The sequence below is a fragment of the Cyrtonyx montezumae genome, unplaced genomic scaffold (genome assembly GCF_038088225.1).
Source record: "Cyrtonyx montezumae isolate F1298 unplaced genomic scaffold, pur_monq_1.0 scaffold_5, whole genome shotgun sequence".
Taxonomy (NCBI): domain Eukaryota; kingdom Metazoa; phylum Chordata; class Aves; order Galliformes; family Odontophoridae; genus Cyrtonyx; species Cyrtonyx montezumae.
This window is the reverse complement of record NW_027072056.1, coordinates 5,008,013-5,296,370: the sequence shown is the minus strand read 5'-3', so window position 1 is coordinate 5,296,370 and position 288,358 is coordinate 5,008,013. Positions and strand designations below refer to the sequence as shown.

The following is a 288,358-nucleotide window of genomic DNA, read 5'->3' as shown; positions in this document are numbered from 1 at the left end:
CCAACATATGTTGGGCAGAAAATAGGAACTGGAGTTCTTGTTTTACGTAGTGGTAATAATTAATATAAAGGCATTCGTTAGAGCAGGAGTGTTGCCTAAATTGATGCCATCAACGAAAACCTGAGGATCATGTCTGTTTAAATAACTGTCTGGGAAATCTGTGCTGGTAATTTATTAATTATTCACAAAATATAAGTAAATATTTCTCTTCTGAAGTGGTGATTGCTGATCTTCAGAATCGGGCACTGATTATTTGCTGAGAGTTGGAATAATTCAGAAGTAATTCTTGGGAGTTACCTCTGCTTACAGAATTAGATCCCATCCCAGAGAGCTGCTCTGACAGAGCCTGAGTCTGGCTGGGGCCCATGCTATTTAAGGTGATGTTTCCTTATACTGAGGTACATATTTATGCGATAGTTCATCTGCTAGCAGGAAACACACTTAATGGCAGAGTGCTAAGACTGCTATGAGGTGAAATTTTATTTGCGTCTGTAATCCCAGGAAAACATCATTCCTGTACTCAACAGCACAATGCTGACAATAAAAGAAGAAAAAATAGTTTGTTCCTACAGACACACAGCATTTTATTCACATAATTAGAAAAGTCATGAGCAAAGGGTTTTTAATAACAGTATTACATGCATTTCTCTTAAGAATGCAATTGCCTTATCTTTTCAAGTCATGCTCTTCTGTGTGGGCTAGCATAAGGATATTGTGGTAGGGCATGAAGCTGGCTAGAGCTGCTTCTTTTAACTCTGACTTTAAGGGCAAGGATATGTGCATCTAAATCTGAGGAGTACGAGCAGGAGTCCCACTCAGGTAGCACAGCTCTTCGGATGAGGACATGGAAGCACAGGAGGTCCACATTGGGCAATCTGGGATCTGCTTGTAGGAATCAGCTGCAGTTTTAACACTTCCAAGCTACATGAGAATGTATCCAGCCTATTCCCTGGGGACTAGCCAGGACAGTTTTAGCTCTTTGAAGAACAAAGAAAGCAGAGCCCTTTCTGCAAGAGCCCAGTGCCCTTTCGCAAAGTTCCTAGTGCAGGCATGACTTTTTATTTATTTATTTTGTGTCTTCAGGTCAGCTTTGATGAGAGGTGCCTTAACTCTTCTGTAAGGTCTAAATTTCCTGTCTGAGATAATATTTAAAATGAAGACTGACTCTTTCTCCTGTTTCCTTCCTACAAACCAAAAGGAGGTGCTTTCAAATGCACAGCCTTTAATCTGGAGGAAGTACATGTCCAGTTTGTAGCCCTCATTGCTTCTGCAGTGGCTAATGTTGCTGCTTACAGGTAACAGTGTTTTCAATTCCTTTGAACCTTTTCAGCCCCTTCCTTCACTTGTAACATGACATAGGTACATTACACCCTTTGTATCCTTCCTTCTGCTTGTGTATCATCGAGCCATTGTGGAAATGTAACCATTAGCCAATAAATTAATGTTACTTCTGCAATGCCTTTATTTATTCAGCTCTGCTGCAATTATTGCAGCGTGTTCCTTCTTAAATGGGAGAGTGTTTCTGTGTTACTCTTTAGATATTCAGGATCAAATTCAATAAAATATGATTTTATTTGTTATTACTATATTATATTTCTAATATTACTACTACTCACAGTAAGAGTAATATTATAATTAATTCAATGTGGATTTTGAAGTATAAATCACAAGATAAATATTCTACTTAAAAAAAAAAAATCATTCCAGCAATTACTGCAACTAGTGGAAAAATATTTAATACTTGAGAGGATACTGGGCTAAGCCTTTAGTGACTTGCTCTTTGTATTAAGAAGCTGTGAAATAAACTGTTCTCTAGCAGGCTGATTTGCTTGTGAGAGGCTTTATAGTCTGATCACTATCCTCTACTGACCAAATATAAGGTTGATAGTCTGAATTTAAAGAAAAACTGAGTATAAAACAGTATTTTGATTTAGACTGATATCTCTTCCCCTTCTGCATGCTGAATAACCTGTTGTTTACTGAGTCATCTATAATACTGTTTTCCCCTCCCACGTAGCTTGGCATGTTTCTTTTCTGATTTGGTTGTTTGTCTTTTAGTTGTGAATGCTGGAAGTTCATTTATATGAATTAGTTTCAGTGTAAATTATACCTGTCAATTTTGAAATTACTTGGTGCATTATTCACACTTCTCATAAATTGTGCTCCTTCACCTGTAAACTTAGAAAAATATACAGATGTTTTGGATAAGTGGATTTTACTGTCTCTTCTGCCCTCTTATGGAACTGCTGGTGTACATTAAGAACTTTGCCCAGATCCTACTCAGTGGGACATTTGCTACTGATTTCAGTGGCATTTGTATCAGGTTCTTCATTTGCAGGAGGTGAATGCCTTGTAAACAGATGTTTTGACAGGTGAATAAGGTAGAATCAGTGACTAGCTGTTTTTCATACACCTGAATGAATAGATCTACAAATCATTAGCTGCTTAATACTATTCAGGTATTCAGTTTGAATTCAGCACGACTGTTCTAATAAGTGCTAATTGAAGTATGTGCAGAAGTTTTTTGCAAGATTAGTACCTGAGATTTTAAGATTTTTGCATAGAGCCAGGTAATTTTAGTAAAATGTCAGTAAAACTTGTTATTTGAATATGGGCATACATCTGTTGTGGTTTCCTGTATATCATATCACAATTGCTTTGGTTGACCACAAATCCCTGCAATAACGTTTTTGTTCAACCAAATCCTGGTCCCACCCAGATTGATCCATTATATGAAGACAATTTCTGAAATGTATGTTTTCCTTTCTGATTCCTCCTCCCTTGTCTGGTGCTTTAGGACCTGGAGATTATTGTAGTGACAGACGTGGAGATTTCTTTAAAAGAAGGTTGTGCTCCCTTCTTTGATATTTGAAAAGGCAAGAAAATTATGATTTCTTTAATATATAACATTACATCAAAATGACACCTGACACCAATAATTAATTTCCAGTGCTCATGGTAAGAGCATCATGAGGCCGGGTATACTGGTTATCAATTGCAAACCCAAGGGACAGTGGTGTAAATAGGAACAAGAAAAATGAATCATTTCTCTATTTTAAATATAATGTTGATCTTTCTAGAACATTCTCAGTTGTTTTCTCAGTGCATGTGATATAGAAAAAGGAGCATGAAATGAAAACATTCTTTTTGGAAAAGCTGAGGATTCTGTTTGATAAACAGGACTAAAGCATTTGTAAGACTTGAACATTTCCTTTTTGGGTCAATGCCTTGCCGTTTCCTTTCCTCCAGCTAGAATCTGGGCATTCTGTCTGGCATTCAAATGATGACCTGAACTCACATAAGAAGAATGAGCTTGCTTATGTGATCCTTCTAGTTCCCCTGCCTACCTGTCATGTGACACACTTGTCTTCCACTTCCAACTTGTTGTCTTTCTGGCAAAAGAACAACACACATCAGATATTTTCCTCCTTTTCCTTCTTCTGTGGAAGAGTCTTTCAAAAACTGTTGAGGTTCACGCTAAAACCCTATTTCTTACTTTTAGAATGTTGTGAGAGCAGAAGTGGTCAAACGCAGATTGTATTCATCCCTCCCTCCACCTCTCTACTCTCCCTCTTCTTCATACTCATTCAAAACTTTTGGCAGTGGCCCTATCCGGATTTGGAGATCCAGAGAAGGAAAGTGGAAAACCGTGCCAGTTCCTTTTGTGATAATGTTAAGCCCCTCACTCCTACAGGAGATTCGGCTAAAGAAAGGACCATACCTGCAGTAGCAATTTTATTTCAGAACAAGTCTTAGAGTATTAGCTGAAACTCACCCCTATTATTTTGCTCTTCTCAGGAGAACCTTATTTATAAGCATTTTTTCACGGAACCTGCTCCTTTGGGGGCATTTTGATGTATATGGAATGGTCAAGAAGCTGCTCAGATATCCCAGTCTGTGACCTACCAGCCTCAGTGGGAAGAATAGTTTGAGCTCCTGCTTTTGTCTTTGCCACTTCCATCTGCAGTGATTAGTAGCTTACAGTTCTGTTGTCATCCAGGGGGCAATTTGCAAAGTATCATCTTATTCAGCATGACTAGAAAAGAGACTCCAAATTTGACTTCTAAACAATTGGAAAGTGGGTGGAAAGAGAAAGATGAGAGGTTAACTACAAAGAACATAAATGAACAGATTCAAAGTAAAGGTCTCATTCTCCAAAGGCGTTCTTATTACAGACATTTTATCTAGATGAAACTAAATTGGTGTTTACTGAATGTGTACAAGTGCATAATGTGAACAGCACATAATTTATATAATTAAAAATGGGTACAGAATACTGTCAGAAATTTGTGTCAATGTATTGATGCTCTTACCACAGTGAAATCGAGCTGACCAATCTCACAAAATCTCACAGAATCTTAAATTATGCACGTTTTATTATAAATAATTCATTTTACCCCTGTGGCCTTTATTTTATTAGCTGCCCTTAGTTACAAACTGTTTTTTTCAGCCATATTATGCAGCAGATTAAGCGTTCATCCTTACTGCCTGCTTTCAAAGCAGTCTGTCAGTTGTGATCAGACATGCTGTAAGCTACAAAGCACAAAACTCGACCTGATGCCTTCTAACCAGGAAAGCAGTCGGCAGGAAGTTCCAGCTGAGGTTCACAGTTCCAAAGTCTGTAACCTTCTAATATTTTCAAGGTTTCATGTGTTTTACTCAGGTCAACACATGGTCTGCTTCTCTCAAAAGTTCACCAACAGTTTAGCAAACTTGTGAGCTCCAGGGTTTGAAGAAAGAAAAGAATACATTTCTGTGAAATAGCTACTGTTATAGTACTTTGTATAGCCTAGACATTTAGGTAAAATCTCACAAGGCATTAGCTTCCTAGTTGCAAGAAATACATAGAGTTCCACTGGAGTCAATGGAACAGCTAATTTACATCAGGCGAGGATCTGACCAAAATTTGTTTCAACTCTGATTTACTGGTGCATATGCTGCATTACTCTCACATATGGAATCCCATCACTGCCATATCAAAGATGTAATTAAAAACCTGCCATAACAAATGTGCACTATGCCCTACCAAGTTCTTGTGTTGACAAACTGCCAGAGGGGAAGAGTTTGATCTTCTACTCAATATGGCTTGCCTCTGGTCCTAAAGGTTCTATCAAAGAGCTCGAGAGAAGCAAGACACGATGGAGAAGTGGGGACAGGCAGCTTCAAGTAATCCGTTGCCAGGCTATCCAGCCTTCTTAAGTACAACTTGCACACTGTTGTAGCACCAAGCAAAAGATAGGCAGAGCAAAACACTGAGCACAGTTTGTTTTATAGTGATAGCAGCTCTTTTCTACTAAGAATGTGAGTAGCAGAGTTCTGCACCAGCTGGTACTTCTGGGTGGTCTTCAAGGCTAACTTCAAATGCTGGCCTGTGCAGCAAAACAGCATGGAAGTGTCAAAGACATAAGTAATTCTGGTAAGGTCCTTATCAGCAGACAGCCCTCCATTTTTTGACCAGTTACACACTGAGCTGGGCCATAGCAAGCCGCCATTCCCGCCTAAAGATCTTAGGACAAGGATACATATAAAGAAATAGTGTGCTTGGTGTTCCTTTGAATAAGTGAGCTCAGACTGAGCTCCAAAAAGTAATGATCAGATGCTAGTAAGTATCTTCACCTACTTTCCAAGTTCATTTGTCTTGCAAGAAAACTATCAGACAAAAGCATGCTGCATTTGAGTGGTGGCAGGGCAGGGATGGACACAGAAATGGTTAACGTATATGAAAAATCTAATTAATTTCTTCAGTTCTTTGTTTGTATTCCCCTAAGTTCTCTGTGCATCTCTTAATGCCACCACTCAAAATAAATTCCTACTTAACCATTATTCATATTATTTAATAAACAAAGCTGAAACCAAACCTAATCAGAATAAGCATAAAAGAATCCTTGATGTTAACACATGGGACAATGTGATTGTCAAATGGCTATTTAAAGAAATTCTAAGGAAGTTTTGCCTAAGGGATATATCCAGAACCCCCAGAAATCAATGGGAATATTTTTATGATTCGCTAGGATTTACATCAGACCATAAATGTGCAGCATATTTTACAAATCATTTCAGTTATTTACAGCAGGCAAGGATCCTTGCTGTCTTTACATGCAACTAATACATTGTTTCTTTGTTTAGAAAATGTGTAAAGCTTTAAATCCATGGAGTAGTTTTCTACCAATTGTACTGACGAGAAACTGAGTAAATTTAAGGGCAATTAGACACAAGGATAAATATTATATTGGTGAGAGATATCTAGTGATATTAAAAATAAAGCACTTATATTCAAAGAAGGTATATAAAATCCATGTGGTTTATTATTTATTTTGCTGCCACTGCTTTGTAATCATTCAATTTTAAAATAAAGTTGTTTAAAATAATATTTAATTAATGTAATTAAAATAATCTTATTTTTCATAATTGCATAATTTAAAAGATATAGAAGGTGTCAGCAAGGCCCTGTTCTTTATGACATGTAAATCAGTACAAGAATAGGTCTCATTTAAAGGTGCTCAAAGTTGAAACCCTCAGAGTCAGAAGCCTTAGTCCCCCATTGGGAAAATAATGTGAGTTCTGTTTATCTGCAAATTCTAGAAGTCCAGATTTCTTTCTACACTAACGGCTAATACAAAAAAAAAAAAAAAATCACCTGGGAATGTTAAAATTCAGAGACTTAAATGTATCTATGACATATTCCAGCTGTATACAAATGCGTTTAATCCTGTACTGAGAACTTGGCTTTCAAACAGCTTTAATAAACAGAACTACGTGTTTTCATTTGCTATTAGTGCCCTTTACTTTTGTCTGCTGAGGTAAAGGTTCATTTCAAGACAAAGCTTTTGTTGGACAGAATAGCTGAGCACACTCTGTCGGTGTTATCAGTATCTTTAAATGGGGAACATATTTAACTTGATACAGGACTAAAAAGGAAAATAGAAACAGGATTTGTAAATTGAAGAATATTGAGCTCTATTACATCTCACAGGAACAGGGAAGTGGGTGAGAGACAGTGGCACGTTCAGCATCCCACATCATGGAGAAACATATACTTTTGTTAAAATATAGCAGGTTAATGCCTGAATTTTCAAAGGAGACAAAGTACAACATCCAGAAACTTTATGCAGCTCGAGATAGCAATACCCAATAAACTTTCTACCAGTACTAATGGCTTGGCAGAAGAAAAAAAATCTTTTCCTTGATAGCTATCTCCAGTTTTCTTCTGAGTGACCTGTAGCATGCTCTGGGTCCTCAGAGGCAGCTGTGCTTACACAGTCCTACAGCATCACTATGGCGGTGTCCCAGCTTTCTCTGATATTTGCAGTACTTTCAAATATACAAGTCTGTTCAAAGAGTGAAACCAGCTACAGCTTAGGTCAAACAGTCTTCCAGAAGGCAGCATAAGAGGCAAGGCTCTAACACAGATCCAAAGACCAGTTTGGATGTAGACATTAAGACAAATCTAGACTATTACAACCATGTTATAGCTCAGAACAATGTTGAAAGCCATAGCCCAAAATAAAAGGGAGTTTTTGTGGCAGTTGGCAGGATGTGGGTACCAGGTAAGGGCTGTGTAGTCATGCTCTGACAGATGCAAGCACCTTGCCCAAATAATGAATTCAAGCCATTGGGCTGGTTGGTTAGAAACACAAAGAGTCCTAGTAATTGCTAAATTTACCATTAATTTAGTAATGGTCAAAGTAAGCGGTTTAATTTTTGCAGTTAGTCATGTTCATGTACCAGAATTTGTTGAACTGAAGAAATTTTAATGCACAGTACTAGTTTCTCTTTGTTATTTCTGTTCTCATAGGGTAGAAAAAGGTATTCAAAGATTCTTTCTGGATGTAGTTATTTTACAATTATGTCTGTGCCTTTCAGTACATTAGCAAGATTCTATGTAGCTACAAGAACTACAAAAAATGTTTCTTGTTTCCTTTTCTGTCATATAATGAGCAAAAGGAAGAACTGTTAACTGTAGGCCCAGACCAGGGAAAAAAAGCAGAAAGAATCTAAGAATTGTTTTTAAATAGCAGAGTGAGTGACTTCTTTAATTTAGTATGTGATTACATGTTTTAATTTGTAAGGTCTCAAGAGCTCTATCTTCATGAAATAAGCATATTTTTGTATATGATCTTTACCCATTTTATTAGTCACAGAATCATCTGAGTTGGAAGGGGCCTTTAGAGGTCATCTATTTCAACACCCCTGCAATGAAGAGGGATGTCTATGACTAGATCAAATTCCCACTTCTAGGGAATGCGCACACTCACAAGATTAAATCTTCTTCAAAGATTTCTTTTCTAACACTGAATTGCTGTCGCTGAAGGTGCCAAAGGGATAAATATCAACACATACCCCAAAATGGGGGCTGAAGGTTCCTGAGTAGTTTGTGGTTTCCCTTAGTAACAGAAAGCAACTTCACTGAATTGTATTTTAAGGTTTGCCAGTCTCCACATTCTAAATGAAGCACGCTTAGAATATGGGAAGAAAAGTTGTTTAGGTTGTTTGCCCTGTCATTTAGGTCTGTGCTTTCACCCCTTTCACTAACAGCTTAGCACAGGCTTCTACCACAGCACCCCAGCATCAAATGCTGGATTCACAGGATGTTTGTGATTTTATTTATTTATTTATTTATTGAGTTTGGAGATTACTGGCACAGATATTAATACAGCAGGAATAAGAAGCTCTTAGTACTACAAAAAGGAAAATGTTAGCAGCTTAATAGCCTTCCTCATGGAAAGCAGAAGCTTCAAACAGAAGAAAACTGTTTCTTCAGAAATAAGGAAATTCAGTCCTTCAGTTTGATTAATTTAGAAAAGTATCATAAAATTGTTCAGAATGGAGTTCATTAGGGTAAATTTTGTTCCTTCTATCTTGAGGATTAACAGTGTATGAGTAGTATTTCAGAAATTTGTGTTTCTGAAACCCTGTGGTGTGTCTATCTATTTATGTAGGTATGGTCTGGCCTTATAAAATTCCTGCCCAGACCCCAGAAATAGTATTTAGATTGGTCTCTTGTTACTGAGAAAATGGGCTTGAGTCTTGAATTCTGTGCAAAATAGTGACTATCACAATTTTAGACTTCTGGATTCTATTTCTCTTCAATTGCTAAAAGGCCAAATATCATCACAGTTTATTATATGTACTGCAAATAGGTTTGTAATTTTTTTGACTGCTGTTTAATACTTGCTTTTATACTAATAATACGAGAAGGCTTAGTTACACTTTAGGTTCATTTTAAGTGCAAAATATTCTTCCCAAGGTCATGCTTCATTTAATTAAATGGAAGGGCAGGAGTGTGTTCAGAATTGGAACCTAAATTTCATTAGCTTGGCTGAAATAAAGTATCCACCAGTAATATTTTAGAGCTTTTGAGATAGAGAACAGCGTTTAGTATTTCTCTGGGATGAGGCAGTTGTGCTCTAGATGACAGAACCTGCAAATCATTTAAAACTTGTGTAATTTTGTTGTGTTTCAGTAACACCAGGGACTGTCCCCGTGCTTCTGCCGCCCTTGCTGGCATCTCCTGCCCCACTCCTGCTGTGCCCTGCTAGGCGTGTGGTTAAAAATATCCTTATTTTTCAGATGCTTTGAAAATTGCTTTGCAGGCTCCCTTTCAGCAAAATAAAGCATTTATTGATGTGTCATGTTTACAAGTAGCATTTAAACTTTTTTTTATTTTTTTCCCCACAGCATTTGGTGGAAAGGACAGCTTTGCAATGTAGGAGATAAGCAAATGAAAAAATGGTTAAAGATTCAAGTGAGCATTGTAATGTTTCTGAATCTGTTGGAGGCTTAGCAATTGTCATGGACAAGATGTTAAAAAACAAACAAATCCACTTCATTGTTGTCTGATCATAAAGAAGGTGTTCTTGTTACCTGAAAGCTCTTGGAGGTACCTGTGAGCAGTCTATTTCTAGCATTACTAAAAGGCTGAGTGAGAAGGCTGGTTTACCTCAGCTGCTGCTTTGCCACATGAAGGTGGAGCAATTTACAAACTGCACTGTACTGTGCTGATGCCTGTAAGTGGCATGAGTATAGAGTAACAATTAGCAGTGGCTAGAGAAGTGCTGACACCAATTCCTAGAGGAGATGATTTACTCTCAGTGCTGACCTGTCAGTAAACAGTGATAAACTTCACCAAGAAACAACAAGTTTTTAGCGTGTAAGTGCTTTTGTTCCTGAACGCTGCTGAATTTTACTTTCCATCTGGCCCGAGTCCTGAGGGCTTTATGGCTATGCCTATTGATAAAGGCCAGGTGGTCAAGTTTTGGGAGCTGTCTGTCACTTGCTCAGAAATGGGATGTGGCTTTAGTTGAGAGAAACTAGAGAAACAAAAGGCAGTGGCAGCTGGGGTGGGCAGGAAAGTAGAATTCCTCTCATTCCCAGCCCCTTCTCCTGTTCAGGCTCAGTAACACCTGGATGTTCCTTGGGTAATGGCTGCTCTGGGGATTCAGCCGAGGCTGCTCTGAAAAGCAGTAGTCTCTTTTGTCAAGCAGTATCTTGAGGGTGTTTGGTGAATGCATTACAGTGTTACCATTGCTAGGTGAGATGCTTGGGTGATTGAACTGCTCTGCCTAAAGAGGGGTGTTTTCTGGATTTTGTATGAGAACCCTGTTCTAAAGTGCTGTATTCTCCTTTACATTGTCTATGGTTACTGGCTGCACGATCTTATCAGTCTAGTGCCTGCAATAACTTTGAGATATCTATCTCAAGGAAATGCATTAGCTCATTTTTCTACAATATGCATCACCATCTTGTTGCTTCTACTTAATTGAGATGAATTGTGTAGGACAGAAGGTACTTCATGCTCTCTGTCAAAAGCCTGAAAGGAATGGAGAAAACACGAGCAATCAGGCTTCTGTTGCCTAAAAACAAACAACAATTAAAAAAGCAGATATTCTTAAATATGGTGGTACAGTGTATGAAGGCACTTAACAGAGTACTTCAGCAGAGATTTGGGTACAAAATTCATTAGGGTTTGCAGTCAGAATCCACATCCTGGCAAAGTAAGCTGCTGAAGCAAATCAGGTCAAACCGATTTTACTTGTATGAAGACAGTGTAAACATAGCTAAGGCACGTTAGTTGGATTTAGTGTTTTCAATATCATTCTGAGCAGGTGGCTATTTAGAACAGTGTTCGTGAAAGGGGCACTTAGGATAATATTTACTAAGAAAGCAGTGGGGAGAGGGCAACAAAATGTTTGGTTACTCTGGAATTCATCCCTTGTCAGCACGTGAGAGCAGTGGTCTTGGAGAGGGCCGTGCTGGCTACACTTCTTTCTCTTGCAAAATTGCCTCCTTTGGCTCCTCCCTGAGAATAAGTGATATCTTTTACTCTGATTGCTAATTAGCTCTAGTGGAAAGCAGATGATCATGGCTACCTGATGTAGCCTCACTGAGACTTCACTGAGGGCTGAACTGAGCTTAATTCCATTACGTTCTCTGTTTTTTCTTGAACTGGCTGTGGCTGTCCTGTGCATTATGTACAACAAAAGTACCACAGCTGCTTGTTTGTGCACCTGATCGTTTGAAAGATCATGGCTTATTTTATGGCTCACTTATTTCCTTGATGTGAAATGCAAAGATTTAATGGATTTCTGCTGAGATCTGCTAATTACAATTTTGCATGTAATCCATTCTGCAGCATATAACTGTGATCAATTTAAAAAGTAATAATAAAAATAAAAAATAAAAAAAAGATAATTTGATTAAAACCTGTAGGTTAAGTATGTACCATACAGGCACATACCCAGAATAGACCTCTGGAGTCAATTGAAAGGTTGGATAACGCAAGAGCAGCTTAGGTACGGCTTCCTCTCAATGAGATCTTATAGTTGTGTCAGAAAAATGCTATAAAATACTCAAAACCTGATGCTTCTGAATCAGTAGATCTACTTTCAATCCTAGAGGCTAATTGGAGTAGAAAATATAATAGAAAAAATTGCTTTTGAGCCAAAATTAGTGTAAATTAGTTTTCATTAGGCATATTCTGACTTTACTGTGATGTTTACAGAAACTTACCTGCTACTGGCTACATTCCAGTTTTCCTGGGAAAATAAGATGAGGAGTAATCACCTCTTTAAATACAAGCTATTTGGTGCAACTAAAAAGAGAAGTCTGTCTTACTAAACTTATTTGTAAGCTGTTCTTTACAGTTACTTTTGTTGCGAGTTTGATTTCAGTTTTCTGTTTATCGAAAACAAAAAAGATCAAAAAGCACAGTGTGGTACGAAGATGCAAAGATTGAACATAGCTGCATATTCCAGTGTACTTAGTGAGAAACATGGTTCTATTTCCAAGATAATGCATAAGTAATCAAGCATAGCATGCAATAATGTGACTAGCATTTTACAGTTAGTTCAGCAGTTTTCAGTACTCAGAAAATGAGCAAACTCATGCATGTCAATAGAAGACCAACATAACATTGTACATTAGCTTAGTTTGATTAGGGACAAAGTAAAATCAAAAGTAAGCAAAAAGCTTTTTACTACTTTACATAGTAGCTGTCTCTTTGGTTTCATATTTGTAATAGAACTGGTAATAATGTAAGTGTCTACAGTGCTTGCTGTAGGAACAGGATGCTTCCAAGGACCTCAAGAACTATATCATTTCTGTTATAGTCTGGACAAACCTACAGCTGACATTAGGAGGACAAAGCTGGTTTAGAAGCAGACTCCTTACAAGATGAGGATAAAAATGAGAGACTACTAGCAAATGTGAAACATGCTGTTAGATTTTGAACCTTTCAAAGAAATGTATTTTGAGATAAATGTGCAATAAAGCCTGTGTTTAATCTACGAAGAGGAGCAGTATTCTACTGGTAAAAAGCAGAAGGAAAATAAATTGCATCATCTATAACCTTTGCAGTCATAGGCTCAGTGAACAGAACATCAAAACCAAATGTAAGGAAAACAAGCCTCTGTATTCAATTTACCTAGTGATATCCGGCCTTACAAGAAGCTTTGAGTATATTCATTCTTTAAGCTGCAGTGTGAAAAAATCAGTACTGAGCTCAGTCTTCAATGGATGAATATGTCCAGGGAAAAAAGAATTGCTTAGAGCTAGATCCAAGGTCTGTCAGAGTGACTGGAAATAGTCCCGTGGACTTCAAGGGCTGTGGATCCAGGCTCTTAAACATGTAAATGAAAGTTTGATTGCTTTGGGTGAACAATACTCCTGTTAATCATCCAGCAAAGTATATCTGATTATTTGGAACAGCAAATAGCCATTTGGTTTCTGATAGAATACAATGCATGTTTAAGCATATAAAATGTGTTTGGAGTTAGTGAAGGAAGAATCTCAAGATGTTTGGGTTTGATTTGGATACACATCCAAAATGTGCATGCTTAGCTAAAGCTCTTCAGTCTGCAGCAAGGTTTTCTTGAAAACAAGAGGTCTTACTAGGCTTCTTCACTGCCAGAGCAGCCAGGCTGCTGGCAAAAGGAATGAGGAACAAAGGCCTTGGGGAACATGTAAGTGCTTTTAAAAAACGTTTCAGCTTTCTGAAGAGCTTGTGAAAAGTTCAGCATGCATCTGCTTGCTTGTTTGTAAGAGGGCTGGCAGACAACATTACCCACCTCCAAGATGCTGCCCTGTTTTCCCTAGCAGGCATGGCTCTCTTGTACCCTGTGGGTCTTTGGGCTTTGGTGGCCAATTTCCTGTTTAGAAAACATGAAAATCTTTCTCCAGTTTCCTCAGTCCAGATCTGTGTATGTGTATGGAGACATGGAAGGAAGCGGGAGGGAAGAAAACGTGGAGTTTTCTGGATCTTCCCAATCCTGTCCAAATTACTATCTAACTTGGTGGTGGCTTCATAGGGATAGTTCATTCTCCCTGTTGGGTATTCAAGCTGCTGGTATTCTTCCCCATTCTACAGTTAAGTAGTTTCCATTGCTCATCCAGGAGAATCAGACTGGTTGGGATGTAGGGCATGGTGAAACCTAGGAAGTATGACATTGAAATATTGACAGAAATTTCCCTGCTATGCCTGATTTCTATTGGAAATACATTAATTTGTGCTCTGATTTTCTTTACTACCTTTTTCAAGGAAGTCTGTGATAAGGAGTGTTCCTTTCTACATACTGCAGTGGAATAGTCCAAATTATGTTTTATTTTGCTGTCGATGCTTTCTCTTCCAAGGAGGTATTATGGCTCATAGGAAGTGATACCTCACAAACATTCTGTTGATGAGATGTCTGAACTATTTTCATTGAGATAAAACTGACCAAACAAAGCAACTGACGTACCTTAACTCATAAATCGTGGCTGAAATTGTTTCAATTTGTGTGCTCTTTACTAAATTTGTCATTGAAAGAGCCGAAATGTGTTTGACATTTAAGGAATTTGTCATGGAGTTCTGTAACAGTAGTTCAAACCTGGCTTATAGAACTTGTGCTCTTCTGAGAGTTCCTTTCTGTAACAGAAATGCCCACATTAATTTTACTTAATAGCTAAGCACAATGAATATATAAGCAGGTAATTACATATCTAATTCGTAGGACCAAGAGTTAACCTGAGAAAATTAAGGGCAGAACTAGATTCTGGTTTCCTTTTTGAAAAGGACCATAAAAAGTATTGTTCTGAAGACAGCAATCATCTTTTATTGGCCTGGGTGCGTGTGTGTTTTTTTGTTTGTTTTTTGAAGGGAGGAGTAGAAGTCATCCTTGGCAAAGTTTTCTTTTCTAAGAATCTCTGATTATGAATGTTGTGCCTTAGCTATCCTTTGTCTTTGCTTCTGTGCCAGGATTTATCAGGATGGAGGGTGTTCTCAGAGGTGATGCTTTTTGCCACTAGCAGTGATTTTTCCTAATAGGGCAAGTTTGTAAGGCTCATTACCAAGAAGGGAAAAATGGGAAATGAAGTTTCACTGCAATTTTTGTTTTCCTTTTTGAAAGGAAGGCAGAGGCAAAGGATGGAGTTAATATAAAATCCTGCTCTCCAGTTAGCTAAAAGATGACCTGCAGTTTTTGGAATTACGGTATGTTCAAAGATATGTCACTGAAATAATGTAATGCCACAGACATTAGGCCATAATGACCTAAAAAAGTATGTGTTTAGTAGTTTGCAGCTGGAGTCGAGGAAGGAGCAAAACCGCTTGAAGTGAGCCAGACCCACACATTCTGAAAACCATTATTACATTTAGAGCTCTGACTAGGAAAAGTATTCATAGCTAACAGTTTGTCTTTGGTTTAGATTAAACGTCACATGATTAGCAGCTTGCAATGGTGTGAGAAGGAGTTTTAGAGTGTTTTTTTGAATTTTTACTTAGCTGTTAACTGTGATCTGAAAGATCATAGCTGTGGCCTCAATTCCAACTGTGGTCTGGAATTTTAAGGCACAGAATTCTAGAGTTTTTTAGGTAAAGAGTATGGACTTAAGAGAAACTGGAGTTGATGTGGACAACCCAGATCAGATAAAAGATTTTGAATTTCTCAAAAACCTTTCTGATCATCATAAGCTCCAAATAAGGAAGATGTCAGGATTTTGTCCTCAATAGTTCACTGAGCGACTGACTTTGTTATAGCTTAACTTCCAGTAGTCCAATAAAACCTTGCTATTATATTGCTAATCTTGCCTGTGCATTGAGTAACCTAAAGAGATAAAGTCACTTTTCATGCAGACATAAATTTCATACCGATGTAGGGTAAGGCGTGGATTTCAGATGTCTCAGTTGCCAGTCCTCTGCTCTAACAGCCAGATCATTTTCCTGAGACAGCGCATATTTTCTTCAATGTCTAATTCACTGGTGTTTTGTACAATATATACAGGATTTAACAGGATCTGAGCTTCCTCCTCAAGTTACAGTTTATCTCCATCTTACCTCAAACCTTCCTTAAAGAAGGTTTGTGTACGTAACTGCTGAAAAAAATTGTATTTTAAATGGCAGCAAATGTTAAAATTACTGCTTAGTTAACAAAGTTACCAACAGAAATAATCCAGATGACCACGTATTAGTACCAAATTTGCACGTAAATATGTAGTGGTTGTTTTTCCCATCTAAATGATAAAGGGTAATAGTCATTAATTAATTTTTGTAAAGCATCCCGTGGAACAATCTGAGAGGATGCTTGACAAACTAAGCAATGATTTTTACCAGCATGGGGAAAGTTCAGTTTTACAGTTTTTCTTCAAAAGGAATTTAAGATGCCAATTCTGACATATTAAACAAATTCTGCAGGTAGATTGCCTTCCAACGTATGCAATGTGACAAGTACAGCAAGCAAAACACCACAGTACTCCATGCATGTGTTCACTGAAATGTAGACACAAAGCTCAAGTGCACCAACGGTGGTAACTCTTCCCATATTTATTTTATATAAACATCCAGATAGAAATTTCGCTAGGATGTAAGCAGTTATTAGTAATGAATATGTATCGTTAGCCTAGCTAAACCTGAATCTGTTATCTATTGGATAAAATATAGCCTAAAATAACAGCTTGGTTACCAAGACTCTTGGTCATCCTGATCAAAGGTAACTGCTATATATTGATCTGATTTTGCTGTGCAGCGAGGACTATCTCTTTGCTCCCAAGAAAACAGTAAAATAGGGAGAGGATTTGGCTGTTTTTGTTTGTTTGTTTTTAAGATTTCAATTGTGATCCTTGTCATCTTTGAGTCAGAGACTAGTGACTTTACCTTCCTTTTTGGTAAGTTGTTCATCCCCGATGCTTTAGTAAACCTCTATTTTTAATGAAGCTTTAACTTTGAAATCCTAACAAGCTTGTTTTAGGAAACATTCTCAAAGTACTTTTATGCACGAAATGGACAACGTGTCTGTTTGTTTATTGTTTTCTTTAGTGGTATCTTTCTGTACCTTCTTTTACGTGAAACCAAATAATCTGATTTTCTTTTCATTAGTGTGTTAATCAAGCTAATCAGACAAGGGCACATTTGGGGTGTTTCAAAGCACCTGCCATTTCCCAGGTCCACAAGCAAGTATAAACATTAGTTTGAAGCTTTTCCTGAAGAAGAAAATGCATTTTGCAGAACTTAACAGTTTGTTTAAATGGCATTAAGAGATCATCTGATCCTTTTACTATATAAAATCAGATTTACTGACATTTATCTTAAAAGTGAAGGACTTTTGGGGATTTCTGTAAAAAAAAAAAAAAAAAGTGATTTTCATACAGCTAGAAAATGTCCACTTAAATTCTTTTTCTGGCACATTGGTGCTGTGGTACAGAAAGTGGTCTTTTTCTGTAGTAACCTGGTCTCCTTGTGTTAAACAATTCCATGGATAGTTTGCTCCAGTACATCTTTGATTAATACAAAATCAAAGTATAAGCTTCGTGATAATTGGTAAGTCATTAGCAAGACTCTACTATATCAGATAAGGCAGTTAATGGTTTCGCATTTCCTGAAAGGTATGGCAGTGTTGAGCTGAGTCACTACAAGATGTAGTATGAGGAGCCATTCTGTGACATAGTTTGAATGCAATACAGATTTACATTCAAGTGTTTGCATTTCTTTTCTGTAATGCCTACTTAGATTCTGCAATGAGTTTTCTTTATTTTTAATCCTCTACTGGAACCTGAGTGTTATTTTATAGAGAACTGGTATTTTATTCACTCAGGGATTTTGTGTACCAGGAGCTGTCATCTGATAAGCATACGTATGAGAGAAATGGGAGAATTAAGTGAGCTTTTTCACTTGCTGTGTAGGTATCAGAAATGTTGGTTGTGACTTGAGAATCGTGGAGTCAACATATTCCATTATTAATTGGGAACGATTCAGTATAATTTCAAGTTTTTGCTTTATTTTGTTCTTCAAATTTGAAATTGAGAATATTTTGGCTATTTGCAAACACAATTTCTTATCTGTAATTTCTTATCTGATATAGTATAAAAGCTCAAGTCATAGTAAAGATAGTCCATATTATGACACACAGTAACAGCTTTTTAATGAGGAGCTTTTTTAGTGAGGAGACCTTTGCACTGCTTCAAATACGGGTGTGTTGAAGTGATGAAAATCTGAGATGGATTTTGTTATAAGAAATGAGTCTTTTTTTATTTCAAGGCATGAGGACATCAAAATGAACTATGAGGAAACATTTTTTGATGCAGAGTTGGTGTCTTGCAATAGTAGTTATAGAAATGGTCACTTTTAATGAGGTAATGGACTAAGTGATGCCTTGGTTCGTTGGTCAGTAGGTGTATTGGTATTGACTTCGTAGGTAAGATGTGTATCACTTTGCTCTTGCCTTACTGAGAAGGTTCCCAACAGTGCTGACCTCCACTGATATAAACTGTGTCGGAAGCACAATCTTAGTTCACAACTTCTGATGAGCAACAGCACCATGGATTATTCTTTATGTATTATTCTAGTTCACATCTAGAATTTTCAAGTGCTTCTAGTGATTGGACTTGAGCCTCCATCTCCCAGAGGACAGATCAGAACCAGGGGTCTCTAGAAGGTCTAGTAATGAGACGAATGCTCTGCTGTTTTTTGTCTCTCTAGTACTTCTAAGTTAAGGGCATTAATTTCCTTAATATTTCATCCTGGTTTTGACAATGGTTTTTTTTTCCATATTGAATAAAACATTATTTGTGAAAGAACTGGCACACAAGTCCTTTCAGTGAATCAAAAGATTACAGAGGAGTAAACATCCTAGTGCAATGAAAAGATATGACTTCTGATGATATTGCTGTTGAAAAGTAGGTATATTTTTAACCTGTTTCTCTCCATCTTTAAAAGTAAAAGAATGCTTGATCTAGCAAGAATTCCAGTAGTGTTGTGCTATGTGGCACTGAAGGTTTTATCAGTACATCAGAACCCAATTAAAAACACTCACCAGTTGTACAAACCAGAGGACAAATAATATCTGTTCAAATATTGAATAAATCTTACCTGAAAATATTATGTATGCCTACTCATAGTGTGAAGAGATCCTCTGGATATGAAATAATGTACCATGGTTAATTACCTGAGATACTTTAAATGCGTATCAGAGAAAAAAATCTATGCTTAGTTCTGAATCTTCATTCACAGCAGTTACCTACTAGTGACATGCAATGGAAAAGCAAATACTAACAGCACAAAAGCCATCTCTGCTCATGTTAAAACGAAGTATAGACTATGCCCAGGGAATAGAAAAGAATGTGTCTGTAGTAGCATTCAGTGTAAGGAGTTCACTGCAGCGCTTGTGTGAGCTGATAGTATTTCAAACTAGTCTTGAAAGTGACAGAGGAAGAGTAGCATTAATATGACTTTGTGATTTACAGAGATGGGAACACATCCTCCACTAAGGTAAGCCAACGTCAATGGAGTTCCCATAGTGCAACTCCAGTGATTTCAGAAGCTATTGTGAAGAACTGTTTAAAGCATATCAGAGCTGGATTCTGCTGATTTATGTCTAGACATGTGGTAAAGCTCCCTTATGATTGGATAGTTAAGGTACAGCTGTTACATAAATAATGACTTATTTTTATAAAGATCTCACTCCTGAAAGAATCCTTTTAAATTACTTGGAATGCCCTAGAGAAATATACAACTCAAAGATGGCAGAATCTGGCCTACACTTAGGAAGTTAGAAATGCAGTTCAAAAGGTAGAACTAATTTTTGATATCACTTTATCTGTAACACATCGTGTGGAATGTAATATAATACATTTTCATTCATCTTAAATGATGCATATGAAGTCATTTGCACTATGTTGAGGGCACTAAGCTTCCTAGTGCAGTGGGTGGAAAAGAAGATGGAAAAGAGTGCAGGGAGGAGTGGGATGTTGATGTTACTAAATATGTCTCAAGATCTGTCAGGTCCAGGCAAGTCACTGGGAAATGTGGAGGCAATGCTTTTTAGCTGATGATTAGGGTTAATTCAACTGACAGACAAAAGCATAAACAATGATTCTTAACTCTTCACGGAGTTCGAATGTATTCACTGTACTCACAAGTTAATTGGAGAGAAAATAGTAGGAAAACAGAGCAAAGTACTGTCCTGTTTAAATCAGTAGTTTTGTAACAGCTGCTCTTGGGCAATCCTGATTTAAAATCCTTGTGACAGAGCTTGGCATTATCATTTTCCTATTGCATCAGTACACAGTGACTTCTAAATGGCTGCTTTGGCTTTCTTTCCCTGGAAATAAGGAAGGTGTTACTTCAGTCACAGCTCTTTCCAGTTCTTTCCCAGGGCTCCTTCTGAAGCAGTGCAGTCGTGTACCACCTCTTACCCAACAGGGAGCCAGAAATGCTCTACCTCCCCCGTGACAGAAAAAATATAGTTTTTAACCTTTATAATCTTTTTTAAGATAAATCTTCCATTTCTTTAATCAAGTATTTTACAAGAATTTTTTTCAGCCTTTGTATGTGTAAAAATTGAACATTCTGAAGTGCACCCATTTCTAATTAGCAGTAGAACAATCTCCTTCATGCTTTTTACCTTCACAAACAGAATTCCTGACATTTCATTTTTACTACTCAGTGCTTTAGGCAGTGATCCTTCACAGTAACTTTGCTTTTTTCTTTACATCTCCCAGACCAATTGATACAGATTTTGTGGGAGTACTGTTGTCAGTGTTTAATCCACAGTATATACTTGCCAGGAAGGTAGCAGGAAAGTTCACAAGCTATCTTCAAAAGATTGTCACTTGCAGAAAAAATCAGCAGTCTTCATAGCAATTAGTGACAATAGAGGCATGCACCTGTGGTGAGGAACTTTGGCTCAAGGAAGCTGATCTAAAAACCTTTAAGCACTACAGATTTCCAGTCTCAGGTTTGAAGAACTGACAGAATTGACCTGTTCACCTCTGAACTGGTGACCTACAGGTGGGAAGAAGTATTGTCAGAGGCATGTAAGCAGAATGTAGGGCTGTGTTGTTTTGATGTTTAAGCTATCCATTTCATCTTGGTGCAAAGAATAACAAAGAGGAGATCTGGCTGATGAAAGCTAAAACTGCACTTGAGTTAACTGCTAGAAAGTTAACTTTTGCAACTATTTAACAGTGAAGATGTGTTAATTCATTTGTACTTAAAAGGGAGGGATTTTCAATCTCTAGGTGTCTTTATATACACATTCTGTAGTGCCTCTGAGCTATTTTGTTTGTTTGTTTTACCTTATGTAACACGGTTTTATTTTTAAAATTATTTAACAGAGCTGCTTGCCGTTGACTTTAATGGCTGGAATTTCAAGACCTAATATTGTTCAAGAAGGCTGACTCCTAAATTTCTTGGTATTTTCACCAGGAGAGGAAAAAATACTTTACTAACTGTGGTGGCAGAACACAGTGAGTGGTACCAAGGAGACAACATGTCAATGAAGTGCACAGCACTGCAAAACAGTTCACATTTGGGACTGTGTTGCTGATCATTAGGGAACTAATGACACATAAAAAACAATGCAGTTATAAGCCATCTCTTGACAGGAGCTGGGAATGTTCAGCTGCTGTATATGGTACACTGATGCTGAATGTGACTGCTCATAGTCCTGGAGGCACAAAAGGAGAATTATAGTTGTGCAATGTTGTCAGAGAGTACTTAATTGTTTTCCTTAGGTTCTTGAGATTTGCAGAAATCTCTTAAGGGGTCCCTGTTGCAAGATTTTAAATTGGGTAAGAGGAGATGTATGATTAAGGAGAATTTGGTTAGAAAAACGCTTCAGGAAACAAAAAATGTAGAACAATAAGGTAAATGTGAAGAGTCATTCTGTATTGACTATTTAGCATGTGACAGTTGCTATTTTAATATTTGTTTACTCATTTAAAAAATTCCATGGGAGTGCCATCTCAGCTTTTCAGTACTGCGTACTTCAGAAAGCAATTGAGTTATCCTTTCTCTGGTAAAACTATCTCTACCTCCTGCTCCAAGTAGAAGGCACATTTCCAGAAGGAATCATTTCTGACATCAAAACATAAGTCTCCAAAACATATGCTTCTATGTGTAGGGAGAGAAATATGATGAACATACAACAACTATACAAAATAGAGCAGCATCTGAGGTAAGCTTTGAAATGTTGGAGTGGCCAATCACTGCTTCACCCCTACTCACACCACACTTCTCAGAATTAGCAAGTTATATGTATGAAAGAAGAATTTTTATCCGATACTAAAAAATAGAAATCTTGTCTAAAATAAGTATTCAGTGTCAAGTATCTTTCAGAACTCAGCTTTCAACATCTTGCACAAAATGTTCCATATTTTTCATCGAGAGAGCTGAGACCATTTTCATAGGTGACAAATCACTGGGATAAAAGGCCCACAGATTGGTATGTGTATTAATGAGTAAAAATCAGTCTTAATTGTTAACTATCAGTTGCTGCTTAGAAATATAATCTCAAATTGAATTGAAATGGAAAAAATGTGCGGCACCTGTCTTCCCAAAGACTTACCAAGTTTTATAGGATATAAGTAAAAAATAAAGTCACATGAAACTGGAGTAGCTCATTTCAAAATCATTTTAATGACTGATCCATTTGAATTTAAGCAGATAAAGGATAAGCTGAAGCAGGGATAAACTGAAAAGGCCATGTGCGGAGTCCCTTCATTATCTACATGACTAGAAACTGCTGCACTTTATCATCTGCTGTCTCTTTTTGCTATCTCCCTCTTTAATTTTCCTAAATGGCTGGTGCACCGCTGTTGAGATAAGGTATTTAATAAGGAAAAGGATTTAGATGTTCCTACAAGACCAGTCTAGGCTCTTTTTTTTAAATGTCATCTTGATTTGTGCTTTTTTTTCTTCTCTAAGTAATAGGCATAGGGATTATGAAATGAATCTGGAAGCTGAATTCCACTAACAGAATCCTTGTACCCACTGGTAACATAAAGAACAATTGGTTCATAGTGCAATAATCCTGATAGCAACCACTGTGAGAAGACATAAACTGAACCTTACCTTAGGTGGATTACTTTTAAAATAAAAATTTCAGAAGCCGTGGGCCTGCATGTATTTAGTTTGAATTAAAGTCAGATTTTACTTAAGACTTGCCTTAAAAATGCAAAGGTTAAAAACTTAAGAAAAAAAAAAAGCAAAGGAAAGCATGAGTTAACGTAAAGAAGCATCTGTAAGACATTTCTAATTTCAGGAGCAGAACCATTCAGACCTAGTTGTTACTTTATCTGTGTATTTTAGAATTCTCCATTTTGTCACAAAATTGGAGTGCCACCAGTACAATCTATCTCTCATCTCCCTTTGTAGTCTGTCACCTGGGAAGAAAGATGTGTGCCATCTGAGTAATTTCACAGGCAATGCTAGAAGGATGAGGTACAAAGGGGTAATAGAATCCCACAGTAGTTGGAGGACAGAACTGAGAATGCAGTCCTGGTCCTCTCTCTGTCAAACCTTATTGATTTTTGCACTCCTTGTGTTGATTTCAGCTTTGTATAATAAAGAGGAATTTAGTATTTTATCTTCACCTGAGGCATATTGTGTAGTTCAGGCTAAGCTAATGAAAATAAAGGGCATTTGAATTTTTCTGAGTGAAGGCCTCCAGCTAGAATCGACTGTGATAAGGTAAAATGCTAAGAATCAGATTTTTCTCAAAGCTTTCTAATTGGAACTTAGTGTTTTAAATATGAGATGTTTACAGGCAGGTGTGCTACCTAGAGCATCTACAAGTGGAGCAGATGTATATAAAGGTTTGTTGGTTTTTTTTAAGATGGCATCTATTTATGAAAAAAAAAGAAAATGGTTCCATTGAAAGATAAGCAGGAGAGGTGAACCAAACAGACCAGGACTGATGCTTACTGTTTTAGTTCATGAGAAGTTATCACAAGTAATGAGACATCTTCTTAGCTTTAAGACAAGAGTTTCAAGGCAAATATAAAAAGATAACTGAAGACAAGCACTGATATAGAGCTCATTTATACTTGCCTTGATGCTGTAAGTTGCAAGGGTTCTGGGGAGAGTAAACAAAGGAAAGCAGAAGGAAAGAGTGGAAGGACAAATAGGAGGTTGTTAAGGAAAATTAAGTAGTTATAGGAAATCACCTAACCAAATCTTGTGGTTCTAGTATAATATTGCAAATCCAAAGCTCTGAGGAAGGAAGAATTACAATGAAAAAAGGCTCCTTCATTGCAATTCTGCACCATAAGCTAAATGTTTGTTTCTGTGATTGAGAGCCATTGGAGTCATCCTACCAATATATTGTATAGCTTTTTGGATCTCTAATCTTCCTGTGATGATAAAGATAGCATTGCAGAATACTTATGAGTTCCTCAACACGATGTCTAAACGTTCCTTAAATGCACAAGGTGTGCTCTCAGTCACTATGGAAGTTCCAGTTATTTTCTGCTTTCACTGAAAACTAGTGATAAAATCTCCAAAGCCAAACACACAGAGCTGAATGACTTTAAAACATCTTCACCTTCTGTTGAATGAATAAACAAAGATGTAGGTATGCTTTCAGTTTTTCTTATTGCTGTTAATTCTAGGACAATGTTATGTTACATATGAATTAATTAGAATATATTTTCAGAGAAAGAACAGAAAGGAAACAGTCCGAAACATTAAAAGATTAAAAATCAAATTTGCTTTAGAAGTTTATATCATTAAGAAAGAAAACCTAGCGTAGCATCAGAATTCTAAGGGATTTGGTCCAGGTTCTCCGTGAACATATGCTGTCTTCATGCCATTGGAATCAGTGAAGCCAGGACAATTTGATAGTAGCAGAGCTTCAGATTTTCTTTTGAGGTTTTAAGTATTCTCCTGTAATTACCAAGAAAAATAAAGCATTGGAATGCTGCTGAAGTTGTTATTACATGATAACTTTGGGAAGTGCATCCCAAATGAAAGCAACAAGGTGATGTGTAACAGGATAGCGTCAGTGCTTTCAACATGGATACTGTATTTTGCCTGTGTTAGTGAACTGTAATGCAGAAGTCAGCTACTATGACACTTTCTAGCTACAGTAATTAATATAAAGACTAAGAAATAAAGAAGGGATGTGAGCAATCTTGATTATTCAATTAACCAAAAGCTTAACATCACACAGAAAGGGGTAAATGGTGGTTAAAACCAGTGGGGTTGAGATCTGGCCTGCAGTTGTTTATTTAAATATGCTTTTGAAAGTCTTCTAATAAGATATGGAGTCCTAAATGCCCTGGTAACGTACCACAGATTTACTACACAGTAACAGTCTCCTTTTCCAGACAAGTAACTCAATATACAAATAGTGAGCAGAGAGTCAGGATTAAGATGGAGTTCTGATGCTCTGAGAGCATCAGATTGAGTCAATGAAACTTCAGTTTCATTGGTTACATTACAGGCTGCATCAAATCTGGCACATTTTTATTTCTTTTTCAGTTTGATGAATACTGTTTAAAAACGTGTTGTTAGTCTTTCTCTAACCTATTTATCCACTAAGAATAAGAACAAAATCACCAAGAGAGATTTCTGAGGATAAGTTAAGGTTTGTAAACCATTGGTTTCCAATATTACCAATATTTTTAGAAAGCTGTTCTCCAGAGGGTTTGGCTGCAAAATGCTGCTTGTTCTGGGAGTTTAGTTGGTTCGACACTTTTCTTAATCTTTGTTATCATGTGAGTTTTCAGAGTGCAGCACAAAAGCAGACAAGGGTAATTGTTCCTTAACCATTGCTATTATCTTTCCCATTATAAAATGCCTTAAATTTAGTGTCTGTCAAAGAATCAGATCCAAACCTGATTAGATCTGTCAAATTTTATCTTCTAGAGTATTTTGTGCCAGATCTGGGTTTGAGAATGAATATTTAGTGTATTAGAAGTTAATATATGGTACAATTGAAAGCTCTGTTTTGTAATTACATTTTTCATTTTGATTTTGTTACCCTACCAAGTACAGTAGGGCATGAATGAAAGGTTCCAATATCAGAAGATTTACTACATGATGTCATGTGCTGCATCCCTCCCAGAAGAATTCATGTTAATTGTCACACAGTCTTGCCAAAATCATGAGCAGTGTGCAGTAATGAAATTCTAATAGCAGACAGCTGGCTTTAAAGGCACATACTCAGTGTCTCTAAAATTTTTGCAAGAAAGTCTTCTTATACAAGGTCTAGCTCTCTGGACTTGTGCCTGACCCACGCAAACACTAGAAGAGGGGGGTTGCCCTGGCAGCAACACAGAGCCATGTAGGCTCTGCATATTTTGCATGTGGCAGAAGAAGAATAGCATACACATCTCTCTCTTGGTTTCTTTCAATTGCTTGGCTGAGCCAGAGCCAAATGTCTGCCTCTGCTGAACTGCGTCATGGATTTCTAATTATCCCTTACCTTCAGCGCCCTCACAGATCTATTTTCCCAGGCTCCAGCCCTGGGAACACCATTCTCTGGTGAGTGTTTATTTATTTATTTATAACTGGGTCATTTCCATGTGGCTTTGACCTCTCCAGTTGACTTCAAACCCATGCTGTACATGGAGGAGTCCGTTTCTTACCTCACTGCAGACACATTGATTTCTCTGTTTCTTAGAGTGGGGAACTCTAAGATTAAAGTTCTCCGGTACAGCAAGAGTCTTAAGGTTAAAAAGAAAATGACTTGTGGATCTTCTTGAAATCCATGAGTGCAGTATCCTGCTAGTCAGTTTGTTCAGCTTCACAGCTGATCGTCCTGGACAAACAGAAGGGAAGGTAGATATTGGACATTCCAATGAGAGGAAGCCTGAAATCCCTGGGAATCCACTTAGACTTTCTGGTTTCTGGAATGCTGAGATTTTCTAGAATGAGAAAACCACCAGCTCACACAAATGGTGGAACTAAAATACTGTATCTTATAAAAAGTTCATCAAAACAAAAAAATTATTTAAAAACTTCATTTTGGAGAATCAGCGTTTCCAACAGCAGAATGACTTTCCAGAAAGGTATGGACCAACTTTAGCTGTATATAGCTGCTGGATAAAGTCTTTGGCCTAAGGTGGTCTTTGGAGGATGGCATTGTTAGGAGTCCAGAATAACAGCCACTTACTACATGTGAGGAAACACTCAGTGGGCCCCATGAAGTAAATGCCACCACAAGATATGCTCTTTGCCCTTGAGAAATAGTAAGTTTTGGGAAAAGTCCACCCACCCTATGCTCTGGTGTAGTTTTAAGGAAACCAGGACATAGAAGAGAGTATGGAGGTGATAGTAAATACAGACCTCATTTCTGAGCAGGGGAAATCCCAGCTAGATGCTTCTCCAGAAACAAAGTCCTTGAAGAGAAAAGCCTGTTTATTATTGTAGGCTAAATGAGTCTCCTGTCTAAACACTTGCAAATAAAGGGTACAAAGGGAACTTGTAAGTATGATGGTAAGATTCAAGTGAGGATTGCAGAAAATGTGCTTTGTCATAAGGAGGGAATATACTGTTGAAATCAGGGCATGAGTGATATTGAGTAGAAGAGGCTCCCAGGGAATAAAAAGATTTCTATAGCTCCATTAAAATATTTGGAGAGAGTTTGGGAATAACTGAGGACCTTTTTTAAATTTCTAAAACGTAGGTGACTATACTGCAATATTTTTCTCCCCCAAAAATATAAAGCAGACACTCCATTGTCACAGGCTTTATCAGGGTGTTTAAGCAGAAGTCCACATTAGATCTACCTTTAAAATTCTTCATGGAAAGAGAGGAGAGCAATCATAATTCTTTTATTTTTTTCTTTTTTTTCTTTTCATTTTTTTTAACAGAGGACCAATGTAATAATTAGGAGCAGTGGCCTGAAAGAACAAACACATGCATGTGAATAAATGGACTGATTTTCAGGGAAGTGTGTGATAAAAAAAAAAAAAAATGAAGAACAAAGTCAGTGAAGCAGTAGCACATGTCTGCCAACAGGTGGATAGGGGGTCTAGAAAGCTGGCTACTTAGTAGAATTTAACTTTTATATACATATATATATATAAAATATCTTTGTATAGATGGATGTAAAAGCAAGAAGATGTCAAAAGTAGATGTATGTATGAAACTTACATTTCCTGTGGCAGCTGAAAATAAATGGGGAAGTTGGACACGGAGAGATCTGGTCCTTGAGCTCTTACAGAATTTTCATTGTCTACTGCCAATGCCACTTTCCTTCTGAGTTGTGCTTTAATCCATTAATATGTGCTGCTTAGGCATGTGGCTCCATTCAGTTCTGGTACTACACTGAGAATGTTCAGAAAATGCTTTCAGGTCATCATGCTTATGTACTGAGGCACTGAGTGCCTGCTGTAGAGAAGGCTAGCAGTAACACAGCTGATTGTTTTCCTCCCTCTGTCAGAAGAGGCAGACCACAGTATCCATCCACTTCATGGTACCTACTTAAAGAGGAGATTGCTTAAATTTCATGACTTTTGGTTTTGTAGGGCAGTACTTTTGCCTAGTATAGTACCTAATACTTTTGCCTTTCGCCTTCGCTTCAGAAAGCACTTAACTCTGTTTAATCTTTTCTGCTTCCATAGCTACCCTTTAGTATCTTTGTACTGGAATAATTAGTGGTATTTTGGCAACTGGGAGGTGGGATACATACTATCCAAATGTACTGTGATTCTTTAGCTGATTGCTGTGAGTTTACTTATGAACCAAAGCAAAATCTAGGCAAATAAACCAGGTAATTGCTTGGAGATGGGGAAGAGTCTCAGCTCTTCAGCAGACCTCACAGTGCCATATCCAGCCAGATCTGTCCACCTGGAGCCATTAGACAGTGGCATGTGCAGGAAGCCAGTGTCATATGGTAATGTCCAAACAGCATCCTGCCTGAGCTGCTCACGACATTCGAAGTCTATCATTTTTTAAGACCTTCAAAAGAACTGACTGGGTGCAAGCTCAAAGAAACTCATTTTTTCTGTACATTTCCCACCTGGGTCACCATGTTTTCAGTCATAACCTGTGTTTATGCAGAGTAAATTCACGGATTTTCCTGTGATCATATAGAAAGGTTGTTCTCACTTCAGTGTCTAATGTTACAGAACAACCTTGCCACATGTATTAGTCTGAATCTCTTCTTCAGTGTGGGCTGAGGTACATCCGTTTTCCTTAATAAGCCAAATATCGCCATCTAAAAGGAGTGTTTCTAATCTCCCCACTGTGATGAGCTGGTATAGTGACAGGGAACAGAAATGACCTCTGGAGTTCTGTACAGCCTGATGAGCTTTCACGAGGCTTTCAAATGCCATGAGTTCCACACAAATGACTATAAATAATTGCCTAGGTTGGCCTGACCTCGGGTAGTCTGAGAAGATGATCTGATAATGGCACAAGCGACTCTGATTCTGTTCTGAAGCTGAGATCCCATTTAGGATTATACTTATTTGAACTCTCTGTAATTTAAGAAGAAAGCTTTCTGCATGCGCCAGTACTGGAAACACATTCTGAACACAAAGGTCACTGGCGTGGTGGTTGAAATCATCATGAAATAAGTCACTTGGGATATAAGTTTTACGAAGTAATAATAATAAAAACGAAAGCTTACCCTCTGCTTGACAGTGTAGTTTTCTTTCCCTGGTCTCTCAGCCCTGCTCAGAGTTGCCACAATCCATCCCCAGTCCTCAGTTCTGCCATCGTACATCAGGCAGATTCCTGCTGGCAGAGCTGTCAACATGAAACTGAACATTTTGGAGTCTGCATCCATCTGACAGCAGCTTGGAGAAGGGCAAGTCTGCATCACCTCCTTGCCTTCAAAGCATCCTTACTTTCCCTATCATGGCCAAGTGCTGAGCATTAGTCTCCAAGAATTATCGCATTTCATGAAATGTGGTCCAAGAAAGAAAAGATTCTTAACCAAAGCAGCTTTTGTCACTAACTTGCTTAGTCACTCCTTCCATTTTTTTACGACAAACTATAAACAAAGCTAACCATATTTTTCCTAAACTACTGTCTTGCAGAATGCATATAATACTAGCAGTCCCAAGACTTACTGCCAGTTCATCCCAAAGTGCTCTGAATTCACAGGATTTCTTCAGACCTGATCTTGATCTACAACAGTGAAAGCAAAACCGAATTTTCTTTGACCTGTTAAAATGCTCCTAGTCCCAACAAGAATTATCTGAAACTTTTTAACTAAGCTGTCGTAATATTTCCGTCAATACGTCCTAAAAAAAAAAAAAAAAACTGTCTTCAAGGGAGATGGAAAATAGTGTTAAAAGATGAGAACTGGCACCATTTCTCAGAACAGCTATGTTTGTGACCTGGTGTTCTGTTGCTGCAATTGTTCATGTTCCACAAAAAAATAATGATTTCTAGATTGCTGCAGAACGCAACAGCTTACATAATGTGGTGAGTGTACTAGTAGGAGTGCAAACCCCTTCAAAATGGGAGCTGATGCTGTCAGTGAATATATTGGCTGTTACTGATGGTTGTACATGGGGCAGAAATAGTTTGGGAAGTCCTTGGCTTAGAGTAATATCTCCCCAAAAGGTAGATGCTCTGTACAGATTAACTGTAACCTTATTAGGCCAAGCTGTTACTGCATTGTTTTTTTACTGGTAACAACTGAAAATCACCTTCTTAAAAGACTAGAACAAATCTCTGTATTATTTAAATATTTTATTTCTTCTCAAGTGATTGTTAAGAACTAACTTAATATTACTGTTTTGAGGAATTTAATAAGTTCATTAAATCTTTAATTCTTCAACACTACTGCATTTTCTGAATGTGACTGAGTTTGGTATGCCTAGGTCAGAGCTCTGGTTATCCTTTCCCTTCTTAGCCAATTCAGGGACAAAACTGTGGTTAGGAAAGCTGATTTCATATTGGCTGTAGTATTAATATGAATCATAAGTAAGTGAGTTTGCAGTATCTTAAACAGAACCACTCAGGAGGGATGTAGATTTAATTGGGAAAACTGTGTGGAGGCAACAAAGTGTTTATAGGCATGAGAAGGGTGACAGAAAAAGGGCACTCCACAGTCCAAATTTCAGCTCTTCATACAGCATGTTGCTAGCAATAATTTGTAACCTATTAACTGAGATTTTCATAATACCAATATTATTTAGTCATATCTTCCACTGAAGATAATAAGTTTAAATACCGTGTATTTAATATATACATATATTAAAATAGTTTCAGTCATTACTGAAGTGTGCTCTAGTATGTTTGAGCGAGGATAAAGAAAAGACAGGTGAGATCTACTTTGTTGGTAGGCAAGCTTCCAAGAGCGTTAACGTTTTATTTTAAGAGATGAATAAAAGCCTCAAAATTGCTTTAGACTTGGCAGGTAAAGATTGTTATGCTTCATCTTGCCTCTTGGCCAGAAAGCTCAGTAAGTGGGAGCTTGCCAGATACGACAGTCTTCCCCACTACCTGAATTTAATTTGAACCATTCTATGCAGCCCTGATTTTAATCCTTTCATTTTGGTTTTGAGTTACCACATATATGGCACAATGGAAATATTTTTTCAAACTTAAACTAGAAACATATTTTAGGAGACAAAAAAAGTCTGTCTTCTGTGCAGAACGACACATCTTTAACTGTTGGATGAAGTATAGCCATTGTAACTTTTTACTTGAAATTTCTGATGACCAGCAGAGATCACATTTGTATTTTCTGTAGTGCTTTTTCCTTGTCATCCTCCTTGCACTTTGTTCACGTGACAAATCTGGTTTATTCAGAATGGCCAAACTTTGCCAGAGCCAACAAAATATGCATTTTTAAAATAACTTGAGATGAAGAGTGATATGTTCAAGGTAAAAATCAACGTGGTGTTCTGTTTTGGTGGGTAATTACAAATGTGTGAAAGCTACTCCTCTAGCCAAACTGTCCAAGAGGAAATGTAACAGAAACACATTCTACACTCTATCTAAAGTATTGGTGATTTGCAGTTTCTTTTTATTTTATTTATTTTTTTAATTCTACTGAGAGATTTTTTGTTCTCCATAAATTATGGCAACACTATAACCACCAGGAGTGTGCTTCCACGATGTACTGTCTACTTTTGCTCTAAACTGAATATAAAATTTGAAATATAAATGTTCCAAAAATATGAACTCAAGTTACAGTTGTGGTAAAAGAGTAAGTTGCACTTTGCTCTTGAATTTTGCTGCCTGAGCTGGCCTTGTTTCTTCCACAAGGATAAGTAGTAAGCCTTGTAGATAGAAAAGACAGTTCTCGAGGTATTTTCATAAGCAGGCTGGCAAAATTGGATCTTTATGAGTCTACTAGAGCATATGTGCCTTTAATGGACCACACAGGATCTATTTCTGGAAAAAGTACCCATGCATTATGTCTGTACAGACATAGCATGATGATGTACTGGGACTGGGACTACTGAAACGTAATATTTCTCAACAGTTTGGTTATGTAGATGCCAAACTGTGATTGTCTCACCAGCTGTTGTCTGAAATCTCCTTTTTTCAGGAAAAAAAAAAAAAAAGCAAAAGCTTTTGATAAAGCTTTAGGAGAACCATTGAGTAGTGTCATTTGATGAATTATGGCTTGGAACTGTCAGTGAAATTGACAATTTACTGATTGCGAAACTGAATAAATAAAATTGACTTTTAAGGTGATCTTAGTGGTGCTGATCCTGAGACAGTTTTAATTATGTAAATAAGACTAATAGAAAAATTGCTTATTTCTGTCTTGCTTAGGAAATGGTGGAGTAACCAGACTTAAACATAGCTTCCCAGAGCTGGGACATGAAGAATGTCATTCTGTCACCTGATGGTGTCAGCCAGGAGTCAAATCTGATGCAGTTGTGCTTATAGGGCAGGAAAAATGAAAGAGAGGAAGGCACTGACAGGGTATCACCAGCGAGGAAAACTTTTCTACAACATTCTAGCTGCCCTGGTGAAGTGTAAAAAGGCCAATTAACTCTCTGCTTGTCCTTCCTTCCTGTTGTTCCCTGCTCAGATGTGAGCCACTCAGCTTTTTCTCAAGGCTTTGAGTTGCTTTTTCTAAGGACTGACAGGAAATCATTTAATAATGGGGGTAGGGAGAAGTTTCCTGTCCTAGTTACTTGTTAAATAATTGCTAAGAGAGAAGACAGTTCAGACAGTTGAGCAGCCCAGACTGCCACCCCGAGTATCCTTATCTGTGGTCCTCATCAATGGAGGTCCACCTAAGCTGATCATATCCCCGTGGATTTGGCCTTTGCCCCAGTAAGGACCTCTAAAGTAAGGACCCCTAAATGCTTTAAATGTTCTTTAAAAAAATAAGTTGAGTTTAAGTAGATGTTAATAAAAAGGACGTGCTTTCAAGGCCTCAACTGTGCGATAAGGTCTGTGCAGGCAGGCTGGTCCGCAGCCTTGGGTCTCTTGCTGGAACAGTATGGATGTTCAGTGAAGAATCAGTCTAAGTGAAACCTATGTTGCAGCACATGTAAAATGTGTAACTGGGGTAGACTATGTATTTGTCTCGTCTTACACCACACTTTACTACCTTGATCCACAAGTAAAAAAGCTTTATTACTTTTAGTTCTAATGATGTTAAGAAAAAAGCAGAGTTCAGTTTGTACCAGTGACTGAACAGTGCAGGTGTGAGCTGAGCTAAAGGCAGTGAAAGTCTCCATAACCCCTTGCCCACTGCGGTGTTCCCTTGCCAGCCCTGCAAGCTTGAAGTTAAGTTTGTCCATCCACTCACTGGGGTTGTGGGAAGCAAATGCAGACAGCTGAGATTCTGCTCAGAAGGTCTGCCACTGTCAGATGGCTAAAATGCACGAGGCAGTTACCAAAATCCTACTTACATTTCTGATGTGTTTTCTTTTCTTTTCTCCATCATGGTAAATTTGAAATACACTTACGCATTTGCTAAAGAACGCATGTATTTGTTTAAAGTTTTCTAAAAATATTATTGTAATCGTTTGAGTGTATGAATGATAGACTTAGAAGTTCTGTAAAAAAGCCCAAAGCAAGTTTGGATATTTCATATTTCAACAATCCTACTAGAGAGATGCACTTAAAGAGAGACATATTAAAAAATAATAATTATAAAAAATTGAAAACTATAACCATTCTGTAATGTGCCAGATTCAATAAAGGATACTTTCCAGCTAGCTTCTATATTAAAAGCAGTGTTGACTAAATCTGTGCTATTAATGTAAAAAATCTAAGCTTTGCCGTGCTTCCAGGTATATAAGTTGGTATTATTCAACATCTGAAAACAAATTATTTACTGAAAACATGGCATTTGTTTTCTGAAAGAGGTGTGTATTTATTTCTTGAGCAGACACCCTCAGTGCAGCTGAGGAACATCTCAGAAAACACGACATTTTGGAAGGACCCTGAGGAAGGACATGACAACATTCTGCAAGATGTGAAATCTGGTAGACCACCCGCTTCCAGTGACCCAGGGACCCTCTCAGGTACAGTGATGAGTTCAGTTTAATTAAGGTCTTCAGCAAATTTTGGGTGAAGAGATTCAAATCTTGGATTGGTAGCTTTGTCCCTTCTGAGTTACCTCTTCTGTGTTGTAGTAGACAGCACAGAAAACTGTGGATTTGGCTTCATTTTGTAATTGTCACTTGACAGTGTTGAAGGATTGCAAATTTTTGTTCAACATCTGAAAGAGAAGTTTACTATACCAGAAACGTAGTTTGTATCTTTGCACTGTGTTCTCTCTCTGCTCTCAGTTGTTCAGCTATAAATCTAAAATCAGCTGTAAATTCATTGTCGTGGTTTTATACACCTATTTCTCTATTCTTCGGAATTAACCACTAGTTAAAGAAGTCTCCGTAATTTGTAATTTGTTTTTACTTCTGATTTTTATCCACAGTCCCACGAACAAAACCCTCACCTTTTAAGTGAAATAGATGAGGGTTTGCAACATGGTCTTCTCTGTTTGTAGGAGCTAAGACTTTCTCAAAAGTACTAGAAGTTGCTAAAACAAATTAAAATTGAGTTTAGTAACGATCAGACTGGCTTTCTTCAGTAAGACTTGGAGCTATTAGGCAGTCCTTGCAGTGTTGTTAAGCTGGCTGTGGGAAAATCTGGTCTGCAAACAGGGTGTAGGGTACAGATGTGTGTGACAGAGCAGGAATGCTAACTGGTCCTTACACCAAAAGCCACTTCCAGTTTCCGTGTTCTGACTGTCATAGGAGAACTGCAGGAGAGACAAGTGAGAGAGTAGCTTCTTAAAAGTAAATAACAGCAACCTGACATTGAGAATACAAGTGCTGGACAGTACTGTTTGTTATTATGTTTTGTTTATAACTGTTTTGAAAGTGAGTTAAAGGAAAACATTGTTCTTCTGTTTCTGGTATTTTTATCACTGATCATAATTTCTGCACCATTTCATCTTCTTTGTGTAACTCCTGTAGGCTTATGGGCACCTCTCATCTCAACCTGAGAGGCTAAAATCACTTTGAAACTAAAATCTGCAAAGTGAAGGGAAAAGAAGCTCAAAAATTAACATATATCCATTCACATGAAATCTTTCTGAGCTTGTTTCTATTAGCTCACTGATATGTCCTGCTGTGAATATTCTTTTCAGAAGTCCCTTGTGATTTATCTGAAGTCATCCTGGTAAATTTTCTTCCCATTCTTCTTCATGGCTGAGCTACTTAAGCGTGGAAAGATCGTTCACTTGTTTTAATCCTACTTTGTTCCTTAGAATCTGTGCCTGGAATTTTATATTAAGGAAAACGTACATATAAGTGTAAACAAACAAAGTTTCAATTTCAGATAGCAAATGTCGGAGTGGCTCTTTCAAACAGCTGTGACTATTTTAGCAAATACATAACTACTAATAATAATCATTAGCTATATCAATCTACAGATAACTGGACTGGGGTGAAAGCGTGCGTTCGTGCACACTAATTGAAATATCTGACCTGAGCTTTTATATCCAGAAATAAATTGTCAGTTGTCTCTCGTGGCACCGTCAAAATACCTTCACTGTGAATTTCTATTACTTGTTTTTTCTCCATACTTTCCTTATTTTTTCCTGAACTTTATTCTTGTAGGCTGTTCTGTTCTCGATATAAACCCACTTGGTCTGTCTTCCCCCTTAGCCTCCAAGGATTTAGCCTGTGAGGGGGAAGTGTTTAAAAATAATTCCAGTTATGGTAGAACAGCCTGTATCCTTTCTATAGAGTAGCTGACATCAGACTTCTGAGTTCACAAAATGGTCAACAAAAGATCAGTAAAAACATCTAAGGATTCTGAAGGACAAAGATTTTTTTTCCTCTTCCCTTTAAAGGGAAAATGTGACTTTTTCAAGCAGTAGACTTTCAGACTGTGATCCACACCTCTTATTCAGATTAGTACAATCACATATCCTGTAGAACTACCCAATTTCTCAAAAGATTTGCCTGTAAATATACACGTAGCTCTTCTGTAATATCAAGTTAGATAATAGATAAAATATTAAAGGGTCCTGCATGTGAGTGGAGCTAAGTTGAGAAATCTTTCCTAACTTTTTTCTGACTTTGTCTGAGAGAGATGGGTGTACCCGTGCCGGCTCTCAGGAGTTGGGTGAGGGGTGTAATTTGCTCACTAGATCACATTTAAGCTGGGGGAGGTGAAGAGAAGCAACTTGAGGCTGCAGATGGAAAACTTGAGAGCAGGCTGTATGCGCCTCCAGGAAAAATCTAGAGACTGGCTGTGGCTACTGTACTACTTCTCAGTGTGGAGGAGCTCAAAGCAGGAGCCAGGTTAGGAGATACAAGACAAAAAGTGAAGAACAGAGAAGGTTTAGGCAGGAATCTGCTAAAATTGAGAGGAATCTAAGTAACAGCTCTGCAAGTTGCTCCCTTTCCAGAAGCAACCACACACTATGACATTACTGCCACCCAGCAAGGAGATGATAGCAGGAAGATGAGTGGCCTCCTCAGTTACCTCGCACAGCTCTCACTATTGCAGAAGGGATTTGGAGCAAACATCTGAAGCACAGGGACAAAAAGAGGGCAAATGGCAAAGCAGAATATTTCCTTAGGCTTTGATTTTGTAGCCTCTAAAACTTCAGAGCAGAAATTTTGCAGGGATCTAGAGAAGAGCATGGGCAGAGTACATACTCAGTGCTTTGTGGCTGGTCATGATGTTCAGCAGTACCTGAGGCAGGAATGACAACAAAGATTTGCAAATGCTTTCATTGTACTGCTGTGGTGCACACCAAGAACTGCAAATGCTGCAGTACAGCAGGTTGTCCTCAACCCAGTGTTTCTTCAACTACTTTTAAGAAACTTTGAGATGAACTTTGGAGACATTCCAGCACTCATCTGAAAACACCCACTGGATTGTTTATAAAAGTAGTGGTATTTTTAATACATGAATATATAACTGGAAAACCATTTGCTTTGTTTTCTCATTCTCTTCTACCTATCATAGCCAGAACTACTAATTAAATAGATACCTGTCAGGAACAATATTTTACACTCTCCAAATTTCTTGGCTTACTTCTGAAAGTCTAAATGTTGAAATCATTTCCTCTAAATAGAATTTTACATTTCTCTTTTTCCAGGCATATAAGATAGAATGAGGAAAATAATACACTTGTTTGTTTTGCAGTGGCAGTTTGTCATAATGCAACTCATGGGCAACCAGCCAAGATGGTAACATATTCAGTCCTCTTATCACACCGGGTCGATGGCAATACTGATGTTTTCAGAAATAACAGTCGATGTCAAAAAGCACAACACCAATGTATTTATCAAAAAGTAACCCTTAATTTTAAGCATCTGTTAATGCTAACATTTCAAATGAATTTTTAGTTTCAAAAAAGAAAGTCCAACAAAATGTAAGTAAAACTTGTCTTTTAAACGTTCTCCTGACTTCTGCTGTCCCTCAGAATAAAACTCCTGTTTCATGCTATAAACAGAAAGCAACATGAACATGGGCTCGCCTTCCCACCACCTTCTGCTCAAGAGATGTTGACACATAGGTGTGGCAAAGAGGAAGGTGCAAACAGATGAAAATCCCAGCTGAATGAGTGGGTTTTTAATCTTCTTGCACCTGTTTCCAGGAGGGGAGTGTGACAGTGATAGGGTGCAGAAAGGAATGTTACAACCTGGACTGCAGGATGTGGATGGAGGCAGAGGTCCCCAGAGGAGAGTGGGCTGGAGGAGGCTGCATCGTATTGCAAACCTTCAGTCTAGAAGAGCTGAGGTATTAAAGGGATTAAAAAAAAAAATGAAAAAGTCAGATAATTTTAAGAGCAGTGTTTAGATGGGGTTTACTGAGGGGAAGAGAGGTATTTATCTGCACAGGATCTAGCACAATATGGAAGTATCACCTTCTGAAATAATTTCCTAAAGACACTGTTTTGATGTGATAGCAGTGACTGCTTGCATGGATTTTATGCACAGCAGAATGTGATCCCATCTTCAGAGATGACTGCTTGTGTACAAGGAGGGAGGAGGGGGAAAAAGAAAAATTGTCCCAAGTAGGATGTGCTGTTGGAGGAGAGAGGAGAGCACAGCCTCTGCAGAGCCTGCATGAGCAGCCAATGCCTCTCAGAGGCGGAGCAGTGTGCATGGAAGGGGCTGCTGCAAAGCTTTGCAACCCCTTTTTGTTCGCCTGCGGCAGCACGGCACTAAGGTTAGTGGGCCTGAGCCCATACTTAGGTCTGATTGGAGTCCAGAAGGACACCCAGGATTTCCAGCTGCTTGTTCCCTAACATTCCTTTTCAGTAAAGTGATAGAGTTGGCTAAAATACATTGCGATGTTTCTGGGAGCTTGCAAAACTGCTCCTTTGCAGCATGTAGCTGGATCCTGAGTCAGCTTCTTTATTACTAGCACTGGAGGCTGAAGGCAGCACAGGTGCTGCCAAGCTCTAGTCTAGCTGCATTTACAGTCCTTCAAAATGACTCAGACCAGAAATGAATTTCAAATGTTGCTATAAATCCCATGTTGGAGCTATAAATCCTTGGACTTTTTCCCCATTCAGTCTCTTTTGGGTGGACTCCTGGAAGGTCTGACAGGGGCACAGGGCATTTTTGATGTATGGCATCAGGTCTCTTAGTTCAGAAACCCCACACAGAAGCTTGTTTTTAGAAAGAGAGAAAATAAGATTAAACAGGACAGGGAATGCTGTTATGAAGGAATGAAAATATTTTCATTACCAGAGTATTTGTATGTCAACAGCTGATAGGGAATGATGTGAGACATTCCCAGAAGGACTCCTGAAGATTTTTCCTTGTGCAGTAAACTGATTAGCAGAGCCCAGATTAAACGAGCAATGTCATAATGCTTCTTGCATTAAAAACTGAGATATTCAGGCTTTTATCTGGAAATATTTGCTCTTTTTTTTTTATCCTTGTGACTTTCATTATACTGCTTTCAACAGCTCTACCTTCTAAAGTAAGAGCTCTTAATTTCTCAAGCGATATAGGGGAAAATATTAGCTTGTCCAACACTTCGGGACATACAGATTTATCTTGTATGCTGTATGTTTTAAAATATTAAGGAGAACCTCTGTATACTTACAGAACATGCCCACTTTAAAGAGAGGGGGAGTTTAAGCTGTGCAAACTCAGAAGTATTAATATTTCTAGACTGACTTAATGAGTTAATAAAAGAGGAAATGAACAAATTCAGATTTTGCCATCCAGATCTCCTGATGCAGCCCTTGAACTGGCCCAAAAGAAATTATTTGACATACAGTTGTTTCCCTATGTGATTTGGAAAAATTCTGATATTTTTCTAGGGGAAAAAGTAAAAACCCAAACCTTGAATAACTGGATCAGGATTATCTGGGAAAAAAAAATCTGTTAAAATTAATTAATTGGTGTTTTGGTTTTTATTTTAAAAGGAAAGTTTACAGTGTTCCTTTGTTTTCTTAGCAGCTTCTGGATTCCACTGCAGAACTGGATGTGTTCTGATGACAGGACTATTTACAGCTTTTCCCTGGCTCAGACTTTATTGATTAGTTTCTTTGGAGATGAACTATTGCTATTGACAGTGCACAGACATTTCACCACAGTTTTATAACATCTCTTTCATTTCTGTATTTTAGAAAATTCGTGTAACTTAATTAATGGCTCTGATCTTTCTCATATAGCATTAGTAACTGCATCAGGTTGTAATTCAGAATCAAGTGGCTCCTTTGGAAGTGTTGCCTGTATGACACATTGGTTATGTGCATTCATTGGAAAAAAGAGTTTTTTATTTTTGCATTTGAAGCACTTGCTATTATTTGTCTCTTGATTTCATGTGTTCATCTATTGATGTTTTCACCTCACTCTCACTGTGTTTTTTCTAATTGCCATTTCTGAATGTAGAGCATGAGAGACCTCTGATTTTAGGTTAGAGGAACACTTGACAGATATGAACAGCTAATTCTACTGGTAATATCTATCAATATTACTGCAATAAGCCCCAGAATGGGGTCAGGATCCTGCTGTACATATGCATTGCCACCCTTCCCCTGGAAAGCTGACAATAGCATCTGAGCTGGGGACTTCAGAAGGGGCTAGTGATGTGGGTGCAGGTTGCCAAGAGAAAGCAGATGGTATGGTTCCCTTCAGTTGTACATGCAACTTCGATAATTCATTTCTACATCTCTTTTTACAAGTATCAGCTCATTTAAGAACTTACTGTTCCATCAGAACCATCCAGCTCTGCTGTTTTTAACTTGGGTTTGCATTTTCTGTCCTCACATAAGCTCTGCTCTGCTGGACCTTCTTTTCCAGACACCAAAGAGTTGCTTTATGAGTAAATATAACTTCTCCTAAAGCTTTCTCAGATTTTCTTCTGGTTTTTGTGGATTTCTCCTTCAGTTTTGCAAATCTTGAGTTTCAAGGAGTTTAGCTGACCCCTTTTCTGGAAGCTGAATTCAGTTTTGCTATCCCATTAGCTGTGAGACTACTGGGACATCGGGAATCTGCTTTCTGTGAGAATGGTCATAATATGTGCATGGGCAAAGGGAAGACTGAGCTGTGTCAGAGGCCATTCCCTGCCTTGTCAGCTCCTGCACACATATCATAGGTTGTTAAGGCCTTTGCTGCTCCCCGTGTTAACGTGGTAGGGCAGTTTCAGTGTGTCTTGCTATTTGTTTTGCAGTTGCTCCATTTGTTGTGTGTACATGCATATGAATGCATTCAGGGAAAGCTTTTTTCTTCTACTACTTTTAAAATGTTTTTAATTTGCTACTTGTGGAAAGTACTTCCCTTTAGAGTAAAACAGAACATAATACAAATAGAAAATGCAGACAGCTCCCCCTGTCCTCTCCACTCAGGAGATCAAGAACACAAGGGTGCTTTTCTGCACTGAGAGAAATACCCTGAATATTGCCTCTGGAGAGGGAAGAGGAGCAGATCAGGCAGAAGATCCTCATTAAAGGACTGTTCTTCTGCGTAAGGAGAGATGAGTGTGAAAATGGAGAAGTTAAATTCGTTTCTAATAGCCAAGATTGAGATGGGTTGTTTCCACTCCTACTGTGCTGGGGTCACTTGGAAGAGGAACCACTGCAGGGACCACACGAAGGGTGGGGACACAGTCACAGGAATGCAGTGAATAACTTGACAAAATTGTGCAGCACTCTACCCATTGCAGAGAAGCCTTCACCTCTTGCTGGAGTTTTTTGGCATCGAGATGAGCTTATCTTCGAGCAGCGTGTAGAGTGTAAGGTGAATTGCAAAAGAGGAATGCAGACAGCTTCTCATATCAGCACATTGTTTTGGTTAAGGCTCTACTGGAGTTTTGTAAAATGCATCTGGGGGAGGGGAAGCAAGACAAAGTCAGCATGTCCTCTGGGTTTTCTTGGTTTAAACAGGCTTATTTAGAAAGTAACACTTCTACGGTTAGAAAGTAATTGTATTGCTAATTTAGTTTTTGTGTGACTTCAAATATTGTGCCAGGCTGTCTGAATATAAGCAACCAAATCAAAACAAAGCTGTTGCAGTTCTGGCTGTAAATATGAAGGTAAGGCAATAGGGTACTGCACCATCAGCAATTGTGCAGCAGGTTTAATTTTAGGTCTGTCATGTTGGGGTATCTGTGGATCTTGCAGAAGTCTGGATATTGGCAAAAGCAAACTTCTTAGTAAAATCACCTTTCCCATGAGCTTTCCTGCTTTGTTTCTGGCTTATCTGATATCTTCCAAAAATATTAATTATTCTTTTATGGCTTGTACAAGAGGGCTGCCTGTACAAGTTAGACTGCCTGCTTGCAAGGCTGGGCATCCTGCATGCCTACTGACTACAACAGTGCAATTCTCACAGGAGCCCTAAAGCAAAGAGCTTTGTTTTCCATGTATCGAATTTTCAGGTGCATTTTTATATTTGATTAAAATATACTATTGTGTTTTCTAGCTCATTTTGACTGAGAACTAGCAACAACAGAACTGTGATTGTGCTTTAAATGGACAGTTGCACAGGTCCAGCACTGAAAATCAGTTAGCTCTGGGGTATGACCTTTGCACTGTAGATTGCACTGTCCCTATTATCCGTGTGACAGTGGGGTTCTCTGCCCAGCACAGCCCTGTAGCAGCTGTTGCCTAGTTTTGCCATCATGCTTTCTTGCTGTCGTACTCCTCTTGCTTTGCTCTCTCTCTCTTTTACAAATTTTCTTAACCAGCTTTTGCCCTACAGGATGCTCAGTGGTTGCATTTCCTCTAAGGTTTTACTTTACACAATTAGAGGCCTTTAAGTCTATGGTTTTGCATTTATTTTCTGATAAGTAGCTCTATATAATATTTTCAGGTGACAGAAACATGCACGTAATTTTAAAACAATTTCAAGAAGGGTTAAATTCTGAAGTATCGTTCTGATGGTAAATCCCGTGCTGCAGGGACTTCAGGGTCACACACAGCAGGAGAGCTCATGACATTGCCTGCTCGTACTCCTCCCGCAGAGAAGGCAGTGGGCTGGGGAAAGTATTCTCCATTTCATCTTTTTCTTAAATAATTTGGATTTAGAAAAGCAAAATAGCAAATGTCATCATTGCTGGGAAAAGGGCTAAGTATTTGCACCAGTGGAGAAATTAACAAGCACTTCTGGAGGTTCTTGAAATTAATGCTGCCATGATCATATAGATGCTCTCCCATCCTCAGAAGGGTCCCAGCTGAGTTCTGTCTTTATCCCTGGAAATAACCTCAGGCCCTTTGTCTCCATCGTTATTCTTCTCTCTGGAGTTCAGACAGCAGCAGGTTCACACAGAAATGAGTGATCATCCACTGTTGCCCAGCACCTTAATGGAACCAACTGAAGAGTAAGGGACAGTGAGATGTATGAGTCACCCCGGGACTACGTGTTCCTTCCACACCAACCTTAGGGAGCACGGGGTGGGCAGCGTCTGCAGCGAAACTGGGGAGAAGGTTGGGGCCACAGCACTGCTGAAAGGACAGGGAGGAAGCCCTGCAAGCCAGCAGTTCCCAGGCTGCATTTGGACAGGTACACTGATGATTATATCTGAGTAATACCAAGGAGCACTGAAGTTGTTAACAAGATGAGATTTGCAAATTCCTTGTCAGCAAATGCCTTTAGGAAGTGTGTAGCAGGAAATAAAGGAGTCCCTGTCTTGTAGTCTGCAGCCATTTCTGTGGTGCCTGAAGACCTTTCTTTTACCCTGTGCAGCTGAGAGATGTTTTCTGAGTGCAAGTGCTGCTTTTTGATTAATGCACTTAAGTCCTTCTGTAATGGCAAGAAATTAGACCTCGCTGTGCCATGCTGGAGGAGCATACAGGCTGCACCTTCAGCTGTGAAACTCAGGAGTGGCTAATAAATACATAAATAAAATGTATAAATACTTGGCATATATTTCATATATGCATTGTGCCATGATGACAGAAGGGAAAGATCAATAATGGGGTAAAGGATTTTTCCTGCTAGCTGATTTTAATGTCGTGCCATGTATACAGATGCTCCCTTCTCTCTCTCCACGATTTTTTCCTGAACATAGGTGGTTCATTAGTGACTTCTCTCATTTATTTGAAGTGATGTCAGTCTCTACAGTTTACCAAAGAGCAATTAAAAAGCAATAGCTGAACAGAAGGAGCAATCAACTGAAGAAACTAATGATTACTCTCTGGAAAAGAGTATGTGTTTCCAGTGCACATATTTGGAGTAACTCCTATGAGAATCCCACCTGATCAGTCCCTGTGGAAGAAGATGATGCATTTGGCAGCCTAGCTTTTTTTTTCTTTTTTTTTTTCTTTGAAGTACCTTAAATGGGATTGTTTTATAGGTGAGCAGTAAGCCCCTACACTGAGTGAACAAGGGTTCGCTTCCCCTTAGCTCAAGATGTTGGCAAAAAGGAAGATGTGTATCGTTTCACTTTTTAAAATGTCTTTTTAACTCTGTACTGAACTATCTGATAGCATCATACTTACCATTAAGACTTCTGATTGAGCTTCAGTTCTTCTTGGAGGGTCCCTGGACATGGCTCAGTGGGTTTTCTTTATGCCCGTAATTAACAATTTGGGGAGGTACCTAGGAAAGCTCTGGGAGTGGCAGTCACTTCATTCAAACTTTCTCTACTTTGTGCCTGATTTTGCTTCTTCTCTCACCTTGATGTTGGCTGAACAGTGTTCTTGATTTTGGTGCTAAACGCATCCTCTCCTTTTAAGAGGTAAATGAGAGTTCAGCACAGGCAAGTGGGAGCGTTCTGGTCCCCCTTTGTTTCTCGGTAATCACCTCTCCGTGGCTGGTAGTATGTCTGCTCCAGAAAGCTGCTATTTCATGAACTGAAATAAACATTTCTTTGCAAAATATTATCAGGGTTTGCCATCAGTTGGTGCAATGGCAAAAATGAGGCACAACTTCACCATTTCTCAATGCAAGTTGCAACTTCCATACTTTTTCCTCATTCCTTTAACTCCCAGGCAGAGCAGTCATGACTCCTGCAAGCACCACCCATACATCCCTGCTTGCCACCTAGCCCTGACCTCAGCTCCTGGGTATCCAGGCCAGTGTGCAGCTCTGCTCAGGTGGATTCCAAACAAGCAACACTCGGGTGCAAAGGCTGATATGTCAGAGCAGACTTACCAGAGGAACAACCTCACAGCACCTGAATTCTGATTGAGCTGCTTTCTGGATGAAGGCATTAATTTGATGTCATGAAAGCCGTAAGGTAGCTTAGAGAAATAATGAACACAGCATATGTCTCAATGAAAAAGAGATTATAGTCATCACAGTAGCAGCAATTCCTTCTTAATTCAGTCGCATTGAGAAGGGAAATATCTGAAGATTTAGCAGTGTTACTCTTAGCAGATTAATTCAGCATCCCTCTAACAAATGTCTTTTCCTCCTCATCCTCTGAAAAACCTGAATTCGAACAGCTGGATGTGGAACAAGCCCATCTTACAGATGCTGCAATTCAGATTGTATTTTATTAAGCTAAAATGGCAGACATAGCAGACTCTCCTAGGGAGTTCAGAAGTTTCCACCCTTCTAGTAATTGCATACTATACAGGAAATGGAGGTTAAAAAAAAAAATAGAAAGTCTTTAAGGGTATCTTCTAATAGGGTCATCACCTTGAAAGAAGTCCTCATCTGAAACAAGAGAATCAAGGAAGCCTTCTGGCAGCTCTTGCTATTTGTCAATAAATAAGAGCAGGGGAAGGTGGCTGGTTCTGATCTCCTGTGCTGTCTCTCTGAGCTTCCTTCCCCAGTGAACACTTAGGCAATGCACGCCTGTAGTTAAAGCTAAACTCTCTGGGCTGCTGGCTGCTTGAATTCCTTCACAGATGTATTGCTTTATTCTCTTATCATAACTATTTTCCCCCCATAGATCCATCTTTTAAAAAGCACAATATTCACTATTCCTACAAAGTAGGACTGAAAGAATTTCATATTGTTAATCCTTCATACAAACAGACAAGAACATTATAAATGTGCTGCTTTCATCTCACTAGAGTGATGTAAGATAAAAACTCAGAACTCGCCTGAAACCAGAGATTCGGGTTGCTCTTGAACATACCAAATCTTTCTCGCTCTGGGAGTACAGCTGTGCTCGATGCCTCAACTCAGCCACCTGGACCCAGACTGGAACTTAAAGGGAGAGCAGCCTTTTTCCTCTCTCTCCATCTCCAGCAATTATTTAAAATTTAAAAAAATAATTAAATACTCTCAGAAATAAGCAAATATTGTTGGATTTTGAGAGTAAGGTTGTTATGCCAATTGTGACAATTGCTATAAAAGGGATGCTTTATACACCATTTATGCTTTGGGAAGTAATTTCCCCAAATCCTAAAAGTAATGAAAGTGTTTTATCCACACTAATGCTCAAATGACCAGTTTCCTTTTTTGAGTGGGAAAAGAGAATTATCTGGTAAGCAGAATGGCTTGTTTTTTTCTCCGGTGTCAGTGAGTTGTTGTCAGGTGTAAGGCTGTGGATCAGAAGGCCTGGTACCATGTTCTCTTTCCTTCTAAGTTCCTATAATCTTTCTCAGATTTGCTATTAAGAGTCACATGAGTTAAAGAAGGCATCGTGCAACCTCCCAAAAGGAAGGAAATAATTACTTGCAATTCCTTGATGAGGTATTTTAAACACAGGTTATGTACAGATACATAAAAAAAGAGTCTTCTCAAGATCTGATGGGCAGGTTTTACCCACTAGGTTATACTGAAATTGCTTCATGTCTCTGTGAGAAATGGAGCTCTTTATTTAGCAGGAATAACAAGGCTTTGTTTGTCAAGTACTTCACAATCTGTCAGTGACAAAAAGGTGGTTGTAGATGGGAATGTATTGTATTTATTGTATTTGGCCTATTTTACAGAATAACCACAGGATTGATGATATTCCTTTAAAACATCCATATTTGGGTTTAAATTATTACAAATATAAGAATCTTAGGGTGGGGTGGAAAGCTGCAAATTGTGACTTAATTGTACTTCCTTGTGAGGTTCCTTGAGAACAATAAATTAGTTACAGCACAGGTCAGCATGCTGTATGAAATACTTTCTGCAGTTATCCCTTTTTACTATACCTGCAAAACCTGTCCTTGGTCTTATGAAAACTGATCAACATGTAATAGATAAACTAAGCAGTATGGAGAACTGACGGGATTGCATTATACAAAGTTATTGTACAGGAGCTAGTTAACTCCTGCAGGGTGGGTGTCTGCTAGGATGCTTAGGACCACTTCATTCCTGCCAGACTTCAGGTCTTAGATGTATAATTAGTAACGTTGATTTTAGATTAATTCTCAGTACTTAACTCTTTTTCTTTCCTTCTGAAAATGGATAGTTACCAGTAGTATCACTGACTTAACGTGGAGAATTTGATCCTATATAGATGCCATTACAAGTAGTCAGCAATCTGTATTCATTAACTTAAATTTTTGTCAGAAATGACATCTGGGGGTCAGTGTCATGACGAAACATGTCAAATGGGAAATACAACAGATAACAATCTTGCATACACATACCTGTCTAAGCTAGATAAATGGCTAATACAGAAATAAACAGATTCAGTGCTGATAAAAGCAAATTCATGCACACTGGATGTGAAAACGTGCTTGAAAGGCACTGGGTTGACTTGATTCATACTGTTGAATTTGAAGAGCTGGTGAAAGGTTGTAAAATAATAGTTATATGAAAGGTGATACCAAAAAAAAAATAGCAATTTTGTGCTACAAGAAGACAACTATTGTGCATTTCTGTATTCACATTGGAAGTAAGATGCGCAAGGAAATCTTGTGTATGGCATAGGTTCATAGGTTCATTAGGCATACATGTGTGCATTATACTTTCCTCTTTACTTTTAGTAATCTTGATTTTAATTTGTAGGTAAATATCATAACTGTAGCCTGGAATTTTACTGTTTCCCTGTTCATTCTTTCCTCACTTCTATTTTAGCTGTAAATATTCAGTGACTATTAAAGAAGCATTACATTTGTGTCATGCCTTTAGTGAAGGCTTTCTGTCAATGACCATAAACTGCCTCATTTAAGTACTTGGAGCTTTTATGCTTCTTTTGACATGCAGCCAATAACCAAATACCACACGACTTCACCCTGGCCCTTCTGTCCTCTTTGAGTGCTGCAAAAAGCTAATATGATATTAAGTTGAAATTAACTCATAGCATACTAGTGGGACAGACCACGGAGTCTCGTATCTGACAGAAATTCAGCAAGGAAGGCAGATTTTTTGCATCTATTTAATGAATCACACCTGACAGGGAGAGAAACAAGGTTCTGGAGGAATGTATTCTGTCCAGTTGTTGCTCTGCTATCTTCAGTGTACTTAAAAGCACGTAAGAAGTAAAACCACAAAGCATTGTTTGTGGGCTGGGACCTCCTGATTCTCATGTCATCCAGATGTTTGTTGGCCCTGTCTATTTAGACTGAGCATGTGAGTTTGGCATGTGCAGAGGAGCGGAAATGGTTGACATCAGTGAAAATGCTGCCTGTAGTGGTCTGCTCACTATCTCTTCCATCACAGGCTGCTCACCCTTTTGGAAAGGCTGATGTGAGCCTATGGGTTGTTCTGAGAAATGGATCTGGAAGAGGCCCAAGCTGTGTGAGGAGGAATCCTTTTCTGCCTCCAAAGCTAGCGGAAGAGTACAGGCTCTGTAGACCATGACCCTTAGATCATGGCCCTTCAGTATTCCCTCGTCCCTCACATTCATGCAGGATGCTCTTGCTGACAGATGATTTACAAGACAGAGGGTGTTGCAAGCAGAGGAAGAGCAGTGAACAAGTTCAGTGCCTCACAGGAAGTCCTCAGCCCTGCACAGTGCTTTCAGGATGGAGAGAGTAGGCATTTCCTCTGCTTGGCCACAACATACTGAGGTGTGACAATCAGGTTCTGATGGTGCCATGCTGAGGTGAATGTTACCAGGTTTCAGGGTGCCTTCACCTGGCAAAGTTCCTGCATCTTCCTGGGAGAAGAGGGGTTATGCTATACACACTCGCTAGAGATGTAGGTACAGCATTAAATCCAGCCTTTTGGAACACTTTCAGCCCTACAGACGTCCCTCCCATTGTAGAAGCTTCAGGAGTGGAGGAGAAGGGTCTTTTCTAACTGACAGTCTGTACAGTAAAGTAGTTCAGTAAAATTAAATCCAGAAAGACTGTGAGCTGTGCTTGAAGGTAAGCCGTCTGTTACTGCATGATTGCTGGGAAAAGCAAATATTCAGATAAACAAGATGATTACAGAGTACTGAGGAAGAGACTCAGGCTAGTTCTGCAGAGAGAGTTATGCTACCAGCACTGGTCTGTTTTGTGCTTTCATTTGTGAAAGGTGTTCCTTACCTTTTTATCATTCTTTCTACCCTTGTTTGTGCCTGCTGTAGTTCTGAGAAGGGGCTAAGCAACGTGATGTATTCAATATATGGGTGAACTGTGGCTTTTTATAATGATATGATGTTTTCCATTATGCTCCTTGCTGTTTTCCTGAGCATTCATAATATTCTACTTACTATTTTGGCTGTTTCTGGAACCTCAGTTGGAACTGTCATAGAGGTGTTTAGTCCATTCATATATTAGATACAGGAAGACTTTGAAATGTCGTTACAAATATAAGGCGAGGTTCAGTGAAGGTCCTGAGACACTGTCTGACAAAGTCATATTGGTTAGAAGTGGATTGAATTTTAATTGGGAGAGTAGCATGTATCTTCACAAAAGTCTGACCAAATAATCTCATGTGAAATGATGATTGGTTTTCATTTCACACATTTAAAGAAAACCTGAAAAGTGTTTTTTTTTTGTTTTGTTTTGTTTTTTGCATAAGTAATTAACAGAAATCCTAACAAATTCATGAGTATTTCTTATTACTGCTGGGTTTGAGGTTTTTCCCTTTTTCTTCCTTTTCCCTTCACCCAATAGCGACCCATATCTCATTGAAATCACTTCAGTGTTTTCTTACCTTTTGGCTGAAGTTAAGAAATCTGAATGTCACTCTGCAAAATGCCTCCTATTTTGAGTGTGGGAAAGTTCCTCAGGAATGACAGACCTCAGTGACAGTCTGTTGTCATGCAAGTGCTGCATCTCACTAAGAAATTAATCAACTGATGGAACTGATTAACAGACTTAAAATACATGAACTAGCCTATAGACTATGGCCTGACAAAAGCAGCATTGCAGCATCTTTCGGAAGAGCAGAATTTCTTAACCCTGGTAGTTCTACTTTATAGAACCCTAAAGAAAGACCAGTAAAACCACTAGAGAAAAGGAGGATCAATCTTCTAAACATTTCCAGAATTATTTTTAACATTATTTTCACAAACCACTGGGAGAATTCAAACCCACGCAGGAAACTAGCATCAGCAGCAGTGCCTGTCCCGGGCACTGCACATGTTGGATGGCTGCTTGGTTGAGCCTCTTTCCACCCAAGCGGATCCAAAACAGTGTTTCAAAGGGTTTTGGGGGAATAATACATTTTCAGATAATTTAATACAAAGTGTTTAAAAAAATAATAATGCATTTTCTTTGCAAGTACCATCCCTTCCCCCTCCAGAAAGCATTACTCTGACATCTGCTACTGCAGCTACTCTGCCTGTTATTATTTGCCTTAGAGCTTCTGTCCATTCTTTTGCTTCTACAGCTGCTGCTGGTGTTTCCTCTTGGTGTTTCCTGCCTGCTTTGCCTGAATTCCATCTGACACCCTCTTGCCCCTCTGGCTTTCTGCCCAGTTGGTTGAGAGCTGGCATTCAGTTGACTTGCATTGCTCCTTCTGCAATAGGAACATAAAATAATATTTGAGTTTAATTTGCTTTTTTGAGGAGCTCTTCAAGATCCTTCCATTAAAGCAATACATTATTTCTTTGCACTGACCCATTTTTGATCTTTGATCTGTGGAGCATTTTGTACCCGCATGAGAAAGGTCTATGACTGTCAAGACTGCAAAGAAACTTGCAGCAACTTTCCTGCTTCAAAAACTGGTGAGTTAGGTTTGTTGGGGGGAACTGCTAAAGTAGACAATTTTGTGCTTTTTCTTCAACAGTATCTCAGTCAAGATGACTGCACAGTCTTGCTCTGACACTATCACTGTCGTCTCTTAGTTTTATATCCACTTGCAAGTAGGGCGAGAATTAAAACTGAAGAAAGAATGCAGGCTATGCCTTCTTACTCTTCCACTTTGGTCTGTCTGAAAACAAGGAGAGGAAGTGGTCCCCAGTGACTTCATCACTAACAGGCCTCTGGGAGATGCTTACTAGATGCTGAGATGATGTCTTCACAAAAAGAATTTTAGGGATTTAACAGCTGTCTGGAGCTTTCCATCAACAAAGATAATCTTTGTTGAAAAGGTGAAGAGGCAAGTAGCTGAAAATGCAGTGTTCTTCCACTTTGCCACGCTAAATTTGTTGAATTTACAATATTTCAAAATACAGTGCTGTGAGTTTTATCATAATGTAGATGACAGAGCCAAGATCTTCGGGGTTTTAGACCTGACAAGTGAACATACTGCTGAAAAATGAGAGATATTCATGAGCATTCAGACCTTCTGACAAAAACGTAACTCCATTCTGCTGATCAATAAAAGGTTTTTCTGGCTTTATCAGATTCCCTAGGAGCACTTTCCTGTCTTCTGTACTAGTTCTGATCTCTGCCAGCATGTTGAAGGCGGAGAACCTACTGACCTAGATTATTTGGGGAATACAACTTATTTTATTTTTTTTTTCCTATCCTGAAGATACCACCTGTATTCCATTCATGGAGAAGATGGACTTGTGATATATAACTTTTCAATGGTAAAATAGCACCTATCCCATTTATTTGTTTTAATTTGAAACCAAAATAAATCCTGGAGGAAGAACTTAGTTAACTACACTTCAAATAGCACAGTGTTGGCTTGTGCACAGGAAACAATGGCCTTCTAAAATAGAAAGAAGCTCTGCACCTATGATCTGATGCTCCCCACCTGTTTATCATCTAGATGCTGAGCATCTCTCTTCACTGGCTGGTTACATTATCTAGCGAGGCAGATGAAGCCATGCAGTCTACTACACTTTTTAATATAGATAAAAGTATTTCCTCAGCAGTATGGTACACAAATTTGTGGCCAAGGACATATCTCCCTAACTAAAGATTCAAAACCTATACGGAAATAGGAGTGAATGAAGAGGAAATGAGTTGTTATCTCTTTTCTTCCACCTGAACTGACAAAACTAGTTAGCTGTGTTGGTGGAGCTGAATGCAAGAAGAGACAGAGATTTGAAATGTGCAAATACCAGGTTCTATAAAGCAGCTATTTCCAGGTGGAGGGATCAGTCTGCTCAGAGGCACAAGGTTTCTTTCTTGCACCTGACCTTGAATGGTTATTTCTCAATGTTTTGCTTCTATTCTGCCCAAACCACAGTTAAACAGTGTTAAAAATATTCTCAGGATTAAGAAACTAATGAATGTGAAAAATAAGTTTGAACTTAAGGGGCCAAAAATTTTTGTAGCTTCTAAAACATAATCTTTAGGTAATGATGTGTCACTGTGGTGTACTGGAGATGAAAAAAATTATTTGCCAAGAAAAGAGTCCTTAAGAGGACTAGGGCTACTGAACACTACTATGTCACACAGCATGTGTTCCTTAGATTTCTATCAGCAAATAAGAAAAAATATTGCAGAGAAAATCGCTTAGCTTTTAGTTGTGATGAATAAAAACCTGAAAACATAAGGTTTGATAGCAGTGCACTGCAGTCCTACAGAAATACTTCTGGTGAATTTCCACCCAAGCATTTCTTAGTGACTTTCCTGTTCCTCCATTTAAAATGCTCCTCAGTAGCATCATGAGCATCAGAGATAGATGCTACACAGGACACTATATTGCCTACTCCAAAAAGTATGAGCAAGTGTGAGGGGTTAATTTGAGCTTTGGGTTCATTCTTGGATGGTGTCTTGGGAGCAGGCTTGACAATCTTAACTTGACACCTGTATATATATTTATTTTTATTGGACCGTAGAATTACAGTGGATTTTAAGTGATTCCGTTTGGTTTGTAAAATGATATTTTGTTTACATTGATTCTTCTGGTTTATTTTCAAAATGTTGTTACAGTGAGTTCTTAAATATTTTAATTAGGAGCACATTAAAAAATACTGTTTTCAAGGAATTAAGTCATTCAGAACTAGTTAATGCCCTTCTGTATCACTTAAGCCTGAATCCAGGCTAATAATCCTGTTGAATAACAAAAATAATGGATTTACCTCCCTCATTGTGCACTGGATAGATGCTCACAGTTGAGCAGATCTTAAAAGTCAAAGAAAGAAAATCTAATGTTTGATAAATTTCTAAAATGTAAATTAACTTGAAGTGTCAAATTTGTAGATCAGTAGAATATCAGAAAGTCCTCTGGGACATATTTGTTTTAGAAGGTATTTCTGGTAATGTCCAATAACACAGTGTCCCAGGCACAGTACACAAACAAAAAAAAAACCCTTTTTCTTCGTATTTATTAAAATATTCAGGTTTATTAATATTGTTGTGTGCAATTTGACAAGGATTTAAAAAAAACTCCAAAGCCTTCAGTTCTTTTCTCATTTTTTTACTTAATGCATTAAGTCAGATTTTTGAGACCACAACAGCACATCACCTTGAGATCACAACAGGGATCCCCTTCCTGCTGCTCCTTCTTCTCCATGGCTCCCCACTCACTGTCCCTCATTGCTGTGCAGGTTTTCAGTCTCTGTCCACGTCTGTTCTGAGCTGTACCCATCCCTGTATGACTGCCAGGCTCACTCCTTTTTTAAGTGCACAGATGCTGGATTCTCTGTTTTGGGTTCATCCTTCACTAGTCAACAGTGTAACTGATACTGATTGAAATCCCTCTGCTATTCTTAGCAAAGTGAACCTGCCCTGTCAGCATACGGGTTTTAACAGAAGTATCTGAAGGAAGGAATGATTTTCATGAGCAAATGAAAGTATCTTCCATTCCCATGTTGCTCCCTGGCCTCTTCCCAACCATCGCACTGTGCAGAGTGGCACAGTCCCATGCATCTGGAGTGAGCTTCCACTGGGCTACAGACTGCTCTCTGGCAGAGCCAGGGTGACCGCTATTGAGCATCACATGCCTAAAGCCTGTTGGCCCATTTCTGTGCTCCACTGCAGTTTTCTGATGGCTTGTTCCAGGTCTCAGCTCCGTGCCGCTGCTTCCTCTACAGTCCCAGAGGAAATGTGACTTTCCCACCCAGAGCCTCCCAGATCAGGAAGCACAGGCTCAAAGCTCCCAGCTTCAAATAACTCCACTGTTCCCTGTTGCAATTCAAAACTGCCCTTCTTGTTTGTAAGGCCTCTCCCCAGGATTCCTTGGGCTAACTCAGCCCCACTAAATAACCTTCCCTCTTTGCCCTGCTCTGCTCAGCTAACCTGGCCTTCTCTCTGACCCTGTTGCTTCTGCCACCTGGAGCAGCCTTCCTGTGTCTTGCTGCCTTTCTGACTCACCACCTACTTTCCAAATGCCACGTGAAAGCCTATCGTTTCAACCTTGCCTTGTAACAATCTGGAGCAGCTTAAGGAAAGCAACCCCTGGCTGTTACCCAAAGAGGGTTCAATAATTATTTCTCTAACCTTCCTGAAGTAAAAAGGTTGGCCATCAAAAACAAACCAAAGGAGGACCCCACACACATTATTGGCTGTCTTTGTTCTAAGAGGTAAGAATAAAATAAGTACTTAACAAATTACCTTTGCTATGTGGCAAATAGAATGGTACAAAAATGACAAACTCTATCCATGCCAATAACATGATGATTTGCTCATTGATTTTTTTTTTCTCTCTCTCTAACGCTCCTGAAAATTCCAGTTTTACAATGAGAGAGTTGAGGATAGGGGTGTGCTGGGGGTGGGGAAGATAGATGTTTCTTCGGGGGGAAACAAACGTAAATATCCACGGGCGACAGGAGGGGTGGAAGGACTCCGGCGATGCGTGCTCGCTGGCGGGCGTTGCTTTACGCCTGCCCCACGGCAGCAGAGCTCTCCCCTGGGGCACCGACGCGGGACGTGGTGCACTCCGCTATTTAGTTCTTACCTGAAGGATTTTGCCCGTGGTCCTCTCTGGCTGCAGCTGTAGCAGGGCCAGGGCAGCGCTGGGCAGACTTCCAGGCTTCAGCGCAGATACGGCTGGTTTTACTGAAGTGCGTGCAGAGGCAGACAGCGTTTGAGAGCCGGTTCCTGCGAAGCCTGTGCTAATGCCCTCAGGGCACGAGGGAGAGGGAGAGAGCTGCTTTTCTGAAGCTGCCCTGCAGAATACAAAGTCCTCCCCAGTGCTCCTGTCCAGCATCATTTTTACCGACTGCTTACTGTTTTCCTTTCTCTCTTGAGGGCCTATTTTCCCTGTAACTTCATATATTTTTGCAACTACAGCTTGTTGCTTTTCTCAGGAATGGTCTTTCTAAACCAGCCCTGAGCACCTTTGTGTGTGCCTAAGGAAGGCAACTCCCTGCTTCTAATTAGCAAGGCAATCTGGCTGCAGAAGCCTCTTTCTAACTGGAAACACCTCTGATGCCTATTGTTTGCATTTGGTGACTTCTGTCCCCAGCCAAGCTCAAGAGAGTGATCAGAGCTAGATGTGCAGATCTTGTCCTCATTAGGAGAAAGGTGGTTCAGATGTCTCACTGAAATGTGCCAAATGACTTGAACTTAACACACATCAGTTGCTGTTTAATTAAAGGGGTTTGTTAACTTTGAATAACTGAAGGAGATTAAAGCAGCTGCTGTCTTTGGTGAGATTGCAGCCCTAGTTAGAATCAGGAATCATTGTGATGTGGCTCAGCCAGAAAGTGCCTGACAGTGACTGCAGGCAACCTGCATCAGCTTGTTTCCCCATGAGGCCAGTAACAGCTTACCTTCCCCACATGCACACCAAGGTAAGCTTACTTCATCCAATAAAGGTTGCATAAAGAGAGTAAGTGGGAAAACTTGCAGTTTTGAGCAAGTTCCTTATTTCTCTAAACCTAATTCTTTCACTGTGTAGAATGCAAAAGGCGTAGGAAATGCCCTCCTGAATGCTGCCATAGCCCCAGGTCCCCACGGCCAGCTGGCAGGGCCGCTCAGAGGTGCCCAGCTGCATTGCTCCCTGGGGCCAGGTGCTGCAGCAGTGCACCCCTCGCTGCAGGCAGGTTGACAGTGCGGCCTGAGAGCAAGCCAAAGTGCAGTGTGACCTCACTGCTGGTTTTTCCTGATCGATAGTTATTTTATTTGATGTTATTTTATTACTGAGCTTTTCAAGAAAGCAGGTATGTCATCTCATTTCAGAGGGAAACTTTGTCTTGTTAAACTGTGTAAGTGATGAGGGAAAACTGGGCAGCTGTAAAGGGAGAGATCACCAGGTAGATCTGAGTGCTAAAATAAGGTGTGCCTATTGCCTATAGTAATCAAATCCTTTTTCTGCTGTGGGGTAGCCCGGTTTATCCAGATAGTTTATTTTGATAACTGTCTTTTAAAATATGGCACTTCTATTATCTTTTATTACTGTGAGCTTTGCTAATGTTGATGTGAGCAGATGTTCCTCTACCACTGTATCCTTTATGTTATTAGCCATAATCCATGCTAACCTAACTTCCTGATTAGCCTTAACGAGGATACAAGTCCTTACCATCTCTTTAATGTTTTCCTCAGATACTTCTATTAATTATTTTCTGAATTAGAATTAGCTCATACATACCACCGTTAATCATCTACGTCTCCTGGTAAGTGCTAGTTTGGTTGCAATTACTGCACTCTAAGCCTGAGGCTAGAGAGAAATTATTACTTAAATAATATATGGAATGAAGGAGACCATTTGCCTTGTTATGTTATGGATCCTGGGGCGATCGCATGTGTAAAACCACCAAAGGCATATACAAATGGCACCTGTATGAGCTCCAGGGAGAGCGCTCCTCTCTCAGTCTGTGCTAGAAACCCCAGCATGAGAGTCATTAGTGAAGCAGCAGAGCCACAGAAAGCATCCCTCCCAAATCTCCAACGGGACTCTGCAATAGCTGAAGCAGCTAAAAAGTATCACTCATCGCTGCTTCAAAATTGAAGGGGAGTAGGGAGGTTAAGAGGCTCTTGGAAACTTTTGAAATCATTGTTTTCATGCTTTAAGGGTTATATTTAACCTTCATTAAATGTTCAAGTAAGTGAATATTTTGGTGTATTAGCGGGGTTCGGGTTGCAGTACAGACCACCGCTCATTACTGCTTTAATCTTTGCAATTTTGGAAAACATTTAGGAAGTTTAGACACTATTTAATCTCTTTCTTTTAAGTCTGTTATCTTAAAAACAGTAATAAAAAAGGCAAAGTTAAAAAGAGATTTCTGTTTACATCTGATATAAAACAAAACTGTGTTAATATTAGCATTTCAGAATACCTAGAAAATCATAACTTTCTATTTTGACAGATAGGTTGGACACAATGTCTGTGGGCAGGGAAAATTCCCAGGGCATTGCTGGCTGTCGGGCACGGCTGGCATGTGGCAGCACTACCTGCAGTGTGGGCCTGCAGACAGCAGCACTGCTTTTGAGAGGGAGCCTGCAGTGGGATGGCTCACAGCGGGATGGGAAGTATGGAAGCTGTCCCAGCTGGGATTTCTGATGGTGCTTGGCAGGGTTTGGTTCCTGGAGGTCCCCAGTGTTTTCCTGCTGTTAACTCTACCTGCTGGAGTAGGACTTGGTACTATGAGCTTTCTATGTGGGAGACATAGAACAAGTACAGATATTCCTTCTAACTAGCTAGACCAGTTTCTGAATAGCTTGCCTGATGTTTTCATGCTGCAAGAGATTGAGAGCTGCAGAGCTATATATTTTGCAAGCAAATAAAGACATGATTCTCCTTGAGGCACTGTGCTCCAAGGCCCCAGTCCTGTGACCAGGCTGCTGCTGAGTGCCTCGGGTACTCAAAGAGCTCTGTGCCACAGCTATGCTCTGAGCACTCTCCCTTGTGTGAGTCTGGGAGCACAGAGCCCTGGGACAGATGTCTCAAGGTATTTGGTTCTAGGTGCAACAAACTGAGAAAGCTACATGCCACTCCTGGACAGGGGTTTCTGAATATCCACCCTGTGCTCTTGAATCAGAAGTAATGCAATACTCTGCAACATTTCCTTTCAGCCAGTTAGAGCTGTGATCTGCCCTCTGTGCACACAATGGCTACAGTGGCTTCAGCAGGAGCCAGCACGCTCTGGCAAAAATACCGTGCTGGAAACAGCATTCTGCTCATTCTTGTGAGGATTCGCATTGGTGATATGCTCCAAGGTGAAGACAGCCTGTACTGAGAGAGAGGGAAATATCGGGTGAGGTTATTTTGGCCTGTGGTTTTTAGGAAGTTAGACTCCATGTTATGTGATCACTTTACAGTCTATGAAAATCAAATAAAGTGCTGGGACTTATTCTGCTATGTAGATGTTGGACTGTAACAGTGCACATATAACCAGTCTGGATACACAGATGCTGCTCCCTGTTGCTCGAGCCTCCCATTTCACCATGCTTCTGACTCTGATGTTCCCATGCTCCACACTAATGATATGCATAGGGCCTGGAGAGCTTCTCTGGAGCAGGCTGGGAGTGCCAAGTTCAGCTTTGCTGTAAGCACTGAGAGCCGCTGGCTGGGGCTGCCTGGATTGCTGCCTTGCACGGCTGTCAGCTGGACTGGGGGGCAGCAAGGTGTGAAAGAGAGCCCCTGCCAGCATGCCCTTGTTTTAATGCAGAGCTCTGCTGCAGCCGCAGGGAAGAGGGGATGGCCTTTGACTTCAGACCCTGAGTTGCCCCAGAGACAACTCTTCAGAACAAAAATCGCATGTAACAAACCAAATCATTCCCCGTATAACCTCAATGGCTTGTCTTGCTTCATCAAAACCCTTCTACAAGCAACATGTTTGTGATCTCTTCTTTAATTTCGAGTAGTGTTATAAACTCTTGTTGGGTGATTTATTTCTACTTGCTATTATTATTCACCAAAAGTGCAAATTCTTAATTACTGAATGAGTTCATTAGAATAAGGGGATAGATTTTTAAAAAAACATCTTTTGCAATTTTGAAATGTAGTTTAAATTTCTTAGTGGAAAATACTATTTTTTTTTAATCCAAAATTTTATAGAGTATCAAAAGCTACAACAGTCAGGAATAAAAGAATTTATTTCATACACACAAAACCAGAGATTTGTTTCCATTAGAGATTATTATTATTATTATTATTATTACTATTTTGTTTAGAGAATAAAATTTTGTTCTATTCCTCAATCTCTGGAGCAAGTGAGGTGATTAATCTTCATCCAGCTTCTGTTCAGATAATAAGAATATTTGCAGAATATTCTATTTCCTTGTAATACAGTAGCTCCATATTTAGCTGTGCTATTTCAGGATTTGTAAGAGTAGAGCAATTAACACTAATACAATTATTTATTAGCAACTACAGATAATTAACAGTTGCACAGAGTAACAGGCAAAGACCCTCATGATCCAAGGATGGAAAGAATGCACCTTTTTTTTCATTTCCTTTCATTAATAGTTATGAATAGAATAGAGATTTGAGGAGGAGCTCCAAGGTGAAGTAAGCACAACTCAGACAAGAGCAGAGCTCCCTGCACTGGAGCTGTGCTGATTTACAGCATGGCCAGCTGTGGGGATTTCCAGCGCTCTGCACTGCCACACAAGGGACACAATCTGCTGTGGCATAAGATTCAAGTGGAGGAATTGTCTATAAGAATAAATGATAACAGCCAGGTGTTGCACAGAGCCTTGCTAACATCCGTGCAATCTGTGAGCTGCTTATTGCCTGCTAAACATTGGCTCATCTTATATAATTCCTAGTTTCTTCACAAATTGCCAAGTTCACAAAAGTCTCAAAATACCTCTGGTGATGAAGTACCCATTGTACACTGCACATGAATTTAAGGATCCTCTCTATAACCTTTATTTGACTTTGAAATGTGCATACCATTTCAAGCAGCTTTTGAGTTCAGTGCAATCTGTTTCCACTGAAGGCAAGCAATGCTGGCAATATGATTACGATAATTGTATTATGAACATAGTATTGTCATGATCAAGTGAAGGGCTCCAAAATGTAACTGATAAAGCTGTAACTTTGACCTCTATCTTTAGCTTAAAAAGCTGATACAGTTCAAATATCATTCTGCATTAGCCTTGTTAGTGCTAAACCAGACCCAATCGTTCAATCCCTGCTCCCATGAGTCACTTCATGGACAATATTCATGTAAACAAGAGCTTGTGGGAGGAGAGAAACAGGATCCACCTTTTTATGTCAATTTAGAGCATAAAGGACTAAATCATTCACTGTCACCGTTCCATCCATTCCCCAGAGTCAAAGAGAATTTGATTCAAAATCCCTATATAAACATGCTTGGGCAAATTCATGGTGATGTCAGTTGTTGCAACTTCCTTGGTTTTGTTTGACTCACTGAGAAAACAATAGATGTAAAGCAGCGTACAGTTGCATCACAATTCCCATCACAATTATTTGTGGAATAGATTAGAAATACTGCAGTAATTTAAAGAATATTTTAATACAGCGTTTCAAATCTCACAGAACTCAGACTCCTTTCGCTTTATTTTCTTATCCCCTGACTTCATTTGGGTCCCAATTTAAACTTTTTAGCTGGACATGGAAAGAAATGACTAAATTGTACCAGACCTGCCATTAGTTTTGGCTTGCAGAAGTGTCGTTGATATGTACTTCTGCATTTATTTGGGGTGGAAAGTGTGTATTTAAATTGTGAGATCAATCGTCAAATTAGATGTGTGACTGCACACATCGTTCCAGTGTTTATTTTCCTTTCTGGCACACTTGTGGCTCTTTGAGTTTGAAGAATGTAACTCAATTGGAATGAGCCTCAGTGATAAAATGGTCATCACACAAGATGTCTTTGTGTTGTTTTGAAATGTACTATTACAAGGCATTTTAATAAACTTTGTTTTTATTTTCCTTGATTAATAACACATTTGCTTGTGAATTTTCTGGGATGTTTGATTCATAGTCTTTCCTTTCTTTCCCTTAGAACTCCTTGGTGGCAGCAGCCTACAGGAGGCCTTGTGGGACTATCCCATGGCGATCTGACCTGGTTCTGGCTTTGTCCAAGTAATTTTAGTCGCACTAACACTTTTGACCCCTGGTGTCATTGATAAGCTCCAGAGCACCAAGTGCTGGATCGGAAAAGTTTTGAAAGATCTACAGAAAACTAAATGCTTAAAGCCATGTGATTGATATTTATTTATTTTGATTAGAAATGTAGAGAATACTCTGTCACTTTCTCTTCTCTCAGTTGAATTGAAGAATTGTTACGTTTGTAGGGGATTCATTACACATATAAAAAAACATCATCCCAAGATATAAAGGCTAGCACTGCTTTTTCAATCTTCTCTATTCAATAGTTGATTGATTTATACCATTTCCTCAGCTGCACAAGTTAGAAGGAAGGGCAATAAGCATTGTCTAAGGCATTAAGGAAGAGTAGCTGGCCACGTGCATTAATATGGTTTCACTGAAAAATATTGCTGTCTCCTCTTGGTTGGCATTTTTCTTTCATGGAATTGTTTGGCTAAAGTACTGCCTTGTTTTTTTTATTTTATTTTGTTGTTGAAGTTGGCTTCAATCTTTAAAGTGTTTTTATGAAGCAGAAAACTGCCTCACTTTGAACTCATCCTCTGATGTCACCATAGCTGTGAGCTGGGCGCTGACATAAATTACCATGTGGAAATACAAACTCTGAGCTAGGTACCGATGTGTGCTAAAATACAAGAGTGCCTCTTGTGTTTAAGAATATTTTTAACGCACTATTATTAGTGTCAGAATCTTTGGTTTGAGCGCCTTTGATAAGTGAAATTAGCACGCTGTTTTTCCAGTCTATGTATGGTAAATTCTTTTCCCTTTTGGGGTCAAAAAATACAAATATTAAAGGAAACTCCAAGTGTTGCTATTTGCAAGGTTACAGTGTTTGTTATTAGAACCATAGAATATGCTCAGTCTTTCAAGCAAGACAGTGTGAGGGACTACGAAGGGACAGGAAACAGCTATATTTGCTGGCAGCGTGCCTGTTTTTAACATATTGCTCACAGTGCCATCCTGATGGCACTGTGGGGAAGGACAGTTCAGCTATGCAGTATGAAAACATGCCATCATATCTGTATTTCATAACATAGCAGGAGTAAGCCAGTCACGAGTTTAAGTTAATTAGATGAGGTTCTTTGCAGGAAGCCAGTTCTGTGGACAGCTAAAAAAACTGAGGATGTTCAGTGGAATTAGGTCCCTAATCTTAATCCCCTCATGGGAGAAGCAGCCAAATGCAGGAAGCACTTTGCACAAGGCTTCCTCCAGGTCCCCCAGACATCCCACAGAGAAGCCTGGTTTTAATGCTGCATTCCTTAGCACAAATAAAGCACAGCTTTACATCATTACTTGTGCAAGACTTTGAAATGAGATTCCTATTGTACCCTGTGATATAGGTATAGTGAGGCAGTAGTGACAAGTGTTTCCCTTTATACCTTTCTTTTATTATGATGGAAACATGCCATATGTGAAGACAGAGTGGACTTTTGAGCTTAGGTAAGAAAACAACTGCCCCCATGCTGCTGTGATTACTGAAAAGAAGGCTGAATTCAGAAATATTTATTTCCTCTTTTATGCTATAGTACCAGTCCTCAAACGATTGCTTGTATGAACAGTTCTGCTTCCATCAGGCAGTTTCATTGATTGTGTTAATAAGGATTACTCTTTCCACAAGTATATAGAAAGCTTGGAGATGCTTTTAATCTCTCTGTTCATCTTATCCAAAGATATATCTCCAACCAAAAAGCTCCCAGCTTCTCAATTTTTGAATCTAGGCCATAGCTCCTGGAACTAACTAAAACAGGAGAAAAAGAAATCCAATGCATTTGTAAATAATCCCAATTAAGAATAGCAGATTTGGCCAGCTGAGGATGCCTGGCTGCGTATGGAAGCAATTCGCCTGGCTCCATCTGCTCTCACCCGACGCAGCCAAACGCAGGCTGTGAGGGCCAGTCCCTGAGGCCCCTGCAGGGCTGTGAGGTGCTTCCCAGGGACCCTTCATGCTGGATGTCCATCCCACAGAGCACGATGGATGGCTTTCCTTGTCTCAGGATCCCCAGGCAGTGAGCAGTGGAGCCGTGTGCTGTGAGTGGCTTCCAGCCCGGGTTGTGTTGTGACACTGAGACGAGCTCACAGCAGGAGTCCCCAGTGCTGACCTCACCACAAACCCAAGAGGAGAGTAGTTCCAAGGCCCTTAGTCTGTGGGGTGGGTGCAGAGGTGTGAGAGGAAGAGCAGGGGCAGCAGCTGGAGCGACCTGGCCGGTGGCTGAGCCCCACTGTAGCACTGTGCGTGCAGTGCAGGCACGAGACACCCAGGCTCTGCCTCCTCTGCAGCAGTTCCATGGTGGCCGTGGGCAAGCTGCATGTTCAGTTCATCCACATGCAGTGCTATGGAAGGGGTGAGCAGTGATATGGAAAGGGTGTGTTGATGTGTGTTAATTAGAAGTAGTCATTTAAACAGTCAGTGCGCAAGCACTGTCACTCATTTTAGCAATTGCTTCTAGCCAAAAGCAATTACATTTGATAAAGATTTTTGCTATTTGGAGGCAGGCCTGGATTTAAAACCACAAGATAAAGTGATTATATTCACATAGACTGTTGCTTCTGAAAGAACCTATGAAGGGAGGGTCTGGCGTGGAATTTTGCTCTCGGTTCATGCCTTACGTTGCTGCCTATCCTTGTGGCTCCAGATCTCCGCTGTGCGCAGCGGGAGCACACGGTGCAGGGTTTGCTCACAGGGGTTTGCCACCCACCCTTACATCTGCACCCTCCTTCCCCTACCACCTCCTTCTTCCCCAGCAGTGAATGCAGGACACTCAAAAGAAAATGCCAGGAAAGTTTTGCTCAGATCAAAGAACGGTGTTCTGTTAAAATTACTGCATTTATTTCCTTTAGAATCTTTATTTTTTCCCTTGGTTGAAATTCATTTCAAAATAGTGTGAGAGACGTCAGAAATTTTTGTACATTTTCTCCCAAAATAGAAAAAAAAAGAAGTGAAGAAGATCCTGTGAGAAATAAACTAATCCAGACAGGTCCCCTTTTCCTTTTAGAAAGGAAAGTAAAAAAAAAATCAGCTTGTCATCTTGTTCTTAGAAATTGACCATTTGGAGGGAGGAGACAGGGACAGCCTGGTGGTAGGAGATGTGGTTTATGCATGGATGGTCTTTCTCCTACTTCCTTCATCTCCCTTTGACAACATGATTCCAAAGGGGAAGATATCTTCTGGCTTGAAACACTCCTAAAATAAGCCCAAAACAACTAAATCCAGTTTGCATCCACAAGCCAGCTCTGAGAGCTTTGTAGCAAGAAGCCCATTTTCTCATTCCATCCAGTAAATTTTTTAGAAGCGAAGTTTACACAACATACCCTGAGCAGCACATCAGGCTGCCCATGCTGGGGTCTCCGTTCTTTGGATAGCCAAGTTCCCCCCATGTCCTCTCCTGGTATTTTCTGCATCACAAGTGTGGGCTTCGGGCTTCCCCCTGCAGGAGCACCATGCCATCTGGCTGCTGTGCCTTCCTAATACTCTGAGGAGCTGCGACACTGCTGGATGGGCACCTCTCCCAGACCAAGGCTCTGGCAGCTAGGTGGCCACAGGCTTTCGGGTCTTTTGAGCCTTCCAGCTGGCTCTGTGGAGCATCGTGCTGTTGTGCACCACTGCAGCTTCCAGCGAAGATAAAATTTGTGCAAAGCCAATGTCAGGATTCAGTGCGGGACATGGGAGGTAGAAAAGTCTAAGGGCTGAAATGTGACTTCTGGGCAGGTGCGAGCAGCAGCTGCCCGTCAGGAATCCTGCCCTCAGCTGGAGGGGATGGGAGCACTGGGCCTGATCAGCAGTGGCTCTGTGCCGTGAGGGCAGCTGTGGGAAGAGGAAAAATCAGTGAAGGCAAATAAAGAGCATTACAGTAAGCTTGCTTGGCAGCAGGGAGAGCTGGGGCTGGGCCTTTCCTGTGAGCAACAGCTTCTGATGCCCAGAGGCTTTTTCTTCGTGAGTCTGAAAAACTGTGTTGTGTAAAATTGTTTAACGCATACTTCTCAATTGATTTAAAATGGATAATCATCACTGCGCTCTAAATACACAGAGACTGTTGTTAGAGCTACAGATTCTTTGTTAATGCTAACATTAAATATTTATTCTGGATAAGAATAATGTGGTAATATGGGGAAGCACCTGCAATTGAACTGCTGTGATAAGGGTCTCTTCTATATGCTTCTTCTGCCAATGTTTCTCAAACCTTGCTGTATTCAGTGGTAAATAATCTTAGTGCGTTTTCTGCCTCTCTTGTCTCAAAATTTGAATGCATTTGATGCATGAATCTGTCCAGTGGCTCATAAACTCTGATTCGTGTCTTTATGGACCTGCATCTCATTGCTTAAGGAGTTGTGTCTGACAGAAGCTCCTTCTTTCCTCCAGCACTAATTGGGTGATGATAATTGGGCTGCTGGAGGAAACACCAGAGCAGGAGAAGGCAGCTGGAGCCTGTGTGAGGAAATCCAACACCATGCTCAGACTTACGGTTTTATGAAGCTCCACTTCCCTTCACTTCAGTGAGTATTACCAACCAGCAATCCCTTTCTGTTTGTTTTGACAGCCTCTTTTGTGTGGCTTTTTAAAAGCTTCATAGAGGATAAACTTTTTACTTAAAAAGAGGAAAAACAGAGTGATAAGTCTCTCCTTCTGATAACAATATACCAGGGAAACTGACACTGCATACTTTTGTTATATGCATATGAATGCTAGATACTTCATTATCTGGCATTATAGGCTGTATTTTTTAATGGGAAGCATTGGAGAACTGTGTTTTTAAATGTCTTACTGGTACGCTTCAAGCGAATTTCATTTCTTTCAACTAGTATTTGTGCTCCAGATTGGCTTACGTACTTTCAAAAAACCCTCTCCAGAGGGATACACTTCTGTGATGGGTGATTTTTTTTGTGTAATGACGCATCCTTTTCCCAACCGCAGGATTAAATACTCACAAGCACCCAAATAGGTTCTTAACTATGGAAATTCAGTGCTTCAGTGAATTATTCTGAGCTGTAATTTCTGCAGTAGTAACTTCTTGTGATTTTAGTTGCTGTTAAGACCTGTGTTGACCTGGAGATGTGATGTTGACCTTGTAAAGTCAATGATAAATTTCCATTTGCTTTAGTGACACTGAGAGTTCTCTTTCCTGGTGGTTTCAGCCTTGTACAAAAGGCAGAGTTACCACATGAGGTATGTCAGGCTGCAGCAGAACCTTTCTGTGCACTACTGAACATCCACACAGTGCAGAATCTCTTCTCTACTCACTTCCAATTCTGTTATTTAAAAGCAATATTAACTTGTCTGGCTAGAAACTGTGGCCAGTTAAATGGTGTCTTTCTGCATATCAAGTCTTTCTTTTTTGTATTAATCTAAACTGTGTATTAAACAGTGTTGTAACAGAAGTGCAGGCTCTAGGACAAACATTTTCTACTGTAGTTACTTATTCCAGAGTTTTGGTGTCTGTAGGGAGCCTTATTCTCAAATAAGGAATAGGCAGATGAAATCCAATACAGAGATGTCATCTGATAGTAGGATGGAGGTGGTTCTTCTTCAGTTCACTGAATTACACAGTAAATGAGCTGTAAGTAATTAAGTTGTGTATCCCGTGGAATATAATGGCAACAGAATATGAGATCAGTAACAAATCTGCTGTTTTTTCTATGGTTGTCTCTAAAGGGTATGTAAATCTGGAATTTTATAATTACTACTAGGACAAAGCACAGTTCTGGAGCTGTGAGTGTGAGGAGAGGGCTAAGGCTTTAATCTCCAGGGGTCTGTGGGATCAGGTTGCAGAGCAGCTCCCTGCAGGTAGCTTGGTGTTGTTCTGATTGTTAATGCAAGCAGGTATGGTGTACTGAGGGCTGAATGAGTAATTTACCTCCATGCACCTCACTTACACTTTCAGGTTTGTGATATTTCACAATAAGAGCTGAGGGTTTTCCTGTTTACCTGAGGTGTTAGAAAGAACCTAAACTTGATTCCAGCCAACAAGTAGTAGACCCTAATCAACACAAACCACAGTTATTTTTAAGGAACAAGTGAGAAAAGAAAAGCAATGAGAGATGTATTTTTATAGTAAATAAAAGATCCAACACAAAACTAAAAGCTGTGAGTGGTGAACTCAGTACACCTCAGCATCTGCTGAAGGATCCCTACAGATACAGGTTCTCCTGCAGATTAGGGCCCAGACAGATGTCACCAGGTGAAACATGCCATTTTGCAAGTGCTTTGGGCTGAAAAATCGGGAAACCCAGACTGCAGAATCTGTAGTATGAGCCCAGCTAGTACAGGCTTATGGCTCCTACCTGTGGGCTAGCAGCAGGAGCACATGCTCACATAGGACTGCACCATGACCCGTTTCAGTCAATGGGAGCTTTCCCAGCAGCCCCAGTAAGCTTAGACTGAAATTTTCTGAGTGTCAGAGTTTGCTTTGGTGGCCCTGATTAACTTCTCTCTCTGCTCTGGGCTGAGACTCAGAGCCAGGCCTGGCCAAAGGCATAGACCTGATGCTCAGCTGGGTGTGGGGCAGGCAGCAGGGACCAGGCTGTGTTCCTTATGGGATGACAGAGGGTGTTCTGGTGGGGTGAATTTCTTGCTGTTAATCTCACAGAGTGTGTTCAGAGCTTGCTTGAGGAGCACAGCCCTCATGCAACAGTGAGGTAACAACTGCTGATGGTATTTTCTTTGCCTACTTTAAACGTCTGCTTATTCCAACTCCTTTCTCTGTGCCTTAGCACCTATTTGCATAGTGCATCTAGGGAAAAAAAAATCCAAATGAAGTGAAGATGTGAACTTTAAACAGATTACTTTAATGCCATTAAAATCCTGTGTAGGAATTCTTTTTAGTCTGAGTGCTTTAAACTGGCTTTAACTTAGTTAACTTGAACGCCCCTCATTTGGGAAAGAGTTGAGGATTGAAGCTGATTAATTAATCCTCATTAAACCTTTACTTGGTATAACTTCTGTGTCTGTGTAGGCGGTCCAGAGAACTACAGAGAGATGGAATGTTGTTTAGGGCACACTTTCATTCCCAGTCCATGCATTGCCATTTGGGCATGGTACAGAACAGCTAAATGTGACTTTTTATTTCTTTATTTATTTGTTTTAAGATAAATTTCTCAGAGTCACGGTGGTACTGAGCACTGAGCACTCGTACGTTTGCTCCTAGCTGCACAGCTCTTTAAAATCTTGCCCAGAGCCTTTTAGTTTCTGCAGTCACTGCTATGCTGAACAGCTGGGATTAGTGCTGGCTTCTTATATAGTCTCAAGTATCCTCTCCATCAGATTTTCATTAAGTAATTAACTAAGAAAATAAGTTTGTTAAAGATGCTGTCCATGTCAGCTTTCCCAACTATTTATCCTAGTCTATTTTTTTATTAATCAAATGCAGTGGAATTTAAGGAAGTATTCTGAGCTTTGCATTAAGTCCTCACAGGAGCATCCTGTGGGCTGAGCGTGTGGCACACAGCGGCCGTTCCTGGCAGGTGCCTCCTTGGGGCAGTCCGTGCTGGTGCCAGTAACACACAGACCATGGCTCAGATGCTGAAAGCCTCGTGCTGCACTGCGGTGTTGGTGCACATGCACTTCCTCATCCAGCAGCAGCTTACAGCCTTTGAGACTCACCCTTATCTTTTTTCCAATATAAAATGTCATAGCATCGCTCTTGAATTTATACCAAATATTTAATGGCTAAATCACATTTTTTTTAATTCCATTTAGCAATTTGGCAGTGGAAAGGCCCTACTGTGTTCTTCCTTTGAAGTCCAAAAAAAAATAAAAATCTGGCTTTGGGTTTGCTACTTTGGGAAAAGAGCTTTGCCTTGTGTAACAGTGATCCTGCTAATGCCACGGGACGCTTGGGGGTGCGCCGTGTTTTCCTAACACAGACGTTTAGCTCATGGAGACTTGCAGAGTTTGGAAAGAAAATGAAAGTACCTTCTGGTAGGGATTGTCTTGTCATTAGATCGACTGATTTTCCAAAAGATTCTGCTTTGTGTAATGCATTATAATTATATGACAGGAGAACAGTGGAGAATATGGCATAGCATTTCCCATAGGTTTCCTTTCTGAGATAAGAAAGATAAACATTCTGCTTTGCTTCTCCAAGAAGAGGAAAAAAAAAAAAAAGCCCTGCGGTTTCCTGAGAGGCAGTTGGATGGGCGATGGTTTTGTGGCCAGGGCTTTTTGCTTCCAGACAATGATCGGTGCCGTGTGGGGAAGCGGGACGCACAAAGCGAGGAAGCCCCCGCACCGCGGTGTGTGCGCTCGGCTTCCTGCACCAGCTTATCGCCCGCGGTCCCTGCGCACCGCTCGAGCCCGGCAGCGCCGGGGACAGCGGCTGTTTGTTTTTCCAGGGCTCTCCCTGAGCTGGGGGAAACGAGGCAGGCTTTGGCTGGATCTCACTTTGTCCCTCGGTTGCTGCTACTTCATCTCGGTCAGGAGGAGCGGGACCGAGGTCTGGCTTAGGGTATGTGTAGCTTGACTCTAAATGACCCGCCTCTGTTTGAGCCGTGACACTCAGGCCAGGGAAATATTTTGGCTGACTGGCTTTCCTAAAGTACGGAGGCAATCTCTGGTTACAGAGCGAAGCCGGCAGCAGCGGTGCCTGTCCGTTTGTTTCACTCTCTACGGCGCTGTTGTTCTCTGTGTTGTGCAGAGGGGAAGAAATATCCAGGCATCGCTTTCCCGTAGCAGCTGGGAGATGTGTGCTACCGTGCTCGAAAGCCCGGGTGGGTAAAAGCCTAAGGAAGTTTAAATGGGAGGTGTAAAAATCACAGTACTGCTCTCAGCTGGTGCCTAGTGGGGCAGTGCCAAACACAGAGGGGTGATCCCCGCAGCAGCTTCAGAGCTTTTCACTTCCCTGCGGTTTTGCTCCCTTGTTTTTCATTTATAACTTCTTTTATTATTCGCAAACCAAGTTTTGTAATGCACTGACATCTGCTGTGTGTTTGACTAATGCAGCCACTAAAGCAGTGAAATAATCCTCACTGCCTGCACATTATGGGACTCTAGAAATAAAAGTTAGGAAATGGGGGGCCGGATGGTTGGAGAAGCAGCAGCCACCCTGCTCTGTATCTTAAAACTGTCCTGCTGGAAGGAGGGGCACAGACGTACGTTGATTTCAGTCATGCAAACAACGGTTCTACTGACTGTAGTTGCTGCAGTCCGTGAAGAGCTACATTTGCCCATTTTCTCCTCTTTTGGTCTAATCAGGAACGTGGTGATGCCCTGACATGATGGACAAATGGTCCTGAGATAAAATAACTTTTCTGCTAGTTTTCAGGATCACTGAAAGCAAAATTCAAAGAGAAACTGTGAGTGAGTAACCCCACAGCCTGCACGGGAAGCACTGCGGCTGCAGGATGGGATCAGTGCGTTCTTCGAGGTGCAGGAGCTGCTGCTTAGTGACATCTGGGTAACGAATCTCACAAATAAATAGCACCAAAACTTGCTGTTGATCTAAAACTTGTTTTCAAGTGATTGATTCCTGGCAGTGGTGCAGGGAGGCAGAGGGACACTTGAAGTTGAACCAGAGACGGACTGTGTGTGGCCAAACCCAGGTCCCAGCCCATGCTCCTGGCTGCCGTGCATTTCAGCTGGACATTTCAGAGACCCAGGGCAGAACTAATCAGAAATCTTTTATTGAAACAGTCTGAAATGGGAAACTGACCTTTCTCCAAATGAATAGTTGAACAGTTTTGGGTTTTGGAGTTTTTATTTTGTTGTTGTTGTTTTTCAAAGCTAGTGGTATTTCTAATGAGAATCTGGAGCTAAGCTACGATTTTTGGCTATGTTGCTGCTGAAAATATTTTTTATTAAAAAAAAAAGAAAAAACTCATTTTTACAACAAATGCATTTTAATAGCTTCAGGAAATGATCTCTTCTACAACAAAGATTCAAAATCCCACAATCTCTCTGGAAAGAGAGGAGCCTCCTAAGAAATGACTTCTCAAAATACAGGCTTGTACTAGTTCCAGGAATCACAGACCTGTGAGGTATGTGGTTGTCCCTCACACAGGTCTTGTACAGGTAACATGAAGGTGGAATGGCTCTGATGTGGACAAGACTCTGTGCATAGATGTTCAAGCAAGAATGGATAAATGCCTTTTTTCTTTTTAATTCCAGAACTGATCTAAAAACTGTTTTTGTAAATGGTATAGTTTACTAAAACAAAATAGGTTTCAAATCTGCCAAAAAGTGTAATTTCACCTTGTGATATTTCCTAGCAAATGTGTGTGATGGCTATAAGGCCACAACAGTCCTCAGTTAGCACCTCACCAACAAAAAGAACTGAAACAGAAAAGTACCTTCTCGTTATGAAGAGTCTCAAACAGTAGGGGAAATCCTCCTCCCCTTGAGATCAACAGGGAAATTCCTTTTCAGCTTTGAAAAAACCAAAATATAACTTCCTATTATTCTGAAAGCCCATTAAAAAGCTCTGGCTCACTTCGCAATCTTCCCACAGGCAGCGAAAATAGATACACCCCTTATGTAAAAATGCATCTCTTTAGATCTTTGCAGCAATTGTACAGGGTTTGGTCCTCAGTAGTAGTCCAAAACACTTTATTGAGGGCACAAAGCAAAAATGAGGTTAAATGACTAGAGGAAGATCTAACTGCAAGTAAAACTCTGCTTCGTGCCTTGCAGGAATGATGCTATTTGTAAAACGCTTGAAGTGCCCAAAAGGTGACATGCTGTTTAAAAGCTATGTGTTATTCCAGTTTGTAGCATTACCTGCTAGAGACTTATGCTTTAAGCAGAGTGAACGGTTGTAATCATTGATGAATTAACTTATTGGGTCATGCTGAGCCTATTTTTCCTCATCAGAGTCATGCATAGGGCTGCTTTTATTCCTTGATATGTACTGCACATTTTCAGGGCTGCTCTCTCAAAGGATGTTAGGATACACAAAGCACTAGAAGCTAACAAATCATACAAGGAAACAGAAAGGAACAAAAAAAATAATTAAAAAAAAAAAGCAGCCAAACCCCTTCATTTCCTCTGCTATTTATTTAAGTCAGATAAAATCAAGGCTAAAAACATCCAGCCTTTCTCCCTGCCCATTAAATGGGAACCACAGCAGAAGAAAAAGTTCTAATTTTTGTGAACTTGAAAATTATTCCGAATATCTGCTGAATATTTCAGCATGCATTCAGTGCAGTACATGCTTCTGAAGTGGACATTGTGAAGCCATTGAAAAGCACAGGCTCAGTATTCAGCTATGTGGCACATTGGCTAGTAGATTTCTCATGCAAATATTATTTGATATTTGCAGCACCAAAAAGGTGGAGGTGGAAGCTATGGAGCTAAGTGGGTACCAGAAAGGATAAGGAAGAAGTTGCATAATGTTTTTAAATAATACAAGTGGCATTTATATTCTGAACCCTGCTGTTGGGGCATTGCAGCAATTCCTATAACCACTGAGGACTCATGCCCTAGAACACCCATGCTCCTGGGCAGGTTTGGCATGTGCTGTTCTGACAAAGCTCTCCAGGAGTGGGTTGAATCTTTGGAACTTGGGGCAACAAAGGGTGAGCCCTTTCCCTTTCCAGCAAGCATCATCTCCGCAACCAGCCCTGCATCACAGCATCAAGCAGGGCTTACAGAACTATGTCCTGCCCTGCTCGTGGAAGTGCTGCTGTCTGCCCAGGCTGTGTTGCTGGCCTGGGCTTCTCACATGAACCCTTGGGACACGGAGTAGAATTGCTTGTGCGTGGTATGTGCTGGACTCACCTGTGGGGCTAAGTTGCCTCCAATCACTATTCCTGTAATGGCTTTATCTCCTTTATTTGTTGCAAGGGGTATCTACAAAATGGATGAAAAAAAGTAAAACAAGTTAAAATGACATTATATGTATGTGAACAAACTGTAATAAGATGAACAGGCTGGACTTTTGTCTACATCTCAAACTGGATTTGAACCAAACCCATTCTGAGAATCTAGGAGAGTTTGGTTATTTTGTTGTTGTTTGGTCTGCTCTGTGTTTCCTTGCTCTCATTGCTACCAAGAGTAGCAATGCTGAAAAGCTGTGAGTAGAAATGCTGGAAAGCTGATATGCTGGTGCTTCTGGCCAGGTCAAAAGGAGAATGGGCTGGAAAAGCCATGTGTGCTCCCCAGTCTGGTAGATTTCCAGTTCAGGTTTCCTTAGTCTAAAGGTTGGAATAAGATTGAGACAGACAAAAAGACCTCAGGATGATTATCCAGATGAAACTTAACTTCTAGAACTGAGGTGACTGAGCTTAAACTGAAATATTCCACATCTGCAGGGCTTCTGTTCTTGCTGTGGAAGGAATTTCAATGTTTTGGTACTGGACTGTGCTTCCAAGGTCACCACTTTGGGGGGACAGTGCAGGGACTTATCAAGTGTCCAGGGGTCAGATCTGCCTACACCATGTCCTGCATTTCCAAGTCTGGGGGAACTGTACGTAACTTCAGGTTGGCTTTAGCCAAAGCTTAGCTCTTTTCCTCCGGAAGGAAGAAAATCACTTCCACTGCATCATTTTTAAATACATTCTCTAGAGGTTGTACGTGGTTTGATCCAACAAAGCAGATTTGTTCTCAGCTCAAACCTAGCTATGTAATTTGAAATCTTACAATCTTTTTAGAAACATAACAGTTACATTTTAAAGGAAACAAACTGGTGCTTCTAATTGTTTTGAAGTGTAGTATTCAACAGAAGCCCAGCCCATGTTTTGGGGCAGGTAAACCCAGTGCACCAGCTGCAGCTGGGGAGCAGGGAGATGGTGTCACCATCCCAGTTCCCTCAGGTGCCAGCATGACACTGTGGCAATGCTGAATATCCCTTCCAAATATGGACTATTTGCGGCCATTCTAGCTCTGATGGGGATGTGAATGCAGTCTGTGCGGTGTCACCTTAACTCTGCCCTCTGGATCTGGCAAGATAATTCTCCTGAGTGTTTCAGCCAGAGCTGCAGTTCAGTAAGAACATGTGAGAAGCCTGCATGTATGTGGAGTTGCTCACAAGTTGCTCATGTAGGTAACATGTACAGAAACTTGAAACGTGGTCAGTTTCATTTTAAAACCAAGGCACCCTGCTCCGGGCTAACCTAGCCCATTCTGCAAACGCTGGCAGAGTCTGGGGCATCTGTACTTGCTTTTAACTGAGCCGAACTGCTGCTAGTGGCTTAGAGATGGAAGAGGAGCATGAATAGCATGGTCATAATGCAGGCAGCCAAATGGGAGTACACAAGTTAATGTGACTGCTCATGGACATCTCCGTACCGCTTTGCTCTCAGGGCAGCACCTTCCTTGCAGCCTTCAGGGGGTGGGCAGAGAGCGTGGAGCATGCCCCATACAAACTCTCAAGAAGCTGCTAAAAAGAAGACTTAGCACGCAGGTATAGTGTCCAAATTCAGTGGCCCTAATGAGTCATTGTGTGCAACTCTCTTATACTAAAATTAGCATAGCTGCAAGCATGTGAAAGCATGTCCCATCTGGCCAGCTCTGCTGTCGGAGCGGGAAGCCCCCGGCGTGAGATCAGCATGGGTACTGCTGGTGCTGCAGAGTGAAGTGCTCCCAGTGCAGTTTCTCTCAGCCTCACAGTTCACGAGCTGCCCAGATGCAAACCGCCTTGCTGCTCAGATTGTCTCTTTAAGAAGGCTTTTGTCAGCAAAGGCTCCTCAGGTGAGGAGCTGCTCTTCTCCGTCGTTAACACTGCAGTTATCTTGCTGCAGTACAGTGCATCTGCCTCCTACATTTAGGAGCTACTTGTAACCTGAATAACCTTTTCAAATACCGTTTCTTCAAAGCAGTGACACCCTGGGCTCCGGATGAAAACAGCCTGAAGTAGTTACGTGATCTCAGAGAGGACTCACAGCTTAGGTTTGGGAGCTGCCTGCTCAGAGAAACAGGGGAAGGCACAAATTCTCTTTGATGTTCGTTGGAAGCTCTTTTTCCTCAAGTCTTTTCCAAATCATCAGAAATCTGCACCATTTTCCCTTTATGAAACACTACAGTTTTTTAGACAGTCTGAACAGGTGTGCAGGTTTTTGATTACCTAAAAGCAGCACTCTGTTCTAACAGTATATCTCTGTAGCAGCAGCAGGAGGAGGCTGACTTGGCTCTAATTTTGTTGTACAATACCATTAATTTGCAACTTCAGGGTGATCTGGACATCACTGGACTTGTATCATCTTTTTTCTCTCTTTTTTTCCACCCGAGCTTTGTAGAAAAATAAGCATCAATTTCTAAGTGCTAGAAAGAGCAGCTTGCTTTGGAAGTTGCCAGACTGACACAAACGATCTTTGCTTTGAGCTTCCTAAAGAGACATAATTTCTACTTTGTCTGAGAAGCAGAGGCCGCCTTGTTTGTTTTTATTTGCAGCATTCGGCAGCAGTGCTGTAGGCCACGAGCTGCAGGACGGCAGTAACACAGGATTATCCTGCGGAGCCGTAACTGGCGAACCCATAACAGCCAACCTGAACTCTGCTGCGGGCTGCCATTTAATACCACGAGAAACTGTTTGCATTTCATCATGTAACCGGTTGTGTGAATTCAGGAACCTTCCCCGGATCAGGCTGTGTTTTCAGATGAAAGGAAGAAACTACCGAGCGGCAGAGTGAAACGTATCGTTTGTTTTCCTGTAGGCCTGTCCTCCGAGCATAAACAAATACACCGTAGTGAGAGCTGCAGCTCGGCGGCAGGAGAAGGTGGGCACAAAAGGAGGAATATAACAGGGGCGAGGTTGAGGCTGCCCTTTCTGATGAGGCAGATTTCTTTGGTACCAAAACAGTAGGAAGAGATTCCAAATGGAATCGGACAGAGTACCTCCACGGTGCCTGCCCAACGGTGAAATCCTCTCTCCTGATCCCCTACCCCTTCCCTCTGAAATCTACATTGGAATCAGTATAGAACTGAGCCCATTGGTGGCTGTTCCCTCAGGCCCTGTTAGATCGGCCTTTATTCAATGTGATTTCAGCCCGGATCATAATGAAGTGATTCTGTTCCTCATGAAGCTCACATTATGGATGTACAGCCATCAGGGTCTATGGCCTGCTTAGTTTTTCCTGTAAAAACAAAAATCCTCGTACGGTGGGGAGCTTGTACAAACAAGCCTGAAGCTACCCGAATTTTTAGCTTTGCACTATAAATGAGAACCTAAATTAGTCACTGCAGAACTTACATGCACCTACATACGGTCAAGCTTTTGACAATGAGACTCATTCATGCAGAAGAAGACACTCGCCAGGTGAATAACGCGAGCAGAGGGCCCCTGGGTGCTGCTGGGGATCCCTCACCGGGAGCGGTGCTGCGCTGCGGTGCCTCGGGACGGGCCGGAGCCGGGCTCCGAAGACGAAAGCTTTGCGGGCAGCTCCCGGCGTAAAGGGACGGGTGCGCGCAAGATTTTCTCCCGGGAGGGCTCTACCGAAGCCGCGAAGATCGGTTCTGCGGCAGCCGGCGCCGTGCCGCCCCGCACCGAGCCCCGGGGCCGCGTACCGATGCCGCGTTAGGCGGGGGAGAGCCGCGTCCCAGTGTCCCCCGGTGGGTCCCGTCCCGTGGGCTGGGGCCCGGCTGCGGCTTCCCGCGGGGCTTTGTGTCGGTTCCCGTGAGCGCCGGGGTGCGAGACGGGCCGTAACGGACGGCGTCTACGTGCAACCTTATTTCACGCGTTTGTTATGGGAACAAATAATCCGTGGTTTTAAAGACTAATAGTATCGGGCAGAACAAGCGGGAAACAAAACAAAAGAAATATATATATATAAGGGAAAGGGAAGAAGCTCGCAATCCGTGCTGCGCGGTAACTCCCCTTTCCCGGATGCTCTGCTGGCCGGGCCGAGGACGGGAAGGGCTCCCGCAGCCCCGCGCCGCCCCGCAGCCGGTCCCTGTCCCGGGGAAGCCGTGCTGGATGCCTCCGCTCCGCTCCCCGTGGCCGTGCCCCTCCCGCCGGGCTTCTGCTGCCGACCGGCTCGGGGCTGCCGGCGGCGAGCGCCTTCGGGACCGCGCGGTACCGCGGCCGAACAACGGCGCGGGAGCCGAGAGCCCGGCCCGGCGTCTGCAGGAGGCGGCTCAGCTGCGCCGGCCGACAGGGAGCCGCAGCCGGCGGCTGTCCGCCGCACGCTCGTTTGCGCTCCGTGAGGGAAAAAAAATTACAAACAAAAATGAAGACGAAAAGAAAAAGAAAAAAAAATCGTTTATAAAAGTAAGTCCGCCACATTTTCAAACTAACCAACCTGGAACCTTCCAGGTAGCAATCGGCTCCGCTGTCTGCACGGGGTGAGTAGAAAAAAAACAACAGCTCGGGTAGCAGAGGCTGAGCGGTGCCGAGCGCAGGGCAGTGGGCAGCACAGCTCTGGACTCAGCGCTACTGCTTCTGGGGACACAGTGGAGGATGCCGCGCTCTGATCGGGGAGGGGGTCCCCCCGGCGCCGTACCGCGGAATCGATCACGACGAGGCCACGGTTTGCAGCCTCTCTCGGGTCCGCGGCCGGCGCTGAGCCCCACTCCGTCCGTCTCCCGCCCCGCCGTCCCGGTGCTGCCCGGGGACAGCGGTGCTCTGTCCGTGTGCGGGCAGCGGGAGTCCCCTCCCCGCCGCCCCGTCGCGTCCCGCGCTGCAGCCTGTCCTCGCCGCGGCGGGACGGGACCGGGCACCGCCGCCGCCGCCTTCCTCTATTCTGCCTCCCGCGCCCGAGGGTGGTTGCGGGCGCGGCTCCGCTCCCTCTCGCCGTGCCCGGCTTCGTCCGCCTCTGTCCGCCCCTGAGAGCGCTCCTTCCTCAGGTACGAACCCGCCATCCCCGCCCGCTACCCGCCCCGGCTGCTCGCGGTGCTCCCATGCGACGTTTGCGTGAGAAGCGGTGCGGCCTCAGCTCCGCGCTCAGCCTTAGCCTCGAGCCCGGCGATGCCGCTGCCCCGGGCGGGGCCGAGGAGCACCGCGGAGCGCCGTCGGGGCCGCCCGAGCCCCGCGCGGGGCTGCGTGCTCACCTCGGAGCTGCTCGGCCCTGCCGTCCCTGCGCCGTCCAAAATGCCCCTGCGCGGGGCTGCAGAAGGGGAAAAGAAAAAAAGGAGAAATTCAAAACAAAACAAAACAAAACATAAAAACCGAGCAGGTCCTGAGCCCCTTGGATGTCAAATGTCCTCTGTGTGCGAGTGGGCCCTGGAGAGGAGCCGCGCGCTCGGTTTTGGAGTGAAAAAGGAGGAATGAGCCATTTGGAGGAGGTGATGACACACGTAGCAGCGCTGTTCCACCTGCCCCGGCTCTCGCCGCGGAAATGCCTGCGAGGGGAGCGCCGGGAGCTGCATGGGTGGCCGCAGCGAGAGGCTCGCCCGGCCCTGGGGAGCCCCGCGGCCCCGGCCCGGCGGCACACACAGCTGGGGCCGGCTGCGGGAGCGAGGTGGCCGGGGTCGATCTGGGCCTGGGGGTGGTGCGGGGCGCCGAGGTCTGTGTGCCGAAAAAAACGGTGTCTCGTTGGTGTGACCGCATTTATGGAGATCGTGTTTTAGAACGTGATTTTCTCTATGGATGCGAGATAAGTGATCAACCTGCACGGCTGTAGGCGAAGGTGCAGAAATTTATTTTAATCGACGAATACAACAGCTCCCGAAGGGCTATTCAATTTCTCCCCTGCAGTTCGTTCCAAACGCCTCTCCCGGAGAGGGGAGCAGGACCCCTGCGCACCTCCCCGGGCACACGCACCGGGAGCGGCCGAGCTCCTACGGGAGCCGCGCGTCGCGCCGGGAGCGCCGACGGAGAGCTGCCGTCCCTCTGCGCTTCGGTTTGGGCTTGGTTACGACAAGTGTTGTAGCACGAGAAGCGCGCGGGGTGGGGAACAGCACTTGGCAGCTGTCCCAGAAAGATGAAAGTGGGGCTGGGGACCGGGCGCGGACCGCAGCCACCGGGCTGCGCGTGGGACTCAGAGGGGCCGCGCTGCTCGACGGCCCCTTGCCGTGAGGGGAAGCGCAGAGCTGCGCTCGGGTACGGGCCCGGTTCCCTGCACGAGGCTGCATCCGCAGCCCCGGCTCTGTGGCCGACAGAAGCCGAGGGAACGGGGCCGGCCCGACCCGTTGCCGGGGCGAGGGCTGCTTCGGAAAACCGTCCGAAGCATCTTCTGTCCTGTCTGCCTGCTTCTGCGACTGCGAGTACAACAGCGCCGTTAACGATTCTTAGTCACACGGCACCTTTTCAGTTCAGGCTTCTATACCGCTGCTCGCGGAGGCTTCACCTGAAGGCAGAACAGCAGAAGGAGAAGGGCGATCCTCGGGGATGCGTGCGAAATAGGGGGGAGCCCTGCGGGGAGGAGCGCCGGGGCACCACGGGCCCTGCCCTGCCCTGCCTCTGCTCTGTTCCTGCCCTGTCGCTGCCGCGGGGCTTCTGGCGGCCCGGCGGCCGTTGCAGGAGGGAGAAGGAGCTACCCGGCAGCCCCGCTCCGTGCCACACGGACAGCGGAACCGAGCGGCAGGAGCGCTCCCAACCTCCCTTCGCTCCCCGAGCGCGGCCAGGGGCCAAGACATATAAACGCGGCCGCGTGTTGCGGCTGCACTGTCACAGCCACCGGGCAGGGCCAAGCGCGGCGGCTGCCGTCCGCGGGACAGCTCCGAGCCGCGGGCCCGGGGAGGGCGGGAGGGCGGCGGCGGTGGGGGCGGCTCGTTCGGAGCCCCCCGCCCCCCTCCCCCCACCCCCCGGCGGCGCGGCCGCACCGGGGCGGTTCCAAGCCGCGCCGCTCCGCGGGGCCACGTCGGGCCGCGTGCGCGCGGGGCCGAGCGCCGTGACTGCGGGCTGAACCCGGCCGTGCCCAGCGGCTCGGCGGCGATAGGGGAGCGGGTTCCTGACGAAAGCGGAACTCGGCCGGGCCCATACAAATCAGAAAAGAGCCCGGCCGCCGCGGCAGAGGGGAGCGGAGCCCGCTGGGGCAGGGACGCCGCCGCCGCCGCGCTGCACGGACCTGCGGCGCCGCGAGAGGCGCCGAGCGAGCTCCGTCCCGGGAGGGACGGCCGCCAGCAGCGGGTCTCCGCACCCGCACCGCTCCGCACCGGCACAGCTCCGCGCCGGCACCGCCGCGCGCGGCCGCGGGCACCATGATGAGCAGCTACGCGGACGGCGAGGAGGACGCGGTGGCGATGCTGGCCCATGACAGCGGCGGCAGCAAGGAGCCGGAGCGGGGCAAGGAGGAACTGAGCGCCGAGAAGGGCCCCGAGAAACCGGACCCGTCGCAGAAGCCCCCCTACTCCTACGTGGCCCTGATCGCCATGGCCATCCGTGAGAGCGCCGAGAAGAGGCTCACGCTGTCCGGGATCTACCAGTACATCATCAGCAAGTTCCCTTTCTACGAGAAGAACAAGAAGGGCTGGCAGAACAGCATCCGCCACAACCTCAGCCTCAACGAGTGCTTCATCAAGGTGCCCCGCGAGGGCGGCGGCGAACGCAAGGGCAACTACTGGACGCTGGACCCCGCCTGCGAGGATATGTTCGAGAAGGGCAACTACCGCCGGCGGCGGAGGATGAAGCGGCCCTTCCGGCCGCCCCCGACTCACTTCCAGCCCGGCAAGAGCCTCTTCGGCCCCGACGGCTACGGCTACCTCTCCCCGCCCAAGTACCTGCAGTCCACCTTCATGAACAACTCGTGGCCGCTGCCGCAGCCCCCCGCGCCCGTGCCCTACGCCTCCTGCCAGATGTCCGGCGGCAGCGTCAGCCCCGTCAACGTGAAAGGACTCTCGGGCCCGGCCTCCTACGGCCCCTACTCGCGGGTGCAGAGCATGGCGCTGCCCGGCATGGTGAACTCCTACAACGGCGTGGCCCACCCGCACCACCCGCACGCCCACCACCCGCAGCAGCTGGGCCCGGCCAGCCCCGCTCCTCCCGCCGCCCCGGCCGCGAACGGAGCCGGCCTCCAGTTCGCCTGCGCCCGCCAGCCCGCCGAGCTGTCCGTCATGCACTGTTCCTACTGGGAGCACGACAGCAAACACAGCGCCCTGCACTCCCGCATTGACATCTAGGGAGCGGGTCCCCGCCGCCGCCGCACAACGCCCGCTCCGGCCGCGCTCTCGTCCTCCGGCTGCGGACGTCCCTCTCGCCGTGCCCGCGGGCAGCTCCCGGCTGGCGCGGTCTGTCCGCCAGTCCGTCTGTGTTTGTGTGTGTGTCTGTCTCCGGAGAGGCCTCGGGGTTGGCTTTTTTGTCGCCGTATTTCTTGGGGGCGCGGGGGACGCGGTGCCAACAGGCCGCTGCCCCTCCGGACTCTGCTTCTTTGTGACTCGGCCTCCAAACGCTCGGGCTCAGCCTGCAAGCAGCGCGGTCTCCCCGCCGGGCCCGCTTGCTGCCGGCCGGGCTCGGCCTCTTCCTCCCTCTCCTCTTCCTCCTCGGCCGCACAGCGCGGCGCTTCCGCGGTGCCTTTCCCCGGGCAGCGCCGGGTGGGACTGCGCGGTGGGAGCCGGGGGGGCCCGGGTCCGCTCGTGGAGGCTCCGACCACGGGAGATACGTTTTTTTAAGGAGACGATGTCCTCTGAGGTCTTACAAGAAATTTTATGTAGGTCTAAAAAGATATATTTTGATGTTATAAAAAAAAAAAGAAAAGCAAACAGAAAAAAAAAAGATGGTTTCTTATGAAATCTGAATATTTCTCCGTGCGCATAGTATAATTGATAATGAAAGTTTAAACTAGCTCGTATTTTTGCCCCCAAACCTGGCCCGAAATGGATTTCGGTAGGTTGTGCTTTGAGTGCTCGCCCATTTTCTTAAAACGTTTTGATCCTTCGATTTCACATAGATGAATGTGAAAAGAAATAGCGTGTATAACACAGGGGCCAGTTCTTAGCGATTGTGTAAATGTCTCTGTAAGCTGATAGATGCTGCGACGTAGTACTGTTTTGGGACCAACTTCTCTAGAGTGGCCTAGCACTTTTAATGTACTTTCTAGCCTTGTAAGATCTCCAATAAATTCCTTTCTCTTAATATTGTATTGTTTTTCTCCGTGACGGGGCCGCCGCGTGTGGCTCCGCCGCGGGAACGCCGCCGCCCCGGCTCCGTGCGGCCCCGCGGGCACCCCTGGCCCGTCCCGGCGCTCCTCCTGCCGTGCCCCGGCTCCGCTTTCGTTTCTCCCCGCTCGCTCGGGGCCGCGGAGCGGGGCGATGCAGCGCAGCCCTTCACCCTCCCGGCCCGGCCGTGCTGCTACGGAACCGGCGGACCCTCCGGGCCTCGGGCCGGTGCCGGCGCTGCCGCCGTCCGTCGCTTTCCCCGCGGCGCCGGAGGCCTAAACAACGGCGCTCCGTTGGCCCGAGCCCGGCTCCCAGGCGCGCTGCAGCCTCCGTGCCCGGGGAACGGGGCGTCTCGCGGCCTCGGCACGGAAACGGGAGCGGCGTTCGGAGCGGGGCCGGGGAGCCGCCCGGCTCAATGCGCGGCTCCGTTCGGGGCGCGGGGGCTGCGGGCCCGGCTCTGCCCGGACCCGGCGGGGTGGGAGCGGGTCCGGATCGAACCCCAGCACCGGTGCCACGCGAGGGGAAAGGGCTGTGCGCTCCGAGCCCCGAGCACCCGTACCCCGCGCTGCCCCAGCTCAGCCGCGCCGCCATCGCGTCCGTAGGGTGTTTTCGCGATCGTTTTCTGTATTTTATAAACACAGGCGGCACCGAATGTAAACTAGTGTCGTTCAATAACAGCCGCCGTGTGCGGGGCACGGCTGCAGCCCTCGTCTCGCGCAGCCCGGGCAATCCGGTGCGGAGCCCTCGGTGGAGCCGGGCTTGTCCTGCCGCTGTCGGGAGCGACCGCGGCTCAGGTTCAGTTCCCGGTAACCCGGGTAGGGCTCGGCGGTTCCCTCCCGGCTCGTTGCTGCCCGAGACGACGGGGACTGACCCTGCTCGCAAGTGCTCGGTCCCCCAGCTTGGGCCGCCCGACAGTCCCTCTGTCCCGCGGGGTTAGGCTCAGGGCCACGAGAGTGGCCCCAAACGGGCCGAACCGGGTCTCTCGCCCATTCGTGCCGTCCCCAGCCCCTCTGACCGCACACGGAGCGGCAGACTCACGGCTTTGCGACCCGTACGAGACCTTGCTATTTGACGACGGCCAGAGGGCACCGCGCATCCCCACTCTGGCCGGGATAGTCGTGGCCTGGGGGGGGGGGTAGCCCGGGGCAGGGGGTCTCGAGGCCGCGGTCTCGACCGAACTGCCGCCTGCCCGTCGGAGCGGCCTCGGCTTTACGGGCTTTATGCGACCCTGGCGAGAGATGAAAGCAGAAGGGCGACGACTGCGTCTCCCTGCACGGAACGGGCGTGGAAGGAGCCTCCCCGAGCCGCCGCCGGAGGGGCAGCGCGCTGCGGCCGGCCCCAGGGGAGGGAGGGCTCGGTGGCCCGGGGCTGGGCGGGCGCCCACCACCCCCCGGCTGCCCCATAGCGGTGCAGGGCCCGGAGCGCTCTTCTGCGCCCGCCCGTTTGTCTTCTTCTGCCGCCCTTCGCGCAGCCGTCGGGCCTTGGCAGCGCTCACCCCGGGAGAGCCCCCGGCCGGTTCGGCGCGTCACAGCTCGGCTCAACTCGGCTCGGCCGCTGTGCCAGGGGCCGGGATGCCGGAGGCTGCGGGGCGAACAAGGAGGGCCACGCAGCCTCTCTCACCTTGCGGCCCCTCCCGCCCGACCGATCGATGCCGCCGGATTCCTGGTATTCTTGTCCGTGTTTTAAGTGGTGAAAAAGTCATTTCCAGTCCCATGGTCCGCGTTTCACCCTGAACTCATTGAAAAGAGAGTGTGGGGTCAGGACTGTTTATTATACAACCAATTAAAACAGGAAAATATGCAGAGGCTTCATTCAGAGAGATCCGGCTATTGTTAAGTCGAAAACGATATTTTTGTTTCAGAAATAAAAAAAATACATTTGTTATTTAAAAAACCGCCACTCCTCCTGTGACGGCCGCGTCCCGGCCCGGCTCCGACGCCCCTCTCCCCACCGCCGCCGCCCGCTGCCACTCGGGGCTGCCGCGGGGCTCCCGCTCCCACCCGCCCCGGGGTCCGGCTCCACCAGGTGCCGATGCAGCCTCGGGGCAGCCCGACGGGAGGGGAGGAGGGGGGCGCAGCGGGCACCGGGGGTTCTCTTCCCGGCCCCACCGCGGAGCCCGGGGCCGCCCTCCCGCAGGAGAGGCCGTGGGCAGCGAACCTCGGGTGGGCGGGTGCGGGCTGCGGGCGCCACGAAAAAACCCGACGGTACCGCGGGCGATGGCCGGGGCCGGGATTAGTTCAGTCGGGAGTCCTCGGCCGCTGAGACAGGAGCAAGGCGTGCTCTTCCTCAACCCTTCGAGTGCCCCACGAGCGGCCCGGGCCGGGGGCTCCGGGGGAATTCTTCCCGGGGGGACGCGGTACACGCCCGTACCCACCCGCCCCAGGCAGCCCCGCGGTGCGCTCGGCAGCGGCCTGGGAGGCGATCATCGGAACGGCCGCCCGGTCCGGCCTGATGCGGGCGGTTTATTTTAGTCCCTGTGCTGGATTGAAAACATTCGCTGTGTTTCTTGTGGTTGTTTACAGTCTGTTGGTCCCGACATCACAGCGCCCTTCTGGAAAAGTCTCGCAGTGCTCAGGGAGAGGGAAACCAGCACAGAAGTGACTCAGAAAGCATGATGGCAAACGGTTAATCAGATCAGAGACAGGGAGGCGGAGGTAATCAATGAGTTTTCACTTAGAGTTTACTTGGATGGACATCTTTTTCCTTTTTTCCTCTACAAGTTTATAAACCACACGGGGCTCTCTGAGCCAAACCAGCAGCTGCGGGGCTCGCTGGGCTGCTGGCAATCCGTTCCGAATGAACGCCGAGTCGCCCGAAGCAGAATCCGCCTTTCAATGGAACCTCGCGTTGGTCGCGGCCCCGGCGCACGGAGCTCACTTCGGGGGCAGCGCGGCGGCCGTGGGGCTCCTCCGGGGACACCCAGACACGTGGCACCTTACGGAGCGATGCCATCTCTGCCTGCTTGGCTTGGGTGGCCGGTCGGTGCCAGCACGCAGCCCGCGTACAGCCTCTGTACTGGCCAGGTAGAGTCCGGGCACAGCCCCGCACCGCCCGCTCTCGGTGTTCCGCCCCGCAGTGCGGGCGGCTCCGGGTACCGGGGCAGAGCCGCGTAAGCGCAGCAGCTCCGCGGGCAGACGGCCGTGTCACCGGGCTTCGTTTCATTCACTTCTCCCTCTCTTTAAGGAGATTTTTCACACTCAACGCGCACAGACCGTTAGGCGCGATTACGGAGTAACGGGGCAGCGCTCCTCATTTCTCCTATACGCGATATTCGATGTAATGAGGCGGCCCGGCGCTAACGCCGTCGGGAGAGCGACGCAGACCCGCACGCTGCGCTCCTGCCCTCGGGACAGCGCGGCCCTCCTGAGCGCCGACGGCTCTCTACAGGGAGCGGAACGGTGGGGGCTGCGGGCCGGGGTCGGAGCGGGGCCGGGGAGCAGCTCCCAGACCTCCCCAGGCAGCGGTGGCCGCGCGTTGCGGTCCTTTTCTCGCGTTATCTTTGTGTTCCGCGAAAACCCAAACAAGCAGTGAAAGGACAGGGGAAAGTCGAGCACAGCGCGTGGGATAATGCCCGGAATTATCAAAAGCGGGGAAAAACAAAAAGGAGTCATTTCGTTGTCGTCCTTTTATGTTCTTTGTTTTTTTTTCCCAGGTGTTGCTTTTAACAACACGCTCAGAAAACAACGAAGCGGGAGGAGGCAGGCGATGCGCTGAGCTTCCTCCGCTCCCCGTCGAGGGAGGGGCCCCGCGGGCGCTTATCGGCGCCCTCGGGTACAAACAGTGTCGATGGGAACAGAACACCTCAGCCTCGACAGAGAGGAGCGGAGGACACGGGGGGGGTGTGGGGGGGGCTGTCAGGCCCCGGCTGTCCGCGTAACAGAGCCCGCCGTCACCGGTCCGAGGCTGGGGGGCCTTCGGGGACAGCCAGCTTTCAGGAGTTCGAGGCTTTGGCAGCCCGAGCTCTGCCCCGATCCGTCCCAGCAGGGGGGTGCGGTGCTACGGGACCGGGATCGCCGGGGGAAGGGCAGCGGGCCGCTGCCGCTCCGTCGGGGGTGCCGGCTGCAGGGCCGCTCCCAACACCTCGCTGCTCCTCCGGGACACGGGGAGCAGCTCTGAACTTAGTGGAACGATTTGTAGCATCCCCTTAGCTGCACTTCCCTGATCCCAGCGCCCGTACAGGAGCTCCGGCTGCACCCCACGGTGCAGCCCCGCTCCTCTCCCGGCGGTGGGCTCGGCCCCGTTGCCGCGTGTGGCGGTGCCGCGCTCGGACGGCCCTTCCCGGGACGGCAGCGGGAGCCGTCGGTTCAGCGTCCGAGGTCCGCACATCTCTGCGAGCCATCGCGGAATGGATTTTTCCCTCCCCGGAGTGGGAAGATTATTAGGAAGGGGATTACAGGCAGGAATGTCTGCTCACAGCGCTGCGGGCACTGTCACATCGCGGTTGGCTTTTTTTTTTCTTTCTTTCTTTCTTTCCTTTTTTTTTTTTCTATCAGTTTTTCCATTCCTTGAGGAAAGTTTTTCAGTATCTGAATCAAAGTGCATTATTCCAACTTCTTTTCTTTGTTTTGTTTTATCTCAGCCCTTTTTCATGTTTCCATTTAAAAAGTGACAGATTTGGTGGAGCTCTCAACTGTTTCCCATTAGAGGCGGAGAGTTCAACCGAGTGTCTTTCTGATGTTCCCCATTACCCGTTTGGGACTTTAAAGCCGCACACGGACTAACGAGCCGCAGCCTCGGGGCCGCCGGGCACTGCGCGCTGCGGGCGGCGGAGCGGAGCGGGGCCGGGAGAGGCGCCCGGGGCCCGGGTGGGGCCGGGAGGTGCCGGGAGGGGATGGAGGTTGCCTCGGGCAGCCCACGACCCGACCCGGCCCGGCGCTGCCCCCTGGCGGATCCCTTGTCCCGCGCGGTCCGTCGGGTTCAAGCAAACGAGAAGGCTTGTGACTGCAAAACGTGGAAAGGGAAAGAAAGGGGCACGGCTCTGGGAAGCGGCAATGCACTCTCTTTCCTTGCACTGCTCGCGTCCCGAAGGCACGGGCCGGATGCCGGCAGCAGTACGCGATCCGTGCAGCGAAGAGAGCCGAGTTCACGCTGAAGCGGGGCTCGGGGTGCTCTCACTTCACTAGCTCCTGCACGGACGCTCAGACCCCTCGTTAGATCAGCCGCTGTCACTTCTTCGAAAAAGAGCTGAGTGTCCGTAAAGTGTTTAAAGAAGTAGTTCGCTGCAGCGAATCCCAGAGAAAGCCCGTGCACGGGGCGAGCGTCCGCACCACGAGCGAGGGCAGAGCGGCTCCGGCTGCGCCGCGGTGCTCCCCCTGAGGCGGTCCCGGCCCCGGCTCTGCGCTGGGGCTGCGGGGGTCCCAGCACCGCCGTGCGGAGAGGGCCGCCCACCCCTTCCGTGCTGCCACGAGGGCATCGCAGCTCTCCCCGCAGCGCGGTGCTGCGTGACGGAAGGGTCTCGGCCAGGGAAGGTGCCGTGGTGAACAGCCGCGTGTGCGCACGTGTCCCGGGGCTACTTCTTATTTCTCTCTTCCACTTTGTGAGTGGCAAAGACAAGAGCAGGGCCCAGATTTGGAGAAGAGTGGCTTGAGGTGTGGAGGTCTGCGGGCTGGGTCTGTGAGGAGGCTGTCACGGTGCTCTGGGAGTTGCAGGGGTCCTCCATCAGGTGGGGGAATTCTACTGTGGTTATCTTTATCTCTATCATTGTATTTATTTGCTTCTTGCTTGAGACTGGGGCATTGCTGCAATAACACATAGCAGCCACAGCCCGTGGGATACCCCAGATAAATCTTTCCATACTTTCATGGTGTTGCCCACCCCGAATGACAGGTAACCTCACTCATGGCCAACTTGCTTGGACTGCAGGCACCGCACCTTTGTTGGCACAAATCAGAATGGAAATAACAAAGTCACTGCATTAGGTATGGATCCCTACTTCTGCAGATATCTTTGCTGAATAGTACTTCTTTGTTACACTGTGCCTCATGTCACCATAGTGCAGAACTACCCTGATCCAACTCTCAGGATCCGAGAGCGGGATGAAGCAGGTCCTTTCTGGCAGCCATTCGTTGGTTGCTGGCTGGGAACGAGGATGCAGGTTGCTCTGTGTGAAAGGCAGTGGGGAGGAGTTGGGTGCAAAGGTGGAGCCTACGTGTGGCTGTGTCCTCAGCCCACTTGGAGGGCACCGAGCAGTGGATTTGCCACAGTGTGATACCGGTTTCTGTATCACTTACACCGCAGCTGAAATGTGAAATGAGCTCCATGTGGCAGCAGCCAAAGAAAAGAAAAAGGGAGAGGAAAAAAAAAAAAGAAAAAGAAGCACCCTCCAAAAGTTTCAGTTATCCCTTGAAGCTATATTACAACATATACTGCCCTAATTGAATCAGTGTGAGAACTTTTCCACTCCATTTACTGCTTGTCTCTGTCCTCCTCTCTCCGGGGATGCACACATTTGATACAAAGATGTGCAGGGGACACCCACACCTAGAGTAGGGTTTTAATATTTGGTTTGTTCTTTAACTGCTGAAGAGGAGATGTCGGCTCTTACATGCCTTTGGCAGAATCAATTACAATGTTCACCCTCTTCTCCCTTCTTTAAAGTCTTTATGCCAGAGTGTGAGGCAGAAAACATTTGAGTAAAGACTATCAGCTCTGAGCTGAGAAGACAATGGAGTTACTGATCAGTTCTAGTGAATTTATTGGGGTGAATCAATACACCCCTCAAAGACTGGCAGTGGCTGTGAGGAGCTGTGGGCAGAGCTGGTGGTGATGGGGATGGAGCGTGGTCCTGGTGTTGCTCCAGCCGCAATCGTCCTCATGCAGAGCTGTCCCTGAGTTCTTTCCCACCTGCAGGACAGCAGGCAGTGCTCACTGAGCACAGTACATTTACAAGACATTCTTAGATGTAGGCAGAAAATCTCTGCACATTTCAGAGCATGGGTGCCATTAGGCAGCACAGAATTTATTCACAGCTCAGAAAGCGTGAGCAACTGATACCCAAACACTCATCTGTTCTGTAAGTATTCACATGTGCGAAACAATACGTGATCCACAAAAACATATGGCTCTTGTACCAAGTACACGGAATCAAGTTGAATTATGAGGACTTTGAAAAGGTCTCTGAAATGTCCAGCTCCGTTTAGTGCAACAATTAAAAACAGATAGATTGTCAGTATGCATAGAGCAGGGTTGGAGTTAATGCAGAATGAAAGAAATGAGGGAGAGGAGCACGAGCGGCAGGAAGGGACCAGGAATGAGTGTGGAGATTAAATGCTGTGGGGGTAGGGAGAGACAGAAAGAGAAGGGAGCAATGGGAAGAACTGAAAAGAAAAAAAAAGAGCGACAAAGAACAAGGAAGGAAATATATAATAGGAAATAGAGAGTGGCAAGAAGAATAATGGCATTTTGTTGTGTAATGTGGCAACTTTCACTTTTGGATTATGGAAGGCTGGAGCAAACCTAGAGGCTACCACTTACCCATTAAAAACATGTGGGAGGGCTTTCCTTTGATGGTTACATATACACATGCAGCTTTATAAATGAAAGTGCATGTTCATTGCAGTCTCTCTGCAGATCCCGCACTGTCCCCTGGAAGCAGCTCTCCCCACGCCGCAGCATGCCCAGCAGCACTGATTCCCTAATCCCCTTCCTGCAGGTCGCTGGGAGCCAGAGCTTTCAGCTTCACTTTGCTGTTGGTCTCTGGGCCGCTCGCTCACAGTCGGGAACTGCTCAGCACTTCCCTGTGGCTCCTGGTGAGCTGACAGCCCGGCTCGACCTCAGGGCTGGCTGCTGAGATATAATTGCTGTTTCTCAGTGCTGATGTCCATTGCAACATTTTCGTTACACACTCGTTTGTCCTAATCACATCAAATGCTTTATTGTTGAATCGACTGTCGTTTTTTTTTAATTGTTTTGCTTTGTCCGTCTTTCTACCTGCAATCTGCTGTTAACATTGGCATCAGTTTTTAAAGTTCGTTTGTTTGCTTTTGATCAAAAGTCACCTGGCAATATTTTAATCTAAGGCATTGCAGACTGTTAGTTTAGCAGTGCTAACTGTCGATCTGAACCTACCCATGCCTCCTCTGGAATGGTCCCTTTGTTATGTTAACATCACCTTCCACCTTTGGCTTGGGGACTACTGACACCATCGGTTCCATACTTTTGGCTTCGACTGCTTATACTTGTGCACGGTAAGGTGTGGGCTGTTGTTGCATGCAGAAGTGGATGTGAACACGGTCCCATCACCCCGGCTTCAGGAGGGGAACGAGAGATGGGGCCTCTGGAGTGGGCAGATTGGTGTGATATGTTTTTCTCTGGAGCACTGAGCATTCCAAGGAGCTCCTGCTGCAGCAGGCAAGCTGCCCACGCCGAACAGGATCTTCTCTTGCTTCAGGTCAAACTATCACACCCACTGATCTCAATGTCATTAACATTCGCTTGTGTTTCTGGTGAGCTGCCTCACTGCAGTAGCAGCCTGAGGAAACAGCATCTCCCAGGTATGTGCGCAGACAGGAGCTGTGGTTTTTAAGGCTATTTGCCAGAATGCTGCTAACACAAATAATAGAAAAATATTTGGCATCGATCATCTCTCCACAGCCATTGTGGACAGTGAAAAATTTCCTCATCTTGCATTTTCAGTGATTTTTTGCTGGATGTTGGCATTGGCTGAACGTTCCCATCCAGCTGGCTGCAGGGCTTGCACTGGTTTCCAGTTTTCTCTGAGCCATTCCAGCTCCATTTGGTCTTGCTTTAGAGGTCCTCCCCAGGGTGTGAGGGGGTCAGACTCCTTTGGTTTTCTTCCATACATTCTGGAGAGCTTCCACTTCTCCACAGTTATCTTCAGAGCCTTCTCTGATTGCACAGGTCCCTTGCCCCTGCAGGGATGCCCTCCAGGCATGTTTCTAGTCTGGTGATGAATGGTTTCCCAGTGCTGTCAGAAATGGCATCTCTGCATTTTGTTAGTGAGCTGCATGCTTAGTTCACACGCCCTGTTACAGCTGACGTTGTCCAAATCACTTGTACTAAGGTAAAAAGTTTTCAAGTACAATCGTGGCTCACATGTTCATTAACGATTATACAGTTAATTCATTTTTTTGTTGTTGTTTTTATTTTTCCTGGTGAAAGAAGGAAAAAAAAAAAGCTTCCAACCATTTATACACTCTCTCTTAATGTCTTTTCTTCAGTTCTGGAGAAAAATCTGAGTGAAATGTCACCGTTTCCCCTCATCCTTTGATTCATTTCTCATAATTCTAAAAGTTCTGTTATTCTGTAAGACAAGAAACAGAAACCTGGGTGTTTAACATTTAACAATATCTTATTGTCTCATTGCTCTTGGAAAAGGGAATGGAAGAGGAAAAACCTCCCATGCAGCTATAAACAAAGCAGAAGGAAGTGAGTTCACTGTCCACGGGAAAGCGCAGCTCTCCCATGAAGGAGAGGTTTATTTCAGTCGAGGGAGAATGAGCCACTGCTCCATTTTGAGTAGTTCTTCCCCTTGGGCTGCAATGCTGAAAGTCTTATTGGGAAAACCCACGTCTTCCCTCCACATTCTTTGTGTACCTTAGTATTTCTGATGAAGATAGTTCTGACAATGAGTTATAATGTACAAAGATTGAAGTCGATGATGAAGTTCGTATTGAATTCAGATATGCACATTTGGGCTTGCTAGTGACAAAGAAATATCAAATTCTTCTCTTGCAGAGGCTCCACTTTTAGTGTCTGCCCAAGTTTGTGAGTTCCCCCCAACTGTTTCTTGGCCTCTTCAGAGCCCCCTCACCTCCCTCATCCACTCTTTGGTGTCCCTGCGCTGACCTGCCTTTGGGTAGTATGACAACACCCACTTGGTCATAGGCATCATCAAGCTGCTGCTGACAGGGTTGCTGTCACTAAATATAGTAAAAAATGTAAGTTGAAGCTTCTGAGGAAATTAAAAGGCATAAAAAGATTGCCAGTGTTTTAATAAAAGGAGGGATGAATAGAGACAGAACAAGACAGGACAAGCAGAAAAAAGGTGCTTCAGGAGTCAGAGGCTGAACCAAAACCCCCTTGGAGAATGGAGACTGAAATGGTTAAAAAAAAAGAAGTCTGCAAGGTTAGAGATGTTTTTGAGAATAGCAAATAAACAGCAACCAGCTAAATAAAGTACAGTTATGGTCACTGCAGCATAATGCAGAAGTGAGTCACATCCTCAGTGTTAGAGCCTTGAATGAGCGAGAGGAGTATGTACAACACCAGCACCACAGCTTTCTCGGGGGTACCTGCAGTCTCCCTCAGCATGCCTAGTGAAGGGGCTGTGATAGTCTGCTTAATGCCCCTTGTTTGTTCCCTCCCTCTTCGCTGGACCTATCATAGATGGAGAGAAATGCTTGAGAGCTGTTCATGCCATACTCTATGTTCAGATCTAACACTCCAAATGGAGGAGCTGACCCCAAGGCCACTGAAGCAAGTGGTTCTCCAGAGCACTCAGGTGACACAGTGCAGCCTGGCAGCCTGAGGTGCTCGTGCCAGGCAGCACGAGGGGCTGCTCTGCTCCACTGGCACCTGGGTCCCAGCATGGGTCACTCATTTCCCTGTGCAGGGGGGGAAACTATTAGTGACACTGCCACAGAGACCAAAGCCAGAACTAGAGCCACAAGAGGTTTAAATTTTGCACTCAGAATATGAGATACCCAAGCTGCAGCACTTGTTGGAGTCTATGGTACCAGAGACTTTATACTGAAACCCCCTCAGAGAAGGCTCACTCCTCCAGCACCAAAGAGGACCACTCCCACGAGTGTGGGTTGTACTGTGGCTGGAGCAGAGTGGGGAACTTGGATTCACAGAGGAACCCTGTCTGAAAAAAAAAAAGAATATATAACAAATAGAAACATCAGATTAAGTACAGATTTGGCAACAAGAATTTCTTTTCCAGCTCAGCAAGGAGCTCTAGAAAAAGGAAAAAAATATTACTAATAAAATCAGAAAAGACATGAAATAGTCTTTCTTTCTCATGTACTCGGTTTGCTTTGTTCCTGTATTCAGCTGCCCTGACAGTTTAGAGTTTCAACATTAGGAAAATGTGAGAGTATTTGAGTAAAGTGATATGCCGAAGTCAAGAGGCTTCCTGCCAGCAGAGAGGAGGAACTGAGGACTGCTTGTTTAAGGGATGCTCCTGAGGTGGTTCAGCTTAACCTGGTGCTTATCCCACAGCGAAGTTCAAATTTGATTCCAAACAAATTTGTCCTCGCACTTTTCTTAGCCTGAGGATTTTTACAGCTGCTGTGGCTGACCAGTTGATGGTTAGGGCAGATCTGTGCCACGTCCTTGGAGGGGAAGGGAGCAGTGTGCTTATCTGGGGGACTGTACAGACACCCCTGCAAAAGCTGACATGTCAACAACCTGTGACAACAGCCCAACTACACATAGCAGCTATCCCCCTCCTTAGATCTCCTCTAAAAAGAGCTAGGCAACACCCTCCACAGGCAGAAAGCTCCAGCTGACTTCACAGATACCTTGCATGTGGGGGTAGTGTGAGGACAGTGAGCTCTCACAAACCTCTTTTACACTATGCTTTGGGCTTGGAGAAGGTGCTGCTATCAGGACACACACTTTCTCCTTTGGATGGAGTTCAGCTTATCAGCCCCAAATCTTAAGGCCCACAGTAAGGCAGTGGTTACATTTTCTTTTATGAGAAAATGTACACATCACAGCTGACTTCTTTTAGGTTGTACCTTTATTATTTGAGCTGACTGGGAAGCTTGAACAAAGAGATACCCTGGCCTTCACTTCACAAGATCATGCAAATTTTTCAGGAGAAAAGTTTGATTTATTTTTTTTTTCCACGTTGAAGACTTCTGGTCTGACAAACCACTCTATTTCTCATCCAGGAGGAGAGAAAGTGTTGGTACCACAAAAATTCGAGTTGAGTTGTGTTTTGTGGATAATAGAAATGTGCAGAAGGAATATGGCCAACCAGCAGTTTCTAGTAACACGAGAAACAATCCCAACCACAGGGAATGGCCCTGCTCTGCTTTAATTTGAGTGACTCAGCACTGCTAATTGGCAAGAACCGACTCTGGGCAGGTTGTGGAGCCCTGCAACCACTGCTGCCTTCACTCGGTCACAGCAGCTGCGTCACCGATGGCTTCCCTGGCTGTGGGGCAGAGGAAGCAGGCAGACAATGGCTGCAAGGTAGGAAGTTTCCCAGCCTCACCCCGGCTTTCTCCCCGCAGAGGGGTATTACCTGCTCCTCTCTGCTGGGTTCGCCTTCTGCCTGCGGTAAGGAAGCTGCGGTCACAGCCCCGCAGAAGTGAGACTGTTCTCGAGTTATGCTTTTACCAGTGCACTGCTGCAAGCTCTGTAGAAACCAGTGCAGCATTAATATCTCTACTGCTGCCACATGAAAGGAGGAGAGTGTTTGGCTCTAATAAGCCAGCTGAAGTTAGAGCAGTTTCTGCCTTCTCCATTACATTTCACATCAACAAGAATGTGGTAAAGTGCTTTTCTGTACTGCTTAGCATCTGACATTTCAGCACGTCTTGTAACCGCGCATGGGGAGAGCGCGGTGCTGCTATATTTGTACTCACACACTTGGAATGAGAATAAAATCTGGAGAGATGTGATGTGCACAGCAAATGTTTTCCAGAGGGGCTGGAGCTGAGGAAATCCAAAACAGTGAAGCTCGAGCTGTCTTGTAAGTACAGATTGCTAGCACAGGGAGGCAGGGTGCATATCCATTTTTTATATGGAGCTTTAACTGTTGAATCTAGTGTCTGCTTCTCCAAACCCTGCTTTAAACTGCAGGATCACAGATACTGTGGTAAAGCACCGAAATAACATGTTGTGTTGTAGTAGGGTTTTTTTTTGGTCTGTTTGTTTTTTTTTTTTCACCCAGTTACTTTCAGAATACATTGTTCCTCAGTTGTGCCTCCTAGGCTGTCAGTAACGGAGTTGGGATCTCTCTGGTCATCTCAGGAGGGAGCCCTGTCATCACAAGTGCCACTTTCAGGGAAGCCAAACTTTAATTGCTGAGATGCAGCACGTGTTTGCCACAGCCACATTACTTCACATTAGCACTGTCTCTCCTAATGCTCTAATCTCTTTTCTGTTGGACCCCTTCTTAGCTAGCAGTGAAGGCTCTGGAAGAACCACAAGCCTACAGTCAGCAACGCTATTCTTGTCGTGTCAGGACCCTGAGGCAACTAATAGACTCTAATTAGCTGGATCAACTTCACTTGGATTCTCCACCCCACACCTCTGCTTATGTGCCTAGGACCCCGGTTCAGTTTCTCCTGTGCCTTTCCATCCTAGCCTGAGCCATGTCCGGTTCAGTCCCATCCATGTCTGTCCACTGATCCTGTAGGTCTGGACCACAGCACACCAGCTGATGTCCCAGTGTGTCCTCAGGGCTGTCTTATCACTCTGCATCTGCCTTGGAGCCTCCAAGGGGACAGATGGGTGAGCAGCCATCTAAAAAGTCTAACCTCCCGCATCAGAAGGGAGTGAGCTAGGTCTGGAGGCAAAGACATGCCCCTGTGGGTGGTGCAGAAACCAGTCACTGTTGGCTTTGCAGAGAAGGTTGGTGTGTCCTAGAAGATGTAGATGAACTGCACAGAAAAGTGGCTAACTCTCCTGTCTGTCACTCCTTCTAGGTTCCCATCTTTGCTCCTGGTTTCCCTTTGTTTGTTTGTTTGTTTATTAAGGGCTGCCTCATCTTCCAAGCCTCCTTCGCTCCTTCAGCCGCCTGCGCTTTGCTGTAGTGCTCTTTGTTTCCAGCAGGGGATGCTGCAGCCGCTCTTACAGCTAGCAGTGCTTCGAGGCAGTGTAAGTACGCTGCTTTCTCTCCTCGCAAACCGCGCTTGCTCCGTTTTCTTCAGGCTTCAGCTGCGCTCCGCTTCTGGCCGCCAGGGGGCGCCAGGGGGCGCGGCCGCGCTGAGCGATACGGACGGCGTATAAAAGGCAGCTGTGTGTTGCAGACTGGAGTGTATGTTTCTGCGAGGATTGGGAGTGTTTGTCACGGTGTATAGCTTCAAACCAGCTGGCATCCAGAGTTAGTTACCTATATTTGAGGTTATCTCAGCGGTCCAATTCAGACTCCACTGAAGTTTGCTTAGGTGATGACTGGACATGTGTGTGGAGCGGGTGGCAGCACCCCGTGATTCCTGGAAGGACAGTGTGTCTTCCTGAAGTCCTTCTAACTTGACCAGCAATGCCATATCATGGAGGAAATGGAAGGTGGTGGACTTGTCTGCCCAGCCATGGCTCTGCAGAGAACATTCCTCTGAGGTTTTGTTTACTGGAAGTCTGTGAATGATGGACTTAAAATCATCAGTGGTTTTGTCACGGTCAGAGCCTCAGGACTTGGGCCTCCTGCATAGGAAACCAGACACAGCGAGGAGGGCTGTGCCTGCTGTGCCCTGTGCCAGACCCTGCTGGAGCAGGACAGCAGCAGTGACGTGCTGCCTTCCCTGCCTGGAGCTGGGAGCAGTGACTGAACAGTAAGTTCAGTGTTGGTTCCAAAATACATCAAGTATTAACAGGACCTGGGTTACTATCCACCCATATTAAATGGCCAGGCTCTGTCTAGACTCATGTTAGATTCCTGCATGAAAATGCATTTCCTTTCCTCAGAATTGAGTTTTCCATCCTCTTCATTCCTGTGAATAGCCTCATATTCAAACACAAAAACAGGGAAGAGCCAAGTTCCTATCTACTGCATTGATTATTCTGGGGCACATTTGCATTGAGCCTCCTCTTATTTGCATCTTTTTCAGGACCTCATAAGTCCTGGCCTATCAGTCTTTCTTTGAATAGTCCAAGCCCCATATCAGCAGTATCCTTGCAGAGATGGCAAGGACGAAGGAGCCAGCAGCTTGAGAGCTGCTGTTTAGCACTGAGGCAGGCAGGTCTGTCACCTTCCTTCCTAGTTCCTCTTAGCATGGCTTGCTTTTTTTTCCCACAAGCTATAAGAGTACCCATGTAACTTTGCATAATCTCGGCTGTGCAGTGTTCATGTATCTCAAGTTCCTGCACAGATAGGTATGGAACAGTGAAAAAAAATAACTCAAACATCCAGACATCTTGCTGACAGCTTTGCCATGAAGGCTTTCCTAAGCTGTTTGCAGTAATATCCAGGTAGATTTTGCATTAGCACCGTTAATTGTGAGCAGCAGTATCTGAAAATGACCGTATCTTATTACTTTATTGAATTGCCTCTTAAAAAGCCTAGACTGAATTAGTCTTTATTTTACCCCCTGTAATTGAAATTTGGCTTGAAGTGTTTCTAACTACAGCCAGTAAATGGAGACAAAACCCGATCCTTCAGCAATAACTTACTCAACCATTGTCTATCAGTGTCTCAAATGATTTATTTGATGACTGTTACTTGGCCACATACAACATGGGTGGACAGTGGAAACAACGCTCGTTAGGACAGATAGGAGAGCTGAAGAAAAAGTAGATGCAACTGTTGCTGAACGACTTGGAGAATATATAAAGGACAACTATATAGTGGAGATTGGAATGTATGTTTCTTTAAGGATTAGGAGAGTATGTAATAATATGTAGCTTCAAACCAGCTGGCATCCAGATTTTGTTACCCTTATTTAAGGTTATCCCAACAGGCCAATTCAGACTCCACTGAAGTTTGCTTAGGTAATGACTGGGGAATTTTTTTCTCTGTCTATGGATTTTGTCCAGAGAAAGAAGGGAGCAGCCATCAGTGGGCTCCCAGTATTGCCCTGAGCAGAATGTTCGGCCAGCACATATGAAAATAAGATAGCATTACTCCTTAAAAGAAGTGGCAAAATCTGGCCTGTAGATATCACCACTATTTTTCCACTTATCCAGAGCGTTGGTCATAAGCCAGCAGAAAAAGCTGCCAACCAAAACGTTTTCTTAAAAGGGAACACTGTTAGAAGCCTGGCAATAAATGTTTTTCTTCCCCTGAACTATGTGCTGAACACAAATAAAGAAGACTCAGAAGAAGAATCCAATTAGGTTTAACATCTTGTAATCATATGGATGGATTTGTTAAGGCTTTTAACACTTTATTCTATGATAGATTAGCAGTTTAATGCTGTTCAGTTAGGCAATAATTAAACACTAAAACAACAGATAATGCAGTTGGATGAAAACATTAAAAAAAAAAAGCGGCAGCATAACATGAAAATGCAAACACAGTGAAATCTTTGTTGGTTTAAAATTACTTTGCTGTTCTGCCACTTTCTTTGTTTCTTTACGGGAGTGGGTTTTGCTCGCAAACGAAAACATCAGGTGACCGCCAGCCATGAATGCAGAGGAGCTGTCTCCCAGGATGTAGCTGCAGCCTCTGACCCGGCCTTACGGCAGCAGCCAGATCCACGCGGCCGATTGTTCCGCAGACATAATAGTGCTGTATTTATGTATCTCCAAACTTGTTTTTCAGGATCAGTGGCTGCCTGTGTATCATGAAGCTTGCTGCTTAACAACAGAAATAAAGCACTTGTCAGACAGAAGCGATGCATCAGTGCAGAGTGGAACTCTCAGGACTGAAGTTTATGTGAGGCAACAACAAAATCCACTGTGCCATTCTCTTAGGCAACAAAGGTAATTTGTTATGCAACATAATGAGGACTTGTGTGTGACAGACGGCAGCGGCTCTGGGTTACAGGGCATTGGCATCAACAAGCACATGAGGTGCACAGATAGAAGAGAATGGCTGTACGTAGCAGAGAATTCAAAAGCTTTGATTGTTATTTGCTTTTTCCTACCTAAAAGAAAAAAAAAAAGGACAAAAAAAGACAGAATGAACAAATAACTGGGAGTGGTTCTGCACTCCTCTGTGGTCTGTGCAGGGTCTTCATTGCTTCCTGGGTTGGTCTGTGTGTTACACTTGACCATCACCCCCTGGGCCACGAGGTCAGGGCTCACGAATGTCATGTGCTGTATGTGGCTCTGACCCATTTTGCAGCTCTCCTGCCTGCAGAACAAGAGAAAACAGGACAGAGAGAGAAGCGTAATGCTGTTTACCAGTGCCCAGAAGTCTGTGATGTCTAGTCCCACATGCTTCACTGCTTCTGCTGGTGTCTGTACTCTTAAAAGCCAGTTATCCTTCCCATAGGGAGGCCAAGGTCATTCACCTGTTTTGTAGATAACCAGCTACCAAGCAGGCTGCATGCTGAACAGAGAATATAACCACGGTTTGTAAAGCAGGGAGGTTAATCATCTGCTCAAAACAAACCTGCATGCTGGTGTGGTTGGGTCTCTTGTTTGTGATGACTTAGGCTGCTCGCTGCCTCCGAAGCTGGGGTTAGACCCAAAGATCCTGTTTGCTGACATTCCAGTGCTGTCTCAGCAAATGCTTGTGCAACTCACTGCCAGGTATGTGTTCTCCTGGCCCACACTGAATGTTTCCCTTGTTGTTTGGCTGGAAGAGAGCGTCTGTGAGAAACCTCTTCCTGACAGTGGCGAGGGAGAGTTCGGACTCATGGTTTGCTGATTAATTTATGGAGGAGAAGTGAGAAATGAGGACTGTCTCATGCTGTGTGTATAGTGGGAAACTGAGCTGAAGCTGTTGGTAGCCCTCGTCCTGGCAGTCTGTGAGATTGGTTCTGTCTTCCCGGTGTAACTATCGCATCATATTTTATGTGTACAGTGTTCTGGAATAGTCATAATCATGCCAATGGTTTAATTCCATGTCTGCTGTGTTCATCTGGAGGTGACATTTGTTTTTTCAGTCAAACCTGGTTGTCTAGACCACATCAGGGGAAGTTACTCCCATAGAAAAATTGAAGACTTTCATTTCTTTTTGTATTGTGCCTTAAGCATTGCTGTCTGTGACAGGATGTTGGAGTTCTCCTGATTGTGCCATTGACTAAGCAAGGGCCTGATCTTGTTACCTGTACTGAGTCTAATGGCTGCTTAGCACAGTTATGACAGCAGAACAGTTAAAAGCAAACCACAGAGTTAGCTGAGACCTTGGCTAAGCCACCTCACTTCTCAGGGACTTGGGTTACGTGGAGCACTGTCACGATGAGTTTACTTTCCAGTGCTCTGGGATTTAACCAAACAGGCTGGAATTGCTGATGAACCTTCTTAAAAACAAAACAAAACAACAACAACAGGAAAAAAAAAAAAAAAACAACTTAAGCAAGGTGAATTTAATTACCACCCTAACTAATTAACTAAAGCCTAGCCAAATGAATATTACATCATAAGAAGCAATCAAATTCCTAACTGTGAGGATAAGAAGTGAATAAGCTAACCCTGCCTTTTATGTGGAAGATGTTATCTGACATTTACTTAGATACTGTGTACGTAATTAAAGCTATCCTTAACGTGCAGTGCTGCTGTTACAGCCCTTGCTATTCTGTAGCAGTTGGTAGACCTTATAATGAACAAGTAGAAAAATATTTTGGAGATTACAGAAGGCTTTACAGTGACTTTACAGATGGTGACTGTGTTAAAGTAAACCCCACAGCTGTCCTCCCTCTTCTGTAGGAGGAGGAAAACACCTTGTGTCAGTATGAGTGCCATTTTACATCAAGAAACTGCTGACAATGAAGCAGCCTGGGCAGCTGCAGCACAGGGGAAGCTCACAGGTGAGTAAGCTGGCTGGCTCTTTGCTAGTGTGAGTGCAGTGTTTTCAAGTTCACTGTGCTGCTTGGCTGAGCTGTGGGGTCAAGAAGAGGTGAGTGGCTGTGCTCAGTGGCCCCATGTGAGCTGCCCTCCCAGAGGTACTGTGCTTGGCTGTGCAGCACGGCACAATTGTGCAGCAGTAGGCAATCCTGGGTCGGACGTGCCAGAGGGTTGTCTTTCTGCTTGAATGCAGCCACTTGCAAATGTTCTGCAGCTTAGTTCCTCCGCAGCCTTGCTGTCAGGACTACTTCAAGGTCAACACTGTTAATGGATGGGGCTGTGAGTGCAAGGCTTCCTCTCAGCCTGCAAGGTCCATAGTACAGGGATGGTTATTTATGACCTGCTTATGCAGTACCTAGTGCTATGAAATGTTACTTTCCTCAGCAATTACAGCCTGCACAGGAGGCAAAGAGTTCACCTGCCCCTCGTGCATCTGTCAGCCCTGCTGCCTGACTCCCAAGGCCTCCAAGTGAGCAGCTGGGCTACCCTAGCCTTGGGGCTCTCACCCCAGATTCTGCTCCAAAAGAGCAGCTGGAGCGACTGGTAGTGGGCATTGAGGCCAGCTTCTAGGGCTTCCTTAAGCCAGCCCCTCCCTTGCACACAGGCAGCAAGTAAGCACCCACCCTCCAGCAGTGTCAGCACCAGAAGTGCTTCTGTCAAACTTGCCCATGCCCAGGGGCTCTCTGTCAGCACCTTTCTCTTTGATTTGTTATTCCTTCCTATCCTGTATCTGTAACAGAGGATGCCCTCCCACTTTCTCAGCTACCTATGCCCTGTTCTGTGTGGTCGTACATTCCCTTTCCAGTGCTGCTCAAGTCAGAAATAGCCAGATGAAGAAACACCTCTTTAATGTTCAGCTATTTAAAGCATCACATGTAGAGCTGCACTGAACTTGGCACCATTTCCATCATCATCTTGCCAGGATATGCATGTGTATGATTACTCAAAACCCAAGTTAAGAGCACTTCTCACATGCGAGGACTGAGATTTGGTATGGCTACAGAGGGACTTGTGGAGTCTTGTGGTTTAGGTCTTGGCTTTACAGTCTTTGAGGTACCTTGTCTGGTATCTCAGGGCCTCGTCTGGGTCAGGATGGTGGAAGTGGCTCGTTGGCAGGAGGCGTGCCATCTGTTTGATCTTTCTGTGCATGGAAATCAATCAGGGCATGTCCATAGCATTTGATTTTAATGGCTAAAAGTTCTGTATTTGTAGATCCTCCCTTAACTTGCTTGCAACAAGAGCCAAGGGGCCTGCAGCAGATGAATGCTGCAGACAGCAGGAGTAGGACTGGCAGGGACTGAGAGCTGACCAACTCTGGTTGACCATATTTGCAGTTATAACACTGTAATCTAAACCAATCTACGAAGCAGCTGTATCAGAGGTATTTACTAAGCTCTTACTGAGAGCTCCGTAAATGCTGTTAGTAAGATGAAACTTTGAGTTTAGGATTTTAGAAGTAAAGACAGTTTGGATGTCTGATGAGAAATTGAAGAATGAACCTAGTGAGTCCTTCTGAGCTCCTGAGTGTTCCCTGGAGCATGGCTTGGCTGTTTGGCTTCTATCTGTTGTCTTGCTTGTAAGGCTCTATGGCTGCAGTTGTGTTAGGAAAAGAAAATGACAACCTTAATTAATGTATTAGATACAGGTAACAAATTGTAGGTAAAATATTTTAAGAAATATATTTGTTCTTTAATGTTTACCTGATAAGTCATAGAAATATGATGCATCTACAGCATAATAGTTCAGGCAGAAATCAACTGAAAATTAGTAGAAGTCCTCCTAAAGCCATTTTTCTCCTTCCTCCTCTCCTCTCCTTTCCTCTCCTTGTACTAGGAATCGACATTGTGTCCCCCATGGCTGGATTTAGGGCTGCAGTACTGCCTTTTCCTTCACCCAGTAACAGTTTGGTAACAGCGTACTTAGTATTACACAATTACAATTGGGCAAGCGTGAACAAGCACAAAAAGCGGAACGCGACCAAGGCAGTATCTTGTGGGCTTCGCAGGAACATCGGGACATTCTCACTTCTTAACAGAAAGCATGTCAATGGCTCCTGGCCCCTTTGCTCGCTCAGATAATGAAGCAAGACCTCCAGTTTCAGTAAGCCTTGTTCCAGGAAGATTGCTCTCCTCGAGGTGTCTGATGAGAGTGAAAAGAACAAGAAAAAAGGAAGGAGAATAAAGGCAGCGCTAATAGCGATGGGAACACAAAGCATGCATGCAGGTGGGGAGGGAGAGGCGGAGGGCGGTCCGGATCTGAAGGATGCTAAACGCACTGATAAGCGGCGGTGAGGCAAGAGGAAACTGCGGGCGGCAGAGCAGACAGCTGCCGGCAGCCTGGGGCACCCCGCTGGGCCACGGGACATCCCAAGATTTCTTGACAGCAGAGGTAAAAAAGCTGAGTGAGCGGGATCCAGCGCTCAGTACTGATTTTTGCTGCTGTAGGGTTTGGTGCCACAGCTGGGTCCTGTGCTCAGGGAACAGCCCCCGCTGAGAGGGCATCTTCTGGAGGAGGGTGTGAGCAGGGAAGTCTTGATCGTGCCCTGGGGGTGGGAATAGGAACCGTCATAAGGACACTGCTCTGAGAACTGGAGCAGCACCTTCAGTGCTGGTCGCTCTCTGGCTGTGATGTGCACACGAGCTCCCTTGGTACGGGTTAATTGTTTTGCTTCATACCGGTGTCAGAAGGAAGTAGTGACCTTATAAAGCTTGACTTAACCTATAGATACCATAAAAAGGCCGTCAGGAAGAGCTGCCTCTCTCAAAGTCCGTGAATTTTGATGTGGATATAAGTGCAAAGGGACTGGACATCTCTGGGACTGACTGGTTCAGGGTACATCATCAAATTTGGAGCAAAGCTGTTCCCCCTCAGCTGCTGTTGTGTTTCGCTGCAGCTGCTCTGGAGTTGCATAGCTGTTGGGTGCATGCCTCTGCTGAGGTTACTTCCACACTCAGAAGTGATCCTTGTCTCTTCAGTGCTGAAAGAAATCGGCAGGATACCTTCTTTTTCCCTGCTCAGCCCCTGTGTGACCAGCACAGCTGTGGGATGGGCTGCTACGCACTGCAAACTGGCGGGGGAGGAGGAAAGGGAGGAGGAAGAGGAGGAGGAGGCACGGCCGGGCCGTCCCCGGGCGGGGCGTGCTGGGCGCCGGGCAGCCCGCGCCGCGGACGCGCTGTCGGTGCGGGACCACGGGAACCGGCGGCAGGGTAGGAGAGCTGCGATCGTTTCTTTCTTCCTTTCTTTCGCTTGGCCCCTACCCGCGTGGGTTGAGAGCCGTGCTCGGGGGCGACGGGACGAGGTGGGCGCGGGTCGGCGGCGCTCACGGCTGCGGGGCCGGGGCCGCCCCCTGGGAAGTCGGGCTCTTGAGGTCGCCGTCTTTTCTCGGAGCTGTGGCGGTGTCTGGAGCACGCGGCTTACTTTCTCCCACGTTTCCTACGAAGTCCGGCGGTGCCCACCCCGGCCATGCTGCGGGGGGCTTCTCCCTCCCCTCCCGCCTCGGTGGGGATGCATCGCTCGGAGTCAGAAGCGCCGAGGGGATGCTACTGCGGAGCAGCATCCCTTTCCCGGGAGCGGTGGCAGGGCTCCGGCAGGGCAGCTCCCAGCCCCGGCTGCGGGCGGGGCTCACATCTCCGCGGGGCTGGTGGGAGTTCAACAGGCAAACAACGTTGGCAGCTTTTTTTTTTCCTTCACTATTTTCCACGTCTTCGGTTTTGAGCTGTAACTTTGTTGTTGTCTGGTCGGTTTTTCAGTGGTGCGGAGTGTGAGTGTTATCTTCTGTAGCAAGGTGTTTTCTCCAGCTGTAATTAACCACTGTGTTCCCCTCCCACTGAGCTGCTCCGTGGAGCACAGTGGAGATGGGTGGCTCACGGTCTGAGCTGCCCTCAGAGCGTCAGGCTGCCGGCCGGGTCCGTGCTGGACCAGAGGTAATTTCAGTTTCAGACTATTGTGTTTTACTGGCAAGCGTGGTGTGCTGGAGGTTATGGGAGGCAGTGACCTGCTGAAGGCATGAGCGGGCTGGGAGGGGCCAGATAAGAGCGGAGCCATGCCTGTGTGTGCATACGTGGCCTTGTTTACTTCTTGCAGACGCTGACCTGCAAGAGTGCTCAGAAAGCTGCTGGGATGCTCTGGGCTATGCGTTGCCCTCGGGTCAGAATCGGCGCTGAGTGTTTGTATGCGACGTTCCCACAACAGTTTTCATACATGTAATGCGAAAACGTTTTATGCCAAGGCCGTGTGGAATGTTTCCTGGTGAGCTCAGTGCCTTTTGGCAATAAGGGTGGATGGGTACCAGAGCTGAGATGTAAGAGAGATGAAGAAATTGAGAAGGAACAGCTACATGTGTGCAGTTCCTAAGCGGGGAAGGAGTCAAGCAGCCCTGGGGTCTGGTTCCTGTTGTTCTGGTCTTTGGTGTCCTGGTGTCATGGGTTTCTTCCTTGGCACTGGCAATCTCAAGGGACCCCAGAAATGGTGAGGAATAGACCTGATCACCACAATATTTTACAGAAAACTATCACTTTTTTCAACACCTATGGCGTGTATATGTATCTTTGAGTGATTGTGGTTGGCAGCTTTGGTTCAGTGGCAGACTGGCCTCCCTGGGCCGTGTCTCCTGGCTCTCACAACCTCCCTGCTGACCTCTCACCACACAGGAGAGGCTCCAGTGCCCAGTCCAAGGATACCAAGCCTCAGCTGCAGTGCAGCAAGTACTCTATTAACACCACCATTTTCAGGAGAAAAACATCCTGACTTTTTTTTTTGAGCAGCTTCAAGCAGCAGAGTTAATAAGTTCCGAAGTTAACGAGGGGATGAGAAACAAATGCAGCTCATCTTCTTGTTCACTCCTTGCCCCTGAAGCATCCGTGACTGCCACGTCACCCCATTGCAGCGTTTCCTTCCCCATGCACAGGAGCCTGCACAAATCCTGGTGCGCTGCTCCAGAAGCCCACATGGTGTGTGTGGTAATACTGCTGCCACCGTGCCCAGCTTGTTCTCATACTGTTAGTGCATCAGATGCCCAGTGTCAAGGTGAACAGAGCAGTGAGCACCCAGGTTTGTTTTCCATGGTGTCAAGGAAAGTGTTAGTGTTTTTAGGACCCCAGAGTTGTGTTGGCACACTGTGCTGTTCTCAGTGTCATTTTCAAAGGAAAATTTCCCGATCTGGTTCTAAACTTTATGACCTTGTCTGGTAGGCTTCAAATAGATCTTATTTTCTGCCTTGGGTAATTTTTCTTTCATTTGGTAGTGAATTTTAGCAAAACCTTTTGGGCCTGTCCTATGGCAATCCCATTTAAGACAGTCAAGCAGGGTGGCTGGGAGCCTTCCTCTGCAACACCTGGGTGTGAGCAGTGCTGGAAACAGGATGCTTGGCAAGAATGAATCTCAGCTCTGAACCATTGTGGTTTTTCTAATGAAATCTGTTTGCCACCTGCATCTCTCTAGGGTGTGACTCTATTTTAGAGATGTTGTAAATGCATAAACAACCTTCTGACCTTCCTTGCTTCCATCTTTTGCTTTATTGCAATTTCCTTCTCTTCCTCTTCATCCTCTCTCACAATCCTGCATCCTTGCAGACATTCCTTATTGCTGGCTTGAGACATTACCAATTGACCATTGTTTTGCATCTAATTCAGACAGGAGGAGGAAGGAGCTTGCCCATGGAGACGGGTGGCCTTCAGGATTTAATGAATAACTGCTAAATACCACGTCAGCTAAGCTGTTATTTTTTATTTTTAATTTCTGAAGACATTGCACGGGCTTGGTTCTCACCTTTCAAACCATGAGCATTTGTGAAGCTTCAGCAGAGCTCAGTGCTGGAACATCTGTGTGCATGCACTGAATTTGCTTCCCAATTTTGTGAACAGAACGGACTTTAATTAAGAAATACAAATGCTGAGACTGAAATTCCCCAGTGCCACTGTCATCCAGCAGCTCCACTGTTCTTGACAGGTTAATGGTGTGGGAGAGGTTAATTATTATTTTTTTATGGAAGTTTCCCAGATAGAAGGAAGTTGCATTTAAATCCTGAATATTTGGGATTGAATTTTTAATTTATTCTAATAACTGAAAACAACATTGGCACTGAAACTTCTGTGGGAAGGTTGTTTGTGAACTATTAATTATTTTCAGTCTACTTGGCGTACTATGAAAGATTATTAACATAACCAGTCTTGCAGGTGATGGTAAATTCAACAAGCATTACTTCTGCTTGTGGAAGATGGTTTTCATTACTGCTAATCTTTCATGTAGAAATTGACAAAAATTCTTTTCAGAACCCACCCCAACTACTATGTCTACTTTGTCAGGAGTTTAGAATGACTTTTTATCTAAAATAAAATTTCTGCCTCCTTTTTACCACAGCAACAAAAGGCAGGGATATAATTTCATGTTGTAGAAACAACATTATGGCACCATAGAATTACTCCAAACAAATTCTGTCTTACCAGTCTGACTTAAGAGTTAGAACATGTCTGTTAAATCACAGGGTAGTTTTTGTCTTTTGCTTCAGTTAAATACCTTCCCTCACCGATATGACCAGGAGGAAAGTTGTTTTCCACTGTTCCTATGTGTTTATTGTCAATGCTGAGGTAGCAGCCTGAATCACAGAGGCTAGTCTGAGAATGTGATTAATTCTGGTGAAAAGGATATGTATTTTTCAGACCAACCTGCGCTTCTGATCTACCTACGGCTTCCTTTGTCAGGTTACTCACAGTTCTGACATAATATTGTCAACATGTGTGTGAGCATTAAATTGCTTTTGTGGCTTTGAAGGGCTCTTTTCTTGTTGCTGAGACCATATATTAGTTTTGTGCTTGTTGAAATGCAAGGCTATGTAGGCTTGTTTGCTTTACTCTCTCAATTACATTTCCAAGCAGATGTTTGCTGTGTAGCAATACTGACTACTGAAGTGGCCTGTGGGCTTAGCAGCTCATGAAAATGAGCAATAAAACACAAATTCATGAGAAAGCAGCATAATAATGCAAAAACTGAAATTATTGACTGAAAGGTACGTGTGAGAAGAGTCAGCCTTCTAGTAGTCCTAACAGGGAACGACTCGTGTATCTGTAGGACAGGGAGGAACAAAAAAAAGCCTTTTCTCCCCAAGGCTCCCAGCTGCTTAAAAACTCTTCCTCTCTTCCACTTTGCTCTCCTCTAGTGCCCTTAGCAGTAGCCAGTGTTGTCTGCATTAACAGTAAGCACCTTTTCCCTCAATGTCTGGGTGTGGTGACTGCGTAGCTGTAGCTAAAGGAAATCAGTCCTTAGTTGAGTTACTAATGTGTAGGCAAGAGATGCGATAGCATTGCTTCATATAGTTAGAAATGCTCAGGTTGTTTAATAGTGGGAGCACTGCTCTTCTCATGAAAGCATACCTTCTGTTGTTGGATTCTTAACAGCTCTCATCACTGCCTTACTGAACTTTTCCTGGTCTAAACAAAGCTCTGTTCCTATCGGTTGGGTTCATTTTTCTCTTCGCAGACTTATTTTTTTTTTTCAGTTCCCTGAAATCAGCCCTCTCCCATTCTTTCAATGCAGATGGGTTTATGGAGCTTGAAATAAACTGTCATGAGAAATAGTTTTTCTCCTGAGCTGAACTTACAGCTCAGAGTGGAGCATGGGGCATACCTGATGAGCAGCGATGCGATATGTCATCTGTGTGTCCCTCGGTCTTTTTGCTTCCATTTAGAAACACAGAAACAGGAAACCATGTTAATGTGTATGTCCCTTTCTTTCCACATGCACCTGCAATTAAAACTCTGCAGATGAGTGAAGAAGGGAATGTCTATTTCTTGTCTTGTAATCCAAGTAACATTTTGATGGCAAAGAGTAGCGAGCCTTCTTATGAATGGCCTAAGTGACTTCTGTAGTCCTTCTTTCAGGTCCTTCACATGCCTAATTTTGTTTCATTCTGCAGTTGCACGTGTTACCTTCACTGCTTGCACTTTGTCTTTGTTGAGGGAGACGGGAGCACGGAAATCCTATTCTTCATGCTCCCCAGCTGCACAGGCAGTGTTACAGTTCCACCTGTGCTGGCAGGGTTTTCCTGTTTGAGAAGATTAATTTTGTTGAGTAACTCCAAGTTCCTCTAAAAGAAACAATTTTCCTTTCCTGTATGGCAAGAGAGATTGCAATCTTCTGAAGCTATAAACTTGTTTATGTCTAACAGTAAAGCATTCAGAGGTACCTAACTGTCTGGTGGAGATTCAGTTCCTTTGCATGGATGTTAATCCGAGTGGCTGCCGTGACTTCTATCACCTCTTCTAGAGGCTGTTGTCCTTGTAACCAGTGCTCCATCCAGTGACAAGTTTGCTTCATGTTGTTTCTTTCCAAGTCACAAAACCCATTCTCTGCTTTATTGAACAGCTGCTCTGGGTGATTTCAAAACTTGCATTCTGCGAGTGAGCAAATGTGGTTTCTAACACAGCTGCCCCGTTTTGATGGCCCCCAGCACTCATGCAACTTTTACTCATTTTCTCCCCCAGCCCCATTCAGCTCATTGAACAGCCAGCACTTCTCCCTCACATGGTTAGCTTACTTTTGTCTCACTTCATCACCTCTAAAATACAAGCAAGTCTAGGTGCCATGAATGAATGTGCTGCTGCTTCCTCTGCTTTGGGGCAGCTTGCTACTTATGGGGATTCAGGAAAGGGAAGGCCTTTTCCTAGCTGGAAATAGCCAGATTCCACAAATGCCAGAACCTGTCACATTGCATCTCTGAATCCATGCGTGCTGGTAACTGAATGTGGAGCCTAGAAGCCTTGGGATGGGAAGAGCACCAAAAGGTAAGAGACTTAAGGGAAAAAAAAATGCAGTATACCATTTAAAAATGATTAGGATTAAAGGGACACAATGTGTCATCTGAAATGAATAGGAGAATGCTGAGAGAAGGGAGTTTGTGAGGCACCCTGAGATTTTTAAACTTGTTTCTAGCTTTAGCTCAGGGTATGAAAATGTGTTCATATATCTCTCATATGACTTGTTTGGAAGGCTAGTAAGGTTTTCCATGAATAAAAGTCTTTGTTCCTTTCTCAGTCCTGTCATACTCCATCTTTTAAAATAGCAAAGGGTTTAGCAGTGACAATAAGAAGACATTTGAGCTTGTCTCCTGATTGCAGCCTCGCACCCAGAACCAAAACATGAATTGGTGATTAATAAAAGCTACAGAACATGAACAACTTGCTCTGCTTGTGCCAAGGCCACGGCAGGTGTCAGGGCAGCAGGATGAGATGGTGTCCCTTTGTGCTTTTAGCAGTTTACATCAAGCCCAGACAGAACGTTATTGCTCTGAATCTACCCTCTGATCATGAAAGAAAGTCAGTCTTAATGAAGTCTGGGGCAATACTGCTGAAGAGATCTGATTTTTGTCTGCTTATTTCACTGTATCTATGTGGAATTTTGGCCACAAGTCAGACTTCTGTGTGATTTTTTTTTTTTTCTGCCATATACTTTGTTAGGCTAAAGGATGTCAACTCAGCTAGAGATTTTTGTTACATCTAATAAAAAGTACTCATTTGATGCCAGGTTTTAAAAGTAACACCGTTCAAAATTGGAAAAACTGCTTGACAATTGAGAGCCTTCTGCCAAATACCTTAGAAAAGGTCACGCTCTGCCAGCTGCTTTGGACTAGCACTACAGAAAGAAATTGAGTTTAGCTAGTTCTTTAATGAGAGTCCCCTTAATATCATTACAGTGTGCATCAGATAGGAAAATCTGAAAGGAAAAGGGCAAGTCTGGAACTTTGGAAAAGCATAGTCAACTAGAAGGAAAAGATATAAGCAGATGGGATGAATTGGAATGGGTGAAATGTGCAGAACCTGGCATGTGCTGAGCACGTATTGGTTTGGAAAGATGGCTCAACTCTGCAGGATTGCTTACATCTGTAAGGTTATGTGTGTGAGGATGTGGAGTTGATCAATACAGACCCAGAACAGGAAGCAGATTGTTTTTCCTGTGTGTTGTAAAGGCAGACTGATAATTAGGATTCCCAGTGTCTCCGCATCTGTCAAAGAACCTGAATTAAGCAACCACAGTAATGCAGAGCTGGCAATAAATGTGTTATGCAAGCGTTCATTCCTAGTGCCTGACTTCAGTAGACTTAATTCTGATCCTAATGTATTTGTTTGCTATCAGTTGCTAAGTGCAAAGCACTTTGCTAACATCCAAATTACTTCTTTGCTACTGAGTGAACCAGTCGTGTATCAACAACCAGTTGTTGTGTCACAATGTGCAGGTGGAAGAGAATTTGCTTTTAGTGTGAAGAGTGAGAGAGAAGCCCTTACAATAGCTGAGCTTTCTGCTGGTAGTGTCACAGGTGCACCTGCACAAACTGTCTGGATACATGAGAGTTGCCTTGCTGGGGCTGTGATGTACTCAGTCTGTCCAGATGCACTTATATTGTTTCAGGCAAGGTGCACAGAGTGGGGCATCAGCTTGTCCTTTTAAACTGTGCTCCAAGTGTGTGCTTCACATATACTTCAGCAGGATATGGAAAAGCTGTATCACACTATTGCAATATTCTGTATGCTTCCAGTGCAGGGAGGGGCAGGCCCCTGGAGCAGTTATCACTGCCTCCGAGGAGAAACACAAAGCATCGTTTGTTGAGTCTCCCTCTGTTATTATTCTAAGTCAGTGTTTACGCAGTGGAGCAGCCCCACTTCTTTGTTAGATACTAATTAGTCTCTTCATTTTTTTTTTTCATTTTCTTTTGAGGGAGGTTATCACCTGATCTGTAGCAACTTGAAATAATCAGTTTTTTAATAGAGTTCATATGGCCAACCTGCTGCAGAGCTGCATGCCAATTCCCTGAGCTCTCCTCGTGGGAGAAGGAGAGAAAACAACAAAAGAAAGCCAAGCTCAGCTTTGTGGGAAAAGCGTATGGCAAATGACAATTTAAGCTGAGCATCAGCGATTCCTAGGAGTGTGTAAGATGATTAAACCACGGGACTGTAATGTGTGTTTTTTAACAGAGAACTTAGCATCCACACACGCGGCCTCGTTTTTCAAAAACACATGTATTTCTTTCTAAGTTCACACATCCCAGTGAAGGATGGTAGTTCTAGATAGGACTGCATTAGAGGAGTTGGGAATACAAGTCTCTTTAATACTTTACTGAGCTCTGTTCCTCAGAGGAGCATTTTGCATTGCAGCCAAGATTTACAGGGTAATATACGTTATTGAAGTTAAACTGTTAGAGGAAAGCACTAAGACTGAAGAGTTTTAAAAAGCTTTGAGTATGTTTTATATAGAAATTGCTATAGAATGGATTTTATGTTTTTTAATTACAGTGTGGAGTAAATGTATTTTTCTATATTGTAGAATCATAGAATCTAGAATCCATGATTCTATTTTTCTATATTGTAGATGTAGGTACTGGATCCATTTGTTGTTAATGGTGTGGGGAGCAAAGTTACCATTTCTAAGGTGCATGTTAGCTGATACCTGACACTTTTTGCCATCGTGGATCACCCCTCCGGTCCACACTGTTACCAATTTGCCTTAACTGGAAGTCATCCTTATCAAAAGAATCAGTAAATATAGTTTAATGACAGGGTAAGGGTGCGTTTGCAGCTTCAGCTTATGTCGTTTTGTGTTTATACAAATAAAGTGCCATCAGATACTGCCAGGTTTGCATGAAGTGGTTAAAGGCAGTGTGCTCCCTTCCAAGTGCAGACCATTGCTGGTCCTGAAGGTTGATGAGATGGAACTCTGACAAAGCTCTGTACCCGAGGCTGGGAGACAGCATGCAGCAGTAAGGACACAGACACACGGGTATGCTGGTCTGTATGCATTTCTGTATGTCAGATGGGTACGGGCTGCTGTTACACTCAGTCTTGGCCTCTCGTATTCTTTGTGCTGTGCCAGACGAGCAGCATGCTGCCAGCTCCCGGTGGGATGGGTGCATCCTCCCCATGCTGTGGTCCTGCTGGGCACTGCTTGCAGCACGAGGTGGGGTGGGCTTTAGGCTGGCATCTCCTTCCTTGTGCAAGCTGACATGAGGCTGCATTCCTGGTGGGTGACTGCGGGGAAAAGTGAGTGTGAATGCATTTCTTCTACTGTCAGTGTAGTTCTCCCTGTGTGTGGAGCTTGAGTGGTGCCTTAGGTACCTTGACTGAAAAATGAATGCCTTTCAGTTGAATGTAATTTCTTGAAAAGCCATTGGTCTTTCAGAGGGTCTGCTTAGCACAGACAGTAATGCTTTTTGAAGCCTAGAAGTCAGCAGCTCTATCATTCTTTCCCCAAAGATGTTATTTCACAGTATGAAGAAGAATTATGAGTGCAGTGAGTTGCTGATTCTTAGGAAAGTGGCAGCAGTGAGCTGGAGCTTTCTCCAGAGGTGTTTGCAGCTGCTTTGGCCTTTCCAGTGGTTCCTCTTCTATGGGGGAGCTAAAAGCAGGGAGGAAGTAATGTGCAAAAATCTTTCTGCAAAACATTTCTTAACGAGCACAGCACATTCCTGTGATATCTGTGATAGCAATCATTAACTTGTGTTTCCAGCAGCTCGTGTTGCTGGGAACGACTTTCTGAGCAGGACAGACTCCTTCTGGCATGAGTTTGGCTTTGTGCCTGTGCTAATCAGCCTGCGTGGAAAGATAGCCCATACCAGGTACAGAGATGTGCACAATAGTTTTGGTGTGGTTGCTATCTGATTTTGCCCTGGTGGCCGCACGTTCTGTTTCACTGTGCTTTTGTGAGTCACTGCTATCGGTGCAGCAGTTGTGTGGAGGTGGTAAGCCTGCTGAGAGCAGCTGGCCTTGGGGTCTGAAGCTGTGACACTCAGTATGTAGACCCGTTGCAGAGCACAGAGGTTGGGCTAAAAGGACTGCTGCTGTAAACATGGGGGAAGACAGGGTCTGGAGGAGGTTGTGTGCTGGTATTTCTGCTTTCCGTACGTTGCCCAAACAGGAGTACTCTTGGTGCAGTTTGTCTCTGGGATCAGTTTTGTTGCTAGAGTGAAGGCTAGAGGAGCTCACTGTGCTTTAAGACAGACTTCCAACAAGATCAATTGGAGCCAAATGATCAGTAAACATCAAACCAAGTTATTTATATCCTGTCTTTAGATCCTTCCAGACTTGCTACACCACAAGACTGCATACATACTGTTGAAAGCCCATCAAAACTCATTGAGAAGCAGTAAGAGTTTGCTGCTCTTCCAGGTTAGAAGGTCAGTTTTTCCTTTTCAAGCAGCTTTGTGTGTAGCGAAAGATTTGGCAGATCAGCAGAGACCCTTTGCTCTAGGTGACGTTCAGGATTGCTGGTGTTGGCCTTGGCTGGGCCATGATGTTGACTGCCAGTGAAGTGATTCATTAATGCTGAGGAAAACAAACCAGCTCACCTGCAACTGCTCTCAGCCTTGTGCAGCTATGGGACGTTAAAATAAATAATTTTAACCTAGAAAATGTAATAGGAAATGCATAATTTTCAACAGAGTTGTTGGGTATGAAGGTGAAGTTTGTACTCAAGCACTTTTCAGAATGGAATTTAGTATTGTTTACTGGGAGTTCCTAGGATACTTAACCCTGGGGCAGATTGTCCTACAGAAAACCCTTTGGGAAAGCACAAATTCCAATGGAAAATCACAGACATTTCCTTGGGAAATTTTTCATTGGGACTAATGGTTTTCAGTCTCCTTGAGTTGATTCAAAAGCCTATCTTCATCCCAGTGATGTCCTAGCTTCTATGTGGTCTTCATTTGGAAGCACATCCCCTTTAGGTTAGTTTGTGCAGCACAGTATTTGCCACTGTTGGGGAGTGTCAAGGATAGTGAAGGAGGAGGAATTACTGGTTTGCACTGTGCATATAGCATGCATGCCTCAAGCAGTACTAAATTCCAAGGGGATTTCCTCCACCAGTCTGAAAAGGGCTGTGGCTTCCCAACACTGTGCTCTCACTCCTTGGGGAAAAGATAATAATAATAATAATAATAATAAAGTCAAAATACATAGGCTTGAAACTAGGGGGAGTAGAGGGAATAATGAGCTGCCAGTTTGTGATGGAAATCCAGAGGTTCATGTCAAACATCTTCAGCAGTATGGGAACAACCCAGCATACTTGTCACTGGAAATTGTATTTTGTGCTTAAACCTATTGCTGGAACTATGCTATACTGGGACATCGAGTTACTCCACTGCCTAGGCTGTGAGGCCTAGGCTTTTTCTGAGTAAGGCTTCATTTGACAAGGCTTCTAAAATCTATACTGGGAGACAGGGAAGGAGGATGCTAGCAGTCAGTGATTGGTAAGAAATGCTTCATTAATGTTAAATTTTAGGTGCAGAAGAATGGAGGAAGTTGTTTTTTCCACTGTCATAGAGGGAAGCAATACCAGTTAAGCCAAAGCCTGCAGCAGGAACACTTACTGGAAATGTTTACATGTTACTTAATGCCTTGACATGCATTATTCAGCTTGTGTAATGTCAGCCAGGGTGGAGCAGGGAGGAATGGCTTTCCAGAAGAATGTTTGTTCCCCATGGAATATTTTCCTGAGCAGAGCTACCTTTTTTTTTTTGTTGTTTTTGTTTTTGGCAAAGAGATGCATTCCAGGAATAAAACCAAAAAGCTCTTCTGACACATTTTTGTGAACTACTGGAGTGTGCTCTCTTGCGAAGGTGACCTAACCTTATCCAGAAAGCTATAAGCCATCTCCGGGCAGTGATATCCTATCAGCATGGCCTCATTGTAGAGCAGAATTTCCAAAAGCCCTCCGTGATCCCCTTCCAAGCAGAAGAGCAACACAGTAAATGGTGGAGCTACTTAAATGGATGTGGTTTCCTTCTTGGAAATGAAACTCCACTTTCTCAGTCAGAGGCTTATGCATCAAGTGCCCTCCTGAGAAAGCTGGTTCAGCGCATGCTTCCGTCTCCTGATGCGCCTAAAGGACATCCTGAGCTGCAGCCAAATGGGCCGTGCTGACAGAAAGCTGGGGATGGTTCTGTGCTCATCATGTTAGCAACCTCACCGTGGTACAGGAGAAGGAGCTAGGAAAGAGAGGTAGATTGGGAAGCACGAAGTTAGGCCAACATCTCTCTGCTTCCCTCTGTGTTTACTTGGCATCCAAACAGACAGTAGTTTCATGATTCACCTGCTGTCTGATTTGTTTCACTGACAAAGCTATGATAAATAGAGAACTGGCATCATTTGCATAGTTATTTTATCTGACAGGGTATGATTCATAGAAGTGAAGCTTTCAGACTTGTTGTGATAGATTGCCAGACAGAGTGGGTGAAAGAGGCGCGTACTCTGATTTGGTTCACCAGAACCTGGAAACGTTGTTGTAAAGAGATTTAGCACCAGGCATCCAGCCTTGGAAATGAGGCAGGCTTAATTTGTAAGTTTAAGAAGTTACAATAATACACTTACGCTGCAACAGTTTTTCTTCTTTTTGTCATCTGGCCAGATTTAGTAACGTTGTCTGTTTAGGACTGGATTCATACATGCGTAGCTCTAAGAAACTGTCTAAAATGTCGTTCCAAGAAATAACATGAGTTTTCCTGACTCAGGCTGCCTGGACTGTCCAGCAAGCAAACCTTGCATGGAGTGTTGTTGCAAACTACGTACTGGAACGGAGTATTCCCAGAATCTCTTTGGCACTGTTTGCGCAGCGCACGTTAATCACGCTTTGTGGGCACTGTTCTGAAATGCATCAGATGCGGTTTTCACTGAGGGTAGGGCTCATGGCTTGTGATTGTGAGAAGCTATATTAACAGAACCAGGAGATGAAAGTGTTGGTTTGTTTCAGCAGTGCTGCATATGTTTGGTTCTCACTGATTCCAGGATGTCTTTGTAGCTCTTTGCACTGATCCTGCTGTTAACAAACAGTTTTATAACAAAAGAAACATTGATATGAATAGATGCTTGTGAATTAGTGTTAGAGAGCTTTATAGACTTCTGAGACATTGTTAATAAGAAATCCATCAATGCTGTTTGAATGCCTAGCTGGTAGGTACATGTATTTTGATTGCACCAGGTTTATATTTCTAATGTTAACATATTCACAAGTGGGAAGAAGCACACATATGAGATTTTAAATAAGGCTATTTATAGCTAGGAACAGTTATTTTTAGAGGAATTGTGCTGCATGTAATACTTGTCCTACAGCTGTACTAGCTTTCCAGTAGTGTGCAATTATCAGTTGGGTGGAAGTGATCCTGCTTGTCTGTGGGTTATCAAACTGTTAATGCAGTACCTGTGCTCTCTGGGAGCAGTAATGTAACACATACGTGCTCGCTTCTTTCTTTGATTTATGCATAACATATAACGCGTGGGAGATAAAGGAAGATTTGTTTCTAAGCAAGTTTTTCATGATTTGTGAATGGCACATGACCAAACTCAGAAATGATGTTCATTGTGTGCTGCAGGTCAGTAAATGGGATTGACTCAAAGGGCAACCACGTTGGTGTCATGTCAGGGCTAAAGACTGTTCTCTTTTATGACAGTTGTACACAAAATGCAGTTTTGTTAACCCTGACTTACAGCACTGACGTAAGTAGCTGGACAATGAACTTCTCTAAGCAAGCTTGCTGGAACATCAGTTCAAAGACTTCTGCAAGGCTAAATGGAGAAATAGGTCCACCTTTGTACATTCCATAGCCAAAGTCATTAAAAGGTGTGAAACACTCACTGTTCACCATTACTCTATTTCTGTTCACAGTCGTAACATCTGCTCTGTTATCAGAGCAGCCTTAACAAAAAGGCCAGCCAGAAAATAAATAAGTGAAGGGAGGAGGAAGATAAGTTTCTTTAAACCATTTTTGTTCCAGTTCTCATAATTAATTTCTTCCCTAGTTTTTGCCTCTGGCTGGGAACAGTAATGTACCATTAACCCGAGAGATGTGAAACGTGCTGTGCAGTGCTTGGAAGGGTGTCAGAAGCTCTTCCTATAAGGATAAGAAGCTATTTTATTGCCTTTTTAATTGTTGGACAGTCTAATCCTAGTAAACACTTCAGCAAAATGGATCTACTAAGGTAATTGTGAAACCTAATGGTTGATTTTTGTAATTAGCATATTGCAAAGGTGAACGTAACTGGTGATATAACTGTATCAGGACAGGTGTGGCAGCTATTACACTTAAAGTGCTATCACATTAAAACCTGCTGGACATTGAAGCCTATTTTTGGTAAGAGAATAAATAAGCTTGCTGTGCCCTACTTTTTGTCAGAGTGAGCCATGGGATCTTTATATTTGATTAGAAAAGTCAGTGGAAGTAACACAAGGGAACTCAATGTCTCATCTAAAAAGTGGCAATTCTAGCAATTCAGTGCTTTTTTTCATGACAGGAAAAAAAAGCTAATATTGGGTATGAGGTCAGACCCATTCTGTGGGCAGGTGAGAAGCAGCCTGGGGGAGACTTGTCTGTGCAGTGAGTTAAGTTACGTGGAGACACAAGTCTTGGCTCTATTAGGCATCATTTATTCAAGATGCTCTAATGAAAAATGTTGTGTTGTATGAGTGAGTAGAACTCTTTTTGCAAAATCTGTGTTAGGAAACTGGTAAAACTCAAAAAGTATGTGGAAATATTTATATATAGAAAGAAACCATAGCAGCTAAGTCAGACTGCTGTGTCAGGATGCTGTTGCTCTTTGTGAAGGCCTTGCTCTTGCTTACTCTGACCAACTGGTTTTGATCTCTGCTGTCTGTTACAACACAGACATCCACATGCCTGATGAACAAGCTGTCTGCCATACGCAGAAACCCGTTTGCCATGAGCAAGTGCAGAAAATAAGCAACTGTGCACAAATGTTGTAGCACGCAATAAGTGACAGCTATGCACTTTCAACCAGTTTCTGTACAGATAAGTCATACAAAAAATGTTGCTTTGTTACAACAAGGTTAGCATAGAATTGGCATAAATTCATCCAAAATGCCACCCTTTTAAGAGTGTCTACCCAAGAACTTCTAATACGGCATTTGTGATTTGAAGCAATACGGTGATGTGCTGTGGATGTACTGGACGCAGTAAGGGGATTTGGCACCCAGCTCGTACCAGTGTGCTCACAACCTGTCAGAGGAACTCTGGTCCCCCAGGCCACAGTCCAGACCTGGGAGCCTGAGAGGCAGCAGTGCCCATGGAGCACAGGCTGCAGGTAGGCCATCAGTGGGGGCTTGGGCTGCTCTCTGGTTGCCACCACTCCTGCATGACAGCTCACTCTGGCCTCATCAGAGAGGAAAAAGGGAAGGAGCTCAGCCCACTCAGTGACAGCAGGGCTCTGTCTCCCTTAAGGGTACATCAGCTGACTGCTTGTACTGCTGTGTTTCAGAGGTCAGGAGAGGTCAGGGAGGACAAGGAAGAGGCCCTCTATTTCTAGTGGCCTTGGGTCATTTAAGTTAGGCTCACAGATGTAAAATGAAAGGCCTCAAGCACTGCATTCAGTAAAGGCACAGAACAAGGAAGTGCAAGGATGAGTCTGGGTACCGGTGCCGCTGGCTGCGTGAGGCCCTGCTTCAGATAACAGCTTGCCTCTCCAGCTTTTGTACGCCTGCTGTAGGTTCTCAGAGAACTTTCGACTGAAGTTTATATGCATTAAATAACTGTTTAGCAAAACACTCCTAAAAGCTGCTTGGTGTTACCGCAGGCTGTAGCTTCATCAGCGAAATGCAGCATCAGTTTTGTCTGACATCTGCATTTGCAGTCTGGTACTGAATGTCACTCAGTCCATTATTTGCTGTTGCCTCTCTCTTCACCAGTCAGCGTGAGATACAAAGAGCAGCTTATTGTAGAAGTATATGTGGGTATATCCCTGGAAAAGACACCAAGGCACTGCTCAGAACACCTTCTGAGGCAATATTCTGCTTACTGAACTCAGCAAGGCCAAGTTCTTCACCACAGCCATTATCATACAATATCAGAATCACGGAGTAGCTTGGGTTGGAAGGGATCTTAAAGCCCTTCCACTTCCAACCCCTGCCAGGTCAGGGATGTGATACCACTCACCTCGTCAGGCTCCCAGGGCCACATCCAACCTGGCCTTGGACACCACCTCTGCAGATGGGCATCCACAGCTTCTCTGGGCAGCACGTGCCAAGACCTCACTGCCCTCACAGTGAAGGATTTACTCCTAACACCTGACCTAAATCTGTTCTCTGCAAGAAGTTCTGTGTGTTAACTGACCAAGGCTGATAGGTTTGTGGATGTTGTGTTGTATCACAGGGCAGGGGGTTGACATCAGCAAGCTGCTGCTGGTACCAGCAGTAAAATTGTAGTAAATGATTTCTAAGCATCTCCTGGCCAGTACTCAGCTGTGTTTTGGATCACTGTCATTTAGATTTACTCAGCTGACTTTTTTTTCCTTTTTTTCTTTTCTGGATAGGTTTTTTTCTGCTTTAGACCAAACATTTTTTGCAGGGCGTTTCCACTCACACTGTCATTTCCTCTGCCAGGGTCTGCTGCTGCTGTTGTGAGTTGTCTGCAGATGCGTGGACAATGTATGCACTGCTTCCTTTTTCTGAACGTGGCAGTCGCACAGGGCTAAAATAATGTATACCAGAATGCTGAAAATGACACATTTTCAAATGACCAAGAATGTGCCCTAGGTGTACAGCTGTTTTGTATGCAAAGACATGACTCAGATACTGCCTTTTTAAACAAAAACCTTTTGTTATACTGAGAACATATGTAACAATAGCCTGGGGGGGCAGAATAATGGAGCACTTGTTTTGCAAAGGGGGGTGGGGGTGGGAAGAGAATCTAAAAATAAGGAAATTGAAAATTTAAATTGTATCTGAAACTTCTGTTTCTTTCGCTGCCATGTAGGGTACAAAGATGATTACTTAAGGTGCTACAAGTGAGTTCCTTGTCCACACTGTACGCATTGGCCGTAGCAGCTGCATGTCACAAACACCAGCAGAGTGCTAGCTGATGGACTGTAATCTGAAATATGCTGGCAACTGCTGATTAAGATCTCCTCACTCCCACCACTAAGTACTGAGGCATTAAAGCACACAACGAAAAAGAAATGTGGTCTCTGGAGTACAAACTTACAGAAAATCTCCCTGTGAGTGGAGCTCACTGAATTCTGTTCATAATTCAGCAGCAGATGTATATAAGGCAATGTCTAAGTGCTTGTAGCTTTATACACCATGGGCAAGTCCATGCACTGTTATTAAACTGAAAAAATGGCAGTTCAGTGAATATTATGAAGTTTCTGGATTGTAGCCCTCTGCTGCTTCTATGAAGTCACTCTCATCAAAATTTGATTTATACTTTAGAGGATCTGGTTCAGTCTTTGTAGAACAACACTGTAATGTTGCAAAATCTTTTGTAAATTGTTCTTAAAAGGAAAAAGCCCTAATCTTTCCAAGAATAGTCAGACATGAAACCATGTGTCATCAGCGGAGCCAACCAGTGAGCCAAGGGCTGGGCATCCAGGCCAAGACTGTTGGAATGCTGGGAGTCAAACCCACAAGTATTAGACTGGTTTGAAAAGTGATACGTCTGGGGCTTCTTGCACTGCTGGATTTCATTTGTGCCTTATTTTTCAGAACCGTGTTTCAGTATCGATGTAAGCTTTACACAGAAGGGATAAGCAGCTCAGCGAGCTGAGCTCACCTCAGTTGAATAGGACATGATCCATAGAGATGGGATTGTCTCTGTGCAGGCTGTGCTCTTACCTGGAAAAACAGTTTCATTTTAAATCTGTTGGCTTATTTATTTATTTTTTTTCCAGGAAGAAAGGAAGTCTGCCTGCTGCGGAGCAGCAGCATGGCACTGCCACACAGCGCCGGGCAGCCGTGAGAGAGCCGGGGAGAGGCATGAAGGGGAAGCATTAACCGAGAGAGACAGCAGACAGACGGCGGAGGCACCAGCACGCGGTAGGAAATGCTTCTCAGTAACTTCTGCCTTCCGCTGAGGTTTGCCTAGATGTGGTATTGCGTGCCCACCCTTCGTGCAACATACCATCGAATTACTTTCCCCAAGTTAACGGGAGACGACTGCCCTTCCTCTGCAAGTCCACCTGCAGCGTTCGGTCCGTTTGTTTGAAACCGGCGACCCAGCCTCCCGTGTCCGCCCGCGACTGACGCGTTCCGCTGCGGTGCCTCCGCACGGCCGCGCCGGGAGCGCTCCGTAACGGGGCGGCCCCAGCGGCACCGCGCGGCTCCGGCCGTCACGGGAGCACGGGCCGGGCGGGACGCGCCTCGTGATTGGCCGCCGCCCGCGGGTCGATATTGAAACGCGCGCTCCGGTTGGCGGCCCGCGCCGGGGGCGGGGCGGGGCCCGGGGGCGAAGCTATCGCCTTGGTAACCCGGCGCCCGCGGAGGCGGCGGAGGGAGCCGGCCGGGACCGGGAATGAGGCCGCGCCGGCTGCCGCTCGGCCAGGTGGGTGCCGGGGAGCGCGGCGGGGCTTCTCCTCGGCCGCCGCGGTCCGTCCCCGCCCCGGACGACGCGTTGCGACGCGGCCGTCGCTCAGCCGGGCGGGCGGCTCTGCCGTCGCGGCGCTGCGCGGGGCGGGAGCCGCAACAAGTTGGTCCGCAGGCGGCGCGGGGCTGCGCGCATCGGCAGCTTCGGGAGTAGGGAACGCTGCCCTGGGGGTTGGCCTGGGAGCGCGCTTAGCTGGGATTTCTGCGCACATCTTTTTAAAGTTACTGGAAGAGAATCGCCCCCACGTGCGCTCCTAAAATACTTCTGTTAGCGCCCGTTTAAGCCGCTGTTTTTCTGTAATAAAAATCGCTTCTGTTAAGTCAAGTTTCGCTTCCCCGGAATATCTGATGTCATTGGTTTGCTGGTTCCCCTACTGTCTGTGCAGCTTTGGCAGAGCTCCACGTTCTGGTGCAGGAATCGCTCCTGGACAAAAAAAGAATAAAACGAATCTTTGATTCCTATGATGTAGGAAGGGTGGGATGTATCGTGCCCTGATTGTAACGCCTTTTGCTTTCTGGGAAGCTGTGCTCACAGCTGGTGTGTGAAGTGTTGCACGCTTTCCGTACTGCTGCCTGTGTCTGCGGTGTGCTTCATTTGGCAAAAAGGACGATTTTCAGAAACAAACCCCCATCAGAATACAAGCTGTTGGAATGCTCCGTGTGCTGGGCGGGTGCCTCCTGTCTCGGTTAGCTCAGCTGGCCATGGCCCTGTGTTGGTGAGCTGCTATCATTTGACTTTACATTTTATGTAGAGCCCACGTTGCTGTTCAGGCTTCAGGTGGGTTCTCTGTCCCCAGTGAGTAAACATGCTGTGAACGTGCTGAGAGCAGAATAATCTGATTTACCTGCTGGCTTCAGAGATAAAAGAAACGATAATGAAACTGCCATTGTCAGAAAAGCTTCCACTGACAAGGAGCAGGTAGGAGTAATCGCACCACCTCCCATTGATTTGTTTGCTCTGTTTATTGGTTTGGGTTTGGCAGCTCTAGCTAGCCAAAGTTGCATTGCCTGAATGCTGCAGGATGTGGCCTCGGGGGATGCACGCAGAGGGCCCGGGCTGTCCTTGGTACGGCGTCTGCTACCTCTGCTTTGTGGTTTGGCTGCTGCCACGGAGGGGAAATGCCCCAAATGTATTTCAGTTGCTTTATTTATTTATTTATTTCAAGGCTTTGGGGCAGATGTGATAACTTTTTTTTTTTTTCTTCCATTTAAGTTGGAATTAAACCAAATTACTGTTTTGACTTTGAGGCAAAGTCTACATATACGGAAGTATTTTTTCTATCTACTTTAAAACGAGCATGAAAATGAGCACTGTAATTATTTGACACAAAACTGTGTGTGTACTCCGGTGCTTTGTTTCTGTTGGAAGTTTTAAGCACATGCTTTCGATAAGCAGCATTGTTTTAAATATTCTGTATGATACTGAACTACAAAAGGCTTTCTTCTGCTTCCATGTATCTCGACATGATTTGCAGTAGCTACTCTGATTTTTAGGAAAGTGTTGTGAATTCTTCATCAGGCGATCTTGAGAGAAATTCCAGCACAGATACCAGCATCCAGTTTTATGCTTTGTGCAATGTATGCATTGCTGTAATGCTGAGCTGTTTTCCTTCTGAAGTTAAGTTGCTAAATTATCCCAGATTTTTTACTTCTTCACACTTATTTTTTTTATTGTTACCAGAAACTTCTGGGCAAGTGAAGTATAGTGCCTTGGGGCAGGGGTGAAGGGAGCTGACCTGCTGAAATAGATCTGCCTCCACAAATGCTTCCTGAGAGGTCATGAAGAACTGTGCATATTGCTCATAAAATAGCTGTATAAATACACTTGTCTGCAGAAACTGTGACTGAATGGTAAAGATATGTTCTATAATGGACAAAGAATTTGTGTTGTGGATTTGGTTTTCGTGTCTGTATGTGATTGCATATAGTATGAGTTTGCTTGTAAGAGGAGGAGGTGGGAAGCCTGTGATTTCTGATGTCTTTTTGCATGCCTTACGAATAATATGTTATGTGTTTATGTTACTGTCTTTTGGAAAATGAGTTTTGGGATATAGCAAAGTTTTAGAGTAAGTGTTGTAAACTTCTTTTCCCAGTGTTCTCCTGAGGCTTTTGTTCCCTTTCATGTCCAATGTAGTAATCAGAGATTTTTGCCTGTGTCTTAACAATTTCCATCAATTCAAAATTAATTTATGAGGAGTCCATTGGGACTTCGGTGTGTTTGCACTTCTTTGGGTCACTGCTGTGCTCCCTTTGCTTCCAGACCATGTGTTATCTGGAGTTAGAAGTGTGTGGGGATGCTAAAGATGGGTTCGGTGATGCAGGTCCTGAGGTTGGATCAGATGGCATCAAATGTATGGGAGCTGAGTTGGGTGGTAGAGGTGGAGAAACACGTTTATGGAAGGCATGAGTGTCTGCTTTTAGGAATGTTGTCAGTTAATAGGAATTAATTAAGAACAGTAGCATCTCTCTGGTTTTATTATGCAGTATTCTTATGAAGCACTTCGCATTTTTCAATGATTCTGGAGATCCTTCATTGGTCTGTTTGAATACACAGAAAGCATATGTAAACAGAGAAATGGTGTGCTTCAAAATGAGCTTAGGAATTGTCAGCTGCTCAGCAAAGCTTTTGTGATGACAGTGCAATAGCTGCTTTCTGTAGAATGACATTTTCAGATGCTCACAGCACTGCTGTCAGATGGTTTTATGACATATTCAATTTACCTGCCCAGCTTGGGCCAGTTGTTCAACAGAATGCTCTGGAAGATATGTAGGCAGGATTGGCTGAGTCATTAGCAGGGGTCCTTGGGCAGAGAAGTACTTAGTGTGATAGACAGATGGGGAATGGACAGGAATGTAATTTACTGAAAGATAAATAATAATAATAAGCCAAAAACATACCCACCAAAATGAGCAACAGCAACCAACAGCAGCAGTGAGTCCAAACCTAGCAGGAAATGAGAATAAAAATATATCTTACACCAGGTTTGAATATGGAAGCTTCAAGAATCTCATGTGCAGCCTCCTGATGTTTGGACCGAACCGTGACGTAAGGAGGTGAAGCATCTGCAGAGCTGCTCTAAGTTGTTTACTCTTAGCAGTGATTTCAGTAAGAAAGGACTCGTGTCTGTGTGTGGAAGAAAGCTGTCTGGTACGTGAGTAGTCTGTTTGGGAATTGGTGTGATGAGAAGTGCTGACTGGAAGGTGCTAAGTAGTAATTGTGAACCCACTTGAGCGAGGAAAAGCATCCTTAGTTTGGCAGATTGTCAGCAGCAAGTGATACATTAATCTTTGGCACAGAGCTCTTGCTAGCAAAAAAAAAAAAAAAAAAAAAAGAAACTTTCCTTTCTGATTTATAACAGTAAAAGTGAGAAGAGATAATCAGTCCTTTGCAGGCTGATATTGTTCAGCTTCTTTGAAATATCCCTGTCAGTGGCACAGAGTGCCTTTGACAGAAGTACTTTTGTATTTTTTTCCAAATAGCAACTGACCCCCCACAATTTTTTAGTATATTGGTAGGCTGTCTCTGCCTACATAGCCAATATTTCTTCACATAATTACATTTTTCAAATAAATCTTCGGAATATTGCAACATTTCAAATGATATTTAAATATAAGGGGATACCAGTTCTAAAAAGGTTTTAAAAATTGTGCAGAATGCGGTTAGCGTTCATCCCAGACCAGTTTTGCTTCCCTACACTTCAGAAGCACTGATTATACCTACTTAATCAAAATCCAAAATCTTTTTTTTAATTAAAAATGGTTTTTATATTTGAATTAGATGATACAGATATGTTGTAAATTCTGCGAAGTGCAAGATAATGATCTATGTGCTTTATCTGAGTAATAATAGAATATATATATATATATATATATATACATGTGTATATATATATATATATATATATATATATATATATATATATATTTGCTGACTTGTTGCCTTAAGAATCAGGATACCATTTTAAAATACTGACTGTGATTCTGCATAACTTGTTAGTGTTCAGCTGGTCTAAGTACATAAAAATCCACTATTAGCAGACTTCTACCTCCCCTAAAATCTCTAATCTAGTACACTGCTTTTCCCACACCGTTATTTTGACTTCCTTTTCGACTTCCTTTTTTTTGTTTTGGTAGTAGTTTCTACTTTGGGTGCTGTAAATATGGCTGGTGTATGAAGAGGTAAAGCACCAAGAATGGCAGAAAGATACTATACAAAAAAGGTTATTTTAAGCACTGGAATAGGCTCCCCAGGGAGGTCATTCAATCACCATCCCTGAATGTGTTTAAAATCTGTTTGGATGGGGTGCTCAGGGACATGATTTAGCTGTGGCTTGTTAGAGTTAGTGTAGTATGGTTAGGTTGAGGTTGGACTTCAGGATCTTGAAGGTCTTTTCCAACCTGAGCAATTCTGTGATTTTATGAAGGGCCTGGAGCAATTCCCATATGACAAAAGACTGAGTGACCTGGATCTGTTCAGCCTGGGGAAAAGACTGAGTGGGATCTGATTAATGAATATTTATGAATATCTAAAGGTGGGAGGCAAATGGATGAGCCCAGGCTCTTCTTGGTGGTGTGTAGTGATACGATAAGGAGTAATGCCCTGAAACTTCAGCTTTGGAAGTTCCATTCTAACATGTGGAAGAACTCCTTTCTGGTAAGGGTGGCGAAGCACTGGCATGGACTGCCCAGAGAGGCTGTGGAGTCTCCTCTGGAGATATTCAAGACCCAGCTTGAATGCTGAGCTTTGTGGCCTGCTTTAGCCTACCTGTAGGGTATCTACTTTATCAGAGGGGTTGGACTCAGTGATCCCTTCCACCCCCTGCGATTCCATCATTTGATAGGAAAGTCAGTTCTTAATGAAAGCAACATTTACAGGAATGTAAAGACAAAACTTAAAAAGCTAGATGTATTAAGACCACAATCAAGTTTATCCTGTATCATTTGTCGTATGAATTTTTAATAATTTTATCCAGGTCTGCATCAGCTGTGTAGCTTTTCAAACTGAATCCACGTATTGGGTGCTTCCGTATTTTCTATTAAAACACTGGATTCCAAGTCATACCCACCTTAAAATGACAAAGATGCTCTTTGCCATGACAGAAGTCTTTATCTGCTTCTACTTTTTAAATAAAGAACTTCAGTCTCTGTAATTTTTCCTTTACTCCATTTTGTTTAATGTTGAAGCTTCCATGTTAATACTCCTGGGTGAGAAATGCTGTGGGTAGAGCACTGGCTGGGGACCTGTCATAATTAGGTTCTGTTTCTAAGTGTGTCACACAGCTGCTGCTGGAGCTTGGAGAAGCTCAGTTATTGCTGAGTGTTCTCATTGGGGTGCTGGGGGTGAGGCTGTTTCTTCCCTTTCTTTGCTTAATAAAATTTTATTGCACTAATGTCCTTGAAGGTAGGTATTATCTGCAGTCACAGAGCTTGAAGCACTTGAGATGCTACTATAAGAATGATGCAAACAGCTAATTGAAAATTACTTTGCTGCTGCTAAGGCAGTTGAAATGTATAGCAGAGAAACCTTAAGTGCTTTAAATTACAGTGGAAAAGCTGTAGATGTATTTTTATGTGGCCTCAGTTAACAAAAAAAGCCAGCCACATGTACATCACCCCATAGGGTGATCTGTGTGCAGCCTGACTTTACCTGCTCTGTGAAAATGTGTTTGGTGAAAGAAAATCTCCTTCTATGAAAAAATACATTCTTTAAAGGAGGAATTATTTGTAAAAAGCAGGCTGCTGTACAGCAGCTGGAGTCTTTTTAAAGCATGATATTAAAAGGTAGAATATTGAGTATACTCTTGTAATGGGAAAAGAAATGCAACTGATGAACTACCCTCTATTTATATCCATTTCCTCTATTATTCCTTTTCCAGTGAACTTCTAGGTAGAGGTGTGAGAATGCAGACTTGTGGCTTCGTTTCTCACTGCAGTACATCATTGTATTTTTTTTTCTCTAGGACCAATACTCTGGAGACTGGTAAAAATGAAATAAAAGAGCCAGACCTAATATAAACCAATTATTATGATGCTGCTTCATTAATTTAATGGGCATAGTTGGCCTGGAAAGTCGCTTGTACTTTTGCTATGTTTCAATTCTGTCTGTGGAGTAATAAAGAGATTTACGTATATAATTACGGTCGTCTTGAAAATTGGGTGGTCCCCAGAAATAGGAGCATTCCTGACACTTCGAGCCCAAGGCTCTGTGTTTTAGTGATGGTTTACCCCAAGAAAGATTTCTTGGGATGCAGCAGAAAATGAAGTGGTGTAAGTGTTGTCTGATTTTTGTTTTCCTGTGATGTGCTTTGCTTTCTGCAATGTACCTGTGAGAGGTGATGCTGGATTGTGAGGGAACTTCCACGTTTGCTTTCTGATTTGTCATGGGAGAGAACTTGAAAGGAAAGGAATTAAGGGAAATGTTGTTCAAGTCTTTTCTTAAGACTTGTACCCCTCAGTAGAACAAGTTTTTGTTACCAAGTGTGGTGGTGTGATTTTTATTATAGTTGAACCATTATACTCCTCCTCACCTTGCCTGTGGAAGCAGATCTGAGTGTGTGCTTTCAGTCCAGCCCTCCTTGGGCTCCACTTCAGCCTTGTGGTTTTGGAGCCGTTATACAGAAATTTAAGAACGCTGTCTTTTGTTCTTTCCATCTTGCTCTTTGTGGTTCATCTCAGCATCAGGAATTACTTTGCAATGGGGTCGTATTGAGTATAGAATTGTTCTTGATCTGGTTAGAGCAGTTTATCCCACAGTGTCCGCAGTTGGAGTTCACCTGTGGTGAGCCCTGCCAAGCAGGTCGCTCGCGCTGTGAAGGATGTGTAATCCCCGAGTGCTTCTGCTCTGTGCCAGTGTTTCCATCTCACAGGGTCAGAGCTACTCAGCTCTTCGTGCAGATGCACGGGCAGTGCACTGAGGCCGTGCTTTTACTTTGCTAAGAGATATGTCTGTAGGAAAAGGTCGTTCTTTGACCTACTGAAAATTCATTAATGAAGGAATCTGAAAAATGCCGTGTAGCGAAAGTTACTATGCCGAGCCTAATTGATGAAAATGAAGGGGTTTTGTTTTCTTTTTTATCAAATATTCTGTAATTCTAAGTGACATAGCTGCAAGCAGTGGAAAATATTATCACCGTTTTCAAAACTGACTTTCTCAACCCAGTGTAGGTTTGAACTGTTGACATGTTTTGGCCTTCACTTGCGTCCAGACTTCCCACATCTGGGCTCTTTGATAATATCGTGCTGCGTAACCTCATGCTCAATTTGATAGATTTTTTTTTTTTCTTAAATAAAAGAGGAAACAAACAGAAAACCTCCTGCAAGCAGAGCCAGGTATCAGCATACACAAGTGTGGTGTTCTTCCTATGTTCGGTACTTAATACCTTTCAGAAACAAACCTGATCCATTAATGTTAGGGGAGGGGCACAGTTATTGCTTTGCTATTTTTTAAACTGAGTTAGTGATGGTATTTGTCAGTTCTAAGACACAGGGGTCTTTGGTAGTCACATGCTTTTTGTGGTAGATATGGATGCAGCAGTTGACTGAGATGAGATCTTTTATGGAAATAGGTTTTGGAAGGCAGTCTGCAAATACATCCTGCATTGCAAAAACATAGTTAATGAAAGGGATAAAAGAGTGCTGTAAACAAAGATATCAATGCAGAGGTTTGTATTAGTGCTTGTAGGTGTGATTGTCTTAATTTGTCTTAGAAAATTGGATCCCAGGGTCAGTCACAGATTCATTTCATACTGTAAATGGTTCACCGAGTGCCAGTGTATGGCCATCTTCAATTCATTCATAAGGAAGAGAAGGAAAAGAGGATTATAAAGCTGCCATTATCTCCAAGTCTCAGAAAAAAAATGGAAGAATTAAGCCAGAAGCTGAAACTTGCATTGTGGCAGGCTTTGCTCAGTTCTGCCTGTGTTCCCACTCTCGTTAAGTGCCTGTGGGTTTGTTGGTGAGCAGTGATGAGGGAACATAGCTGTCCTGGCTCTCTTCAGCCCCTGCTCATCCTGCTCCCTGGTTCCCCTTTCAGTTCTCTAGCACAGCTGAGGTTCTGGAAGGGTTTCCATACACACACTGAGAACTATGTTTGGGTATTTTGGCACGTAATGTGCAACTTTGGTGCTTTGAGTTTTCAGCACCAGCGTATGAGACGGTAAAGTCTCTGCAGAAGGAGTGAGTGGAGAGCAAGAGCGAATGGAAACACACAGCATTTCATTCACCACTGGAGCTGTGTAGGTTTGCTTTTGAACGCTGGATGCAGCTGAAGGTAAACTGCATTTTTTACATGATGGAATATTTCCTCCTTCATCACAACAAGTATGTGATGACTTTTAGTTCAGGTGGTACTCACTGCATATGTTAGTGATGAAATAATCACTGTTGATATTTATCATGTAGTAATATAAGGAATTAAGCAGCAAGTTGGACTGCCGCAGGCCGTCTTTGAAGTACATTTAATTTGACTGCTGTGTTAGTTCAGAATCTGTTGCAATCCACTCTTTGGATTGCTGTAGTCATAAAGAACAAAGCCCTTAAAACTGGCACTGGGAGCAAAGTGGGAAGTAGCTTCACAAAATGGTTCATATCAACCAGTTACTGCAGCATGTATTGTTTAGCCTCACTATTTAACTCTATTAACGGGCCCTCACATACATAAAATGAAGTGTGCACCCTTAAAAAAGAATTTGGGAAGTAAACAGCGGAAATTTGCACAGTTTCACCATATTAGGCATTTATGATGGAATTGGGAAATGAAACTGACATCTGGAAGTACTGAAGAAAACAGGCTGCACGGAGAAGATCACAGGAGGCAGCAACCAGGAGTAGTCGTCTTCTTAGTGTTTTCAGGTACCTAACTTATTGCCACAAGGTCTTTGCGGGACCAAGATGAAGGCTCTGTTTTTACTTTATCCCTGTAAAATGCAAATAGGTATTTATTGATTTGGTAACTTTTGGATGGGACCGGTAGGATTTTATTTTGCAGTGCTTCTTCATCCATGAGACAGCAGTGAGAAGACAGTACATTACCTAGAAAGGCCACATCCAAAATTGTGACAAAATGCTTTGCCCCAGGGCATCTTGAAGATGTTTCAATGAGTTTAAGATAGAGGGAATGTCTGAATTTAGAATGGCCTTCAGTTCATTAATTGAATTTAAGATTTCTTCATTAAAAAAAAAAGGTGATGGAGACGTAATGTTGTTCCTTAACAACTCTAGTTTACCCAGAGTTCTGTGCTACGCCAAATAACTAACTTGAGTAGTTATTATAAAGTAGGTTTTAGAACAAAAGTATGGGCCATAATTTTGCCATGGTACAAGACCAAAAGAGTGAGTACATCACTCACATCTCACAGGTACAGGAATTGCTGTGCTGCATACCTCCTCCCAGAGGTTTCTGTGTATAAATGGTGATTTCCTATTCTCAAATACTGCTTTAGAATAATGAAAATGCATGTGAGATCAACCTTTTTTATGGCATTCAATCTATTTGAGTGTACTGAAAGACAAAGTATAGCAGTGTGAGCTCTGATGGTGCACAGTGGTTGTGGACTGGTGCGTGGCAGCTCATTAACTGTTGCAGGCACCTTCGTATACGAGATGGGGAATTGTGCAGGGTGATGGATCCTTTTGCCTCTGTCTGCACTGCTCCCCAGTGATTCAGCTTCCAGCCTTGGAGCCTCACCCTGCAGCTTTTGCAGGTATGGATTTGTTGAAAGAGGGGCACTGCTGTGTGATGGCAGAGATTGTGGCTTCCAACTCTTCGGTACAGCACTGCCTGGGGATGTTAGTGGGTGGTGGCTCTGACAGGAGGTAGGAAAGCTTGAATCTGTGTACATATGGGTCTGTTCAGTCCAAATGACTTGTTCTTTGTCACCAACTTTGCAGCTACAGAAACAACCAGCTGAGTTGTTCTCATTTGCCCTAAACTGGACTGGAAGGGGAAATGAGCTGGAAATCTTTACTCAATTAACTCTGTGTTTATGAATCAATATAAAGCAAATCTAAGCACTTGTTTGTGAGTCATCAGTAATAAAAGAACACTGCAGTTTTTCTTTAATGGCCGTGTACAGCCTAGAATGTTGTGATTTCAGGCTGCCAAGCCCACTCGTATCTAACACATTCTCATGCTCAGAATCTCTCCAAGGATGTTGTGTATTTTGCAATTGCTGGTACCAACACAGACCGCCATCAGCTCTTTCCAGCACCGAGTGCAGTGCGTCTGCAGGGTCTCCCACTTTTACAGTGCTGATCTTGATGTCAGTGTCCTGCTCTCAGATTCAGGGGATTGGCTAACAGGGACAGAGGGAAAAGCTCTCAATCTGCCAGTCTTTTTTTGTTAAGCTTCATTAACACTGAGGTGTTCCACGTCTGCTTTGCCCAGAGGCATTTTGTTTCAAGGTGGCAAAGCAGAAGAGAAACACTTGAATCATTCTTGGTTATATTTTTTAAGTAGTTGGATTTTGATTTGTTTGTATGCTTAGGTTCTTGTTTATTGATCCTAAATTGCTGTTTGAAAGTTACTGAACGTCTTTCATTGCTCAGTGCCAGTAAGAACTCTGAGTCTTTTGATTGTTTTATCAACTTTGTTGTAAGGGCCTTTATTGAAGATTGTCATTCCATCTTGTCTATTTCTAAACTAGAATGCATAGTGGTTACTGGGTTCCTCAGCCCTAGGTGCCATTGGGATGATGGATCACCTTCCAGTTGGATACCAAAGGGAGTTTCACAGTGGTGAGCCATAGCATGCTGAGGGTGAGTAAAGTGAACAGGGCTGCTTCTAAGGGTGAGTCACAGCCACTGGCACAGAGCTCTGCTCCCAGTCACCCACTGGAGGAACATAACCATGATAGCTGGTTCTTCTTAATGAAGGCATGTAACTGAATTTAGCTTCAGATCACATTGCTGGTATTATGTATTTAACTTAAAGAGGAACACTGCCCCACATTTTTTAAAGTTACTCATGAAAATGCTTTGTGGTCTTTGTTTTGTCCATATTAAGAAAGGAAAAATAGATCAGGGCTGTAATTGACCTGTAGTTCTGACACAGATCTCTTATGCAACTCATTTGGCTTACAGCTTGGTATCCTGTAGTTTCTGTCTCTGCTTGTTTTGTTTTGTGTTATTATTTTCTGTGGCTATTTTTATGTGTTGAGAGCTTGCAGCTATATGCCTATTTTGGTTTGCTTATGAAGATTTTGTGTGAGATAAGTGGGCTTCATAGAACAATCAGTTGTTCTGGATTGTGAAGTGAGGTAGTTCAGAAAAGGCTGAGGCTTTTTTGGTTCTGGTATTGTTTCTGACCAGCTATAACCAGTGATTAAAGTAGAACATATAAGGCAAAACACTGCCGTGTGTAAAACAGTATGCTGTTCGTTATCAGTTAAAATATTTTATCTTGATCTTAGTGCATGATAAACAGTGCCACCTTTAAGAGTTACAGAGACATTCTCTCCTACTGAAGTGATCACAGGCATAGGATGACCCTTCTGTGCGGGTCTACTGCTTTGCAATATCTAGGAGATAAGTTTTTCAGATTCAGGCTTTCTATTGGATCTTAAATTTGGACTAAGCTGTGCAGTGCGTGGAAGCTGGAGGTTGCTGGGACGTAACCAAATGTGCACTGCAACAAGCTCTTCCCTCTGTTTTTGTTCCTCAAAATCCTGAAAACTGCCTCTTGGGGCAGTTGCTTCAATCCTTATGATCTTTACTCTGTTTCCAGAGACTGTGCTTACATGCCTCTTGGTGTGGTTGGGGTTCCACCAGCTGTTATGGCAATAGGATACTAGAGTTTGTACCTTGGTCTGTTTTATTACACAGTCATTAGCCTTTGAAAAACTTTCTCCTTGTACTTTGAAGGTAGAATGTGTAGTGGTATCTGAAAGTTGACTGGATGTGATCTGCGTTTACACCAATAACCATCTTTCATAACCTCTGTTGTGCTGGTCTGAACACCGAAACGTTGAGTTAATTTTTTACTGCCAACCTTACTTGGTTTACTTTCTTTCCAAGTGCACTTTTAGTCAACAAATCTAACAACACTTCTGTGTGACATGTGGTTCGAACACAGTAGAATGGGTAGATGATGTGATATAGGGAAGAAATAAGGTCACGTGTTGGTTTTGGGTTGTTTCTTTTTTCAATCAGGCCTGCTATCAATAAAATTGCTGTGTGTTTTACCTGTGATTCCTGTATCCTGTTTGGGAGCCTTTGTGATTTGCCAAGCTCTATGGAAATAGTTGTTATTGTTTGGATGAAGTTATATGGCAGTTGCAGTGCTAGCACATATGCAAACTGGAAACCCAGTTCTTTGCTCCGTTGGTAATGATAAGCTTCCTGAGCAATGGTCCTTGTAAATTTAGGGTGGTGTGTCAGGCTCCCGTGATCTGATTTGTCTACAGCTGCCTGGTTACCCAGAGACATCCAGGATGTTGGAGTAACCAGATTTTAGTTAAAATACCCTGCCTCTGCTCCAGGTTTGGGGCTCTAGATGTACACCTTGTCACCCCTCTGAGATGCTGCCTATCATGGAAGATTGCTTCCTCAGGTGAAAGTCCTGTAAGCAATGCTATTTATCTTGTGTTTAAAGTGTATGGCACTTCATGCTCCCTCCCAAACCCCTACCTTTTGGCTTCTAGCTTTTAATTTTGACTTTTCTGGTTCTGTAAACAAAGCCACTGACATGGAAATAAAGCATTAATGCATGACTGGTACTTTCACACTGATTGGAAGAGATTTACGCTGTTCCTGTGTCCTTGCAGGTTCCAAGTCTTGCAAGACCTTCATTTTTCTCTTTTTTTTTGGCTGCTGTGTAATCCCCTAGGCTTTAGCCATGGGAAGTTTCTGAATTAGTTCATACCTTCATGCACCAAAAGCTTGATTTCAAAAAGTTGTATGTGCAGCTGTAATTTCATTCCTTTTTCATATGTAAACAGATAGGGCAGCAACTACTAAGCTCCAAAACCACCAAAGAAAACTGAAGTTGCTTCACAGTGCTCTTCATGCTGATTCCTGGAGAGATTCTGCTGCACACGGGCTGGAGGAATGACAGTGCTTGTACCTGATCCTCGTGCTGTGCTCAGTGCCTATGAGCACAGGGTGCACTGTTTGTGAGAGGAGAAAAGTAGTTACCTGCCTTGTGTTTTGTGGCTTGGCCTGCAGATGAAGAAAACCTGATAGCAATACTTTGTTTTCAGCGCAGGTTTAAATGTTTCTGTTTGCTTGTTTAATTTTGCTGAGAGAGCCTCATTTGCAGTGTAGAGCTTAATGGAGATGTCTTGGCTCCACAGAGGTCTTTTGTCCAGTGCACCTGCAGGATGTTGGGAAGAGGGGACCTATTGAACCTTTCTTCTGCTGTTTTGAGGTTGAAATATGCATAGGAAGATGGGAGCACTTGTGTCACAGAGTCCAGCTCTCCACATTAGAACTATGGATGACATTATGCTCTTAAAAATAAAGTGAAAGCTTACAGCCATGAGTAAAACAGAATACTGCTAAGAGCATGAGGGCAACTTTGTATTTCCCCTTTTGTTTTCTTTAATTGCAGTGGACTTGGGTTGATCTGATCCAAACTGAGCGTACAAAAAATGTACAAGTAGTCGTAGGAGCTAACAAATTCTTTTAGCTTTGACTATGTAGGAACACTATTGTGAGTATACCTATGTTAGAAATTGCACCCTCTGCATTTTTTTCCTTTTTTTCTTTGAGGATTTGGCATTCATTCAATAGTTAGATTGTGTGATGTGAATGTGTTGTTATTGTGTTTGAAAAGAGAAAATGTGTGATAGATATTTCTGCACAAACAGTTTATGGCACCAATAAAAGAATTGTGAATTGCTTGAGCTCTCATTTTGTGAATTACATCATTTGCTTTTCTTTCTTAGGTCTTATTTGGGTCATCGTGTAGAACCTTCTGAGAAAACAGGATTAATAGTAAGAAAACAATGGTTAATAGAAGTAACTTCAGTATACAGCTGGACTGAAACAGGAACAGGTTATCTGAAGTAAGTATTACAAATGAATTTCTTTTTGCTTGTACAGTCAGTAGCCTAGTTTGGCTGTTAGCATATCCAACTGCATTAAATTTGCATTAAAAATGTCAGAAACTCTATACTCATTTCAGTCAGTTGGTAGTGGTCATTCCTTTGGACTCTGCAGTCTTGGTAGCAGTTGTATCTTAGGAAATCTAGATAGTCTTCCCTTATCTTTTTTTTTTTTGTCTGTGAGTTCTGGGTATGGCTTTGAGCAGGACATGTTTACACTTCAGATGTGACAGACAGCAGTGCTTAGAATGTACCAAGTGTCAAATATTTCCTTTCTCCATTAGCCCTTAGTCACTGTGCCATTTAGTCTGCTGACTCTCTAGCACAAGGAAACTCATGTTCTAATTTGCCAAGTGTTACAGAGTGCAAAGGAGAGATTGTCCTTCTCCAGAGCAGGGGCTGTAACTTGGTGACCAGAACCCACTCCAGGAAAAGGAGGGACTGGAGGGCAGAGTCCTCTCCAGGAGAGTGCATCAGTCTGCTGCCCTTGGTCTTGGTCTCGCCTTCCAGTCACTGATCTGAGGGAGGGAGGGGTGGTTCCCCCTGCAAAACAACAAGAACACTCATGCAGACCAAAAAAAGCAGACAGCCATGTGTGCACTTACTGTAGGGAAGGGAATGCAGTATTTGCACACGGACGTATGTGTGTATGACACAGAAGCTTTCCTGCTCCTAGATGTTTTTAGGTACAACCTCACAGTGTTAATTTGCATCTCCCTTTCTGCTGCAAAGCAATGAGCTGCATTGTGATTCTGACCAGAGCTATGACTAATATGGCAAAGCAGGATGTCGTTAGTCTTTATCAGTTGCTCAGCTGGGCTGGTATCTCTGTGGCACTAGCCCTTGCTTAAGGAGAGGATGGATAGCAGGAGGAGGGATGATGGGTTTTGCTGTTGGTGGCAATGTTGTCCCATATTGCAGTTTTTTAGTCCATCGAACCGGCAAAAGTCTTCAACTGATGATCTCGGAGGTGTAATTTTCTTTACCATGTCTCATTAACTTCTGGCTTGTGTGAGTTACAGACTGAGACGTCTGTGTCTCATTTGTGGTATAAAGAAGCCTAGCTACCTGGCTGTGAGCTGTGTGTTTCGGTACCGGATTCCTAAACATTTAGGTGCTGGTGCAACACAGCTCTTAATTTGCATGCTTCAGTTGCTTGAGAAGGGGAACGTAATAATTTTCCCGTACCTTATTTGCATCAGCTGCGCGATACCTAACCGTTAGCACTGAGGTTAGAAATGGGGGAAAGTCCGGATAATTTTCTGCGTGAAGCTGATGTTATTCATGCTGTGTGTCACGTGGGCGTCACTGCAGGACCCGACCCGACACGACACGACACGACACGCACCTCCGCGCCGCGCCCCGCCCGCCGCGTTGCCGCAGCGCCCCCTGGTGGCGGCCGGCGTTCCCGACACGCGGAGCCTCCGCCCTCGAGGCTGCCCGAATCGCTTCAGCTGAGATCAAGCGCGGCCACCTGAATTATTATATGACTCTTAGATAGTCTTCGTTAGTTTTGGTCCTTATGATGAATGGCCGGGGCTGCTTTCAGCTGTACTTGGCAGATTTTGTCGGCCAAGTTCCTGGAACTAACTCCCGCTGAAGTCAGAGCACTTTGCATAGCTCTGTGTATGAACTGACTGTGACAAACAACTACATTTCCTTGGTATTTTGTACTCACTGTGAATAACATACTGCCTGTGAATTGTCCGAAGTCTATCATAAACATCAGACTTAAGTTCTGTTCGTTTCTTTGGTTCATTGTGAATAACCTTTGGAGGGAGCAGGAGCTCAGTTTACTTACCTGAGTAAAGTAATGAGGAGTAATTTCCTGCTGTCCTAAGCACACCCATTCTGGGGAGCCTTCCACATCTGGAAGAGCATTCAGGAACGTTGCTCCACCCATAGGCTTGTTTTGCAGGAAAAGCATCTGAAGGTAACAATTCCATTTACACGCCACTTTAAAAATTGTACTTTAACTGAATCGTAGAATGATTTCCTTAAGAAGGAATAACCAGCTTGCTTAAAATTAAATCAAATATTTATTTGAAACTGGTTAACATTTCCTTCTTTCCATGTCTCTAAGTTGTGTTGAAGTCAATTGCTATTTCAAGTGCTCAGTATTTACTTATTTTTATTTAGAGGCATTAGGTTTAAAGCAGGAGCTTCATTCACAGTGGTTTTAAAACTCTAACTTCAGTTTCTAAAACTTAGTGCATACTGCCATGAGTAGAGCAGAGGAATGCCAGTAAGTAAAACTCCAGCAGGTGAACACATAACGTAACCAGGGGCTTTGGAAAATGGCCCTTATCATTCTCTCCCTTTTTTTTTTTCTTTATATGTAGAAAGTTATCTGTATTTCATGAGAAGAGTGAGTGAACCTAAGGTTGGGTAGCTGAGAAACTGCTCTTGGTACCACTGTGAGCACTGTGAGGGAATGACATTTAAATAGGGCCCTTTGTGCTTTTTATGTAGGTATTTTTAGAAAATCAGATGGTATTTTTATTCTGATTTCTGGAGGAATCCTTACTTAATGGGCACTTAATTTTCCACTCCATAGGGCCAACTTATGTTGCAGTTGAAGTAAACCACTGGGAAATATTTATAGTAACACATGATCTTTAAAAATAACTTCCCAAGCTGCACAGTAGATGTCTTGAATTCTTAGAATCTTTGTTACCATAGATAATAACTATGACATTCCTGGAGTGGAAAATCTTAGCTTTGCTAATTTAGGCAATTGTATTTATCATCAAGTTGTTTGCATTTCTTTCTTAAATTTGTAAGCAGTTTGAACTGAAATCCACCTATTCAGTTCCTGGATGGTGTGAAACAGCATATGGAATAGGATGTCACACAGTAAAGAAATCAGTTTATTACTTTGTCCAGAAGCTGCGGATGCCCATCCCTGAAGGTGCTCAAGGCCAGGCTGGACAGGGCCCTGGTGTGTCCCTGCCCACAGCAGGGGCTGGGACTGAATGGGCACTCGGGTCCCTTCCAACCCAAGGCGTCCCTGAGTCTGTGATGACTCTGTGATGACTCCAGTTGTCAGCCCATCAGGTCCTGTAAGCTCAGAGCCTGAGGCAGCAGCTGTGAAATGGTCCCTATCTCAGTAGGACAGGATGTCAGTTCTTCAGAGCCACCGCCAGGCACGCTGAGCTGCTGTGCACTGGGCTTTCAAAGGAGCTTGAATCCCTTCAGTTACACAGGAGGAGCTTTTCCTTCTATTTATTAATTTATTTTAAATTGCCTCCGAAGTTTTATAGGAAGTTTCATAAACCCTCCTGCACGTTCTTGTTCCTTTCCATCACTGCTGCTGGATCCCTTTCCCTCATTTGCTCTGAAAAGTTTCCTTCAAAGCACGCTAGTAGTAATGGAAGTTTACCTACTTAGAAAAATGATTACAAAGATTACATTGTGTAAGCACTCAGTGTTTCTTCTGCTTAGGCTACATGATATGCTGCTACTGTTTCCTAGAAAATTACTGTGGTCAGATTGCTTTCTGGTCTGTTTGGGACAGTAAGATACTGTTTAAATGCTGTTTTTGTGTGTCAGGGCAGGGCTTTTCCAGCTGCTTTCATTGCCACCAGGCGTTTTTTAAGCCCTTTGGCCACCACGTGATGGAGAGGCAATAGATAAAAGGGTGTATTGATCACAGCTATGGTCAGCTTGGAGTGTGGCTCCTAACAGTTGTGACAACTTCTGGTTGAGCAGAGTGCTCTCAGCTGTTACCTAATCAGAACAAGTAAGTTTCTGCCACTTGTCCTGCATTCATGTAAACATTCATGATTTTAGTGAAAACAAAAATAAATCAAGCTTTGTGTTCAAGCAACTTAATTTTGTAACCTAATTACTTTTAACCTGAGGAGCTGTAGATATTGGTGCCCTTAGAATATGCCTTTGTTTGGAATAGTTAATTAATCAGTGGATGAAACTTATTTCATATGGAAACCAACCTCTGGTACACGTGTGGTTTCTGCCCCTGCACTTCCCTTGGCTTGGGGCTGTGGGGTGGCCCCAGGGGATAACCACTGTGAGACAGTGCTGAGGCTGGCAGGATTTGCCTCCAGTGCTGATATGTTGGTGTTTGTATCCAGCAGCCCCCTTGCAGCTTCCGTTATTGTTCATTTTTATTAGACTCCAGGACAACAGATCAAATGTTGTGTTGAGTTTTGCTTTCTTGTCCTTTTAATTTGGAGTTGAAAAACATGCCTTTAGAGACGTGCTAGGGGATTTGTAGAGAGACTACAAATATAGGGGAAGCTTCTTATTAACGGCATATTACATTTCACAACTTGGTCATTTTTTTAGTGTGTTGGACTTAGAAGAACCTACCAGACACAGATTAATGTCTGTTGTTGCTTATGAACCACGTGAATTTGTGGGTAGTTCTTTTGCTGATACGACAAAGTGCTTTAAAAGGAAATAAAACTAGCTTCTTATCTGGAGGATGAGACAAACCCTAGAATTTCCTTTTGCCCCCAGTCATCATTTCTTTTTCTCTTCCATATCTATAAGCCATCATAGCTTTTCTTTTTCCAGAAAACAACTAACCCATGTTGATGTTAACACACCAATTGTGCTGGATGAATCCCAAGACCTTTCTAAATAATTTTAAACACATCTCAGAGAAAATACTGTTTTACTATTGAGAAATAAGAAAGTATTGAGAAATTCCATGAGATGACAGTGGAAAAAAAGAGAAAATATAAAGGTGTGTGAAACCCTGCATCTGCTTTTAATTTTAGCCCATCTTTCAGGACTGGAGGCAATTTGGATTCTCTTCAATTAAATGAGGAGCTGTAATTTTCCTGCATAATGATAAGACTGTATTCTCTACTGTCTTTGCTGAAATTCTGCATGGATTGCCATTAAATTTGCATGCTGAATTTCAGCTTCAGCACTCAGATTGTGCCCACTCTTGTCCAGTGAATGCATCCATGGGTGAACACATCTCAGGATGGAGATGTACGACCTCTCCAGGCTGCCTGCTTTTGCATTCGATGGCCATTATTTAAAAGCAGACAAACAAAATAGCAGAGGTGCTTTAGAAATTCTCTATACACATTTTGCAAATTAACTGCATTGTTACTCCATATCTGATGTTCTGCAGTGCCTCATGACAGGTTTGCTCTCTTATGTGTCAGAACTCTTGCTTAGCTCTTAATTTCAGGAGAGCCTTATATGAAATCTCTATTCCTGCCCCCTTCCCAAGTTCACTCTGCCCTTCACTTCTCCTTGGGTATCTTTGTGACAGATATTTGCACCTTCTGGTTCAGTGCCTTTGCATGAGCAAGGTATCCAGGTCAGACTGACTTTACCATCTCTGACAGCAATGGTGTGCTGACTTAGCAGCTCAGTGCCTTCTCTTTGTAGCCTCCAGGGAACTGAGTTTGCTGCCAGCTGATCGTGCCTACCTTCTAAAGTCTTATCATCTATTTAGCCTAAATGGTGGCTTTCAATACACGAGGATGTTGTGAATGTATGGGTTTTGTTACTTGATATTATGTAATGTTCAGCAGTTCTGCTGATGCCTGTCTTGATGATAGTGTCGTCCATGTTTTGTTTATGAAGGCTGTGTGCTCAGGTGTTCACCAGGTTCTCCCCAGTTTTGCTTAGAGAAGAAAAGAAGTAGCTGCCAACTCACAGCCGTGCATACCTTGCTTTTGTCCGTCACCTTTCCTGAAGCCCCCTTAGCAGTCTGTGAAACAGGAGCCTGCTGGTGCTCACTTCTCTGGTCACTAGATGATGAAAAATGCTTCTGCTGGGGAGTGTGAGGGTGCAGCTACAAAGTCACTAAGAGTTGTTGGCTTCTGGAATGAGACTCAGCACTAGAGCCGTCTCTTCTGTCTGCCTGGAGGTGGTAAGTCATCTGGAAACAGAAACCACAGTGAGATGAGAGCAACAGTAATAAACCCTGTGCTTGCGAACGCGCAGCTGCTCTGGTTAGCTCTTAGATCCTGTGGTCTGTTGGCCTTGAACTGTCTAGTTATCTTGTGATCAAGGTCACAGCACACAGAAAAAGCAAAATTAAATTCTGTAACTTTCACATTGATTTCACAGAAGAAGTTCTCACGCTCTGCAGGAGTCCCAGTTTGTGCTATTGAGAAGTATTCATCTTAGGCAGGCATTTAATGTTTTAATTGCTTTTGGCTGGAAATGGTTTCTTGCAGCTGAAGGCAGCAGGAGGCACAGCTCCATGACATGGGGCCCTGCCCCGTGCACAGCTCTGCTGGCTGTGGGATGCGGTGTGCCAGCCTGGAAGCTCTGTTGGCTGGAAGCTTGAAGGAAAAAGATACCTAAAATCTCATCTGGATCTGCTCTCAGGTCTTGCTAAGAAAGGGCAGTGTGATTTTCTGTCAGAGCCACTGATAGAACTGTATCCTGAGGCAATAGTTACCTGACACACACGTGTTGTATGTCACTGTGTGGAGACTTGATGCGGGTGCTGAATGCCGCCAGGGCAGTTGTTCCACATCAGTTTTAATGCCTGATACATGCACCAGAGGCAAGATTTATAGATGGGAAAATTGCAGGCAGTTGTCTTGGCTCACAAATCTGGTTGTAGTCCCTCTAGATTTAGATACTGTATATGTAAATACAAAGATGAGTCTTACGTTCTGTTTCTACTCTTGTTCTGGAGTTTTCCTACTAAGCTGTATTCTGTTTCTTTCCATGAGTCTAAGCAGCTCTTTCTGCTGGTAGTCTGAAATGCAAACTGAGCAGTTTTGAGCTCCATCTACGTATAAAGATGTAATTTATGTGCAACTCTAAGTTCAGAGCAAAATTAAGAGTTTGCATGGGAAGTTGTGTGCACTGTCAGTGCTACAAATCGGTGACTTAAAGTATTTAACATACGAAAAAAGACAAACAGAAAGCACCAAAGCCATTTGGTAGTGGGCTTTGCTGTATGAATTTCAAGCAATCATTGATTAGATACTTGTTGCCAAGATTGTTTTAATTACTTCCTTCCTTTGTATGAGGAGTTGCTTGTACACAGTCAGTAGACAAGAATGGCCTTCGGGTTATAGCCTGAAGTAAATAATATAGCTTGATGATGATGATGATGATGATGATTGTTTTCCTTTAGCTGGAAGCTGTTTAAAGCACCCGTGGTGCTGTTGCTCCCACCCCACATGGCCCTCTGACCTTGCCCCAGTGCTAAGTGTGGTGCTGGTTCAGCACACGGTGTGGCTGTGCCGTAGCTCATGCCCTCGGCTGCCCGGTGCTGTTATGAGGTGGGTGACTCTCGGCATCAACTCCTCATCCCTCTTGACCCCTGTGATGTCAGCTCCTGGTGGAACCCTGGTGCTGACTGAGCAAGACACAAACTTGTTTCACTGAGGAAGGAAATGTTTAGTAAGGGCCCAAGAGCGAGAACAGCTTCCCAGTACACGCAGGTTTGTGTAACAACTGCTCTTCCCCTTTTAATTGAAAATGTAAATAGAATTCTACAAGTTTCTTATGCCTGTGTTGAAATTCATAGGCTGTGAGCAGATGCTGCAGAACCTCAGCCTCCGTGCTGCCTACATTTGAAGATATCAATGGCATTTCTAAGTCCAGCTTCTTAGAATGTTTTAAGCTTCCACTGGTGCACTAACACAGTATCAACAACTGCAAATACTGTGGAACACATCTAGAACAGGATGGTAAAATCTTATGCTGAATTAAAATAGAAATTACAGATGAAATAACCTATGTAGAGCACATCAGTATCATTTCTTCTTGCTGTACCTGTAAGTTAGCACTCTATAGAGGTGGTACCACTTTCCTTCATCACGATGACCACAGAATGCTACAGAAAGTAGACTGAGCACGGAAATATGTGCACAGAAGTATGAAAATGCTTTGGTTTTAGAACATGCCAATACATTTTCTGTGTCTGCTATTGTCAGTTACAGCAGAACTCTAGCAGAGTTGATGTGGGTAGAAGTAGCTGTGTAACAACACCCCACATATAGACCCTCTTGTTAAAGGTACACTAGTAGATAATGAACTGTGCTCTAAGGTTCTGGGAGTGGATGCTATGCTATTCTAATGTCATTGTGCGTTTCATGGTGGCATGAAATTTTGTTTCTTTCCCTCAGACGGTTTAAGAGGTCACTCACTGTGGTAAGCTTTCCACAGCCATGGATGAGTGGAGGGACAGATTTGGAATTTATCTGCTAATTAATATTAATAATATTATTAATTTTCATGCTTGACTTGTTTTTGTCACTCGATCCCCCACAAATCTTGTTTTGCTTCATTTCAATCTCATGCAGTTCAGTGATTTGTTATTACTTTAATTTTTCTTTTATTGGAAACGAGAATCTGATAATAAACTATTATTTGAAGCTGATAATAATAATGGGAACTTCCTAATTATTGCTTCTATTGAGTAAAAATATTTGTACTTGTGTATTTCTGCTTTCTGAAAGTTAGTAGGTTTTTTCCTGTTTTTGTTTTAATGAAAATCCTCCTATCCTTTTATCTAGTACGAGGAGAATGTGAAGAGAGTTGTAGCAACAAGATGTGCTGGCAGTAGTCACACTCCTGCAGGTCCTCCAACTGCAGTAAGGCTGAAGGGGAAAGCTTTGAAATGGGTCTTATTACCCAGTGTATTTATGTGGAGATAGAGGTGAGAGTTCAGCATGCTGTCCCCTATCTAAGGCAGTGCTTCTGTGGCAAGCTGGCAGTGTGGCTGTGGGTCCACCCGCTGTGCTGGGCTCCATATGGGTTTTAGACCTGCTGCTTCAGAGGTGAATGTTGAGCTTTAGGTTTGGGTTCCTCCTAGCCACACTTCTTTCAGTGCTGGAGATTCAGGTCCCTTCAACCCAGGCCGATCTGTATCTTTGTGCAGCTCCTTGGTTATGACATGGTCAGTCTCCCACAGTTCAGTGGGTTCAGCTGTGTGCTGCTAGGATTTTGTGGTTGTTTGCTTTGAGGGGAAGGAAAACAGTAGTGAAGTGGGATTGAAAAGCTGTATTCATGAATGTGTTACATGTCTGTTTGAGAAGTTCAATGCACAGCATAGTAATCTGTAATTCTGTGACATGACCAAGTGAAGCAATTATGCGCCGTTTTAAGACATACTTGCTTAGTGCCTGAGAAAGGATTATCGTTTGATAATGGATTTTGCATAATGACTTAAAAGAAACAGCAGTGTTAAGAAGACTTCCTAGCCAGGCCGTCACCAACAGTGACTGGAGTTCATAAAGTTGTGCTAATTGCATTTCCTTTTTTCTCATTTCTCGAAGATGCTCTGTGATGCTGTAAGCAGCAGCAGCCCGGGGTGTCTGGTGCATCCCGCTGCTTCTGCCCATGCTGTAGAAGGAGAAGTGCCTTCTGTTAAGCAGGAGGCTTGTCTGCAGGGTGGGGAAGGGATGGAGAAGAGAGAGAAAAGCTGGGGGATGGGGGGTGGGAGAAGTGACAGGTCGCCATGACCTGGTGGGTATTGTTGCTGTTGGATTTTGGTTTTGTTCTGCTTGTTTTTTAAAAAGGATTGTTTCTCTCTTCTGGTGTTGTCCATTAAGAGTTAGACAGGTAGAGTGTTAATTTGCTCTGTCCTTAGAAGTGACTTACAGCAGTCTTTTACAACACTTCCCGTCCCTTTGTCAGCTGAAGAGCATTGTTTGAATGAAGAGAAAGCCAAATACTTCAGTGAATAGTGATCGATGGGAGAACTGCATCTTTAGGGGTAATTGAAAATACAGGACTTGGAAGGCTAAGAAATCTAGTAGTACTACTACTAAGGGTAATGAAAAACGACTTGAAGTACAAAGAGCAAGTCCTCAAGAAGCCAGTGAGGTGTATGGCAGCAGACCACACAAAATGTTTTTTCCCCTGCGCTCATTTGCTTTCACCTTTAAGGAAAGATCGAGATGAGTGTCACTGGAGGGAAATGCCTCTTTCTAATAAAACGTTGAAGATTTTCCTACTATTAGGATAGACTTTAGAGTTGAGTTAGTCACTCTTTCCATGTTTGTGAACAACTGTCATATTAAATATTGCTATACTTTCTCCAAGCAGTTTGTTTCCGTTGTTTTTCATACAGACAGCTTTAGAGAGAATTGAAAATGAATTTCAGACTCTGTTTTAGCTAGCTTCTGGTTAGTCATTTTTAGTATATATTTTAAATTAAGTCTTAATGATGTAAACACTGCATTAAGTGCTTTACCAGGCAAGTGTTCTTCCTATACTAAATGGAATTAATGAGTAAGACTATGTATATGTGTTTGCAGAATTGGCATTTGAAACCCCAGGCTTGCGAGCTGAACTGCACAAGCAGACTTAAGTAAACTTTCCAAAAGCTTCAAAATGTGTGTCTAATTATAGAAGGTTAAGTATACTGAATTTGATTTTTTTTTTCCTAAGGCCATGTGGTTATGATATTGTTGAGATTCCATAATGCCTCCTGCCGTGACAGACAGCCTTGACATCTGGGCAGTGGATTCACAGATTGGTGCTGATGGCTCAATATCCGTGGACTTCCTTTTGCCCACTGGAATCTACATCAACTTGGATGTCCCTCGAGATGCCACTATATCTCATATTAAACAGGTAATACTGAGTGGCCAATTAACTTATATTTAAAATGAGTTCTGTTTCTGATTTTCATGTGCCTTTGGCAAATCAAGTGATGAATCTGGGTAAGCATAAAAAATTAATTAGAGGTGCATTCATAGCAGAGTGCCTGGTAAAGATGTATGTGTCTGGGGGTTTTGAATGTTCTTGGGGAGATGTCAAGGTATGGAGAAATAATTTCTCAGTGATGGTTATGCTTCAGCAGAGATTAATGTGATCTATGTTGATACTGAATTGTATCTAAACCTTCAGTTGACGTGTTATTTGTACATAGTGCACTTATTTAACATTTGTCTGATTAGTGTGGAAGCAGGAGATGCTGTCTCTGATTTGATTGTTAATATACAAGTCATATATTTTGCTCCTGCTCCTTTTGTTTGACACTGATGGTGGCCTTAACTGCTTAAGTTAGTGAAGAAGAGCCTTGTTGGGACATCACTTAAAAAGAGTGAAATCTGTGATTTATTTGCTGTGTGAGGGGTCTTTCTGAAAAATGAGTATGAAAAATCCCTGTCTATTTATTCAGAGGAAACAATTTTCTTTACCAAAGAAGGGCTGTGACCCTTTTGTTTTGTTTCAAATGTTTTTAATTCTTTTGGGATGTGATACTGCAGATTTAATATTTTGAAAGACAGTGTTACAAACAGTGCATCCAGGGAATATCTTGTGTAATTCTAAAGGGATGGAATTAATAAAATCTGGTTTCTAAAATTCCAACATTTTTTAAATTCACATTTGAGCAGTGGATATGAGCTGTTCTTGTTTATGGATTGTTTCAAATACTTGTCAGGGGGTAACACCCATTAGCCGTAAAGCCTTCTGTGCTCTCTAAGCTTGTGCTCATACTCCTGATGAGTGTTATACTTCTGTGCTGGTCTTCATACTGATGTGATATAACATACATCCGAAGCTGCATTATTTCTGTGTATTTGGTGAACTGTTTTGACTGTGAAAATGATTGAAATAAAATTGATAAACAAGGAACTTATAAAACTCACTGTCAAGGCTGAGGGATAAAATTACTTGCATTCTTATCTGAGCATGTCACAGCAGAGGGACGTAGGCTGCGTTAGTGCTTTGTGACATTTTTCAATTGACCCCTTATTTTATTTGAAGAAAGACTTTCCTCCTTTTATCCCAGTTACGTTTCATGGAACTATTCACTTCTGTAGTAAAAAATGTGTGATAGTAGAATATCTAAGCAAGGTAGCTTGAGTAGCAAAGAGAATCTGTGGCAGTGCTGGATGTGGAGACAGATCTTTGGAGGACCAGTGTGGTGCCTTCAGCCCATCTTTCCTTTCTGGACAGTGTGAAAGAATTTGGGTAGTCAAATTACTTGAACGGGTAAAGGAAAAACTTCTAACCTAACCCTTGAAAGAGTGTGTATAGCTGGAGTCGTTGCTCTCACAGCTCTGCAACTTTCTTTTCCATAGTGATGGAGCTAGTGTTAAAATTGTTCATCTGTCTTTGGCTGATCAGATGTCTTAATGATGTCTTCCTTTTTCAGTCTGATTCCATTTAACCTTCTTTTGACTTGATCTCATCAAGTCTTGATCTCATGCTTGCGTTTGTCGTTTTTCTTTGAAATGCATTGTTCATGGAGAAATGATCAATTATTATTATTTTTTAAAGTAAGGCTGAGTTGTGAGTTGTTTGCTCTTCTTTTCCTCCCTGATTTAAATCAGGCGCATCAATTGTGGTTATTCTTTCTTAGTACAAATTTCAGTTGCCATTGTTTTAGTGAAAGGTTAACCTGGCAACCACAGGTCAGTTGGTGAGAGAACAGTGTGTGGGTAAAATTACAGAATAGCTTTGAGGATTTTGATAAGGAATTGCAAAACCAAGCATGTAAGTGACAACAGTAAGGGGCTGTCTGGTTTTTGTGATGTTTCCAACACAGTGAAGCTTTACATGGCACAGTTGCTGCCCAGTTCTTCAGAGAAAAGGAATATTAACTGTACCTATGTTACAGAGCTCTTTAATATAAATGACAGATTGAAAAGCAAACAGTAACCACAGTATAGGCAGCGTACTGTGTTAGCAGCTTTGCTCCCAGCTCATTGCCATGGCAAGTGTTATTTGGAGACCATTGCATTCATAAGTAGAGGACCTGAGAAATAAGATAAGCTCATTATACTTCTCATGGAACCATAAAGATGAAAACATGAGAGAAAAGAAAAAGTAGCCGGAGCTGAAGAATGCATTCAGTTCAGTATAACTTAGACATAAATGTACCTGGAGCTTCTACCAACAACAGGGAATTTGACATGATTTGTGTTACTGTGTGTCTTTAACCTCTGGGATGTTTATGCACATTAGTTGCTGCTTAAAAATAACCACAAGACAGATACTAAAAACAATGCACTCTTCTTACTATTATTCTTTTTCCAGCTGTTATGGAAGCAGGCACACAGCTATCCGCTCTTCCATCTCCTCATGGAGATTGACTCCTACATGTTCTCATGTGTGAATCAGACTGCTGTACATGAAGAATTAGAGGATGAAACACGGAGACTTTGTGACATCAGGCCCTTTCTCCCTGTCCTTAAACTGGTGACAAGGAATTGTGATCCAGGAGAAAAACTGGACTCCAAAATAGGTGTTCTTATAGGCAAAGGTAATTACATTTACTTTTCTTTGTAGTTTTTTGAAAACTTTGTTTTGTAGAAGATGGTCTTGGATGGGCATGAATGCTAAAACCATACAAGATTTTTCTTCCACAGGCTAGTATTGGTAAAACTTAAAACAATCTTAAATACTAAAGATGAAACACCTGAAAGTTGATAGATGCTGCTCTCTGTACTGTATTTCAGCTCTGCATTGTATAACTACATCTGTCAAGAGAAAAATCTAATCTCATTAGAGAAGGGAAAAACTCTATAATATTATTACTAAGTGATGGGAAACTTAATCCCTGAAAGTGTTACCACAAGTAGCCTAACAACAAGTTGCGTAGGCAGAGGGAACTAGAAATTGTTGTGAGTTTGGTGTACACGATTTCTAAGTTAGTTAACAACATGATTCTTGGCTTTGCTCTCCATTGTGACACTGATTTTCAGCAAACAATGGAAAGCTATTTTTAAGGGTTCCACAGTAACTTGCTCTTGATGTTATTTCAGAATTTTCAGCTTTTAAATCTACTGTGGTTATACAATGAAGATTGACAGGGTCATGTGAGGTCATACCTCTTGTTTTAAAACAATGAACCATTGTTAGCTTTTTTTATAAAGACTGCAGGTTTTGTTTAGATTTCAGCAGTGTGCTGTCTGCCCGTTTGTTAAAACCAACAATGGAAACAGCCAGCTTAACTGCTCAGACATACTCTGACAGGTTCTGAGAGATCCACATTCTTTGACTGAATATTTCACTTTCTGTGCTTATAAACTTAGTGTTTTGTTCTCAGATGGTATCCAGTGCTGTGTTCAATTTGGACAATGTCCATCAGTTTGGGAGAAATGAAAAAACACACACACTTGCAGATCCTGTGCTTCCTGAACTTCCTTACACACTGAAGAATCCACATCCCTTGGGGACTCTCGCTATCTATTCTTTGTCTATGTGTTTTGGAAAAGGAATTTTATTGGACTTGGATTGGTTGAACTTTCAGGCCTATCAGTTTGATTTGAGTAGAAGGTTTATCTTAATCACAAGGAAATGACAAGAAGAAATGCATCTATTTGCAGACCAACTATTCTTTTTCTGCCTTTTAAACAAAATAAAAAATGTCATCTGTAAGGGGGCAGAGCGGAGAAGATGATGATTTAAAGCACTCTATATGTGGTTTTTATGATGCACTTACTGTGCTGTGTTTTCATCTGCTGTTGCGAGGGGAGACTTAAAACATCCCAATCTATTTTGAAAGCAGAGTGAGGTTGGATTTTCCATTTAACGTTAAGCAAGGAATTGTTTCTTGCTGTTCATACACTTAACCCAAGTTGCGTGGGAGTTGTGCAAATGACTTTAAAAGTCCAGGGATATACAGGGGCATGCAGAACTCAACTCACTTCTGAGCACACATTTGGGCTGGAAAATCACTTATAGAACCTTACCTTAAAGATAAACAGGTGAGCTATTCTTTTGTTTGATTGAACTTTTCTAGGTCTCCATGAGTTTGATGCCTTACAAGATCCTGAAGTGAATGACTTCCGAGCTAAAATGCGGAGAATCAGTGAGGAGAAAATTCAGTCACTTGTGGGTCTTTCCTGGATGGACTGGTTAAAGCACACTTACCCACCAGAACAGGAACCCGTTATCCCAGAGAACTTCCAGGATAAGCTCTATAGTGGAAATCTTGTAGTGGCTATTCATTTTGATAACTGCCAGGTAGGAATGGATGTTCATCATATTTAATGTACTGTTCTTGATTCTGACCTGAGTTAGCATGAGATTGATCAAATGTGTAAGTGAAATAGAATATTAATGTTTATTACTGGAGTCCTTGACTTCTGAAATAAAGTGTGGAAGCCAATGGACAGTTGTGAACTGAACTTCTGAAGTCAATTTACAGCTCTAGTCTTTTCTGCTTTTAAAATTGAAATGTACAGCTCTTACATTTTGTATTATTGTATGTTCTTTTAAACATAAAACACACTTCAAAGTTCTCAGGACCCGTTTGGCCATCTCTTATTTGTGTGACTTCACTAGGGTTTGATTTTAGGCCCGAGAGATGCTGAACTGGGACAAACCAATTCCAGTTGGGAAGGAAAGGGTTCATTCCCTTCTGCTCACTGTCTGTTATGGTAAGAGAGGCAAGCCTTTGCTGCTCAGCAGCGCTATGAGCAGGGGAAGCTAGAAATACAAAACTCCTTCTGCCTGACTTTACACAGTTAGATTTTTCCTTCAGGGCAGCTTTGCTTCTTACTAATATACTGCAACACAAGTCAAAGGAATGCAAGCCAGACAACACTTGGTTTGTAAATAACTACTCATAGTGTGCTTGTGTGTTTGTGAGTGTGTATGTGCAAAACAAACAAAAAGTAAATACAAAAAAACCCCACCAAAGCAATCAAGAAAAACAAACTTGCAGAGTCAGTGGTTCCAAATAAACATGGTATATGTAGGGAGAAGGAAGATTTCACAGAAGATTTTATTGTGCATTAGGGACAGTGACTTTCAATGCATTTAAACCTTTTTTTCCCCCTGATTAAAAAAAAAAAAAAAAAAAAAAAGCTAACTTCTTTAACTTAGGACAAAAATAAATACTAAAGATGCTGAGAAAAAATCTGATTAAAATTTTTCTTTGTTGTGTGCTATGGGTATTGGCTGCTACCCCTCTTTTCTTCATTCCCCTGAAATTTGATAGTGTTTCTGTTAATGAACCCCATTAACAGTTTATTCCACCTTATTTCTTGAAACTATTTTTTCTTTTCAGTGTACAGTGATACATACAGAGAGGATTACTTGGTAGTGGCCAAAAAGAGTTAAAAGTAGTAATACATCTATTACTGTTAAATATTTGCATGACTTGTTGTCTCTCTCGCTTGCGTTCTAAAATGCCAGGTGCTAGGTCACCATTCCAATCTAGAAACCTTTCAATCATTGCTGAATCAATTCTTGTTTAAATAATTCAACCCATTCCTGAGGATATCAGTTTGACTTCTGACAATTTATACCCACATATACATGATTACGTTCAAATTTGACCATGAATTATCCCATGATACATTTGGCACAACAAATAGTTACTGAGCAGAAATTGTAAGATGACTGACAAGCTGAAGTTTGATTTTATATACTTGTAATAACCATTTTCAACTTAATTTATAGCATGCAAAATCACAAATTGAAAAGTAGAGTGGGTCAAATGTGATAGTTTAAAATAAAGACCTGTTTATTTTATTACTCAAATGTGTTACTCATCTGTGATGGTTTCTGTTCCAGTAAAATTCTAAAATTTATACAAAAATCTGAAACAAAATCTGTTCAGATTGACTTTTTAAAATTTGAATACAGTCCTGTATTTTTTTAAAGTACTTTAGGTGTTCATCACTTTGCAGCTTTTAGAGGGATTGGTGCTCCATTTGCACTGAAGATGTGGAGATTAAGTGTTAAAATACAACATTTGAACAGCACAGTTAAAATAGACCAGCTTTAACTGAGAAGTAACACTGAACTCTCATGTTGGGACAGAGGTGTATATGAGAATATTCAACTGTAATATAGTTTAAAATTACACAGATCTGTAGTGGTTTATATATTCTTGAATGGTTTTTTCTTAGGAAATAATTCAAATATATAAGCAATGGTTTTCAAAATGATCTGAATTAATTTACTTGCAATTTGTTGAGATATTTGGAAAGAGAAGATGTAATTCATTGTGTTTGCTACAGTTTAAGCCTCGTATGTCTGACTATGAAAAATGACGTTTGGTATTTGTGTTTGTGTTTTGTTAGGATGTATTTAGTTTTCAGGTGTCTCCTAACATGAATCCCATCAAGTTGAATGAACTAGCAATCCGAAAACGTTTGACTATCCATGGAAAAGAAGATGAGGAAATTGATCCTGCTGACTATGTGCTGCAAGTCAGTGGAAGGCTAGAATACGTCTTTGGTGATCATCCATTAATTCAGTTTCAGGTATGGAAAGCCCTTTGGAACTCACTGTAATGATTGCCCTCTGGAGTTCTTGCCAGAATTTTACCTTGCATCACGTGCCATTGCGTAGTGGGCAAAGCTGAATAATAATGTGCTTCTTCCTCAATGCTCTTCCATTGTAAAATACATGTGCATCATTTCCTTTGTATCTTTGCAATATATTGTAGTTGCTTTGATTTGAAAGCTGCTGCAGAAATATTCTGTTAGCTTCTAATTCTTTTCCTTGGGCTTCTAGTATATACGCAACTGTGTGATGAACAGGACTCTTCCTCAGCTGACTCTTGTTGAGTGTTGCACCATAAAGAAAATGTGTGAGCAGGAAATGATTGCCATAGAAGTTGCCATAAACCGAAAATCATCCAACCTTCCTCTTCCTCTGCCACCAAAAAAAACAAGAGCAACAACTGTAAGTTAAAAGTATCCGATATCTGAAAGGAAGAGTGAGTTGTGGAGTATAAATCACAATATCTAGGAATTCTGCTGTTACTTCTGTTTTCCAGAGTAGGTCTCCAGGCTCTGCTCAGAGCCTTCCTTTGCATGCTAGTTTTACATTAGACATAGCAGTCATTATGGGTTTTTGGATACTTCTTCCCTGTCCTCACCTCCATCTTGCCCTCTTCCTCCCAACGCATCAGGAAACCCACTGTCACGTTGTCACTGCTGTTGATTCCCCTTCCAACCACAAGCCAGGGTAGCAGGTAATAATCAGTTACCTGCAACTGGAGTGATTATTGCACAGAGCTGTATTCTCCAGCTTCAGCACGTAAAGACTCCACTGGCTTGGACAGTAGTGATCTGTGTTCTCTTGTATTTGCCCCCTCCTGATCTTGTGTGGTGTTTTCACTTCAACTATGGCAACTTTTGCCATCAGATACGTCCTACTTTTTCATGTAGTGCTTCCTTTATTGTTAAACTTACCATGGCCATATGACACAGTTGTAATTCGTGTACTATTATTCTAAGGAATGGTGATGGGTGTGGTTCTTCAAATTTGTAGCAGTACATTCAGTGTGACTACTACATTTGAAGAATCAAATTATTGTCAGCAATTGTACACAGTGTATTTTTTTGCCCTCCCTCTCTTAATATCTTCAACTTGATGTTTTGTTCAGTCCTTCTTTCCTTTTGGAGCATCTGAGATGCTCTTGTAGTTATGAAAACCTATTTGTTTTTTTAAAGATTTTTAATTTGTATTTTAAAAATGTCTCTTACAGTTTGCATTTATGGCTCCTGCTCAAAATGTTTAGCTTATGAAATTATTATGTTGATAAGAGAAAACTTACATCTTTGTTTCCCTTCCTAGAGTGTATGGGACATTTGCAGCCCTTTCAAGGTTATTCTGTTAAAGGGTAATAAGCTAAATACAGAAGAAAATGCCAAAGTAAGTAATTCTGCATAATTTCAGAAGACATTCTGATAATAATTTTAACGTTCTTCCACATTTAGTGAACTCAGAATTGCACAGGTTTCAGGTGATCACAATTGTATATATTAATTATATAATTAGTATTGCTTAAAATCTTAACTTATTGCTAAAACTTTTGTTTAATTGTCTGAAGCTGGGTGTGTACATTAGAGCACTATTAGTAATTATGGACAGCATGGTGTGTATATTCCTATCTGTAAGTACTGATACCACTATGAAATAACTTCGTTCAGACTGAACTTCTGTAAGCATCTGACAAGCAAAAGCAGATTAGATATTATACATTTTTAATTGGAACTGAGTATATTTTAGTAGTTCAGGATAAACTCTGTATGTTTCTAAGCATGGATTGTGTGCTTCTCTACAATCTGTCTTCTATTTTCTGGACATGCTGAGCACACGAAAGAAGCTGTACTATCACTTCCTGTAAAATGTACACTAGTGGGCTACTGCCTCTGTTCCAGACCACAAGCTGTTAACACGTGGGATGTTTTTACACAATTACTTTAAGACCTTACAAGACACTTGCTTGTGAAGTGGAACAGCATTGATTTTCCTTTATTTTATTTGACCAGCAATTAAATGAAGAGGTCGCAGAGAAATTCAGTTAGCCATTGAAGTGTACTGTCCTAATGCTTTATTCATGATACCTAGTGCTTTTTTTTTCTTCCAAACCACTGACATAACCTCCATATGTGTTCAGTATATGTCACTGTACTGCATTGCTGAATGGGCCATGACATATGAGGCAGTGTGGCTTTAGAAATGGATGTCTGCATAAACCAGGTGTTTTCTTTTTTCTTGATCTGAACTGTTACTTAGCTAGTTGTATTGTCTTTTTAGCTGTACAGTCTGTAGACTCTCGGATTCCAGAAGGTGGATTCCACAAGCAATGTAGCTACCAGATATTTTTTAGTACATTTTTTTCATAAAATAAACTTTGATTAATCATTTCAACATGACTCTCCAGGAAAAGTAAAATATGTTGATCATAAGCTTGAGGAGAAACAAGAAAAAATGAGAATCCTTCAGTACTGGAGTACTGGTGCCTGTGGAAACTATCTAAGGAGTATTTAGTGTTTTGAATACATCTTCAGTCTTGAAAACTTAAATCTGTCTTAGTCATTCAGTGCCACACGTTGACCTTGCACACTTGTGCATGTTTGTCTGCGTTGTTTGTCTACTCTGTTATGGAATTTAGTCACTGTTGAGAATGTATTTGTTTCCTGTTCCCGACTTCTTAGAATACAATGTTTAATTAGCTGCTATTGTGCAAGTCAGTACTTAGAATACTGAGTCACTATTCAGTTTTGCTGAGACCACCAACAGAACTCATATGCGTAGTGTTTGTGGGCGGAAACAAAATGTTTGTCAGATGTGAGCTGCATTGGAGTATTTTCACTTAGAGCACCACTGATTTCATTCAGCTGTTCAACACCCAGTTTTCCAAACGTGTGACATTTGAAGTAGCATTTTGTCTTGCTGTTTGGCTCTGCCACTGTTACATACAATTTCAGCAGTAAAAAGGAAGTGTCTGAACAAAAAGAACAAAATTTAGTACTCAATCCCTTATTTTTAATGGGAATGGAAATCCATAGAATTAGGTCTGGTCAGTGGCAAGCAATTTGCAGTCAGAAATATCCAAGCTGTTTTGTTACTATCAAATTTTACATGATCACTTCTGTTCTTCCTCTACAAAGCACCTTTTTTGTATATTATACAGTGAAAGAAAAGTCAGGGAAGGCTGGAGCCATACAATGCTTATAATATCAGATGTCAAAAAGTCAGACAATAATATTAAAGCTATGCTGCAAATGTGAATTTAAAAACGAGGTTTAAGATAAATCAGGCAGACTTTAGAACATTCACAATAGATATAATCCCATTTCCGTTAGGTAGCTCTAAATCAGCAAAGGAATTTGGTGTAAATTCAATTGAACATACAATAGATCTCCAAATGGATGAAGAAGGGCCATCTTAGGACTTGTTTCAAAACAGCTACGAACCAGTTTTAATCAGTTCTCTGGTATCAGCCACAATTATTTCCTTTTCGATGAATATCTGTAGTTACAGAGACATTAAAAAAAAGCCCTGTAAACGTAAGCAGGAATTTTGACTGTGTATGTGAATATGTACATAAATTGTTACGTATGTGTATGTACATACACAGAACAGGCTGTATACATCTTAGATTTCTTGAGGTAAGATTTCTTTCCAGCGTGCACTGTTGATGTTCATGTAGCCTTTCTCACACAGGCTCATTGTGGTGAAATGTGCCAAAAATAGGTGAAAGTGAAATGCATGAATATCACTGGGGACTCAAGTAAATGCCTTTAAATTGATTATTTCCTTTCAGTGATTGATTATGTTTGGAATAAAATTGGGATTATTTATAAAAGCAAGTTAACTGAGTCAGTGTAACAATGGATGTTCCTATGCTATATCAAGGAGTGTAACTCATCACAGAGCATTCTCCAAGTCCTAACACTTGTGCCTATGATATGAGAGCAGCTTCTTCATCTGTAGTAGAAACTGTGTTCACAGAGGTCCAGAATGATCAGAACAGGGTGTTCTTTGGGCATCATCTGTTGGTTTTGTCTAGAGATTATTCAGGGCTGATGGCAGATTTTCTTTAGCATGACTTAATTTAAGCTGTATTAAAATTTCAAGATTGTTGTTTGTTATCAAGTTAGAAATATTGGTTAAACATATGTGCGTTCTGTGTAATGCTTTGTGCAGAATTCTGTAGGTTCTGTGACAGGTCTTAATATTTCTTTTCTAATTTCTTTCATGCAGGTTCATGTTAGGGCTGGTATTTTCCACGGTACAGAGCTCCTTTGTAAAACTATTGTAAGCACAGAAATATCTGGGAGAAGTGATCATGTTTGGAATGAAGTACTGGAGTTTGAAATAAATGTCTGTGATCTACCAAGAATGGCAAGACTCTGCTTTGCAGTTTATGCTGTGATGGATAAGATGAAAACTAAAAAGTCAACTAAGTCAATGAATCCCTCCAAATACCAAACCATTAGGAAAGCAGGAAAAGTGGTAATTATTTTATTCCTTTTCCTTTTTTACCTCTGAATTAAATATGTCATATTTAGGATTTGGAAATCTTTTATTGTCCTTACTGTAGTTTTCAAGAATACAAAATGAAAAAGCAGGTATTGAAAAAGTATATTTGTGAAGAATGATGCATCCTGGTACAAAAAAAAAAAAAACACAACCTTTTCCTGCTTCTCAGGCACTGAAAAATTTTTGAATTTAAGCAGATTGGCAAATGACTACTTAAAAAAAACTGTATTTTAAGATGTTAGTTTTGTTCTCACCTCTAGTACTCGAGATGACTTCTGATGGGGAGTTAAAAATGAGCATCTGTGCTCATGTTCAGAGAAACGTATGTTTTTAAATTGACAGATTGGCTCCCTTAGAATTAAATCCTATTGTCTCAAAGGACCCAGAGCACGGATGAAAACTGTGCTTGTGTTTAATTGCTTTTCTGAAAGATAGCAACAGTAAGGATGTAGAAAAACAAACCCCATGCTAAAACCCACTACCATCTTAGTTCCTACTTAGAAATTCCTTCTATTAACAGCACTACCCTGTAGCCTGGGTAAATACCATGGTATTTGATTACAAAGGACAATTGAAGAATGGAGAATTCCTACTGCACAGCTGGTCATCATTTCCAGGTAATCTTCTATTTGAAATATTAGAGATTAAAGAGCAATATCGAATAGAATATCGGCGACATGCACGTGCAATTTTCCTGTCATAGTTTCTTTGCTGCATATATGTTTTTATGTTAAAAAAAATACATGAGGTTTTAATGTCTTTCATGAAAGTACTGTTTATCTGAAAGGAGGAAAATGAGAGCTTGCTTGAAAACAGTATTCTGAAAGATGTTATGGAAAGAAGATCACTTGAAACTAGAGATGCATATTTATAACCAGTGTTATCTGGTTGGTTTTTATAATGCATTTGAGGTTTCATTTGGTTAGCAGTATCTAGGAATCCTTTGATGTTATATTTCGTATGGAAAGAAATATTTTTTTCCTTGGTGATAATCCAGCATCTGTAAACGTAGAACATATGAATAGCTTATGGCAGAGAAGTGTGCACTGTAGAAGTGCTGTGCAGTCCACTGTCAGTCATTTGGACTGAAAGACAAGGACACAATAAGATTATTATCATCTTTTTGTTTAGTGTCAATTGTTCTTTCTTACATTTTTAGATGAGCTTGAAGAAATGTTAAATCCAATGGGAACTGTCCAGACTAACCCTTACACTGAAAATGCAACAGCCTTGCACATTAGATTTCAAGAATATTCAAAACAGCCTATTAATTACCCTCCCTTTGATAAGGTAAGGTGTGACAGAGTGGTCAAGAATGCTTACATGCAAATAGCTATTTCTTCTTTACTTTCAGCTGCTTTTGTCACTGAATTCCCTACTTTCTGGAGTTGTTTGAGCTTGCTCTATGTAATAATGTCAGTGCTCTGCCTTCAGAGTCTTCAGATAATATTTTGAAGATGAATGCATTTTGAAATACTTTGTGCATAGTCTCTTGAGGGTCAGCAGCATAATTGCTTTCCAATTTCAATGATCTTTCAAAAAGCTGAACTTATGTACGACAGTGGAAACCTTCAAATTTTGTCTACTTGTGACCTATGAAGATCTATTACTACTTAGTACAAATGTGTTACCTGCTTTTTGGAGCACTTCTCTGTGAGCTAATTTTTTTTTCAAGACTCTTGATACTCTATAAAAATGGACTGGGAAAGTCAGAGTGCCAAACTCCAGTTATTCATTTCACACAAGTCCATGATACCCCATATGTACAATATGATAGCATTGTAATTATTTAAAAGATAGCAACATTTAATTATCTATAATAATTATTTCAATGTCAAACTTGTATTAAATCTGATCTGTTTTAAAATATCTTTTTGCAGATACTTGAAAAGGCAGCTGAGATTGCAAGAAGCAGTGACAATGCTGCAATGGCGGTAAGCATCTGCTCAAGGCAGCATCTGAAAATTACTTTTGAGGGGTGTTTTGTTGTTTTTTAATCCTGTACATCAATCTGAGAGTAAATGGTTCACCTACTTGTATAACTACAGTTATATGGGCTTTATTTTCTTACATAATCCGCTTTGTTGAAATGTCTTAAACACACTCACATTCATTCTTTTTCAGTATAGCTTAGACTTCTGAAAGAACACCTCGGTTATTTTTGGTCAAATAACTACTGCAGTGCAAACTTTATGGATTTGGAACATAGCTAAGGTTTCCATTGGAACTGGAAAGCATTCCTGGGTTGTATAATATGCTGGGAAACTGCTGGATAGTTCTAACTTGACAAACTTCAAAACAATCACCAAAATCTGAAGGGGTTTTCTTTGTATCATATATTTACTTTTGGGAAAATGTCATTGAAAATATGCAGAAGATTGCAATTTAAGAAGGCAAAAGCTGTGGGACTTAGCAGCAGTCATAACCGCATTATATATAAGAACACAGCAGCTAGCTGAAAAAATGTCAGTGGTGAATAACACTGAGCACATAACGTGATTGCTATTGTGAGCAGTAGTGTTGTGAATGACTGAGTGTATAAATAGTTGGCATTCTGCTATATGAGATTTCCAACTTGATAGCATTGTGATTTGATTTGAAAGATTAACGTTTTCAGATACAAGGATCACTTTGTTGTGAAGACTGCTTACTTGTTCATTTTCATACTGAAACGTAATGTTTACGTAGTTTTACTGCTAGACCTTTCAGTTCAACTAATTAATTTGAGTCTACTCGCGTTTAGGGAATTTATAGTTACAATAAAATACTTAAAACTCTTCATCAAAAACTGGTTTGTTCCCTTCAACTGCTACACCCTTACCCAGGTGCGTCAGTTTCTCATCTCCCATTAATTTATGAAATTCTGTTGTTACTGATATCATTGCTTTAATTTCCACCCTTTCAGTCTCAAGTATATCTTAGGAAAGGAAGAATTAACTTGCAAAGATACTTTCATGCAAACTGATGTACAGTCAGTACTTACATCAATGTTTCAGAGAGATAAAACAGCACATTGTCTGGAAGGGACAGGTCTGCAGTAGACAACAAAAATGTTTCTTTGCACACTTAACTAATGTACTTCCCTTTGGTTGTTGTTAGAAAAGTGTCTTTTGGCTTTTAATTAGGAAAAAAATACTTGCAGTTATATAACTTTTACTCAAAAAAGAAAAAGAAAAATATATGCATCTTTTTTCCATGTTGGAGTTGGAAAATAGAAATACTGCCACCTTGTGTCCTTAACTCTGGAGTTATTTTTAGGAACTTTGAATGACTGAACTCAGTGCAGTTCTTAGGAGTTCAAAAATCTGAAAGAAAGGCTTAATTGTCATTCCTTTCAGTTTCTGGCTTCTATCTCATGTTCTGCTTGGTGTCACATTTCCACTATTTGATGTAGAGTATAAGAATCTGCCTGAATATATATCAAAACATAAATCTCTCATTTTCTAGGGTCGAGGTGGTAAGAAATTTTATATTGTGCTAAAAGAAATAATGGAAAGAGATCCTTTATCTCAACTCTGTGAAAATGAAATGGATCTCATCTGGACTTTGCGATATGACTGTCGTGAGAATTTCCCACAATCGTTGCCAAAGCTGCTGCTCTCCTTAAAGTGGAACAAACTTGAAGATGTTGCTCAGGTAAGGCATAAGGCAAAGGTGGTGTGGAAAACTGTAATTCAACCTCACTGAAGCAGGCATTATTTATTTATTTATTTATTTGAGAGAATGATACTCACTCGTGGTAGAAAGTATCTCTCCTCACCATGTTGACAGTTTGATCACATAGTATATTCGCATTGATAGCATGGCTGCTTGGCAGGATGACTTAATAGTGGCATGACATATCCCTGTATTTGTAAGGGGTGTTTTTTGTCTGTTGGTGTACACAACAGGTAGGGAAAAACTAGAAAAAATCCAGCTGGTGTGAACACTGACAGTACTCTAATGTGGAAACCCCAGCACTGTTCCCTCCTGCCAGAGAGATGTGTATGTCCTGTGTGTGTTTTTGTGAAGGAGGAATATGAATTTATTTTGTCCATGCCACGAACACTGTAGTAACAGAATACAGCACCCAGACAGTCATCACTCCCCTGTTTTCTTTCACATCCAGTTTCTTCCTTGTTCTGTATTAATTCCATTATGTGCTTCTGAATTAATTGTTCACTTTTAAAAGTTGTCTGGAAATATGAATTGTAGAAATACAAGCATTTATTGCTTAATAATTAAAATATGTGAAGAAAAAAGGCATTCTGATCACTTGCTGATCACTTTATAATGCAGCCTAAATATTGGAGAAGTTGTTTGGAGTATGGATATTTTTGGCAGCTCAAAAATCCCTTTAAATTTGGGAATATAAAAGGGAATGTATAAGGCATCTTATTTAAGCTAGTGGTTGAAAATACGTAATAATCCTGGTTATTACTGTGCTATTTTGGAAAAGGAATGCAGTGTTTGTTTGCTTATGTATAGATGGTATTGTAGTTTATATTTGAACGCTGTTGTTGGCAGCAAGAACAGTCTATCTGTAAAGTGAGATGTTATCCTTAAGCATGCTAAATGTTTCTGTCGTACTTGGACATGTAAGTTTTCCAACTGGCTTCCCCTCAGGTGAGGTGAAACAATCTCATGGAAATTTAAGAATTCCAAAACGAGCAGGACTCGTAGTTTGCCTCTAATTAAAATCATATAGCACCAACACTATGTTGCAGTAACTGTTCTACTGCAACAGAATATGTGCCTTAGTACTAGAGGTGTTTCTCATGTAAGCATTACAGAGGGAGTCTGACACCTAGAGCAAAGTGTGGAAGTTAAAAAAGCAACACAGGAGCAGCTGTTGGCAGGAAAAATGAACTAAACAGCGATGTTCCTCTTTCATTGTGGCTCAGATGTAGTAACATTTCGTAGAAGTGGAGTATTATATTTGCTCTTAAACCACCTTTAATCTATTAGTTCATGAAGTTACATACAAGAAAACTGCTTTGATCCATTGTATTATTTGCCTCATAGATTACATCCGAACTCTGGTTGTAGTATTTTAGTAGAGGAGTTGCACCAAATGAATTTCAAATGTGTTTGTCCTTAAGGTCACCATGATTTCCTCACTCTGCAGCGCAGTGTGATGGCAGAACTAGAGAACAGAGGTTGACAGGATTCACAGACAGTGTTTATTCTCAAAATAGAAATCAGTTATTATTTAAAGAAAACTAAAATAAAATCCAACCACTGTCACTCAAGTAGCTTCATTGTAAGCAAGAGTGACCTCTCTGTTGTCTAACCAGAGGAGAGCATTTCATGATGCAGGTTTCTTCCAGCCAAATGCAACAAGCTTTCCTGATGTGCCTTGAGCTGCCCTTCTGAGCCTTTTGTCTGCAATGCCTTGGGATCTGGAGAGAGATGGACTGTACTTCTCTTAATAAAAGTTCCAAGGGAGAATGTAAACAGAAGTGTGTGTTTGGGGAATTTTCATGTCTGTTTCATAGGTCACTTAGATCTTGCTTTCTCTAGGTCATAATCTGTTAAAATATTCTCATTTTTATAACCTCAAATGATTTCAGCAGCTGAGTACTGCTACAGCCAAAGTGAGGAGATCTGTATCTTCAAATAAAATTAACACTGAATGTACGTATTGTAGGCAATGAATTTCAAAACTAATTTTTGATACGAAGATACGAAGCACGTACTGTCACTTTGACTTATCTTTTCAGGATGTAACTCAGATTCTCCATTAATTTTGGTTGTTCATTATTAACAAAACGTTTCTATAGTTGTGTTGGTTCTGCACCTGATTGAAAGTAGGTTGTCTAGAAACTCTGATACGTTTGTTCTGAAGTTTCTTGTTTTGAGCCTGGCAGACATAGCTGCTGTTTGCATTTTCAACATCTGTTTTATGGTCTTAAGTATCCACTCAGTGTTAGCATTTATTTTAGAATTTCAGTACAAGTGTTCATGATAAGTAAGCGTTGATGGCTATAGTGTTTCTTGATGTGAAGAGTGGTGGTGTTGACGCTTCTGAGCTAAGGACAGAATAGATTTTGAGCGTATGTTTTTTGTAAAAAAACAATGTTTATGTTTAAAAACATCTTTACTTTTAATATATATACTTAATATTGCATTTATATATCTAAGTATCTATTTTATTTAACAGAGTACTGCCTCAGTCATATCACTCTATAAATATTATTAAAAATACATCCTTTGTGAGTATCATCATTGAAATGCAATAAAAGTGGTTCATTTTACAAGAACTTTTGATGGTTTAATGAATGCTTTAATGGATTATCATACCAAGTTGTTTTCTTAAATAGTTACTTCAGCTGTAACCTAATAGTCATCTTCTTCAAACAGCTTCAAGCTCTCCTTCAGATATGGCCCAAACTGCTACCAAGAGAAGCATTAGAGTTGTTGGATTTCAATTATCCAGACCAGTATGTGAGAGAATATGCAGTGGGTTGTTTAAAGCAGATGAGGTGAGTGTGTTGTATTATTTCTTCAGCGTGCAAGGATTTCTCGAGGTGTTTGTGCAGAGGAGCACTGCATTCTGGTTGTCTTTTGGGATAAAAGCTTCAAGAGGAAAGATTTAAGTGGGCAGCCTGCTGTGAATAAAGACCAAATAAAGCAATCTTTCTAGATAAGCAAATTGGCAGCCAAATGAAATCTCCTTATTCTGATGTCTTATATTCAAAGATCATTATTTTCCGTGCTGAATACTGGTGTTTTCCATTCCTGTAAGTTGTGTGTTCACTCCTTTCTTGGACAAAGGGTGAACGAAGTGTTGTGAGAACTTTTTAATGATGAAAATATGAAGTATCATAGTAGTCAAATAATACTAAAATGGCCATCCAGCTACTTCAGGTGTTTGCTGTATCTCTTAATAGAAATGTATGCCTTTACATACAGTAAAACAAAAGAGAATTCCTGATTTGATTGATTTTCCCAGTAGCCTCTGCTATCTGAGTTCTACCCTTATCACATAAGTTTTACTCTTCAGTATAACCTAGGGCAGGATTTATTTAACATAATCATTTGTGGGACTACTGTATTTCCTGTCCTTGAATTCTGATGTCTCTGTGGTGAATAGTTTAATGATTAATTTTTTAATGGTCAAGGCTGTGTATTTGAAAAAAATATTTTGACTTCTTTCAAATGTAAACAAGCAGTTTAAGCTGCTATGCAAATAATATTGAATTATTACATCTGGAATTATTTCTAGAATTCTTAGTTTTGGCTCTAAAACAAAATTGCATTCAGTTGGGTATCAATTTCCAACTTTAAAAAGTCTGCTGAAGACAGCTGGTAAAAGCTGTGAATCCCAGTAGCTGCAATAAGCAAAGTAGGGAAAAATAAATATAACACAGCACAATTGAACATTTTGACCAAGTTACTGAATGGTGTTCCCATGAGTCAGCACTGGGCACGGTCTTGTTTAACATCTTTACCCATTTCAAGAAAAACAAGGAACTTCTAGAGAATCCAGCAGAAGGCCATACAGTTGTTTAGGGCCTGCTGCATCCCCTGTACAAGGAAAGGTTGAGAGATCCAGAACTCTTCTGTCTGGAGAAGACTGAGAAGGGGGATCAATGCTTGTATCAATGCTTGTAAATGGGCAGGAGTCAAGTGAGTGGGGCCATATTCTTTTCAGCAGTGCCCAGTGGCAGGACAAGGGGCAATGGACTTGAGCTGGAACATGGGAAATCCCACCAGAACATGAGAGAGAATTTATTTTGAGCATGACAAAACACTGAAACAGGCTGCATGGAGAGGTTGTGGAGTCTCCTCTGGAGATACTCAAAGCCACCTGGATGCTTTCCTGTGTAACTCAACCAAGGTAACCTGCTTTAGCAGGGAGTTGGACTATAGGTGGTCTGCAGAGGTCCCTACAATTCTGTGAAGGTTTTCAGAGTAAGAGAGAGAGAAAATAAGAATATTTGCATCTCTGAAGTTCTCAGATGATGTACAGAAGAATTACTGCTCTTTCCCTTTTGTCCTAGGAAGAGGATTTGAATTCTGCAGGCCATGAAGAGGAAAGATATCTGAATATAGAAACTCCAGGAAAGTTCAGATTTTGCTCTGGAGTAACATAATTGTCAAATGTTTGAGGTTCTTTTTTTTTTGTGACAGGAAGGATAGGTACAGGATTTTATAGAAAATTACTGAAATTATTTTTATTATGTTGGAATACTACATAAGTACTTGAAGTACTTAAAACTACTACATTAGCTAATTAATACATGGGCTTTTTAAAAAGTGTTTCTGTGGACTGTTGCTAAATGCTTAAATTTGCCTTCTCTGTTGAAGCTGGGTATCTTTCAAACAGGTTTGCATGTACCCTTAGGAAAGTCTCAAGGGCCTTTTATGCCTGTGCCTGTTGCAGTTAGATAACTGGTAGGTTATAGTACTTTCAGGGGTACAGTGCCTTACTCAGAAGTTGAGTGGTTGGAGAGGAGTGAATGTTCAGTCTGAAAGCTTTTCAAACCATCTCCTGGATGGTTATAACCCAGCAATCAGGCTGAGGTGTTGATCACGTAAAGGATCATGATAAAATACCAGGTTATACTTACAGGTTTGATGGCTTTAAGAATCTTTTAGAATTCTAATGTACTGATTAATTGATCACATCTGGCAATTGCAGGAAGTGGTGTGTGTAATCATGTTCTTCTCTAAATGTTTGAAAACTTGGGGTAAACTCATTTGAACTGTTGGAATTAAATCTGTCCTAATTGTATCAGAATTTCTGGAATGTCATTAATCTAGTTATTCTGTTATTAATTGATTTTATGTACCTCATTCTAGTGATGAAGAGCTTTCTCAGTATCTTCTTCAACTTGTGCAAGTCCTGAAATACGAACCTTTTCTTGATTGTGCTCTCTCCAGATTTCTCCTAGAGAGAGCACTTGCTAATAGAAGGATAGGACAGATGTTGTTCTGGCATCTAAGGTAGGAATGCTTCCCTTATATTTTTCTGGAACTGTTGATCCAGATTGGACTTCTGGTGTACAGATGAACATTTTATTTTATTTATTTGTTCATTTATTTACACCTTTGGTATTTATAGATCAAAGCCAGCCTATAATCAAAATTTTATTACTGTGCTTTGTAAACCACTGTTAGAAGAAAATTCAGCTGTAGGTAGCTGGTAAGTTGTTAGATTTGTGTATTATTTCATTGCTTGTTTTGACTGCACTTGTAGTAAAACTACAATATTTATACCTCATTTAGAACAGACCTAGACCTAGAAACAAGCAGTACGTTGAAACTAGCTGTTCCTTATGAGTGTTCAGCATGTATTGTTATTTCTTTCAAAATCTAGTTTTTAGCTAAATGACTGTGAAGTGTTTTGTTTTCATTTTTTTCCCTCAGTTTCAACAGCATTAAATGTTAATCTGTAAAATCATGCAGTCTGTCTTGATAAATGAGAAGCCTTTCTGCTGTGATGTTCCCTTGTAGGTCAGAGGTTCACATACCTGCTGTTTCAGTACAGTTTGGTTTGATACTTGAAGCTTACTGCCGAGGAAGTGTTGCTCACATGAAAGTGCTTGCTAAACAGGTATACGCTCCCCTCCTCCTTTAAATCTTGACATGTTAACTTGTAACTCAAATTCTTATTCCATTTTTCTATGGGGCATATAGGTTACCTTGACAAATCCATCTGTTTAGGAAAGAGGAGAGGGGAGAGATGGAGAGAAGAAATCATGAGTGAGAGGGAGAAATGCAAGTGCTGAATAGGTGGATGTAATGAAGGAGCTGCCCTCCTTGGCACAGAAAGCAGCTAGTGCTCAGGGGTCTCAAAGGCTGCTTTGTAGTATTCTGAGAATGCAAGACAGTTTCAGCAATATGGATATATTCTAGATCCAGCAGTAGGCTGTCTAAATGATTAGCAGAAGGGTTTACGTACACTTAAAACGTGCAACCTTTTTTCCCCGTGTCAGAGCAGCTTGGCCAATAGAAACTATTACATTTCTATCTAAACTTTATATAGATGAGTCCAGGACAAACTCATACAGCTTTTGCTTTTGTTAAAAAGTGATGCAAAAAACACAAACTGTAGAGTATAAATTGTAGTTCTCCCTGGAAAGAAAGGTGTTGAAGCAAACTAAATAATCATGTAGTGTTATATGGCTCTGTTATGTTTCTTCTTTAACAACAACAAGATATTTGCCTTTAAATACACTCAGGAAGTGTATTGGCAGACTATTAAGGAGACTCACACATCGTGTTCTGAGGGCTCCAATGCAGTTTTAGCAAATAAACTTGGATTGTTACGGTGAAATCTTTGAAAATTACAGCTCTCTTGGAGTTACTGTATTTGCTGTATCAGGCAAAAGAAGGACAGAAAAAGCTACTCGATAAATGTTTGGTGAATGTTTGATACTGTCAATATTGAAAATATACTGAAAGAGACAAATTGAACAGGAGCGTACTGTTGTGCTCTTTCTCACTGGTATTCACAGGGCATGGAAAAGAGCATGTCTTACATGAGTGCTTGTTAGTATTGTCAGAATCCTAAAACGGTTGGGTGATGACATGCTTTCAGCAGTAGACCTAAGGTCAGTAAAGTTTTTGTGCATTTCACAGGAAACAAATGTCAGTGCAATCAAAGAAGGGGCAAAAAAATTCCCAACTGTGCAAACACGGAAGAAATTCAAAGTAGAAATACTTCAAAAAGTTCCTGTTTGTACAACACGGGTTCCATTTTGTTCCCTTGTCACTGATGTTTGTACAGCTCCAAGAATAGTGGAAAGGCAGAGCGCTTTGGGTTTTGACAGATGGCTGACCTGGCAGGTCTCCATTGCCTCAGTTTTATAATCAAACTGCATACAATGTCCACAGCATCCTGCCTGACAGGGTTCAGTCTGTCTGTAAAAGTGCTAAGTCTTGACTCAGCACCTTATAAATTAGACTGAAGCTTCCTTGTATAGAAATCAGCATTTACATTTCTTTAAATTGATACTGTTTGCTAGAGAATATACAGATTGCTAAGCATGGTAACTACAGCTGCTGTAAATGCAGCTGATGGATGGATATACTGTTTCATTATCAGCTAACTGATGGTGTAGGTGTAGCATAGAAGATATCATCTTGTGTGTGTGGTCTGGGTTTGTTACCAAAGGGCTTTTCTGAGTTACTGTTGTGTACCTTTACGTTGTTAACTGTTTTCTTACAAATTGTACCAGTAGAAAACTTTTTAAACATAAGGGAAGGAGGAAAAATAAAGGGCTAAACCCATCCTTTTAGACACTGTAAGAGTAAAAACGGATTGCTTAGGTGCTCCCTTAGGATTTAAAACATCCTCATTGATTAGAGCATTTTACTTAAGCCTAAATTTTGCAGGGTTTTAGTGAGCAAGCTTTTTCAGGGCAGGCTTAAGTGTTCTAAGCATGTGAACCTGTGTATGTGAGATTAGTCATGTAGGCATATTGAATCGAATAATACATTAAAAAATATCTCATTATTTTTGCTGGAAATGTTATGTCCTGCTTTAAAAAGTAACTTGAAATTTGAGATTTCATCCCGTCAGTGTATTTGTTATTTATAAAAATGGTGCTTCTAGGACATGAGTAATTTAGAAAAAGCTATTCTCCAGTTTTTTATTTTTTCCAGATACACCATCTTAGTTACTGATTATTATTTCCACTGTAAAAGATGTTGTAAAATTGTAATTACTTCCTACTATATTTACTGTCAAATAAGATTTTATATATTGTATGATGTGCAAAGTCCAAACAGTAACTTGAAGACAAAATACTTCTTTCAGGTGGAAGCTCTTAATAAAATGAAGACTTTAAACAGCCTGATTAAACTGAATGCCATGAAACAAAGCAAAGCAAAAGGAAAAGATGCAATGCACACGTGTTTGAAACAAAATGCTTACAAAGAAGCACTCTCTGACCTCCAGTCTCCTCTGAATCCTTCTGTTATACTTTCAGAACTACAGTAAGTAAAGAACAAGTGAATAAGGTTTCACTGTAGGTTTGGATTGGAAATGCCAAAGTAGAAATGCCCATTGCTTGAACTTCCTTTGTGTGTGTTGTTAGCAGATATGCTGTCACAGGGAATACTTTCTTTTAGTGAGAGAAGGTCTGTTGGCAATCTTCCTGAGGTCAAATAGCAGTTAAGCTTGAAGATGTTTTGTGGTCCACCACGCAACTTAATGCTCTCTTAGCCAATGTATTACACAGCTAAACATTTTAAAATATAAGCCTAAACGTGATTGTACTGTTCCTGACTTCTGCTTATGACAATAAGCACAAAAGCATGATTAAAATATTTAACAGCGCTTCAATGAGAAGTCTAGAAATTAGTAGGAAGATACAGAGAAGACTGTATATTTTCTCTGTAAACATAAGTTCTTAATTTAGGTGTATGTATGCCAGCCGTGGTGTCCAGTGTAGTCAGTGTATAACAGGTACATCCATATCTTAATAAGGTAGCATTTAAGCTTGTCCTGACTGGAAGTCTACGTTTTTACTGCTTCAAACAATGTTCAGTTCTGTTCAGCTGAGTTATTTTTAGTGGACTTATAACATTTGTTGTATTTTCTTCTAGTGTTGAGAAGTGTAAGTACATGGATTCTAAAATGAAGCCTCTATGGATAGTATACAACAATAAGATGTTTGGAGGAGATCTTGTAGGGATCATCTTTAAAAATGGCGATGGTAAGCAGTGCTGAGTACTTGAAATTTTTCTTTCTTCATTATTCTCACACTTGTACTTCAGCTGTGTTGCTCAGTATTTAACAGAATTTAACAAGGTTTACTGTAGCAACGAATTAAGTGTCGTCTTCTGGCTAGTTTTCCATGTATAGATTTTACCAATTGCAATGGTATACTCATGATCAATCCTTCGTTAACATTTAGTATTGACAGGGATTTTTAGATTGCTTTTTCTGAAAGTCTTATGGACTTGGAGTAATTTGTCTCCAGTACACTGAGAAACTGAGGTAGCAGTTCCAACCTTCCATTGCAGATCTCCGACAGGACATGTTGACACTCCAGATTTTACGTTTGATGGATGTACTTTGGAAAGAAGCTGGCCTGGATCTCCGGTAAGGATCTCTTGTGAGCTGGTTTATATGACTGGGGAGTCCACTCTTACCAGAAAAGCTTTCCTGTTTATTTGCTTTCCCTACTATATTCTTTCTAAACATCTGTAGTAGTGCCAAAAGTTTCGGTTGTCAGAGCCAAGCTGAACAGGCACTGACCTTACCTAATGAGATAGCTTCTCTTTGCAGTTTGTTCCCTTGGTGGCCTACATTACAAAGTAGTTTAGCCATGAAAAGAAACACAAGTGAAGTGAAACAGATTTTTTTTTTTACTTACTATCAAGGAGGATATTTGACCCAGTGCACTGCATCTCTCATGGTGTATCTAAGTTGCCATGCTAATTATAAATCACATTGTTCTCTTATTTATTTTACTGTTTTCATGCAGACAAGAAGCATTGTAAGAGGTGAGAAAACAGTTCTTCACTTAAGGGTCCAGCAACCAGGCTCTTTGTCTTTTTGTTGCTTGCTTGGTTGCTTTTAATGTCTGTTCTGTTCGTCTCTGTTTTCTCACATAACAAACACATCTATTAGCTGTCATTGATTTGGGAGCATAAGGAAAAATGGGGATTCACTTAGTGATTTGTGAGAATTAGAACTCCTAGGCTCTAATGCACATATGCAAGTGAGGGAAAAATATTATGCAGCTTCCTCTGTTCCTGCTTCAAACTGTACATTTTGATGTCTCTTCGGTTATGTAGTTCTAACCCAACTAATGTAAAAATCAGTGGAGAATAAGCAACATTTTATGATAAAGCTTCTTTTTCTGCTTACAAGTACTGTGGGTACCTTTAACATGCATTCTGAAGTTTCACTTTGTGTTTTAGCAAGAAAAGAATGTTATTGGGTGTCAAAAAAAATTCAGAACAGAATTATCTTCATGTCTTAAAGTCTCTTGCAAAGAGATGCTCTTCCCTTCCTATAATTGGTAGGGTAAGCATGACTTCTATATAAGAATACTACAGTATTCCAAGGAGTAAAAGTACTTAAATATTATTTGAATGACTTCTTTTGGATTCTGTAGGCTCAGTTTTTAAAAATTTGTGGTTCAAGCATAATAGTGTGAGGTTCATAAGGCATGTAATATCTGCCCATACAAATAATTAAAATTATGAACTTATCAGACAGGAGAATATGCTACTTAGGGAAAGTAGCATATTCCTTGGAGTGAAGTATGGGATAAAATGGGAAAGTGAATAATTGTTTCTGGAAACGTGTGTTTGCAGTGAGATTGGTGAGTGTGAGTTAAATTGAACACTGAAACTTTAGATAATCTATGTCATAAATATACTGTGAGGAGACAGGCAGCAGTTAGGGGCAAGGACAACCTCTGGCAGCTGTGGAATCCCATGTGAGGCATACTTCACTTGCTGCCTTCCCAGAAACTCCATTTGAGGTTCCAGGCAGGGCCACACACCGTGCCTGGCAAACAGGAATCATCGTTAGGAGTCATTCCTGACTAAAGCTTTTTTTTTTTTTTTTTTAAACCTCAAAAAGGAAAACCAAAATGTGGCTCTGATGTCCAAAGATTTGTCTTAAAACTCTCAGAAGAAAAAAAAATGTAGAAAAGGGAAATTCCTATGAGGAACTCAAGTTCTATAATTGGCTTCTTCCATTTATTTACATAACTGAGAGTATCTTCCTTCCATTCATCCTTTTTTTAGTTCTGATTATAAAATAAAATTCTGGTATTGAGGCAGGGTTATAATCCTGCATCTATCAGAGAGGTATTAGCCCAGCATTTGCCAAGGAAAGGCAAGGAAAGTGACCTTAACTGGCAAAGGATAGACTAAAACAGCTCTCTAAACAGCAGGAGGATGAGGATGTAGCTAAGAGGATGACTTTGTGATCTCTAATTTCTGTTTGCAGTCTGCACGCTCCAGCAACTCCAAACTCTATGGATCAATAGCAGCAGTAAGAGGTTTTGTTGCCCTGTTAGCTACTCAGGACTTGTTTATTGGCTTGCCTCTCATTGCTTGGGTTAAAAGACATCTGTATCAGGAGTAGAAGCAGTTCATGTATTCCTGATTTTCTGAAAAATGCAGCTCATACATCACTGCTGATAAGTACAGCCTTTTCTTCTTGCTCTTTATCATCCTTTAAGGTTTACGTTTCCCTGAAGCTGTAGCTTCCCTTTTTCCTTTTGTGGATGCATAATTGATTTTGCACTTTCAGCATTTTCCACTGCAGACTGTTTGATTCAGGTAAAATCAAGGCTTCCAGCTTGTTTCACCAATATGAATGCACAAACACTTGCTACTTGCTTATCTTCCTGGAGAAGTAACCCTCAGTCAAGAATATCTTGCCACGTCAGAGTGTATGGCTTCTCTGAAGCATGGACCAAATGGCAAACAGTGTTCTGCCACTGAGGGGCAGGGGATAGCATCACTTCCCTTATACTTTCATTGCAGTCTCTAATCAGTTACTTATTAGTAATACAAAATGAAACCTTGGCTGTCTCTGTCTCTTTTAATCTACAGAGATGAAGGAGGAACTTTTTGGTTTTGCTTTTTTTCTGTTTGTTTTTCCCTGTCAACTATTTTGTCTCCTAAGTAAACTGGCCTCTTGCACACGCAGTATGTTCTGTTGTTTAGGTTCCTGTGTGTGCATTCTGATTAAATGTTGGAACCAGACCAGGGTTTGTATCAGAAAAGGAAGTGTGCGTGTGCAGCAGGATGCAAGTGTTCCCCATCAGTTCCTCCATCCTGGGCTGTCACTAGTGCACTGTGCAGTGCCCAAATGGATAATACTTCAAGTGCAGACTGCTTCTGCTTTTCAGTATGGATCTGAGCGTTTAGACAGCAAAGACCTGCAGCAAAGATGAATGCTTCTCTGTTATTTGGAGTCGTCTGACTCAGAGTTCAGTTCTCCTTAGACATCAGTCAGTCAAGTACAGTGAGTAATTAGAAAACAAAAAAACATATTCTTCAATTAATCTGTATACTTTAAACAAACAGAGAAAAGCCCTACCTCTTCACTTCTGAAGCAAGCTATTACCAGGACACTGAGTTGGAAATAGCTTACCCAAAACAAAAGTTATGACTACAATCATTAATTTTGCTTCTAGAAGTTCTGAGTTTGAAGTCACACGTATGGGCATAATCATGGTAGACGACAAATTATTTCTATGAGGAATGTTTAAGTGTTACAAATCCGTGTCACTGCAGACAAATATGACACGTGTCTTCTGAAGCATGCCATGGGATCTGTAGCCTTGCAGCTCTAACGAGAGTAAGTTTCACCAAAAAGTATTTCTGTGGCTTTACTTGTACTGCAGCACTGAAACTGTGCTAGAGGAGAATTAGTGAAGTAATAGAACAACGGAAAATCCAAAACTTAAGGACTGTGATCTTTGTTGTTTAATCTTTACTGTCGTAAATTGTCACAGAAGCATTTAGTTGTACGTAGTTATTGTTTGGGCTGATACAGGGAGTTGCAAAAAAGTTGTGTGAAATTTCATGTTAAGTGGCTTTGTTTGAATGAACCCAGAGTTCATAAAACCACTGAAATAATTACTTTTGACAAGTTTAAAGCTTATCATTGTTTTGAAATTGGACCTGAAGTTACAAAGAATGTGTTTATAAAGGACTTCATAAAGCATTTGGAGTTTTATTTAGGAGGGATTAAATTATTGAAATAAAGAACAGTATTGACAATTTTTCTCTTTCATTTATGTTGATGTTCGAGAAAATAAGTGAAAAGAGAGGAAAAATACCTATCCTGCCCAGAATTGCTGTGTTAATCTGTCAGTGGTCTTCATGTGGTGTTAAAAAGCAGGGTGCATGACAGGGTGCATGCATCCTGCTGACAGATGTTGAAGTCATAAAGACAGGGATGAGGTGGAAAAGGCTGAGCAGATTTGTCCCTAACTTGACTCCTGTCAAAGTGTCTCTCTGACAAGGATGTTTTTTCCTCCAGTTGTAAGCACAGAGTCCTCAAGGGGCTGAAGGCTTTCATCATTGCTTGCTTTTGAAGGGGAAGTCGTTGGACATGTGCCCAGTTAAGCTGCAAGTAGGGTGGGTTGAAATACCATGGAAGAGGGCCAGTGTGCACTTTAACCTGGCAATACTTGGCTTACGTTTGTCATGTCGTGATAAGGATGGGCAGTGCTTCCTTGTGTCATGCATGCTGGCTTTCAGTAATTAGATACCCTTCTGTTCATTGTGAGAACCCTCTGGCCTAGAGAGTTAGGATTTATAATTTAATACAGTAGAATAGTAAAGAAATGAAGGTTCCAAATCTGCACTTCTTCTTTTGGTTTGAAGTTGGGCGCTCTCTAAATACCCTGCTCACATCTTCTGTTCACTTTGTTGCTAGTGGAAAAGAGCACCCAACTATATGGTTCTTAGCACTTGCACTCCCAAAGCAGTGCGTTATTGCTGTAGTAGAGAAACTGTTCCATTAATAATACCATGAAGTTCCAGTGAATTTTGCCTGGGATTTTATTTTTCTTCTGTGGCTTTGCATAATACGCTGTCTCACTCAAGAGGTACAGCTCTGCTTTGTAGAAATCAGGTTTTATGTTTTGTTTGTAAATGCAAATGATGACACCTCCTCCAGCAAAGCTTTCTATTTCTGTCTACAAGCCCACATTTCATGTCCTGCACATGTTTATATATCTGTGTAAGTTAGTGAGCACTACTCACTAACTGTGCACTGCAATTAAATTTGCATGAGTATCTGTAATACGAGGATCCATGACCAGAACTGAGAGAACAGCTGTGATCTGAGATGGCTAAAACGAGAGTGGGCACCTCTGCTTGTGATGCAGTGCCTTTGAAGGATGCAGTTTTGATGGTTTCACTCCTCCGAGAGGAAAGAAATGCTTTGGACGAGTGCACTTAACCTATTTAGGCATATTTCCCCTTGATTGAAATGTTTCGCTATGTCTTATTTTAATGCAGTGATGCTGTTGACATTTTTACTTGACAGTGAGTAAGTGCACAGGAACATTCTTACGTATCAGGTGAATTGAAAGATGTACTCCTGTTTCTCATTATTTTCTAGGCTTAAAATTAATAGGAGATGAAAAATATTATTTTATATGTATAGTTGAAAAGGGGCTTTCTAGCATTTTACAGTGAAACAGAAAAATCAGGGAAAAAGGACAAGTCCCTGGATTCTGTTTCCATGAATGGCTGACAGTAGAAAATAAATTTGAGTGTAAATCTGTTATTGGCCATTCAACCAGGAAATGAACACATGCAAATAAAGGGCTCCCTCTATCGCTTCTCCTATAAAAGTACAGGTAACTGTGTTCTCTAATGGCAAAATAAAGGTTGCTGTTAATTTCTTCCGTATATGTACATGCAACAGGAAAAAAAAAAAAAGAATCACTGTTATTTTAATGTTGCAAACCAAATCTATATTAATTTTCAAGAGTGTCATCTTTAAGTTAAACGGGTATTCAGCCCCCTGAAAATATTCTCGTACTAAAGAAGCGTTCTTACTACTTTTGGCTTCAACATCAGTCTTTGTTTTGTTGCAGGATACTGCCATATGGCTGTTTAGCAACTGGAGATCATTCGGGCCTTATTGAGGCTGTTTCCAGCTCCGAAACCATTGCTGACATTCAGTTAAATAGTAGCAACGTTGCTGCCGCTGCTGCCTTCAACAAAGATGCTCTGTTGAACTGGCTGAAGGAATACAATTTGGGGTAATTCCAGCAGTTGTTTTTCCATCTGTAGTGTAAACCATAACATTCCTGTATGCCCGTGTTTCAGTGTTAAGGAACGTGTGTCTGCTCTGGCAAGTTTGCCTCTTTTTTTTTCTCAGTGTGTCAGATTCTGACCTCTTTGGATTGCCCTTGGAATTCAAACAGTGGTCCAGCAGAAACTCTGACCTTTGCAGCATTATGATTTCAGTTGTTGAAGATGTACTAAATTAGGCCAAACAAACAAACAGGAAAAACAACAACAAAACAACTTCATGGGTCTCAAATCTGGATGCCAACTGCCTTTCACAGCGGGATTTCTCCTGTTCCTGTTCTCCATAGCTAGTTTTTACTGTGTTTTCTCTCAGTTAAATCTAATTTTCCTGTATTCTAAGGGGCTTTTTCTTTACTGAACCAAAAATCCTTGTTCATGTCAAGTCATTATATGAATTCTCAGTAGAGTGTGCTGATATTAGTTGTTTTTGTATTTCTAGAGATGACTTGGACCGAGCCATTGAAGAATTTACTCTGTCTTGTGCTGGCTACTGTGTAGCTACTTACGTGCTGGGGATTGGAGACAGACACAGTGACAATATTATGGTCAGAAAAAACGGTCAGGTAAAAATCTTTTCTGTAGGCAGAAAAACTACAGCATCTGTACTGGAATCTCCTTGAAAACTTCCCATTTCTTTTGTGCATCAGTAGAATCAGATGTGAAAGCTGTTAGATTTCTTTTGTTTACTGAGAATTGCAGAGAGGTTTACTGAAAGGTTGAAATGTAAGGGGGAGTAAAAGGAACGACCAGTGCTCGCTTTGTAGGCAGCTGTTTTCCAAGTGAGACTGTTCTAAGATCATTTTCAGAGCATCTGAAAGGCCTGTTCATGGTTCATGGTCACTGAAAAAAAAGCTCCTTTCAGAGTATCTCACAAAATACCATCTTTTCAAAATGCGTGAAGTATAGTTTTGAGCAGCATAGTTTTCCTAAATTTAATGTCAACAGATGAGAAACTTGAAAACAAACTAGAAGAGGTCTTTTCCCACGTCAGTTTGTAGCAGTGTCAGTTTATAAGTAAATCTTGACAACTGTAAGATGAAGTACTCCAGGAGGGTTGAAGCAGTATGCTATGAGGGGTAGCATCATGAGTTAACTGTTCTTGGTACCAGCATCCTGTAGAGGCATTAAAAAAATGAATTATTTCATTGGACAAATTATTGTTTTTTTTATTTTTTTATTTTTTAGCTCTTTCATATAGATTTTGGGCATATTCTTGGAAACTTCAAGTCCAAGTTTGGAATTAAAAGGGAAAGGGTACCTTTCATACTCACCTATGATTTCATTCACGTTATTCAGCAAGGGAAAACAGGCAACACTGAAAAATTTGGCCGGTGAGTATTACTTTCATCTCATCCTTCTGTAAGTGAGATGATCTCTGGTGACAGTTTGCAGTGCAGCAGAATCCTGCCCAGTTCAGTTTGCTAATCTGTTCGTGTGTGGCACTGTGCTGATATGTTTCTTACAATCTGCTTCTCTTCTTGAGCTAGAATTTATATACAGATTACATTGTACATTAGAAACTGCAGTGGAAAGATACTGTCCCTTTTCATCTGCTCCAGCAGGTGATGTAGGAGGTGGCATCCTCTCCTGTGATTGCTCTGTTGTTTTTGTTGTTTGTATCTTCCCTTAAGCCTTCAGCAGCACTCAGGGCACTAGGGAGTGATTCCAAGGGCTGTTGCTCAAGTAAGATGAACACTGTTCTTGAAGAACAGGTTCCCTTCTGCCCTTTCTGTCCATCACTGCACATTCAGTGTGCAAATTAGTCATGGTCTTATTTGGGTGCTTATATGGTTGTGCTCACAATCCAATGTCTTTTGCTCGCCCTTCCCATCTTGGGTTCTTTTCCCTTCCTGTATCATTCCCACCAATTGACAGGATGGTCGTTCTGGACGTTTTGCTCTCACTTTGCAATCACTTTTCATAGGAAGAATTTATTGGCAGAGATATAAAACGAGGCATTTAGATACAGCTTAACAAATTTTATGTCTATTTCTGGAAGAAGAAGGTGTATATGTATTAGGAGAAATGGCAAATAACTGCCATTTCTTTCCTGGACAGTAATAAGAGGAACCTGTAGCACTGTTTTGAGAAGCATGAAGTAAAGGTGACTGTGCTGCTGCAAGAGCTGTGGGATTTGGAGTAGTTTACACAGCAGTAGGATTCCACTTGAAAAATGCCTTGAAAAATAATTTGTTTTTCTTTCAAGTGTAATTTTTTAGTCTGAAGGGATCTTCCCCTTGTGGAAATGTACAGATTGGACAATGGGCATGATGCAGTGACACACTGAGGGATACTGAATGAGTTCTGAAGTGTCTGCAGGAGGAGTCCTGATGCCAGCTTTAGCAGCCAGTTCAATTATGACAGGAAGCAGTTATGTGACAGGGGTAGGTTGGATTGGCAGGGAGTATTTTAGTGCCTTTGTTTTCAGCCATATGACATTGTGTGTCATCATCTAGGCATTTAACCTAACAAATTATCAGAGAGTTGGACAGTGACATTACTGTTTTGGTTTTTTTTTTTCTTCCCTTTCTGAAGAACTGTGCCTGTTGTCAAGCTTTTGCTCTTTTCTAACAATGTTTTAAGGGCTGGTTAGAGAGGTATGGGATATACTGTGGGACTGCAGTGGAGGTTCTGTAGACTCAGCAGTTCATTTACATTTTAGTCCAGGTATTTTGAAATGATTACACACATTTGTCAGCTGCGTGGGTTCTCATGCTTGTGCTCTGTGTTGTTTGGTTGAACACAAAGGTTCCGCCAGTATTGTGAAGAAGCATACCTGATTCTGCGGAAACATGGAAACCTATTTATTACACTTTTTGCACTGATGTTAACTGCAGGGCTTCCAGAGCTGACCTCTGTCAAGGACATCCAGTATCTCAAGGTAAAAAGATTTACAGCTCAGCGTTTTTCTAGTATTCGAATGTTGGTTTTAAGGTGAACAATTTTAAACTTATTTCAATTTCTCTCAAGATTTCCTTGAAATTCTCAAAGCATTCTTTTTCATCACTGTAGAATAAGGTACATACTCCTTCTGGGGGCTAAAAGGAGACGATGAATATTTGTTCCTCCCAACCATTCTATGACAAGTTTGGTATTCCTGCATCTCACATGCAGTCACTTTGGGGATGTTTGCCTCTTGGCTCAGTACCCCAGCACAAACCTGGAAAGGTGAAAACTATTTACTTAATTCTTTTTTAAAACTCATAAAATATCATGGATATATTGCAACATGAATAATAGGTGAAAATTTGTCAAAATAGGAAAGAGCAGACTGCGTTTTGTGTTTAGAGGTGAAGAACATCACTGTAGATTTTTACATGTGCAGTAATGCTTATGTGGTTTTGTTCCGCTTTGTTTCCCTGTCCCAGGATTCTCTTGCCTTAGGGAAGAGTGAGGAAGAAGCACTAAAACAGTTTAAGCAGAAGTTTGATGAGGCACTCCGGGAAAGCTGGACTACTAAAGTGAACTGGATGGCTCACACTGTTCGCAAGGATTACAGATCCTAGAAGAGCTGTGGATTTGCACTAAGCTGAATGTTACCTTGATAAGTGTTTCTAAATGGGATCTGTAGTATGGACCAGTAAAACTTACTTTAAATAAGAAAACAAGACAACAACAAAAAGAAACGGGCTGAAATAATTCCTGATTGTTTTGCACTCTGCTTCTGAATGCCTGATCCCGAGACTGTCTCCACAAACAGTGACCAACCTGGATAATCAGTTCCTGCTGACTTTGCACGCTGAGAGCTACTAGGCATTTTAAAATATCCTTTGGTACTTTATGGAGGTGTAAATATTTGTTTTATACGTTAGGGTAATGTACTCTAACATGCTCAGGAGGTTTGAAGGCCTCTGAAAGAACTGTTTTTTGTTTTAAAATTGGGACTTGAAGAGTAAATTTTTCTTTATTCTAATCTAGCTAAAAATGACCGCGTGTATATTTTTCATATGAATTCTGCCATACTGGCACATATGCATTAATTCTACTGTAAATAGCAACCACAGTATCATTGTACTACAGGGAGCTGCTTAAAGTCTTACACTGCTGCCAAAAGAAGAGTAGCCAGGTATTTGTAGGGCTTCTTGTGGAGTGCTGAGGGAGGCAGAGACCTCTGAAATGTCACAGCACCCAGATGGTTGTGGTTGCAAGGTTTTGTTGTCCTGACGTAGGGCACACAAAGATGTCTTTCAGAAAGAGGGAAGGCTAATTTTAAATATGTCTGAACCCACCCCAACTACCTTGATAATATCTCCTATTCAGCTCCTGGGGCTTTTCTACTCCTCAGGAGATGCTTTTAGTTCAGCTTCAACAAGAAGTTCCCCACAGCCTTTCATTGAAACTCTCACATCAGATTACTTGTGCCATGCAAATGTGCTGTTTCATGGGTGGAACATTTTGCATACGTATCACACAGTGTTTTTTAGAGCATAAATACCAAAAAAACCCAATTTTTTTTTTTGAAAACAAGAATTTATGGGAGAAGAGCATTCCATAGAACACCAATGAGAAGTCATTAATCTTTTCTGTATTTATTAAAAGCTTGCAGTAATGTCGCTTTACCAAGATATCTGTGTTGAAGATGTTTGCTGAAGAAACTGGATTTGTTTTAATTTATTTAGTGAGGTACCAGGCTTTTAGGTGCTTAAACGGAGAGCAAATTTGTGACGTGCAATAGGAACTGCTGGTAAAAGATGTAACATACTGTTTCTGAACATCAGCAAGATAGCCTTTAACTACTGCTTGTTCTCCAAAGAACACTGGTAGCTCTCAATTCTTGTTGACATTTGAAAGAGAATTAAAAAATATTTACTTTTTGGCTAAATTGTTCTTTTACATAGAAATGTTTTATGTAGGAATTTAATTAAAGGTGGTTTTACTTTGTTGAGAGTGGATTTTTTTTGTTTTGTTTTTTTGTTTGTTTTGTTTTTTATTTTGATTTTTTGGCGTGGCCCTTCTAAACGTTAGGGTCCTATCTGGGGCCAGGATAGCATTTTAGGTTCTGGTTTTATTCTCTTGCCTGAAATCCTGGGGCTAATCTGCTTCCAGAAGGTTGTAAAAGTAATAAATGCATTGTCATTATTTGTTTATTTATGTTGTAGAAGCAGATGGAAGTGTTAGAAAGAAACTGCTCTGCGGCTGACAAGGCTAAAAGAAGTAATTTCATCCTCAGCTAATTCACAGCATGTACATTTGTATAAGCAATAATTCCTAGACGTGTTACATTTGGAGTACTCAGACATCTGTCATGTGCAGGGACGCACATCTTCTCCCAGAACTTGAGATGCAGTTGGCCAATTCATCTTGACTTCTTGGGGCTGGTGAGCAAGGTGGATATCAGGAGGGAGCCTGGTTGTATGATTGCACCCATAGCTACCAATGCTGGTGAGCTCTGTGCTCCACCACAGGCTTCTTGTGGGACAGGGAGCAAGTCAGCCCAGTTGGGAAGGGATGCAGTTGGATGCACCTGCAGAAATACGAATCATAAGCTGTGACTTCTGGTTTATACCCTTCAGTGCAGATGGCTGCATGTTATGCTACTTACTTCTCTCCAAGCCTACTTCCAATTTGATATACACATTTCCACCAGGAAAATGACTTTGTAAATGAACCCTGCTTCCTTCAAATTCAAAAGCATTCTAGTGAATTCCTTTGATGGAGCCTATTCATTTATTTAATATAATACAGTCCAGTGTTCATCTTTAATTTCCCAAAGCTATTGAAATGAGATAATTAAATTGTATGGGCTCTCAATAATTAAGATGTCAGGCTAAGATCATAGTTTTATTTCTTAGGAATGATTTCAATCCTAAATCTTCTAAGCATGTAGTCAATATTTCTATTACTATTCCTTCAAAATACATTGCATTGATATGATCATGTGTCTCAGCTGGCTTTAAAATCTGAAACAGAAGTCCTGTGTTCACATGATGCATTCCAGCTTTAATATTTTTAAAAATCTTTTCTTTTTTCCTGGTGTTTTAGTGCTGAGAGATAAGGGAGCAGAACTGTCTTGATGGGTAGCACGCTTTACCAGGTGCTGATGTACAAGTTGGAAGTGCTGCATTGCTGCTGGACCTCAACAGTTTACATATGGCTTTGTATTATTTGTGCCTTATTCTGGCCTGGCTCACTGGATGAGAGTCAGGCTAAATTCAAAGTAGTGGTATTTTTATTTATTTCACTTCCTTGTCTTTTATTTTATTCCTGACCACAATGCCACACTAACTACTCCACTATTTCCATGGCAAAACTTTTGCTTGTGACATGTTTGTTCACTGCTAACTGTTGGTGGATATAGTCAGGATGTGAGGTTGGTAGTGAAATTATTCCTGCAACTGGAATATCTTTGGAAATCAATCATAGAAAGATCATAACAGATAAAATCTTGAAGGATTTAAATAAACAGAGGAACTGCTGGTCTTTCATATTTTTGGCATGTCAGTTCAGAGAGCTAGCTTTGCCTCTCCATAGGAGAACTGTTTAGATCATGTGGATGTGTAAGCTTTCTGTGACAGCTTCTGTGGGAACAGCATGCATAACCTGTTGCCCACGTGGATCACTTATTAGGGAGCACAGCTAAATTTCAGTTACTGCAAGAACTTGAGGAGTCAGCAGATCTGGATTTTCTGACTTTCCCATGAATTTTTTTTTTTCCCCATGAAGCACTGGAAGCTTTTTAACTGAAGCCTGAGTGAGCAGAAGGAATGAATGTGGTCACAGGAATACACAATTGCAAGCAGATATTTGAAGCAGATCCTAGTGGCTTACCCAGGAAGGGTGCAGTAATCTTAACTAATGATACTGAGAAAATCTGAGTATGGTGCTGCTCATCCTACCTCAATGCATAATAAAAACCCTGTAGCTGTTCTTGAGTGTGACTTCATGACTGCTGCAGTATGTGCTTCTGCCTGTGCTTCCCAGGGAATTTGTTCACCCTGCTCATGTTAGTTGCTGTTCCTCAAATGCTGTGGCAAAATAGAATTTACTGTTGGTGGAATGAGAAGACAAGAATACTTTTTTTTCCTTTAATGAGGTGAATTTGCACGCTACTGTTATGTGGATGCCTTTCCAGCTGGGTTAGCTTACATGGGGAACTGTACCACCTCTGTCTGTCCTCTGGTAAGCCACAAGGGTTGATTTTTGCCACTCAGATGCTTATCTGCTGTGTCATTTCCAGAACATCTGTCTAAAAGCTCAACTACATTACCCGTTCTAACAGGTTTTACGGTATTGGATGAGGTATTCTTTGATGCTGTTGTGATGAGTAGTCCTTTATCCTTTCAGCCTGTCACTTTGCTTTTCCTCAGGTGATTATGTTGCAGTTTTCCATGGGTTTGCTTGATGAAGTGGGATGGGGATTAATTTATATTCCTTAAGTAGTTGCATGACTTACTCTTGGAAAATCTATGAAGGATCACACTTTAAGGATTTTAATAGCCATCACAGAGAAGCATAAAAGGTTAATTCTGATTTGCCAGGCATCATCTGGCTTTTATGAAGCAAATGAGTGGAAGCAACAATCGAGCTCCATGGAAACATGGTTTCCAAGGGATTACAACCCTTTGTAGTGCAAGGATGTATGTAAGATCTAATTTTTTGTCTTGGAATTCTACAGCTCTTTCTTCTGGGAGTGCCTCTGTCCACTGAAGTCCAGGGAGAAGCGAGGAAGTGGAGTGCTTTGTTGTTGGTGAATCCTGCCTGAGGTTTGCTCCTATTTACCCTACCAAGCTTTGCAATCAAGCAAGTACTGATGTGACCTCTCTACAGCACAGCCAGAGCAGCTCATTCTAATTTCTGAAGTTGTTTCTTTACATTGAATCTTCTCCTAGCACATCATGATGGGTGCTAAGCACTAGTGCTCAGGAGTGTGGGAAAGATGTTTTCATGGGTCCATAGCTAAGAATTTCTCCTATAGAAGCAGTTTTCTGCAGGGTGAGTAGCCAACAACATTAGAGTGGATGACAGCACGGTTACAGCACTCCCTAGATAAAGGAAAACAATGTGGATTCCAGACCCTGTACCCAACATCGATTGAAATAAAGATGGAACAACTCTTAGAGGGGAGGTGGGGAAGACAGAGAGCACGATGGGCTGCTGACTTATGAATTTAGGAAGAGGAGTGATTAACACCTTAACACCTCCCACCACCCAGCATTGTATGTCAGCTAGTCATCTTTCTGATCCTTGCCTTTCCAGGCACTGTGAAGGGAAGCTTTCCAGGTAGCTTAAGGTGTGGGTTCTCCTATTAAGCTTAAACTTTGAATGCCAGTGCTGCAATACACAGGCTTAAATACTTTGTGAGTTACTACTTCTTTTAAGGAGAGGTGTTGGGTTGTAAGTTGGGCGTTGAATGCAATTTCTGTGGCCGAGATAGCCTTCAGAAGCTCTCCTTCCCCCATTAAATTACATACTCATGCCAGGTATTTTAAAAATAAGTTTAATATTCCAGACCACAGGTAACACTGAAACATACCTGCACGTTACAAACAATTGCTGGTTCTGCATTTAATACTTGCTTTCTCTTTCGCAGCTCAGTGTGATAATCTTGCTTCCTTGAGGGGAAAAGTAGAACTCTTTGAAGCTGTTTGAAATCATTTCCTGTTCTTAAAGCTGAGACACAGTTCCTGCTTACAGACTTTACACTGGTTACGTGAGTGGCTGTGTATCTGCTACATATAGCAAGTACGGACAGCAGTATAGCTGCAGTTGCTGATGCTGCACACAGGTTGTGCTGACCAAGGATTCAGCCTAAATGGACCCAAGCTTCAGCATTTTGGATGTAGTCAGGTATCAACAAGGCACACACTTTAATTCTTCAATCACCTCTGCATGCTTTCTGGCTTTTTGTAAGCAGTGTAGTAGAGCTGCCATGTCCTCCCCTGTCATAGTGATCGAGCAGGCTGTGAGCAATGAAGCTGCTTTCTGAATGCAGTGTCTCACATTTTCGGCAGACGAGGATTTCACATTTTGGACACATTTTTCCAGAATGTGGTTGCCTTAAAGAACATATTTCCTCCCGTGCTGGCTTCAGCTTTTTGGAACCTTTCCTGTGTAAACATCTCTTCTTGTCTTCAAAACTCTGACTCCTTCCCTGAGGGCTGGAACAGTCAGTGGAAAGAAAGGTGACAAGTTTAACCTATGTGTTTCCTAAGTGAATGACACCAGCAGGAGCAATTACTGTTGATTTATGAATCCTTACTGAGGTTCTGTGACACTCTACGAGCAGGTGCAACGTATGACCTCCTGCAGAAAACAGGAGTGGATAGAAAAAGGAGAAATCTGGCTCTGGTGTTACGATGGCAGTGACAAGCCATTTGTTTTTTAAACATAGAATTATTACAAGGACTGTCCATCAGTATATAAGCAAAAACATAAAATAAAGAAAAAAAAATCAAGACAGCCAGCTAGATAGGCTCTTCAGTTCAATATTCACTTTTTCTTGTGAGTAATTATGACATGCTCTCATGTATGAAGATAATTTTCTTACAGTTATGTGCATCTAAATTAAAGGCTCCTGATAAAACAGACTCCATAAATACTGTTGAAAAGGTTCTTTTTCTTTGTGCATGCAAAAATAATTATGCTGGCTCATAGACAAGCTCTGTTTTGTACTGCCTTTGGGTAGAGGTTGAAGGGCTGGAAGAAAAGCAGTTTTGTTACACGTTTTATACAAAATAGTGCTGTTGCAGGTTAAGGTCATGGTTTATATTCACCAACAAGAGCTCACAAACCAGCACTGAACAGCAGAGATCTTTTGATTTGGCTACACCACTGTGAAAGTTCTGTAGGCCCCGACGGCCTGAATCTTTAAAAACACTGCCATGCAATATGTCTGCAAAAATGTCCAGCAAAATCTGAAGACTCCCCTTTCCATTAACATGATTTCCATGGGAGAAGGCTGCTATGTTACTGCTTTTTTTAGATAAAGCTGGGAAAATCTGTCACTTTCAGGTTACTATCAAGGCCTGCATAGCATGGTTTTACTGCTTTAGGTGACACCTGGCTCTAGAATGCATGCTTCAGTAAAATAGCAGAAAAAGAAAATTCACAACTCTCATTCACTATCTTGGATTTTCTTTGACACTTTCCAGTCCAGTTCCCATGAGTGCAACAAGATAAATTCCAAAGCAGAGCCCTTGGTATCAACTGTTTGGCAGTTGGACTGATGGAAAGAAGAATCTGCCTCCCCGAACCATTTGGGGCCTGTGTGTTTTAATCTTGTATCAAGCTTGTAACCAGTTGCTGTGACTGTCAGACTTAATGTAGTTAGCTGAGTAATTGCTGCGACTTGCATGTACTTCCTGCTAAGACAGTAATTTCATGATCATTAGCAAAGACAGACTCTTTTTAGGAGGTCTGCATAGAAAATAGCTTTTGTAATGGATGAGGAAAGTCACTTCTAGACTTTATCATGATACATACGCTTCGCTGAGCTCCTGTTAAGGAAAAGTAACATCAAGCACAAGTACTCAAGCAGAGAATTTCAAATCCCATGAGCGTGATGGAGCTATCACAAATCTAACAGACCACTGAGCAGTAAGCTCAAGTACATTTTCGACTCCTTGCTTGCTCTGGTGATAAAAGGAATGGTTTTCCATTAGTTGTCTTTTCTTTAATCTCTCCTCCGAAAAGCAGCAAGCATTAAGGCACTATTGTAGGGAAGATGTTGTAGCTGCTAAGTTCTACTGCTATTGGAACACTGCTTTTGGGTGCTGCAGCACTGCTGCTGTTTGTGGCACTCTGCAGCTTAGAGATAATCAGTGCAACAAAATCTGCTCTCTGAAAACAGGACCCTGGGCAGCACTGTGATGTGTGTGAAGAAACAGGGATACTGCCCCTCCAAAATTTTCTTGAGGAGGCATGAGAAATGACTAAAAGAAGAACATGCAGATACACAAAACTTGTAGACCTTAAATTCATACACATGCCTGCGAGTGGCTTACTACAGGTCAGATAAGTTGTTTAATTAGCTGCTAATGATTTCCTTGTTTGTGAAACTGGTACTACAGCAGAGGATACAAAGGTGTTTCTGACTCTTTGAGGCGCATTGGAAATGTTTATAAATAAATTTCTCGTTTAAATAAGCATACAAAATATAATCTCAGATGTACTTACAGTTTATTCCTAGGAGACCCAGAGAAGAGACTCAGTCCAGAAAATCTTCTCTTAAATATTCGTTCCCGCTTTTTACGGTTGTGTTTCCCATCTCCTGTGCTTTCTTCTGTAAGTTCCTTCTTTCCTTTCTGCCAGCTCATTTTGTCTGTTGTAACAGCAGCACCTGCTTAGACGAAAGCAGAAGTCTGAATAGCTTTTTGCAATAGTCTCTCCTTGACTGTGTCGCACCTGGCAAACCATCCATCAGTTTGCCTACAAACCTGCGAGGCTCCTGGCTGTGTGGAAGGCTCGCTGGAGGTCAGCAAGAGGTGCTCTCCATCAGATGGAACAAGTGTGCTTCGAAAAGCCCTGCAGCCACAAGGCAGATCCAGGTATTCTTCCTCAACTGCTATTCCACATGGTTATGGAAAGGAGGCTTGGGCACTGACTGCAATAAATGCTTCCCTTTCCGCGCACTCTTTCATGATTAGGCTCATTGGTGAAAAGCAAGAAAGGAGGAGGAGGCTCGAGTGATGAAGGAAGCAGGAGCTCACAAGACAGTTTTGCGCAGGGAACAGAAGCAGACAAACAAATGTTGTGAGAGGGAACAAACAGTGCAATGTGAAAACCAGGACCCTGGAAAGATGAAGAACCAACTGGGGATTTTAGTTAAGGCTTGGAAATCGTTTCCTCTTTCTTTTGATGATGCAGTTGATTAGTCTGCATTTCCGCATTGCATTGCTTTGTCTCCAAGAATTATCCCTTTAGCCTCACTGATCAAATTAGTCTCTCTGCTCTACATTTGATACTTAGTAATTGCATTAACTTTTGGTTGCTTGCCTTGGAGGGTACTGTCCACCCCCTCCCAATGACTGGAAGTGCTTGTCCATTTCTACATGGTATTTAATATTTCCCATAAATCTCCATGGATCTTCCTCTAAAACAAGACATGCAAACTTTGTAGGATCAAATCCAAAACCAACCATTTTCAACTGCATACTTTTCTGATTTTACCTTGTTTCCCTTCCATTCCTTGCTCCCAACTATGCACTGAAACCTGATTTTTAATACAGTTCTCCATAACTAGTTTTCATAGTAGGCTAAACACAGAAAATAGGGGCTCAGTGTGCCGGTGCTTTACAAGATCGGGCCCTAAAACTGTTTATCATTGTTGCAATTTTTTTTCCAAGAACGTATCTTGACATATTTACAAGAAAAACATGAATTCCTAGAATGAGCAAAAAGCAATACATCTTGCTGTCGTGCTTGGTAACAAGACCTCCAGCTTTTAACAAAACCAAGATAACTTGGAGCTGTTGCTTCTTCAGAAATGGCAGAGAATATTTTCATGAAATAAACTAAAATCTGTTCATTGAGCTGTACAAGGAAAGTGGCAGTTATTGATGAATGAAGTTGTGAATGAAGGAAAACTAGCCCCTTTGTAATTAAAGAATTCCATTTTTGATTCGTATCAAAATAATCTACAAGTTCAAGACCTGTACGAGGCATACAGTGGTGCTGAGGTGGAGCCTTGCAGAACACAGCAATTTTAGGCTCATAAAAAGCAGCTGCTGGGGAGGCAGGAATCTGTCTTACCTCTAAGAAGTGAGCTTCAAAGGCTTTTTGCTGCAGGATCTTTCAGTACTAATTCCTCTTGTCTAAAAGATAGAAGAAAATGTAACAGTGAAAGTACAGGTGTTAGTGTATGAAAATTGGTGACAAAGAATAGAAGATACACAGGAGGGATCTTTTCTAAAGCCAATAAAGTCAATAATAACAACGTATTGAATAGTATTTAATTTCGCTCCTTTAAAGAGGCAGTTATTTAGCTGTCTATCTAATGCAATGTTAATGATGTAGGTGGAATTCCTTCTATACTTTATTTAAATGTGTTGCTATGTCAGAAGATTGGAATACCCAGAATTTTGATGAATAATTTCTTTGTTTAGCTTTTCTTCCTGGCTTATATCTTGTGAAACTTGACTACTGCTGCCTTCGATGTACTGATTAATTGCCACAACTTTCATATTTTTAGCTTCTGCAATAGCGAGTTTTGGATTTGTTAGCTGAGGTAACCAGTAATAATGTTATCACTGCCAGCCCTGAGATTGACCTCTTTACGTGGCTGGTTCTTTAACTAAGTATCTCAGTGGCTCTTTAAAACAGGAATCCTGCTTGAAGATCTGGGAGACAGTCATTTTCCTTCAGGTAAAACAACAGAAGACAGTGTACAACACTTCAGGCACTTCAGGAACCTCTGTGTTACCTCTGTATGCTGTATCTTAAAAGCAAGGTCCAGGATCTGCTAAACTGGATGTCAAAACTTGATCCACAGTTGTACTGCTTTCATTCCTGGGCATCTGGAGCAGCACAGCGGTGTCTCTGTAACTGCTGCCATGTTTATATGATTTCAGAACAGACTATGAATTACGGTTGGGGTAAAGAAAAGCAAGGTACAAACAATACTGACAATTTTCCCTACCCAGGTCTGGCAGGATGTAGAAAACTTCTTTTCCAGAAACGGAGCATCTCCACAGCTACCCTTCCAGTCACAGCAGCACGCAGCAGGCTGGAGCCAGACGTCAGATCCTGAGACAAAGAACAGAGCAAGAGGTAAACTTTGTGGAAGAAACTGTCAGGCAAACATGCAGGGCAAAGGGTGCCAAACAGGAAGGGAGAAACAGGGAGATAGCAGAGGGAAATGGTACGATAGCAACTTGGGAAAGATTTCTGTGTCCCCAGGATGCAGCTTTTCTGATCCAGTTCTGTGTTGAGTAAAATTTGAGTTCTGACCGTGTTCTTTCTGCCACCACAGGGTGTCTCTGCATCTCCTCAGACACTGAAGGCTTTGGCAGCCATCACCACCAAGCTGTGCTGTGGTCCCTTTCAAGGGGACGTAGGGCTGAAAGGAAACAACCTCCATCTTAGCTGTGGATCGTCTTCAGGATCACAGTCCTGCTTGGGGTGGAATGGTGCTGCCTTTGTTAGTGGGAATTTCTTCATTTGCAAGTAATGCCATGGTACAGTGATGTACCTCATTTGGTTTTAAGGGCTCTCATCTAAAGGAGGAGATCCGTGCTGTGGCATGGGATGTGGCACACTGATCTACATCAAGCTCACTCTGCTGGTGCAGGGTTAGCAAGGTTAGAGGCATTCTCCCTGCACTGACACACCTTCTGCTAAAGCAGACAATCTCTCTGTGCCATTTTACTTTTATGCTCGTGTGCCCTGGATAATCTGACATAAATTAAGTTGCGTGCTTGTATCAGCTGTGGATCAGATTAATTCTAGTAGAAAATTTAAAAAAAAACACTCAAAATATACTAGCTCAACCACGAAACAGTGGCTGAGTAAATTTTTCCCACCTAATTGTGTATCTCTTCATGAGGCCCCATTCTTTTCTCCTGGCAATAAGTATGTGCAATCTGAGAATGAGGTCAGCATTTGCATAGTTATGGAGGTGATGGCCGCCCAGCCCTGGTTGTCATAAATGCATGAGCATAACAGCTTTGTGCCCTAGAAGGTGGGAGTGTTGCTCTTTAGACTTAAGCTCACCTCTCCAACCACTTCTGTTACTCAGATAGTGTTTTTATTGGAAATGATCTTACTCAGTAGTCTCTGCCCCGAGCACAACCCTCTTTCTGCAGCCTATTTCATGTGAAACTACTTGTGGAAGAAGGAATAGTCCAAATGAGAGTTTTCTGTGTTAAAAAAAAAAAAGAAAATGAGACATTCAGGACCCACCTGCACTCCTACCTGTGCAACCTGGGCTAGGGAGCTGCTTTGGCAGGGGGTTGGACTCAGTGTCTCTAGTGGTCCCTTCCAACCCCTACAACTCTGTGATTCTGTGAATTCAAGGGCTGGAATGAAACTAGTCACTTGGACTTGGACTTAGGAAACAGGTGACCATCCTAATACCTGGGCTGTGTACTGCTGCTGTGGGTGTTCTCATATTCCCCAGTTATTTTCCTTCTCCCCCCAAAAAACATTCAACTTATTGATACAGAGCTTGGGAACTGACTCTGATGCTTTGCCCTTCTACCTCAGCCTTTGACTGTTGAGGAACATGTCATCTTGCTCTTGGCTTCAAACATGCAGAGAACACAGGTTTCATTTGATGATGATGTTGTACTTTATTCCCAGCAGGCACCTCAAAAACTGGGCTCTATATATGTACGAGAGCTCCTCAGTGCTTTCTAGGTTAGCCCTTACCTTACTTGAATCTTTGCCTCTTTCTAAAGGCTCACGATAGCTCTCACTGAAATCAGTGGAAAGTTTGCAGTGTGGTGGAGCTCCCTTCTACATGTAAAAGGGAACAAGCAACCAGTGGAGGCAGCAAGGTTAAGTTCCCACTTCTTTTAAAGAGCTTTCGTCCTCTTTGGCTTTATGTCGGGTATGGCTTTGGTTCAAGCACACAGGAGCTCAATCTGCTTCAAAGGAAGTTTGGTCGTGTGAGGGAGCTGAGGAAATGTTCATTTTAATGAAGGAGATTCGAAGTGGAGAGTGGCTGCCCTGACCTTGGTTGATTGGGAGGCAAAGGCTGCAAGAAGTCAGGAGCACATGGGCTTGGCAGCTGATATTTTTCACTTTGGAGATCCCGGTAAGAAAACGCTGGTCGGTCCAGCAGCTTCAGGTTTTCCTGTACGCTATGGGTAGCAGTTATAACCCCGAGAACTGCTTTTTATTCACAAGTACTCACGACAGCGCAGAGCGAAGGGGAAGGAGGAAGAAAGGTGACACAAAGGCCGTCCCCCCCGCACCTGCTGCCGGAGCGAGCCCAGCCCCGCATCACCCCGCAGATCGCGGCGGTGCGGGCGGAGCGGCCGCGTTTCCATGAGTCACTCCAGGACTTTCCACCTCCTGCCGCGAGCTGGGGAGGGGGCACCTCCGTGCCGACGTCCTTCTCCGTGATGTGAGGCACAGGCATGCTCAGTAGCTGGTGCCTAGCCCTCCTCTCTCGGCAACAGTGCCTACAACGCTGAGAGACCGCGGGCAGCCGGAGCGGGGCCGGAAAGCCATCTTTGCGGGAGCGGAGGCAGCGGCGGCCGGGAGCGATGTGAGTGCTGCGGGGCGGTGTGTGTGGGTACGGGAGCCGCCGCAGCCCGCGTGGGTGCACCGGGGCTGGGGATGGGCTGTCCCTGCTGTGCGAGCGGCTGGCCGGCAGCGGGGAGCCGGACGAATAGCGGAGATGCCGGGCCGGGATCCTCAACAGGTGTGGGGCTGTGGAACAGTCTGAGTCACTGAGCGCTGCCGAGCCGTGTTTATTTTCGCCGTTTAATGAAACGCTCTCCAGCCGTGTGTGGCTGATCCGCTCAGCCGCACCGCGCCCACGAGCCCCCTGGCAGCAGGGTTTGTTGCTTCGTTTGTATTCCTTTAAATCTCTTCCAAATCTTTCGGTTCAGCGATAAGGAGAGCGTGGCTTTCTGCCACGCAGCGATGGAAGCCCCGAAGCCAATTCTGAAATCAGAATTGTGCTCAGTTAAGTAGAAATCGATCGGAACCGTGTTCATTCACAAAAAAAAAATCGGGAGTCTTGATGCACGATTTTACTCATCTCAATTCATGGCCCGTTCGCAGTCACTCGTAAGGGACGGCTGGAGAAGACATCCAAAACAGTCACAGGGAGTGCTGCACAGCAGAAAAGAGAATGTGCATGGGGCCAAAAATGTGGGCTTGGATGGTGATGGTGGGAGAACTTGGGCTCAGCTGACTCACAGAAGAGCAGAAGTGGAAACAGCCTTGAGTCTGCAAACGCATTCTGCAACGTTGGCTTCTCCCAGAATGCTATCTTAGGCAGTAAGCTTTTATCCACGTTGCCTAAAATGTTTTCCAAGCAGGGTGCTCTTTGGAAGTCAGAAAGCAGCTATTCAAAGAAAATCCTTGATGTAAACACTGAACTTGATCTGGCAAAAAGCGGGTTCATTGGTAGCTTCTGTTGCCTAGTTGTGTTTGTATCGAGAGGCAGATGATGACGTCAAATACTTTTGTTTGTATGTGAGCTGTTCCTCAGTGATGAATACAAGAGCTTGCTGTCGTGGCGTTACACAATTGAAACTGTTCCAGCAGGAAGCAATAAGTTGGATAATGTCTCTCTTAACCTATGTATGTTTGAGTCTTGGGGTATTTAGATTTGTAAGTAAAAGCAGAAAAAGTGAAACGATGCTAGTAGAACTTGGTTGTCCTTCTGTAGGGGACTCGCATCAACAGGAGTGAGATGAAAAAGAGAAAGCAGTTTTTGTCTGTTTAGACAATATAGGCTTTCAGTTTGATAACTGAATGAAAGCCAAAACAATTAAGCTGCTCATCATTGGCAGTGTCGGTTGGTTTCTGTTCCATTGCCAGGTATTGTAATAAAGACTTTTTTTTTCCCATTTTTGGAACATCTGCATGAATGTCACATCCCAGTAACTCGAGTTAGTGATAAATAAGAGAGATAAATGTGTATGAGATACCAACTTGTAGTAGCAGCTACTGCTGTAGTTCACAGGACTATAAATGCTAACTGCTAGTGGCAATTAGTAGAGGTTGCCTCTGCTGGTCCTATAGGTTACTCCTATAGGACGTTGCAGACATGGACACATTTCTTGCATGTGTGTATGGATGCACATTTGAGGTAGGATGCTGTGTCTTCTTTTGATGTGAAGTAGCATCAGAAGCTTTTTACAGTGAGGGTGGTGAGGCACTGGAGCAGGTTGCCCAGTGAGGTGGTGAGTGCTCTGTTCCTGGAGACACCCGAGGTCAGGCTGTTGGGGCTCTGAGCAGCTGGTGGAGCTGTAGATTTCCATGTTCATCGCAGGGGAGTTGGACCAGTTGGCCTTTAAAGGGCCCTTCCAACTCAGCTCTCAGTACAGAACTCTTTCGCTGGGTTGTGTGTATACAGCTGCACTGCCAGAGTACACTCCCAGTTTTCAGGGACTTCAGGCTCATTGAGCTTCTGAACCAGAGGGAGATTCTTTGTATTTCATGATTCTCAGTAGGTTTTGCTGTTGCTCTTTCATGAAGGTGTCCAGTTGCTCCATCTGCAGTGTCCAGCAGCAAGGCTGTGAAAGCTGCTTCCTATTGGTTTTGAGCTAGTAGTATCAGTTTCACTCCGATGGACTCTTACATTGGTATTCAGTGAACAGTGTTCACCACTTTCTCTGTGGCTCGTGACTGTGCACTCCAGCAGACCTGCACCGTGAGAATCTGTCCATGGTCTCTGTAGCAGTAGACAGAATCCAGGGCAAGTGAAATACATTCAGCTAACAGGCATCTTTCTCTTTGGTGGAGGCAGAGGAGAGAAATTTGTGGCATAAAAAGGTCAAATGAAAGAAGGGGGATGTAAAAGGGATCTACAATAAGAATAAAGAAGAGTTGGACCTTGCCCAGTGCAGCTGGGAGGGTTGTTCCAGATGTAAGGGAGAGGACAAAATTCTACTTGGAAGAGATATGAAGAGCAGTGAAGAGAGATAAGTAGTCAAAAATGGTGCTCAGATCTGAGGTGCTTGTAGCCATTGTTTAGCTCTGGAAAGAAAACTAACAGCAGCAGGTGAAGTACATGTTTTTGCTTCTTTTACAGTGGTCACATCTCAGTAGGTAATTACATCTAATAGCAGCTTATGGCATCGTGTCATCTGCTGTTTACAGATAGGTCAGTGACCAGACAGCAGGGTGCCTCTGATTGCATTAATCCAACATAAATGTGCCCTATTTCAGGGTACTATTTTTGCGAGACAAGCAGCAAATCAAAGCACCTGGCTTCCCCCAGGGCAGGTTTGCATCACTGGATCTCATTCCTAGGGCAGCAGTTAGGGCTTGTTAAAATAAATAAAATGAATAAAATTCTGCCTGCTTTGGAGCAGCAAGGAGAAGATCCTAGAGGGGGCAGCTGGGATTAAAATGGTCCCACCAATTGTAATGAAAGCGTTCAGGTAGAATTTCTGTTCAGTTTTTCTGAAAGGAGTGGCATAGCTATCTCCTCTGCTAGGAGTGTGGTACTTAGCCCTCCTCCTGTGGATGCAATTTTATGAAACTCAGCAAAATCTCCCTACCATGCCACTCCTTCATACTGATCAGCAGAGCCAAACCAATTCCGTGCAGCTCTCTTGGCGATCCCAATCCACTGCGTTAGGATTTTAGTGGGTTGCAGAAGTGAGTGTGCCCAGTGTTTACCCTAGGAAATTTATAGATGGGATGCAGTTTTTAAGTGCTGCAGCTCTTCTGTGCTGGTAAACATCTGTGTTTCCCTATAAATGCTTTCCAAAAGAGCTCCCATGGTGGCAGGAAGATTTTAGTCCCTGGTACTCTCAGGCGTTTGCATCTTATGGTCAGGTGCCTCAGAATCAGAGAAGCTAGATTGTTTTTGGTATTTTCAGATGCGTATTTCTTTGTACAGTAAGTCAAAGGGCTGATGGTTTGGGGGTCTGGTAGTATTGATTCATGCAGGGCTCTTCTTCGTGTGCAGCAGTAGAAATAAATGCTTCCAGCTCACGTTAGGCATTGTTCCTGGTGTGTGCACTTGCACTTTGAAATAAGGGTGGCCCAAACTAGTTACAGATTTTTCAGATATTTGGATGATGAGTGATTGAAAGTGTGAAAATCAAACTGAATGTTGTCTTGAGGGCCTCCATGATGAAATAAATACCGGAACGGAGACAATTGGAAATGATCTCTGGCAAGTAGAGGAATGTTAATATGTTTCACTTGAAAATAGGCTAATGGGAGCCAAATTTATTTAATTCAGTGATCCCTTTCCTTGAAATATGTTTGAGTTGACCTGCAGGTAGTTTGTATAGATAGTTCCAGCAGCAGATTAGTTTATAGGATACTTAAAGTGGTTGTATTAGCTGAACTAGTCTGCCAGAGGAGCTTTTCCCCTTTTTAAATGCTATTTACTCAATTAAGATCTTGCTGAAAAAATGGATATTTAGGCTGTAGAGCACCAGGCAAATCCATGTTTGTGTACGCAGGTATGTACTGCTCCCAGGAGGAACTGGCATAGTTCAAGAGAAGAGCTTGGTATTAAGTGTGCTTTTTCCCTTCCTCCCACTGCCCTTCAGAGGATGCAGGATGCATGGAAGATTCTGTGACAGCTTTAGCAAAATGTTTATGGTGTGCCCTGGAAGGGGCAGTACAGACTGTCTCAAATAAGTACAAATTGACTGCACAGCTCATCTTAGGCAATTACGACTTTACAGAGAGAATATCCTCTCACCTGCGTCATTCAGTACTGTCTACTGTCATTACTCGTAGCCATTACCAGGAATTAACTATGATGGTGTTTTTAATGATGCAATTGCTTTTTCTCTGTCTGGACTTGACCCCTCTAAATTCATTTCCCTTATCCACTGAGCAGTCATCAAATGATTGCAAGGTGGGTTTTTTAACTGTTCAGTTATGGAAAGCCTTATGTTTTCTGCGTAGTTGAAATAGATCTGTCTACACTCCGTAAGTGTTTTGTCAGTTGAAATTATATTGTAGGTGAACTAATTAGAATGGAAATTCCTGACCAAATGATCTGAAATACCTAATCAAATTCTTCATCTCTTCAGATGCAAAATTTAATGAGAAGTGTATGGGGGGGGGGAAGCAGGTCCTTTATTGCAGAGTAAATGAAAAATAAATTCTGAGGTGGCAGCTCACATCTGCTAGACTCAGTATCACAAGGTCACCTGAAAGACCTTAGAAAATCAAAACTATATTATGTCAGTTTCAGGTTTCTTTTGATGGTTTGTTTTTCAGTGGTTTCTAAATGTAAGTCAGTAATGATATTGAAATCAAGTGTTGTTACCAAATATTTATATAAATTTTTATTATGGCAAACAGCATGTGGAATTGAGATAGAATTGAGACAGCCTTTGCAAGGAGTCAGAGAGAAAGAACTGATGGGCAGTGGGAACATACCAGAGGCTGTGGTGTGTCCTGCTTCACCAAATGGTGTCCTTATGCCGGAGTCAAGTAGGAGAGGAAGTATCCACAGTTTACAAACCTCCTTATGTGGTCAACAAAAGAGATGAAGAGAGTATTTCCTGGCAGTACACAGTGGCTCAGTTGTACTGAGCTGTTGTTAGTGCGTAATACCGGATACGCTGGTTTGTATCAGATCCAGGTGGATATTTTATATGATTAAACTTTAAAATTTTAATTGGAGAATGAAATTGAAAAATCGAACAGCATTAAAAATGCAGTCATTGTTGGGAAAAGGTTTTTCTTATTTCACATTTCTGCATGTGGGGAAATATTTTACAAAACTTTGCATTCTCTGAAATGAAGTCTCAAGTTTTGGTTTTAAATGACCTCTTAAAGCACTGTTACTGTATACGTTAGGGGATGTTATTTGGAGAACTGTTTTTGGAGATTATAAAAAATCTGACCAGAAAATGTCCTGAGCAGCCCAGTTTTGTGGGCAGTTTCAGCAGAAGGTTGGACAGGATGATCTCCCCTTCCAACCTCAGCTCTTCTGTGATTCTGTTGGAAAAGGTCATTCACAAATGAGTGTGTTGGAGGTAATGAAAATAACTTTTGACTGTTTCCCAAGCGTTCAAGTTTTCAACTTATTCATCCAATATGGATGAAAATTACGGGTTGAGGGTTAGAAGATGGATTTTGTTGTGTTTCACTGAATTGTAAACTTCTGTAGAACGTGTAAGTTTTCCCAGCAGTACCACAGAAACAAAGCTGTACCTCAATTGGACAGCACAGCCGAGTACAAAGGAATCAGACCAAAGGTTACGCATTAGATCCTTCATCTTTTTTACTGTTACCCTTACATATGGTGTTCAGGAAGAGAGGAAGTGTTGGAGATGTTTTTTATAAACAATAAATAAAAAAAAGAAAGCAGATCACTGGAATGCATTATTAAGTTTGGCTTGAATGCAAGTGCTCATATTCCTCCTACAGAGGACAAAATCCAGATTCCCTGCAAGCAAGCTTCCTCATTTTTCATATTCAGTGCAATCTTTTTTAACTTGGTGTCTGCCTCTCTCTCTCTAAACCACCTCTTGCAAAAGCTTGGTAGAATTTGGTGGATGAGGAATTCTGTTCCTTTGTAAGTTTGTCTCAGTAGACTGCATGTTTGGTTACATGCTCATATCCAATTACGGTGTCTAGATCCATAACAGAGGAAAAGCGAATCTCACTGTCACATGGAGCAGGCTGGTTATTAGGTAAGGTTACCAAGACAGGAGTTATGACCCACAGGGTATGGCTTTCACAGTCCTGGTTGTAACAGCTCCATTCTTTACTTTCTTACTTGCTGGTTTTTTTAGTACCATGTTGTCTGTTAAGCTAGTACAAACACTGAGCATGGTGGTAGTCTTGCTTCAGGGGATGGCTGTGGAGATGGATACTTTGCCTGTCATTAGAATCCCAGAATTCCAAGTTGGAAGGGACCCACAGTGATCATCAAGACCAATTCCTGGCTCCACCCAGGACCACTCAAAATCCAAACCTGATGTCTGAGGGCAGTGGCCAAATGCTCCTTGAACTCTGGCAGCTCAGGGCCATGACCCACTGCCCTGGAGAGCCTGTGCCATGCCCAGCAGCCCTATCAGTGAAGAACCTTTTCCTAACACCGAACCCAACTATGTCCTGATGCAGCTCCCTGCCATTCCCTCAGGTCCTGTCACTGGAAAGTCTTACAGGGGCTTCATGGGCACGCTCAGCACGTAATGCTCCTTATGTCAATGCTGGTAGCTCTTTTTGGTCTGTCAAAAATAGGGCAGGTCTTCAGCTGAGTATCTTTCCTGTCTCCTCAGACCTCCTCCTTCAGTCAGGAGTTCGTGCTTCTTTGAAGAAAAGATAAAGAGTTTCCTAGTGAACTTCTTGGTGGAATTCATCTCTGAGCCACCAGAAAGCAGTGCACCCAAAGTGCTGAGCACTGCTGTGTAAGTAGGAATCTGCAAAGGAAAAGACTTTGCAATTGGCTCCGTGTGCTTCTCGGCTTCTCCTCCACAGCCAGGACCTCAGCTTTGAGGAGGTGGAAGTTCTGTAATGGGCCGGTTACCATTTTAGACCTGAGTCAGGCAGTGTGCTGACTTTATAATATATTTAGGTCGTGGTAAAGTTTTCCTAGAAACTATGAAAATCATTATCTTTGAGCTCACTTGTTGTCTTCTTTGGAAGGTTAATGGTTACAAATTACATTTGTTCATTTGAATTCACATATAAAAATAGCTCCTCTTTAATGTGCTAGTGAATCTGGCCCCACTCAGGGCCTTAATTACAGTGAGCTGCAGTAAGGCAAAGGGCACTGCTTCTTGAAGACACAAATTCATCTACTGTCGTCCTCCAGCTGCTGGCACAGATTATTGCATGGAAAGATTCCTATTACATGCAAAGGTGTTCTGTGCATAATTTTTGGAGTTTAGAAATGAGTTCCAACAGTAGACATTTCTTACTGCTCTGATCCTCAACAATGCTTATAAAGAAAAAAAGAAAAACCTCTCTCATTTAGGTTGGCAGTGGAAAAGCTTCTTGAATTGTGGTTAGGTTTACTGATAGCTGCAGAATGTTCCCCTTTCTCTTTTCTTCATGTGTCTCCAATAGCATCCATTTCCAGTGTGTGCACAGAGGATAGCTGCTTCTGACAGCTGTCACCCATGGTGACAACTCAGATAGGGAAAGGGGGAGAGAAGCAAAGAAACAAAGAGCTTTAATCAATAACAGCAAAAGGAAGGTTGTGACCTGATCCTGGAAAGGTGCAGAGCGCTTTGTGCTATCGCTGAGCAGCTAAAATGTTTTGCACTTTGTGTACCTGAAACATCCTCAGTGGGATCAAATCTTTAAAAACTGTGGACACGATATTTAGACTTGTCTATTTGAAAAAAATGCAAAGATTCCTACATAGGCTTCAGAGTGAGCTTCAATAAGCAAAACTCCAGCAAGGTGACTTCACATCCCTTATAAAGCGTAGGAGTAGTAGATACTGCAGGCTTGATTTCCTAGGATTGTTTTTGGACAAGGACTCGTATTTGCAGGGGACAGAACTGTGTATATGTATAGCTGTTTCTGCTTTCCATCGCAGATGGGCCAAATGGCAGAAGAATCCTTCTGGAAGGCTTTCAGTTTCTGGTAGTTTCCCACACTTCTAAAGCAGATTTAGTGATTGCTTGTAGACCATCGGCTTATGTGAGAATTTCAAGGCAGAATTCTCTGAGCTGGTGTCAGTGCTGTGGTTGAGAGCCATTCTGCTGATTGGGATCTAGGGAGAGCTCAGCCTGAGAGTGGGTACTGCCAGGATGAATCAGCAGTTATCTTCCTGGAAGTTCTCAACAGTCTGGATATCCCAAGTGTTCAGCAGAAATCCCACCGGGCTATAAATGTCTGCTTCTGAAACATTTGACTTCTTTCCAGAAAGGAGTGGTACAGTCATTCCCTGACAGCTGCCATACCTTGTCCTGCACGTCCATGAAGATCACACAGTAATATTTTTTCAGCAACTTTGTTTACTAGATGATATGCATACAGAAATATTTCAAGTCACTTAACATTTTGATACTTCTTTGCACTGAACAAATTCTCCTAGGGAGACTAGGAGAAGGGATGGAAAAGGCAGAATAAATCGTTTGTCATGGCATCTTTACACTGAACTGCACATTTTGCATGTCATCTCCCAATTGCCTAGTGTACATTAAGCAATACAATCTTTTTTATTTCACCTTTAAATAAGCAATATGTAGCCAGAGCAGCAAAGCTAAAGCTGAGACCCCTGCAGTAGCCTATTCATTACACTTGTTCTGACAGTCAGTTTTATCCAGTTAACTCTAAGGAGAGTGAGTGGATTTGATTTGAACACTGCGCAGAGACTGAAATGTTTTAGCAGTTGAATGAGCTCCTAACTGTAAGCATAACCGACAGGCGCTTTCTTGTTCAACTCCCACCTGGCAAAGCCAGTTATGAACTGTGCAGGCTCATAGTGCTTCCACTGCTGACTCCTAGAAAGGTGGTTGCTGGAGGCCTACTAAGACATAGTTTTAGAAATAATGCTCTTCTCAATCCTGAACCTATTCTCCCCATCATTCTTATCTCGTGAGGAGTCAGGGTAGTGACGTATACCATGAAGAACAAAGGGACTTTGACTTAGAACAGTAATTTCAGAATCAGACATTTAGGAAAGGAAGTGCATTGATTTAATGGGTCAGATAAAGGAGCATGGATGAATCAAGAGGTGGCCTGCACGTTGGGAAGGGAAAGACTTTTCTCAGGGAGAAGAGCAGAATTTCACACCCTTAAATAACTGTGAGAATAAAAGAGATACCAAGATTTTGGAGTGGCTTGCAGTAGTCTTGGAGAAGAGAATTCCAGAAACTAATAAGCTTGATGGCACTGAATGGTTGCCAGTACTAAAGCCCTTCAGAAGATGAAGTGCTAACCAGCAGAGGAAAAAGGAGTCCCAGAAATCAGATCTGCATGGGAAGTTAGATTTAAAATCCTTGGAGGATTCTCACTGGCTCTAGATCATGTAGCTAAATCATTCCATACAAAACTCTGAGATGCTGAGGTAGCGCAGCATAACTTTATGGAAAGTATTAAAAAATGTGGAAAAAATGTATTGCAGGATGTTGCTCACTCTGCTGAGTGAGCCTGAAAAATCTCCCAGTGCTGTAAAAGCATTTAACAAGTTAACTAGTGACTATCCACACGTTAATTTAATTTAAAACTGCATTAATTTTGTTATATTGTGTGGTGATACTGCTTGTGTCTGGTTTTGTTCTAGAGCTGCTCAACTATAGGAGTGAATCTGATTGACAGCAAAGGAAGCTGTTCCTCCTCCAGCCTGACTGGAGAAGTTGTGCTTTGGTGTCTGGATATATGTGACCACTTGCAGAACTTTGAGTTGAAAAGATTTTCTGAAAGGCTTATGTTTATTTCTGTAACTTCTGGTTTGAAACTGATTGTGGCTGTTGTAAATAACAAAGGAGACTGATAAATATTTCTTCATATCTTAAAAAAAAATTGACATCTGGGACCTAGGGTGAAAAATGGTGCAACAGATGAGAAATGACTCTCACTTCAAGGCTAGTAGAGAAGTACTGAGAGTAGCAGGCAGGGATAGCAACTCAGTGAGTGTATGAGGAAGAGGAGACAGATATAGGTGTCCATACTTGCAGCTTGCTACACCAAACAAACATTTTGTCTCTTGACAGCACCAGTCACGTAACACTCCCCGGCAGCCAGGTGTCTCAGGCCATGACTCATTCTCTGAATACAGTTCTCTGTTGTTTCACTGTGGTTCCTTCTTAAGCTGCAGATGGTCTAACTTGAAATCTGCCTTCTGCATCTTCTCCGCGGTGAATGTGACTTGTCTGTGTTTTCTCCCTTCAGCTGGGGCTGCTTGATGACAGCATTTAAATTCATCAGCCTCTGAGCATCAGCTACAGCTCCAAGGGATGGGAGGTTCCTAGCCAAAGTTCCCCTGGATATGCCCTTCCCCTGAGTCTGTGCTGTGATAGTAGCAGTGTGTGTTTCTGGGCTCCTACAGCAGAAATATATCTAGCAGGCAGCCGGTAGTGGTAGGAAACAGCACTGCTGTAATTCCCTGGTGCTGCCAAATAAACAAAGGGAATCCCTCTGCTATGAGCTACAATTTCCTCTAACTTGGTCCAAGTAGAGTACTCTGGTTTTATTGATCTTGGCTTTCTTATTGAGAGAATAAACTAGGCAAAGTTGGCTTTATTCTTTCATGCTGGACAAGATGGATTGCAGACTGAGGTCAGAAGAAAATTCACTTAAGAGTATTTGAAGAACTAAGATGTGGACCTTGACTCTTTTTTAAGCTGAGCACAACTTCTGAATTCCAGAAAGACCTTTATATTTTCTCCTCTGCCAACCTCTAATTTATAAATTCTTTTTTTTGGGAGCAGTTCAGAAAACATGAGAATTATTAAGGAGGAGGATGCTTCTTTAACTTCATACCTCAATCAGCAGCATCATAGATGCCTCAGTGTTTGCAGAAGTACAATCCCATGATTGCTGAAAAGACTTGAAATTTCAGGTTTTTTCTTTTCCAAACTCTTTTCATCAACTAGTAGAATTAGGCACTGCTGTTGTGCATGTGCAGAGGTAGAGAGATGGTCATGCTAAACCATTCTTTCCCAGTTCCTAGTTAAAGGGCTTTGGGGACAAAAGTTAACTAGCTTTTTTTGCATTATATGTGTACACTGAGAGTATAGTGAAGTGAAATAGGATCTTTGTCTTGCTAAAAGTGAAGGAACTTGATACATTTCCCTGTGTTATATTAATGCAGGAAGAATTACTGAGACAATACCATTGCTTCTGCTGCCCAGCTATGTCAGACAATGAGCAGGGCTGAACTGGGGTCACGTGCCTTTGAGATGGAGTAGATTGTTCCTGCTTTATTTTTATTATGAATACAGATAGACTAAGTGAAGAGAATGTAAGGGTAGGGTGGAATGTAGAACAAGCACAACTCACTGCTACATTAGGCATCACACTGTCTCACTGTATTGCACACAGAGGGAAATAAGTGCTGTCTCAGTCCTCCTGTCTTCAAAGTGGAAAAAAAGAGAAGATACTGTGGTTGGCTCTGCATTCCCTTAAGAATAAAGACTCAAGGATTATGTTTAGTTAACGTAAGTAATGTGGGAGCATTAGAAACTGAGAGCTCCCTATCGTTATTGCCAAAATTAGGTTCTTCTGGAAAAGTAAAGTCTTCCAGAGAATGTAATGTTTTGTATTTCCACATACAAGATAGATTTTTGCATAGAACTGCTTTTCAGATGAACGCTCAGGATGTTTAACTCAAGCGATAAGAAACCAGTAAGTGGTCCTTGCAAGAATTAAGAGAGAAGATCTTAATACCCTGAGAGAAGTGTGAGATTTCTGGGTGAGAAGATATTCAGAACAGGAACAAACACTTCTGCTCAGGAGCATGAAGTATTGTTTTCAAATTGCTGATGTTTTTTAGTGGCAGCTGTGTTGTGCAAATGAGTGTAGTGGAGACCCAATTTAGATGTTTTCATAATGCTGTCAAAGAGCTATCCTCTGCATGTGGACATTATGATGCAAAGCATGCTTTACTTGACAAGTCAATGTTTTGCTCTGTTTGGAAATAAAATCCTGAGAGGCTGGTAGTTTTGCATGTGTGTGAATTAATGGTTTGTGTTGTGATAGGCAGTTTGGTTTGTTTGTTTGTTTTTCAGACTATATAAAACTGAAAAGTGAGTTGTTGGATGGTACAGGAATTGAGCTACCCCTTTTGGGAGCCTCATTTCCAGTTCACTGAACTGTCCCAGTTCAGGCAGTCTAGGTGTCTTACCAGTACTGCTTTGCTCTACGTGGGATGTGTTGTTGGTGCTTATCTTTTTATCTACTCTTCGTAGCAAGTTTATAGGTATCCTTTATGGCAACCTTGTATGCATCCTTTGTAGCATGTTTGATAAGAAAACACTGACAAATATTTTGTCATTTTTCTATAGCATCAGAGAAATAGAGAGTAGACTTTTATATTTGTCCCAGAGCTTTTATGAATATCTTTCCTTTGCTGATGTCCTCCAAATTAGTCTCACAGAATTGAGTTGGTGTGGGACTCTCTCTGTCTCAATGTTCCAGAAATTGACACATTCTTTTTTTAAAGGTTAAGACTTCTGCCTTTTGTCTTTATTTTTTTTCTCTTGAAGTGCCAGGAAATAAAGCAGTCTGCAGCAACTTCTACTCAGTGTTTGGCTAAGAAAATGGCTTCAGGGTATTGGCTTCTGTTACTTGTGATTTTCTGTAGCTCCTACAAGTATGCCTGGTGCTTGGTGATGCATCTGTTAATAAATACCAGTTGATAATAGAGGAGCAGAAGGTTGTAATAGTGTGATGCTGGTAGGAGGAGATATTCTGATCCAGTGAGGCTCACATATGGGGAAATAGGTTATTGGGATAAAACATAATCATTTCTGCCTTGCTCTTTCTTGCTTTGGTTCTTTCTTCACCTTTGGTCTGTGACTACCTTTGGCTATGTTTGCTCTCCTGCAGCTGCTGTGCCTCAACGAACCTTTTGTTGAGGGTGTTTACTCCAGCAGTGTGTGCTTATCTTTCAGATTTTTCATCAGAAACCACATTCACCTTTTGTCATCAGGAATAAACTTGCCAGGCTCACTTGTAAATTGAAATTTGATTTCTTAAATGTTAATAAATAAAAAAAAAGAAGAAGAAAAACAATAGTCATGCTATGACATGTGAAGAGAATACAAGCTATGGACTAGGGAGAATATCTTCTCTTTGAAGAGAAAACATAAATTCCCTATGAAAGATCAAAGCACATCAAGTTAATGGATTAAGGTTATAAAAAATTACCTGGAGAAAATAATAGGTTTCAACATGAAAGAGGAAAATAGACAAGTGTTTTTTGCTGGAGATATGGTTAGATGGCTAGCTGAATGCTTGAGGTTATATGTTGTAGCTAAAGTGGGAATAGTGATTTCTTTCTTCATGCCTCACCCAGTCTTCTCTTATGTGGTGCCAGTGTACCTGCAGTGTTCTGTGCTGGTGGACTACAGACTAGTTTACCCTGCAATGCAGCCAGACCCTCTTAGGCTGATGCAAGACTGCTATAATAATTCTTAAAGTCACTTTAACAGCCTGATAAGGTCCTGCTAGAGTGAAAAATACCTGGAGTTTATGAAAGGGGAAAAAAAGAGAGAAACCCTCCCAGTAAATTAGGAGATGTTCATGGGTGATGAACACTGGAAAAACTTATATTCCTGTATCTAGAAATGAGCAGACAAGAGACCTTGACCTGATGATTTGATAGTCAGAGTTCTTGATAATAGGATACAACAAACTATAGAAGCAGTAATTGAAAATGACTGATTTATGCAGTATGTAAAGACCTGTCAGGGTACTGAGGCTTTTACCAACTCTGGGTATGAGGCTCATGCCCCTCTCACCTTTTTGAGGAGAATGGCACTGCTATAGTGCTTTCTGTAGCATGGGATTATGAACTTTATGCCTGGCATCTGGTTGTATCTTTTGCTTTTAGCATCTGAAATAGATAATTGGGATTGTGGAGCTTAACCAAGCTCTTCAGCAACTGATGATTGTGAGTTACATTCTGGGCCTCATAGAAATTTGTGTATATAAGGACTGGTATACGGGTGCCTTGTAGTTAGCAAATTCCTTAATTCCTTCAAAAGTAATAAAATAGGGTGTTGAATAAAGGCCTCATTTATTTATTTAACCACCTATCTTAGTGTAGTAGCCGAGTTTAGGTACTGGTTCTGAAACAATAGTTTTCAGCCTGTATTTTATCATGTACTTCTGCAGAGCAGTAACCACGGTGGGGCCCTGCTAGCACACTGCATTCCTGCCAGGCCCAGGTGACTGATCTCTGTGGAGTGAGAGGGTGTGCTACCCTCAAGGGCTATTCACAGGTTCAAAAGTGCACTTTCTTCCACCTCTCTCTGCTTCACAAAGTTGTGTATTTCTTTTCTTTCCTGTGTTGACAGTTTTACCTGTCATATTTCCATTTCTGTGCTGATGCATGGAAGATGATAACATACCAAACGTTGCTACTGCAGGGTGCTGCTATGGCATGGTGCTGGCATCACATGTAATTAGCCATTTTAATCTCTCTTCTTTTAATAGCTGGGAAAGAAACACATGGAATCTCTGAACAAAACAGTCTCGGTTTTCATTTGGAAAAGGAAATAAAACATGATTCATTCTGGAACCGTACGCTCCAAAGAAGGAAGATTTGAATTATTAACAACATATCTAAATGTGACGGTGCTGACACCTTCATTTCTTATTTTTACTGCCATGCGTTTCTTCACATGGGGTGAGAGAATTTACACTACAGGAGGTGTTAATGGTTTCACACTTTCTGCCTGTTTTTAGCTGTCTAATTTATGGAAAGCCATTACAAGGTGAGTCATTGCTTTCACAGGATTAGTGTGGCTGAGACAGAGTTTTAGGCGTTCCTTCATTTTTCATATTTGCTTGAAAGGAACAACAGACTTGCAATAAAACTGTTAGTGGTTGGTGTTATAGTAGAGTTCAGAGTCGCTGCTCCTCTTGATCACATACAAACATTGCAAGAGGATGCTCCTTGTCTGTAAGTTAACAGCTGAAAACAAAAAAAAATGTGGTAGAGACTCATCTGCATTATAGGTGCTGTGAGTTGAAGTGTCTCGCAATTCAGAATTTATTGCTTGATTGGATGGGAGTTAAATAGTTGCAAAGATTATTACAAATAGAAGCAATAATGGGAACCCCACTGTAAACAACTCTTAATCCTGCAACAGCTGTTGAAGGAGGACATTTACACTCTTCTTGACCTCGAGAGATTTGGTTAGATGTTCACAAGTTACAATAAAGATAGCACTCAAGCATAAGTATCAGGGCTTTCCCCAATATTGAATAGAAAGAGTAACTTTTCCATAGGTTGAAATACATTTGTGTCGTCTGTACCATCAACGTAACAAGAGAAATTCAGTGTGTAAAATACTCAGGCACTGAATAAGGTGTGTCTCTCATAGCCAGTGCTCTTTGTAATAACTAACTCAGAAAGGTGTGTTCAGTTTAGAAAGAGCACTCCAAGGGATACTGACAGATACATTTTAAAGAAAATCTGGAAGTGAATGACTTTTTAAACTACTGTCCTATAAGCCTCTTAACACTGCAAAAGGCATGTGTTACCTATGAGGATTTGTTCACCCAATTAGATGCTCTTAAATATTCATGTAAGTTTTTCTGCTACAGGTTGGGTTTTTTTGTACAAATCTATCTCTGGAAGCTGTTTGTTTAGTTATGTACAGATAAGAAGCCTGCATTTCACAGCATAGCACATACCATGTAGTTGGACTTTGTAGCTTCAGAGTTTGCCTTGCTGGGAAGTCTGTTGCACAGTTGATCAGTGTAGACCTCCTGCTGGATTAACTTAGAATTACTGTCCTAACAACGTTTTTATTTTGAGGTGCTATCTGTAAACAATAATTAAATGAAGCATCACTAGTTCTCCCTCTTTGCTTTCCAGTGGAGAGTTTTTGGGGAATGAAACTAGATAAATGATATTACAAGTATTTTTTTTTTCTTAAGAGTTCTTTTTCTCTCCACAGTTTTTTGTCTGTTCTGTAAGCATCTTTTTTTTTTCTCACAGCAATTACCCCGACCTAAGTAAAGACAAACCCCTTCGTAATGGTGCTTCAGGATTGTTATATTTGCTGCATAAATGCTGAAGCAGCTCTTCAGCTGCTCTAAATTGAAATAACTGAGAAGCAACAAGCATTTTTTTCAACTGAAAATTGTAGTTTTATATATAAGTATCATTTTTTTCGCAATGGTTATTGAAATACTTGGAAAAAAATTAAAAACATAAGTGGAATAGAAAATAGTATGTATAAAGTGAGCAAATGGTAAATGCTAAGCTGCAGATCATGTTAACTGCTGTATGTATGAATCTTTGTGTGCTGCTGTATTCTTTTGAAAGAGATGTTATAAAATAAATCCTGAATGCCCCTTATAAATAGAGTCAAATTGATCATATGAGAATGGTTAATTAGTAGTGTAGGCATGTAGAAAGTTCATTCATATTCAGTCATCCATTTTATTTCAGCTTGAAGTTAAACATTCTTCAGTTGCTATTTTACAATAAGAGTTGGGCAGATAGAAGCTCACTGGAATGATGTTGGTAAGAAAATTCAAAGCACTTCGGTTATTGAGCACTGAACAGTTTCACTCCTCCAGGAGGGTTTTTCTTAAATGTTTCCTAAATGTTGCTGTAATATCAGTAACTAGGCAGGCATGAGACCCAAATTATAGTTTCCAGCTGAGGGAAAGTCTGTGAGGGAAGCTCAGGAGATCTTGCTGACTGTCACCAGCCGTATGCAGGGGTGGTCCAGACTTCAAAAGCATTCTTTATTCTTGAACATCAACAGTTGCACCAGAAGACATCTAAAGCAGTAAGAAGGAGTTATACCCTCCTATTAGAAGCCCTTTGGACATGGTCTGATACAATGTGGAGTTGTGACTGTAATATTTTACTATAATTACTTTCTTAAATGATGACAGACTACTGCAATTGCTATCATTTTTTTTTTCAGTGGGAGTTAAACTCAGTGTTTGTGATTCAGGAATATTCATCTGTCAGAATGCTCTGAATTTACATGGTAAAACAGCTCCTCAGATTATGCAATTCATCAAGGCAGTTTTCCCAAGTAAAATGCCTGTGCCAAATTAGCCACTTTTTATTTACAAAGGTAGGAGGAGAATAATCTTACTGAGTTCAAGAAAAATCTATGAACTGTCTGCACATACACTCAGACAGGTAGGTAAATAGTATTTCTAGTTAGTTCCAGACATAAAATGGCATGTGCAAGATTGAAGGCTGAGCTTAATTTCTTAAAAAACAAACAAAAAAACCCCACCCAGAAGTACAAAATGGTATTTCAAACTTCTGAAAGGAAGGCGTTTTCAGAATATCAGATCCCCTAAATCTACCAATACTCAGGTATGCCAGAGTGTAACTATCTAAAAAGGGAGAGAACAGCTCTGAATTTCATAGCAGTTGTCTAATATGTACAGGCACTAAGATTTTTCATACTCAAACTGTTGTTATTCTATGTAGTCTATGTTTATTCTGCAGTTGATTCAGCGTATGCCACAGATACACTTTGGTTGGCCCTCACTTATGGGCACTAAAACTAAATATTGTAAAATGTACTTGTAAAGATATGATGTCAGTGTCTGTTGCTGTAAGCTTTAGGAAAACAAACCATCAAAACATCTGATACATATCTCCTTCAGGAAAGGCAAACAAATTAACAGCAACAAATTCAACAGACAAGATTAAGACAGTCAAAGCTGTTTCACATCTGAAATAGAGGTCAGTTTTTCTTGGAGATGAGGTAATGGTGAAGATGACCTCCTGAGGCCTTTTTCAGATAGATCTATCTTCCATTGCTCCATTAAAATAATAAAAAAAAATAGTAAAACATCAGTCAAAAGAGTGTCTCTTGCCAGAAACATTCCCAATTCTGTCAAAACCCATTGCTTACACTGGCAATTAACTCTAATGCCATGTGTTAGCTATGCATCTTACATACACCACTCTTTTTGCCTACCTCTTCTATAATTCTGAGCCACGACTACAATGATACCCTTTTAAAGCACTTACTTATTAAGTTTTGCTACATTCAGTGGCCATGTTGTTCTCTGGCAGTACAGCATATTCAGGGCTGTGCATTGTCAGATCACTAATCTCCCTCTTGGACTCCAGCCTATCTGCCACATGGCACTGACACACTTTCTGCCAACCTCCTGTTGCTTAGTAGCTGTAATGTGAAAATGTTGCAATAGGTGTGAGGTAAGAGGAAGAGGGCTGGGAGGCAGAGTGATCCTGGCTGTGTAAAAACACATCATTTCGTCTAATTAGAGGAAGAATTTTTTGTGCTTCCTCCCGGGTGCAAGTACATGAATTGACATGTTCTGCTCCACTCTGTTCTCTGTGGTATCCAGTAATGTTAGTTAAGCTTGTGGCCGTTTACTGCGTGCATTTATTTATTTACTTCTGTGATGACACTTTCTCTTTTAATAGTATCTCTTTGTTACCTAGGGAACTGGCTACTGCCATGTACTTTCTTCTTTGGTACTTCATGATGCCATGCACAAGGTTCCAGGCAGTATAGTGCCTGAAGTACTGTACATCTGAAACCTGCTGAGCCAGGCCTATGTTACAGTGCTGGCACTAGCATGATGACTCAAACAGAAAACATGCAGGAGCCAAAGAATAATAAAATAATAGTCCTATCAGTGCATTTAATCTTGCTGCAGATAGACTGAATTTGAGGTAGCTAGGTGGATCTAATTCCCATTATGTAGTTGAGATAGCTGTAGAAAGTTGTGTAGCTTTTTCAACAGAAAGAAACTCCTACAACAATAATTGCTTCCAAACTTTTGCATCTGTATCACAATTGTAGAAGGGCAATACCTTGCCTTCCAAGGGATGTCACACAAATGGAAAGGCTGAGAGAGATTAAAGAGTGGCTCTGAGAGTAGGAAATAAGAGTTAATTTCTTTCTAAAGCTCAGAGAATGCTGTGAGGTCATTTACAGGTAACTGAAAAACTCTAAAAGATCCTAGGCTTTAACTTGGATCTTTCAAAAGACAGGCAGAGGAAGCATTCTCCATCCAAAAAAAAAAAAAATATATTAAAAGCAGGGAAAGCATCTCAGTCTTACCACTCCTTGTTCCTCTGTATCAGAGCTAATTTATACCTGACTGCAACCAGCACAAATTATAGCAATTTCTACTGTGCTGGTACGTGAGTCAGCGAGTAGGGGGTGACTGAGTCAAACTCAGCCCAGATCCTCTCCTCCCACACCCTGCCCAACTGCTGCCTGTTTACTCCTTTGGGTTTAGCCCATGATCCTGACAGCCTACTCAGAAAGTCAGAAATAGTGGATGCTCTTACTCCTCTGCCTGAGAACATAGGTGTAGGCTAACTGTAGTGTGCATTGTGTCAGCATGAACTTCAGATTCATCAGTTCTGTTCAGAAATTTGCTTGAGGATGACCATATTAACTGAACTGTATGCTTAGTGATAGTTCTAGCAGCTGAAAATAGTTTTGTGAATCTGGATTGTCTGTCAGATCAGGATATTTAGTGCTATTGTTTTGTTCAAATGTACACTGGCTATGGACTCCTGAACTTTCGAAACATTTGTTAGATATTTATAAGTTGCCTCTATATTTTCCAAGGCAAACTGTATTTCCTTCTTATGATACGGAGGGTAAAACCACAGTAGTGATCCTTACTCCATTTTCAGTGTATTTATACTTAACTCCTGAGTTGTTTAAGTCACCCAGGCACAGAGCAAAGCTTTGTTGTGTCCTCCTTCCTGCAGCCTGGTTATGCTTTGGGGATTTCCTTTAATCCAACGTTGTTTCAGTTATCCAGAATATGATTTCTCTGTTGAAACTTTTCTTTGTGTTTGGATTTTGTTTGTTTTTAGATTGTTGTTTTTAATACCCGATAAAAGCACTCTTCTGTTTGTAAGGTAAAATGTAACTCCTTCTGCGATGGTCAGTCTTAGTGCTGTTTTTCCAGGCATATTAGGAAGTGTCAGTGTGCAGGACACAGCCCCGTAGCTGGAGAAAGGCCACTGCCACAGCTTGCAAAGTCAGGAGCTCCCAGAGGCAGAGCTGAAGGCCCTTAAGAGGGATTGGATTAAGAAACAAACACAAGGGGATGATGGAGTGTGAGGAACTTTTACTATAGTCTGGTACTTTTTGTAAGAGTATATTTGTTTATGTGCACCTTTAAATTTATGTGACATCTAGCTGAGTGCTACATTGGTAGCAGTGTCTTTCTTTAACCAACTTGGAGTAGTAATCATTTTGTGACAACAGCAAATCAAAGAACTGATTTTTTGCACCAGTTTAATTCCCGGATTGAGAAATTCGGGAAAAAGAAGCTTTACTCTTTCAGCAGATGAAGAGAAATTTTTATAAGCACCTGAAGCCTGATAATTCTGAAATCTTGTAAATAAAATTACAGTCCTGTCCTATCAAGAGGACGAAGGGAATGCTTCCTTTTAAAACCTGTCTTTTAGAGCAATACAATCTTTTGATATTTTTGTGTACAGACATAGTACTGAAGCTACTTTTAAAAAATATATTTAAAAAAATCTGGAATGTTGATACACAACGCAGATTCCTTTTCTGAGGTTACTTTTCTGACTAACAGAAACCTCACCCGAGTCACCATGACTGCTTGTTGTGAAAGTTATTATGTTGTGGAGACTGCTTGTTGTTAGGAAAGTATGGAAATAATGTAGTTCTTTCTGGCAAATTCTTTGTCACAGAAGTCATTTGGCTGAACCAGTTGGCTTAATTTACACTTCGGGTGCTTTGGGCCTTGCACGTAGTACTCGTTTGGCTTGAATAGAAGATAATGGAGAAAATCAGTCAGTCATTACTAGTGTAACAAGTGATGATCAAATTAAAGATGATGTCTTAAGGTTCCTCTGTTTTTCCTCCACATACGTATTTAGTACACCATATGGTCAACACACTCATAATAAACTGGTGGGAATATTTAATTAAATGTGTTCCCAGGGCTTTAAATGTAGGGTATTATCTTTGGCTGATGAGCAGCGTAAATATTTAGTAATAACGGAGAGTCCTTGTAGAATATTGCCAATAATACATGAAAATCACATTTGGGAACAGAAATGTGTTCAAAGCAGAACTTTCTTCACAAAATTAAGACATCTCAAAATGCTAATTCCTTTTATGTAATTTTTTTCCTGCTACTGATTCACTATTACTCATTACTTTGCAATTATTACAAATAGTATGAGAAATCATTTTAAAATCGATAGTCATAGAATGCAGTGAGTCTGAGTTAGTCTGTAGCCATTTAATTGGCAATAATCATGCTTTAACTGAATAGGGAAGGTATCAGATGGAACACTGAAAAGAAGAATTAAGAGCAACATCTCTCTTAAAACAGTGACCGTTCCTTGGCAGTGAAATTAGCCAATGTGGTCTTCTTAGGAGTTGATTCTATTTCCTCTGAAATTTCAGAGAACTGAAAACACCTTTCCATAACCTTTCCATCCCAAGGTATGCAAATGTTCGTTAATTCAGCAGAGACATCTCTGTGTCAACAGCCTCATTAGCTTTTCTCTCTAACCGGTTCTGTAATATCATGACCTTATTCACTTCTCTAGAGCTGCTTTGTTTCCCCATGGAAGTGAGATTAGTAGAATGAGACCAAGGATAAAATTAACATGGAAGCGGGGAGTAGTGACTGGAGGGGAGAGATCAGCTAGAAATCTGAAATAAATACAGTTATTGGGCAACAAATCTGAAACTGAAGTCCCTTACTGAGCGCATGTATCTCAGAACTAAGTAGGTCATGTTCTCTAACCAGGGTTTTCTTTTGAAGAGACCTCTCACCTTTCAGGCAGAGAGCTGTCCATCTACCTGTGAGTGCCTGAGAACCCAATTCTGAAGGACACTTATTTGATACTTCGGTTGTTGCTGGAAGCAATCTGGCCTTTTGTCTTTGAACCTCTTCTGACACAATTGGTATGCGATTCCGAGAGAGTTACAGGATCTGCCAGCTGACACTCTTATTTTGCTACAGGAAAAGCAAAAATTTTGGCAGGAGGTATTAGCTAATGTTTCCAGATTTCTAGATACACACCAGAACACACGCTTTCCCAGACAGAAACATAGCAGCCCACCCACAATTGCACCAGACATGTATTATTGTTAAGTTTGTACAGGTAAACATACAACTGTGAAAGGGGCATAACTTCAAGGAGTTAAAGATGGCATATAAATAGCTTAGCACAGAATTTTAGCTGACCCTCTTTGGTTAGACTGGGTTTTGTTGGGACTGTGTCAAACTGCACATAATTAACTGATTAAAAACCTTGCTCTTGGCTAAACTGACATACAAATAAGATCCCATTTGGAAGAATCTAGTTGTCAGAAAACATGGAACCAGCAAATCCTTCCAGGAAGGGACATGAGGTAATGGCCTTAAGTTATGTGAGGGGAGGTTTTGGGTGGATAGTAGGAAAAAAATATTCTTAGAAAGACTAATAATGGACTGTAATAGGTTGCCCACAAAGGTGGCAGGGTCACCGTCCCTGGAGGTGCTCAAGAATTATGGAAATGTGGCACTGAGGGACACGGTCAGTGTGCATGGTGAAGATTGGTTGATGGTTGGAACCGATCATCTTAGAGGTCTTTTTCAACCTCAGTGATTCTGTGAAGCAGAAGACTGTAAATGTTGTCAGTAGACATTCTCCCTTGCAGGTTAGCATCAGAAAAAATATTTTAGCTATTACTGAACAAGAGTAAATAAAGAAAATTTAAAGCTAACAGCAAGCACTCAGTACTATTCAGTTCTATTATTTCCTTAGAGATCATCCCTGTCTTAAAGCTTTCAGATGCATTTAAATTCACAGATGAACGCAGTACCAGGGACAACTGTGGGCCATTAGTTTCTGTGGTTACTTCACTGACATGCTTAGTCACTAAAATAGTATATGAATTTGCACATGTGGCTTATTTTCACCACTGTTTTGAGAGTTAGGTCTCAACAGTACAGTGCTATGAAAATGGTCTGATTTATTTATTTGTTTATTTAATAATTAAATAAGGTTTGTTTGGTTTTAACGCTTTCTGTCAAACCATACTTAAGCAGTCAAGCCTAAATGAATAGATGCCTTTTGGGGGAGTAAGAATGCAAGAACAGCATCTTAAATATATCTAGGCTTGATTACAACAGCAAATATTTACTACAAAAATACAGTACCTGGACAGTTAGAAAAAATAAATAGAGGAAGAGAAGCAGTGTGATTTCCTGTCTTATTAGAATGGCAGGGAGAAGGGCTTGAGGAATCAGGCTGCAATTTATAGAAAATTGCTTCCTTCATTCGATTCTTTATAGCAGTCATTAGTCAGATTTGCTGCTGCACTGATTCTCTTTCATTGCCCCCTCTGCCAGCTGATACCAGCTTAAGCTTTCTGATATAATTCAGACTTTCTTCTTGCTCTAACCTTTAACTGGGTGTGTTTGTCACTCTTTAAGTCTGAAAGGTCAAAAATGATTCCTGCTCTTAGAAGTAGTGTGTGAACTTTGGTTTGGATTCAGTAGTTGAAGAAGAGGGGAGCAGGAGGATGGTAAGGAAGAGGCCTAGGCTGCTTTGCTCAGCCTTCTCATGCTAGAGAGCAAGTCACCTCATCTCCTTGTATCTCAATTTTCCAGGTGTGTGCAGGGATAATAGCATTTCTATGACTTTGAAGGCCCCACAGTTGAGATTATATTTATAAACACTTTGGGTGCGTGAAACATGTTGCTGAAAACAGCTCTTGAGATCCTGATGTAAACCATACCAAAGCCTCTCTCCTGTGTGGTGATGGCTCTGCATTGTGCATCTCCCTTCCCTAGTATGACTAACGAAAAATTCCCATATGGTTCACAGAGATGAATAAAAATAGACGTGTATGTCCAGCAAATGTTCCCAAACATTAGATGCATGGTCATCCTTGATGATCCTTAAACTTTGGCTCAAAGACAAACTCTTAAAAGATGCACTGTGGGACTAGAGCTGTTTTAGCTCACAGAAATACTGCCTTCTGCTGCTGTCCAGCTGGGATCCTTTCTGCAGAGCTCAAACACTGACAGGGCTGAGCATGAAGTGAAGAGAGCCTCAGTTCTGTTCTGAAGTGACCTGGGAGGCCAGGAGGATAAAAGGTGATGCAGGTACCTTTCTTGTGTTGTGCCTATATTGGATATTATGTCCTGCCTAATGACGTGAGAGTGTTTATGCCCTGTTAACCTGCAAGATCAGCTGGTGGTATTAACTGACATCCTAGTGCATGTCTGGGAGACTGCTGCCCTGTGTGCTGGATGCTGTGCATCCTCACTAGGAAAAGTTGCTTGCTTGTTGCTCTGACCCACATGGCAATGAGTGAGGCAATTGCCATTGTATAAAGAGTGCGCAACTCCAGAGGCAGCAGGTTTGGGAGGAGTAGATCTGCACTGCAGGCAGCACCCAGCTCTGGTTGCTCTTGTATTAGATTTTATGTAATTAATTAAGATGCGGCTGTTAATTACAGACTTGCTGTACCTTAGCATAAAGATTGCCATTCTCTTTGGTAGTTACATTAGCTCCTGCTGGATAGTAAAGACAGATGTAAAAATACACATTCCTGTTATTCAGGAAGCAGAGCAACTCCAAGAAATAAAACTGATAGCAAGAAGAGAACAAACTGGGAAGTATCTACTTTATGCCAAATCATTTTAAGGACCATCTGGGAAGTATTAAAAAAAATGGTGAAAATTACTTGGCAGAAAAGGTGTATGGCAGCATACAGATTTGACCAAGAACACAGTTGTGTTTATAAGATATACTTATTAGTTGATACAAGTGGCCAATAACACTTCTCATGCATTTCATTTCCATAGCATCCAGAATGCTAGTAGTCCATAGCACAAGAGGAGATCTTTGTTACCACTATTAGTGGTGAACAGCATGACACATTTCCCTAGAAAAAAAAATCAGTTTGTGTTGACTGTGAAAAAGCCAATCTACTTCCTTGACTAAAAAATAATAAAAAAATAACAACTTAAATTCTTGATCAGTTGTTGTATTAGGAACTCCTGAAGTTCATAATGCTTCAGGGTTTAGATCTTACTTCAGATTTATCTGAAGTATGTAAATCAGATCTTACTTTGATTGGTCTCATTTATGTTACGGTCAGATTTTGATCCTTTGTGACAACAGTGTAAACTCAGAATAAATCCTGCTATAGGTGGCAGCATCATCTGGTCTTTTATGTTTTTAATAGTGTCTGTGAGATCCTCGAAGCATGAGCAATTTGTGTACAGTTCAAATTATTTTCTTTCCACTAAAGCTTGATGATGACATTCTCATGTGCAGTGAAAAAAAAACCTGCAAAATACAGCAGGGCTCCAGGTCTCAAACAGCAGCTCCATCACAGGGAGTCTGTGTGAGGGTCAGAACTATCTGTAGGGATCTCAGCCCAGAGGCAATGCTGTCAAACTGAATTCTGCAGCTCAAGGTACCTTTAGAGAACTAACTTTAGGTGCCTCTAGGCACTTTGACAGTGTCTTAATGGGGCCATAATTCTAGCAGCAATAATCAGGCCCCAGGATGTAATAGGGAATGATTCATAGAGAAACACTGTGTTCTCTCAGTCCATCACTGTGGGAAAGCATTGATAATGCATGAGTGGGATTTGTGATATTTTTCAGTTCACATGCTTAGGGATTTCCTCTGCAGCTTCAGGAAAGGTTTTATTCCCTGCAGGAAGCAGTGACAGGGGTCCCTTGGAAGGAAAGGTGAGGTTTCACACATTAGAAGTGTGGGTGTGAATAACAACTGGCTAAGGCTGACAGACCCTGTTCAGGCTGGCAGGGTGTCGTGGCTGCACAGGCTCATGTGCAGAGACAGACCTGATCTTTTGCATTCTGAGGGACTTCTGTCTTAAGTTATACGAAGGCAACCTTGAGGGAAACCATATTGACACTTGAAAGAAGGGATGATGCTTATGGAATCGAGGCTTTTTTAATAGCATTGCTACAAATATTAATCCAGTGTTCAAGGCAAGTGGTGGGGCATTTGGTGACCACCAGTGTGTTGGTTAAGCATTGCTAACTGCCTTAGATAACTAATCCCATGCTATGTGCAATTTTGACCCACTTCTTCCTCCATTTCTTTCTCTTCTCCTATTGTTTTTCTTTACTTGGTTATCCTCCAGCCTGACGCTGAGGAGCAAGGGACTGCATCAGTCAGCATGCTGAGGAAGAGGATGAGGTTGCAGCCCCAGCTCCTATACCAGCGGGGGGGAGGAGGGGCGGGGGAAGGGGGGAACAATTGGATATGGTTCTAACAAAATGTAGTGTGGAAACGAATTGCAGAATAGGAGGGGATGGGACATCAGTGTTGTGATTCAGGAATGCAGAAGGGGTATTGTCATAAAAGGACAACTCCTTTTGACTTAGTGAATACATGAAAGTAGTTTCAGTCACTGTTTATGTTCTCTGGTTTTGGTCTAGGTCTGCTCCAGCTCCTACCCAAGGATCCACCAGTGCTGGGGCTGCAGGGCCACCTCCTGCTACCAGTGTGTCAAGCAATAAACGGCTGCAGCAGACGCAAGCCCAAGTGGATGAAGTAAGTGGCTCCACGTGATAAGTTGCTCACCCCAAGGGTGCTCATGTGGTTGTTCATTTGTTTTTTTTCTTCCTTTAAGATGCTTGCCTCATCCAGCAGCTCCTCCTTGTCTGAAGACACTGGGTCTAGGAAATAAGATTTAATGAAGAATAGCACTTATGGGGAGGCAGACTGCTCAGAACATCTCTTGTACTAATATTGTGCCAGTAACACAGTTGCAGAATAGATGTGGACGTTGGTACAGTTTCAGGAATTTGTCTCAGATGGTCCCGTTAGGAGGAGATGTCATAGTGAATCAGCTCCTTTAATGTATCCTGCATTCCTAAAGTGTGAACGTTAATCTCAACGGCTTTTTCATACAAACAAACCATTGGCTTCTTGTTCATACATGCAGGCTTTGAAAATCGTACTGGTGAGGGCTGTGTTCATTAGTCAGAGCTGTAATGATTAATCATTACAATTCACCTCCACGGAAGGGCACCCACACATGACATCACAAGTCCTCACTCCTTCTGGCTGATCTTAGAGGAGCAGATGCCTGCTCCAGCACGGCTTCTTAAATTATTTAGTATGTAGAAAATCCCTGCCACCTCATCTGTAATGCCCTTGTCCATCTAACTGCTGGTAATGGGAATGAGTGAGGATATCACTGCTTGTGAGCATTGTCCCTGAGTGTACCAGCTGTACAGTGCCAGCTGTAGCATCCCTGCACATGTGCTGGATATTTAGCATAAAGTTCTGCTGAGCCCTTGCAAGAGACTTAAGTAACTAATTGCTTACTGCCCATGAGGAAATTACCAGGGCCGGTGTGATTCTTTTATGCCAAGTCAATAAAATACTAGCTAGAAAATAGCTGTTTACATGCATAAAGGTTTCTGTTTTCAAAAGCTGAAGAAAAAAAAGACCTCACAACTTGAACTCAAATACCATTCTTAAGATGAATTAAATACACCTGTCAAATTGAACTTTGTGAGGTTTTTTTGCTGAAGGTCTGAACCAGGATCTTTCTGGCATCCCTTTTGCTGATGCATGGAGCTGATCACAAGAACTTCCTCTGTATACAGGAATGTCCAGGTTCAGTTCTCTCATTATTACCATTTTTCACTTCTCTGTAACTTCATTGATGTTAATGGAGTGTCTCTTGCAGTGTAAGGTCAGAATAATTGAAATAAACTTTTTATCCTGAACATACTATGTTCTGATGGTGCTGTAGATGTTTATATGAGTAACAACCAAAGTTACTGTCCCCAGAGGATGACAAATAATTGCTAGTTATTATTTAAGAGGATTGACACAGGTCAGTCACACAGGGCTCTGCAAGCAAATCAATGGATTAGGCTCCAGTGAGGCTGGTGACAACCCACACTGTGTTGGAGATTCTCTGTATTCTGATACTTCTCACTTAAGGCAGTGCAAGTTTGTCTTGTGCAGTACTAAAAAGTTATTTTGACAGAAACTCTTATGGAGAGGAGAGTGTGTAGCTCTTCGATTGAAGGATTATACAGATAATAGTGAGGATCCACATTTTTTCAACTCTAGTTTCAGAAGAAAGCAGAGATTGGTATGAGCTGGTTTTGAGTGGCTAGCACGTGGTGAGCAGATACTGTTCATTAGGGAATCGTCGATTAATCATTGAATGTCGGTATGAGAATGGCCAAGGGAGAAAAGCACTGCTAGTCTTTATGTACTCTGAAGTCACCGGGTATTGTAGCACCTAAGGTTCTGATCTGTCAAGCATTGCTTTGATCTTCCTCGGTAGATCTTTCCTGTCCGTTTTCCTTTTATGTCTTCTGGGAAAGCAATCTGTAGGTGGCAGCAAACACCACGGCGTTGAGCCGCAGTGCTCTGGCTATTTCTCTGCTCCACGTGTTCTTGCACACAGCACTTCAGACACAAACCCAAAACTCAGCGCTCACAGCTCTGCTTAAGAGCACGTTTTCGAGATTATTAAAATGATATTCAATCCTCTGAAGTAAGGGTTTCGGTTATGTCCAAGATGGGTTTTCTCCTGTAATTTCTCTAGGCATTCCTAGAGCTTATTTTCCAAGGCTTAGATCAAAAGGGAATTCTAGAGTATTTCAGCATTTTTCAAAGATTGTCACTATGAAATAGTGTACCAAGACAAATTTTAACTAAGCACCGGCTGATAAATGATTTTTTTTATTTTTATTTTTTAAGTTTGACGTGGAATGAAATGTTTGGAAAAACAAGGAAGAGAATTTTGTTTTATGTTTGGACAAATGAAACAAGCCTCTTGAGTTTTGGAGTAGCACTTAGACCAGTGTCAGTCCTTTTAAATATTCTTTCATTGATGTTTACTCACAGTATTTGAATCAGATGTGTTTATGATTCTATTTTCTTTTTTCAGGTAATAGTTAAATTGCATTATATACACATAACGTGGATTTTCTTATTATAGAATAGTGGAAGTTAGCATACCAGCAACCACTGCTAGAATAAGCAGACATAACTTTACTGAGATTTGTGTGCCATCTAACGTTTATGCTAGTGATGGATTTATCCAGGATTTCTATTTAGGATCACTGGCTTTCTGGAAGGGGCTTTAACTGAAATTATACAATGTATGCATGAATAGGCCATGCCTACAATGTACTGGCTGTGCACGCTTTTTGCTGAAGATGTGCACTGACAGGATGTGAGCTTCCTGCTACCCTTCAGAAAGGATTTTGCCAGGTAAAGTATTTCATCCTCCTCTGCTTTCAAGCAGGACTTAGAATTTTGGCTAAGAAAGCATCTTGTCTGGGAAAAACCTGCAGAAGAAACAAATTCCTTGGTCAGAAGACGCCTATCTTTCCTCTTAGAATGGCTTCATCAAGTCAATTTATCTAGTTCAGATAAGGAAATTATATTAACTGTATAAATTATATTACATGTATCAGGAAAATAATTGGGTTTGCTGATGACTGGACAATTGTCAACCAAACTGTAGTAGAGGCACGGATCTCTATGAGTTTTTTTGCATCTATAGTGAAGCACGTAGTAGGCTGAAGGAAATCAAAAGCTTTAATGACACTAATTACTGTATTTCCTGATATCTCTTTTCTTTTAAGTACATCTGAGCATAGAACATTCATCATGTTTTCACTGTGTCTCTTTTCATAGACATGGTTTTTGAGGCTCTATCCAGGTACTTCATCATATACTGTGATGGGAAAAGTCTGGTTTCATTATAGTATAATATAGTTAGAGTGTGAACATATGGGTGACCTTTGGCTTCACTATATGTTGAATCTAATGTGGGGGTATGTCTTTGCAGGTGGTAGACATCATGAGAATGAACGTGGACAAGGTGCTGGAAAGAGACCAGAAGCTGTCAGAGCTTGACAACCGGGCAGATGCATTGCAAGCAGGTGCCTCACAGTTTGAAACCAGTGCAGCCAAACTGAAGAGAAAATACTGGTGGAAAAATTGCAAGGTAAGGACTATAAGGATCTCTTATTAAGACTAGCTCTATGGCAGACATTACCTTCTCTTGCACATATTAGGACTTTGTTTGTAGGATGCCATCTTTAAATGGTCTCTTCTTATCAAGGAGAGAAGTAGGTGCTTTGCCCTCTATGTTGTGTGACTATATTGCCAAATATTTTCAGTCTCTACCAGATCTATTGTTTAGATCATTTCTGCAACATATAACATCCAAATACTGATGTCTGCAAACAGGGATGAGAGAGCATTTCATATTGATTCATGTGAGATTTCTTTGTGAACCACAAAGCCCCGCGGGGCATAGTGAATACCAGAAGCTGGAGAAAAGAAACTTTTTCTTTGTGGGAGATGATTAGCCTCTTGATATTTCTTTAGGATGGTAAACTATGAAAAAAAAAACACCAAAACCAAAGTTCCACAAACTGCTGTGAGAAGTGAGGAAATTACAGTGTCTTTTAAAGTTTAGGACAGTAGATTTCTTTTAATCAACCAGCTGTCTTCTCTGCTGTCTTCAAAGTCATATTCTTTCCCTTAAACTGTGGGAACCTCACTCTCCTTTGCCTTTTCAGACCTCCTCCACCACGAGGATATGAATATTGTGCTAAAAGTTCACCTTATTTCCCAGTTCTCTTCAATACTATTTTTGCTACTGACCACTGATGTCCACTCAAATAAAGACACCAGTTCCCAAAGGAGAATCCAAAATGCATTTTTACTAATCTCTCTTGCCTGCTTTATCTCTTCAGTCCACAGTGCTATGATGTGTAAAGCAAGGCAGAATATTCCGTTTAAACTATGTACATAAGCCTCCAGAAAGATCTAGGCTAGAAACTCAACTAAGCAGTTCCTCTGGGCCTATCCTAAACTGCTACCTAGTTGTTTTGACCAGGTGTGCAGGAAGCAGGGCATTCTGGACATACAGACCCAGATTTTGAGCTAGGATCATGCACACTGAATGCAATCACTATACCACACCATACCTTCAAATCCAATCTCATTCTCTTTTCTTTATTGTCCCTTTCCCTTTATGCTGACAAACAGAACCCTTCTTTCTTTGTTATGACTTGCAGTCTCTGTAAGTAGGCAGAGCAATAAGTAGATTTCCTGCAAATCAGATGATTTATCTGTCCTCCGGACGTGTGTTGGGAGGAATGAAGATCTTGATTCAAAATGTCTGCATGCTTTTTAAAGTTATTATTATTCTTTCCATTCTCACTGGGCTAATGATGTGAAGTGGATTGCAGCTCCCTGGTGTCCTCACTAGCAGCCAGCAAGTATAACATAAGGGCCTTTAACTCAGTGCTGGTAACTGTCTGTGCACAGCTGGCCCTGATGTATCTGCTCCTTCCCAGTGAGGTATTTCTGTTAACGTGCTGAAAACCATGCTGGCTAGTGAGGGCTACCCCTCAACAGCACAAGTACACAAAACCAGCACAAATAAATGCTAGACATCAGACGTTTCCAGCTGCCTCTTTCCTGACTACGGAAACATAGTGAAAAGTGGTCAAGTTACTCTGGTGTGAAGTGGTACCTAGGATCAGAGAATCTCCTAAGTTGGAAGGGATCCACAAGAATCATTGATTTTAACTCCTAGCTCCACACAGGACCTTCCAAAATCCCAACTATATATCTGAGAGCATTGTCCAAACACTCCTTGAACATATTCAGTGTGAGGTTTTGACTACTGCCCTGGGAGCCTGTTCCAGTGGCTGGCCACCCCTTGGATTCAAAGAACCTTCTCCTAACAACCAGTCTGAACCGTCTGTGAATCCAGCCAGTGGGAACACATTTGCCTAAATCATATCTGGAACTGTATTACGTTAGAAGTCTATTTTTATTTTATTGCTGGAAATGGACAAGTTTGGTCACTGCATCTCAGCTGATGAGCAATAATTTGATATCTTTGACATGAAGGTAAGTCCGTTGCTGGAGGTCAGCTCTTCCTAAAACTGACCCCAAGTCTGAGGCCTTTACAAGTCTTCTACATTGAGTCTTTGCAAGAAGTAAGAGCACGCAGAAAGGGCTACTAAATAAAAGCAAATAACTCTGCCATTGTATTTCATCTGAAAACCTGACTTTCTCTTTTTTCTCATAACTTTCTTTTTATAGATGATGATCATCCTTGGTGTAGTATGCACAGTCATTCTCATTATAATTATAAGTGAGTAATTCATTTTCTCTTTCATTTATGGTCTGAATAGCTCTGTCACTTGTGAAAATAAAACAAAATTAAAAAGAATATAAAATATTTAAATAGATTAATTTGTGAAATTCCCCTTCAAGATTCATGCTGTTATAGTGAGAATTACTGCAAGCTCACTGGACACATATAGGTAGAATTTGTTGACATTCAATGTATTTTACATTAGCTTGTTACATAACTTTTCCCAAGATTGAAAACTCTCCCTTTTCCTGTTTATATACCTTTTTAATGCAGTCTCAGATATCTTAATTAGAATCAGATCTACAGTCATAGTTGCTCCTAGTGAGAATAGTAATTGCTGAATTATCTCATACCTATCACTAGGAGGGTGAAGGCCCACATGGCAAATGGGCATTTAATGAATTCCCTAGTTCCCTCCAAATCAGTTGGAATTTGAGATGTTGCTACTTCTGAAAATCTCTTTGCATCTTAAATACTTAAATATTGGTAAAAGATGGCACAAGGACATACTGCTTTAATGTCTCTAAAGATCATCTCATTTTACACATTTATTATAGGAAAGATAGCATATAAATGAATAATGGCAGTCATGCTGGTTGGGAGCCAGGGATCTTGTAATGACAGGAATTGAACATTTTATTTATGTAACCTCTGGGCTAGCAACAGCCGTTGCATGACATAACAGTAATATGGCATTAACTCCTAAAAGGGAGATTTCGTGAGGTAGGTGATACAGCTAGTAACACAGAAATGATTCACCAGGAGGCTACACTGTGGATGGGAATTAATTCCCAGCTCTCAGATTACACGCCTCTTCTTTGGCTTGTTTCCATTTTCCTGTTACTTCTTTAAAGGAGGCTTATAGAATCACCTGTAAACATAACTAAATGGATTGAGATGCATGTGGAAGTTTATTAGGCTTATGAATGCTGGCACTAGAGTGACCCAGAATGATTGAAAGGTTTCATAACTAACACAGCAAGAATGAGAACTGGCTAGATATTAATTAACTATATTAACCAGTTACTCGAGGTGAGTGGCTTCAAGAGAAAGATTGGCCTTTGTTCTGAAGTTTTGTACAGCAAACTGAGAGGACAGATGTGCAGCCATCACATTGCTTGCTGTGTATGTATATGTCTTGTTGAACACTGTATCTTAACAAGAAAGAAAAAAACAGACAAGATAGCTAGTAATTTCTCCTTAAAAGTTAACTGTGAAATTATATATATGTAATAACATTGTTTTCCTCCTGGTTTTAAATGCTGAATGCCTGTCTTGCTAAGTCTGGAAACAGAAATAGCAAGTTTGAGATATTTAGGTTGCAATTAAATACTCTGAACCCAAACTTGAGTGTCACATCATTAAACAGGGGTCATGACTCTGTGTATTGAATATTGTGCCAATACACTCTGTGTATTAAACTCAACAGTGTCTTCATTTACAGCAGTTCTCAAGTATATATGTAAATTCGGTTGTAATCTAGTGTCCAAGTGTCTGCCATAGACAGGGCCTGTAATCAATGTGTATGTGAACAAGATATCCACAGTGCAGGGCTGGTTGTAGACACAGATAAATGGGTAGTTCCTCACAGCAACAAGCTACAGTTGGTAACGTGTTCCAAGCTGAGCTACCTTTCATCCTGGTAGTGAGGCCCTGGAAAAGTATGCTGGCTGCCCAGTGATGAAGATTTACTCCATGTGGTACTTCAAGTATTGCTGGGGGTGATTGCTCACATCAGCATTAGTCCTTGTCCTTTCTTCTGGAGCCACAGTTTCCCTGCTTTCCACTGCAGTTTTCCCATTAAATGCCTTTTGACATGTGAGTCACAGCTCTGTTCCAAGCAGGAAGGTACACTGTTTGCTAAATGCTGTGCTCTTTCAACAAAAATGTGCTACAGGTGTTTGCCATCCTCAGATAGAACAAGCTTCTGTGAGACAAAAGCAATGGTAACTCTGTACTAACTGATGTTGTATGTCTTGTTTTTCCCCTTCTGCTTTCTTTCTCAGTTTATTTCTCCACTTGAAAAAATGAAGAAGGAAGACTTGGCACAACTTTGTTCATATCAACCAACAATATCAGTGTTCCTTTGTTGAACTCCGCTTTTTAATTCCTGGTGTCTTGGGATTTTTGCTTGTAATAACGTATAAGCATTCAGTGTGGTGTGTTTTGGAATCCTGTTGTTTCCACAAGAAACTGTACCAGCTAAATACTGCCAAGTAGTTCCATACACTGTCTAATCACTGTGTCTTAAAACGTGCACACACTGACCTTCAGAAACTGTAGTATATGAAAAGCATCCTAAATATCTCAGAATTGGAGAACGCAGCTAGAGGAGAGTTCCTGCGTAAAGGGACACCGTCAGCTAAACTGGATTTAAATTTAAGGTTTCAGCATACATGGGGGCCAAAGTTCTTAGTCTGAAAACCTAAAGTTGTGTGGCAAAATTCACTATCAGATGCAGCTTTTTGAGTTAGCAAGTCTCTGCTACATTGGAAAGTGGTACTTGCAAGTATCCACAGAATGCGTGAGATGTCCCTACTTAGCCAACCAAACATATTTTTGAAATTAAATGTGATATCTTTCTAAAAACATTGCCTGCAGAAAATAAACAGAACTGCATTTTATGGATTTAAATTTTCCTTTCTGGTGTGTTCTGAGCAACCAACGTGGCCTCAATGTGAAAGACAGAAAGAAAACTTCAGGACAACCAAAAAAATTAGCTTGCACTATCTTGAAAAAGCTAAGTGAAATGCAAAAATGGTAATGCAAGCACCATAAACAACCAAGGTGCACCTAGTTGGTTCTCGCTAAAAACTCAAGGCACTGCCTGTCAGAATCCATACAACTCTCCTGAATGCCAAACCCTAATACCTATAGCCCTAACTTGAAGTGTATGAATGACTTTGGTGATGTCAGGCTTCCCATCACAACTGTAGGAAGCTGCTTCTGCTCCATTTTGCAGAAAAGGTTCTCCTTGTGAGGATCAGTTAAAAATCAGGAAGAGGAGGATGTGGTAAACAGAAGGAACAGTAGGGACAGAGGCCAGGGAATGGAAATTCGAGGGGGCCTAGCAAAGCTTTCCTGAAGCAGAGGAAGGCAGAGAAACATTGTCCTAAACTGGAGGTGTTAGTTCACTTACTTGCAATTTAATTTGTGTGTATAGTTCGTATCCTATAAACATCATCAAAATAAAGTACTCAGATGAGATATTTTTCATACTTACACCATCATTTGATAAAATTAAAGGAAAAGATATATTGGATTTTGGGGGAAAGTTGTTGTATACTATTATTGTAGAGTTACTCCCAGGTGTTCAGTTTCTACTTTTTCTTTTTTAAATACCACCCAGTTTGTTTTTAGGAGGATATGGATAATATTCTGAGAAAATTACATCTATTTAAAACATATCTATTTTAAAGTAAAAATGAATGTTCAGATTTTGAGCCGTGTAACCCCGACAGCGCCTTTTTAAGATAAATTCTTCAGAATTTCTAAGAATTGTTAGATACTTATTTATTTATTTATTTAAAAGTGTTTTGTTTTGTTTTGCCTGCAGCTCTGTTAACGCATATAAACAGTTATATTAGTAAACATTCTCATTGAAGAGCATCTCTCTTGTTATGCTCTGTTTGCTTCAGTTCATCAGCTAAGTACATGAACTGTTCTAAAATCCTCATGGATCAGACAAAAAATTATGCTGTTGTTAAAGGGCCTGACTTTGTGAAGTGCTATGATTGTGTGTAACTGAGCCTTTTCTGGCAAAAGAATGAGCTGTCCAACTTCAAGACTCTTTTTAGACTGTTAAGATATTTGGATAACTAACAGCTAGGAAGAGTTACCCCTGATGATGATGACCTTGCCACCCATACCCATGTTTAGCATGACTTGATCCTCATAGGGTTTCTTTGCAGGAATGCTGAAATGTCTCATGAGATACAAGTAGCTTTCATTGGAGAGTACAATCAGAAAGGTTATGTGATACAGATCCCTAATGTAGACAGCCTGATCTCCCATAGTCTGAAGCATATATTTAGCTAATGTAAGCAACAGATACACATGAAGATGTTTGAATCCTCTAGCTACAAAGATGCAAAGTTTACGAGTGGAGCTATACTGTAAGGATGAAGAGCTTAGGTCCTCCAAGCTAATTTATCTCAAGTTAGTAATAAAAATGTGAGCTTTAGGGATCACTGGGGAAGATAAACTGCTGAATGAGTATTCATTCTCCCTCAAAATAGCAACTGATGGGGTTGTCTGCTGGCTGTTGGTAAGAATTTGCAAGAGTTTGGTCATGAAACCTAGCCTCTAGAGGGCTGTAAAATGTTTGTAAATAGGCAATTTACTCCTGTGTGCTAATAAAATTTGCTGAATTAATGTTTTTAAATTGATTGCACTACAGTGTACTTGTGCATGTCCAATGTTTGCTAGCTGTGCTGTTTGGTTGCAGTTAGTAAGCCATGTAATGTTTCTAATTCAGCCCAGGAAGCATGAACAAGTATGTCCTTCCACACTGTATAGATCTGGAGTCTTACTGCTCCTGCAGAGAGTTAATTAACCCGAAGTGAGAATATGGTAATAAAGATCAGTTTAAGGTCATGAATTGTGCAACACCATCACATCCACAGAGTGGTACAGAGGACAATCTATATAAACACAGTTGGAGATCTTATTTGTGTTTAAGCCAGGATTGATTTCTTTTTCAATCACTACCTTTACATTTAAAATGTCCATTCATACTTACAGCTCCCTATATGTCATAGCAAATTTCCCATATAAAGGTTAACTCATTCTTCTTTATTCAGCACTGGCTAGAATTTCCATTACTGAGTAGAATTTCAACTATGATTCTTCCCCACCAATTACTGCCCAGGCTCAGACTGATAAAAAGGCACAAAGGGGCTCCCTTTTATCTACATCATGGCAAACCCTCAGGAGATTGCAAGGCTGATTTATTTGTGATTGCCATCTTGGGGACTGAATCGAAGACCTCTGGCTGGAAGCTCTAGCTAGAGTTTTCATAGCTTTAGTTTGTATTTTGGTAGTATAAATTAGAGTTAGACAACATAAGAGACTTGCATATTCAGTACTTGTAAGAAGCACATACTGATCCCCAGTTTCTGGGCTGCAGAATTGCAGCTGCAATTCTAGCATGATGATGGCATTCAGAAACAGCGTTGCTGAAATTGGGTGGTTAGGAGCTAATCTGTGTTTGTGCCATAGCTGCTTTTTAGCATGACTTCACATCAAATTGTAAGGTTTAAGTAGTGTTATTTGCAGTCACTCTTCACAGACCAGTCAAGTCCTGTGTGGTCATTACACCTTCTTCCTTCTAATTTAGCTCACCTTGAAATAACATGAATATGGCTCTAAACCTAAATACCTGGAGTGCAGAACTAGTGGGAGCAAGTAGCGTGGGGGCCCAAACAGACACACTTGGCCTGCTTTTCACCTGACCACATGATGTAACAGCACAGTCAGTCCAGCATAGTTCAACATATTTCAGTGTTATTAAAAGGAGGAGGGAGAATCTGATTAAGATTCTGAATGTAACCTAGGGTCTGTAGGACAGGGAGTGATTTCAAAGTTCAGTCAGTTTGACTTTTAAAGCTGGTACTTCAGTTCCATTGGAACCTGCGTGACATAGGCCTTGGAACAGTTCAGACAAGTAAAATACAATTTTCTTTCTAAAGAGTCATCTACAACAAGTGATTTAAACATCTGCATTGACAGAAGGACATGACAATTGTAACTATTTAAGGAACTACTTAGAACAGATAGTCAGCTGTGGTTTTTTTCTTGGTTAGCAAGACCATTTGAAATTCTTCATTTGCTGTGTCTCACTCCTGTCCCTGATTCTCCACAAGGCCTTCCCATAACTATCTGAATAGTCAAGCTACTTACTGTCTGAACGGGTTTTAACTCTTATAAGCAAGTTCATTATTTCGACTTGTCTCTCAAGAGCATGCATGTAAAATGGTGATGTCTGTTTCTCAGAAGTACATCTGTCATGGCAGACTGAAATTTCAGGAACTTCTGCAAGCTCAGATGTTAGTGAAGTCTTTGTAGTTTTACGAAGTTTTTTTTTTTCTTTCTCTGTCCTCACTGGTTACTGACCCAGTGAGAGTATGTATAATATACTATTTTTTTCATGGCAGTGCCTCTGTTGCTCATGTTGGTGCTAGATCTTCTAAATCTTCATAAAACAAATTAGAGGGCACTTGAGTGTGACCAAGGGCTTAGATCTCTCCTGCCTTTTAAGTGGTAGCCATATAAGGCAATGGGCTCGCTCCCAATGTACACAGTGAGTGTTGGAGAAAGATCCCAAAGAGTCCAAAGTCTCTTTGGTCTGGATCCAGACCTGAATCTGACCTGACCTGAACCATAGGACAGTAACAGACCTAGCCTCTGGGTTCCCTGTGTAGTCAGAGGAGTTGAGGTGGTCTTCTAGGCAGTTATTCTCCCCAGCTGGTTTAGAGCCCTTTTGTTAGATGAAATGTGTTTGAGCTTGCATTTCTCCATGCTAGACAAAGTACAAGCACCCTCAAACACCTTTCTTTAAAAGCTAAAAACAAAAAGGCTTGAGAACATTGTTTGTAAAAAGCAATTGTGTCTAAAGAAATAATAGGCAGAAGATGCCTTAGATGCTGACCGTTATTTTCAGTATGAACTGTATAATGGTATTGAATAGTGTTGAACTGTATAAAATAGTCAAACCAGAACCTTACATCTTTTTTTTTTTCCTTCTTTTCTCCTTCAGAAATTATTCTCTATTCCACTTCAAGAAGTGATTTTTTTCTTCTTCTTCGATTAACTTCCTTATTTCATTAAATTATGCTTCCGCTGATGTTCTCAGTGGCTTTTTTTCTTCATTGAGAATCAGAAGACTGTCACATGCATAAAAAGAGATCTGAGCTGCCCAAGAATTTTACCTTTTTTCCCAATGCACTGACATTTAAAAGCTACATCTTACAATAAAGCAAAACTGGCAGTCTGATTACAAGCAGTTTTGGTAAACACTTGATTATTTAACAATGAGTCATTTCTGCAGTAACCTCATTCTGTCATGACTGTATCACATCTGCTAACTCTCCAAAGTAAAAATCATAACCTGTACTGGTTTAAAACATGAATACAGCCCCGTGGTTCATACGTAACACTCTATTCAAGCAAAGAAGCCATGTGCTGTAAGTTTAAAAGGGCAAATTATTTGTTTTCAAAGAGAGAATAACATAGAGAACAACAAAGATAATTATGAAAGGCTGTCCATTCTTTAACTATTCTAACAGTAGCTGGCTTCACCATTATTCTTTAAGTCTTTGTTCTCTTTTAATGCCTTTGTGTTTTCGTAGTGTAATGTATTTGGAGCATAGCATATTGGGGCTAGGGTTGTTCTGCGGCCCTATGAATTGACTCCCTGCCTTCTGTCTTGTTGTTATTGTTGACCTCAATCATAGCTGAGGCACATCTGAGTGGTGCACAGCTTCCTTCCCATAATGCCCTGCAGTCCTCAAACCAGCCCCTACTGATGGGATGAGAAAACTGAAAGGCAAAGTGTGGCTCTTGGATCTTTATTCAGTTCAAAATGATGTGATAGTGCAGAATGCTCCTGGCTGCTAGACAACAGCATTTTTGATAAGCTACTTCCATTGTAACACTGTGGTTTTAATTAATTTTTTAGTATTTCTTGTAACAGTAATTCTATCAATTTAGATGGGAGACAGAGGAAATAGCAAATGAGGATGGTGTGATAATGACTAAGTGGAAAATTGGGAAATGGTATAAGTGAAATGTAGGTGACATTCTGTAGCCTCCTTGGAAAGCTTTTACATAAGAGTGCCATTCATATGTTAAAATTAAGGTGTGCTAGCTTATTGAAGTGTTCATAGGCTACTACTTCAGATGAGGTAGCTGAATTTACTTCCTTTCATTTTTTTCTTGAGAACACAGGAAACATACACAGTAATTATCTATTTGTTTATTTTTTCCAAGGAGAGCTATTCAGGATGTACCATCTCAAGACATGCAGCTCTTGTGTGCTACAGAAGTGCTTGAGGACTTGAGTCAAGAAAGGACTCCAGAGTGATTGGTGCATTAAATATACATACCTTTTTGCTGTACACAACTTCAGTCTGCCAGTACTAACACCTTTTTGACACAGCATAATCATTTTGCTTATCCTCATTCCACTCTAGTATCTGTTCTTTTTCCATTATTAAGTGGTCAGTGGAAAGGATGGAAAAAGACTGTCCTGAATCCAATACATTTTTGACAATTGTGGACGTGTGGTGGTGGTGGTTTGAGCTTTTGGAAACAGAACAATTAAAAAGAATTAAGAGCCTTCAGTACATTAATGCATCCTTAGAAATTAATTTCTTCCCTGATAAGCTGCATATTTATTTAAAGTAAGACCAAATAATGTGAAATCATAGAATTGTTGAAGTTGGAAAAGACCTGAAAAAATCATCAACTGCAACCATCAGCTATAGCTGCTGTTGTTTTCTTTGTAAAGTTTGAGATGATATGTATGATAAAGCTGGGAATTCATAGAAGTACAACACACAATTGTTTTTGGAAGTTCAGCTATTAATATTTATAGAACTTACATGAAAGGTTGCAACAATTTCTCCATTTGTCATGCTCATGTGGGTTGGACCTGAAAGTGAAGTGGTCAGTATGAGCACTGTGCCACTAGCAAACCACAGCGTACTAAGTACTGCAAGTTCAACCTTTTGTGACATTTAAAAGAAAAACTGACTCAGAATAGAACTGTATCATAAAGAGTATATAGTTTAAATATTCTTTGTCTGTTATTTAAGTTATTAGCAGCAATACAAATTAGACAAATAGCTTCCAAAGCCCGCTTATTAATGACAGGTTACGTTTTTCATTAGGAATGCTAAATTCAATAGATTTTGCATTAGCTTTTTTCCCAACTTGGATATAAGATAAAATGCTAACGCAACTAAGACATATGCACAGGTCTGCACAATGGAATGTTGCTGGTAGTCAGCTATTTGTCATGAACTATATCATTACTTTGTCTTGTAAATGAAAAGTCCCCCCTCCTCAACCATGTGGTAAAATATTAGTCACATTATGTTTACCAGCACCACTGAAAGATTAGAAATTAGTACCTCCTACTCAAAAGCAGGGCCTAAAAGCTTCCTTTGTCTGTCGCAGAAATACATTTTAAGGGGGAAACATCAACTGTTGCAGAGGTTACATTTTTATTTGACAACTTTTTTTTCCTCTCCCACTCCAAAAACGCATATATATGCAGACAAACATTTGCCATTTGGGTGACATATTCTCTTCCCTAGTACAGAAGAGTTAAAGTGAGCAATCTTTACTTGGTTTTGCGATATAAAAAGTTCTTGTAGTGTCCATATATTAACTCTTATTATAAAACTGTTTTAGCCATTGCAGGAAATGAGTTTGTAGCCAGCTAATTAGTATTTTTCTTAATCACTTATGTTTGAGTTTTAACACTGAAAAGCAGTTTCTGAAGGTGCTATATATGCAGTTCAGGAATGTAGACCTGAACATCTGTTCAGGTTGAGTATTTCACAATCTGGCCTTGAGTGAAGAACAAAGCATACTGTTTTGGAAGCTATTTCAGCACATGCTTGAGCATATAGAGAATTTCTTCTGGATTTTTTTCTGGTAGCTTTGAGATAGAAGTGAAGGAAAGGGAAGAAGTACATAGCTATGGACATACTGCATCAGACAATGCTAATGGGGAGAGACAATTAAAAGCCTCATTTGTCCTAAATAAATCCAGGCCTGATAAGGAATCCATGCTATGTTCTAATTCAGAAGAGGAAAAGCCTTTCCTTTGAATGATAGAAAATCAGGTTGGAATGGTCTTCTGGGGTTTATGTATTCCAATTAAAGTAAGCCAACTGTGAGGTTAGATCAAATTGCTCAGGGTTTGTCATGCTCAGTTTTGAAAATTTCCAAGGATGGTGATTCAAGAGTGAATTCTACCAGTACATATAGTCTCTGCCCCACCAAGAGTGACCACCTTTCTAAGTTTTGGGCACCATGGGACAGGAAGGACAAGAAACTATTAGTATCCAAAGGAGGGCTACAAAGATGGTGAAGGGTCTACAGTGCAAGATGTATCGCTGTGGTGGGTGCAGCTCCTCACAGGGAACAACGAGCAGCACTGAGCTCTGCTCTCTGACAGTGACAGCACCCAAGGGAACAGCACGGGACTGTGACAGGGGAGGGGCAGCTGGGGGCAGGGACAGGTTCTGCCCCACAGGGGAAGTAATTTACAGCACTGGAACAAGTTGCATACTGATGTGGTGATGTCCCATCCCTGTAGACTTCTAAGATGAGGCTGGATAAGATCCTGGGCAACTTGATCTAGCTGTGGTGTCCCTATTCATCACAGGGGAATTGGACAGGATGGCCTTCAGAGGTCCTTTCCAAATCTAGTGGTTCTATGTTTCTATGTTTTTGCTTTTTTTAATGCACCTTTCTGATAAAAGTCAAACTCAGATCCTGTGGGAGTAAGCACAACTCCTATTTTTCAGAGAGTTTTCACTAGCACAAGAATTATTTTTTCTTCCTCTTTTACACTGAACTGTGTCATGTCTGAGGATATCAGCGTATTCATTCCCTTCTGCATTTATGAAGCCCACCCCACTGATACTGAAGCTGAGGCTATCCATAGCATTCATTCAGATTCAAGGCATCTGGTAGTCTGATTCTGCACTGTTAAACTTCAGTGACAGAACACTGATTCATTGCTAAGTTACTATAGTGACGCAAAAGAAAGAAGAGGATTTATTGACATTCTAGTTTTCCTCACAAGTCACTTTAACAATGTCTGTCCCTGTTCACTGTCACTGGAATAGCAATGAAAAACAAACAAACAAAACAAACAAACAAAAAACGTACCTTTCTTTTAATTCTTCAAACTTTCTTTCCTCTAATAGGAATAAGCAGTAGTTTGCTTTCAGTTGCCATTTTAAAAACTAAACTCCAGACCAAACCTTTAACTGTGCCCTTTTAAAGGCCATACAGTAGTGTTAAGCTATGTAGTAGTAAGTTCAAAAAGGATCTGAAAGCCTTTGGTGAGAACAGCATCTCTGATCTATAGACTCAGCTGTACTGGGCAAGAAATGGAGAGTTGTGCCTCTATAGAAAACATTGCATTTGCATCTTAATAGAGCTACCTGGGAAGGAAAGAAATGTGGAGACCAGGAAATTTCTTAAAGTGCTCTACCTGGAGGTCAGTAGAAGTTAGTTTATAAATGATGAAAATCTGCGTACATTTTGATGCTAAAATTGTGACAACTTAGCAAGTTTGATATTACTGTATTTTCCTGTGGGTGGTGATCTATTTATTTTTGAAGTGGTGAACATATTTTCCAAAAATACTGTATACATTTGTAACATGTATGTTTGTGCCAATAAATCTTGTTTTAAGTAGATGCTTTTTGTCTTGTTTCTATTCTGAATACACAAAGTTGAACAGAGCTCAGCAGTTTCTGCCTTCATTCCCTTTGTGTTACATGTACTTCTGGAAATCAAGACTTTCTAATTCCCCCCGAATATTTATATATTCAGTCTAACAGAAAAGTAAAAAAATACTTATGTTGTAAAACAACAATGAACTCCTTGAACAAAAAAGGAGAAGGGAAGCAGTGGAGACAGTGGTATAATCATTAAAGAATTGTCACTGAAGACAAGCATGTGAGAAAATGTATTTATTACATTTGACCTTATTCTTACTTTGACCTTATTCTTACTTTTCCCTATGGAGAAATATATTTTCCTGTTAGTAAAGCAAAATTGACTAAGGGAACTCACTGCCACAGAGTTTTGCTAGTTCAGGAATTTTGTGTACTTTAGACACATTTTTTAAACGGAGACAGAGGGATTATTATTTTTTTCTGTGGGAAGGATACAGGCTCTCAGGATCATCTTTCACCTTAACTTGAAGCAGCTGATGCTTGCAACTGGTGTGATGGCTTAATGGGGCACAGTAACCATTACCATCCTTATCACCATTGAGTAATTAAGCTCTTAAAAGGGGCAAGAGTTAGAAGCTGCTTTTGTCCCCTCCTAGTGGCTACTCCTACATTTTTAAATATGTAAGCATTGCACATAGGTAAATAGTTCGAGGTAGCTGTATGTCTTTTTGCATGTGGGATATCATTCAGTAGCTTTAAATTGCCTGCAGGTGATCTCAGTGTGTATGAAGGGCATGGTATCATCTCACCGTGTGGATGTGCCACAACAGGTAATAGCAAAATGTGATGGTGCTCTTATAGTAAAATAACAGCTTTTTCCCTGCTGATTCTTACTGTGCCTGGCAATAAATTGGGGGCACTGTGACTCTCTAAGAAGGTAGGGAAAAGTAATTGTTATGCATTGTAGGGAAGAAATCATTCTCATTTATGTGAAGTAGCATATAAGGACTGAGAGAGTGAATTAGGTTGCACAGTGCATTAAATGAATATGAATTTAAGAGTAAATTTAAATTGTAAACTTGAATGTAAATGAATATGATATTGAAAAGCACAGGAAACTGATCAAAGCCAAAATAAGGCATATGCTAATAGTGAAGAAATACTCTGTTAGCTCTCTTACTGCCAGGTTAGGTAGTTAGCTCAGTGTTGTTGAAAGACAGTGGTTCAATTCCTGGTTTTCTATCTTTCAGGGTACTCTCATAAGTTCTGAATAAGGATTTGTTAAGTTAATGTGGTGATCAGCTTTGGGAATTGCTTATGCTTTGGAATATAGTTCAAAAACAAAACAAATTGTGAAGTGACCATATATACTTTAGTTTCTGAGCTAAGTACGTGGAGGTGAATGAATGAATGAGATGCTTTTAAGCACTCATGACATGTTTAATTTTTTAAAAATAATCTCACAATTTAGGGAAAATATAAAAAAAGGTTAGAACTGTAATAGGAGGTTAAAAGAACCCTCTAATCTGGAGACTATTAGAGCTGTATATGAAATATATGCTAGGCAGTGATGATGACTGTGATTAAAAAAAAAATTTTTTTGCTTTCTAAGATCTTTCAAATCTAGGAGAATGTAACCTTGTAATGACACCTATGGTTTGGGCAGCTATTAGGAGAAGCTCTTACACCTGCAAATATTAACACATTTTACTGTGGGAATTTCCTGGTATTGTTGGCATTCAGTTTTACCGTTTTAAGACAACTAGAATGACTGCAGAAATAATACTCTTTCTTCCTCAGCATCTGATCAGTCTAATTATAATTTAATAGCCATTAGCTGAACTTAACGAATGCGGGTAAGCCTGGCTTTTCTACTTTCTGTTGGCCGTATTATAGCTTTATTGTGTTGAATGTAGTCAGTGGATTTGGGAATTAAATTTCTAGTGCTTATCTAGGTTGTTCCTTTCACTAGACAGTGTACAATGTATACTGTTGCTTACATACTCTGGGTTAGCCTCAAAAAACACCTACCCTATAGTCCATCTTCAACAGGAGTCTGGAAAGCCTTGCCTGTATGTACAAGGATGGAGTCAAGAAAGCCAAGGCACAGACGGAGTTGAATTTGGTGAGGGATGTGAGAAACAAGAAGAATTTCTTTAGATACACAGGGAGAAGAGACAAGCAAAGAAGAGTGTACCCCCCCCCCTAATTAATTAAAAGGGAGAGATGGCCTCCCTAGACATGGATAAGGCTGAGGTACTTAACAAGTTCTTTGCCGTGTTCTTCATGGCCAGTCAGGCTTCTCGCACCTCTCGTGTCCCTGAACTTCTAAGTGAGGATCAGAGGAGCAAAATCCCTTCTGGTGTAATAGCAGAGCAAGTCCAAGACACCTCATGAGGCTGAATGCATACAATTCTACGGGGCTGGATGATGTGCTTCCTGTGGTTCTGAAGGAACTCGCTGATATGGTTGCTGAACTGCTCTCCATCATATTTGAAAAATCGTATCTGTCAGCTGAAATCTCTAGTGACTGGAAAAAGAGAAATATAACTCCCATATTCAAGAAAGGGAGGAAGGAAGACTTGGGGAACTACAGTCTAGTGAGCCTTCCATCTGTGCCTGGGAAGATCATGGAGCAGATGTTCCTGGAAGAGATGTTAAGGCATGTGTGAGATGAGGAGCTGATCCAAGACAGCCAGCATGGCTGGTTGGAAATGTTCAAGAAATACGCAGGTGTGGCACTTAGGGATATGGCTTAGTGAGTATGGTGAGGATGGGTTGACTTGATGACCTTGTAGGTCTTTTCCAGCCTTAATTATTCTATGATTCTATAGTTCATGTCCTCCTTTGTCATCCTAGCAGTCCATTTCTGCACATCTGCCAGTTCCAGCACTTAAGACCAGGGCAGCTGTCAGTGTTCCTATCCAAGTGAGAGCCCACTAAATGCTCAATGTGGTAACACAAACATTTTGTTGCCTCTTTTAAAATAAACTGAAACATCCTATGGGCATATTAGTATTACTTAGAACTGTATTTAATACTGTTTATTCTACCTCTGCCTCCATGGCAATTATCCTGATATTATACCCATTGTTTCATTTAATCTCTTCTATAGTTTTGGACAGTAAACAAAATTATGATTAGTGAAACTCTGTAAGCAATATCTTTAAGGATGAATTTCATTTAAATCCTCCTGACATTATTAGCAAAAGTTTTAGGGTTTTCTACTTCACTCAGGAGTATAAGGCCTGAGTAGTTCCCCCACCGCTACATTTCCCCCCCAGTATTTGAATACAAAAAAAAAAGCAACTTTCCTTCATGCATAGGCATTTTTTGACCACTCAGACATCTAGTCACTTTGGACACCAGTGCCAGTTGCAAATGAGATGCCTAGGTTTGCCTGCTAGATGGAAGAAGTACAGTTGAAGCCTTCGTTGAGGATTAGAAGTGGCATTTCTGAGGAAATACAGGCAGAAGTAATATGCTCAAGGCCTGTCTATAGATGATGAGCTAACCCAGATGTTGATCTGCAGCTAAGCCTAGAACTTAAAGCCCTAAGGAGTAAGCAAGTTAAGCTGGTTCTGAGCAGCATCGCTGCACTTCTGTGCTGTGCCTATTAGGAGCTGCCCGTGGCTGTATTTAAATTTGTCAGCTCTCATGTAGGATATTGAAGAGTTCTCTGATGACACTAAGACACCATTGTTTTATAGACATCACGGTGTCTGGATTTTACCACAAAATATTCTTTTGACAATTAGGTCATTAATATACAATTAAGAGCAGCACGAGCTCTTCTTTTTCAGCCTTGTGTGGCTGTACAACACATCACAATCACAACAGCGTGTACCTAAAACTAGGAGAGCAAAAATGTGCCCGAGCCAGGCTCCGCTGCTGCGCACCCCGGGGGATGCACGGTGGTGGGAGCAGGCAATGAGTGCTGATCGTAAAGCTTTTCAGTTTGTTCTCCTGTATGTTAGAGAGGCTTCAGATTTCTCAAGAGCTCTCAAACTTGCAGTGTTTTGGGGACTATGATTTTTGGCACTGCCTCATTGACTCTCTCTGCATCACCCCAGCGACCTGTTCTCTGTTCTGTGATGCTGTATGAAACGCTGTTATCCCTCTGGTCTGGGTAGTTATGTCTCAAGTAATTTCACTGCAGTTCCCTGCTTTCTCTAGTTTAAAAAAATCATTGAGAAGATTGAGTTCTGGCCGTAGCCAGTACTGTTCTGTTAGCCACTGAAGTCTGTGTTCTTGATGCTTCCAGGTTTCCCTCCAACATTATTGTGTTTAGCATTGCTCAAGGTGATTATGATTATGTTGCCTCATTTGTCCTCAGTGAAAACTCTTATTTTTTTTATTTTTTTATGAATACTTAATTTAAATGCAGCTTAGAAGGGAAGGCTCTGAATTTCTCAAATATATTAGATCTGTCCTGTACTCTCTTGCAAGCACATCAGTGTGAAGTACTTTTGAATCCCTACGTAGAGTCAATATGAAGGATGTTGCCCACAGCTGTCTGTATAAAAGCTCCCTGTGTCTTGTGCTGTAATGGGAACGAGCTCACCAGTTGAATAGAGCTACTGAACCAGTTACAGATGCAGTCTGACAATCACCGAACAAACATGACTCATTTAAGAACATTCCCTACCTTCCCTTTTAATGAGTGGTTTCACCACAGTCAGTAAACTAGAACCGAAGGGAGAACAAAGAGTTCTTTAGGCAGATCCATGGTGTTCTCGTACACCACCTGCCCTGCTGCAGGACTATGACATATTAATAGAGCCAACTGCCCCTCCATAATTACCTCCCCTCCTTCATCACAATCCCACCATGGAGTCACCCCTAGCAGCAGATACTAACGTGTTAATGCTAACAATGCTAATAGCAGTACTCACAAATGAGCAGATCCATGGCATGGTTTTAAAACAAACAAACGCTCTAAAGCTACAAAATTCTGCTATGTTGAGGAGAGATCATAATTTTTTGTTGTGGGATAATAATGATGGTGTTAACAAGAGACTAGAAGAGACTTTGGTCTAGCTTAACCAAGGCATCAAGGCTTAGTTGTGTCTTCACTGAAGTGTGATCAACTTCCAAACTGACTTTTCCTATAAGGAAATAAGAAATGAACCCATGCTTTGCTTTCCCACCTCGTGGTTTATCAATGATCGCTTCACTAAATTCTTTTAGACAAAGTAGATAATAGAAAGTATAACATGTCTGGGTAAACTTTGCAAATTTGATTATTATTTGTGCCAGAGGTAGTAAGCTTAAATTGGCCTGGCTGATTTTGAGTTGCAGGTAAGAAAGAACTGATGACTTAGTTTTTAAATTCATCTAATAATTGGTAACTTATTGCCATGGGGAAAGGAAAAAAAGATCACTACTAAAAGACACTATAATGCAGTCTTACTCTGAGTAAATGTGCCCAAGCCACTGTTGTCATTGCACAGCATTCACTTAAAAAAATAAAAATAAAAAAAGACAAACAAACACAAAAACACCAAGAATGCTATTACTACACAAGAGACATCAGCCTCCCTAACTAGCACTCATTCCTGCAATGTCTAATGAAGCCAGCAAATGCTACCGATGTTACTGGCAACAGTAGCACTATGAAGGAGCAGGACTGGGGACGCAAAATAATCGTTGTAAATTACCCAGATGGATGAAAAGGAGGAAAGGCAGCTGGGTATATTTTTCAAACCCACTAGAAAAATATAATCCCAATGCTTACCCAGTTTTCTACCTGGACACCAAAGAAATGATGAGCCCTACACCATTTTTACAATTGCCTACAGGAGGAACATGTCATAGCTCTACTTTTTTTTTTTTTTAGAAAGATAAAATCGTGTTCACTCTTTTGTTGTTGTTGTTCTACCTCCTTCCTTTTTCTCGAATATATTTTCTCACTTTCCCTGTTATCAAATTATAGGCACAATCTGTGAAACTATGCTTTCTGAAGTATCTAAAAATGATATAATCTACAAGGCACATCTGCAGTGCCTGAAACACTTATTAAAATCCCTACTTTGTTTTTCAGTAGTGTGGCAAGATATGCCAGGCTTCTCTTCAGAGTGGATCCTCTTTCTGAAGCAAACAGTGTGTATACTCTCCTGAAAATAAAACTAAGCTTCCACTGACTTTAGTAGCAGCAGCATTGAGTTCAAAATGTCTCGTGTGAACTAACACTGGAAAACTAATTGAGGTTGAATGGTAATGAGAAACTCAGTCTAAAAATGAAGTGTTTTTAATTAAGGGACACTTCAGAAACATGAGGAAATAGGCTTCTTATAATTTAAAATCTGGCTTTTCCTTCCTCACCGGCTATAAATCACTGAGCTGTGATTAGTAGCCTTAATAGAAGGAATGAATACCTGATTGTCTGGGTTAAGTTATGACTGTGATGAGGAGAGCTGTGTATGTGCTGGAAGAGATTCTAACAGTTTGCTTTTCAGCATCCACTTTCTTACAAAGGGTTTTGTTATAATCAACTAATGTTGTAATGTTGCTGTTTCTTAAAAATGGGAACAAATTATGGAAGAAGTGTACCTCCAGGTTCCTGGCAGCTAAGGGCAGCAGCGTGACCCCAAGGCACAGTTATTGGAAGCTTATCTGGGAACAAGAAAGAGCCCAGTTTCAATCTTGTGCCAAGTCATAGTCCAATGTTTTACGTAATGACCATTTAATAAGAATTGCATAAATGCTTACCAGAGGGGAAGCCAGTACCTAGATCTTGTCTCTTTAGTCTTATTCTATTATTAAAAGAAGGTGTGTCTCTTGCTCCATTTTGGTAAGAAACTGATAACATTTCACTCTACTGGAGTTCAAAAGGAGATAAGTGTGATGGAAGTCAGTAACTCTGTGTACTTTTAAACCAACAGAAGGAGCACATCAGGGATCAGTCATTGCAGGCAGCCCGGGTTTGTGTTACACACTGTTCTGTAGACACAGCATGAGGTCACAGTCCTGCTGTTCAGGTGTTTGTGGAGCAATCCTGGTATCTCAAGGAAATGTGCTACCTGTGGCCATGTTTAATCCAGAAATCTGCATGCTTCAGGTAACAAAAACTCTGGAAATGCTGTTCTACTGTCTCATTACCTTTAAAAAGATCTTTCCCATTTGTTTCACGTCAGCCCTGTCCATGCCATGAATTGACTCTGAATAGTACTTACCAAGAAGCCAGATTCAGCTACTTTATGTGTGGAAACTAACTCAGAAAGGTTTCTGTCTCACTGAGGGGCCAAGTGAGTAGTGCTGTAGGTGAAAGAGGGGGTGAAGACCATGTAATGATGAATATGGTAGCAAGGTACTACTAGTGGCAGGGATGGCATGAAGAGCAGCGCTGCCCCCCTTGGTGAAAGCAGTGTTAGATCAGCTCAGAGGCCTTGTGAGAGCTGTCTTTAACATCTAGATGGACAGTTTTGAATGGTGAACACCAGCCTGATGGAGGAACTTCTTTTCAGTGCAGAAGAGGGCATAAAAATCCAAGATAACAAAGATGCATTTTCTGTTTGTCATCCCTTACCAGTGTTCTTATGTCAGTTTAAAATTTCATTTTAAATGCCTGACTCCACAATTCCATGTACTGTTGACTGATATCAGTAGGTTCTAGAATCTCTGCTCTGACCCAAAATATGGTATTCCACCCTGTTTTCTTTTTGCCTTTGTGGTCCTGCAGCTGTGATATGATCCAACCAAAAACTGCTGCCCTGGGATTTTTCAGTCAAATCGATTTCCTAATCCAGCTGACAGTGCAGTTGCTTAATTTCTACTTTTTAACTTGGTAGAGGTGGTGTTACCATTCCTTTTGGTGGTTCTGTAAGGCCTTAGATCATCTTAGGTAGAAAAGTGAAAGCATATACTAATGCTCCGAATTACACATGAAGCTTGGGAATTTTTTTGGCCCTATGGATTGAAGTTCAGGCTTTCTTCAGACTTCTGTGAGGATGACTGCTGAAAATGAGTTGTTGATACATAACAAACAGCATGATCCTGGACCCGGGAGTTCACAAAGCTGTATTTGCTTCTGAATTCATGTAACAGACTTGGGGATCAGCACACACAGTCAGTGATGAGACACACCCCTTCCATTTGAATCCTTTCCATCCTTCTAAATCAGAATAATTTATTGTTCCTTTATGTGTCACCTTTCAAGATAGGTGAACTTCAAAATTACACTGTGGCTGTCAACAGAAACTGAATAAAAATAACAAGAAAACATTAAGATTGTGGGCAACATGAAAAACAATATTCCCCAGACTTCTTCAGGTTTTCAGGCCACAGACAGACATTCATCTTTGCAGAAGACTTTTAATCACAGTTTCCAAGATTGTATGGATATTGCTAGCTTTCTGTTTGTTATATTTTGTTCCTACACTTCATAATGCTTCGAGAAAAACCTACCCATATAATCACTAGAAATGAGGAAAATGGTTTTACTTCTTCCCTCATCTTTCATCTGTACAGACAGTAACAGTGACACCTCTTGCTCATTAGCAAAATGCCTTTCCAGATCTCTGCAAGAATCAATGAAACTCAGTGTCACTGTAAGTGATGAGTAATTAGACTTAGGAATGAAGAATTAGTTGTGGTCTCCAGCTGCAAAATAGTGATTTTTCCTTCTGAACAATATGTAGTTCCATCAATGCTGTGCTGTAACTTAAAACAGGTCACTTTTTTTTCTCCTCACTGTGGGATTTGGTTGGGTTTTTTTCCTTCAAAATATTATTTTTTTTTTCTCAAAAATGTCGATTCTGTCAATATGTTGCTGTTCACCAGAACTGATTGAAATACTATTGTTAAGCAAATACTACTATTTTGTGACTATACTGGGAAAAATCTAGTATTTGAGAGTGGGTGTGGGTATGGGGAGAAGTACTGATAACATTAAGCAGTGTTGGAGGTAGTGGGCAGTTTCACATACAAGAAGTTTTCCAAAATAACATTTTTTTTAATGCAAAGTACAATAAAGGAAGAAAAAGAAAAAAAAAAAGCTGAGCTCTAGCAATTAATCTTTTGGGAATTCAGAAAGATATTATGCTGGAACAACAACAAAATACTAGTCAAGGAAGAGATTCAGTAGCAAACTAAGTATCAGTAGTGTAGTTTGAGTAATGCTAGTTCCACAATTGAAAGAAAACTGCAGAACCCAAACCTGTGTGCTTCTGGCTGGACCCTTCTAGGAAGGCCTGCTACCCTCCCTCCTGTTTCACACAGGTGGGTAATTGCCTTGCAAAACTAAATGGAGGAACCAGGTAGAATTTAAAGCAAGCCAGTGCCCCACACAGTGCTAGTTCAGAGATGTGGTGCATTGTATGGTGAAATGGACTTTCATGAAGGATTTGACTTCTATATGAATGATTTGTTCTCACTATGCTCCAAGAGTTGCAACTGAATACAAAAGAAAAAACAGAGCTGGAACAAAAGCCCACAACTATTTTAATGTTTTCTGAAATTATCTATTCTTGTCTCTGCTAATTTTTTTTTTGTGTGTGCACATAAGGAAATATATTTTACTTATTCTGCTATTAAAGCCCTTGTGCTATAGCTACTTAGTTAGCAGCAGGACCTTAACATTAAAACAATTTTGCTGTGAATTTTGTCCTGTTGCCACTTACAACCATCTTCTTTTGTTTTGTTTCTTAACAGATGAGCCATTGTGTCACCAGTCATATTCATTTGCTGAATAGCAGAATGATTGTGCCTGACTTATTTCATACCGATGGTGCCTGGTATTAGTTGAATCCATATGCATGATTCCAACTTTCAGAAAATTGGTACTAAAAAACTTTGGACACTGCATTTTTTTGAGTAACTGCTTTCCCATTTTGTGTGTGTGTTTTTTGAAAATATATTTTATTGTACAAATACCAAAAAGCGTCAAGAATAGAACTTTAAATTGATTCTCTGTGAGCATATACCTTGACCAAAACAATTGTTTCTGGTCTCCAAATAAGCAGAACTCAAATAATGATCTGGTCGATACTAAGAAAAGGGACTGGTTTTTTCTGGTATGATGGTAATCACTGTTCTACTGCTAGAACTGGTGTGGTCCACTACAGTGATGGATGTGTCTCCCGCTCTGTTTGTTCTGGGAACTCGTTCAGCTGTAGCACTGTGCTATGGTTTTCCTCCAGCTCCCCTGTGTGCACTCTGACAAGGCTGGGACAGAGTTGCTCTGTTGAAGTGCCTGACTCAGAGCCTGTGGTTAGAGGTGTAGCCCTCAGCACGCAGACAGATGGGTAGTTTGGGCATACGATGTGAAAAACCAGCATCCCACAGAACCCAAGAATGACGTTGTACATCCCTCCAGCCCCACCAATCCTAACAGAGATAGCTGAAGCAGAAAAGATGAAATTCTGGACGTGAAGTACTAACACCGCTAACTTGACCAAACTATGCGGTGCATCTAATTAGGATTATTCTTTAAATTAGAAACTTCAGAGGAGCGCAAACTAAAATAGGGATCCTGATAAGCTGACTTGTGCTTCGCAACAAATCCAGTTGCGGGATCCGGTCCTAATGCTTCCGTTCCCTGCCCCCCCTCCTCTCCAGGAGTTAAATACTGCAGGGTACTTTACTCACAAGCTGTTTCTGCAGTAGCTGCTGCTTAAATATGTACGGACCTAATGGACTTATCCTTAACACCAACCACAGCGGGGGGGGGGGGGGGGGGAAGCAGCATTAACCTCATTTTGTAGATAAACGGTGGAAGCCCTAGTGGCTCTCCGCCGCCTGACACCCTACAGAGCAACCGCACACACGCGGTGAATCTTCCACTGTGAGACGGGGAGTGTCAGTACAGACGCGTACAAGACGGGGGAACGGGACTCGGGCACTCCTCGCTTATGTAAGGAGCCGCGTCCCGGCGCTGCCTCCGCACCGCACCGGGGAGTTTCCCACCCTCGGCCGCCCGCTCCTCGCGGCCTTCCCGCAGCCGGCGGGGCGGAGCGGAGCGCCTCGTGACGGAGCCCCGCAGCAGGGGTTACATCACGCCTCGAGGGGGAGCAGCTCCGCCCCAACCCCCCCCCCCGAGGCGTGATGTAACCTCTGCCCTCCTCGGCGGCCGCGGTCTGAAGGCGGCACGGCGCGGCGTTGCCGGGCGGCGGTGAGCACTGCCGGCTGTGCGGGGAGAAGGCAGAAGGAGGAAAGGGGCGGTGGCGATGGGAAGGGGGAGGGGAGGCCGTCGGGGCAGACTCGGCGGCGGTGGCGGTGGAAACATGGTGTCACACGTGAGGCTTATGTAAAGTGAGCGGCGTGCGGCTCAGCCAATGGGAGAGCGGCGCGCCCCGCCCGCGCCCCGCTCCTTCTGCTCCGTCACGTAGCTGCAGCCAATGGCAGCGCGGGGGGGGCGGGCTCCAGGCGCCCGGTCACGTTTCTGCCTGTATGAAGTCGGTGCCGGGCTGCGCCGCGCCGGGCGGATGCGAAGTGTGCGGTGAGTCGGGGGTCCGCGGTGCTCTCCCCGAGCCCGAGTGGGGCCGGGAGGTGGCGGGGGACGATCTGCGGGCTCGCGGGGCCCGGTGGGCTGCCCTGCTTTCGCCGGTCCGCCGGGCCGAGGTTACGTAACCCCGCGGCCGAGGCTCTCCCGCCGCCGCGGGACGGGACGGAGCCGCCGGTGGGGCAGCGGGACGGGGCCCGGCGGGTGCCGCCCTACAGCCGGGCGCTGCGGGGCGGCTTTGCCCTCAATCCTTGGCTCTGGAAGGAGGAAGTGAGGGAGGGGGCGGCGGCCCAGCGCTCGGAGCGGCCGTGGGGGGGGGGGGGGGGCGCGGCTCCCAGCTCGGCGGCGGAGGGGGGGCGACGGCCCCATCGGTGGGGACGGTCCGTCCGCGTTGCACCGGGTCCGTTCTGGCGGCCGCGTAGTGCGACGTCACCGTGAGAGCGATCGGTGCCGCGGGGACCGGGTGGGCGGACACGGGAGTGCTCCCCCTTCCTCCCTCCCCCACCCCACGGTGCGCTGCCGGTGCTGTGCGGAGCCACAGGTGGAGCGGCCAGCAGGTCCGGCGGCGGGGCCGGAGCGCCTGTTGACATGGGGTGCACGCTATTACATGTGTGATTACAAAACCGTTTATGTAAGTAGAGTTTCACGCAAGTAGCGAGCGGTAGCGGTCGGGGTGGTGGTTCACTGCTGGCTTCTCCCGGAGGGTTGGGTAGGATGCAGTGCTGTGAGAGCTTATAGGACCCCACGGGGCGGCTGTAGCAGTACCGTGCAACTTGAAAAGTGAACTGCTGACATCGTGTTCTGGGGAGGCAGGGCAACGTGGCTCCGGAGTGCCCTGGCAGAGTACTGTGATAAGTTGTCTCTTGGCTTTCCGCCATGGAGTTTGAGTTCAGTTTCTTCTAGACTGAGGTGTGCTGCCTTGTCCTTCTGAGGTTGAGCAGCCAACCCTTTCATCTGCACAAATGAAGGTGGAAAGGTGGAAATTATGTAACTGTTCCAGCCAGAGGGTTGTGGCCAAGTCACTTAGTGCAATGAAGAACTGCTTCAAGTTGCCAGCGTTGCTGTAACCACGGAGTGCTTACAGGTGGCAGCTAACACAAGCTGTCACTTCTCGGAACTGCAGGGAACTTCTGGAGCCAGCTATTGCTTGTTGTTGAGGTTAAATCTGTATGCATCCCTGTGACAACAGCAAGTAAAATCTACTGATTTGTGAATGCTTAGTTTTGATAATGTGTATTTGATAAAACTGAAGTATGCCCAGCTGAATGTGTGGTCTTATTCTTTAAATGTCTCAGTGTTCTTTGAACTGTTTGGGACCATTGAACTTGGTGAAACTCAAACTTTTCCTGCCTTTCGGGTGTCCAGGTGTTTGTTAATTCTTGATCTTAGTCTGGAGCACATGCACTCTTGTACAGTGGATCTTGAATACAAAACTCAAGAGTGGGGCCTATAACTTAGCTCATGTCACTGGGAGAGCCCCTATCACTGTGCTGTAATATCAGACCCCTTCTTGCACTTGTGTGTGTTGGCATGCTCTTGTGATTTCTTTCTTTCTTCTTTTTTTAAACTTGCTTTCTTTCTGCGAAATGATGAAGCTTCACTGGGGACATTTCCCTTGAACCATGGCTCACCATCAGTGTTGTGATATGGACGTGGTCCTGAGGTGCGTCGGCCTTGTCCCTGGTCTGTGGGGTGCTCTCAGAGGGCCTTTGAAGAAAAAAGTCATATCCTTCAGTCGGGTAGTTTTGGCTGTTTCAGTTGATTGAAGTAGAAGGGAGAATGATTTGTTAGAGTAGTTGGTAGTTTGTCCAACCTTGTGCAGTGAGAGAACACAGTCTGTCCTGTAGTTGGCCTTGACCTGATGTGGAATGTGAAGGTGCAAACAGTAGGATTTTGCCTTTTGTGTACTTTCTTCAAGTTCAGCAAGTTTTCTAGATCCATTTGTGATCCAAAGACTGTGATTTTTCCAGTGTTTTTATTTGTCGGTTGCTAAGGGTTCTGTTAGGCTTCCTATATTTATTTTAACACACTAATGCAATCTGAAAATCTAAGTAATCTTCATTCTTACAGCTTACTCATATTCCCTTTATGTCTCCACAAAGAGTTGTAAAGAGACAGCATACTGTGGTAGCTGTCAGTATAATACCTTTTCCACACATCTTCAATCGCAAAGATTTAAGCTCATAATAGTCTCAGCTTTTCAAATAAACTTACTTCAGTTTATCTCTGAACAATATACTTTTATACTAATGCATTTCCCTTGTGAAAAATCACTGTTTTTGGTAAACTGAGATTTTTTGTGGAGCTGGGCTGCAGAATGAGAAGGGAGCAAAATGCCTTGAAGTGGATTCTAGACTTTTCTTCTACCACAGACTTTATTCTGACCGGGAAATGTTTGCTTTAGATACAGACTGATAAAACATTTTTCTGCTTTCTTCCTGGGTTCTTGCCACACCCTTATTTCTCTAACACTTATACAATATTAAAATGTGCTTTACTGTGGAGAAGGCTGGGTTTTTTTTTTTAACCCTTTAAAGTGCAGGCACACAGGCAAGTTGTTGTGGGAAGAGGTGTAGAGTGGGTGTGGTGTTGTATAAAGGCAAGCAGATTAATCAGAAGAACAAGTAAATTCTGACTAGCTTGTATCAACTGCAGTGTTTTATATAGGCTCGCTATCATTGGCCTACGTTAAAAGGGGACGTCATGTTCTTAGCAAGGTATTGCGTAACACTTGGCATGGATGTGCTGTAGCCACTGTTACGTTCATGATGTTACCACATCATAATTACTGGGTGATCTGGTGTTTCTGAAAAGGAATTTCTGTGTCCAGTTTTGGTTGCGTGGCCTAGAATTCCTTTGAGGGTGTGTATTACAGTAATATTTAGCTGTGTTATCTTGCTGCTTTTGGGCAAGTTTTAAACCGCTGAAATATTTATTATGTTAACCTATCCTGTATCACAAAAGAAATTAACGTATTAATTATATTACTCTAAACAGCTTTAACTTGTGTTTATGGTGCAGGAAACAGTAGATGTTCAAGTAATGCTACAGATGGTTTGTATAGTGTGTCAAGGTGCCTGACTCCTCTCTTGCTTTTCAACTGTTGCCTCAATGTCAATGCTGTGCTGGGGGCCAGGATGATCTTCCCACCTGTGCTGTTAGGAGGGAGGCAAAACTTCTATGTGCTACTTGACATCCACTGAGGAATGATCTCACCTTCTGCCATAAGGAGATTTTTTTTTCATCTGCTGGTGTAATACTTCCTTCTGTGAAGCTTGTTTAAAGGGCATGGGAAGTAGGGAAGGTGGCAGTCAGAAGCTCACTTCATAGGCTAGTGATTTTGGGGTCTGTTACTGGGAGATCTTGTGACCCAAGGCTACTTTTATGAAAGACAGAACGGCAGGTGACCAAAGGAGTATCGGATGGTTTATGTATGTCTGCAAAGGCTGTGGAGAGTCTCTGGAGCTGCTACATGGAGCAAGTTTTGTTCACAATAACGGTGAACAAGGAAGTTGCTGTGGTAGGGAGGCACCCAAACACATGGGAATCCACATGCCTGAGCATATGCACAGTGACCGCTACTCTAGTAAGTGGCTTAGTAGATCCCTGAGCATGCTCGTGCTCTACCTGTTACAGTGCAGCCATCTGTGCCTGTTTGGTATTTCAAAGGTTATCCTTCAAGTGTAGATAGGATCTTTAACTGCCTGTGTTAGTCTGTACCAATCCAGTTCAAGGTTCCCTCAGTTGGTCCTCTCTCTCTCTCTCTGTGTTCCTGAGTTACAGCAGGAGCGTATCAAGTTTCTTGTAAGCTGTGCAGGTGGTAGTTCTGAAGTTCACTTTCTTCATGCTTATCCACATACACAAGTGAAGCTATGAGACTTTGTGTGTGTGTGTGAAAGCTATTGTGAGGTCAAGAAAAGTTCAGTACAGATGTTTTCAGCTGCTGCCGAAATAGTACATTGCAGTCTTAGAGGAGACCTCTGATTCCTTTGGCTTGCTTTGGAAGTCTGATTTAAATGATTCACTTGTAAGATATGAGGCTAAATTTACCTCCCTCGAGCTATGTGGTCATGGAGTATGATCTCCCTTTTCCTTCACCTTCTCCCGACAGAAAGCAAAGCTTTACTTGTAGTGTTGAAGGGATAAAGGCTCACCTTGCTGTGTACAGGCAAGTAAACTGAGTAACAAGGAGCAGCACACTTACATGGCAGGAGTACAAGGTTGCTTTGCAAGCTACATGAGCTGATGGGACTGATGTCCATCCTAAAAAGATATGATAGTGTGAAAGTGTGTCTCTACATGCTAAGATTATGGAGAGGACAGATGTTTTGCTTCCAGATAGTAATTTTTAATGCCTTTCTTGTAGGCAGAATCATGGAGATTTTGTTGTGAAGGTGTTTCAAACTGTCTTTTAAAGTGTTGAACGCATGCTATGCTGTCTTTTCAAGATCCTGTCCTTAAATTGTGTGAATAGCATCTGTATTTGCTCTAAATGAAATTCTGGGAGATGGGATGAGGTGTCCAGGATGTCCAGTACTTCTATTTTCTGTTGGTCTCACTTCCTATACTCCTTATTCTTCCCTCTTTTGTATCTTGGTATGATTTTTGTGCTTGACCTTATTTCATGTACTTCTACATTTCTACTACTTTGTTTCTTTAATTATACAAAGATCTTGGGTACATAGAGCACTTCTTTGCTCTCAATTACTTCTCTACTATGGGTTCCTGAGCGACTTGATCTTTTATTTCTCAGTACTAACACATCCAACTTGCAGGACAAGTACGTAATGTTTGTTATGTGGCTATGCTTTGTGGGGTGTATTAACCATTTGCTGTAGAATTTTCCAGAATGAGTGACTTCCATTCTGACTGAAGTCTGCAATTAGACATGAACTGAAATGATAACTGAGGAGCAGCATTCATCTGAAACTTACGTAAATCTGATACAATGTGGTGAAGTTCTGCCTTTTTTTCTTCTCCTCCCTCAATGTAGGGGAGAAGTAGAGATTTCAGCAGATATGAAAGTTGAAATAGTGTTGGAGGTGCTTTTAGATCTACTTTCATGCATAAAGAAAGTGAAATATATGACTGCATGGTGATGCATTATTATTTTTCTGTCCTTTTTGTGACAACACTTCCTTAAATGTATTGTATCCCTTATTTTGCCCTGAAAGGTCAAGAGTTGACCTATTCAAACTTAGTTCTGTCTGTTGTCTGGTTTAGTACGATCTCCAGTTCTTTGAATAAATGGCTTCCTATTTAGAAAACATAATGTCTTGAAATTTATGTTAACTACAAAGCATTTTTGTTTAAAATGTAGATAAAACCTGTTGTAGAATTGGAAGGAAGTTTAGAAGCTACTATGGATTACGTACTGCAGACCACATTTAGCCTCTTCTCAAGGTGTCTTGGAACAGACTGCAACAATCTTGTCCATCAGTGCATTTTTATGTTCATACATGTTTTACCCTTATGGCAAACACCCACCCTGCTGGCAGTTAAACTTAGCTCTGTGCCTTGGCTTTTTATTGAAGATTGAAGGAGTAGACTTGAGAAAGACAGTTGGCTCTTCGGGGATGATAAGTCCAGATCCACTGTGGATATTTGAGCGCTGATGGTGGGGTTCACAGAATAAGGAGCACTTACCTGTAAGAAAGAGGACAGTTCCTTCCAGGTGACTGAGTAGTTGCCCTGACTGCTATTGGGGGTTATGTTTGTGAGCAGCTTCTTATAGTTACAGGAAAACAAATGGTGGACCAGGAGCTGGTCCTGTTCAGTGATCATAGCACAGGTGAGATTTGTTTGACCTTCCATGAGGTGAAGTGGCTAAGGTCAACGATGCCCTATTACTGTGCTATTCATAGTAAGACTGAGTTGACTTTGTCCAATTACCTCAGGTTAACTCTTTGCTATTAGTTACTCCATGGAGAAAATAGGGAGCTCTAAAAATAACAAAACTAATCTTAAAACAGGGAGGAAATGAAGTAGTAGAGCTGGTATGGATGATGCAGGAGTAGAGCTGGTTGTTTTTATGAACTTAGGTCCATTTAGGAACAGTTCGTTGAGGACAGATAGATTTTTTTTTGTTCTATTGTCTTTATAACTGTTCATCAGTGGAGTTCACATCTTCATGGTTGGGCTTGTATTGGATTGTTAAATTGACTTGATTTATGTTTTGTAAGTAATTTTTTACCTTGAAAATAAAACGTATTTTTTGTTTGTTTTCTAGGAATATATTGATGACCCTTTCATATTTGGAAAGACTGAGCATATTCATTAAGGTATCTTGTGGTCTCCCTAAGAGAGTGATTTTTTTTCCTTGCTATTTTACGTGCTTCCCTTAAGCTGTAGTCTATTGAAATGCTGAAAATTATAAATATATTCAGGGCATTAAGTTTTCAAAGATTTTAATGAATCATTGAGTGCACATAAATGTGTGGCTTCTCTAAATTGTTAGGAAACTGAAATTTAGTCTAGTATCCAGTATCAAGTGCTACTTCTGCATTGTTTGCTGAGCAACTGTTTGTAACTTCTCATCTCTTGCTTGCAGATGTTGTAAGAAAATTCAGTGATGAACACTTTGGGATCCATAAAACAAAGCTGTTCAGGTTGCTCAGATAGTTGGGATGATAGCTGAGGAGAAGAAAAGGAAACGTTTTTCTTTTAAGGTTTGATATAGAAGGAAGATTCTAGCTTCCAACAATAGCTTTGATCGATTGTGGTATAGTTTGTAACAAACTGATGCTGTTCTAATCCCTATTGAAGTAATTGAGCAAGTGAACAAGCAGGGGGAAAAACTGAGAGTTCAAAGGAGAATGGAGGAAGCATGTCGTTCCAGTTGCAAAGAAAATGTAACAGTGATTCTGTTACACATGGTCTGATAATGGAATAGTATTGGCCCAAGGAAAACAGAGGGAGGCACAGCAGTTCTGGATAATACTGTAATATTCCAAGACAGATGAAAATAAAACATGTATTTTGCTGTTAATACTATACTGATTGATATTTCTCATGATTAAAAACAAAACACAAAGCAAACAAACAAAAAGCCTGCAACTGTTGCAAAACTTGAGGTGGCATAAGTTCCTAAAGCTGATGCTGTTTGTTCTCTTTTCCATACTGCAGGTGTGACTTCAGCTCTCTTCAGAAAGTCTACTTGGTTGGGATCCTGTAATACAGGTGTGTTTCCTAAAGCAGATGGTTTGTTGCTTTTTTTTCTAATGCTGAAATTGTCTGTGCTTGCAGTAGACACATCTGAGTATCAAAGGAAGTGTTGCTGTAAGCTTTATGTTCTTTATATACTGATCAATGCAGGCTTTCTCTGGAGAAGACCTTAGATGGATGAACTATTTTAGTTCTTTGGGGTTTGGGTTACTCAATCAGTTGCATATTTCCTCTGATTAATAAAAGCAAACCAGAAGGTTAGATTTTACTGTCTCTGAAAATTTCTGGTTTGAATGAATTCCATTTAGTTTCAGATGAAACTCCTTCTGATATAGATCTGTTTTAGTTCTCAGTTAAATTGTGGTAAGGTTTGGGATGAGAATTTTAAGTAGTTACAAGACTTTTTTTTCTTAGTATCTTCCTAAGTGCTCAAGTAGGTTTAACTTACATAAGCAATAAAGAGTGGTCTGTGTGCTTGTTGTGAATATCCTCTTCAAACCTATACTTTCAACCCCTTTTTTTCCTCTGTGGAAAATATCATAAAGCTTATCAAACTAGAGAATAGCTATGTCCTTTCATAAATAGGCAAATTCTTGTGAATTTCTTGTAGATCTTGAGTAGTGAAGGTAGAAATTTGAAGGAAATATACATTACAGGGAGGTGAGTTAGTTGTGAGGCTATTGGAAGAACTGTCTTTTAAACCAGGATTTAACAAGTGTTGGAAGACATTCCACATCTTCAGTAGCGATGCTAAAAGTTACAAAAATCTGAAAGTAGCTGTAGTTAAAGCTGTTTCTCACACATGGCCAGAGATACAGAACTTATTAAATCCTGTTTTATCAATATGTAATAACAGTAGTGGCACAACACTTAAACAACTGACATACACAGATTTGTACTGTAATCCAAGACTCATTTATCAGCTTTGTGGCATTATGCAGAATGGAATATTGTGAATAAATTCTTCCTTAAGTCTGGCCAACACAAATGCACTTCCAGCAGTTGGTAGATATGCAATGTTTTAAATTAAGGCATATTAATGTGTCTGCATGCCAAAACAGTTAGTCTGGGATTTGAACACCATTCCGAACATTCCTTCTGCATATTCAAATAAAATACTTGGTAATGTAATTGTTTAAAGCACAAATGTTGCTTTTTGGAACTTCTGATTTTTATTCTGCTTTGTGTTTCATGGTGGTGACCTGTACCAATGTACTTAGTTTGCTACATCTAATAGAACAGCTTTCAGATTTTCTTTTTCCTTTTGAAATTTCTGGGATCTTTCTGAGGGAAGTAATTTGCTTAGGAACAATAATAGAGTTGATGAAGTTTGCTAGTTTAGACTTCTTCGTGAACATGAGGAAACTTTTTGCTGTTGTGGGGGTCCTGGAACCCTAGAACAGATTGTCCAGGGAGGTTGTGGAGTCCATCCTTGGAAATGCTCTAAAGCCATCTGGATGTGATCCTGGGTATCTGACTTTAGGTGACTCTACTTGAGCAGGGGATTGAACCAAATTACTGATAAGGACCCCTTCCAACCTCAACCATTCTGAAAATTGCAGTTTGCATGCTGCTTAAAACAGATGCTTACAGCAAGCCTACAGAGGTTGAGATGAGACTAGATTTATTAGATCAGATCTAAAACTGGGTATTCCAAATGAACTTCTTGGCATATGGAGATTCTGTTGAAAATATTGGACATTTTATTCTGTCTTCTACAGGAGAATTTAGTACTTTGTGGTTGCATCAGCCTGTGTAGACCTTAACATATATAGTATGACACCATACTGGTAGTGAATCAGAAGTCAGTGCAGAGATGTGAGGTTATTTAGTGCAGAAGGTTCTGTTATTTTCAAGCGTTATAAAGCCTTACATCAGGATAAAAGTGTTTTAGATGCAAATTTATATTTTAATTCCTCTGCTGGATGACAGTTTCATGTTTAACCAATATTTATCTGCGTAGGAATGGCATAACTGTGAGCATCTCTCTGGTATCTGTTTGAAGAGGACACTGTTGGGGGGCCCAGGTATTTCTTTTATATTTTATAGTTGTAGAGGTGTCCGGACTCTGTAATGGTCAAAGATTTCCAGTAGAAGAGGATGAGACAAGAACTGAATGCATGTGGGAGACTCTGGACCTAAGTGCTTCATGCTTTTGATGATAGCTGGGAGGGAACTTGATAAACATTTTCACAAACTTCTCATAGGAAAAAACAGGTAAGAAACATATGTAACTAATTGTTATGACTGTTGTTAATAGATTTTTTTTTTCATGTAGGGCTTGTGCAGAAAACATTGTTCTGTTTGTTTTACATAGATTATTCCAAAAGTAATGCCTCCAATTTATTTCTGTGGAGACTGGAACAGATATGTAGAACACAATGACACTTCGAGAGAGAAAATTCTCAGCTGCAAAATACTGTTTTTCAGGGTAGTCATCACCATTAGCTATGCATTTCTGCCAGTGATAAGCAGAAGCCTGCACGCTGTGCTTCTAACAAACTGTGCTGGTGGAGGTGAGCCACTGTTGCTATTGCCACTGCTGAAATGCACCACCCAGCACCTCACTGTGCTCACATCTATTGTTTGGTCTCCGGGAATGTTCAGCAAAAGTTGATGAGTATCAGTGGGTGTTAATCTTTTCTGTATGAAGGAATTAAATGACATCCCTTTGTTTCATATGCACTTCCATGACAGATGCTGTTTTGTCAGACTGCCCCTCAGCTGCCATCTGTCAAATGGCAACAAAATGAAATGGGATGTTGATGGAAAGGTTCAGCCTCTGCTGCCATACTGCCAACATCTGCCCCTGATGTCATGAGCCTACATAATAAAATAGGAGGCATTACTTCTGGAGCAGCCCTTTAAAACTTAAAACTGGTTTTAGTCGTATGCATACTCACTTATAACTGTGCTTTTGATATGGTCTGGGAGCTGTGTTCTTTGAAGGAAAGAAGTTTTCAGCCTAAAGGTTCCCTTATTCCTAAGTTGAGGCTTGAGGGAGTGATGTAAATGTGTGTATCTTTGTTTTGGATGCAAGGGCCTGGCCTGATCCTTAGGTTGTTTTCTTCCTGCAAAGATATTGTGGTATCTTCAAGGTCTGAGACCTTGGTGGCTCTTGATAGAGGCTACGTCTTAGCAGGTTCCTCTGTTGTACAGTGACTGGCAGCTGTAAGAAGTAGTTGAAGTATAATCATATAAAGTTCTTTATTATTGTTGTTAGCTTAACAGCTCTGCATTTAGGGTATTCTTGAACTTGAAGGTGAATCTTTCACAAATTGTGAACTGAATGCTATGAAATCCAGTTCTGTGAATTATTGGTGATGTTCTAGATGTTAATGGTAACTGAATGAAGTAGAAAATTCTGGCTTACACCTCATTTCTTTTCATGGAAAAAAAGCAAATTTTTTGATGCTTGTTTGCACTGAGATGAGGAGTCTATTCAAAAAGCAAGTGTCTTTGTGTATTCTCATGCAGTCTTGCAGGGGGTGGTTACTCATCTGCTATTTTTCATCATAGTGAAGTTAGAATGCTGATTTCTTTTTTTTCTCCATTCCTAGAATGTGCCGAAGTGAAGGGATTATATTAATTGTTCTGTTGCTGCAAAATGAGAAGCTCTTGGTTTTATTGCTGGTGAAGTTTTACAGCTAGATAAGATGTAAACAAACATTAATAAGCTGAGATACAAATGTTTTTTTCCTGACTCTTTGCCACTACCAAGCACTCAATTATGATCTAATAGCACAGGGAGAATGCATTCATTGTAGCCATTAATTCTTTTTTTTTTCCCTAAAATTGCGTGATAGGATTAAATCTCTGATAGTTACTTCTCATACAAATGAGAAAACATTATTATTTTGTAAGGTAATCCTGCAGAAGATATGCAGAAAATGTTGATTATACCTCCAGAAAAAGAAAATCCTCACCATGAAGAATGCCACCTATTGATGCTAATGCAGTTGCAGTCCCTAGCACTAATGTGTCTATATCTATTCATAAACTGTGGTGTGCCCCTTGCTTCGTTTTTTTTAATATCGATATGTTAATTACAAATATAAGCTCCAGCAAACTGTCAGTCTTTGGATGCTCTCCTCTTACTCAGTTCTTGTATTAGTTCATCTCATCTTTGGATTTTCACGTTTTCATTCTTTAAATGTCTGTATTAGCCTTAACTTCTTTTTTGTGAAACATCTGGAAAAAATTGTTCTTAGAATGTAACCAGGTCTTTGCTGAAATCAGCTTTTTGGGTTTTCTTTTCTTGTTTAGTTTAAATGTGGTGGTTTCAAAAGAAGCTTACTTTATGTTCTGTGGTCCTGATCCTAGCTCTCAAGAGGGTTTTTTCAAAAGCGGGACCACTAAAATTCATGCTCTTTCCATTGTGTTACTGTGTGATAAGAACTGCTCTGGACTTTTTCTGCACGTTCACTGTGAGCTGTGTTTAACCTCACTGCTTAATGAAAGTAGGTTGCCCATTTCATTCAGACTTATAGTCTTTGACAGATTGGCCATAGGATGCTTTTTCTGTTCTAGAAGGGTGGCTCACAAAAGTTCTAATTACCTTAAAATCAAACTAAACTGGTGCCAATTTGAGTTTTTATTATCAGGGTCCAAATGTAACCTCACTTTAGCAATTTAGAGAGATGTAGCAGAAAGTTAAGAATAAAAACAGAGCTAACTTGTCTCAAGATTGAATCCAGGAGGTATCTTCATTTATTTCTCAGTGATAATCTGTACATGATTACTGTACTGGATGTGATACAGAGTTAACTTCTTCAAGCTGGCCTATCCAAAGAGGATCCTCAGGCTAGGGAAGCATGCTTGCTCTTATCTTTTCATTCTTGTTTGGCTACTTACTGAATATTTATTCAAGCTTTTAAGTGGAATGAATATATGCAATTTATTATGGCATTTTGACTGAGATCAGTTTTGGCATTAATCTCTCTGGGCTGGATGCCCCTCTGCACTCCTGAACATTTGCTTGGTGCTTGTGTACGCATGCAGATGTTTCTCTTAAGATTTTCTATCCATCTAGATAGTCCATTTGGACTAGCTAGATGTGGCAGCCTGTTCATGTCCCACTCCATGCTCTGTGTCTGGTGTTCTAGGTCATTGTCTGTTCTTTTTTCAGTTATTTCAATCTCCTACAGAATCTGTCCAGACTCCTCATGTATGTTACTGTTGCTTCTTCTTGGGATCTTGGCTTTTTCATGATCTGTTACACAAGCTCCTGTATTAGAAACGTTCCTCTTCTTTCGTATGCCACAGCTTCCACACCTTTCCATATGCCATTATGAATTTTCTTCATGGTGATTTTCTTAAGGGTTCTTTCATGATACTGCAGTCAAAACCAGCAAGATTTAAGTACTGCATCTCTTGCACAGTTCTCTTCCCATCTGTGGTCACAACTAATGGCTGTCTCACTTGGGAGACTTCAGCACTATTGGTAATCATCAGCGTTTTTCCCCGAAGTTCTTGGAAGCCCATCGTATTTATCTTGTTCTTTCCCACTTAATCTTTCTGTATCCCTTACTCTGGTACATGTATCTAGCAGGGAGACTTTTGAGATTTCTTTGAAATAGGCTTTGTGCAAGGTTGGCTTACAGTGGCATTAAGTGTCCCAGTCCTGGGTAATAACACCAGTGCTCCTTTGAGCCCCTTTATGTTTCCAGTCACTAACAGAAAACTAGACATGTTGTTCTTGCTGATGCTGCAGTTAGTAGCATGGGTAGTACTGCTCAGCATCAGCTGCAGTCAGTGGGAGCAGGTGTGGTTAAGAGTGAACTACGTGCAGGGTCAGAGCGTCTCTAAGATGTGAAACTAAGTAAGGCAAGGAACAGCGTGAGTTTATCTACAGGAGAGAGCAGATGATAAATGAAATGTCTGCTCTAGTTTATCAATGGCCACCAGTGTGCAGGCAACTGTGAAGTAATTCATATAACAGCCAATGTTCTCTTCTTGCATGTTTTAGCTCTGTAATTTATGGGGCAGAATTTGTTTTCTTAGTCCAGAAAGTAACTGTGAGAGCTACCAAAGTGTAACTTATTGTCTGTATACTACTATTCAGTGCAGCACTGTAACAGGCTGTCTATGCAGTCTGAATTAGCAGGCCATGAAATTAGATGTGAAAAAGCTGCTAAGTAATCTTGTTAAGGAAAAAATGTTTTTCACGTTTGCTATAGAAACATACAGAAAGATAAAACAAATCACCATTGCCAAAAGCTTAAATATATGTCCCTAAATTATACTTCATCTTTCAAATGAAAACAGATATCTTGCATATTTCTTTGGCCAAAGGAGGAGACGTGCAGTTTTGTCTTCTGAAAAACTTGAAATAAATGTAGAATGTCTGGAAAAACAGCAATTAAAAGGGTAAGAAAATAGTTTCAATGCTTTTCGTGTGTGAGGGAAGTAGTACCATGGTGTTTTAAACGTTAAAGCTTTCTGTTAAAGGCTAAGTGAAATAATATATATTAAAAAAAATAAAAAGCAAATTGTTGCAGTTAATACTAGCAGAAAATACTAGCAAAACTTGCCTGCAGACTTCTTTTATTGCCTTTGTTATTCCAGAGTTTTATTAGTCAGTAATTGTGATCTTGAATATTCTAAAGGAAGAAGAGGAGGGAACAAACATGATTCTTTTAAAACAACTTGTTTTCTTGATGCTGAATTGCATGGTCAGAGAATCTTAGTTCATAGCCTTGCAGTACTGTTGCCTGTAGGCTGTTAAACTGGATAAGGAAATGATTCAGATTAAGCATCTTTGTTTTGTATGTAAAGTTCAACTGCTACCTAGTGCTTCTCCTTTGACTCTTCAGTGAGTCTGTTATTCAGTAAATTCCTTATTGGCTCTCTGTATTATTATTTGCTTTAAAAGTAGGGATTTTTGTTTTTCTTTATGTTTAGCTTTCTAAATAGTGCTGGACCTTTTTTTCCCTGAATTAGTAGTAGTCAACAGCTAAAATTGCTACAAATAAGCCTGAGAATATAGTAATTTTTTTGTTGATAAATAGATTGTTTTATACTTTCCTTCCTATGCCTACCTATGTGACCTCTGTATAGAGAGAGGGCTGTGCTGTTGGAGAATTGATCTTAAAAGCAAGAGGCAAGACAGTATAGTTAAAAATAATTAAATAAAACCCAAGCGAAATTAGGAGTCATCAGATGCATCAGTGGAATCTTTTTGTTTTCCAAGGTAAACTGAAAGCCAGCAAAATAGTTTCCCTGCAAGTAAAATATTCTTTATTTAGCTACTGTCCAAATCCAGTCAGTAAACCTATCAAAAAATTAAGTGTGGCAATTGCAAACCACTGAATATTTAAGCTTCTAAGGAGTTCATGTTTATTCCACTTCCTCATTTTTTCTGTGAGTTTTCACTAAAAGACAAATACTTCTTCCATAAAAATGTTGTTAGGATTGCAATTATATTAAACTGTTCACTACTGAAATGCTGAGTACATGAACCATAAATATAACTTTTAATTACCGTTTGTCAGCAAAGGTAGACAAGAAAATAGTTTTGCTTTTGTTCTTCCTTCCCTTCTTCCTCAGATTTGTGGGTCTGTACTTCCAGACAGAATCTTTACAGACAGAAAATTCTGAATATGGCTTGACTTGATCTTGGCAGTGTTTCTAATGCGTGTCCCATGGACTGTATCGAGGTCAGGGGGTTCTACTCTAGCACTGAGGAGCAGAACCCTGAGCAGCAAGCTGATATCAGTGAAAACATTTCTTCATTGTTCTCTTTAAAAGAGCAACAGAGAATGAGTGAGTATTCTGGACTTGCAAGTAACCATAGCCAGATGATTGCTGAAGATTCCGAAATTCAGCCAAAACCTGAACATTCTCCTGAAGTTCTTCAGGAAGATATTGAGATGAGCAGTGGATCCAGTGGAAATGACTTCAGTGGAAATGAGACGAATGAAAACTACTCCAGTGGACATGATTCTCATGGCCATGAATCTGATGAAAATGGGAAGGATTCAGCAATGCTCATGGAATCTTCAGACTGTCACAAAAGGTAGTATTAAATAAAGCTCACTTTTGTTTTTGTCGCTGAAGGCTTTTTGCATTTGAACCTAATTTGAGTTAGCACTGTGGTATAAATCGTATCTTCAGATTAAAGCTTAGTGTTAATTTCCACTAGTTAGCCTGTCATAATTTATAATGCAAACTATTAGATGTTATACTTTATAGAATACAGTGCTTCGCAGAGCCAACTTAATCTGTATGTTTTTTTTCTCATCATTGCTTCTTAGTTTTTTTTTTTTGTAAACCAACTCCTGTAATTACATAGCAAAAAGTGTCATCCTGTTCTTAAGAGGCAGGATGGATTTGTGCTATTTTCATCTTTGAGGTAATAGCTTAGTACACTGAGAAAATACAGAGCAAGAACTACTTTCTTAAATGCGTAGCAGGTGTAGTTTCCATAGTTGTTATACTCAGTAGACTTTTAAAGTCTGGCTTTTGTTCTAGGTAGTCATAACTAAGCAAATGTGATGTGAAAGTTATTTTAACTTAGTTTTAAGTTTACTGATTTTAACCTCTTTGCCTTTCCTTGGTTTAGTTCAAGCTCAAATGCATTTAGTCTGATGATTGCAAACTCTGAGCACAATCAGTCTAGCAGTGGATGCAGGTAAGTGTGCATGTATTCTCAGTAATTTGCTTGTATGTGATACCAGATGCTGAAAACTAAATAGATTGGGTGGTTGTTGATGTTGTTTTGTGTGTTGATGTTGCTTTGGCTAAACTTGGAGTGCACATAGGAGATGACGTCCTGTCTTTGATTCTCTTCCTTTCCGCAATCAACAGCATGTCCTCCTAACTACTTGATCAAATTAGAGCTTTTTGTAGCTGTTCCATGCAAGTTGTGTGATGACTTGAAAGATTTCTTAGCCTTTTTTGATTTGGTAGCTTAGCCTCAGTTTATTTTTGTAGTTCACTTCAAGCGTATTTTATTGGTTTTCTTTTTGTTGTTGTTATTGTTTTTTTTTCTTTGAGATTTTTCTTGGATTTTTCTGCTCTTCAGATTTTAGTTTGAAGCTCTTGCCTGGAAATAACCTAGCAGTATTTTAACACTGGAATTCACTCTCACAATTGGATGTGTTCTGGTGTCCAGCAGCCATTATCATTTGCCACTCTTGTGTTCATTCACCAGGATTCAATCCTTAAGTCTGTAAGGACAGACCAACATCAGCTGCAGTAATGCAGTATGAACTTTGCTTCTGATACTGATAGCCTTGAGAAACCTGGTGTCATTGAAGACTCTAATTTGGGCACTTCAGAGTGCCCTGCTGTACTTGATTTTTTTTTTTTTTTTTGCTTTTTTATTAAAAAAAAAAAACAACGAAAAAAACCCCGAAAAGATAGACAGTCTCTGATCTGGAGACCAAAACCTAATCGTTGGCACATGAAGCTGAGCAACTTCAGCATACTGATGTTAAGATCCCTATCCATGTATACCTACCTGGAAGCTTTCTGCCTGATACAGATCCTGGAAACATGAAAAATGGAAAATACACCTTTGCACCATTTTGGTGCATACTGAGCGTAGTGTCTGCCTTGTTGACACAATGAGATCTTGTTCCATGCTTTCTCTTCATATGGAAATGGTGTTCTGGAGTTCACTTTTTGCACAATATCAAAAACAGTGAGCCAAAAATGTTTCTTAATCTTGCTTTCCTGTTGACTCTATTTTCTTTAAACAGAAACAGCAGTCTTCATTATTAGCTCTTTGCTCAGAAATCCAGGTGGTACAGCATTTCCCCCGCTGCCAGTTAGTCTGATCATCTTTGGTCTTTTTGCAATGGGAGGCAGATGACCGCAGTTTGACTGAGCATACCTAGAGAAATGGTCTTGAAAGAGATGTCTACAATAGGCTTATAAGCTGCAGGTTTAGCCTTTGATTCAAAGGTTTTTGGGCCTTGGATTCAGTGTTCTACCTAACTGCCTTTCAGTCTGTCCATATGAAGCAAAATGGAAAGCTCTTATTTTTGTACAATTTGCTGATTCTGTATTCTGCAAGTCAGGCCTTCTCTGTGGCTGGCTCCTGTGCCTGATGCTACAGATCTTCAGGAAAAAAAAAATTGATTTCATAGCTGATTTTCCAAGGAGGCCAGTCTTCTGCATTTGTTACTTCTAAGGCCAGTTTGGCTGAGTTTTTTTTCTGGCAGAGGGGTTCTTGACCACTTTTATGAAGCATGCCCAGAGGATACAGTAACAGCAATATGCTCTGTTATTTCATGGTCTTTCCCTTTCTCTTCCTCCTTGCTGTTATCACAGATTTTTCTTCTGTTAAAAAGGCCCTGTTAGGTTGCATCAGTATAATACTATCAAGCCATACTGTACGTGTGATTTTAGTTTATAGGTGAATAACAAGTTTCCCAAGGGAGTATGATATTATTCTCTTATATCTTGCCTTTATTTCTCAGTATTAAATGGCCAGTGAGTAACTGAATTGTATGCTTATCATAGAGTGTTATGATACAAACAAGAACCATGATGATATATTCTATTACAAGCCAGCTTTTTCAACCTCTGAGCATTTTAGGTGAAGTATACCTCAAACCTGTCAGTTGAGTTGATCTACCTGAAGAGCTTCTCAAATTTCTCAGAAAAAAGTTCTGAAATCCCCTTGAAAGTTACCTGGAAGTTGAGGCCACTTACTGAATGCTTCAGAAAGGGTGGTACAGTTTGCCAAGAACCATTGTTTCTACAGTGGTCCTTAGGGTAACTGTGGAGAGTACCAGCCATGGCAACTGTGTGGTAGTAGAAAGCCTTCTTTTTTGTGGGAACAGATTGCTTTTTAGGGAGATTTAAGAAAAGATCTAAAATCCTCTAAATTAATGTGACTGATTAACTTTTAAAATTTCTTTCAATGACAAAGATAAGGTGATTTTTTTTTTAAATTGCTTCCTGCCCACTTGCCACCCATCTTTGTCATCCTCTACATTCCTTCTCTTCCTTCCTTTTCCTTTTTGATTTTATCATCGTTCTTAAATAGTAAGAGACACCAGGGATTGCAGAGGAAGGCAGTTTTCTTGTGTTAGCACTGATTATTGCTGTAGCTTGACCTCCTGACTGAGACAACACTTTTGAGCATGCACCTGAGAAATGTTAATAAGATTTCTGTCTCCAGCTGCCTTCTCTGATTCTTCACCCTTCATATTTACTCAGCCTTCCTTATGTTACTTAATGTATTGCCATGCTTAACTGGAATACATTGTTCCAAGCATTTCTCCGTTTGTTTTGTTAACTTGATGCTCTCCCACTGCCATTCCCTTTTCAGGGACCTTTCCTATGAGAACCTGCTCGAACAGGAGGTGAAGACTTGAATGGACCTCCTGCTTCTCTACTTTGAAGTCCATGAACATTTCTGAGAGTTTGAATTTTAAAGGAACTAAGGGATATACCACAAAAAGAGGGGAAGGGAGACTGGTGCAAAAAAAAAATAAATTCTCTGGTGCTTGGGTGTATATATGTATATAGCTGTACTGTTGCACATACAGGCAGTATGTTTTTTACAATAAGATTTCTGGTTGTGGTAAATCTTCTATTTGAAGTGATTGTAGCTAATTTAAGAATTACTGCAAGTTTCGAATGTTGAGACTAAGTAATAGAAAAGTTTAATGTGGCTAGCTGCACAAATTTAAGTGTGTGACAATTGTCAGTGTATTTGAGTTTCTATGAGGATGTTGTATTGCTCCAAGCATCGAAGTAACTTTTTATTATTTGTCTTTAATCTTACAGCAGCGAGCAGTCTACTAAAGCCAAAACACAAAAGGAATTGTTGAAAACGTTACAGGAGCTGAAAGCTCATCTTCCTGCTGAAAAGAGAATTAAAGGCAAATCTAGTGTCCTAACAACGTTGAAATATGCCCTTAAAAGCATTAAGCAAGTTAAAGGTAATTAAGTATGATACTGCTTAAATAAAACTGAGCTGGGTAAAATTAAATATTTATGTAGGAATTTAAATGATTGTCTCTATAAAGTGAAGTTTATGTTTCCAAACCTCAGTAAGCATGTATTTTCATGGTCTTCTCATCTGCTGACCCTTAACAAGGGTTTCCTTGGGAGTTAAAGCAGCTTTACCAGATGCCTGGTATTTGTATTTGTTGTAAACTTGTTTGCAAATTTGAAGTTAATTTGTTGTTTAACTTCAAATTTCTGAAATTGTCAAACAGACCAAAATATATTATGATGCATATATGGGTATGTTAAGATGGATAAAAGTACTTGGATTTCTGATGAGGAAATTCCACTGTGGAAGAACTCATTTGGAGTAATACCTAGACTCTCCAATTGCCTATTCTGTGCTTGTGCCAGAAAAAGTCAGTCTATTACTTCCAAGCTGTCTACATACTGATTTGATTTTTACTTCCAAATATGAATTGTTTAATGTTCTTAATGTAGCCAATGAGGAATATTACCAGTTATTGATGATTAACGAATCCCAGCCTTCTGGACTCAACGTGTCATCTTATACAGTGGAAGAAGTTGAGACTATAACGTCAGAATACATCATGAAAAATGCAGTGAGTATGCTGACACAAGTATGCAGTGTATGTAAAGTGCTTTCTGGAATAGGAATTCTCAAGCATGCCTCCTTTTTACAAGGTACAAGTTGATGTAACTAGGCCAATAATGCGAAGAAGCTGGCTGTTGCCTTCCAGTGAATGTGAAGGAGAAACTGTGAACACTTAATCTTGTTCTTTTCTTTTTTCTTTTTTGTCAGTTAGATGGGAAGTAAGTACTTGGTCATATGAGTTGTACCTCGTGTTTAGGGACAGTGCGATTTATCTGAATGTCCATGTGGTGTAATGCACTGTGAAACATGTAAATGACTTGTTTTCTTCTCAGGATGCTTAAGGGATGCACTTAGAGTGTATCTCATTACAAAGCTTAGTACAGGCACATAGCAAATGAAGCGTTTGAGCTGTCATTTGTTCAGGAGGTATTTGATGTTTTAATTATTGTGCTCGTGTGACTGAAAAGGGAGCAGGTATTTGAATCAGCATGTTGCTGAGTCCTCTGCTTTGGTACCTGTGGTCTTTGCAAGTGGCATGAAAAGCAGATATGGTGATCAGTGTAGGTTTTTAGAAGTAGTCAGAGTGGTTATTTTATTTTCCTCGTTTCCAATGTTCTAGGATTATTATGGAGATCAACAATAATTGCATCTAAACTTAGAGTGCCTTCCACTATTTTTTTTTCCTGAAGCCTCTTTCTGAATGTGTGTATGTAAATGGGTAGGTAGTTAGAGGATGTTCCCTAGTTTGAAGTAGTATTTTTCTGTGGAACCTATGAATAACAAAGTTGCCCAGAATGTAAAACGAATAGCCAAAGCACTCTAGAGTGCAACTGAGAATTTCAAAACATCACTTGATCCAAAGCATGAGTTTGTAAACACAGTGTTCTGATGACACTTCTTAGGCTTGTGTATAGTAATAGTGGATAGGGCACTAAAGTTTATGACGCAGGGAACTCCTCTGTGTTGAGCAGAAAAACATGAAATAATACAAGTGGAGTTTGTGTGTGTTTAGGGCCTTTTCCAGCTGTGTACTCGTTATTCTTACCAAATGGTTTACAGCCCTTTTTTTCATGATGTAGTAAATGAACAAACCAACAGAAAACAGCTCTTCACAAAGCAGCTAATCTCATAAATGTCAAATATGGCTGTAACACAAGTATTATTGTGAAAGCTATTTATGCAGTTTAAGTTGGAAGCTCCTTACTTCTTTGTATGATGTTTAGGCTATGTATCCTGAGAAAATCATAGTGTTATTGTTACTGCATAGTTCAAGGTGTATATGGTATGTATATAATTCACAAGAAAAGTTTTTGGTTTTTTAATTGTTCCACAAATAGATGTGGTTTAATGTCTTTATTGTCTTGACTCTATTTCCTTACTTGTCTTAATTCTATTTCCTTACTTTTTGTTTTGAACTTCATACCTTTACTTTGGTGTCTTGTTTTATCCTTCTTAAACAATAAATATATAAAAAACTGTTCTTTTAACCTGCCTAATTTTGAGCTTTTTCTTTTTAGGATATGTTTGCTGTAGCAGTTTCTTTGATTACTGGGAAAATTGTGTACATCTCTGATCAAGCTGCTTCTATTCTTCGCTGCAAGAGGGGTTATTTTAAAAATACCAAATTTGTGGAGTTATTGGCACCTCAGGATGTCAGTGTTTTCTATACTTCTACTACCCCGTACAGATTACCATCTTGGAATATTTGCAGCAGAGCTGGTGAGTGGTTCCAACAGCAGATATTTCTCTGATCCTCAGTCATGCTGATTTTTTAAGTGTCCTTTCATCCTTTCCAGTCACTTAATGAGGGTTTAGCACACATGCATTACTAGAACATCTCTGAACAATATGGCATGTATAACATGCCTTTATGAATCACCAAAGCTTGTCTGTTGGCTAAAGGTCTTCTGATTACTATTATTCATCAGTTGCTGGGCTCCTCTTAGGTGGGTTTGTCTTCCATAATTTTCTTGCAATCAAATGACCACAGTTTTTTTTTTTTTTTTAAACTTTCTTTCTTCTGATATAAGAAAGATAATATTCTGCCGCCTTACTTCTAAAATGGCTATGATTTGTATACTGGATATCATGATTACTGTATAGAAAGATGAACTACCCTAATGTCACTGAGCATTTATCAAATGCAATTTGTGTATCTGTTCTTTTAGCCTTCAGAAAAGGATATCAGACATGTTAATGTTGAAGAGTTAGATCTCACAAGTCACTTGGTATTTGCTTGTGAGAGGGTTGTTTTACTTGTGCAGTGACAGCTGTTAGGAACTGAAAGATAGTTGCCAACTATTTTAAGCAAATACTTGGATTTCAAGTTTGAAATTTCAATCCCTGTAGACTTAGTCTATGAAGTCTGAATGTGGACCACATTAAATTTGAGGTAATATTTAATGTACGAATTACTTTGTTGTTAATTAGGTCAGAAGGGACCTTTAGAAGTGTCTGGTCCAAGCTCTGGCTCAAAGAAGGCTGTTTTGACCATTTGATCCTTATGTTCATGTTCCTTACCTATGTAGTTCAGTTTTTTTTCTGTAGCTTTTATTATGTTTGTGTATAGCTTTATACATTAGAAATGCAGTTTAAATGGAATATGATACACAGTTCTATGTACCAACATCTGTATCATGTCTTATATCTCAAAATATCACACAGTGAAGTCTTTGAAAGACCTGAGTGTGCCTTCCAAATCAGGCTGCGTCCACTTGTTCGAAAGGAGGGAAATAGACTTAAAAGGAGAAGGGAGAGGAAAGCTGTGAGAGATGCCTGGGTTTTGCTGGGGGTCGTGAAATTCACTTTTTTGGTCAGTGCTGTAAATGAGTGAAAAGGCTGATGGGTAAACAGTTGAAACCATAGTACTGTTTAGATATCTTTTTTGCCAAAAGTCTTACTAGGCAAGCAGCTGTGATTCATGTGCCAGACTCAGGAAAACATAAAAGCAAACGCTTTTGGGAACTTAAAACTTTTGGAGGGATACAGACTACATCTCTTATTTCTGATGGGGGGAAATTACTGTGATATAACGGTGTTTTATAGAATAATTTGTAACTTTAAAAAAATGTTTTATAATTCTAGAGTCTTCCACCCAGGATTGCATGGAAGAGAAATCCTTTTTCTGTCGCATCAGGTAAGACAGAATTCAAATAGACTTGGCGTTATGGAACTGTGCATTACAAAGTGTTTGACCTTTACAAGAGTCATACATACAGGGTGCAAGTTTCTTACTATTCCGTAATGTGAATGTAAGGCCAAGCACATGCTTGTCATCTAGCTGTTCCGGAAGCTATGCAGAGAGCTGCTAAGTGGTAGCAGGAAGTTGCACCTTAGAAGTTAATCAGCCTGAGTATTGACCTTTGCGCCCTAAGTAGAGCTGATATGGTATCTTTCACAGCTGCGGAGAAAGCCTTCATTTTGTGTTGGTTGAACTGTTGTGCTCAGCACCTGCCACAGACTCTCATTCTGTAAGAGTAATAGCATATATTAAATTTATCTCAGGTGGCCAGTGACGATAGTTGAGGGTAACTTTTGTCTTTTTTGCAGTCGATAGATGCTACAGTTCTTCTGGTTTTCTTTTTGCTATCTGTTGCCTCTCAGATCCCACAGATTTTCTTTCCAGAAATACCACTAATTACTTTTGGAGTAAATAAACACCTGATAATTAAGGCATTAGTATATTTTGAATGAACTCCAAAAAGTCAGACTGGGTGTTCTACAAAAACACCAGCAGTGTTCTACAGATATCTTTTCTTCTAAATAATATTGATGCCAGAAGGTTTAACTTTATAAATCCTTACTGCTATAACCTTCATTACTAAAATATTTTTTTCAGTCACTGGATATTGTTTTTGTTCTTATTCTTTGGCTTCTTGTTTTTATAGGTGAGAACTTCTGAGACTTTGTTCTTTTTTTAAATCAGGATAAATACTGAGTAAAGGAAGGTATTTAATTATTGACTTAATGGTTATAACAGTCTTCATAAAATAAAACTAATCTCTCTGATGGTTAAAATGATGCTCAGTATCAGATTAAAATGATTGAATCAATAAAATAGTCTGTCATAAAAGGAGAACTTTCTTTTTCCATGCAATTTCCATTTAAAACACCTATGGATCTTATTTTAAGCAGTAAAGATGACAGTGAATGCTTTATTGCAGTCAAAATGCAAGGGATGCCATCTGAATTAGGTTCTGTTCTACTGAAGACTCAGGAAGCAAGATTCATTGGTGCTGTTCTAGGAGCAATTATTCAGCCCTCTTGTAATTGAGGAAATTACAGTAGATAAAATTTTGTTCAGCATGAGATGAATCTGTGCAAATAATAATAGCTGTTTAATTATTAGTGCAGGAAAGGAGCGTGAAAATGAGATTTGCTATCACCCATTTCGGATGACTCCTTACCTTATAAAAGTACAAGATCCAGAAGTGGCAGAGGACCAACTTTGCTGTGTGCTGCTTGCAGAAAAAGTGCATTCTGGTTATGAAGGTAATTGTTTCAGTGAACAAAGAGCAGTTTGGTTTAGAGAAATCTAGAACTGTTCAGTGTTTTGCTACAGGAATTTCTGTGCAGTTTACATAACTGCATTTCAGCCTAAGAAAAGTAATATATTTGAGTACCATCATTGATCTCATTAAAGTGCAAGAGAATTGGTTTTGTTCTCAGCCCTCACTGAGAGGCTGTGAAATAACAACTTGCTTTCCTGTATGCTCTTAGGCAGACTTCTAGATTTTACTCAGCGTTTTACTAAAACAGTTTTAGGTAATCTATGTATGTGAAATATACTTGTTAACCTGCTTTATCTTTTTCTCTCAGCACCCAGAATTCCTCCAGACAAAAGAATTTTTACAACTACACACACACCAACCTGTTTGTTCCAGGATGTAGATGAGAGGTAAATAACTTAAGTAAATAAAGAGTAAATAAAAAAGTATGAAAGCACTTCACACTGTGGTCTTTAAGTGGGAAACTGTTTGCCTGCTGACAACTTGTTCTTTTGTTTTTCCATCTGGAGCAAAACTCAACAAAAATTCAAAGAATGGAATCCACTGACAGGAAAATGCCTGTGTCAGCAGTCATTACCTGCATGAGGATTCTGTTTTTTAATTAAGTCTATGGAATGTAATGTTACATCATTTAAAAAAAAATCATCAAACAACATATTCTGTGTTCATGATTGATCATCTCAGCTTCTTCTGGCTGAAGCTTGTATGTTGTTTTGACAGTCATGGAAGCTGATGATAGTTCATGTAAAACTATCAGCATATGATATGATGCATGTGAATTTAAGTCATTCACAGAGGCTCAGAAACTAAGATGTAAACTGAACTTTCTTTTAGTCTTCTGGACTGTTTGTTTCTGCTTTTGTTTAATACCTTCTCGAGGATGTGGGTGATAGAAATTGGAAGCCTATGAAGAGAATGGAGGATACTACACTGAAAAATTGTTGAAGGCATAGGAGGCTGAGGTGTATTTGATGTTCTAAAGTGTTTAAGTAAAGGAATGTGCTTTGAAATATAGTATTTTTTTAAGAACATGAGAGCAAATTCACTTATTCCTGAGTTGAAAATAAAGGTTTTCTTTTTCCTTCCTTTTGCTTTCCCTTTCCCTTGTTTCGCGTGGGTTGTTTTTTTTTGTGACATTGTGGGATTTTATCTTTTATCTTTTTTTTTTTTTTAATTTTTATTTTTAGTGAAAATTAAGTTGGCTACCGTAAAAGCATCTCAATGCTTGGATTGATCCCTTGTTCCTGGAGCTCAATAAATTCAATGACTTAATCCCATCATTAGAAGAAGATACTCTGCAGGAATGAGAGCACATTAATTGTAGTTATTTATTCTCATTAATAAGCTTGCTTCCTTGCAGAGTTGATTTCATAACCTGCCTGTGAGAAAGTTTTCTTGTACCCTAGTCAACTGCCCTGTTTGGTTCAGCTACAGTAATCCTGTGTGATCCTTAGCCTTGGCTTGCAGCCCATAGATTGGGGGTACTATTTACTTTCATGAGAGTTTTATAAGATTAAATTATATTAATGCTCTTTTAAAATTAGGGTAAGTACTCAGCCTGTAGAGCTAGGCAGCATAGAAAAGACAGGAGAACTGCTGTAGCATACTCCTTGACTTTGGTTTGGTTGGTGCACTGTTTTGTAATGTTGGAAACAAATAGGAAAAAAGAACAAACCAAACAGCCCTGTTCAAATTGTGCTGGCACTAAGCTGGCAAATTAGAGGAAAAAGAATAAAACTTAGGATGGAAACGTTTTAAAGATTAAGTACGTATTTCTTTCACTTGATTTAGTTCAAATAAATGTTTTTCTTTGTTTTTTCTTTCCCCAGAGCAGTACCCTTGTTGGGTTACCTACCTCAGGACTTAATAGGAACACCGGTTTTGGTGCATCTTCACCCAAATGACAGACCCTTAATGCTAGCAATCCACAAAAAAAGTAGGTGATCTCTTTGCTGTGGAATAAATACTTCTTTTTTTTCCATGAAAGTTGAAAGTAACATCTGAAAAGGCATAAGCAAATTGGAGATTATATTTTTTTTCCTTTGAGTAATTAGATGTTGAAGAATTCCTTTACTCTACAACTTGATTCTTAATTGATGAGATTGATGAGATTGGTTACTTTCTCATTTTTATTTTTGATGTTAAGTATATGTGCTGTAAGCAAAATTGTACATGAATATTTCATATGTAAAGAAAATTGGCCTGAGAATGCAATGATAGAAGTTGTCATACTTTAAATTGTAGTATTCCTCATTTCATAAACAGTCAATGAGAAGAGTGAACCATTCTTGCAATGTTTATTTGTTAAACTATAAAAATGTAAAGCTGTTTCTTCAACCATGATAAGCTCTGAGTCATTAATTAGAGCTGCAAGTATGAAACTGACTTCTTTGTATCATTCTTAACAGTACTTCAGTATGGAGGACAGCCTTTTGACTATTCACCAATCAGGTTTTGCACAAGAAATGGAGATTATATAACCATGGACACTAGCTGGTCCAGTTTCATCAATCCTTGGAGTCGAAAGGTTTCATTTATCATTGGAAGACACAAAGTTAGGACGTAAGTTAATAGTCATGATATTTTTCTTCCCTTCAGCTTATGTAGTGATCCTTAAAGGTTTTAGAGAGGGGAAAAAATCCCCCCTCAATACAAATTGTTTCCTTCTTATATTTGTGTTCAGTGATGTAGTAGCTGCTTTAAATAAGGGAAACTTGATCTGTTTCATATTTTGTCAGTACTGTCAAGAGTTGCTTTAGGAGAGAAGCTATGCTTGAAGTGAGTAAGGATGTTCATTTTATCAGATTCAGTGGTCTTATATGCAATAGAATAATGATCAGATCCTGTTTGCTACATATAGATGGCAAATTGAGGATGCAGTCTCTCTGCAATTCAAGTACTTGCATTTGTAATGGAATGGGATATGTTTGGTTTATGCAGGGGTCCCTTAAATGAAGATGTCTTTGCTGCTCCCAACTATACAGAGGACAGAATTCTTCACCCCAGCGTTCAGGAGATCACAGAGCAAATATATCGGCTGTTACTACAGGTACAGCATGTGCTTTTGTGTCAGTGTTTTAAATTTCCACTGAAGAAAGGGTGTTTATCTCAATGTGATGTTTTGCTTAGCTATCTTCCACTGTGTTGGGATTTCTGGCTACAGTCCTGGAAACTATTTGTGTTTGGTTGCCAAGCATGACTCACTTAAGTGTGTTAAATACCAACTGGAGCTTTAAGGATTTAGTGCAGCCATGGCATCTTCATATAAACAATTTAAAACAAAAAACAAAAACAAAAGATAACCACAAAACTGCACACAAAAGCTAAAAAATCCCTTTCACCTCATGTGCAACTATTAGTAACAATTTTATTTTTATTGAAAGCTGATATGCAGAAATTATATTTGTTTTAAACAGCCTGTACACAACAGTGGATCCAGTGGCTATGGAAGTCTGGGTAGCAATGGCTCACATGAACACTTAATGAGTGTGGCATCCTCCAGTGACAGCACAGGAAATAATAATGATGACACACAAAAGGATAAAACAGTAAGTGTTTCATTTTTATAATTTCAAATATGAAATACAAAACAAAATAGTTTTTAACTTTTAGCATAAGCCTTTCCAATTAAGGATGGAAAGAAGTAAAAGGAAAACGTTCTCTTTTCATTTAATATGGAAAAAAGCTTTCTGTCAGGAGGAATAAATATTTATACTGTAGATGAACTCTCAAGGTACTGAAGCACAATTACAGGTTTGAAAGTGGGCAGTGTGTTAGCATATTCTAATGCCCATTATATGCTTGCTTCTGGGCAAAAAAAAAGGTTTGAAAGCAGCTTCTTCTGAGGGGAAAGTCTGTATATCCTGTTTTCTAAGATGATAAAATGCAGTGATAACTACATATGAAAATGATAGCCTGTGACCTTTTTATGCTGCAAAAAAATACACTGTGTAATAAGGAATGAAATGTTTTTTTGCTTAAAAGTTAACTTTTAAGTTATAGCCAACTGACAGAACTTTTGTTCAGACTAATGACATTAAAAATAATAATAATAACAAAAAAAACCATCAGGGTTAAATTTGTGCCTTTGCTTATCAGAACTATGCTATAGAGGCAAAGTGAGTTGGACAGTAGTGTATTGAACATGGTTGCAGCCAAAGGAACTGTACCATCTTCTAAGATCTAAAGTCTTTTTGGCATTCTTGTTTGGCCCTCCTGAATTGCAGCTGATTTCTGAAAGCTAAATTTTTCTTTGGTTACATGACTCAAGCTGAACTTTCTGAACTTGATTTATGCTTTTGTGATCAGGCTTAGCAGACTGCTGTGCTTGCCACTGTAGTCGCTTGCTGCTTTCCAGTATTTAACCACTAGTGCCTTAAGCAAATTAAGCTCCTGGAATTTTTGTTTTGCATATAAATTATTACTTTTGAGCTATGTAGAAAATTAGGAATCACTATGCATGATCACTTGTGTGAGGATTTCATAATAAGTGTTTTTAATGGCTTCCTTCCAGATAAGTCAAGATGCCCGTAAGGTCAAAAATAAAGGACAGCATATTTTCACTGATAATAAAGGAAAACTGGAATATAAGAGAGAGCCTTCTGCAGGTAAGGTATTATTAGTAACTTAAGTAAGTACTAGTTTATTGCAATGGTGAATGATGTAACATGAATAGGAGGTTTTCCAGTTTCATTCTAAACAATTTTAATGAATAAGTGCTGTTGTTTCCCTGAATGTAGTGGAGAGATTAAGGACAATATACAGAATAACATGTGACCCAGCTGTCTGAGTTGATAGTAGTGTAACATGCAGTGAAGGTAAGGTGTGTCCTACAGCTGTTGCTTTGAAGGGCCTTAATTGTAGCTCTTCAGTCAAATATCTTTTTCTTCTGTTAGGTGGAGGATGTTGTTATTCCTGTTTGCACATAACTTCAGGAATTTTTAAATCAATAAATGAAAATCTTCCTGATGCAATTGAAGTTTTATAGACATGAGTAACAGCTTATTTTATAACTTTATGCACTAAAACTTGTTCTCTTTTTGAGAGGAGTTCAGCTCTAGTGGTATCTGTTTTTTACTGTATCCATTATGTCCCCTTTGAATCCATCAGCTTCACTGAACCTTACTCCTCAAGAATCCCTAAGATCAGGGGGCCCTTTACACAAGTTCATCTATTATACTTACTTGCTCTATGTTGTTAAGAAACTTCTGGTCTGTTAAGAAATATGCATAGATGAAAACCTCTGCTGTTCTAGTATAACTTCTAGGGGAAGTTCAAAGGATTAATGCTGTGATTGCACAATAACAATCTCTTAACAGAGAAACAAAATGGTTCTGGTGGTCAGGTGAAAGATGTAATAGGAAAGGATATGACAAATACAGCTACTCCAAAAACTGTGGCTACTGAAGAATTGGCATGGAAAGAACAACCTGTATACTCTTATCAACAGATTAGCTGCTTGGATAGTGTCATCAGGTAAGCAACGAGTGTGTAAATTACTGTTGAGCTCTAGACTTCAGACTTATGCATCTAATACTGTTAAATTATTTTATTTTAGATACTTGGAGAGTTGCAATGTGCCTGGTACAGCAAAAAGAAAATGTGAACCTTCAACAAGTGTGAATTCTGGTGTTCATGAACAAAAAGCATCTGTTAATGCTATACAACCCTTAGGAGGTATCACTACATTAGTTTCTCTATTTATGTATTTATTTTGCCAGCATTCAGTTGACTGTTACTTCTTGTCAGAATAATGACTGGTATAGGTTAGGCACACAGTTTCTGCTCTTGTCTGCAGTCCTAGTTGATAGGAGTGGATGGTGATTTGCTAGCTTCTTCTTGCACAGATGACTGAGAATGACCAGGTAACCAGCATATGCTAGTCAGGAGAAGGTAAACTTCAAGTCTTGCACTGAGAGTTGTGCTGAGTGTTTATACAGAACAAGGAATGCTTTGAGACTGTTCTATGACAGATTGATATGATCTCTGCTGAATTATTGTGCATAGCTTTCAAGTGAGAGAACTTAGATGATTAGAGCAAAACATAATGTCTGCCAGCTAATAACCAGCTATGCAACTTATGTACAACAAACAAGATGGGAGCTGGGAGGGACTTCATCTTAGGAGAAGATAGAAGTTTCCAAAGTCATACCATCAAAGAAGAGTAAAGCCCAGGAAAGATCAAGAAGTCCTTCACTGTAAAGACTTGGCTTGACTGTGTTTGAGAGTAGAAGATTGGATTTAGTTGCCCAAAAGTTATTCTATTCCTAAAACATCCTTAGTAAAAAATGTGTGAGTTCAATTAAAATACTCATTTTTTAAAATCTTGCTAAGCACAAGTAAGCCTTTGCTGTTCTGCAACCATAGCTACATATTATTCATTTACTTCCTTTATTTTTCTAATTTTTCAATAGACTCTCCTGTGTTGAAGACATCTGGTAAATCAAGTGGTCCCCCAGTAGTTGGTGCTCACTTAACTTCTTTGGCCTTACCTGGCAAGCCTGAAAGCGTTGTATCACTCACAAGTCAGTGCAGCTACAGTAGCACCATTGTTCATGTTGGAGACAAAAAACCACAACCTGAATTAGGTATGATTTCTGCTAACATGTCATTGCCATAATATTGATTTCCAGCAAGTATAACCTCAAAGACAAGAACGTATGTAGTACCTACTTGTTAAATTGCATTATTTATAGCTAAGATGTTCTTAGGGAAATTGAATAAATAAGCACAGAATTTATATCTTAAACTTTTAAAGAGAAGTTACAACAATTTGTAGTAGCTTAAAATGAATATGCAGCACTTTTCTTGATCATTATTTTTATTCCTTCTGTTTTTGTAGAAATGGTAGAAGATGGTCCAAGTGGAGCAGAACTCTTAGATAACCAACTTCTTGCCCCTCCAACCAGCTCTGCACATGTAAACCAGGAGAAGGAGTCATTTAAAAAACTGGGGCTTACAAAGGAAGTCCTTGCAGTGCATACGCAAAAAGAAGAGCAGAGCTTTTTGAATAAGTTCAAAGAAATCAAGAGATTCAATATTTTCCAGTCCCACTGCAATTACTACTTACAAGATAAACCTAAAGGAAGGCCTGGTGAACGTGGTATGGCAATAGTGGTTTTTTTGTCTTTGTATAGGAAGTGAATCCTGTTGAGAGGACACTTGCATTTTTAACAGTGTTGGGGGGAGGACTGTGAGTGGTGGCAGTCACGTACTATGTTTAAGTCTTTAAGAGGAATTTTGGTGGCAGCCTTGCTTTGAGGATTGAGCGAAATTTAGCTTTAAATATAATAATTGTTTCCATAGCTAATGTTCTAGTTATTATCTGTTCATTATATTGTTATTGTTAATTATCTACTTTCCAGAGACAAATACCACTCTCCAGTCTGTGCTTGTATTCTCTTGCTTTTCTGTTCCTTCTGCCTTTCCATCTGTCTTTCAGTGCTTTTTTTCCAGCTTCTTTCCTATTGGTGGAAGCAATCTAATTGTTTGGTTGCCATTAAGTTAATGTCAGTGGGGGATGGAAGTGGAACAAGCTAGCCATAAAAGTGAGGTGATTTGTTTTGTTAGGGCTAGGAACTCAAGATGACATTTCAGAAGTGCTTTGTACTGACCTGACTGTTTCTATTTCAGTTTTGTTGAAGGAGAAGTCAGATGCTGAGAAACATTTTCTTGCCAATTCTTTTATCTTTCATTTTTGATATATAGATATGCAGGTCCTTGATTGAGAAAACATGTTCTGGAACACTAAAGTGCTCTGTGTTCTCTATCCTTGATAAACTTTCAGTCTAAATATGCCTTACACAACCTAAAGGTCGGGACAGCTTGTAAATATTTAAGTACTTAAATATGAAAGATGTCTTATGGATTTTTTCATGTCTGTAAATGAGACTGATAGCCCTCACCTAAGGAAGCATTGCTTGGTGGAGACTTCTAAAGGTTCCATGCTTTTCTTACAGAATTTGTGAAGTTAGCACGCTCTTCCCTCTCGCAAAAGAAAATTCCTGTGTGTACTTTATCTTCTTTGTTGTAATTTCTTCACCTTCTCAGTTACGGACCTGTATGACCCTGACTCTCCAGAAGTGCTTTCAGTTGTGTCCTCTACTGCTTTAGTTGTAATTGTTGTAGTGATTAGAGCAGCTCCTCTGGGAGCCACTGTTTTGTACCATTGTACTGACTGGGTGACACATCTGAGCCTTAAATGATCCACTTCTATTCTTTTTTTATTGTTTATTTTCCTTCCCCTAAATCATGTCAGCATGGTTTACCTTGGCTGGTCTGTTCAGCCCTCTTGCTAGAGGTATAGTGAATCTGATCTCTGCTCCCCTCCTTCCATTTGGGTGGATTAAAGTCCAGAACTGCAGTTCTGAGCAACTTCTAGGGATGGCAAAGTGTAGGGGGTCCATCAGATTGCCGGTAGATTCCTTCCTGATGCATGTTTTCTTTTTTTGTTCTTGTTTTTTCTTTTTGTCACTGTTTTTGCAGGTGGCCGTGGACAACGAAATGTCACTTCTGGAATGGATCAGCCTTGGAAGAAAAGTGGGAAAAACAGGAAATCAAAGCGCATTAAACCACAGGAGTCTTCAGACAGTACAACTTCCGGAACTAAATTCCCCCATCGCTTTCCTCTTCAGGGTTTAAATACTACAGCCTGGTCACCGTCAGACACTTCACAAGCAAGCTATTCAGCGATGTCTTTCCCAACTGTTATGCCTGCATATCCTCTTCCTGTTTTTCCAGCAGCAGCAGGGGCTGTGCCACCAGCTCCTGAGACTTCAGTCTCTGGTTTTAATCAGTTGCCAGACTCGGGAAGTACTTGCCCTATGCAGCCGTCCCAGTTTTCTGCCCCTCTTATGACACCTGTTGTAGCTCTTGTGCTCCCCAACTATGTCTACCCAGAAATGAACACTAGTTTACCTCAAACACTTTACCACGGCCAAGCCAATTTTCCTCCCCATCCTGCTTTCTCTTCGCAGACAGTATTTCCAGCACAGCCTCCATTCACTACCCCTAGCCCTTTCCCACAACAGGCGTTTTTTCCAACGCAACCATTCCATTATAATCCACCAGCAGAAATTGAAAAGGTCCCTGTCACAGAGACTCGAAACGAGCCATCCCGTTCCTGTACACCGCAGTCGGTGGGTCCTCAGGACCAGGCTTCGCCACCCTTATTCCAATCAAGGTGTAGTTCTCCTCTGAATCTTCTACAGTTAGAAGAAAACACAAAAACTGTGGAAAGTGGAGCTCCTGCGGGTTTTCATGGGGCTTTAAATGAGGAAGGAGCTGTAGGCAAAATCATGACGGCTGATGATGGTAGTGGAAAGGGATCCTTACCAGTAAGTATGGTGATGTTCTCTTTGCACGTATGGTTTTTTCCTGTTATCCTTTTAAAATCTTGGCACTCTACGAATATTTAAGGTTGTTAAAATGTAGAGATACCCATAGTGCATCTTTTTCCCTCTTCTGTTTTCTTCTCTCTGCTTTATCATTTTCAAAACTCACTTGTGGACCTTATATTTTAGTGATATTAACAGATCAGTAATCTCTAGAGATGGAGTCACTATTGCAGTTATTCAATCTACCATAATCTGAATTTACTAAGTGTGAAATCCAATCATTTAAATAATGTTAACTTTTAAAGATTAAGGCAGTCTTGTTCTCCTGAAGTTACCCCAGGAAACTTGAAAGCAAATTCAAAACCAATTTTGTTATGCTTTGTTTAATGTGAGTGCTAATTCATTCATTTTCAAACACTGAAATAGATTTCAAATAGTTCATTTGCTTTTTTTCCTAATGTTTACTGAGAAGTTTTTGGGTAGTGAATTTCTGAGAAGTGAGGGGAAGCTATCTGTAACTGAGTCAAAATAAAGACAGTATGAGATATTGCTTTCAGACATTAGCTATTTCATTTTCTTGGTGCATGGAAGTTGTGCAGAGCTATGTGATAACTTCAGCTTTTCTTCCTGGCACATGTAAATTTGAGGGCTCAGTTTAACAAATAGTCTGACAAACCTCAGATGGGGTGCTGTGTGTGTGAGGATTTCTATCATGATGATAAGGAGTGCTATATTGGTGTTGTCTCAAGATTCAGCAGTGTCTTTAGAATGCCAAATCACTGATGGGATGCAACCTTAACCTTCTAGGATATCTTCCTTCCTCCTGCTTTTCTTCTAATGTGAGTTGTAACTGGTCACTGCATCTGATAGTGTATATGGAATACAATTTGACTTCAATGCTGTTAAAAGGAAACACTGGAAATTGTGGATCTTACTGGCATGTCTGAGATCTAAACTGCTCCAAGTAATCAGTGATAAAGCATAATTAGTGCCGATGCGAACAGCTCATTAGATGATTTTGGTGTATAGTTTGTCATAAGCAGTTACCAACATTAGAAATTGTGGAGGAGGAAGGAAAAACTTATGAACATGCTTGTTCCTCGCTGTGAAGAACTTTTCTCAGTTTCTAGATTTATTTTAGCTAAAAATCTTGATATTGATTCTTAATGGGGATGAACAGAGGGGAACAGAGGGGAATATGTTTAAATCTGTGAAGCTTCCAAACTTGATTGAGACGATGCAAAAACTTACTGCATTCTGTTATTGCATGCTTGCTGTCTCATGATCTTGAGAACAAATATGTACATATGTAAAACACTTCTGATTTGTATATCTGACAGTCTGTTAACTTACCACATGCTCTGAGATGTCACTACTGGATTAAAAGAAGCTTGATAACAGTAATTACTACTAACAATTTCGATGGGAAATCCTTTTTAATTCCCTCAAAGGGCTAGTTCCTGTTCCTCATAGACCTGCAAAATATTACTTTATGTAATTTCATCATCGCTTATTTGAACGTAAAGGCAAAGCAGGCAGTAGTTCAGGAAAGAACTGAGGATAATCTGAAGCTAGTGCAATGTATTCTGTTAACTTATTTGTTAGTGTTGATTTCTAAAATTCTTCAATCCAATTTATTATGAGCTTATAGCAGTTCTATTAACAGATTAGTTCTATTAGCAGTCTGTATTAACAAATACAAATTGGTAACTAATGCTCTTTATCTTAAAAACACACAGATTACCTTCCCTAGGAACCTTTATCTGGGAATGCCTGCCTTCTCATGATGCATTAAGAGTAATAAGTGAAGGACTTTTTATTCAGGTCCGAGGTAGATTGTATTAGGAGCAACCATTAGCATATTTTAGCTGATTTGATGGAATTCTGCATTGCCCAGAACAGTGGAGTCTGTCAAAACTTAAAAGCAGTTGCCCTCCTTACCACACCATGTATTGTGTATTTATTTAGAGAATTTTCGTTAAAATCTCTATCTTACTGAAGGACCACGTGCCTGCCTACTAGTCCACTTCATTATTCCCCTTCTGGGGGGAAAACCAAATGAGGTGGATTAATGCTGAGTATAAGGAATGGGAGATGAGATGACCTTAATTTTCTGTTGTTGTTTTTTTCTCTCCTTATCACCAGGCTGAGTCTCCAATGGATGCTCAAAATAGTGATGCGCTTTCCATGTCCAGTGTCCTGCTTGATATTTTACTTCAAGAAGATGCATGTTCAGGAACTGGCTCAGCTTCATCAGGGAGCGGTGTGTCTGCAGCTGCTGAATCTCTAGGGTCAGGATCTAATGGCTGTGACATGTCAGGGAGCAGAACAGGTAACACAGGCAGTGAATAATCTTTGCATTTTGGAAGCTTTGGAGTGTGATGTACTGCATCATCCTGTAAACTTTAGAGTGCTTTATGGGAAAATCATTCCTGTATTTAATCTTCATTCTTGATTTCTCCTTGCATCACATGACAGTCCTCTCTGCTATCATTTTCAGTACAGAACTTCTGATTCTTTGTGTGTGTACATCGTCTATAAAATATTTCATAGGCATGAGGGATTCGTGAAGAGAGAATGCCATAATCCTTGGTGTTTCAGATTTGTTTTCTTTTAATTATTCTATTGCAATTTAATAGAGATTTAGCATTAATGATTGGTTTTTAAAAACGTTAAAGCTGTTATCTAAGTGGGAAGAGGAGTACCTTCTGTTTAAAATAAAATGCTGGTGATATATATTTTTTTCACTTTCAGTTCTCTTCAACAGTTTCTGGCTTGAAAAATACTGAGATAATCTATGTATTTGACAATTCGTAATGAAGCTTAATTTCTTTTTTAAAGGTAGTAGTGAAACGAGTCATACCAGCAAATACTTCGGGAGTATCGATTCTTCAGAAAATCATCATAAAACAAAAATGAAGGCAGAAATAGAAGAAAGTGAGCACTTCATTAAATATGTCCTTCAGGATCCTATATGGCTTTTGATGGCAAACACGGATGACACTGTTATGATGACTTACCAGATTCCCTCTCGGTAATTCCAGCACCTTAGTCCTCCATAAAATGCATACACGCTGGGGGAGCGGGGAGAACTGAATCACTGTCTCAAGAGAAGACAACTTCTTTGTTTCAGTGATAGTACTGCTTGAATAGCTCTAAGAAAGCTGTTTTCAGTGAGATTTGGAAAGACAGTGAGCCAGCAGAGATGGCATTGAAGTTGTCTGCAAATGTGGACTGCTGCTGAAATAATCACGCTCAACTTTTTTCCAGTGTCACATTTGTGACGCTTAATAATCCAGAACAAAAATAATTTAAAAACAAAAAAAGCTCAGATTTGATCGTGTAACTTTATGTAGGCTTGAAGCACTGGAAGTATTGAGGCTCAGTTTCTGAATGCATTTCATTTTAGAGATTTGGAGACAGTTTTAAAAGAAGATAAGCTGAAACTAAAGCAAATGCAGAAACTACAGCCAAAATTTACAGAAGACCAAAAAAGAGAGCTTATTGAAGTTCATCCATGGATCCAGCAAGGTGGACTGCCAAAGACTGTTGCTAATTCTGTAAGTTTAAATTAGTTTGTTATTTTTGCACGTATAACAATGCTTACATTATTAGCTGCCTGTGTTAGTTTTTCTTTCCTGTTTGGAAAGCTTGGTCAGTTGTACTGAGGAAAAGTTAAAACCAGACTTGCTTTGCAGTGGCTTCTGGCTTGATTTATCTTACCAGAGATCATCTTTCCAATAGAAAAGTGTGGTAGAGAATTTGATATAAGAAATTGTCTTGTTATTTCTAGCTATGTTGCATCTCTTTGAAATCATACATCAATGCAGCCAGCAATTTCATTGCATGAAAGTCTCGTGTGATGTGAGAGACGTGTAAGTTTCTATACACAATGCAGAAACCTGTTTCCTCCTTGAAAGTGTGCAGTGAATGGGAATACGGCTTTCCTTCTCTGTGCTGAATTTTTCCTGCAGAATCATCTCTTGTCTAGCTTGTATAAGTAGATTAATAACTCAGGAAACAAATTAAAAAAAAAAAAAGGGACTCTTTGTGGTTGTAAGATTCACAGATAATCAGTAAATACAAATAACTGATTGCATTCTACTTCCCTAAACTCTCCATCACTTGTAGCTTTCTTCAGATAAGCTATCAAATGCTAAAGCTCTCTGTGTTTATGGGTGCTTCGAAAGTCAATGCAGTAGAATTTGAATAGATCCTTCTCCTGCTGTTAATGGTACTGCAGATTAATGTGAGAGCATCCAGCAGGTGTGAAACTGCACTTCCCTCAGTCTCAAGCAGTGCAGTTGATGTGAACGTATTACTACAGTGCTAGCAATCAAATGTAGGAAAAGGTGTTTTACAGTGCTTGTAAAATGTTAGAAATGTCAATGTTCTGTGGTGTAACTGTTCACAGTAGAGTTGTTATCATGTACTGACTTACATGTTATTAACTGATTGTGTGGGAGAAATTGTGTGGGAATGGGATAAACCTGAGTGTAGCAGATTTACAGGTTCCTTTGGAATCAGGGGGCACGTGCAAATGGACTGGTGTTTAGAAAACCTTTTTTTCTTTGACTTAATATTTTTTTCATTTTATTTTAGGAATGTATTTTTTGTGAGGACAATATACAGAGCAATTTTTATACATCATATGATGAAGAAATCCATGAAATGGACCTTAATGAAATGATTGAAGACAGTGGGGAGAACAATTTGGTTTCCCTGAGTCAAGTCAGTGAAGAACAAACATAGCCTTTGAGCCTGTTGCTTTTAAAGCTGCTTCAAAATTACAGTGATGATCCGTTAAGGTTTTAATCTTGTTTCCAGCAAGATGAATCTGGTTCATAAAACAAATGTTTTTCTTGCTCTAAAAGAGTCATTTGTGAAAGAATCTCTTTTTAAATGGTGGCAATCTCTTCCCAGTAAGGACATTGTTGAAGATGGTATAGCTTTTATTTAAAGAAACAGACTCATATTTTGCACTTATATGCCTCAAGTATTTCTTTGTAAACTATAAAAGCTTTCATTGATGCCTACTGAGTGTGTCAGTGAGTACTGTGAGTACTGAAAGTCCCCTTGTAAACATAGTTCTTCAAATCTCCTTTGAGTAATGATTCAGCATTATAAATTGCTCTAGGAATCGTGCTTAGAAGCTGTTTAGCATTGCTCTTAATATTTGAAATGGTCCAGCATAGTAGAAATAATCTTCAAGAAAATCAGTTCACACTTGCCCTTTTCATACCAGTTTGACCCATCCTCTTTTGTTTCCTATAGTTTTGACTATAGGAACTTTTTGCTTAAGAGAAATGTTACTCATTTTGTAAGATGATCTTGGGTTAAAGTGCTTACGTGGCTGCTTCAGAAAGTGTGGGTGAGCGCCGACAACTCTGTAGCCTCTTGTTGCAATGGACACTGCAATTCTGTGAACTGCTTACTACCTTGAAGCATGATTTCTGAGAATTTATACACAAATCTCTGCTCAGAAATTAACTTAAAAACACACAGGATGACTGTGTGTGCTCCAGTGACTGAGATGAAGTGTGGTGTAACTTTAACCCTTATTTTTGGTTTATTCTGTTAGGATGTTGGCTGTCTGTTTTTCTGTTTGGCTAAACAAACATCAAAGTTGCGTGTGGCAAGAGAGGATCAGAAATTTCTCATAATTGGAAGATATTTCTTATAAAAAGAGATTTTGGGAATATCATTGACTTTCACAGATTACATATTCTAGCACTTGGTGTGGCTGGAGTCCTTTCCTGTCAAGGATTTAATTTTAATGCCTCAGCGATTGTATCAACTTGAATTTGTGTACTTTGTCCTCGCGCTGTTTGTATGTGTCGGATGTGGGAAGAGAACAAAAGAGAGTAACTATCAATATTGATTAGTTAGAAGAAATTTAGTTGCAGCATTGCTAGATGTCAGCTTGTAGGTCGTGGGGGTCAAGAACGTGGAAAAACTCAATTAACTTTGCTATGTTTGTCTTAAAATATTTTTCATTAAAGTTTGTTGTTTTTTTTTTTTTTACTATTGACATAACATTTCTATTCACCAAAATTTAATGTTATTTTGATGATATAAAAATGTTTCTCTCTGCATACAAAGAGGACGTGAAGGTAGATCTGGCACCACCAAAGCCATGCTGATGTGACTGGTATTTATTTAGTGGAAGAAACGTTGGAATTAATTACTAATTGGACAGCATCCTAAGGAAACTTGCAGTCAAGACAGGTTCTTCAGATAGCGTGTGAACTTACGAAGCAAGTAGAATCGCTGCTTTAAAAGTGAGTATCTGAAATGGAGTGTGAAACACTCAGTGTCATCTGATTCCTGTCTTTAATAGTTCTGCAGGATCAAACTTCAGTACATGTATATAAACTGAACGAGAAACTTTAAGATGTTGGTGTTCAAGTCCAATATATTAAATGTTTCAATCATACATGGAACAGTGCAGCTATACCAGCATATTACATATTCCTTTTTTTTATTATTATTACATGTAAACACACATAGTTTTAATTGGACCAGGGTTTGGGAAAAATAAAAGCTTTATATATAAAGGAGTGCATCATTATTAAACAAATGATTTTCAGGGACTTTTCAACCACTTTGTGAATTTCTTTGCTTTAGCATGCTTTCTTTTGTTGTTCTTTCTTTTTTCATTTCGTTCTCATTTCTTGTTTTCAATGACCATCTTGTAAGCATAACTTAGTGAAAGGAAGAGAAAAGTATATTTAGAGCATTTTGTGGATGTGCTTAATTACGGTCTTATTATTGCATCCTTAAAGTGTTTGCATTTACAGGGTGGTATTAAATATTTTCCTGTAACTTTAAATCTACATGCCTCCATTTATAGATAAGATTCTGAAGCTGTAATTTTTCCAAGCTGTTGTAAGATGATTTATTTGTGATGACACTTTGTCAACATGTCAACGATGTTTTCTGTACACTGTGCAATATATTTTGGTTTTGCCACTTGTGACTAATTTTTATGACTTTGCTTTTTAGAAAACTGGTAAATAAAACAGATATATTTTTAGTTGTCTTTCTGTTTTTTGAGCCTTCTACTCCATGTAGGAAGCAAAAAATACTCATATTGCAGTTCAGTTCTGAGCTGGTCCCCCAAACAAGAACGTGCAAGCTGTGTCAGTTGCCACAAGTTAGCTGTGGCTTGCTGTGCTGAACTGTGGCCTGTTTGTCTGACTTGAAAGCTTAGTGGTGGAAGGTAAGGCAGAATCTTTATATTGACCAGTCATTCTGAAAGTGTGTGCAAACTCATACCTGGAAGAAGGTACGTGGCTGAGTTCTAAAAAGCAGCAGAAGACATGCTGTCCTTTTTTATTTTGTTCAGTGTCATCTTTAAGTACTTCTGTCCTCTTGTAGCTTTATAGCAGTAGCTTATAGGTAGAGAATCTTGGTTAAGCCCTATGACTGTGAGTTGTATGGTGATTAGTCACCTTCCTCTGTGGTGTAAAACTGAAGATTGCTGAAACTTTTGTTCTGAAGTTCTTGTTCTGTACTCTGGTGGCCGGAGAAAGTGGGGAATTCTGAGTGTTTGTTTTCTCAGTGCTGGTGTGAAGCTAAGTGGGTGTGGGATCTTGCTTTGGCCCACCTCACTCCTCCTATGTAGATTAGGAAATACACAGGCTATCAGATCTG

The 288,358-nt window shown here is 41.4% G+C and overlaps 4 protein-coding genes across 9 annotated transcripts; all 4 read left to right on the top strand.

Moving 5' to 3' along the window:
• The first annotated feature begins 77,084 nt into the window (after positions 1-77,084).
• On the top strand, positions 77,085-226,912 carry LOC136056028 (vesicle-associated membrane protein 2-like). Of its 2 annotated transcripts, XM_065747985.1 has the most exons (6): positions 77,085-77,094; positions 192,018-192,106; positions 218,581-218,695; positions 221,973-222,131; positions 224,252-224,303; positions 226,313-226,912. In XM_065747985.1, coding segments are annotated over exons 2-6 (345 nt in total). In that variant the 5' UTR covers positions 77,085-77,094; positions 192,018-192,104; the 3' UTR covers positions 226,330-226,912. The 2 variants fall into 2 exon arrangements, with proteins under 2 accessions (XP_065604057.1, XP_065604056.1); XM_065747984.1 differs by lacking the exon at positions 77,085-77,094 and having other exon boundaries at positions 191,892-192,106.
• Positions 79,688-80,656, top strand: FOXL2 (forkhead box L2). The gene has a single exon (XM_065748155.1). The coding sequence runs from the start codon at positions 79,688-79,690 to the stop codon at positions 80,603-80,605; it is 918 nt and encodes a 305-aa protein (XP_065604227.1). The 3' UTR covers positions 80,606-80,656.
• PIK3CB (phosphatidylinositol-4,5-bisphosphate 3-kinase catalytic subunit beta) lies at positions 135,402-180,841 on the top strand. Its single transcript, XM_065748530.1, has 23 exons — positions 135,402-135,516; positions 145,909-146,094; positions 148,510-148,735; positions 150,218-150,441; positions 152,511-152,693; positions 152,947-153,117; positions 154,015-154,092; positions 156,934-157,185; positions 157,733-157,829; positions 158,372-158,502; positions 159,093-159,146; positions 160,660-160,848; positions 163,555-163,676; positions 166,000-166,143; positions 166,654-166,753; positions 168,962-169,140; positions 169,753-169,862; positions 170,173-170,251; positions 175,737-175,904; positions 176,396-176,519; positions 177,142-177,287; positions 178,705-178,837; positions 179,325-180,841. The coding sequence occupies exons 2-23, from the start codon at positions 145,942-145,944 to the stop codon at positions 179,460-179,462; spliced, it is 3,201 nt and encodes a 1,066-aa protein (XP_065604602.1). The 5' UTR covers positions 135,402-135,516; positions 145,909-145,941; the 3' UTR covers positions 179,463-180,841.
• Positions 226,913-254,295: 27,383 nt separating the features above from the next.
• Positions 254,296-287,744, top strand: PER2 (period circadian regulator 2). 5 transcript variants are annotated; one of them, XM_065747970.1, is made up of 25 exons: positions 254,296-254,351; positions 256,392-256,553; positions 260,604-260,705; positions 261,885-262,353; positions 262,900-262,968; positions 266,082-266,236; positions 266,745-266,866; positions 268,377-268,578; positions 269,944-269,995; positions 271,208-271,350; positions 271,678-271,756; positions 273,197-273,303; positions 273,776-273,929; positions 274,308-274,416; positions 274,784-274,915; positions 275,881-275,974; positions 276,686-276,842; positions 276,925-277,043; positions 277,781-277,954; positions 278,209-278,469; positions 279,852-280,702; positions 282,848-283,034; positions 283,544-283,736; positions 284,112-284,262; positions 285,305-287,744. In XM_065747970.1, exons 4-25 carry the CDS (start codon positions 261,980-261,982, stop codon positions 285,452-285,454), a joined length of 4,035 nt encoding a protein of 1,344 aa, XP_065604042.1. In that variant the 5' UTR covers positions 254,296-254,351; positions 256,392-256,553; positions 260,604-260,705; positions 261,885-261,979; the 3' UTR covers positions 285,455-287,744. The 5 variants fall into 5 exon arrangements, with proteins under 5 accessions (XP_065604042.1, XP_065604044.1, XP_065604041.1 ...); XM_065747972.1 differs by having other exon boundaries at positions 256,386-256,553; XM_065747969.1 differs by having other exon boundaries at positions 256,300-256,553.
• The last annotated feature ends 614 nt before the right edge of the window (positions 287,745-288,358 follow it).

Bases quoted from the DNA above. Each gene is read 5' to 3' on its own strand.
- PIK3CB (XM_065748530.1), top strand. From the start codon at position 145,942: ATGCCTCCTGCCGTGACAGACAGCCTTGACATCTGGGCAGTGGATTCA. The intron at 159,147-160,659 runs GTAAGCATCTGC...CTCATTTTCTAG, and splicing joins GTGACAATGCTGCAATGGCG to GGTCGAGGTGGTAAGAAATT. The intron at 166,144-166,653 runs GTAGGAATGCTT...GTTCCCTTGTAG, and splicing joins ATGTTGTTCTGGCATCTAAG to GTCAGAGGTTCACATACCTG.
- FOXL2 (XM_065748155.1), top strand. From the start codon at position 79,688: ATGATGAGCAGCTACGCGGACGGCGAGGAGGACGCGGTGGCGATGCTG.
- LOC136056028 (XM_065747985.1), top strand. The intron at 218,696-221,972 runs GTAAGTGGCTCC...ATGTCTTTGCAG, and splicing joins CGCAAGCCCAAGTGGATGAA to GTGGTAGACATCATGAGAAT. The intron at 222,132-224,251 runs GTAAGGACTATA...TTCTTTTTATAG, and splicing joins ACTGGTGGAAAAATTGCAAG to ATGATGATCATCCTTGGTGT.
- PER2 (XM_065747970.1), top strand. From the start codon at position 261,980: ATGGACTGTATCGAGGTCAGGGGGTTCTACTCTAGCACTGAGGAGCAG. The intron at 274,417-274,783 runs GTACAGCATGTG...TGTTTTAAACAG, and splicing joins TATATCGGCTGTTACTACAG to CCTGTACACAACAGTGGATC. The intron at 278,470-279,851 runs GTATGGCAATAG...CTGTTTTTGCAG, and splicing joins AGGAAGGCCTGGTGAACGTG to GTGGCCGTGGACAACGAAAT.